This window comes from Amblyomma maculatum, chromosome 1, assembly GCF_055883805.1.
Source record: "Amblyomma maculatum isolate TAMU_Amacu chromosome 1, ASM5588380v1, whole genome shotgun sequence".
Taxonomy (NCBI): domain Eukaryota; kingdom Metazoa; phylum Arthropoda; class Arachnida; order Ixodida; family Ixodidae; genus Amblyomma; species Amblyomma maculatum.
The window spans coordinates 277,833,302-278,121,659 of record NC_139344.1 but is presented as its reverse complement, the minus strand read 5'-3'; the positions used below and the strand labels follow the sequence as shown (position 1 = coordinate 278,121,659).

The following is a 288,358-nucleotide window of genomic DNA, read 5'->3' as shown; positions in this document are numbered from 1 at the left end:
TTCGCAAGGGCAGAGGAACTAAAGACCAGATTGCCAACCTTCGCTGGATCATGGAAAAAGCAAGAGTTCCAGAAACCCATCTACTGCTTTACTGATTATGCGAAAGCGTTTGGCTGAGTAGATCACAGCAGATTGTGGCAAGCTCTCCAAGAGATGAGAGTTCCAATTCACATCATCTGTCTCCTCAGGAACCTGTATGAAGGGCAAGAGGCCACAGTTAGAACTGGGCATGGTCTTACTGATTGGTTTCCGATTGAGAAAGGAGTGAGACAAGGCTGCATACTGTCGCCCTGCCTATTTAACCTATATGCAGAGTGCATCATGAGGAAGGCCGGTATGGACGAGTCTTCAGCTGGAGTGAAGATTGCTGGAAAACGTATCAACAACTTAGATATGTGGATGATACCACTTTAATGGCAGAAAGGGAAGTGGAGCTCAAGAGACTTCTGATGCGCGTACAAGAAGAGAGTGAGAAGTTTGGGCTTAAACTGAACATTAAAAAGACAAAGATCATGGCGTCTTGCCCTATCAAGTCCTGGAGCATCAAGGGACAAGAAGTGGAAGCTGTGACAGATTTTCTCTTCTTGGGCTCCAAGATTACCCCAGAAGGAGACTGCAGCCATGAAATTAGGAGACACCTGCTTCTGGGAAAGAGAGCCATGGTTAGCCTTGACCGCCTAGTAAAGAGCAGAGGCATTACACTGCCAACCAAGATCCGTATAACTCGTGCTATGGTCTTTCCAGTTGTGATGTATGGATGCGAGAGTTGGACTGTGAAGAAGGCTGACCGCCGAAGAATTGACGCGTTTGAATTGTGGTGCTGGCGGAGACTCTTGAGAGTTCCTTGGACGGCCAGAAGATCAAATCAGTCGATATTGTCGACCATAAACCCTGACTGCTCATTGGAGGGTCAAATTCTAAAGTTGAAGCTCAGCTACTTTGGTCATCTGATGAGAAGAGAGGAGTCGCTGGAGAAAGATTTGATGTTGGTAAAGGTTGAGGGTCACCGGAGAAGGGGTAGGCAGCGAACGCGATGGTTAGATGGCATCCTCTAGGCGCTGCAGATGAAGTTATGTGATGTTAGGAAGATAGTGAGAGACCGGAAAGCGTGGCGTGACACGGTCCATACGGTCACGAAGAGTCGGACACGACTGAACGACTGAACTGAACTGATTTCTCATGCGTGCATCAGTCATTTTAATGAGCAAGATTTATTCAAGTGAAGTGGCGCTGAAGAGTTCGGTAAGCAACGGCGGAAGGACTGGCACGTGTTGTTACGTGCTTGCGCATGTAACCTGTGAAGCTAACGAAGAGTGATTGCTTGAAGGGTGGAAAACACGCTGGTGTCTTCGCAGAGCGGTACAATGGCGAGCAGTTTGTCTAGAACGGTCCGACGGTGCTCTGCTAGAGTGTCACAATAAAGAAACATGCGTAAAGAGCCGACACTCCCGTAGGGCCCTGCAGCTGAGCTACTGCCGCAAGCGACCCGAGCGGCTGGTCAGACCGCTAATTTCGTCCTCCAAGATTTTAGGTGCGAGCTTTTGCTCTGTTTCAGTTTCGGTTGCAATAGCAATTATTCCGATTCTGATTCACCTTTAGCTATTAAAATATTCAACTACATCGTCTATAGTGCTGCGAAAGGTTTGTAATACTAAGCATGCAATACATAAAGACCTAATTAAATGAGAGTCGACACCTTTTTACTGGAAATACCGCCAAGCTTCTCGCAGAACCTAAGCGCGGCTGACTTAGTTCATGCAAGTTGAGTAACGCAATTGGAGCTGTTGTTATTGTAATTGTTTGCCGTTACTGAGCTGCTTTTCTCAGTGGCAGACAATAGGAGGCAATGGTTCTTCGCAAAAAAAAAAAAAAAAAAGATGTTTATTTCTATTGTGTACATTTTGAATTGCACAGAAATAATACTAGATCACACAGTGTATAAAATGCGCCATATTACGAAGACTAACAAGAAAGAAAGAAAGAAAGAAAGAAAGAAAGAAAGAAAGAAAGAAAGAAAGAAAGAAAGAAAGAAAGAAAGAAAGAAAGAAAGAAAGAAAGAAAGAAAGAAAGAAAGAAAGAAAGAAAGAAGGAAAGAAAGGAAAGAACGGTGCACAGTGTCACAAAGAAAGAAAAAAAAATGCGCGTATCCGCATGTTTTTACTCTGAAACATCACCCGTGATGTGAGCAGCTACACACAATTAAGGAGGAAAAAATGCACATACAGCCCGCGCTCAATTTCTACAACGTACAACATCAGCCGCCGGTGTGGTACAGTGGTAAGACGCCCGACTACTGTACCGGAGTACCCAGGTTCAACCTGGGTACTCCGTGCTTTACTGTGTGCTTTACCATGTTGTGGAAAGTTCTTCTGACGCATTAAAACTGCAGCGAGACTTAAATTTTATCCAGTACTGGTGCTCAAAATGGCAAATGTCTTTGAACATTTGAAAATGCAAACTTGTCTCGTTCACTCGTAAGCGTTCGCCTCTACCGACCTGCTACTCAATAAATAATGTTCCCCTGCAAAAAGTTCCTGAATTTAAGTATCTCGGCGTATATTTCACATCTAATCTTACGTGGACGAGACAAGTTGAGCATATTACATCGAAAGCCTGCAGAATGTTTAATTTTTTAAAGCGTAATTTCAGCAAAGCGCAGTCAAATGTCAAGCAGCTCCTGTATTTCACTTACATAAGGCCAATTCTTGAATATTTACTTATCAGACATGCCCGAACGCGTCCAAAATAATGCTGCCACATTTGTGTCTAACAATTATAATTTTTCATCTAGTGTCACGTCTATTAAACATCATCTTGGTTGGGTATCTTTAGCTCACCGCAGAAAACATTTAAGACTGCAGATCATGTATCGCATTTATTTTGGAAAGCTCAGCATTGATAAAGACCGGTACCTGCTTCAACCTCACTTTTTGTCTAGACGACTTGATCATCAGTGGAAGATCCGCGAAATAAAATGCCGGACAGATGTGTATAAAACCTCGTTTTTTCCACTGACGATCAATGAGTGGAACCGACTGCCAGCTGGCATCACTGAGTGTTGCACTGAAAATTTATTTCGGGCTCTTTTATCGGATGTGTGACGTGGCGCCCAGTTCTCTTGCGTGTGTTTCCTTCATTACTTTGCTTTTGAGTGTTTTCATCACTTTGTTCGTCGCGCAGTTGCCCCCTTTAGATGGTGGTGGTAGTGGTTGATTTATTATTTTTTTTTTAATAATCAAAAAGAAGGAAAAGAGTATTGCCGGCCGCGGCAACTGCCATCTAACAAACTGAAGCACTTGAGCTGCGGCCGGCGGGAAGGAAAAGGGGATATGGAGAGGATAGCAAGGGGAAGTAGAGAGGGGAGCGATAGGAAGAAAGGACAGGGGAGCTTTTTACATTATTTACAAAGTAAAGACGGTCAACGAGTTCGCATCGCTCGCGCGCAAGTGTCCGAGCACTGTCCACAAATGCCTGCGCGCGAGCGGCCCCTGCAATTGTTTATAAAATATATACACATATATATATATGTAATATCATTGATGTATATACATAGTCGCGCGCACGTAGCGTCCTGTCGCAGACAGATCGCGCGCGCGACACAATGCACCAGCTGCCGGGGTGGGGCGCCCGGCAGCATACGTCCACGGTAGCACACACGGAGCGTTCAGGTCACGCACGCACTACCTGGCGAAGAGCAAGCGAGGCTTCAAACCCGCCCGCTCGATGAACGCACAGAGGCTCACCATTGCCCTGTCACGGGTGCGCGCACTGCCTCGCGGCCACAGGAGCGTCTCGATGCTGTCCGGGATGATTCCGAGCGCCCTATAAGCCGCGAACATCTCGCGACGTGGCTCTGCGGATGCGGTACAGCGAAGCAGCATGTGCTCCAATGCCTCCACTGCACCGCAATCACCACACACGTCGCTCGATGAAAGTCCGTGGCGCACCCGTCTTACCCCGGGCCACACGCAGCCGACGCGCACTCGGATGAGCATTGCACGCTGTAGGCGCGACAATGAGCGCGCGCCGACAGCAGGGATGCGCTCTCCTCGCGCGATGCGTGGGTCCGGGTGTTGCTGACGGAGGTGGTCATAGATTACCGCGCGCACGTCCTCCAAAGCGAGAAGTTCGTCGTTGGGAGGGAGTTGATGTGCGGCGGTGGCGAGTTCATCGGCTTGCTCGTTGCCGTGTAGGCCGCAGTGGCCGGGCACCCACTGCGCGCGAATGCTGCACTTTCGTTCTGCGAGGTGCTCGAGGCGCTCGCGTATCGCGCACAGCAGCGGTGTGCCACGGCCGGGAGTCTGCAGGCGGCTGAGGGCGGCGCGGGAGTCACACAGCAGTGCACACCTGGGAGGTGGCGGAGCCATGGTGAGCAATAGCCCCCTTTAGATGCATGTTTCTCATTCTGCATTATCACTTGTGTCGTGTTATTTTCTTCATTTTTATGTATTTTATCACTGGCGTTCCCAGCAAGATTACTTGTCATCTACCCCCCCCCCCCCCCCCCCCCCTCCTGCAATAATGCCTTCGGGCGCTGCAGGAACCTGTAATAAAAATAAATATAAAGAGGGGACGCTCCCATAGGGCCCCAGCGGCCCGCTGTGCGCACAGCGGAGTCGGCGAAGCTTGCCAGCCTCAGAGCGGGGCGCTTCAAAATACCAAATCTCGGGGGCCGGAATGTTACTTTCAGTTTAGGTTTTTCGCATGCATCTCGTAGTTTGAAACACAGAAGTAGTTACCGGCATTGTTTAAAAGAGCGGAGGCAGTACCTGAAGCAATACAGAACGATGTTGCTCGTCATCAACCCACTCTTGCGCCCCTTTTATAGGGTCCGACAGGGACGCGAAAGTGTTCGCACGGGCATATGGGGCTATAGATAAAGCAGAACCCTTTGAATCGGGAGGTTGCGGCGCATGCTACCTAGCCGTGACAATTAATACTATTTGTACTTATTCTTGCCTTACTTTTAGTAAGGAAATATTCTATATTCCGTTTCTTCGACCTCTCTACAGTCTATTTTTAATTACATACAGTACTGAAGCTAAACTTTTTTTTTTTTGTAGGTGCAACGCCGTCTGGCGGAGTCGTGGAATCTCGAGCTTAAAATCTTAAAATCACTGCCAGTCACTTTACTCGAGTTGGGCCGCAAATGGCGTCGAGTGTCCTCTCTTTATATATATGTTACTCTATGATGTAACAGCGGTCGGAAAACCAACGCATTCAGAGCGAACCAAGAGGCCGCGAAGCAAGCAAGTGCATCGCGTGATCGTGCGTTTCGAAAGCAAGTGCAAGTGATAGCGGTTGATCGCGTGATTCAAGCACGCACCGGGCTATCAGTGCGAGCTGGTCCTAGTTGGTTGTTTGGTGTTTGTTTTCGTCTTGTCCATTTAAGGTTATAGCAGTTATAACGCGTTACCACCAGGCACAATAGCCGCGTTTATATGAAAACGACGTTAGCGCATCGTACTTCCTAACGCATCTCGATAAGACGACGCGCTATCGTTTACATTGAGCGGGTCAAGTCGGTGGCGACGCTGAGCGTCGCATTTGTGAGTGAGAGCGAAAGCGATCGTACTCTTCCGGCTGCCGGTTCCCACGGCCCTCCATGCCCACATCACCTCTGCGTCACCCGCTGGAGGCGGCAAGGTGCCGTGCACATTGAGCGGGAGCTCTGACGAGCGCAGCTGGCAGCTGTCGGCGCCGCTTGCGGTTACCCAGCGCAGGCAGGGGACGTAGCACCCACGGCGCTTCTTGCAGCGCAGTTGTAGTTTGTGAACAAATAAAGGTGCAGCCGGTGCGAAAAGAAATGGGTATACTTTCAGTATTCCTCGCTCAGCTTGTATTTTATGCCGTGTGAACTAGCAGCGCACATCCAGTCATATACAAAAGCTATGTAAACAAACACGCTGGTGGCGCAGTCGTAATCAGCGGATTTCTGCGGGAGTTAAGGGCTCACGCACTAAGTACTAAATGGTGTATATTTACGTTGGAGCATTCACGAGTCACTTGCTGGACAAGTACTCGAAAAACGCAAGTTTAGGCTCGGGAGTCGGTCGCAGTCGCGCGCGCGCGGTTGGGGTGAGGCGAGACGGTGGCGGATGGGAGGCTGGGATGGGAGTGAAGCGCACTCGAGTTGCGTTGGGTTTTGCGACGACGGGACTGAAGCGACGGTGGCGGCGCATGATTTCGTAAGCTGGCCCTGGCCAGACTGAACATAGTTTTGCAAAAAATGCTTTACCAGCCGAAAATAGTATTACGTTTCACTAACACGTGCATATATAACAGCAAGTCAAGAAGTACCGTCTCGTTCAAAAGTTTTGTCTGCTCCTCTACTGTTGCAAGACATGCTCTCACGTCCACGTATGCTTGTTTAGGATTTGCTCTTAATTCTTGAACCGAAAGAGCGACGGGCAATATTGCTCAGTAGTCAGCAACACAAGCAAGCCCCTCCACCCTTTCGCCCGCACACGGCGGAAACTTTGGACAAATACCTTCTTATATGCGGGAGGTCTTGTTGCTAAACAAGTCAACTCTCATAACCTAAGAACAATATGCTTCTGATTGTATGCTTAAATAATACATCATGAGCCCAGGATTAATCCTCCTTGACAATCTCTAGACGAAGCGCAAAACAAGTCCTAGGATCACTAAGGTGGCATATTACTGTAAAGGCTTGTCAAACAAAAAATATGCGAATAAAATATTTTTGCTGAAGAAAGAAAAAAAAAAAACTCAATGACCACCGTCCATGGCGTGCATGCAATTGTGCAGCCGACACCGCGAATAACAAACGACGTGGGGATGATATCTCGTTGTGACGTCAGCGGACAATGGTTGCTATACTAAGAAGCTGCTTTCGATATTGCCGCGAACCATTCAAATGTCTCTTTGTTCTTTTTCGACAGCCGCCGGCATGTGGCCTTGTCACTCTGATTCGAACGCGCGGATCAATTTTGTACTATTTGCTTGTTCATGTTCGTTGTCGCAAGACGGGGCTTTATCATTGAATTCGTTTGAGGCGGCAGATCATTCGAGATATATCTCAAAAGATTCCAGCCACGCGAGTGTGCTTCTACAATATTCTAGAGTATGCTTGTCACCGTACGTGGTTTTATCTATATCTTTCTTCGACTTTCTTCGATCTGGAGGACCAGCCAACAGGCGACCGAACCAGCCACCGACTTCAAGGGCTCCAACTCGAACACGGTCTGCTACCAGACCCACCGGACCCCGTTCGATCCCGGAAGAAAGCCTCAGCGTTGACAATGGCCGAGTCTACAGTACCGCTTGTCTTCGTGCAGCCCCGGGAGCCCCCCAACTTCCAAGGACTGCCCTCAGAAGATGCGGAAGACTAGCTCGACCTGTTCGAACGCGTGGCAACGTTAACGCCTGAAACGACGAAGCCAAGCTAAGCCGCCAAAGACAGTGGCGGAGTTTTTCCAGGAAGCAGCAACAATTAAGAAGACTTTGGACACCAGGATGTGCCAGTACAACCGGCCACTTCACATGCTCACTGCAAGCCAAAGCGACACTGCAGCTACAAGCGCAGATAGCCTGCGGGAACTCATCCGAGATGTCTTTCGTGAAGAACTGCGCAGAATCCGACCGTCACAAACACAGCAGCAGGTTGCGTCGCTTACGGACGCCAGCCGAGAGTCCAGCAGGCACTGGGCGTTCCTCTAACAACGGCTTCGACAGCTCCGACGCAAGGACAAACAGCAATGAATTATGCTACTGCGTTACGACGACCTGCTTTCCGACAAGACGCTCCAAACCCCCCACGACACGAAGAAGCCACTCCTGAACGACGCGCCTTAGCCCCCGCCCGCCAAGCCTACGTACGACCATCAAGCACCAAGAAATGCGACGCCTGGAGGAATCGAACAACCTGATCTGTTTCCATTGTGGTGAAGCTGGCCACATCCTTCGCCACTGCCCGTACCGAAGAATCGGCCTGCAAGATTTCGCAGTCGATGCCCCACGACATCGCCCCGGTGAACGACCGCAAAAAATCGAGAACTATCAGCACAGGGAAGAGTTTAGGCCATCAAGCCATGCTCTCAGGTATCCATCGCCATACAGGGCCCTCTTTGCGTCGCCAGGCCGCAACTATGATGACAGTATGCGAAGAAGGTGCCCTAGGCCCCGTAGGGGGAACTAAAGGCAGCAAACTTTGGAGGTGAGGTTGCTCAACGGCGAAAAACCGAATATGCTTCGCTGCCGCTGACGAGTAACGATGACGCTGTTATTATGCCGACGCTCCTTAAGAAGGCGCCTAGATTCCAAGGTGACACGGCCCCTACGCACGTGGCTTTTTAAGCATAAAATCAATAATCTCATACAAACATACATCCCTACAATTACTTTAAGCGAGCGTGCTACTACCACTTGGTTAAATAATACATTAAAATGCCGCAATAACAGGAAGAAAAGGCTCTTTCGGACAGCCAGGCGAAATAACCCTAATGCATTGCGGAGTTATTATGAAGCCAAAAAACTACTTAGCGCCCATGTTTTTAAAGCTAAGCAATAATTTTTGGATACCTACGCACAAACCCTCGTCAAATCTGGAGAGGCATCAATCCTATAGCAACCGAATACCACTTTGTGATGATGACATGGCTGCAGTTGCAGAGGCATTAAACCGCACCTTCAGTTTTGTATATACTCGCAAACCAAATGGGGACCATTTCCGTCCTTTGGTTTACCTGCTATGCCTGATATCATTCGAACCCCACGATGTTGTCAAAATAATCGATTCTTGGAAACTAACCTCATCAGCAGATATTGATTACATTAACGCAAATATACTGAAAAAATACAAGACATATCACAAGTGTCCTGTTGTCTCATATCTTTCAGCAATCGCTTTCATTAGGAGTTGTACCGCACGACTGGAAAGTGGGCAAAGTTATTCCAGCCCCCCCCCCCCCCAAAAAAAAAAAGGGGGGGGGGGGGCACACATCTTCCTGTTATAATTACCATCCGATATCCATTACTATAGTGTTCCGTTTACACCAATGGAACATGTAACCTTTTCTCACATCATGAAATTTCTTGTATCTGCACATTTATTTCCCGCTAACCAACGCGGTTTTATAAAGGGCCTTTCTTAGCGACACTCAGCTCTATATATTAACGACCTAAGCTCCAACCTTGATCTCAGCATTCTAGTATACGCTCTCTTAGATTTCGAAAAGGCCTTTGAAAAAGTTCCCAGAAACCGCTTTTATTTATCTTTTTTGAACTTGCACGTCTTCATATCAATTCCTTTGTTCTCAGCTGGCTTCGAAACTTTCTAACCTGCAACACTTCGTTCTCATTAATAAATGCTCATTTTCCCGCTCCTCTGTTATATCTGGGGTACCCCAGGCTGCTCTTTCTTATTTATATAAACGACCTACCAACTGACGTATGCTCTAACACGCGCTTATTTGCTGGCGATTGTGTTGTTTACCGTCCTATAATTATTCACTGTGATTGCCAGCTTCTTCAATTTGACATAGTTAGCATATTAACTTGGTACTGTAAAGGGCTTATGTATCTTAACGTGAAAAAAAACTTCTTTACTTTCCATTCACAGGCGTACCTCTGAACCGTCTTCAAAGTACTTGCTAACTCAGAAATCACAGCTGTAACCACATATAAATACATTGGCCTTCATTTAACACATGATCTTAAGTGCAAATACCACGTAACACAAATTTCAAAAGAAGCAAATCGAGTTCTGGGGTATTTTCGGTGAACAGCCCCAACATCGTTGAACTCACTGGCCTATGTAACATTTGTACGGCCCAAACTAGAGTATGCATGCGCTATTTGGGACAACAATAAAAATAATCCTTCTAACACACTAGAAGCAATACAAAACCGCGCCTCTAGATTAACCTTCTCTGCCTTTTTTTATCATGGAAGTGTCACCAAACTAAAATGCAATGCTCATCTCTCGAATTTAGTTTACCGGCGTAGCATCGTAAGACTGTGTCTATTTCACAAATTCTATTATCTTGTTCCGCACGAGTAAGTTATCGTCCCTGCATACCGCACCTCCATCCGCACGAACCACGGAAAGACCACCCATCCTCCGCAGGCCTGTACATCTGCGCATCTGTATTCATTTTTCGTGCGCACAGCGTAAGACTGGAATGACTTGCCTGCGGACGTCGTGCTCCATACTGACCCATCAATCGAAACAATATTATGCCCTGCAGCCCACTCCCTCATGAAATAGCCCTTCGGGGGGCTTTTAAGGTTGTAATAAATAAATAAATAAATAAATAAATAAATAAATAAATAAATAAATAAATAAATAAATAAATAAATAAATAAATAAATAAATAAATAAATAAATAAATAAATAAATAAATAAATAAATAAATAAATAAAAACATCTACGGGGTGTGCGGCGCTACAGCATATACCTCCGTATTCTCGGATTAGGTGTTAACGAAAACAGGTTGGTGTGCTTAGAAATAATATATTTCGCTTTCTAATTTGTTACTTTAGCTTGAGGTTTGTAGCTGAAAGTGTAAGTAAGTGATAAATTTCGTTTTGAAATAAAAGTGATTTCCGGGGCTGACCATAGACCGGAGTCAGTGCCGCGGACACCCGCCTGAGTTTCGTTGTGGTAATCGCATTACTAACTGTAGATTGAACTTTATGAACCAAAGGTGCGGTGTTGATCTCACAGTAAAAGAAGGGGGGCGGGGCTGCGAAATTTGACCGTCAGTTGGCGTTCACTAAAACCGCACACTACGTTTGCGTGTTCGCCACTATTGCCCCCATTTAAATGTGGTCGACGTGGCTGAAAAAAAAAAAAAAAAAAAAAAGCTGCCCCATCCTGAGCCGCACGACATTTGTAACAACAGATTAGCACTGCGGGCAACTGCAGTGTTCATAAAATGCAACATCAAGGTGGGAACAATGTCTTTCTACCGCTCGACTGTCATTACCACGCTGCGATATGCGGTGTATCCGGCTTTGGCATTGAATTTACTTTCGCTTTCATCGAGAAGCGAGTCACTTGTAATCGTCAGCGGGTTCGGTGGGCGCCGCAAAATGAAAAACGAAACGCACAAGCATTTCACACCGTGCCAGAAGGCCTTTCAAAAAATGAATGCATTGGATCTGAGAGGCAGCCGCGATCATCCAGTTGTCTGCCATACTGCGCTCCTGGGAGTGAAACACGCGAATAGCGTGGCGGCGTAGATTAAGATAGTGCGATTTCTTTTTGGAAAGAATTTTAAAAGCGGATCATGCAAGAGTTAACTATCAAAGCAGCTGCACATTAGTGAAAGACAGAAAAGCAGGCTACCTTAAGCTAAAATGACAGAAATAGCTCTGTATGACTGTGGCATATGTAGATCCTAAAATGTACTTTATTCAAAGTTTTAAGAGTGACTAGTGTTGCTGTATAGTAGAGGAACACTAAGAGTGAATCCATCGCAACGCCGCTGGAGGGGTGCGGAATCGAGGCCCCCTCTGCAAAGATAAGGCGCAGAGTGCCGCCATCCGCTCAGGCTTCAGTTTCTTCACCAATTTAAGATATAAATTCTTGCATAAACCCTGATATCTGCTCTCGTTACTGCCTGCCACTAAAGTGTTAGATGTACCAGAATACGCGAATATATTTATGGTTGTCTGCGACAATAGAATGTCCCTGTAAAGCGAAAGTCCCTCCCTGCTCGAATTTCAGTCACCCCCGAAGAAGGGACCAACTAAGTCCCGAAATGTTGGGTTGAAAATAAATTATTGGTTGGTGTCAATATTGCTCAACTTTAGATTCAAGAACCTAACCAGACGGGCTTCCGCTGATGATGTTCTCGCTCGAAGCATACGGGAGGAAAGGTGCACATTGTTCGAAGCATCCAAGAGGGTAAAAAGGCTATAGGGTTTGCTCAAGCTTCTTTGTTGACACTGCTTCTCGACTGAATATGATCTACCTGGAATTTCGGACTGCGTCGAAAAGGCGCGGGGAGAGCACAAGTAGGCGAGCCTTGACCGCGAAGGTCATGGTCGAAGGTCATGAAAGTCTAAACTTTTCAACAAGGCAGACTGGAGACAAGCATCACTTCTCCATATAGCCACTTCGGATAGCTGTTTTTTAATGCGAAAGCGCCACTTCACTGAAATGAAAAACAAAACAAAAACCAGGAGGCACCTGCGAACCCTCAACCTTTGAGGATGACTCTGGAATTGGTAGTTGACAGATGACATGGCCCGGCAGTGATTGGTTGGCGGTTTCTATGATGCCACGAGACCGAACATGTCATAATCGAATTGGGTGGTACTGCCAACACTGGATTCGCCATCGAGATGAGAGGGTGAGATCGGAATCCAGCGTTCGAGGACCCTTGGTTTTAACGACTGATGACCCGTTTAGAGTAAAAAGTCGAACGGAGTGGTTCAGTTTCTAGAAGGGAACATCAGTAAAGTACGTCAGGGATTTCCATATACGTAAAAGGCTTGTACCAGACAATACCCCAGGAAAAAATCATGTCGTCTGTAAATAACCTCATTGATAAGAATGGTGCCATATCCTCTCAAAATGAGTGCGGGATGTTAACAGGAGGTTTCCTTGAATTGCTTTCTATTTATCTGGAGTCCACGTTCGCTGCATTGAATGAAGATGTATATATTCAAAGAAATGGAATCTGTATTGGCTCATGCCTAGCACCTATTCTTAGCGATGTTTCTTGGCTTCGCGCGACAGAATTTTGAAAGAACGGCTTGAACGGTCCCATGTTCCTGGCATTTTTAGGTTTGTGGATGACAACTTCGTGTTTTTAGATTGCGACAATTACGGTTTTGTGCAGCAATTCTGTCATGTCCTTTCAGTGTTTTTACAGTGTCTTAATGCAATGGTCTTAACACACGAAGTGCCAGAAAATGCCTGGACATAAACTACAACGTAAGCAGGAAACTCCTGTGGAACGTATTAAAAGAAGAAGGTAACGGTTATTAGATAACAGAGTTCCTACAGGAAATATACCGGGATAACAAAGTAGAAATTACATGGAAAGGGATAAGAAGTACGGAAGCTGTCAAGGCATGCAAAGGATTAAGACAAGGTTGTCCGCTATCACCGCTGCTGTTCATACTTTATATGATAAACCTAGAACGGAGGATACAAGAAAGTAGCCTAGGTTTTAACCTGTCATATAGATTAGGTGGAAAGGCGGTAGAGCATCGCCTCCCCGGTTTGATGTATGCAGACGATATTGTGCTGCTGGCTGAGAGTCTCGAAGAATTGCAAACTCTAGTTAAGTATTGCGGAGACGAAGGAGACGCTCTAGGCTTCAGTTTTAGCGCAGTTAAGTCGGGTCTGATGATTTTCAACGGTTCAACTGATCAGGGTCTTAAAATACTAGGCCATGAAATACCCAGAGTAGCAGAATATAAATATCTGGGGGTATGGGTAAACGAAGGATTGGCATACGTAGAAAAGCATGAACAATCAGTTAAGGCCAAAGGGTGAAGAAATGCTGGGATAATGAAGCATAGGAAATTGTGGGGATACAACAGGTATGAGGTTTTTAGGGGTATTTGGTAAGGAATTATGGTGCCCGGGCTTACTTTCGGAAATGCGGTTTTGTGCCTAAAATCAGAGGTACAGTCGACATTAGAAATAAATCAGAGAGCCGTCGGACGATTAGCACTAGGGGCCCACGGCAAAACCACAAATGAGGCAGTACAGGGAGATATGGGCTGGGCATCTTTCGAAGTACGGGAAGCTCAGAGTAAAATATATGAGGAACGCCTGAGGAAATCGGACAGTAACAGATGGGCAGCTAAAGTATTTAAATACCTATACATAAAAAGCGTTGACTCACAATGAAGGAAAAGAACTAGGAAACTAACCAGTAAGTATGCTGGCCACAAGGACGAATAAATAAATCGTTAAGCAACAGGTGAAAAACACAGAACGTAAAAATTGGATAAATTCGATAGAAAAGAAAGAGTGTGGAATTATACCGAAAGCCGAAAAGGCAGATCAGGAAGGAAGCTTTCATAACTCGAGGCAGTGCCCTACTTTTTGAAGCTAGATCAGGGTGCCTTGGAATACGCAGCTACAAAAAGAAATGTAACAATGAAGATGACGCATGTGCTGCATGTGGTAACTCCAGTGAAGCAATTGACCATATTATACTCGAATGTAATGGTATCCATCCGGAAGTCGATGCAGGCGCAGTCACTCTTCCTGAAGCTCTGGGGTTTAGAGATACCATTGGCCGGGTGAATAAACCGGTGGTGGAAGCTAGCAAAAAACGACTGGAAGATTGGTGGCTTAAAGGAAGAAAAGTGACATAATGTAAGTAATGTAGAAACAAAAATACAATAAATAGAATGATGGTATAGTTAACCAATCTAAAACAATAATTAAGATATAGGAAGAAAAATGAGCATGATAGCTACTGCTACCACCCCGTTTCAAAGGGAACGCTCCAATATTCCATCCATCCATCCATCCATCCATCCATCCATCCATCCATCCATCCATCCATCCATCCATCCATCCATCCATCCATCCATCCATCCATCCATCCATCCATCCATCCATCCATCCATCCATCCATCCATCCATCCATCCATCCATCCATCCATCCATCCATCCATCCATCCATCCATCCATCCATCCATCCGTCCGTCCGTCCGTCCGTCCGTCCGTCCGTCCGTCCGTCCGTCCGTCCGTCCGTCCGTCCGTCCGTCCGTCCGTCCGTCCGTCCGTCCATCCATCCATCCATCCATCCATCCATCCATCCATCCATCCATCCATCCATCCATCCATCCATCCATCCATCCATCCATACCATCGAGAGAACGCAATCTCGCGTAACGGCAGTGATACGTGCGGTACTTTTTTAGGTAATGGTAACGGTAACACGTTAGCTTTTTTTTTTATAGGTAACGCAAAGCGATTAATACGTTCCTTTTTTTTTTAGCGCAACGAGTAACGTGCTTAGTTATTTTTTGGCAACGCCTACAACACTATAATTATTATCCAGTGAGCGTAGGAGCAAAATGCTCTGAAAAAAAAATGCACCAGGACTAAACGGCCGCGCGTAACGAGCGCAAGGTCCGCATCTGGCCACCGGGAAGAAGACGAGAACGAATCGGTCTGTGGCCCGTTTCCCTCTCGCGCTTCAGGCGACGCGCGTGCTCTGGAACACGTTTGGCGCTAGCCTCTGAGCGAACCTATACCTTCCGTTCCAACCTCAAGGTTTGCGTCCCCACCGATAGCCGACAACGATGAACGTCATGCCCTTCTGTCCTCCGGCCTGAGGCATCACGACGACATCTCATCCTGATCCGAACTTATGCAATGCTGTGCCCTGCGGTGAAACCTACGAGCACAGTGCGCAGCCTTTCTGATTGGAGCCTGGAGGAGGAGCCGGGATCGTCTTTTTGCTACAGTATTTCTGGTCAACCGAAACCTGCTGTTTCTCTTCCTGCGGCGACGACGTTGTAACACACTACCGGAATGCAGTTTAACCATCAGTGGTCGCCCTGTAGCGCCTGGCTCCCTTCCTGCAGTGCGCCGCTACAAGCCGATAAGTGGCCATTGATGAACAACGGTGCGTGCACTATCAAATGCACCGCAGAAAGAATTTTTCTTGCAGGAGACCTGGCGACAACTCACGAAGCACCTGCAGCACCACCGGCATTGGCTGCGGAGCGGACGATGCCTGGTCATACTCAGTTCGCGCACAGTACCCATCACTGCTAGTAGCAAGCATGGTCGTCGGCATGAACACCTTTTCGGGATCGGAACCTGCGCTGCTAAAATTATTGTCCTGCTTGTGCTACTCCTACGCCACCCACACTTCCAAGACGGTGGGTGTGCTGTGATCCCAGCTACAAAGTACCCGGCCGCTTCCATCTGCGCTATCCATGCATCTTCAGGGCTTGCACCTCCTGCGTTCTTCACGGGGGAAAAAGCTCGAAACCTCGTTGTCCAGGAGCGACAATTTCCCCGGACCGCATTTGTTTTCCTCCTCTTGGCAGACCCTCCTGCGAAAGCGTCTGATAAACGGTCCGCACTTGTCCCCCTCGTAGTCCATGATGAAAAATTAGCGGACCTACTCCAAGACGTCCTCCCTGCTGCTGCTAGATATATTTTTCTCTTGCGACTGACTGCCCTGATCGTGGGTCAGAAGTGCCTGCACCAACTTGCGTACCTGGCGTCAGAGAAGAGGAGGAAATATTTGAGGGGAACACTGACGGGAATATGAACGTTTGGAGGGGCCACATCGAGGTGTCACCGGTATTCACGATGAAACTAATTTCAGCTAGTGGTATTGCTGGCCGGCACCTATAGTATAGGTCCAACGTTTTGTTTGGATATCCTGGTAGAGGAGCGGCCAGGAGTTGACATCATTCCCACGGTGTGAAACGTGATAAATAATATTTCGTTTAGTGTAATACTTTTAAGACAGACATTCGGCTCGTGTTTGCCTCCGTCGTCGTTGTTGGACGGTTTCAGGAGAGCGCTGGGAGGGACGCCCACCGAAGGGGGCTTGAAATGGCAGACGTGACTGGATTCACTGCTGGCGGTTTCGGCGTAGGCCGAGGTCGTGGAATGAAGGCGCCAGATGCACCGGTATCTACCAGGCAACCTGGTGTAGAGGCCAGCAATGGATGGATGAGTGCTGCACCCGCAGAGTCTCCTGCCTAGCCGCAGGCACAGATAGTGCGCCTACAAACTCTAGTTGGGGCACCAGAAATGGAAGTTCCAGATATTCTGGCTGGAACAACAATGGTTTGGCCGTCAACAACAAAGGGGCAAGCGCTTCCTCGGCACCAGCTGCTTCGGACGGGTGGCAGGAAAACTGGCTGGAATGAGGAAATCTCCAATTCAAGCTAAGATGGAGGTCGCTCCAGCTGTGGCGGCGGAGCCTCTAGCTATGGTGGCGGTGGTGGAGGCAGTCGTGCCTGCTTCAAGTGCAACCAGCAGGGACACATGTGGCGAATGCTTGTGCTACCAAGGTCTTTCTCGTCGACAAAATTTATGCTAATAAAACTTTAATCATCCCGTTCATTTTAATGGCAGTCAGACTTTGCCTTCTCGGTTACGCAACAGGGCTAGTACTATGGTTTGGTACGAGCCTGCAGTTCTGAGCGAGGAGAGCGTTGTCTTTTTTTTTTTTTTTTTGCACTCCCAGGGTTTCACGCGTACCTGACCCAATCCGCATAACCTCTCTTACTGAAGGGATGCCTGTATGCAGAATAGGTGTTTCAGTTAAACGTATCTGAGCCACTGATATTGCCTCGGTAAGGCTTGCTACCGCGAAACGTAGTTTCCTACGGGCAGAGTGATTGAATATCATTTATAGGGATATATAATCCTTTTTTAATCAGTGCGATTAGCGATGTTTACTCCACATGCAATAACACAAAAAGTCAATATCGCCCTCAGGGTTGATCAAGTCAAGCAGGGGCGATAACCCTCCTACGGACCTCCGTCACAACTGGGGCGCATCTTCAATGTGACAAAGCTGCTTAAAGAAGCCCAGAAATACTGCTTAAGCGGAGGGTTGTGCCTTTTGGTTGCTTAGATTGAGTTATACTGACGACATTGACGGATAAGGAAACTCGGCAAGGTGATTCACTTTCCTCTTGCGTAGCATTTCAAAGAAGCAAAAAAAAAAAATAGAACTTTTGGGTGACTGTACTAATTTAAACAACACAGCTTCCACAATATGCCAAGATTACGGTTTAAGGTGTCGTGTAAGCCTCTCGTCCAAGCACACTCCTTGGTAATATGAAGAAACTCTCCAAACACGTTAACGTTTCCGCAGCCGACACACGAGCAGTGGAATACGTACGGCCCTGACCAGCATTGACGAGGACCAGCGCGCATCCAGCTAGTCCGCAAGTCACTTCCGCCAGCGGCGCTCTGGGCTAGATGGAGCGAGCACCCAGCCCCACAAGTTTTTATTTTGGGTGAATAAAAAGCTCTCTCTCCCGAGGTGTTACTTCATAGCAGGAGAAAAAAAATGCATATTTATATATCTACAGTGCAGGCAGTAAGGAGCGTTACTTTTTTCGGTAAATTAGTAACGTACGAGTTACCATTCAGAAACGATAACCGATAACGTACTTATGTTAACATTTTTCGGTAACGTGAGGTTTCGTGTTACCAGTTACTTTTTATTTGAATTGTCTCTCACCCCCCCCCCCCCTTTTTTTTTCATAAGAAAGAAGCGCAGAGAGCCTAAGTGTTGTTGCAAATAAACAAAATATAGAGATGGTCTCGACGTCCCTTGTTGCGGCTCTCGTGCATGCCAGAAAACACCTGCTCATGACGACATGCCAAACTAAAACTAAAAAACAGAATAACCATAAAAGACTTCATAAAACACCTACACCAACACACATTCACAACCCTGCCTATTGCCTAAATTCAAAGCAAAGGGTAGTCATTAAAATGTAGTCTGTGGTTATCAACTTTTTTTTTTACAAAATAATTTTTTTTTCTATCTGCAACTGCGGCTACGTTGCTGGTTAATGAATTCCAGAAGGAGAGGGTGACCATGAACATTTTCACATAAACACTCGTATTTGTGTGGGCATTATATAGGTCTCGTAAGAAAGAAATGCTTATGAGCGCAAATATATTTTTCCGGTACGATGCCTTTAAGCATTTTTTCATTGCCCCGAATTTGAGCATCTGTTCTGTTAGTAGAACCACGCCGAGCATTTTGGAACATCACATTTTTAACTACTGTAAATGTGCTGCGAATTCAGCGATGTGTGTGTGTGTGTGTGTGTGTGTGTGTGTGTGTGTGTGTGTGTGTGTGTGTGTGTGTGTGTGTGTGTGTGTGTGTGTGTGTGTGTGTGTGTGTGTGTGTGTGTGTGTGTGTGCGTGCGCGTGCGTGCGTGCGTGCGTGCGCGCGCGCGCGCGCGCGCGCGCGCGTGTGTGTGTGTGTGTGTGTGTGTGTGTGTGTGTGTGTGTGTGTGTGTGTGTGTGTGTGTGTGTGTGTGTGTGTGTGTGTGTGTGTGTGTGTGTGTGTGTGTGTGTGTGTGTGTGTGTGTGTGTGTGTGTGTGTGTGTGTGTGTGTGTGTGTGTGTGTGTGTGTGTGTGTGTGTGTGTGTGTGTGTGTGTGTGTGTGTGTGTGTGTGTGTGTGTGTGTGTGTGTGTGTGTGTGTGTGTGTGTGTGTGTGTGTGTGTGTGTGTGTGTGTGTGTGTGTGTGTGTGTGTGTGTGTGTGTGTGTGTGTGTGTGTGTGTGTGTGTGTGTGTGTGTGTGTGTGTGTGTGTGTGTGTGTGTGTGTGTGTGTGTGTGTGTGTGTGTGTGTGTGTGTGTGTGTGTGTGTGTGTGTGTGTGTGTGTGTGTGTGTGTGTGTGTGTGTGTGTGTGTGTGTGTGTGTGTGTGTGTGTGTGTGTGTGTGTGTGTGTGTGTGTGTGTGTGTGTGTGTGTGTGTGTGTGTGTGTGTGTGTGTGTGTGTGTGTGTGTGTGTGTGTGTGTGTGTGTGTGTGTGTGTGTGTGTGTGTGTGTGTGTGTGTGTGTGTGTGTGTGTGTGTGTGTGTGTGTGTGTGTGTGTGTGTGTGTGTGTGTGTGTGTGTGTGTGTGTGTGTGTGTGTGTGTGTGTGTGTGTGTGTGTGTGTGTGTGTGTGTGTGTGTGTGTGTGTGTGTGTGTGTGTGTGTGTGTGTGTGTGTGTGTGTGTGTGTGTGTGTGTGTGTGTGTGTGTGTGTGTGTGTGTGTGTGTGTGTGTGTGTGTGTGTGTGTGTGTGTGTGTGTGTGTGTGTGTGTGTGTGTGTGTGTGTGTGTGTGTGTGTGTGTGTGTGTGTGTGTGTGTGTGTGTGTGTGTGTGTGTGTGTGTGTGTGTGTGTGTGTGTGTGTGTGTGTGTGTGTGTGTGAAATTCGAATTGGCGATGAAAAGTCATTTTATGTCTAATGTCACATTAAGAAAATGGCTTCGCCATGTGCTGCAGAGTTCGCTAAACCATCACTTGTACACCCGTGAGCAAAAGTTGTATACTATATGCGAACCGCAACGATTGCATATTTTCTGTATAAATAGATGTGCCGTACAAAATTGCTTGGACAAGATGGCAAGCAAGGCGGGTACCTTGTGCATATCCTAGGAATAACTGCTTCTCGGTAAGAAAATCTGGCGTGCAGTTTTCTCGCAGCGCGTGGAATATACCACTTTTGCTCACGACTGTTCGTGTGTGGAACTAATGACAGGAACCCTGGTCGACAATGTTTTGAGATTTTTGGCCTTTTTTATTATGTGGCCAACGCGAATGCGGACGGACATATTTCATACTTCTTATCCATGTCCTCTTGCGAAAACTGACCCGTACTTATAATAATAATAATAATATAATAATAACTTTATTTACCATCAACGTTTACATGATGGCGGGAGCCTGGAGTAAAAGCTGCCTTACGGCAGCTTGACAAGGCCTCAAACTCCCCACTTTAGCAATGGTACTACATCAGCGGTCACATCACACTTGCTAAAAACATTTAGGAAGCAATTATTCAATGTATTATAAATATTAGTGGGCACAAACGAAAAAAAAAAAAAAAAACAACAACACAACACTGCCTGCTGTATACAATGCATTGTTTTGGATTACGGAATACGGGAAATAAATACATAACACAAGCAATCCATTCACAGCAATACATAGCACAGAAATAGATAGCGGAAGCATATGAAAGAAGAGAAAACCGTTGGCAGAAATGTTCACATTTGAAAGCAATTTGTTTTTCAAACAAACAAATAAACAAAAAAAAATATCATGGGATGAGCCTGTGTTTTAAGAAAGAAAGTATGAAAGTAATCCTTGGAATGATGCCTCTGAAAGGAGAATGTTTCCTTGCGATAACTGATTAAGTAAGCGGGGCAATCTATTTTCCAATGTGTGCAGCCCGTATGTGGTCCGGTATGTGTTAAGGTTCCAGGGGACTAGATTGCGGATTGCGTATGCTTGTTCTCGTTTTTGTAGATTAGCCAGTGAGCGAAGAAAACATGTATTTTGGGAAATTTCTCTTTTGTAAGCACGACATAGCGCGTAGTCAGGTAGCTTTATTACTGGTATTATTTTGTGATTTAAGAAAAATTGACTTGTGTGATGAAACTGTGGTACACGTTCAACTATGCGTAAAAAGCTTTTTTGTAGCACATGTAGTTTTCGCAAGTTTTCCTGTGTTGTCGAGTCCCAGATTAAAATTCCATAATTTAGGCGAGAATGGAACAGGGATCGATATAATGTAATTTTCACATTGGTCGGTAACAAATGACGATTACGATAGACTATACTGATAACCTGTGATAGTTTTGTTGTAACATGATCGACGTGATCATCCCAGCTAATTTTTTTTCGCTAAAAATAACGCCTAATGTTTTGAATGATGATACGACTTCTAAAGGAACAGACCTGTAACATATGCCTCTAGTAAAATAAACTTGTTTATTCTTAGCTCTGAAAACAACAACATTCGTTTTAGTAATATTTATTTCAGGTGCATTTCGTTGTGTCCATAAGTCTAACTGAGTTAATGTGCTATTGGCTGAATCTATTAACTTGTCAACGCTACCACCGGATAGAAATATGCCTGTGTCGTCAGCGTAAATAATAAATTTTACGAATGGTGCAGTGCGGACGATGTCATTATTTTAAATATTAAAAAGAAATGGACCTAATATACTTACTTGCGGAACACCACTGGAGATGGATATAGTTTCAGAAAGAAAACCGTTTACACTAACTGCTTGTTTGCGGTCTCGCAGATATGATTTCAATAGTGATGCAGCACGCCCACGTATACCATAGCAATCAAGTTTACGGAGTAGTAAGTCATGGTTTATCATGTCAAAGGCTTTGGTGAAATCTATAAAAATACCGATAACTATCCTGCTCTGTTCTAGTTCTCTTAATACGTATTCTTTTTGTTCGAGCAGTGCAAGTTCTGTGGATAAGTGTTTTCGGAAACCAAATTGTGAAGCAGTTAGTATGCGATATTTACTTTCGAACGATATTAAACGTTTGTGAATAAATTTTTCTAGCAACTTTAAAAATATGGGCAAGACGGATATCGGCCTATAATTACCAAAATTATTCCTATCGCCTTTTTAAAAAAGCACCGACACACGTGCAACTTGCATGCGACGAGGGAACACAGCATTAGATATGCATAAGTTTATTATATGTGAAACATAGGGCCGGATTAAGTCAATGACGTAAGCAATAGGTTTCATTTTTAAAACATCGATGTCGGTTGCTGTTGTGCTATTCAGATCGTTGAAAGTCTCCATTATTTCACAGTCATCAACTGGGCTATGAAATATAGTATCGAGTGTGCAAGGAATATCGTTAAGATTATTCTGTGGGCACATATTTCTAGAGAGGTTCACAAAAAAGCTGTTGAACTCGTCGGCTAATTTTTGACCAGTTAAGGATTTCCCTGATACATTTATAGCCAAAATTTGTTCTCTTTCTTGTTTGTAGGCTAATAGGCTGTTCAAGTTCTTCCACACAATATCGGTACGACCATGTGTTGATTGAAATTTACTGGTATAGTAATCCTTTCTGGCCTTTTTAATTCTTTATCCAAACGATTTCTAAAAGATTTAAAAGCATTCAGGTCATTTGCATCTTTAGTTTTGATAAACTTATGATATAACTCATTCTTCGTGTCTATTTTGGTAACAAGTTCCTTTCTAATCCAAGGCTTTCGACAACGCCGCGTTCGTTTCAGTGTTTTTATTGGAAAGCAGGCAGTATAAATGGGTTTCAAAGTGTTCATGAAAGTCTCATATGCTTTTTCGGCATCCTTTTCCGAGAGAATAATATTCCAGTTCGCATCAGCTACGGAGTTCCGAAATGCAGATAGGTTATGCTCGGCAATTTCCTGAAAAGAAAATGTCTGAAGAAAAGCTCTAAGAACCCAGAATCCGAAGTGATAATCTCAGTGTGTCTTCCACCATACCCTTTAGTGTGCGATCTTCACCAGTAACTTTAACGTGTACCCTCCCTTTTAGTTCGAGTAACGCTTTGCTGGTATTCTAGCTTGAATGGCATTTCTGTTCTGACTTCAGAACTGTATATAATAGACGTGCAGTCGGGGCCACTCTCCTATACACGCGGCAAAACTAGTGCTTAATAATTTCTCGAGATGGCGAGCACCCACCAATGCTATGTTTTGTGCATCTAGTGTTTTTCGGAAATGTTTGATGACTCAAAGCAAGCATTAGCTTTACGAGATCAAAATGAAAAAAAAAAAAAAAAAAAGCACTGATTTTTTCTCCGGTTGGTGGGATATAATACGTACTTTTCCTAAAGCAACATACCTTGACGATGTTTCAACGGAAACCTATGGGTAAAGAGGCTGTAACCATAGCATTTCACACGTTTCGGGCGTCTGCGCACACCGCACAGGACGTTCAAGCATTCGCGTTACGCACTCGTTCGTAACCACCCTGCGAGTTTCTTGCAATTATGAGGATAAGGCTCTGTTTGCTTGGAGCCTGGGGTGAACAACATATATCTTGAGGTAGCTAGAGTTATGCCAAGCTTACAGCAGACCGCGCGCGCTAGTACTGTGTGGGAGGTGAAATCAAAACTCAGTAGAGATAGCTAGGTAATCCGGTACCATAGTTATTCCAGAGAACCATATTATATATATTATATATATATATATATATTATATTATATACCATATTATATTATATATATATAATATTATATATATATATATTATATATATATTATATATTATATTATATAATATTATTATACCATATTATATATATATATATATATATATATATATATATATATATATATATATATATATTGAAAGCTCAAGGCCTCATATTCCGCCCACGAACATTATAATGATTTCTATCGATGGTCTGTCCGTATATGCGCTGGTCGATACGGGTGCTGCAGTGTCAGTGATTCATGAGCAACTCTGCCGACGATTACGAAAAGTTACGACGTCATTTAACGGTTTGTCACTCCGCACTGCCAGTGAAGAGAGAATTGCACCTTTAGCAGCATGTATGTCGTCATTGAAGGTCTTTTGTACAGTGTCGAGTTCGTAGTTTTGTCATCTTGTTCTCACGACGTGATCCTCGGATGGGACTTCTTGTCTAAAAATAACGCCGTGATCGATTGCGCCCGAGCTCAAGTAGAATTTTCTGCACTGTGCGACGCACTGCCCGACGACAACCGTTCAGGGTGTCCTCAAAAGCTGACCATCGCTGAAGATGTCGACGTAGCACCAGAGGCTTGTGCCCTTGTGCCTCTTTCGTGTCCTGCCGTGTCAGACGTTAGTGTTTTATTTACACCGTCTGCATCCTTCATCCACCACAAGCACCTGCCGCTGCCATCTGCTGTTCTCGATGTTCACGGTGGCTTCACGAAGCTACTCATCTACAATCCGTCCCCACGCCCGATTACTCTGCTACGTGGGGAATCTCCCGTTTCCATTCAACCAGCCCACCTTCTCTCTGACCTGGATGCCTCCGAGACCTACCGCAGTAACTACATTGATGCTCTGCAGTCCGATCCGACGCCTGATTCGTTGCCAGACGACTTCTTCCAAACCGCCATCGATGACGCTCTTCCTTCCACCTACCGGACTCAGCTCGTGGCCCTTTTACAGACATTTCGCTTTGCTTTCGACGCCGCCCACACACCTCTCGGCCGCACTTCCACTGTCGCGCATTACATTCAGACCGGCTCTAACTCGCCTTTTCGACAGCGCCCCTATCGTGTGTCAGCGGCAGAGCATCGCGTAATCAATGAACAAGTTGAGGACATGCTACAACGTGGTGTAATTCGTCCATCACAAAGCCCCTGGTCTTCACCAGTGGTGCTAGTGAAAAAGAAAGATGGCTCGTTTCGCTTTTGTATTGATTACCGGCGCCTCAACAAAATTACCCACAAGGACAATTACCCCGCACCTCCACCAAGTGACACCAAGTGAAAGGGGGTTTTTACTGTGCTTTAACAGGGATAATAGCCCTGTCGAAGTTTCACGGCGAACCACACAAGAACACAGCCAGTCTCAGTCTCCACAAGCGAGCACGAGCAGCGCAGCGGAACTTCGTCGTCCTTATCCTCGTCTTCGTGATATTCTCGCCTACTTAATCCTCGTCTTCGTATATCCTCGTGTAGTTCACTACAATATATATATATATATATATATATATATATATATATATATATATATATATATATATATATATATATATATATATATATATGTATATATATATATATATATATATATATATATATATATATATATATTGTCACGCGCCTTCGTAGAACGTCGACGGAAGATGAAAAAGAGCGGTCAGGTAGATCGGTGAAGAAGAAGAAAAGAGCAAGGGCAGAGGAACGTTTGTACGCTTCGCCGCAGTCCTCTTTGTACCGATCCCTGTAAATAAACCCCCCGTGCATACAAAGCGCGTAACATCTTGGTGAGAGGTGCTTGGGTAGCGACCACGGAGCGTTTCATCTACCGAAGAAGCCGTAGACTTGCTGGCCTACCACCAATGCCATCAGACATGGCTGAAGACGGCAGTACCGAGCAGCCAGGACCATCCACGGCGAACAACTGGCCCCATTATCAGAGCCGCGTACTTTTTCCGGAAAACCTGAGGAGGACGTTGATGAGTGGCTGAAGCACTACGAAAGAGTGAGTAAATACAATCACTGGACCGCCGCTACTAAGCTGGCTAATGTGGTGTTCTTCCTTGCCGCCACTGCCTTTGACTGGTTCGATAATCACGAGGATTCATTAAGTACATGGGCTATCTTTACAAGCGAAATCAAGAAAAATTTTGGAGATGAACCTGCAAAGAAGAAGCGCGCTGAACAAACTTTGTTTCACCGGGCACAAGTACCCGGAGAAACTTGTACTGCATATATCGAAGCCATCTTAAAGCTATGCAGACTCGTCAACCCCACTATGCTTGAAGAAGACAAAGTCGGTCACCTCCTGAAAGGAATAGCGGAAGACGTTTATAATTTTCTTATTAGCAAAGAGAACCTGAGCACCACCGCTGATGTTATAAAGCATTGTAGAACATTTGAGGCTCTCAAGCTGCGACGAATTACACCTAAATTCGGAAGACTGGCCAATGTCACCTCTGTAGCCAGTGTTGAAGCCTGTCCTTCAGTTTCCATGGCTGATATGATACGAGAGATTGTTCGCGAGGAATTGTCAAGATCTAGGGACGCCATCTGTAGTGAAGAATATGTGCGGCAGAGTTGTGCACCGCAGGCAAATGTTGCCGCCCTGTCCACTCCGTGGGTTCAACCTAGCGGCGCTTCGCATATGGACGATCAGCGCAGCTGTACTCAACGTTATGACCACCAGCCGATGGAAAAGAGGCCCGCCTACTCTGAAAATGTGGTTCGTCAGCAGCGAGAGTCTCGCTACAACCAACGTCGCGACTTTGTTAGTGAGGACTCTTATGCTGATTGCTGGCGCCCTCAACCTGTGTGCTACAGGTGTGGCATTGCGGGGCATATCGCTAGATACTGCCGCCGTCGTTTTCCAACTGTCCAAGATTACCGACCCCACGCGAACATTCACGGACGGCTGCACGCCGAACAACAGCGATCCCCGACTATGCCTACTGGGGACTCACACCATTCGACATGTTTGCTGAATTCATCTCCTGCATCTGATCGTAGTGTGACGCCGCCACCCCAGCGCCCGCGCAGGTCACCTTCCCCTCGACGTCGTTTTTCCCCTCCGCCTCAGGGAAACTAGGAGGCGCGGCCGATGGAGGTGAGGCCGCCGGCGAGTCGATGACGTCCATACCTCTGCCCATGTTTATGTTAAAGAACAAATTGGAAATGTTTGTTGATCGTGTGAAAACAATGGCTCTTGTGGACACTGGTGCTACAGTATCTGTTATGAGTTTGAGTTTTAAGAACCGTTTAGGTAGAAAAGTAATGTTCAGTGGTGACCGTGCAGTGTTATTCCGTGGTGGCGGTGGTGAACCTTTAATTCCTCTTGGTGTGTGTGCTTCGGATGTTGTTATTGGCGGCCTCAAGTTTAGAGTAGAATTTGCAGTACTGCCTCGGTCTACGCATGATGTGATTCTTGGGATTGATTTTCTGCAAGAGTGTGGTGCAACTTTAGACTGTGGTACGGGAGAGATTGCTTTGAATCCTTCACTACTTTCGGTTCTTGTGGATGACTCGACACCTGAATTTGGAGCATTTGCTGTGGAAGAAGACACAATTGTGCCAGCGTTATCTGCAGCATTCGTGCGGGTTTTCTCTATTCGGAACCAGTGCGAATCTTTTGAGGCTATAGTAGAACCTACGAGATTCACCTGCTCTAAGAAGAGTATCCTTGTGCCTCGTTGCGTCATTCCCGTGACTAAAGGCCGCACTGAGCTATGGACAGTGAACAACTCCGAAGAGCCAACTGTGTTGCCTCGGGGCCTAAAACTCGCCCGTTTCGAGGAAAGCATATCCGGTTCCGTCGCGGCGTTAAACAGCTCTGTCACTGAGCAGCAGGTGCGACCAGGCCTGGAGACCTAAGTTACGGCTATGATTAGTAAGTCTCTTTCTACAACTGAGCGTCGTATTCTAGTGGAACTACTACTGAAACACGTGACAGTGTTCGACTTTGCCAAGGATGACTCAATGCCACTGCCTACCAGTCGTATTCATCACACGATCAACACAGGTTCCGCCCCTCCAATACATCAGAAGGCCTATCGAGTCTCAGCAACTGAACGTAAGGTAATAGATGAGCAAGTTCAAGACATGCTAAAGCGCGGCATTATTCGAGAGTCTTGTAGTCCTTGGGCAGCTCCAGTTATCCTTGTTAAAAAAAAAAAAAGATGGCACATGGAGGTTTTGTGTTGACTACCGCCGTTTAAATTCAGTCACGAAGAAAGATGTCTACCCGCTTCCACGTATAGATGACGCAATTGACTGTCTGCACTCAGCTTCATACTTTTCTTCTATTGACTTGAGATCCGGTTACTGGCAAATCCCCATGCACATTGCAGATAAAGAAAAAACGGCATTCGTAACACCAGACGGATTTTACGAATTTAATGTTATGCCTTTTGGATTATGTAATGCATCTGCCACATTCGAGCGATTCATGGATAAAATTCTACGTGGACTAAAGTGGCAAATTTGTTTGTTATTTGGACGACGTAGTAATTTTTGGCAAAACATTTAGTGAGCACAACAGCCGTCTGGATATCGTACTTAATTGCATGGAACGAGCTGGTCTTGTACTGAATGCAAAGAAATGTCATTTTGGCGATCGGGAAACAATTGTCCTCGGTAACTTAGTTGACGAAGAAGGTGTTCGACCAGATCCCAAGAAAATTGAAGCCGTCAAAAGTTTTACTGTGCCCAAATCAGTAAAAAAGCTGCAGAGCTTTTTGGGGCTATGCTCGTACTTTCGACGCTTTATACCAAGGTTTGCAGACATCGCTTACACACTTACGAGTCTACTGCATAAAGATACACCATTCAATTGGACCAGCGAATGTGACTCAGCTTTCCGTCATCTGAAGTTTCTTTTGACCTCGGGCCCAATCCTCCGCCACTTCTGCCCATCAGCTCCAATTGAAGTACACACTGACGCAAGTGGTATCGGTATCGGCGCTGTACTTATACAACGCCATGGACGCGATCAGCACGTGATAGCGTATGAATATTTGGCTCCAATTTCACAAACCTTCCCCGATCTCCGAGTTTTCCGAACCGAGCAACGCAAAGACAAAACATTAACTTCACTGTTTGATTCCGCCAACGATCCTATGAAGAACACATTTAGCATTCGCGAAGGAGTGCTTTACAAGAAAAATTTCGCCTCTGGGGGAGCACGTATGCTTCTTGTCGTTCCGGAAAGCCTACGTATCACAGTTCTAGAAATGACGCATGATGACGCCACGTCTGGTCACCTGGGAGTGGCCCGAACACTCCACCGCACACAGCAGCGATTTTACTGGCCGAAGATGCGTTCAACGATCAAGCGATATGTAACCAGCTGTGTGCAATGTCAGCGCTTTAAGCTGTCGACTTCAAGCCCACATGGAAAACTGCAGCCAATCACACCTCCAACAGCCCCGTTTGAGCAAGTTGGCATTGACCTTCTTGGACCTTTTCCACGGTCCTCTAAAGGAAACCGATGGATTCTTGTGTGCGTTGATTATTTAACCCGCTACTGTGAGACAGCCGCGATACCATCCGCTACTGCGTCTGAGGTATCAAATTTCTTACTTCGACTCGTCATTTTTCGGCACGGCCCTCCTGCAGTCATCATTAGTGACCGTGGACGCCAATTCACAGCGGACATTGTCGAAGAACTTCTTCGCCTCAGCGCCTGCAGTTTTCGCCACTCCACGCCAGAGTGGTCGGAAAAGACGTACTTAGAACGCATGTTTCTATGAGTACTGTTAAATCGTTCGGTGAGTCCGTTTGTCTGCGGATGATAGGCGGTAGAGGTTCGATTCGATGAATTATATGGCACTTGTTAAGTAAAGCTTTAGCAACGTCAGATAAAAAGACACGTCCTCTTTCCCCGAGTAGTTCACGAGGTGCGCCGTGGCGAAGGACGAATCTCTGCAACATGAATTAGGCTACGTCTGACGCCGTGGAAGATGGAAGGGCAGCGGTTTCTGCATATCTCGTCAGGTGGTCAACCGTGACAATAGCCCAACGGTTTCCAGCAGCAGTGCACGAGAGCAAGCCGTATAAATCAATACTGACTCGATCTCATTGGCGTGGTGGCAAGGTCGTAGTAGGCGTGGTGGGCAAGGTAACGGCTGCAGCTCGTCAGCAGAACGATGAGGAGGAGACTTGCGACGTTGACAGGCGAGGCATGAGCGAACATATTTGAAGACAAAATTGTACGTGCCCCGCCAGAGTATCGTAAGCGTAGCCGATGGTATGTCTTGAACACTCCCGCATGGCCGCATTGTGAGTCAGCGTGGAAGCAGTTGCAGACTTGCGAGCGTAGGTGGTGGGGGAACGACTAGCAATAATTTGCGGCGATAACGGAGGTTGTCGCGAATAGTTAAGAGTAATGTTTGACGGCGAAGCTAATGGGATGGAGAAGCAGCCGATGGATCGTGGAGATCAATAATTTGTGATTTAGTTGATTGTGATAAATATCGAAGTTGGGGTAGTTTTTTAAATTTGGTGTAGTTCATCATATATATATATATATATATATATATATATATATATATATATATATATATATATATATATATATATATATATATATATATATATATTTGAATTTTGGCAGATTTCAAGATAATATGGAGAAATAACGGACAAATCTAGAGCTTCAAACTTTTCAAAAAAAAAAAAGAACGAGGCCTGGATAATATATACAAGCAGTTTCAGCGGCAACACTTCATTGAATCGTGTCGGAATGTAGGTCTGGAAATTGTCAATTTTCAGGACAAGTGCTAGGTTTAATATTTACTTTTTAATTTTAAACAATATACTGCAACACTTTTTAGTTCGTGATATTTCTGACGTGCTGACGTTTCTTGAGAGGGATTTTAATAAAAATCAGAGACGATTTTTTTTTATCAAACTGGAATCAAAGTTGCCCCCCCCCCCCCTTTTTTTTTTTTTTTTTTTTGCTGTTTTCAATTTCCAGGCGACTATGATGCTTTGTGGAGAACACACCTAGCAATCGAGAGCTCCAATTTTTTTGTGAAATTAAGAACATAACCCGCATAAAAAAGAAAAAAAGTTTTAGTGCAAACAACTTAAGGCATCATGCCAGTAGGTAAGGTTGAAAATGAACATTTTTGCAGCGCGACTCTACTGAAGCAAGTTTGCGATTTTTACTAATTCAACTGCTACAACAAAGCAGGTTTCTCTAAGTGTTTATAAAAGTAAGAGATGCATAGTTTTAGTGAAAAGTGATAGATGACAAAATTTTATTGCGGAAGCAGTAGGTCTCCAAACTTGCAACTTTTTGAAATGGCAAAAAAAGGCGTTTTCCACCTCCAGTGATATACGAATTTCTTTTTTTAGAAAATTACGGCGTAAATGGCAAAACTAAGGATAATTCCTTTTTGTCGAGGCATTTGCCAAACACATATAAAAATTTAATTGAAAACAAAAATCGGGGCTTTTTATGTTGGCTGGTAATCGCGAAGGTGGAAGTGAAAACCGAGAGAAAGATGTGGCGTAGTGGAGGGCTTCGGACCACCGCGCGATAGAGGCTTTCGCCTCATCGCACTTTAATGATCAAAAGTTTCCTATGGCATAAATAAAGCTGAAACTACTATGGGCACAAGCCATGTCTTTACTTTAGAGCCGAACATAAGCGTAGCCATGCAGATAGCTATCGCGTAACTCCAGGTTTCAACACAGGCTAACCCACAGCTAATTTTATTTGATGCTAGCATGACACAGTGTACAGCAATTTTTGCATTGTCATTACGTAGCGAGATTGTAGTGGAGAGCAGGGCAGGACACAAGAAGAAACGGACAACACGAGCGCTCGTGTTGTTCGTTTCTTCTTGTTTCCTGTCCTGCTCTGCGTCACAATCTCGCTATGTTCACGCACCAACATCCCCGAAAAGCACCGCTTTTATCATTACATTTCGCCGACGTCGAACACCGCAGTTGTCTAACTCTCAAAAATCGGCAACCTTCAGGAACCGAGAAACAGAAAGTGCTGTGCGTGCGTTTCTCCAAGCTTTAATTCTTTCTATGGTTCACCTTGCATGTACACAGATATTTACACTCCGAGATGTAAATTTCAACTGTTGTGAAATTAGGGCGCGGTGCCAAGCTGAGCTCTGGCCCACCCTGTACTTTCGGTTCCGGCGTCGATTTCATTGCTCCAAATCTCTAAAGTTGATTGATTTTATATTGTAGTTCTGTTACAGTGCGTTTTAAATTAGCACAGAACAAGAAAATATCAGTCTCGTAGTCTACATGCCGTTGAATGTAGCTCTTAATATATTCAGGCCATTAGGGCGAAATTAAAAAAAAAATGTAAACTGATATGAGATCCTCTGTGACACACAATCGTCAATATGGTGTACCTAGGCTAGCGGCACGCTACATGCAGCGTTGTGCTACACGCCGGCGTACTAATAGCCATAGCTCGCCTCGGATGTGGCTAGTTTTCCGGACGAGGTGACACTAGCGACAAAGTGGCGGGGACCGCCGATTGCGAATCACGGGAGGAGGAGTCACATCCTGATCCGACGCCGGGAAACAATTCCGATGAGTGATGTGCCGAAGTTCTGTAGAAGGGGTTGCGTAGGTTTTCGTGGTGGGCGCATTCTGGTAAGCTGCATTGGTCGCGCTGCAAAGGTTGATGGCCAACTTCCAGAAGGTCGACGGCGATGGAAAAACCTTGAAATGTGTCCAGGATTTCCGCAGGGGAAACAAATCAGAGATGGCCGATCAAGGGTTTGTTCCATGGTGTAGTATTCACACCAAACGCCTCAGTATTCTCGACCGCGGAACGTTACGAGGTCGCACCGGGATCCTCGCTATTGCAAGCGGCCACCGCCTGCGTCCATGACGAGAACGTTGCCGGGACATACTGAGGCGTTTAGAGTGCAGCCAATTCTGCTGCGTCGATTGAAAAGCTCCGGCGGCCGCTGGAAGTGAGCTTGTAGTCATAATGGACTATATGGTAGCGGGACAATTCCTCTCGATCTGGTGGTATAGTGGAGACCAGATCACTTGCGGAAGCTGCGTCAATTGCAGCGACTGTTATGTATCTGTCTAACCGACCGAAGTTTGGTGTTATTCGCAGCATCTGCAAATTCTCAAATGTTCGGCAATGCCCTGCCACATAGGCGATAGTGTTTTGGCTGTCCTCGCTGATAAGAAACGTATAGATGTCTTATCCAAAGCCCTTAAGCAAGTGGCGCACATTATCCTCGTCGGGCATACGAGGCGAAGCTATTTTGCAGAGCTTGAGTATTACATCAGTGCACTGTATAGAAGTCTCGCCGGGTAGCTGAGCCCGATGGACCAGTGTCTACTCGGCCCTCTTCTTCTTCGAGGAGGAGTCGCCAAATACTTGGTACGTTTGTCCACAAAGCGTGACAAAGCGTCAAGGTATCTTCATAATTCTCAAATCCTGTTAGGGCCGCGTCCGTGAGTCCCGCCACAGTGGTGTAATGGTTAAGATGCCCGACTACTGTGCCGGAGCACCTGGGCTCGATCCCGACCGCAGGCGCCTGCGTTTCGATGGAGGCAATACGGGCATCCGTGTGCCCCAGTTGGTTGAAATTACTCCGCAGCCTTCCACTACGGCTCCTCTTTCTACTTACTCTCCCACCTTTCTCCCTTCTCTAATGGCGCAGGTCATAGTTTCTACAGAACAAGTGTGACGGATGCTGCGCATTTCCTGTGAACTAATTAGTATTATTATTATTATTGTCCGTGAGCGAGAAATGGACGGTCACCAACTGGTCGTTTGAATTTATTTATTTACAATACTTTACAGGCATCCAGGGAGGCATTGTGTAAGGGGGCTACAGAACAGATATACATACATATAACAGTGCCTAAAAAGCAGCAAACTCCGTAGCAACGAACACTGTTAAATATTAAAATATATTAAACAATCATTGCAAACATAACAACCAAGCAAAATAAAAAACGGAACATGACCAAAATAATTAAAATAAGAAAACACATAAAAAGTATCACGGCCAAAAAACACGTGCATATCTTATAGATATGGAAATAGTAACAACTAGCAAGCAAGGTGATACGACAGGGAAAAATAAAGTGAAACAAGAGTCATGACTTTCTGATACTGATGGGAGCGTCCTAAGTGCAGTTGTCGATAAAATGTTTGGCTACATGATCATGGAAAATTTCACGATTGCACTGAGAGGCGATGTGGTTTGGAAGATCATTCCACAGGCATATAACACGTACGTGGGAGGGCAGAAAAGTTAAAGGCATGAGCACTTCCATAAATGCGTGCGAAACTGAAGTTAGTGTGGGATCTAGTCGACGAATAAGAGAGTCATTGCAAGGGCGATAACGGTGAGTGAGTGGCACGGATTATTTTGTCAAATAGAGATAGAAGGACGATATCTCGACGGAAATCTTAATGGCGGGTGCGAAAGTTCCAGCTTAATTTGTGTTACGTTTGAATGATAACTATAATTTCTTGTCATGAAACGACTGGCCCTGTTTTTGATTAATTTTAGCATATCGACTAAGTATTTCTGATGGGGAGACCAAATGGAAGATGCGTATTATAATTGAGATCTAAATATTAATCCCACTTGTTATAACGGCTCACGCGTTGCTAGTGGGTGAGATACTCGCCCCCGTCCTCTGCTGCTGCGAAGGAAAGGAGTTCTCCGTAATACGACCGGGAACTGCTGGGCGTAGGCCTAAGGGTGGCATCTCCGTACAGGGGACATCTCGGGCACGTAAGGTGGTCAGCCGGCATCACAGCGATTCCGGTGAGGCTCAGGCTGACGAACGTTCGTTGTTGATTACCCAGCAAGCCTCTACCTAGTTGTTACGAGCGCCAAACCGTTACTGAAGGTCGATTCGCGGAAGACGTGCACACTCCGATACCGTTCAGCCGGTCAACTTCCTCTGTCCCCCACCCTTCTGTCCGTGTAATTGGACTAAGCCATGTACGCATATATATACCGGGTCTCCGCTAAATGTACGGAGAGCCTTAGTACAGTCAAACCAGTTAAGAGCTGTTCAGAGTTGTCTATGGTAATCGGCAGTATTTATTTCGTTCACTAATATTAATAATTAGTCTAATTAACTATTTTTTAATTATTGCCATGATAAGGCGGCATTCTCGGCTGCACACAGGCATGGCACAGGTTGAGGCAGGCCTTCTGCGAGATGTCGAATTCACGACAGTGAGCCGCGCTACTCTTTGCAAGATAAGTTACGGTAGGCTCCACATGCCTAACATGTATTACCGTTCTTGGGCTTTTATAAAAGCTGAAACATAAGACACGTAGTACATTGTTGAAATGCCTACGTAATAAACGAAGGTGGGAATGCGTGTGTTTGATGCCTGTATTGAGTAGGAATGGGGCATCATTAGAGAGTTTTAGTTTAGCGTTAGCGTAAATAGCGGTGCTAACGGAAATAACGTTAGCGTGCCGCAAACGACTCCCTGTCGGACCGAGTTTTAGTATAAAGTTTAGCAAACGCCACACAATCTATTTTGTATGGAGGTATCAACAGCTGAGGATATATTCGAAGTGCTTGCCAGCGCTACCTGGTAGCAAAATGTTGACTGAAATGAAACAAGGCGGAGCCACAGGTGTAGCCGCAGCGAGCCGAGACAAGCTCATCTTGAACTCGCGAGCAAAGCGAAACTTTTGGAAGCAGACGAACAATTGCGTGCGCTTTCTGCGCGATGTTTGTCCTGTCTGAACTGTCTACCATTCTGTCGGTGCCTTTCAACTATGCCATCAACCATCTTGAACGATTCGCGATATTTATCGATGTTGACATGGGCAGAGATTGACGAACTCCATCTAGGAGTGCGCGCTCGCGAGCTCGCTCGTGCTGACTTGTTTGAAGCGGACAATTTGGAACTCTACCTACAACGCAAAAGTGAGCCGACCATATACCGCTACCGTTCGAAGAATGGTTTATTGGATATATCTTCTGTGGACCCTGCGCTGTTTAGGTTGCAGTTCCGTTTCGAAAAAGAGGATTTTGAGCACCTTCACAACTGCCTTGCACTTTCACTAGCGCCCAAGGCGTTAAGGTCCCTGGCCGACATGCACTTTGTATTGCACTACGGCGGCTTGCGTATCCCAACCGCTGGTGCGATTTGGAACCGATCTTCGGTTTGCATTCGTCAGTGATGTCCAGCGTCACAACTCAAACTATCAGCTACATTGTTGGTCGTTTTGGACACCTTTTGAGAGATGTCAACAAGTCGCAGCGGTCTTTGATAGCACGAGCTGTGAACGCTTTCTCTGTAGCTTGTTGTACGTTGCTCGCAATTTCTGGCCATAGCGACGAGTCCCTAAATGGATTCAGGTTGCATTGTGACGTCGTCATGAGCAGTGAACCGTATACGCATATTTGCGTTGCACCGTGCTCCGACTCTGGCACTGGACATTTTGATTACGGCGCTTGTCGTCTGCTTTCGTCTGCTCTGCAGATTGATGGAGGTATGCTACAAGAATCTCGCCTGCATTCCCCCTTGAAGTGAGACTTTGAACGTAGGAAAGATGCAATGCAAACTTCACAACGAGCTCAATACTCTCGCATAAAATGTAATTATATAATAGCCAAAATTAGTAATAAAAATATAGTAACCGCTGAAACGAGACTTTAAACCAATTCGCTGCGTTCAGAGTGGATGCATCGTCGCAGGCGACCCCATTAGGCCTAGGAGCATTAGATTCCAGACCGAATCTCCACAACAAAGCTTCTTTACACCCTGTACATCATCGTCGAACCAAGATTAGTCAAATCGAATGATGACAGTACCAGTAGTTGTCCGTAAACGTGCCAACCGGAACTGCAACGACTATTTGTTCGTTTGAAGCGGACGGCTGCCCGATCCATGGACGCCGCCATGTTTTCGCGCTAAATGCGCAAAAGACGATAGCTAAATTCTCAAAACTGCGTGAACGCGCTAGCGCTATTTCTATGCTAGCGTTCAGCGCATGCGCATTTCCGTTCCGCTATTCCGCTGATCCCGCAATCACCGTAAACCCCTCTAAACTAAAACTCTCTATTTACACAGGTATGAAGTGCAAGGCTATCCTTACAGCAGTGTTGCTGAAACGTTCAATCATTCATTGTCTGCACGCCCATGAATGTCATCGTCAGCAAAACCTGGCAATGAGCTACTTCATGCGACTCTTCCATTGTGTCAGTAAGGCTGTTAAAGTTTATGAGGCTGTTGAGGTCGACAACGACGAAGAATGTGCTGAACAGCGTGCCATTTTCGGTTATGCTGGTGAGAGGGGTACCTGTTGGAGACATGGCTGCCAGTGCCATGGAATCCCGGTCCGGATTCTCCAAAACGGTTATAGAACAAGGCATACACCTCCACAAGGTTAATGGTGGATAACTGCATCGGCGTGCTGAAAAGCCGCTTCCGGTGCTTGCAAAAATACTAGACGCTCCTCTACCAATCAGAGCGTGTAGCATGTGCCGTGTTGCATAACTTCTTCGGATGTCTTCCTGCATGCAGACGAGGTGGATGCTGCTGGCTTGGACAAGAAAGGGTCACATCTGTGTACCGGGCTCTTGGAAGTGGGATCCCTATTGCCATGCATACCTCTAGGGAAAAGCCATACAGAATCATGTTGTGAGCCTGTTCCACAGAACCTGCCGCCAGAGACTGGCGCAGCTGCCCATGGTGCGGCAACAGCTGCGGCGTCAATCCTAGCACAGCAATCGGCCGTGATATACCACACGTAGCTGACCAACTCATCACAGGCAGCCAAGTGTAGCATCTTCTCGTTTCATGTCTGTGCCAGAAACCTGTTGTGATAAAGATGCATCTTCTCGAACCATGCGTTAAAACACGGCATCTGTCAAGTAAAATTTGTCTTCGTACACCCCCCTTCACTGTTGGTTGCAACCATGCATGTTGATGTTTGTGTGTTTGCATGTGTTTGAGTGCATAATTAAAGTGTTTCACGACGAGGCAGCAATTTTGATGCCTATCGGAATGGGAAAGTGTCACAGAAGTTTTTTTAGAAGCATGTGTATCCACTGTGCACCTTTATTTTCCTGCAGCATTTCACACGCTTGAATATGCAGCAGCGAAACCAACTGCCTGCAATAGCATCGGCAGTTATTTGCACGTGCTGCACAATTGTGCTACACAGAGAGGACACACAAGAATAATTTCTTAGAGCCTGTAAGCTGGCACAGTACTCATCGCAGGTCTGACACACTTCAGAAGCAAGAAATGAAAGTATTGTGCATAAAACTGCGACACAGAGGCAAGACACAAAAGAATAGTTGCTTAATGATTACAGGCTTGCATAGTAGTTGTCATAGGTTTGGCACATTTCAGAAGCAGAAAACGAAGTATGGTACTTAACAGTGCAGAAACATGACACAAGTAGTGCTATGTACAATGTTTGCATAGGGCAGTCTCCATTAGTGAGCCTTTCAGGACTACAGGCCTGCATATACTGTTAGGATGCATAGTACGCATTTGCCTAATGCTAAACAGTGTAAAGCTGACAAATTGAATGCTTAATATTGCGAGTTTTAGTGCTCACAGTGATTGTAGCATAAGTAGAAAATCCCATAGGTATACAAACTTGTGCAAAAACATCACATATGCATCAAGCAAATGGTGTGTGGGCAGAAGGTATCGCTCAAAAGCAAAGCAACCCAGTCATGGAGAACAAAGAAAAAAAATACAGAGTACACTACAATGAACGTTACATCGAAAGCCGTGTCACGGTGGCACTGCAGGGAATAAAGGCTTCGGGTTCAGTCCCGGCAAGGGTGGAAGCATTCCTATGGTCATGTTCTTTCCTAAACTATCCAGCTACATACAAACAGATGATTATGCAACAGCAGAGCTTCATTTTGGCCTACACTACATGCTTCACACTCGTCTTGTATTTCCTAAAGAAAAACAAATAGAGCCACAGAGCCTGCACGTTGCACTTTCAGCATTTTTCTCATCGATACTAGTAGGCGCCGACCGAAAACACCTCCGCAAGTTATCTTTGTCCATTTTCGTGTCAAGCGCTCCATGAAATTTTATCGCTGCCGGCCCTGAACTTCGACTGCATTCTATTAGATTTTCAGCATGCTCACGGCACCAGCACGGTACTTCGATTTCAGACGACACTAAAAAAAGCAGCACCTTCTCGGGGAATCAGCTGTTTGCTTCCAGGCCGCCATGTGCACGCCATGACACCGCCGGCGCACCCTAGCGGCAACCAAAGTTACCTAATAGCAAGTATAATTACAAAAGTAAGAACGCTTCTACCTGAGCTTAATGTTATTCAATATTAAAAATAGTATCTTGCCAAAATGAACCTTATTTCTTTATTTATTTATTGCGTATTATTTGCGTCGTGTTACAAAAAGTTGGGAGAAGGTCCCTGCTCAGTTTTGTGCCACAGTGTGGCAACAGCGTTTGCCGAGGATTCGGAACTACCGGGGCGCAGCCACGCTTAAAGTCACTGGTAATTGGACGATTTCGTACTTCGTCACGATTGACGTCTCAAGGCTGCGTCACGGCTCCGTAATTTTGACGTCACGCTAACAAACTTGTGAGCCGAGTCCGTAATTCGGCCCAAGGAGACCAAGGGGGGAATTCTGTAACGCTCTCAATACAAAACCAGTCTCAAACCGCTCAACTTGCCCTGCTCCTATTAGTCAGCGGCCATATTGAAATTTTGCGTCATCACTGATCTCAACGGTGACTGCGCTTACGTCATCAACAAGACTAAAGTGGTGACGTTGCCCATGAGCTGAATATTGACTGAAATTGTGAGCGAAACGAGGTAACCCCAAAACCAGTCAACTGAGTAGAGCGAAAATGGCGGCTGTGTTCCTTGCGTTGTTATAGCGTTGCGCTGGCTGTGTGACAGTTGTGTCGGTGCGATCCACGGCGTAGGAGGGAGGACGAAGACGCGTTTGACGTACCGGACTAGTTGTTCCGACTCTGTTCAACTCGGAAACCAGCAGAAAGTGGAGTGACTGTGCGGCGATTGCCGACGAACATCGATGAACGGGGGCTCACGCAGCTCACGGACGAGTGCGCAGCCACTGCGGCTGCATGCGCACCGCGTTTTTTTGCTATCGGGGGCTACCAGCTTGCGTCGGGAACGTAACATCGTTTGCATCGCATAGGCATCGATCAGCAGGTGCGTGCGCTGATTGTCGTCAAGGTGCCGCGGTGCGATATGGAAAGAAGTCGCTAGGCAAGGGGTTCTACGTTGTGAACATGACAGTAGTGAGTAAATGTTGGTTTTGACTGTGTGTGTTTGGCTACGACTTCGAAACGTCATTGTAAACTTGTATTGTGCCTATTTTATTACAGATCTGCGACGTGAACATACGCACTTTTGACCCTCGTTGCCCCGTGGGACCAAGGACTCCAAACAACGCGTTCGTCTAGCGGTACTCCTGCACGCCGAAAGGTGAACGAAGGCCTGCTAAACGCCTGCGACTTTTCTTGGGTAAGCTGTAAAAAACCCGCGTCGGTTATCGAACGATATTGATTATATGCATTAATATGTGCAATCGACCACTTGCTGTAAGTTGGCTTCTCTGCAAGTCTTGTTTTCTAACCAAAAGGACTCGTTCCCCCTCGCAATGTTAAAAAACGAACAGAGGAAAGATCTCTTTTCTTTCCAGCTGTTGTCTTCGAGATTACCCAGTGACACCTGACGAAAGTTCAATACCTGTATATACCTCAAAATACAGAACGAAGGGACTAGGGATTGTAGTGCCTTGCCCCCATTCGTTACGCTCCCTCCCTACGACACGTTCGCTACTCGAAAGTGTGAGTACGCTGCAAAAAGCGCCTGCTTCTTTTCATTTCAGCAAGAACTAGAAGTCTGTTGTGTGACAACGAGACCCTTTGGTTGGATTACGAGCCTTACAGAGAAGCTGACTTGTATTTCGGCGAGTGATCGATTGTCTGAATTCGCTGAAGCTGCATGCATAAGACGGACTATAGTTATGCATATGAATGCTTGTTAATGTACAAATTTAGTGTTATGGCACCAGGAACCAAATATTCAATGTTTGAAATCTCTTTACTGCCTAAGAAACCGTAGCGCTTGTGTTGTGCAGGTAATCTTAACACATTTTTGTTTATATCACTGTGAAGCTACAAGGCTATCCTTACAATGATGCTTGCTTGGACAGCCCTGTGACACGTTGCCAGCATTCCTGTGAATGTTTACCACCTCACTGCGGGCTAGTTGGTATGGATCTTTGATTGTATACTAGAACATGCAAAAGGCGGACTTAAGTGGATGTCATTGTTTGGTTATGCAGGAGACAGTGACTACCCACTGGAGTCATGGCTGCTTACACCAATGCCAAGTCATCCCAGACCCAACTTGCTGTCCCTTCTCTGCTATCACCTTGCAGCCTGGCACAGTTGGTTGTGGTCACTAGCTGTTTGGTAAACATGCTTAAACCGAAAAGCGTAGCGTTACAGCAAGGTAATAAATATCCATGACGCTTATTGGAATCAGAAAATGGCACCAAAGATTTTTTACTGCCACATATACTCAGTAGAAGCACTTATTTCTTGGCCGCTGTATTTCACTCGAGTGTTTTTATTGAGAAAGAGACATCATACATACCAGCACACTTACCTTGATGTACAATGACCATACAACATTGACATGTATATTGCAGAATAATTATCGGGCTCAAAGAAGCCGCTCCCTTTCAACATATTGAAGCTACCTATACAAATAGGTACTGTATGCATGGTGCAGTGTGCAAAACGCTTACATATCAGAGGTAAAAATGCCAGCTGGATGGTATACTACTAGAGATCTTGCTCGCAGTGCTAAATGCTGTAACAGCTGTTAGGAGAATGGTGTACAAATACTAGGCTGCAGTGCCCACAATGATTGCTGAATGATTACAAAATTCTAGTGAAAATAAAATAAGCATCACACATACATTGTTAAGGCAATGTGTGAGCAGATGTTATGTACACTAATAAAACGTGTAAAACTGCAAGGGGACTGCTGAGCAGCTTTAAGACAGTAGAGGCAGCTAAGACATGAGCGTTCAAAAATATTTTACACCATAAACATGGTAGAACGAGGGAAATAAGATGGCTACTCAATACAAAACAGCACTAAACAAGGGTTGAGGAGGAACCTTGGTTTGCTAGCCAAAATGCCTCGGCGGCAGCTTTTCGATGGAGGCGAAAAGCAAGACGCCCGTGTGCTGTGCGATGGCAGTGCACGTTAAAGAACCCCAGGTGGTCGAAATTTCCGGAGTCCTCACTACGGCGTCTCTCATAGCCTGAGTTGCTTTGGGACGTTAAACCCCACAAACCAACCAACCAACCAAAATCGAAATGTGGGCTCGGCTTTCAAACTGAGGCTCCCCTCAACCCGTGTTCAGCGCTCTTTCATACACCATAACCATGTGATAAGCACCTCTTTACTTAATTGTCACCTACTTTTGACCTTGGAATTTATTTTCCAAGTTGTTTTCACCAAATAATCAGAAAAAGCATCTTTTGTGCAAACTGGCTTTTCAATTGAAATGGTTTGTACATAATGCACACAACATGGAAAGGTAATAGAATGAGGAATGTGTGTAAAATGAACATCTTTTTGAAACACTGCACAGACTCCATGATGACACTTCAAAACTAGCACACATTCTTCGCCTTCGAGGTAATCTGCACACCTCACTGGTGGGCCCCTTGTTTATAAGACTAGGGAAATTTAGCAGATTCACCAGCTCGCCTCCGGCATCGCGCACCAAGCTTGCGTGATGTGTTTGTCTTTCCCGTCGAAAAGGGGGGGGGGGGGGGGGGGGGGATACCGTTCAACATGAACAGACACTGACAACGTTTCAACAATGTGCCACTAACAAACACAGCCTGCTGCGCGAAATACAACATACTGCACATCCCTGTCCAGACCTGGCTGAACAAGCTCGTCCTCTCCTCGGTCACTATATCAAATTTCTGAATAAAGTATTTTATTTCTCTGAACACACCAAAGGAAGCATTAACATCACAGTTTGTGTACCTTATAGAGACTAAACAATCAACATCAAAACATCAACGGAATATCGGGAACGGAGCCCGATGTGGCCGAAGTCAACTGGCTGCGAAGCACAGGAGTGACTGTCACCGTGGCTTGCATGAGGAGTCCGTGGTGGAGGGTCGTGTGTCGGATCTCGTTTCCCGCACTGCAATTGCTAACTCTTGCATAGTAGCTGCCACCTGCCTTACTGCAAGTGCAAACGTTCCTCTGTCGGCAAACACAGTAATGTAGCCTTCATGATCTTCTTGTATTTTCTTTTAAACAAACAGAACAGCAGACCACATACCTCCCACTCGTCGCTCTTGCCATCGATAGTAAACACTGTTTGACAACGCTGACACTCTTCAGTAAGCTGATGACTTAGTCGATTTTCATGCCCAACGCTTTCACCACGCTGATCACTGCAGGTTCGTAGCCTTCATTGTTTTCAATCGGATTTTTCCAGCTGCTCACGACATCCGCACAGGACCTCGATTTCAGGCGACGCACGGAAAATAGCAACTAGCCGAGGAATCAGCTGTTTTCTGGCAAGCCGCCATGTGCACTCTTTGACGCCATCAGCGTGCCCTCGCGGAGACAAAACGTTACTGAGGAGCGAATTTAATTGCAATTCCCAAAACACATCTCCTTATGCTTGATGTAGTTAATTGTAAATGCAGTTCCTCAGCAGAATAAATATTTATTAATTTTATTTACTGCGCATTAACTGCGCCGTTTCATAAAAACTTAGGAGACGGTCCCTCGTCGGCCTCGGCTAGCGTTGCGACAAATGCGTAGCAGTAGGTACGACCGCGGAAAGGGGCCCTCAGGGGCGGAGTCATGCTACGAGTCACTGGCAATTGGTCGATTCCGTAATCCGTCACGATTGACGTCTTAAGGTCACGTGAAAGTCGCGTCAATTTGACGTCACGCTCTACAACTTGAGAGCGAAATTGAGAGCGTTACAGAATTCCCCCCCAAGTCTGGCAATGGATGCCGATTTGCCGTCGCGGACTAAGCGAAAAGCTTTTTTTTTTTTTAACGCAAGCTTGTCGTAAGGCATATAGAAACTCATGTAAATTATTTTCGGTAAGGAACCGGAGCAGGCTCCCACTGTTGTAGTTGTCGGTGAGCCATTTAGAGAAGTCCTCTTCTCTTTGGTTAGTCCCACTTCGCGCCGAATCTTTGTCCTTGATGCCCTTGTCCCTGCACAAGTCCACAGCAGGTGGCGAACATCCACTTCTGCAGCTGGTGTGGAGCACTTCGGGCATGTGGTTGGTCCGATGTCTGCTTGAGATTCCCATCGGCATGTTACCGACGGGATAAGGGCCGCCCCAGCTCTTATCATTCGAAGGTAAACCTCCTCCATCTCGTTAAGTTATGAGGGAGGGGGAATGTACACGGGGGAATGAGAGCACGTGTACTTTTCCTTAAAGAGGATGCTAAGATGGGAACAGCGGAGCGGGCATCAAAAGGGAGCCTGGTGGGGGGCGCATTAGTGTTTGGAACTTCGTGTGTGAGGTGGTCAACTTTTCTCTGCTCAGCGTTCTCAGCATCGTCTTGTGTCCAATGTATCGGGATGCGTATCTTTGTTTTTTTTATTGAGTGAGTGGATTTCCGGGGGACACATAGCGTCTCTGTCACTTTCTTCAGTTGTTTTATGGCGGCTAAGGAGTCTGTATAGATGTGGGCTTCTGTTATGGAATCTATTTTATTTATGGTCTCCATAGCATCGCGGATTGCATAGAGTTCCATCACAAGCGGGTCCGGGTATTCTGAAGCATATTCTTTATGTACCTTTAGTTCACTGTGTGTTGGACTAGTAGCTGCTGTTCTACCGCCATTTTCTATAATTGATGCGTCCGTATATGCAATGCAGGTACCTGGAAGTGCATCAACCAGAGGCCGAGATGCCAGCTTTTCTTTGCGACGAAGCCGAGTGGTCTTGTTTGTCGTAATAGTCGTGAATTCCCACGGAGGGGGGTCAGCCATTGGTGGTGTTTGAACTGCCACTTTGTTGTACAAGGATGCTATGGGCATAACGTACTTTCGCTTCATATCCCTTGTTGCCTCTCGTTGTTCAATTAATTCTGTCAACATATTTATTGTGCAAACTCTTGGAGAATAGGGATAGGGATAAGTTTTGGTAAGGCCGTGATAGTGCGCATTGCGTTTCTATTTATTGTTTCCAATTTTGCCCACTGCCGCCTCGTGAGTCTTTGGAATTGGGCCTGGTATAGTATCCTTGGCTGTAACGCCGATTGTACAAGACGTCTTGCCATGTCCGCTCGAGCTCCTCCTCCCCTAGACGAAATGCGTTTTATCAAGTTTAAGGAAGTCGCAGATACTTTTTTCACCTTATGAAGCCATTGTGTTCCTTTGCCGGATTTGCGAATTTCTAGGCCAAGAAAGTTGTTACGTCGATACTCTGGGCCGTACAAAATCCTTCTCCGCATCGGACAACTGGACTATGAAGTCATTCCCGACGGTACGACAGCATCACAACGGCGACGCGCACGCCCAGAAATCGTACATATTGTACATCTGAAACCGTATTACGTGCGTTAAAGAATCCACGATGTTTAAACTTTCTAATGTTTTTGTTTACCTTTCTTTGTTTATTTTGAAACATCGAGGCGATTTTTTTTTTTTTTTTAAGGGGCGATCAAGCCGCGAACCATTCAAATGTCTATTTGTTCTTTTTCGGCAGCCGCCGGCATGTGGCCTTATCACTATGATTCGATTCTGTACTCTTTACTTGTTCGTGTTCGTTGTCGCACGACGCGGCTTTATCATTGAATTCATTTGTGGCGGCAGATAATTCGAGATGTATCTCGAAAGGTTCCAGCCACGCATGTGTGCTTCTACAGTGTTCCAGGGTATGCTAGTCCCCGTATGCGGTTTTATCTAGATCTTTCTTCGAAGCCTTTAAATTGAGCACTGACGAGTGAAACTGCATTCTCTGTTCGACGACCAGAAAGCATGTTTGTTGCTATCGCCGCCGCCGAATTGTACAGCTATTTTTCGTGCGCAAGTCAGCCCAATAAAGAGTTTCTTTAGTGCACTCCCAGACTATTCATTTGTCGTCTCCAACAGCATTGTCACCACTGCGTGACAATATTAATAATGGAAGTTCATTTCAAAACTATCTACGGCACAGAATGAGCTCGAATTTCGAGTATTTTTAATTTACCGTGTGTGGAGTGAAATGCCATGATCAGTTTATGCTCAAATGTTGGCTGCCATGACCCCTTTAAGAGATATCTTGAGTAATTTTTTCGCTAGGGGAGGGCGGGTTGCAGTTAAATAAGAGTTACTGGGCTGATTAAGGTTAATTGTGGCAAATTAGGTTTATGTTGGATTAGGGTCAATTAAGTTGAATTATGGCGGTCTACATTGGAGTAAAGGCGATTACGTTGGATTAAGATGAATTAAGTTGGATGAGAGTGGATAACGTTTATGCGTGATTATGCTGGATTGAGGTGTGTAAAGTTGGGTTAGGATAGATTACATGAAATTACAGGGATTTCTGCGGATGCGAGTGGAGTAAGTTGGATTATGGTGAGTTACGTTGGATTAAGGGTGAATTGCTTTCGCAACAATAGGAAGTAAGCGGTCTTAGGTATCCACCTTTAAATTCACAAATTAATGAATTGGTATTCAAGCAAACAATTTTCTGCCATCTAAATTTCGAAGCATCTCGTTGCTCACCTTGTAAAAGCCCGTGGCCGAGTTTGCCTTCAGTTTGTTAACCTCTGCAGTAACTGTGCAAGCTTTATCTAGGGCGAGGTTTGCTTCCTGCGGACGAAATAATATATTTTAAAATGCCCACTAGAACAATACACGCAATTGTGTGCCCTCAATCTTCAAACTTGCTCGTCACGCGTGAATGGCCGGACTGGGAATTCTTCAGTTTGGTCCTTTTATATAACGCATTCATGACTTTCCGAAACCGCAAAAGAACTGACGTTAATGACTTGCAAATTGGCCCTGTAAATACGTCATAGATATGATTTCTATGGTACTAGAGCATGTCTTTAACCTCGCTTTTTTAAATGATACCTTTCCGAAAGCCATGCAAGCTGCGAAAGTAATTGTTATATTTAAAGGTGGCGATAAGAACCTATTATCAAATTATAGGCTATGTCTTCATGCTTCCCGACTTCAGCTGACTTTTCATATCAGAAATGTAATTCCAAAATCTCAAGATTTTATGATGTCAGTATGATGCAGAAAACCTGATGCAAAAACTCATCAACAATTTATGATATCGGTATGATGCTGGAACACAAGAGATGTTGCTTTAGTGATTAATTTCCCATGAGTCGTTATGATTACATCCTGATCACGTCAGAAAGCCAATATTCATTTTTGTAAGGGAAGTTCGATTTCAGGAAAGTACAGGGCCGAATAAGCAAACAAAGAACAAGTACCAAGCAAATACGACATCGGAGCATGAAGAAACACATGCACGTGTTTCCCTTTTGCAGACTGAACGAAGCCTTATTTTGTGTTGCATATACATACATATCCGCTCTCTGAGCACTGATTTTGGCCTTCTTCCCCAACAATAGAAGTTATCAATGGGTTCACACAGTTGACAACAGCAAACACGCTGCCGTTGTTCGAGTGACTATCGTCTGCACTCATGATGTTGTCTGCTGCGGCACAGACACAGGCTGCACGCAATCGGCACTACCAACCGAGAAAGTAAAGAGTTCTGCTGCTCTGCACGATGTCTGCACTTATTTAAAATGAGTGTCAAAACGAATGGCTGAGTGCGGTAGTGCGTTAACTAGTTCTGATAGTACAGGCAAATCGAACGGACCTGTTATTGAAAGTGTCGCTATCTCCTCGAGATCGAGTCATCTGATTGGTGGAAACGCTGGAACCAGAAGTGTCAGTGACATCCAGTTCCGGTGTTTCCACCGATCAGATGACCCGAGGTTGGGGAGATAACACTTTCGATAACGCTGCAAACTAGGAAAACGGACACTGGGCTCCATGTGCCGCCAGGATACGCCACAGCACCTGTCGCTGGTCTTGCGGGTTGTATCTGGTTGCAGTTTTACACGAGGCGTGATTGTTGCTTAGTCCTAATTCTCACAGCCGGTCTCCTTTCCGTCGCGGCGGCGAGGGAAACCGCACGACGGATGGAGCGGCGTAATGTTCAAACAGAAGAGGCGCCGGCATTGTTTTGTTTGATATTTCATATCAATTGAAGGTTTTTAAGCGTTTAATTTTCTTCCGCAAGTTCCATTCACTGGCGATTAGCATAGTTTAAAACATTGTTTGGGCTTTTTGCATACTAGCTGGTAAGTATGTTTGTTGAATAATTTATTTTGCATTACTACTCAGTTTGTATTTTTTTTAATTTCGGAGTTTCTGCAGTGTAAGCGAACAGAAGAAAAGCGAATACGACAGTCACGACTCACAACGAACAACAACAACAAAAATAGCATATACATTTTAATTAAAAAAAAACTAAATGCATCTTGATGTTACCCACATTTTAGTTTTAAGTGCACTGTAATTTTCTTGGTGACAAATTATATTTCAACTGTGATATCCACTGGATTTGACATACACCTACACTACATCATTTCCTGATTACAGAAAAAGAAGTATAAATGGCACAAATAATGTTAAACTGAACAAACGCAGATATGCGCGCGCTACTTACCTTGAGTTGCTATGATCTTACGTTTTGCGAACTCAACGCCTGTTATAAGGACGCCAACAGTAAAACTGTGCTCGCGAGAGGGTCCGTTGATAAGTCACCCGAGCGGCGGCAGCGATGGCACAGAAGACACCGGCCGCTTGCCCTTGATCGGCTGGACGAAGCAGTAGTACAAAAAAAAAAATCTCTTCTTTCCGATCAGAAAAATTACAGACGGACCCGTCAGACCTCTTTATTCCCACGACAGCATATTCGCCGCATGGAAGTAGAGAACCATTTCAGCGTGGACGTACGGCGCCGTTACAAAACAAAATAACACAGCTCGCGACTGCAAGACGCAAAATTCCTTCTCTGTGTGCCACTTGTGTCTGCAGTCATCTGGAAAAAAGCGGGGGGGGGGGGGGGGGGGATATTGGAGCTAATGAAAAGGCTAGCGGCCAGTTGAAGGCTAGGCAAGCAGTTAGTTTACGTAGTTATATAGGTACCTATAGAGACTATCAAGTGTGGACTGCAAACTGACGGGTTATAGAGCGCGCTTCATATATTTACTTTTGATTTCCTTGGCATCTTACGTGCTCACACATATAGAGAACCCTGGCGGTGAGTCGTCGAGGTTACTGGGGAGAAGCGCGGTGGGCGTTGCCCATAGTTTCTGGCGCTGCCGGTCAGGCGCCGGCGGTAGCATTATAGCTCGCGCGCGTACGCGCCCTTCAGTCCGAGCGGGGAGTGGGAAGGAGTGGGAAGTGCTTCGATTCGTAGTGCTTATACAGCATTCAGTGTTTCGAGTATATACAGAAAAAAATAGATTTTCGGTGGAGGCGAGAAGCAAAGCATCCATGTGCTGTGCGACGTCCATGAACGTTAAAAAACCCCAGGGGGTCGAAATTTTCGGAGCCCTCGACTACGGCGTCTCTCATAGCCTGAATCACTTTGAGACGTTAAGCCCCATAAACCAAACCACCCAATCAAATATTAGAGGCTAATTAAGTTCCGTCGTTAAGGATATGACGCGACATTTCACACACACAGGGATGGTGTTTTACACTTTTCATTTTCGAAATTTTATTTGTTTATTTTCATTCGTTTATTCTTATATTATATTCATTTTTTACACAGGTACACCGATACTTAGCATCAACAAGCATTGACTTTTCATCCTGAGCAGTTTGACAGCGTTGAACGCATTTTTCATTTCTTAATATTTTTAGCGAATTAATTGATCAGTTACACAATTTTACATTTGCTATATATTTTTTTAATTAGCATCATGAAACATTGACATATTTGAACCCCCTTCATCCTTATTTTAATTTTTATTTCCTTAATTCATCAACTAAATTAAATACATTGATTTCGTAAACTCGTCATCGCCTGTTACAGAGCAATAATCATCAATCATTAGAAGAACAATTTACGATGATACGACTTTTTTTTGCGCAGCTCCTGATTATTTCCGACACGCGGTGCGGCCTACTGCGCTGACGGCCTTTCGACTGAACGAGCTGTAAAGCTTTTGCTTGTACAGCTTTGCGATGTTTCGAAGCGCAAATCCCCTGCAGTCGCGTACCAAGTTGTCGACCGTCTGCTTCAGACAGCACACGTTCTCATCAAACTTTTCAAAATTATTCAAGTTCGATTTACAGAAAATAAGTCAAGCAAGCAGATTTTTCTGAAGCCGCGCCTCTCACGGTACACTGGGACGCGCCGCAGGTGCAGCGCGAGAGCTCTGCACGTACCCGGAAGGGAGCGGGAATGCGGCAGTGCAAGGAGAAAGCGCGGCCCGCGTAGCCCCCATCACGGCCGGTCTCGAACGGGAGAGCGAGCGCGCGCTCTCCCTCGAGACCGGCCGTGCCCCCAGATTCTGTTTCTTTGTCAGGAGCAGCAGCGCCACCGCGCGATACGTTAGGAGCCCATTCTCTAATGGTTTTAAGCATGCTAAAGAGGTAAGTGAATAAATAAACAAGTAAATAAATTTGCTACATCTCAAGGCTTCCCATCGTCGTCTGCCTACCTTTTCTCCCTGTAACGAAGTTGCCGGCCCCTTACCCGATCAAGCCAGAAGAAAAGATGATGATCAGTCTGACGACTAACATTCTTCATTAACTTCTCCTTTTGGCGGAACTATGAAAGGCCAAGGAATAAAAAATGAAACAGAGAGGTTGGCCACCGCATCTTACTGGTGCGAGTAAGACGAATTTCAAAATTGTTTTGCATCAACGAAAACATCAAAAAACAAACTATAAGGAGCGTCTACCAAGACCAAGTGGCATCTCCGTTACGTCCGCCATTGACTTAAACAAAGGAGTTTGCGGACACAAAGAAACTATTTTACACTCGACTTGACTCGACAGCACATATGTTTGCTATCACTTATCGGCAAAGACGGAGGCCGATGGTGCGGAGACGGGAACAAGAGGGGTGTGAGGGAGAAGGACAGTGCTCTCCGCGAGATGGAGAGGATCAAGGAAAAAGCATTCCCCACTTATGTATTTGGGCTGCAGCTTGCACATTGTGAGTCGTCGGCAGTGACATCTCCCGACTATGGTCCCGACTCTCAAGCCGCGCTACGGGAGGCCACGGCAGTGCTGGGATCATTAAAGGCGCTTTCAAAGAGCGGAGCTAGCTGATATCTCAACGAAGGTGCACATGCCATACCTGGCATGACATGCGCACCGCCGTGCAGCTGAACAATTTGATGCAATCACATCGTCACAGACTCATATACGATTTTTTTTTTATCCATAGCAACACATTGGAAGGTTAAAACTTGTGATAGCTGTGAAGATCTCTGGGCAAACTGAAAATTGCAGCTGAACTTCACCTAATCTCGGTGCCTGAATTTGGCTCTTTTGAGAGAAACAAAAAAATACTTGATGTGTTCTTAGCAGGGTTTTTCTTCGCGATTTAACATTACAAACAACTCGCTTTGCGAACACTTTGGACCAGAACTGTACATGTTAATTATATACGAATTGCATATTCAACTATTCACGTTCTTTGAACATTGGCACAAAATGCTTTTTTACATTCAAATAAAGTAGGCGCAGCTTTCGTGGGTGTGATACGAACACCACGCCGTCAATCGGCCGTACTAAAATATAATTCATTATTAGTCACTAAGGGGAGCGAGATAATAAAGCGGAGGGGGTTATTTCCACCAGCGTAAGTTTGTCTTCGAGTCCCGCTCCCGGCGCACCTGATTTTCTTCCGCGAGCGGTCTGCAAATGATGCGTGCGCGCACGGTAGAACGCCCCCCCCCCCCCCCCCCCCCTCTCTTCACACCCATCCTCCTCCAACCCTCGCCAACGTTTCAATGCGCGAGGAGAGAAGAAGGATGAGGAGGGGACGTCGTTAAGCGGGGTTGTCAGAAGTGGGAGAGGGACAAAGGGATTTTGAAAGAGCGGTGACTCGAAGGCGGGTGAGGCGCCGCTTTTGCAATACCGCGTGGGAATAGCGACCTGGGTTTCAACCATTTCTTGTTTCGTGCACACACCAAAATATATAGTGAGTTTATCACAATTGTGCAGCCGCTTGCTGCTCGCACAGACTTCCTTCTTACCATCTTGGGTACAAAGCGCAGAGGGTAGTTTTCAAAAGCAGTCGACAGAGCATCGGCCTTTGTCTCCAGAAATCTCATTAGCATAACACAAGAGGAGATGGGCTTTTAGGGGAAAATTTCTTACTTCTTGTTCGATTTGCGCAACAACTTCTTGAGCTTATTGGAAATACCATTCTTACTTCTGTTAAAATATTTAATTTTTATTTCTCAAGAACATCCTTTTTTTTTTTCTTTTTTTTGCGGTATATTACTTGATTCTTGTGAAAAGCCTGCGGCGTTAGCAAAATGAAGTAGAAGGCTAGTTCGACATTCTCGAGAATTTTTACTTCCGAATTTCGCTACGCGTTTGCTGTGCATGTCTAGAGCTGCTTATACAAAAGATTTAAAATTGCCAAAAAAAAAATAAATAAAACGAAGAAAGCAGAGAATGTCTCGGCCTGCAGTATAGTTCCAAGAGTGCAACAAAGCACTCCGCGAACGCATTACAATCTTTTATTGAAGTATGTGTTTGGGAAAAAGGCGGCGGAGTACCTCGATCACTTCCAAGTGAGCACCTACCCTTGTCATATGTAGTCGGTTCGAATCCCTTTCGCAAACTAGTGACCGACTTCATTACACGATGGAGCTAAAAAGTGAGAAGCAAAATGGCATTATGGCACCACTCTCAACCAACCCGGCAGGAAGAACGGCTGCGTCGCAGTTTTGATAAGAAATCAGGTGCCGATTTCCTCCGACATCGTTTTTCTCACTGCGGTTTACTGCGGCGGCTTTTCAACAGAACGAGCTGTAATGATTCGCGCAACAGATAAGACAGTCACGAAGAAATCTGTTTCACAGTCAGGTTAACCATCTAGTCGAAAACCAAAGCGAAGAAAAACGCCGATTTTTAGCGCTCTTGAGCTACAGAGTCAATACAGATCACGGAACTTTCTTTAGAGTACCTACTTCGTGGATTACAGCAATGACACTTGTGGAAAGCTTAGAAAACGGGCATGCAAGCGACACAAATGTTTTCTATAGGTAATTGATATTTGATACCTTTGAACTGCGTGCGAAGATCAAACTTTTCCCCCGGTTGCTTAATACATATTGTTCCAGTGCTTCCAACAGAAGATCAGATCAAAATAAGTGTAGGTGCTTCTTTTGAAGTCTCAAATTGTTTTCTTAGGAGAAAGGTGCCGATATGTGAATATAAGGAAAGTAAATAAAATTGTAAGGAAGGTATACGCATAAATAAAGGAATAAAAAAAACTTGGATTTTACAAGACCTATATGGCTATGTTATGTAGTAAACTAATGCAGTGTGAATCTCGTAGGAAAAAAAAAGTTAAAAAAGTATAGGAAAAGAAGCAGACAGACGCGCTTTTTATAATTCCTGTGCCACGCAGTGCATCTTTCACCGAAATGTAAAGCAATGTAAAGCAAGCAAAGCAACATTCGGTCACTTTTTGAAGCGGAGTTTCGCAACTGGTATCATCCAAAAGCTCTGGATTTCATCCCCAGGTCATCTGCTATTCGCGGTGTCGGCTGCGCTTTTGCATGCACGCCGTGGACGATGGTCACTGAGAGCTTGTTTTGTAGCAAAAGCTGCATTGACCACGAACTTGCGATTTCGCCGTGGCGGTGCTTCGAGGAGGCACAGAATGACCTTGAGTCGTTGCCTAGCAACCGGCGTAGCTGGCGAACACCGCGCGCACAGATTTCTGTCCGCAGAACGTATCCGCAAAATCGTGTCCGCAGAAATTGTAATTGAGAAGTGGTAGAGGTTGAGGAGTGGTGTCAATCGATAGAGGGTGACGTAATGAATGTTGCGTCCGTAAAAATAATTAGGCAAATAAGTTTAGGTAATTAATAATAACTCGTTCAAGGGACGGAAACGCGCAGTATCTGTCACACTTGTTCTGTGGACACCTGAACCGCGCCATAAGGAAAGGAAGGTGGGAGTGAAAGCGGAGAGAGAGAAAGGGGTGCCGTAGTCGAGGGCGCCGGAGTAATTTCGACCGCCTGGGAATCTTTAACGTGCACTGACATCGCACAGCACACGGACGCCACTTCGCTTCGCCTCCATCGAAACGCAGCCGCCGGCGGTCGGGATCGGCGGCTGCGTTTCGATGAAGGCGAAACGAAGTGGCGTCCGGGCGCTGTGCGATGTCAGGCGAAATAGGTCTCATTAGCCAATGGCTTGGCGCCACATTTGAACGTATCAAATACAAAAATTGTTAATTAAGTCAGTCAATTAGGGTGACGTCAAGATGTATCAAATACTAAATAGTTCATTAAATAAGTCAATTAAAGTAGTGTCAAGGATGTGGCGTCACGCAACCTGAAGTCGAGCCAAAAAAGGGCATAGGAAGAGATTGGCGTGCAATTTGAAAATACCAAAGACTAAAATGGGTAAACAAGACGCGAAATAATGTGACGTCACTGATGTGACGTCACACAACCGGGAGTGGAGCCGAAATAGGGCATAGGAAAGGATTGGCGCGCACTGTCAAAGTACCAAAGACTAAAATGGGTAAACAAGAAGTGAATTAATGTGACGTTAAGGATGTGACGTCACGCAACCGGGAGTGGAGCGAAAAAGGGCATAGGAAGGGATTGGAGAGCAATGTAAAAGTACCAAAGACTACAATGAGTAAACAAGAAGTGAATTAAGCAACCAGAAGCAACCAACAGCAGCATCCGTGCTTTCGCATTACTCCAATGCAGATTCCGCAGTGCTCTTTATTTTTTTTTCTTCAGCAAAAATATTTTACTCGCATATTCTTTTTTCTTTAACAAGCCTTCACTATAATATGCGATCTTAGTGATCCTCGGGCTTGTTTTGGGCTTCGTCTAGAGATTGTCAAGGAGGCCGAAATCGATGGCCTCATGCTGTATTATTTAAGCATATCATATTTATCAGAAGCATATTATTCTTACGTTAGGAGAGTTAGCTTATTTAGCAAAAAACGCTCCCGCATATAAAAAGGCACATGTCCAACGTTGCCTTCCGCCGTGTGCGGGGCGAAATGGGGGAGGGGTTAGTGTTGTGTTGCTGATTGTTGAGCTACTCGCTCTTTCGATCCAAAACTAAGAGGAATTAATCCCAAACAAGCATACGTTGACGCGGAAGCATACCTTGCGACTTCTGAACGAAGCGGTACCCCTTGACTTGCTGTTTATGTGCGTGCTAGCCAAACTTAATTATTTTCGCCTGGTAAAGTTTTTTTTTTTTTTTTTTTTTTTTTTTTTGCAAACTATGTTCAGCCTGGCAACGGTCAGAGCACGAAAGCATGCGCCGCCGCCGCCTCTTCAGTCCCGTCATCGTAAACACAACGCGATTAGAATGCGCTTCACTGCCCGCACCGAACAAGAGCCTCCCATCTGCCGCCATCTCCGCGTCTCGCCTCCCCCGTTGCCGCGCGCGCGACTGCGACCGACTCTTGAGGCAAATGACATCTCGAGAGTGCTTCAACATAAACACAGTAAACATGCGCCATTTAGTATGTAGTGTGTGAGCCCTAAACTTTCGCAGGAATGCGCCGATTAGCGGATTACAACTGCGACCCCAGCGTGTTTGTTTACCCACAAGCGGCGCCGACAGCTGCCGGCTGCGCTCGCCAGACAGGCTGCCATCGACGCTTCCCACTCAATGTGCACGCGCTTTGTGATGTAAGCAGCCGTCGATTTGTGGTGACTACTGCTAGAACTACACTCGATGGCCACATGCAACCGCTAAAGCTTGTGAATGCGCGCTCCGTAATCGCCTAAACATCTAGACCCGAAGCCTGCGTACTCGCGCTAGCTTACTCGTCGCGGAACGGGCCCGTAGTTCGGCACCGACAAACATTTCTGGCCAAGGTCATGGCTGATGAGAAGGGGGAACATATACAGTGTAGTCGCTTGTTTTCCTCTTTTCTAACACAGGCTACAGACAAGCGCAGCCGTTCAAGCCGTTACCTCATCGGGTGTCAAGTTCTCGCTCGGCCTCCGACAGCGATCCTACCAAAGCAGATCGGGCGGCCGTCCGCTGATCAATTCCGTCGGCGTCGTGGGGCCGAAAACCCCACACTACGGTGATAGGCGACCGTTGGTCGTGCTGGCGTCGTTGCAGGTGTAAGGCGACAGATCAGTGCGTCGATCAGCCATGGAACCTAACCGTGCAGTTCACTGACTGTGACCGTGCCTTAAGCTGAAGGAAACAGGCCTTACTCTACATCGCTTTCGTGCGGTAACATATCTTCATCGAGCACATCTGTAAGAGGAACGACCACTGTGTCAATCGTCCATAGGAGAGAAACAGAGAGACGTCATTTGATATTGCAGCCTGCACTGCAGACGACGCTGCGCCGCGTATCCTCTGTGACGTCACACGAGCATTTCAAAATGGCGGTCGCTCTCGGTGGGAGGAGCTTCTTGATTCCGATTTCTATCGCATTTTTTTTTTTGTAATATGTGCCGCTCGCTAGGCACTAAAACATTGCGTGCAGAATCACAGACCTGCATATTATTCATAGAAGTACAAAACAGCAATACAGCGACCGCCCTGTCATCGCCCAATCAAGGGTGCACTGGAGATAGCGCAAAATATAATAAAATATGGCAAGCACTCCTAGAAGGAAAAAAGAACACTGTGCACTTAGAAATATTAACGACATTTTGCTAAAGTGCAGTCACGTGGGGTGCTGCAGTGAAAGTAATAGGGTTTTTCCGCAAGATAGCACCTCTGTTGTCTTTATGTGATTTTAAATGGCAAATTAAAATTGTAAAGCCTTTTTTGTTTGATGTTGTGTTCCATTCGTACTACTTGAGGTAAAATCTCATTTCTATATATCTGACATATTTTGACCAGTGTTGTATCCCATAGAGTTCCTTACACTACCTAGAGGGAAAGCTGAGGGCGCTGCACTTCAGCCACCATGGGCGCGCTAAGAATCATGGGCCGGTGTGCTACTTGTTGCGGGACAGCCGGTTTTTCTCAGGTACGTGTAGTGGCATTACTGCGATGTTTCTTTTTCGTCATCATCATCATCAGTTCCAGAAACCCATTTACTTCTGCTTTATTGATTATGCGAAAGCGTTTGACTGCGTAGATCACAGCAGATTGTGGCAAGCTCTCCAAGAGATGGGAGTTCCAATTCACCTCATCTGTCTCCTCAGGAACCTTTATGAAGGGCAAGAGGCCACAGTCAGAACTGGGCATGGTCTTACTGATTGGTTTCCGATTGAGAAAGGGGTGAGGCAAGGCTGCATACTGTCGCCCTGCCTATTTAACCTATATGCAGAGTGCATCATGAGGAAGGCCGGTCTGGACGAGTCTTCAGCTGGAGTGAAAATCGCTGGAAAACGCATCAACAACCTTAGATATGCCGATGATACCACTTTAATGGCAGAAAGTGAATTGGATCTCAAGAGACTTCTGATGCGCGTACAAGAAGAGAGTGAGAAGTTTGGGCTTAAACTGAACATTAAAAAGACGAAGATCATGGCGTCTTGCCCTATCAAGTCCTGGAGCATCAATGGACAAGAAGTGGAAGCTGTGACAGATTTTCTGTTCTTGGGCGCCAAGATTACCTCGGAAGGAGACTGCAGCCATGAAATTAGGAGACGCCTGCTTCTGGGAAAGAGAGCAATGGTTAGCCTTGACCGCCTAGTAAAGAGCAGAGACATTAGTCTGCCAACCAAGATCCGTATAACCCGTGCTATGGTCTTTCCAGTTGTGATGTATGGATGCGAGAGTTGGACTGTGAAAAAGGCTGACCGCCGAAGAATTGACGCGTTTGAATTGTGGTGCTGGCGAAGACTCTTAAGAGTTCCTTGGACTGCCAGAAGATCAAATCAGTCGATATTGTCGACCATAAACCCTGACTGCTCATTGGAGGGTCAAATTCTAAAGTTAAAGCTCAGCTACTTTGGTCATCTGATGAGAAGAGAGGAGTCGCTGGAGAAAGATTTGATGTTGGGAAAGGTTGAGGGTCGCCGGAGAAGGGGTAGGCAGCGAAGGCGATGGTTAGATGGCATTCTCGAGGCATTGCAGATGAAGCTATGTGATGTTAAGAAGATAGTGAGAGACCGGAAAGCGTGGCGTGACATGGTCCATAGGGTCACGAAGAGTCGGACACGACTGAACGCCTGAACTGAACTGAACTGACATAGACCGCGAAAGCCATAGTAGCGAAGGCGCAAAACCAGACGTCGCCAATAAATGGTTTCTGTTTCCCGAAATGCCACTAAAATCTTCCTTAAGTGATTGCACAACAATAAATATTTTCATAACATTTTTTTTTATTTCAAAGTGTGCCCATTAAGTGCGAAATATTGGTATTTGTGCTGCTCAAAACTAAGCCAATAGAAGAAAGAGCCATCGCTTATATTGGATAAATCTCACACTGGCATTCTGTTTCTCTCTCTTTTTGTAATTTATAGTCACAATATTCAATCTTAGGACATTGTTTACGGTAGAACAACGTTTATCTTTGCATTAGTTTTGGCCAAAAGTTGTAGTTCTGCACTCGGTAGCTCTCCGGCCCATGATGCTTTGAGCGCCCATGGTGGCTGAACTGGCCGTCTGAAAACTCCATGTAAACTCCCATAGACGGCAGCACAGCTTTCCCTCTAGGTAAGAGTAAGAAACTCTATGTTGTATCCCTTTAAATAGGCGGCACTCCGAAAAAAAGACCACTCGCGCACAAAGCGCATTGATCGTTGACGTTCGAGTCATTGGATCCTAGTACGTTGCATGTCTTGACTCATTGCAACAATTACAAGACACCACGAGAATCAGTCAGAAGTACGACGAGAATCCGTCAAAAGTAAACCAATAACGAACGCAAAAACACAAATTTTATTAACAAGATTTTAGAAATTTTCGCAATAACAAAATTACCCGCAGGCACTGAGGCTTTCTTTCACGACCGATTAAGATGAAGCATCAAAGCCTGCTCAGACGATGAGAACGGAACGGGACGCCGAGTTTTCGATCGTCCAGAAAAACAGAAAATGTAGCGCCAAAATGAGAATTACTTTCGCAGATTATCCAAATTAAGTGCCTCAAGTTTGGCACGAAGCCCCTGCGCTATCAAGTAGACTTGTCATCTAGCACCAGGAAGAGACTTTCCGACTGAAGCCTCGTCGCTTCCTGCGAAGTCCATCGTGGATACAGCCAGCCCGTGGTTTTCGCCAGCACGCGATCTCCCAAGAAAAGCAGAGCCGGTTGCTGGCCCACCAATTCACTGCCGCTAACCAGCACATTGTCAACAGTAGGGTGGTTCGCTCGCTTCGATGCCACAGTAGCCTCCGGTGACGAGTGCAGTCGCAGTGGCAGATACGATCAGTTACCGCTCATCAGGCTGTGTTCCAAAGCCAGCTCGAACGCTGCCGTGGCGCCGAACGCAGCCTGCGGACACGCCGCGAGAGTCTCGCCAGCCGGAACAGTCACGAGGCCTAGGGATTCTGAAAGGGTGAGAATTAAATGTAGTTGCAGCTTTTGTAGATGCACCGAAGTTCTCAAAGTTTACAGAAGGAACGCTGATCTGTAGGTTATTCCCACACACCAGAATTAATGGCGTAGTGCTTGGCCATTGGCACTGTAGCTTGGCAAAGCTGACGTCTGTAGAACTTTGCAGCGGATGCAGAGCCAGCGCTCGATAAGAATGAGTCCACCATGTTGCGTCCTCGTGATCGATGGCCAGGGTTGTCAGGCTGTCGCAGCTTGACCCTCCAAACGTTCTGCGCGTGTACCCTAAAAGTAGCCATTGGTGAACTAATAAAAATAGCCCAAAATAGTCAACCCAAAAAACTTCACACCGTTTATTTCAAACATTTATTGATATATCTGCTGTGAAGACTTGGATTTACTTCCAAATGAATGCAAACAAGATGTCCAAACATCACACAGTATTGAAACACGCAAAAAAAAATCTCTGACGACGCAGTTTTCGCAATATTTGCCATTCCTTAGCAGTGCAGATTGTACATATTCTCCAATATTTTTAAGGACATTCTGTTCCGCAGGCGGTTTCTGTAATTCACCTGATGGAAACATTCGTTCCACAGCAGCACTGGAATCTGGCAGCGTGAGCAAAAAAATCCTAGCTGCGACATCAACGGAAACCGGCCAATACACCCTTTTTAAGAGCGTTAACTCCTAATTCTCACGTTTGCCGATTTAACGTCAGTTTGTGCGCGTCTGTCACGTGACCACCAAGGGCTTGAATTTAAATTTCGCTAGGCCTGAAGCAGTGTTCACCATGGTGGGTTGCACCATGGTGGGTTGCACCCTGGCCACCCAAGATGGCGGCCATCCTAAGGCCCACCAGTGCCTCCTTTAGACAGTGTCTGCAGAGTGAGGGGTTTGCGTGGCCGCCTCACCCTCTCCCCTTTATCTTTCCCGTTATGGCTAAAGAATAGGGCATTAACGCGTGGCTCCCCTAGCGTCCACGACGTCCAAACCACTCTCTTAGACATTTGTAGAGATGTGCGCACTTCCCAAAGATGGCAGTCATTTTAACACTCATAAAATACCGTCTACGTAATTAATAATTACAAATAGGAATGCTAAAAAAAACTTATGAGGGTGGACTTTAGACCAGCGCCATCACACAGTCTCTCAGTGAAACAGATGCACAATCTAAATACCGTGAAACGGGCGCGACGCTGCTGTCAGTGTACTACAGGAGGCACTGGGCCCACTTTCAAGCGATGCCATCCAAGGTGGCGGCCACTCTAAAGCCCACTCTAGGTCACACCCGGTCTCGAGGGAGAGCGCGCGCTCTTTCTTACGGCCTTCTCAATCGCCGCGGGAACAATGGGAACGTTTCTCCATGAGTTACGTTCTTCGCCGCCGCAAGGGGCGCGACCTGCTCACTGTTCGCTCCGCGTCTGCTTCAGCAGCGGCGGGTGGCTTTTGCCTGATTTCGCGCTGTCGCTCGCGGGTTTCGTGGTGAGTGCAGCCCCGAAATGAAAGGACACAGAAGGTAGATGCTGCAGCGGCATGTCGTCATCTACTACACACGTGAACATTTACACTGTCGTTCAGCAAACGTTCTACAAGCATATGACATACATTGCGGCATGGTAGCTACTTCTGTCCATTTTAGTCCGAATTTTTCCCAAGCCTGTACAAGAATAGGAATAAAAAAAAAACTGAATGAGCAGTGATCACGTCGAAGCTTCTTCAAGGCTAACATGACAGCAACTCGTCTGCAACAGCAAAACCGTTTTTCAGCGCTAGATGTGAAACCATCCATGTAGCACCGAAGATGAAAATAATTTCATAAAAATGTAATGTAAAATGCTTGCATGATATAAAGTATTAGTATAACAGTCAAAGTAAACGTTGTAGGGTTGAGTTTTAAATATTACTCCAATTCATATATTAGCCAATGTGTTGTATTATAAACATTATTTTAATTTTGCAAATAAACGTTGTTTTACTGAAAATTTTACATGATATTAAGCTTTATGAAAACAATGGTTTGATATTCATGACACTACTTGTGCTGAAAGTGGTAAGAAGAGGCCAATAAATGATGGAGGTGATTGCAGTGACTTAGCAATGAGTTCACCTGCTATATCGAAAGTATGCAAGAAACTTCTAAAGCGTTAAAGAAGGACACTTTCACTGAAAACACATTTCATTGAGGCTCTTCGGGAAAGTAAGGCTAATGTGCGGAAGGGAAAGACATGCTAGATGCGAGGGCCGTAACAGCTGGCGGCACTTGACTACATTGGCAAGACGGACGTTTCATCTCAGAGCAAAATCAAGACACCTTGCGTCGATGCCAAAAAAAAAATCAATTCTGCTGTGCCGCAATCAGTAACCGAGGAACTGAAGGAAGTGATTGTATCTCCTGCCATCCCATTTCACACTGTCACATATTCCGGTTTAGATTACGTCAACGGATATATTGTTAAGTTAATCAACTTCGAGTGGGACGCTTGCGCTATTCTTCTTGAAACTAGCGAAAGAAGCAGCCCCATGTACTAGTGCCCACAAAATAAAGCGGAGCGCGAGTCGGGAAAAAGCGGTCTCCTTCGCCCGGGCTGCTAAGGCGAACACCAAATGTGTTAAACATTCGGGTGACCCACACGCATCCAAGCTATACACATGCGCCTCCGCTTGCAGGGCGCTCCACGAAATGAAATTTTGGTCGTATTTCTGCTCCGTTTTATTTTGGGCGCACTAGTACACTCTTCTACGAGGACAATATTCTAGTGGACTGCATTATCCGAAACCGGAGCTTCTTGCCCTATTGGACAAGCTTCTTTGATATTTGAAAATTTTCTCAGACTTCTGCTTCTGAATTAATTATACCAGGAAAGTGACAGAGAAGAACGAGAGGCCAAATCCTTATGGGCACAAGCCACGCAGGAAGATTTTGAGACTGAATTTTCTAGACGCAGGTCGCGTTTTGATGAATTGATGAATATGTAGTGCAATTTGTAATTTGGAAGGACAATTTTTTTTATTGTTTGCCTCTCTTTTCAATTCTGCTTAACTGTTTATGCCCATTTCTTTGATTAAAAGTAGTTGCGAGACTACATATACATCTTTTGTTTTTCAACATTTGTTTTGAACGAAGCTAGTATAGCCCACTCCACTAGACAAGTGAAACTCTAACTATACGAGTAAATTTTTCTTTACTCTGAATCTGAGTCGCGCAATCAATTTTCGCCGGGTACCTCTTTTGATCTAAACGAGAACGGTAGCGGTTGACAGAATCTCCACCCAACAGTTCACCACGCACTCACGTCAGGTCGCGCAACACCTGCTTACAAAATTCAAAGGCACATTGCACAGCCTGGTAAATTTATTTTTGTACAAAACTTAGAGGCAAAAAATGTTGAACTGTAGCCGAAGCTTCATTCGACCGTGCACGGCCGCACTGACGAAGCCACGCGCGCGCGTGCGCGAATTATTGACTACATTTTATTCCTCGTACACGGTAAATCTTAGACGCTGATTACGGCGTCTTTGTATAAACCATAAAGGGCGAAATGTCAGGACCTGCCGGTTGCAACTGACGCGGGCGGAGCTAAAGCGAGCGCGTTTCCCTTGCGCGTGAACGGCTGTAGCGGAGGAGCATGGATGGATGGATAGATGGAATATAGGAGCGTCTTCTTTGAAACGGGGTGGTAGCAGTAGCTATCATGCTCATTTTTCTCCCTATATCTTAATTATTGATTCGGAATGGTTAACTAAACCATCATTCTATCTATTAAATTTTTGTTCCTACATTACTAACATTATGTCACTTCTCTGCTTTTAAGCCACCAATCTTCCAGTCGTTTTTTGCTAGTTTCCACCGCCGGTTTATTCACCCGGCCACTGTTATCTCTATACCCCAGAGCTTCAGGAACAGTGATTCCGCCTGCATCAACTTCCGGACGGATACCATTACATTCGAGTATAACATGGTCAATTGTTTCACTGAAGTTTCCACATACAGCACATGCGTCATCTCCATTGTTAAATTTCTTTTTGTAGCTGCGTGTTCTAAGGCACCCTGATCTAGCTTCAAAAAGTAGGGCACTGCCTCTTGAGTTATCAAAGAAATCTTCCTTCCTGATCTGCCTTTTCCACTTTCGGTATAATTCCACACTGTTTCTTTTCCATCGAATTTATCCAATTTTTACCTTCTGTGTTTTTCACCTGTGCTTAATGCTCTTTATTTCTCCGTCCTTGTGACTAGCATACTTACTAGTTAGTTTCCTAGTTCATTTCCTCCATTGTGAGTCAACGCTTTTTAAGTACAGGTATTTAAATACTTTAGCTGCCCATCTATTACTGTCCAATTTCCTCAGGCGTTCCTCATATAATATTTTACTCTGAGCTTCCCGTACTTCGAAAGATGCCAAGCCCATATCTCCCTGTACCGCCTCATTTGTAGTTTTGCCGTGGGCACCTAGTGCTAATCGTCCAACAGATCTCTGATTTATTTCTAATGTCGACTGTACCTCTGATTCTAGGCACAAAACCGCATTTCCGAAAGTAAGTCCGGGCACCATAATTCCTTTCCAAATACCCCTCAAAACCTCATACCTATTGTATCCCCACAATGCCTTATGCTTCATTATCCCGGCATTCCTTCGCCCTTTGGCCTTAAGTGATTGCTCATGCTTTCCAATGTATGCCAATCCTTCGTTTACCCATACCCCCAGATATTTATATTCTGCTACTCTAGGTATTTCATGGCCTTGTATTTTAAGACCCTGATCAGTTGAGCCGTTGAAAATTATCAGACCCGACTTAACTGCGCTGAAACTGAAGCCTACAGCGTCCCCTTCGCCTCCGCAATACTTAACTAGAGTTTGCAATTCTTCCAGACTCTCGCTAGCAGCACAATATCGTCTGCATACATCAAACTGGGGAGGCGCTGCTCTACCACCTTTCCACCTAATCTATATGACAGGTTAAAACATAGGTTACTGTCGTGTATCCTCCGTTCTAGGTTTATCATATAAAGCATGAACAACACCGGTGATAGAGGACAGCCTTGTCTTAATCATTTGCATACTTTGACATCCTCCGTACTTCTTATTTCTTCCCACGTAATTTCTACTTTGTTATCCCGGTATATTTCCTGTAGGAACTCTATTATCTCATAACCGATACCTTCTTCTTTTAATATATGTTCAACAGGAGTTCCCTGCTTACGTTGTCGTACGCCCCGTTTATGTCCAGGAAGGCCAAATACAAAGGTCTATTTTCCACTCTAGATATTTCGATGCATTGGGTAAGCACGAACAGGCTATCATCTAAGCGCCTACCATTTCTAAAGGCGTTCTGAAGTTCTCCGAGTATCTTGTTACTTTCTACCGATGCTTGCACCTTTAATTTCACCGCCTGCATGGCTAACCTGTACATAACAGATGTTATGGTAATCGGCCTGTAGGATTTTATGTGCATCCTGTCTCCTTTCCCTTTATAAATCAAATTCATTTTACTCTGCCGCCAGCTGTCCGGAATTTGCTTATTCGTTATGACTGTTTCCAGAGCTTTTAACAACGTTTCCTTACTTTTTGGACCGAGTTCATTAATCAGCTTGATCGGAATTCCATCTATTCCTGTAGATGTGTTTTTAGGAATATTTTTTTCTGCCTTTTTCCAGTTTAGATTGGTCAGTTCTAAGCTGCTTTGTATTCTGCTACCTTGTGTTGCTTCCTGATTTGCGGAGATTATCCTATCGTCGCTCCTAAATGACTCCGCTATAACTGATGTATTGTAGTTCACTGCGTTGTCTCCCCTTAAACAATTTCCCTCGTTATCTTGAATCCGATCCTGTTCTTCCCTAGCAGCAGTGGTGCGGTGGCGACCCCACCGAGGCGCGGCGGGCGGTGGAAACAGAGTCCCCATTGGAGAGGCCGTAAGAGAAGAGAAGCGCGCTCTCCCTCGAAACCGGCTGTGTCTATATAGAGGCTAGAACACAAAATGTTCTAGCCTCTATAAACAAGCGTCATGTTTGTAAACAAACATTATGGTATCGCAGCGCTGGCAGACAAGGACAAAGGACTAGGGACACACACACAAACAAAGGTGGCGCTGCGATCGGCAGCGACATGGGGTGTAGGCAAAAACGCAGCGTGCCTACACAGCGCCAAGCGACGCTGCCTTCGAAACCAGGTCGCGCGTGCGAATATTCTGAAGCGTAAGCTTCATTTATGCGTAGAAATAATTTTGTTTATGCCTGGAGAGTAGTTCAGCACTTTATCAGCCGATTACTTCTGGAATTACCTGGCGAAAACCGCTGAATTGGCTTCCTTCTCCGTGGCCTCAGCAGCGCGCGGCTACGGTGGGCGACTGTAGTGACTGAGTTAAATGTAAACTAGAAAGCGCAATGTATATGAAAAACTAACAGCCAACATTGTTCAACTCCCGTGCCTACTGCTAGCGCATGCAAGGATGGCGACGAATGAATGACTGGAAGGGTGTTTTTCATATGACTTAACTCTTAATGGGCGTTCTGATACTCCAAGCACCCCACACTAAAAAAAACAATATATTGTCGACAACTATCGTGAACTAGAAATCATATTTCTAGCTCAGTGTACCGGCAACTTAAGTCAGAATTTCACTGAATAAGAACGCAATCTTTTAATTCTTTGTAGTATATTCGCCTATAGTGGGCGCTGCCAATATGTTTTATCCTGCTCGATAAAAAGACGTTTGACGTCTGTTTCATCGTACAGACGTAGCCAAGGTCATTCACAGGGTAATATATACATGAAGGCCCGTAGAATGTTCTAATTTTGATTTCTGTTTTTTTTTCTGTCTTTAGGAAAGGTGCACGAACGGAAATGCAACGTTCTCGACGATCGCTTGCAGCAAAATTTGCACGATCTGTTAAGCGTTTTTTTTAATATACTCTGAAACTGTTTATTCAAAAGTTCGTCATCTTATCTGCTTATTTTGCACTCCTCATAGCCGATTACACTTTGAGACATTAAATTATATGTACCATATATAGCATACTCAAATATACCTGCTTAATCACAGCTACGTTGTACGTGGATATTTAATTCGTTCGTCAAAATCTTGACGACCTTCAAAAAAAAAATGTTGAGAAATGACGCTGCGTGAATTTGCCCGGATCCTAACAATATTTACTTGCTTTCTATAGGGCCGGTAATGAAGAGTCACTCGTTGAAACTCGCGAAAGTGATATTAGAGAAAACTACTTCACAAGACCTGTTTCGGCAATGTCGCGCTGGAGTGAGCGCTCAAACTAACAGCAGTTATCTTCCCAGCAACTTTTGTGACCTTTTCTGTACGAACATATGCACGAGCACAAGTGAATGTAAGTCACAGTGCGGCTTCTTAACTTGATATAATATATACAACAAAATGTGCACGAGCTGCAGGCATTTGTTATTGCGCTATTCAAAAGCAGTCACGACAATTAAGAGTTGCAAATAAACTGATCAAATTTCAGTGCAGACGTGCAACGCACGTTAGCCACGAAGGCAATCAGTCGCCGAAAGGTCTACTTGTTTCGCTCAACGCTGCTGCCCATCGCTCTCATACTTGTCCGACCGCAAGAATCATGTGAAAACAGGTGCTATTTTCCTTTTGTGCCTCGTGGCGCAACCAACGACACCACATCATGCAGGAATATTGGGAATTATGCCCGAAATCACAGCAAGTGCCGCGCATCCAATGCAGACGACCCGAGCTTTTGCCTACACCACGAAAGTCACTGCTGTCGCCAGCGCCGCCGCATCTCCACTGACGTCACGGGCTGACGCTTGTTCGATTCCACCCAAGATGGCGGCCACCCTAAGCCCACCCTAGGCAACCTCCTTGCCCTAAGCCCATAACCACCCCTAAAAGGATGTTTATTATGGACCGTTATTATACCAATATATGTACTTAGTACTGGTTCTGCTATTCGAAACTCTAATGAATAACGTGGCAACACTGGGCAAGATGCCAAAACATGGAGGTCGGCACGTAAGTAGTCGCTTGAAAATGTATTGCTGTTCCTTGCTTGTGGCGAAATTTGTGTTTTCTGAGTAGTGGTCGCGGTTTGGACGGTTAACGCTACATTATGACATGCTCCATGTGCACCGGGGATTATCAGACCAAAGTTCTGGCGCCGGCGTCGCTGGAGATCCTGAAGAAATCGCGATGTAACTAACGAACGTGTTTGCGAAATCTACCGTAGAGAAAAGACTTGTTCCTGCGTCGCCGATGCTTCTGAGAAACGGAAACATATGTTGGCACTGAGTTTACATATATTCATGGAGGAAGGAAAGAACTTAGGAGAGGCCCTAACGTCATTTTTTGAAGCCGGCGCGGCCGCGCCGCGACCGGACGCTGCAACGTCTCTCCTCCTCCTTTACCCTCCGCATTTTCTTTCTCCGCGACGCTCACGTACCTAGGAACCTTGGCGAAACGAAGAGGCGTCCGTGTGCTGTGCGATGTCAGCGCACGTTAAAGATCGCCAGGTGGTCGAAATTACTCCGTAGCCCTCCACTACGGCCCCTCTTTCTCTCTTTCCACTTTCACTCCCATCTTTCTCCCTTCCCTTACGGCGCGGTTGCGGTGTCCACAGAAAACAAGTGAGACAGTTACCGCGCCTTTCCCTTCCTATAAATAAATCAGTTTACCTAGGAACCTTAGCAACGCTGTTGCTAGTGGCCCGAGTTTTCATAGCAACAGCGTCGCCGTTGCTAATGGCCCGACTTGGTTAACCCTAAATTTTGACGTCACTTCCGCCTCTCCTAAGTTGTTTCCTTCCTCCATGCATATATTACTACCGGTAAGAGGTAAGAGCCTCAACGACGTTGTCATTATTTCAGCGCGAAAGGAAATGGCACCGCATTCATCGTACGAGCCTTCGGTCGTCGCGCTTGTCGTAGCGTGGGTAGCGATCAGCAGGATCAGCAGTAAAACCATTTTTCCAATGTACAGTATGTCTTCGTTTTCGAGGATATGAAGCCATTTGTGTCGAGCAGGTTTTGGTTTCTTTTTGGGGTTTAACGTCCCAAGCAAATCAGGCTATGAGAGACGCCGTAGTGGAGGGCTCCGGAAATTTCGACCACCCGTGGTTCTTTAACGTGCACTGACATTGTACAGCACACGCGCGCCTTGCTTTTCGCCGTGGCGAGAAGTGGCACCACGATTATTTTAAGACAAATCTGGTTTTTGATCAGTTTTTGCCTTGTGCATGGTAGTTAAATCGTTTAAATTAATAGCGCATAGTCAGCGCAAATAAAGAGTTTATTCAGACCAACGCCAGCCTCTTCTTTTGCTGGTTTCGGCACCGTCCCCAACATGACAATATTTTCTTCCTGCAAACAAGATTTACGCGCACAAAAATTCTTAGTTAAAATCTACGATGTTGACGTGCATAATTCATAACCCAACCATCTTTACCTGAAGGGCCTTCATTCTTAATTTAGGCTTGAATTTTAGGCAAAAATCGCGTTTTGATATTTGGAACATACTGTTTTAAAAAGTGCCTCATTTAGCTTGTTTAAATTCTTAATATGAGCTACAGTAAAAGGAGAAAGCGTGAAAAAAATTGCTATGGCTGAAACATTATCAAAGTTCAATGAAAAAATTTCTAACCCCCCCCCCCCCCACCACATCTTTTACATAAAAAAAACCCCGAAAAATTCTTGCATTTTTTTCATTCATGGATGAGTCATATGAAAGGACAACGCAAATGATATATTCTAAAGCAATATTTGTGATTGCATCCTGTATCGCACTATAGACCGTTTTGTCATGGGCGCTGCCATTTTGTGTATGTGGCGCCATCTAGCGGCCGAGTTGTGAACAACCGCCATGCTGGTATGTGGGGTCCCATCCGCGGAACAGGCGACAAGTAGCGCAAATCGGCGTTTTGGAGCTTTCGCATGCAATGTTTTGCTTTCTGAAAGTACCTAGCTGAAAGAAAAGGAAATTTTCAGTAGCATGCGAAGCTATTCGGTCAGAAATGACAAAAAATTATGCTCCTGATCAGGTTGGCTGAAGGCTACAAGCCTAATTACAATTAGTGTGTACCTTTGATGTGGCACAGAGAGGCGGCGGCGCACCACTGGCCGCGAGGGAAGCTTTCGATCTACTTTTTATTCTTAAATGATTTCTATAGACGGCTTACCGTAACAATTTGAGGAAAAAAAGCAAGCGAATGTAGCCGTTTCATGTCACGTTTAGGAGCAATGCTAATCGCGCTGCATTTGTTGGGTCAGCCGATCATTCATATACTTTTTACTGCTTGAGCGGCTACTGCGGAAGTTCCCAAACCTCCACTGGGGTTCTATTAAGTATCCATTACCCATTTCGGATCCATTTAATCTACCCTGGCTACTTTTGTTGGGCGACAATCAGGCAGGGTGTTCAAGCGTCCACTACCAGGCAATCGGATTGCTTACATTGCTTACATGACTCAATGCATTGAGGCATTGCTTACATGACTCAACCACCTGTTTGCCGGTATGTGCGGGGAGTGGCGATGACTTGTCAATGGCGGGAGCTGCTATCCTGCAATTTCTCTGACTGGGCGTTAGTTGCGTTTGTCTGACGCTGCCGTCATGCTGACATTCAAATACAAGATAAAATGGACAATTGATACCTATGAAATAGTGACCTTAAATTATGTCCCATAATGACCTCATCAAAAGTTGTTTTTGTCAACAATTATATATAGTCCATTTCTCGTCTCAAGGTTTGCTTACTGCAAGCAATCGCTGCTATTCCTATGATCATATTCCCCTTTATTATCGGCAGCAATATCTTACGAGATGCGTGTTTAAAAAAAAAAAAAAGTATTGTAGCTCTGTTTCGCTAAATAAGTTGACAACCAATTTATTAGTATATCGTTGTCTTCAAGTGGGACAGGTTCTTTCATACTTGCATTAACCTCAGGTGACTGAATCGAAATAGTTCTTCTTTACCTGGCAGCATCTCGTAAATATTTGCTGCAAGGAATATCATCCGCTTGTTGCCCAAAGACTGCCGTTGTTGCACGGGTATTCAGTTTTCCCTGTCCCTACTCGACAAACACTCGGAACTCGCACGAAAGGCTGCCAAAGCTAAACATTTTCGGTTGGGGTTTGAAATTCAAAAGCTGCTCGTCTTAGCTAACCCAATTGAGTGAGTTGCAAGTGGAACAGTGTAAAGCGACACACGCGCATACCACCGCTGTTAATCTTTTATCTTCTGTTAATCATCTCCTTTTGGTTGTTTTTTTTTTTTTTTTTTTTTTGTTAATGCAAGCAACTGAGTAAAAAAAGAAGATTGTGTTAACCGTGGCAGCTCTTAGCAGCTAAACTGCGGCCGGCGGAAATGAAACGATCAGGGAAATGAAGGAAAGAAAGGGGCGAAAGAAGAAAGAACAGGGAAAGAAAGCACATCGCTAATTAATCGGCTTAGATACTTTACGGCTATTCAAGACACTCTGTGTGCAAAAGACTGCAACGTGTGCCCTTTCTCCGTAGAATGCCCTGCCGCCCCCGCTGCTATCCCCGCGTCCCCACATACCAGACAGGAGGAGCCGCGCAGCGCGTTCCGGTTTGAGGCTATTTTCCTCCTCGCCGCGAAAACGGTCTATATTTATCCACAACCAACTTTTACTTGTTCGCAGAAAATTCAGAGCGCTTACATGAGCAAAACATTTGTCTCGATTAAAATGCCTTTACGAAACACCATTTCCACTTGAAAAAAAAAAAAAAAGAAAAAAAAGCTGCCATGGCCGCTTTTTGAGTCTGGGACGTCGCGCGTGGAATGACCCCATAAACCAGGGCCCTGCCGTGGTGAAGTAGTTAGGGCGCTCGACTACTGTTCCCAAGGATGCGGGATGGAATCCAGGCTGTCCAGGCCTCGGCGGCTGTTTTCCGGTGGAGGCGAAAAGCTATGCGCCCGTGTGCTCTGCGATGTCAGTGCAGGCTAAAGAACCCCAGGTGGTCGAAATTTCCGGAGCCCTCCACTAAATCGCTTTGAGATGTTAAATCCCAAAAGCCATAAACCAGGGATTTGCACGCTATCGCTAGTAGCACGCGTGAGGCTCCGAATAGGATTTGCATCTAATTCCGTGCAGTTTAAGGGTATAATTAAAGACATCAGCAGATATTCTTTGCGCACTCATTAGCTGCCCCAAAGTGGAATTGTAATCACGTTTGACGACAAGAGCCACAACACCCATCCACTTCGCAATCCTCACTTAATTCCCAGAGCACTTACGGGTTAAAGACCCTTTCGGAGCATTTTCGAACACAACTACTGCAAAGCAAAGTCGTGAAGCGATGCCAAGCAACAGAAAAAGCTACTTGAACTGTCACTTTCTTGAGGCAAAGCTTGCATGCAATGGATGGATGGATAGAATTTAGGAGCGTCCCCTTTGAAACGGGGTGGTAGCACTTGCTATCATGCTCATTTTTCTCCCTATATCTTAATTATTATTTTAGATTGGTTAACTATTTATTGAATTTTTGTTTCTACATTACTAACATTATGTCACTTTTCTGCTTCTAAGCCACCAATCTTTATCATTTTTTGCTAGCTTCCACCGCCGGTTTATTCACCCGGCCACTGGTATTTCTAAACCCCAGAGCTAAAGCAGCTAAAGTGAGCTACCAGAGCTTCAGGAAGAGCGACTGCGCCTGCATCGACTTCTGGATGAATACAATTACATTAGAGTATAATATGGTCAGTTGTTTCACTGGAGTTACCACATACAGCACATGCATCATCTTCATTGTAAAATTTCTTTTTGTGGCTGCGTGTTCTAAGGCACCCTGATCTAGCTTCAAAAAGTAGGGCGCTGCCTCTTGAGTTATCAAAGAAAGCTTCCTTCCTGATCTGCCTTTTCCACTTTCGGTATAATTCCACACTCTGTTTCTTTTCCATCGAATTTATCCAATTTTTACCTTCTGTGTTTTTCACCTGTTGCCTAACGCTCTTTATTTCTTCGTCCTTTTGACCAGCATACTTACTGGTTAGTTTCCTAGTTCTTTTCCCCCATTGTGAGTCAACGCTTTTTAGGTATAGGTATTTAAATTCTTTAACTGCCCATCTCTTACTGTCCAATTTCCTCAGGCGTTCCTCATATAATATTTTACTCTGAGCTTCCCGTACTTCGAAAGATGCCCAGCCCATATCTCCCTGTACCGCCTCATTTGTGGTTTTGCCGTGGGCACCTAGTGCTAATCGTCCAACGGCTCTCCGATTTTATAGGCACAAAACCGCATTTCCGAAAGTAAGCCCGGGCACCATAATTCCTTTCCAAATACCTCTCAACACCTCATACCTGTTGTATCCCCACAATGCCCTATGCTTCATTATCCCGGCATTTCTTCGCCCTTTGGCCTTAAGTGATTGCTCATGCTTTTCAATGTATGCCAATCCTTCGTTTACACATACCCAGAGATATTTATATTCTGCTACTCTGGGCATTTCATGGCCTTGTATTTTAAGACCCTGATCAGTGGAGCCGTTTAAAATCATTAGACCCAACTTAACTGCGCGAAAACTGAAGCCTAGAGCATCCCCTTTGTCTCCGCAATACTTAACTAGAGTTTACAATTCTTCCAGACTCTCAGCTAGCAACACAATATCGTCTGCATACATCAGACTCCATGACATACCACGGATGCACACATTGTCTGGGATACAGGCTTTAAAAGCTTGCGACAACAAATCAAGTTTCTTAACAAGTACAAAACCTCATTATTAGATGTAGGTCTCAGTGATCACATTATAGCCAGCACTGTATCAAAAGTAAACTTTAGTTGCAGCTCGCATTTAAGTGACTAACTAAATTACTCATCACATACAAACACTAATTACAAACATGCTCATTAACATAGTTGTAAAACAGGACCACATGATCAATGTACATATAAACAACCTCTTGTTCCCAAGCCATACAAGCTTTTCTTTTGTGCTCTAGTCAGTAGTGTGTCTGGCATGCATATTAAGTGACGTTCGTTTGAATCATGCCTAACACTAGTATTTTTTTCTATTAAAATCAATTATTTAATAAAGTTACATCATTTGAGACATGTGGTGACCTTTAAGCTGCAGTAGATATTTTTTAATCCCTTTCATTTAATGTGAGCGATGTAAGGTGTTTGAAATTCCAAGGCAAGAACATATGTGTGGCTGTGAGCCTGTGCTAGCCCAACTCTGTTGGCCCACCAGGATTTTTTGCTCACTGCCAGCTATTCAGACCCTTTCCTTACGAATCCCGAACCCAATCCAGCCCTCACTTTTCGAGAAATTACTGAGTTATACCAATTCGGCCATGCAATTTATCCCAAGCCTTGTAAGGGCCTTACAAAGGTGGAGGAACGCACACTCCTCCGTCTTTACACCAAAATGCTGCTGTGCCCGGCAGTATTAAAACACTTTGATCCTGCCTGTACAGGAAAATGCCCGCACTGTGCGGAGATGTCTTCGGACATCTACATGGTGTGGGCATGTCAAACAACAACGAATCTCGCCCCCAAACCCAACCACACCCGGGAGGACTGGGAGGCAGCCCTGCTCGGCTGCTCCGACCTGGCAAGCCAGAAGGCCAGGTCCACCGAGCCCGAGCCGGCGGTCACCAATGAGCTCCTGTAATGAGGAGCACACCTAGTGATTGCGAGAGGTTGCCCCAGCCATCTCAAGCTTCTTCCCTGCAATGAAGTTTTTCAGCCAGTTAGTCAGTATGCAGATGACAGCAACACCGGCTTTTCTGTGACATGGAACCCCTATGCTATTGTGTAGAAGTTCAAAGTCAAACTTAGGTCACCTCTGAAATTTCGAGTCGCCCTCACCTCAGCAGGCGAGGGGGCGGGCAGCAGAGAAGGTAGCATATACGGCACTTGCACCCCCACTTGGCAGTGCTAAGGTCAGTGCTTAGAATATGGGTGTGTCAAAAGCATGTGCATTTTGGCACGAGATACCAAAATCTGTAGACCATAGCACTAAGGAAAATTGCATTTTCAAAGTTCTACAATGTAATACGGCTATTACTAGTATCCAGCTACAAATAATTTAAATGCTTAACTGTAATTGTTAATGAGTAAACCAGCTTGCCACTTATTTCCATTTTCTCAGGTCCACCAATTAACACTGGTACAAATGTGCCGCAGAAGCTGTCATTATATTTCAAAAAGCCCATTTCTGAAATTGGTAGATAGCTTGAAGCACTGCATATATTACAGTAGCATCAACTTAGTTGCACTATAGTAGCACTAACTAGGGAAACGGTCTGTAAACAAGCATCACCGAGCATGATACTGTGGTGGCTAATTGCCTATGCCGAAACATGGGATCCGGGTCGCGTGGGGATCCGGGAGCCACCGACCTCTCCTCAATTTTGCCTGCTCGTGTCGCCTTTTGTCTGAAAAATGGATGCGAAGAAGGGTCGCTGAACGACACGCTGAAATGCGGGGACGACGTGCTAATATGACGGCTACACGTGCGCTGTTGCGAGGATGGCGAGGGTTTTGAGAACGGGAAGAAAGGACACGAGGTGACAATGAAAGCCGAAGAAGGACGGCGGAACAGAGAGGAACAAGAGACATGCAGAGCAGGCAGACTCAGCCTCGTGTCCCAATGGACTGCCTGAAAATACGAAGACTGTTCGTTAGTCCTGCCGGCGCGTATAATGAGCTATGGTCATCATCTCCCACCTCAAGCACTCGATCACCGCAGTGGCGTCCAGACGCAGCCTGAAGACCGTCAAAAGAGCGGGGCATCCAGCTTTGATTAAATCTGTTATTGGCCCTATTTCGTGTGAGATTCCTGCTCTTCACGCCGATAAGAGCCTTTTAACCGGGACATCACAATACGCTGACGAGTGATACCAGTGCAAACATACTACATGCATTCAACGCGGGAACGACTTTCAAGAAAAAATTCGCAAATTACTTCTCAGCAACTTTCGCAAAACATCGCATATTTCGAACTGCAGATTAACCTAACGTGGGGTTTGTCAAGAGCTCCAAGAAAAGACAACCACCCAGGACAGCTCGAGAAAAATTATGAGGTGCCTTAAGGCCCTTCACCTTCACTATACTTTAAAGGTTCCTGCCACAAAGGTACTTTTACCCAAGATAACTATCCCAAACATCGTTTATCTGAAAACTCTTTGTCTCAAAAGCCTTTACCCCTACTGGGCTTTTGGTGTGATGACAAATTTAATGCAACTGCTTTAAAGCCGATGTCATCAATTGATTTCCATATCAGGGTTAATCCCACTACCTCCCCAGAGAGGTTTGCAGGCTGGCAAATACAAACCGTGACGCCATGGTTATTGGCCAGTGCTTCAAGGGCCTCCTTGAAGGACATTTATCACTTGAATCCAGTTTTATCCAAACTATATATGTGGCAGAAAATCTCAAACCATTATGTTTTGAACCCAGCTTAATGATAAGTGCAAGAAATTCAAGCCAGAGCCCCACTTCAGTGTGTTGATGACATTTTAAACTTGTACATTACTGAGTGCACTTAGTTCAACTTTCACTATCTTCCTTGAAGTTCCCATTCAATATTTATGTACAATGTATTACACATTTGTGAGAGTTTAGAGAGTTTCAATCTTTCTGATATATTTCCTTCATCTTCAACCAATGAAAACGCCAGTGAAAAAGAGACAATAAACAGAATGTAAATACGGATGATATGTGTACAACCACAAAGCATGGGCAGAGAAGACATCAATTGAGGCCAGACGAGTCTGCTCGGCTTATGGGGTAACACTATGTGCAGAGAATAAAAAAAAAAAAGCCAGATACTATAAGCACAATTGTTCGTACTACTTGTCGAGCGTGCATAGCAGTAGAGTAAACACACTTCAAGTATTACAAATTTATTGTTCTTGCAATGGCAGATGAGAATTTCATGGATTAACTGTAAACTGATCTGCACCTAAGTGCAATCACAGAAAAAAAAAAAAAAAATGGGGAGAGGGAAGTGGGAGGGAATGTGTCACAACAGAGCAAAGAATCATCAATTTCATAAAACCTTATCTTGCCTGCCTAAAAACAAACAAAATAAGAGCGGAAACTATATCACACATTTGTACCGAGCATGGAATGAACAGATGGAATGATACGGTATTGGTTATCAGTAGGTATGGCGTGTCTAAGCTTTTACAAAAAAAAAAATAAAAATATATCACATGTACACATCAAGCACTTGTGTCACAAATTACACACCATGATAGCCTGTTCACAGCAGTAACAGATGTCTGAGTAACCAGAATGAAACCCGTTGGACACCAAGCACTCAGTCCAGAACACATACAATGAATGCCACAAAGTGTTTCCTGATTTGAAGGCATTTTCTACCTACCACTGCTGCGTGAACAGGCCAGCATCAAGAAAGAAGAAAGCCTTGCATCTGCCGTGGCTGAAGGTGCCAGGTAGACAGACCTTCAGGCATTGAAAAGATGCAGGGCTTTCATAAAAGCTGGCCAGTAACAGACACTGCTATCATCAGAGGCATACTCACACAGACGCATTGGGCACACGTGACTTCAGCAAAACTCGATTGTAAAAGCATTGCAGGGTGCAATTAAAAAAATTGTATAACATAAAAACAGTTTATAAAATCAATCCACAAATAAACAAACTCTGTCTTGTGAGAAGACGCATCCAAGCAAGACCTTGTGCGTTCTCGGAGGGACACGTGCAAGTGGAAGCAAGCTCTCAGTTGGGGAACGCTTCACACCTGCCTCTCTCGGGAGGCTTTTCAGCCATGGCCATATGAGGCCCTTCTTTCTGTTTTATACATGACATAAATAACGGCCCTGAGCCCACCAGCTCTGGCCTGCAACCTTTCAGTGGGAGGCGGGTGGCAAGCGCTTGGCAACAGTAACTGTGCCTAGTCCTTGTCCAGAGTAGATGGACTGTTGCTGCTGGCCACACACAATATAGCTCTCTGCCTGTCTCTTCAAAAACAGTTAATACCATATTTACAAGACTACTCCCCAGCCCAAACAAGATATGCAACACCTAGAATGACCACGATTCGAAGACGAGTCTTTGTTTGTTAACAGTTCTATTGCCAGCCAGTTCACCTATTTTGGGGGCCTGCCTCAACATATGCAGACACACTCAGCATTCTGACTTGTCTTCTTCCACTAGGTTTTGTGTGTCTTTATCTGTGTCCACGGTGGTTGGATCAAGAGCTGTCTGCCGTAAAGGAACGTGTGGAGATGACCGATGAAGCACCATTGAAGGGTGTAGCACTGCAGATCCCACACTTGGTGGCGCCTTATTGCTGCTATCAAAGCAGTTCTTGTCATATTTCTTGTCGAAGACATCACCAGCCACTTCGTACAAGCCTCCTTTTCCTGTTTCACCAGCACCTGCCGTGCCATCGGCATTGCCTAATGCATCATACATGGGGTTGCTGAAGTCTGTAGCCTTGTTCACATCATTCAATCCAAAGTCAGCATCCAGAGACTCCTGGAGGAAAAAAAAGAAAGAAAAAAAAAAAGGAAATAAAGCGTCAAAAGAAGATGGTGGGGGCAGCCTTACAGCTTTGGACAGCAATACTTACGGCATTTGTCTCTGCCTGCCGAGTTCGCATAAAGTTTGGTGAAAACTCCACGTTGGTGCCACTTCTGAAAGATACGCTTTGTGTGCTTCCCCCAAGGCCACTTTGTTTGCTGCAACAGTGCAATGAAGAATCAGCAATTTATACTCATCTTTACAGCAGGTCAGAGAAAATCGCATGACACTGGCACTTACAAATGGCGTCGACGAACACATACAAAGAGTGTGGCAGCTACAATCATTATTATGAGGACCACAATGATTGGGACCAGCACGGCAGCAACACCTGTATCAACAAAGACAAGGTGGTATATAAGCAATGACCACAATCAGTCATAAAGGCAATACTGAGTTCTCAAGTTTTCTTTCAAGGAGACCTTACCACTTGCCCCTCCCAGAGATGATATCCGTCTACGGGCAATGAAGTTTTCACAATGCATGCCTTCAAATTCGCTTGAGCATCTGCATACTATCTGCTCATCTCGGACACTCTCACAGTGGCCGCCATTGCGGCAAGGGCACTTGTATGGTTGTGGCTTTGGTACTTCAAACCCTAACGAAGCAAGAGTTGACACAAGTAAATGTTATAATCTCCTGCTAAAAAGAAGGTAATTCTCTTTCACTGCACTCCTCTCACTGACCTGCATCACAGCTGCCAAAGTTCAGAACATGGAGAGAAGTGCCATCAGGGCAAGCACAGCGATAACCTTGAGGAACCAAAAGGCACAAATGCGAGCATCCTGATGATGGGCACCGGTTGGGAACTGAAAGTCCAAAAGCAGCAGGAAATAATTAAAGTGCTTTCCCTCATTACACACATCCCCACTTCATATTGGGACGTACCACTAAGATTATACTTGAGTGGCTGGAAAATTTTGACGCCAGTTGGGTTTTCAACATTCCTCTTGACTCTAACCTTCACACCTCGACCATGCTTGTCCTGCCTGTAAATCTCGCCAGAGTCTCTAGTCACCCAGAAGATGCTGTCTTCAAACAAGTCCATTGCAAATGGATGCATCAGATCTTGAGAGATGAAAAACAAAAAACACTCAGTTCCAGAGCAGCACAATCTTGGACTAGCTAATTACTCTGGAAAAAGATTGCACAGCATACTTACCACCACTAACAATAACTACCCTGTCGGAGCCATCCTGCTTAGCAGTTTCAATGGTGTTCAGTTTGCTGTCACACCAGTAAATTCTGTGGTCAGAAGCATAGTCTATAGTCAGGCCCGTTGGGTAGCCAATCTTGTCACCCACAATGATGCGGCGCTTTGAGCCATCCATCCATGCTGTTTCAATCTTGGGGTTGGAGCCCGAATCTGACCAAAACATCCACCTGCAAACAATCAAATGGGATGTACCAAACATTAGTAAAGCTGTTCATTTTATGCATTATCAGCATCCGCTGAAACACAAAAAATTTGTTGCTAAATAGAAAATATGGGCAGCATCCATTAACACTTCAAAAAAGTTGCCTTAAAGCCTTCTAAAAGAAAATGACCTGCACCACTACTCAGCATTCCACAAATAATACCTTGTGATGCTTTTCCCACTTAATGCTGGTTCGTAACAACAAAAGGTGAGCAATGCAAGACATGCTTACTTGCAGTAGTTGCACTTCTTACTTCATGCATGAGAAAATTAAAGTCAACGAAAAAGCTTCCCTCATGTTGTAGGGAGCTCAGGTATAAAAACGGGGCCTTCATTGTATCTTAATTAATATAATCATTATACCCAATGACTCAGCAGAACAAGATGTACCTGGATCCATTCAAAACATGCTGCCTAAGGTCAACATCAAAGCATGTAATGGTATGGGACCATTTGCAGTCTGTTGTCGATGCGACTCACATACGCCAGTACTGCATACCAACATCTGGCACTATTCAACCCCAGCAATTAGAGTAGCCAAAGCTATAGGTGTTAGTGGTGCTACTTTTGCAGCAGCAAATCCAGTAACCAGACTTCCATGTCTGTACTTTGGTGGACTCTAAAGGTCTACCCTGCCCATGTACAAGCAACCAAATGCATCTTCAGGAAGGCTGCCCATCATAAGTTGCAACAAATTCCACAACTGTTTTGGTGCACCAGACATACATTTCATCACCACTACCATGTTCAGACACTTACCCCATGTCAGGGTCAACTGCCAAAGACGTGGGCCTTTCCAAGTTGGACGATAACAGTGTTTTTCGGTATCGACCATCAATAAGGCTAACAAAAATTCTACCCTTGGGACGAGTGCTTGACAGATCCGCATCCATCCAGTAAATAGTCCTGCAAACCAGAGCACTAGCAGTCAGAATTGTGCATTACAAACTATGCTGTCACCACTGCAAAGAAACTAACCTTCCAACCCAGTCTACTGCAATAGCATTTGGCTTTGTGAGGCCCTTCAGCTCCAGATTCTGTGGGAACCCAATACCAGCACTGACATCAGTCAAGTTTGGAAGGAATGCCCTCTTGATTGTCTTTTCATACGAATCTGTCCAGTATAGCATATCTGCAAAGTAACAAATAAATTTATAAAAATTATGGCTACACAGCTTATTTTACAGAGGAATTGGAAAAAGAGGGCTCAACACATCTAAAGGCACACCAGCAACATGATGGTTTGTGGGGTTTAATATCTCAAAGCGACTCGGGCTATGAGGGATGCCATAGTGGAGAACTCCGGAAATTTTGACCACCTGGAGATCTTTAACGTGCACTGACAACGCACAGCACACGATGCCAGCAACATGATTTCTGAATTGAAGCAGCCATGAAAAGCACTGAAGTTTGTTTCACACAAAATGAAAAGGAATAAATTAGCAAAAGATTGTGAGTAATATACATTCAGTATTTGAGTACAGCTAGTATATATGTATATCTAACTGCAATACTTACAGCAAAATCATGCCACTCTGCATGCTTAGTCAAAAAACTGTGCAGTAGTTAACCTGGAATTCAATGGTGCCATATGGGATTGCTACAATGAAATACTTAATTACCTCACTGAGCTGGTCTAGAATAACGCCGCTTCTTTTATCTAGTTCAAGTTGAACTGTATCACGAGTACAACAAGTACTAAAGCTAACTTTTGTCTACCACTCTTAGCATCCCACCGAAAGTTAACTCATCTGTGACTTTGCCATAAAGTGTACCATCATCCCATGCTATGCGATGACCTCATTACTTCCCCCATGTGTGTCAGGATGCACTGACCATCGTCACAAAGGTGAAATTGAAATGTGAAGCACTATATCTACATTCCAGATCTTGCTTCATTCATCCCCCAAATGAAGCCACCTTTGCACAAAAGTTGCTGGCATCAGCAATAACAAACATTTTTGACCACCTCTAGTTAACACTGTACAATAGGGAGATAAAAAGTATTCTGTAACATTCAATAAATTTGTTCATGTATTCTGATTATTTGCAACTGCTCCCCTCTTCAGCTTTCGGCCCCGAGGATTACAAGATTAATGTAACAATGATGCCAAAATTCAGTGCTTTTCTATGCACAGGTATGCCTTCTAACTCAATTTAATTTACATGTTGCCTAATAAAAAATGGCAGATATGGTACTTTAGACTAGTAGTGATCACCACGGTGGTTCCTTGTGAACTCACAATGCACCAGAGTTCACTTATTTGTTCTGTTTACTTATGTTCACACCTGTACATGTGTACATGTGTACGCATGTGCTAACACATTTAGCTTCTTGCTCTTGCAGTGAAAGGCAGTACAGCAGACGAAGAGAATGGCACTGAATGCCCCTCAATTGCATGGTGCTTTCTTGGCTTTTGCAAACTAGTAAGCATAACATACGTTCACGAGGGTCATAATCCAGTGCCTGGACCCTGCTCTCTCCTGTGATTACTGAGCTTTGAACTTCATTCTTCATGTCAAGCATTCGGATGTCAGGTCCATTTGTGTAGAGGACAATGGGAGCAGGTCCTACAAACGAAATGCAGAAAATGAGATGTGGATAGGCTTCAGCACAATCTGTTTAGATTGAGAACACTGCCTTGAGAATGCATAAATACCTTTAGCATGGCAGTGAGACTTGAACATTTCATAGCCTTCTTTGCAGCGACAGCCATAGTCACCCATTAAGTTTTCACATATTTGTGAGCAATTGTGGCCAAAAGTTGCACACTCATTGATATCTACAACAGAAAACGAATCAAGCAATGAGGTGACAAGTAGTAGAGGTTCTCTCTTTTTCTCGTACCAAAGACAAATTTTCTCAGCAAGCAACTACACATCAACTTAAGCACTTACGTTCAAGACAATGCACAGAGCTATGGAATGAAAAATCATGTGTGCAATGTTAAGAGATAGGAAGTGTGCAGAGTGGGTCAGAGAAATAATGAACTAACTCGAGTTAATAATATTCTAATGAAAATCAAAAAGAAATGATTGTGGGGCAGGGCATGTAGTGCGAAGAGAGAATTAATCTATGGTCGAAAAGGGTAACAAACTAGATACCAATGGAAGGAAGCGTAGCAGGGGGCGGAAGGAAGTCAGGCGAGCAGATGAGATTAAGAAGTTCACAGGGGTCAAGTGGATGCAGCTAGCATACGGGTTAATTGGAGGAATATGGGAGAGGCCTTAACTGCAGTGAGTATAGTCTAGCTGATGATAATAACTTGCACATCACGTTTCACACAAGCAGCATGAGGCAGACGCAAATGGAAATTTGAAGATGGCTAATACACTTCCTTGAAGGAAGGAAGGTTTCGTTTATGAGGTTTAACATCCCAAAGTGACTCTCAAAGTATGAGACATGCCATAGTGGAGGGCTCCGGAAATTTCGACCATGTGGGTTTCCGATTGAGAAAGGAGTGAGACAAGGCTGCATACTGTCGCCCTGCCTATTTAACCTATATTCTTCAGCTGGAGTGAAGATTGCTGGAAAACGTATCAACAACCTCAGAAATGCGGACGATACCACTTTAATGGCAGAAAGTGAAGTGGAACTCAAGAGACTTCTGATTCACGTACAAGAAGAGAGTGAGAAGTTTGGGCTTAAACTGAACATTAAAAAGACAAAGATCATGGCGTCTTGCCCTATCAAGTCCTGGAGCATCAAGGGACAAGAAGTGGAAGCTGTGACAGATTTTCTCTTCTTGGGCTCCAAGATTACCCCGGAAGGAGACTACAGCCATGAAATTAGGAGACTCCTGCTTCTGGGAAAGAGAGCCATGGCTAGCCTTGACCGCCTAGTAAAAAGCAGAGACATAACACTGCCAACCAAGATCCGTATAAATCGTGCTATAGACTTTCCAGTTGTGATGTATGGATGCGAGAGTTGGACTGTGAAGAAGGCTGACCGCCGAAGAATTGACGCGTTTGAATTGTGGTGTTGGCGAGAGAGTTTCTTGGATGGCCAGAAGATCAAATTAGTCGATATTGTCGACCATAAACCCTGACTGCTCATTGGAGGGTCAAATTCTAAAGTTGAAGATCAGCTACTTTGGTCATCTGATGAGAAGAGAGGAGTCGCTGGAGAAAGATTTGATGTTGGGAAAGGTTGAGGGTCACCGGAGAAGGGGTAGGCAGCGAACGCGATGGTTAGATGGCATCCTCAAGGCGCTGCAGATGAAGCTATGTGATGTTAGGAAGATAGTGAGAGACCAGAAAGTGTGGTGTGATATGGTCCATAGGGTCATGAAGAGTCGGACACGACTGAACGACTGAACTGAACTGGGTTTCTAACACAGCTAACACAGCACATGGCAGCCTCCTAGTCAGAATAGACCATATTGGAACCAATTAACAAATTTCCAACAGGAACCATTTGATTTTCCAGTTGGAACCAATGGTGTTTTCGGACACTTAACCCATTGCAGCCAATGGGCGAGACCAATTGCACACAATGGGATCCAATTGGTCACACACATTGGCATAAAATGGGACCAGGTGGGACAAAAGGAAGACATGTGTGACTATTTGCATGTTTACTAGGCATGTAGAAACCGATAATTACATGCTTGATGGAAATCAAGTGTAAGCAAACATACATCGCACACAAGAAACAATATACTGTTGCACAGTAACATATATAAAATGAGATCATTACATACGCCCAGCAAACACACTTCTGCTCCTGCTTATATACACAACTCGCCCTACCCTCATGCTAGGGCTGTGACTCTTGCCGTTCGAGTGCAGTTATAGCATTTAATTTTGTTTGCAGTAATAATAATAATAGTGTAATAGTGCAGATGATGAATTTGGTTGAACAAGTTAAGCTGCTGATAATTGTTATGAACAGAATATATATATTGTGTCTGCTTTCTTTGTGAAATACGCGAATGTTTCCATGGGTACACTCAGTGCAGTGTGACAGACCAATTGGACTCAGTTGGTAAGACCCATTAGATGCAATGGGTTTGACGAATTGGGCTAACCCATTGGCAAACATCATCGAACTAAGTATTCATTCGGAACATGAACTGATTAATACTATATATAGTTATGTACAAATGGCACCCTATAGACTGCACAAGTAGCTGCTAGATCCAATTGGCCTATCCATTTGGAACCAATTGGAATGAAAATTCCAAATGGAACCAACTGAACTATCTATTTGGAATGTGACTTTGAAATGGTCCTTCCAATGGGTTCCAGGTGGAATGTGAATTCCAAGTGGAACCAATTGGAGAGTTCAATTGGACTGCCCATTTGGAAAGAAAATTACAACTGCAACCAACTGAGTCCAGTTGGTACCGTTGGAGATTCCAGTTGGTTCCAATGTTTTTGTTTTTTTTTTTTACTGGCGTGTGCGGGTTGCAGAGTTCCAGTGCGTCGACAGCTTTTACCAAAGGCAGGTTTGACCAGAAGCGAGGCTGAAGAACTAGCAGTAGCAACGGAACTGGTTTGGTTTGGTTGGTTTTTGGGGTTTAACGTCCCAAAGCGACTCAGGCTATAAGAGACGCCGTAGTGAAGAACTCCGGAAATTTCGACCACCTGTGGTTCTTTAACATGCACTGACATCGCACAGCTTACGGACGCTTAGCTTTTTGCCTCCATCGAAAAGCGGCCACCGAGGCAGGGATTTGATCCCGCGTCCTTGGGCACAGTAGTCGAGCGCCCTAACCACTGCGCCACCCCGGCGGGGCGCAACAGAACTGGCAGACAAGAACGAAAAAGAAATAGGCGGGGCGAAGTCAAATGAAGACCTGAATGCAGTGACAGGGAAAAGCGCACTGCGGAAGGAGCACCGAATGTCGTGCTTCAGGTGTGAAGGCCAGGGGCACCGCTCAGAGGCACCGCTCAGATGCATGCAGATTCCGCTCTGCTGTATGCCACAAGTGCCGCCAGTTAACCCATGCTTTGTGCCTCTATCGAAAAGTGGGCACCACGGCCAGGATTCGATCCCATGTCCTTGTGTTCAGCAGTCGAGCACCCTAAACAACTTAGCCACCACAGCGGGCCTTGAAAGAAGGAAGGAAGGAACAAAATTTTTAATAACAGAGATGTGAGCGCTTCCCTCATTCAAGGGCTCCGCTGGGGTGCACTTTGGAGTAAGCCCTCCTTACCAGCTCTAACTGGAGCGCAAGGTGTGAGCGAAACAGCCCATTCTCCCACTCATCGATGATTCTTTCAATCTATCAATTGATATTTAGGTTCTTTTTTCACGTTCCCATACCATATGTAATAAACTGGCACTGACTCCTCAGAACCTGCATTGTGTTTTGTATCTTTCTGGGTAGATTCCACTCAATAACAATGGGTTTAGTTAAGTATTCATTTTAAACGTCTAAGCATTATCACTTCCTCTTTATTTAATTCTACATGTGGAGGTGGCTATGTCAGTCTTTGATGCATGATTGCTTGAACTATGCAGAGAGAGAGTTTTTATTGTGCCCAGGCACCTGCTCAGTGTCTAAGCTGAAAATTGCACGAGTGGTACACAACTGTTTCCCTTCATGGACTTATGGATAGGCATCCAGATTGTTGATACCTGTTCAAGTTGTTCCTCGTGACATTTTAAGATTGAGGAGGCCATTCCATCGAACACCGCCTACAGCAAAATTCCTGCTTGCCATATGGGAGTCCATGATATTAATAGAACGTTATCTCACGAAGGGGCCAGCTAAAAAAAACTGACATAAATGTGAAAGCTCTCCAGCTCATACCAGGTCATTAAAAACAAAAATGAACAGAGTAGAATGAAGACATTTTGAGAAAAAAAAAATGCGATCAAAATTAATAAGGAATGTACATAATGGTATGGTGCGGTATGGTAACGTACGAAAGCAACCCGGGGCTGTGAGCGGTGGCACAGTGGAGGGCTCCGAAATAATCTTAACCGACATCGCAAAACACAGGAGTGCCTTTTACACTTCACCTCCATTGAAAAGAGCCCATAGCGGCTTGGTTCGTGCCCACGTCCTTTGGCTAAGTACTTCAGCACTCTAACCTCTCTGCTATCGCAGCAGACGAAACATACCTAATATAATGTCATGTAACGCAGTGGGTGACATTTGACTCTCAAGAAATGTTCTTGCGCGTTAATTTTTATTACGAAAAAAAAATTGCTGCGCTTGCAACTCATAAAATATGCAGAACAAAAATAAAAATGAACAAGGATGGGACTGTGCCTTTGAGCCATAAACTAGCAACCAGATTTGTGTTTCAAGTGCAAGTTCTTCTTGAGTTTTTTTCCTGTATGTTTTATAAGTGCTAAGATTTTCTAACAGTAATGACATCCCAACTAGCAAAAAAAAAAAAGATCTTTGTGTCAATTAAGCTTCTAAATTACAAGCTTACAGAATATTGAGAACATAAGTGCAACGTACCTTCACATCGTTTAGGATCATCATCTTTTATCTTGTAGCCACTAGCACATGTGCAAATGTAGCCATTTGAGTCACCCAAGGTAGTGCAGTTGTGCTCGCAGCCTCCTCGAGTAGCAGAGTCACATGTGCCCTCATCTGAAGAGATTGGAAAAGGAGAAGGCACAGAATAAATTACTTAGAACCTAAAGCAACTTTTTCACAAACAACAAATCACTTTATAGCTTTTTTACCCGATTTTTGTTAATGCAATCCTACAGCATTTGAATAGTTTATTCCATTTTTTCACAATACGAATATACTACCAGACAAGTTGGTTTAATACAAACTTTTTCGCCGCTTGCATGCTTAACATGGATGCTCGAGCGTGTGGTTTGGACTGATACCAACTGGTGATAGCTGGTGCATAGTTCAATTTCACTTGTATTTCACCAAACACTATCCTGCGAGGACATTTCAAAGCGTGCTCTAAGAAAATGAAGAAATTGAGAAGAATGTGAACCAACTTTATCTGGTATATTTGTTACCCAATCTTACAAAGACCCCAAACCTGCGTTTACTTTTCATAATAATTTTTAATTCTTTAAACCAGAAACTTTCAGACCAAACTGAAGGTGTGCGAGCTGTCGCATGCCATGTCAGGTTGCAGATTTATGCAAAGTTCTACATGATTTCTGGGTGCATGCAAGGCTGCCACTGCAAGCAAAATGCAACGAAATGAGACCGTCGCATACACGCATCCTCTGCATTGGTCAGGCATAGATGAAAGATAAGTGAAATCAAACTGCACACTAGCTATCTCCAGCTACCGCAAGTGTACCACGAGCACAGTCTCGGCACCTGCAGCCAATGCACCCTGGCACTGGAGTTAATCCTCACCACGTGTTCAAGCCTTCGTTTTAAAAGTGCAGGTATAGCAGTACATGTCAACTTTGCAGCTAACGTGGACATGCCAATATTCATCGTTGAACTGCTGATATCTACAATCTAGGTACGTGTCTAACCTACAATCTAGATACATGTCTAAAACAAATTAGCCTAGCAGTGCCACTTGAACTATACTTCGACCGATTGGTCTTTCTGTGTGTGCCCTTGTTAAGAGTTGCGCTGTTTATATCTATGATTTACGTTACCCCAAGAGCATGTTTCCTACATGAAACACGAAAATTCAAGCACAGTTTTACTATAACATGGCATAGATTTCAAGCACAGCTGAATCTGGATATAACAAAATCAAGAAAAGTATGCAATTTTTCGCTACATATAGGTTTTAATTACATCCAATTTTCACGTAAAACAGCCAAAGCGATAAATAAATGTAATGAAACTGCCAGCAAATGTTCACAGAAAGCCCTCGTTACTCAGAGTCCTAAACATAGAGAGGCTTTCATGATCACTACTGTGTCCGCTGCGGAGCACATGACACTGTTGCGTGCAGGCTGGAGAGAGTGAGGCAGGCGGTGGAGTTGGAAACACCCACCTCTTTTCGTGTGCTCGTCTCAAGTAAAAAAAAAAAAATCCTGGTCTCTGCCTCTTTGCCTCGCATTGCCTGCACTCTCTGCAGTCTCCACTCCTGCTGCGCATCTACTGTCAGCACCTAATTGTGCGAGCAACAGAGCAGAATTGATGGGTGCGCACTGTTCCTCTCATGTATTCTTTCCTATGTTTTTCAATGTTTTGGGAGCAGTGCCATTTGGCATGATGCTACAGAAGCGAAAGTTGCAAAAACTACTGCACTTTTTCTATAAAAGTGGTGTCGATCATGATGAAACATTCTCTGTCGTGGCTGTATTTGCTCACTGATCAGACATTCCTCATGGCGGTTTGTGTTTTATGGTTATGAAGCTTTTACATAATTTTGCAAATTTCAAATAACATGGTACTACTTACTAGACTGTCAGAGTGGCAAGTTTGTTATAGTTATATCAAAGCTGAATACTGCAGCATCTTAATTACATGGAGTTGACAAGTGCACACACCTCAATGGACGCAGCAGTGGGGAACAGAGAAACTTCATAATGACAAAGAATTCACTACACAAAAATTTTGTACATCCAAGTTTAACTATACTGTTTCTTTGCTGTTCAGCCTCAATGCAGATGCAGAACTTACGACAACCACGCTCGTCAGAGAGGTCACCACAGTCGTCCTTGCGATTGCAAACCTCAGCTCTGGGGATGCACTTCCCATTAGTGCATTTGAACTCTGTGGCAAGGCATGGAAGTGGCGTGAGCTTTCCACATAACTGATGATTGTTCTCATCACTGCCATCTCCACAGTCATCATTGCCATTGCACAGCTGCCACAGAGGAATACACTTGTTGTTCTGGCACTGGAACTTTCTTGTTACATCACACTTGTGGTCCTCTGGACAAGAAATGAACAAGTGAAAGAACATGAAGCAAAAAGTTCTCATTTGGAACAAGCACACAATAGTAACTACACCATACACCAGGATCTAGCTCTGATTTATGGGTTGCTCTTACAGCAGGCGGTTGGCGGGTCCTATTTGAAACACTTATTTCTTGGGACATTTTGTTGTTTTTTGCAAAACAAAACTCGAGAAAAATGCCCCTGCTTGCCAGGCTACAAAGAATGCAAGTCCAAGATGGAGGAAAAAAAAGAAATAATTCAAAGTCCAGTTTAAACACGCAGTAAACGTGCACTGTGAAGAAAACAATGAGAAACACGTACTGCATATTGAGTCTGACTCATCTGAGAAGTCGCCACAGTCATCATCACCATCACACATAAAATCGGGCCTGATGCACACCTGCAAAAGAACATTTGAACATTATGTATAATATTTGTATATAATTTACTGGTCTTATTTCATAAAGCATGCCCATCAACCTCTTTTCCTTTCTCTCAGCGAACCCTTGTATACATGCATGCAAAGGCACACACATGCTTGTTTATATGCAAAACTTTTTGTGCTTTGCTCATAATGTTAATAGCATGTGTGTCATTAAACCCAACCCAACTCAACGTACGCAAGCTCTTACCGTGTTGTTACACTGGAACATATTTTCCTGACAGTACAATCCACCAGGCACTCGAGTTGGACAGTTCTGCTCATCCGAAACGTCATGACAGTCTTTGTTGCCATCACAAACAAGCCTGCTCAGTATGCAGTGTCCGCTGTTGCACTTGAATTGATTTTCCTAAAAAGACACAAAGCCATTGTTAGCTATTATCAAGACAGTTCAGCCTTGATGATGCAGTTACCTTGCACTCGTAATTCAGACAGTCTTTTTCATCACTTCCATCATCACAATCATTGTCATGATCACATCTCCATCTTGATGGAATACACTTTTTGTTTGCACACTGGAATTCACTTTCTGAGCAGTCCCTGTAGAGCTCAGCTAGAAGATGAAGAAAGCAAGGTAAATGTTAGAAGAAAGTCATGTCCATCAAGCAGCAGCAACAGCTTTTTGCATCTAGCATAAGTGCATAACTTACCACACATTGTGCTGTCCTCATCCGAATTGTCTCCGCAATCATCTTCAAAGTCACACCTCCACCGCAGTGGTATGCAACGGTTGTTCCTACACTTGAAATCACCGGTTTCATGACATTTCGGACAGTAATCAGGGCTTGTCTCATCAGAATTGTCTCTGCAGTCATCTTTGCCATCGCAAAACAGCCAGGTTGGTATACATCGGTAGTTGTTCACAGATGGACATTTTTGCCAGCCTGTGGTGCAGTTGCGGTTTCCTGCAGAATGAAGCCACCTTATCAAAATACTGCCCAAAACACAGAAAAACCCAAAATAAAGTGATGCAAGCAGCTGCTTACGGCACTTGTGCGCTGGCTCATCCGAGTTATCACCACAGTCATCATCAAAGTCGCAATACCACAGTTTCGGTATGCATTTCCCATTGTTGCATTTGTACTGTGTGTCGGTGTTGCACTCTTGATGGTCTGGAAAATATATTTTAGGACACATTTGTGCACATTTCAAACAGACCATCTTCGTTTTCTCAATGCACACGCTTGAAAAAGGACAAGTTCTATTATTATGCACTAAAGCTTCTTTCCCTCTCCCTGTTCAAGCTCGTGCTTCAAACACTATCCTCCCTCCCTTCTTCAAATATCAATTTCCACAACATCATTTTCAACAACACTTACGGCAAATAGCAGGGTCTTCATCTGAGCCATCCGTGCAGTCATTGTCACCATCGCATTGCCAAGAAACAGGAACACATCGGCCAGTATTCTGGCATTTAAAGTTATGCTCACCACATGGATAACCTTGAAGGAAATAAAAGCCAAAATAAATACCACTTAGGAACCTGGGCTAAAAGAACTGATACCAAGTAAACTTTGCAGTTTTTGGAAGCAGTGAGATGTGGACTTACCACAGAACTTTTCGTCACTCTGGTCCCCACAATCGTTATGGCCATCGCAAATCTTAATCCTTGGCACACAAGTGGCATTGTTATGGCACTGGAACTGACCCTTTTTGCAGGAGAATGCGGCTGAAAATATTTACCAACAAAATTACTAAATCCCCATTGCAAACAATGAGCTCATCACACAAAAAGAAAGAACAAAATCTAAGGATATAAACAGTTGCACAACTCACGACAACCCACTTCATCCGAGCCATCCCGACAATCTTTTTCTCCATCACATTTCCAGAATACAGAGATGCAGCGGTCATCAGAGCCACCACATCGGAACTGGCCTTCAGTGCAGTTGGCAATGCATGTTTTCTCATCAGGCAGCAGCACAAAATTGTCTGGACAAGCACATCGAAAGCTGCTGGCTCCAGGAGAGATCAGGCACAGGTGCGAACAGCCACCATTGTTGGTGCCACATGGATTGGGATCTTCAGGAAAGAGAAGAATGCAATCACAACAATTATGCTATCAAAAATCCCATTATTTCTAGCACCCCACGTGAAGGCATGAATTTTTGTGCACAATTAAAGGGGTCATGACACCAATTTTGGAATATAAACTGTTTATTGCAGCTTATTCCCGATGTGCCAAGCAACTAAACCTCAAAGTTCCAGCGCCATCGGAGCTGCAGATATTTTTAAAACTAGTATTTTCATTTCTTCGTGAACAGCTTTCTGATCTCGCCAGCCGGTGATGACATAAACCGACGCCGCGTCGCCTGCTGCATGTTCTGTGCACAAGCAGCATCAACCGCGGTTACGCTATTCTAGGCACTATATATAGTTACATGAAGCCGATGTGGCGGACCAAACAGCAGTCATGTCGCTAACCATGCTTACCGCAAACTGCTTTTTGATCTCTGTAGCGCTTTTAACCTAGGCAATAACGGCGCCTGTGGGCGGGATTCAGGAGCATGTTGGTGTCCGAGTACGAAAGCCGAATATGAACTGGCCCTTTTGAACAGCGTACACACTGTGCACTGAAACACATCTTGAAAGCAACACATAAAAAGCACATGGAGTGCCGTTCAAAGGCGCTTTAGTACAATCTTCGAGTACCACCCGACAGCGCAGCAACGTAGTGTATAAGGTGCGGTGCGCTACATCGAGGCACCCAATATCCCGTCCCGTCTTAGCAGCGTCATTTATGCTGCTCACTGTCATGCCCAATTCTGGCCCCAGTCGCAAAATCAAAGTAGATGATAAGCTCATGAGGCTTGCAGCAATGGTGCCACCAGCGGGCATGGTTGACGACGGCGTTCTGGCTGTCTGCTTCTCCCTAATCGTCGCTAGGCCTACGTTGTTTAGCATCGAAGTCACAGCGGACGGCCCTTTGTAAGTGATCAGCAAGGCATTTTAGTAAAAGGGCCACTCGATTATGAAACTACGTCTTAACTTATTTTGTAGTGAAGGAAATTATTTCGGCGACGCCTTAGCAGCAGAGCTGTAGCAGCCCGTGTACAGGAACACGGGCAATCGGCGGAAGGTGCTATGCGGCTGTAAGCAAAAACTACCATCGTATGAATTAGCATTTCTCAAAAAGTACTTATTTTTTAGATTCCCTTTTCCGGGGCCTAAAATTATTATGAGAAAAAAAAAATTACTGTGCTTTTCTACACAGGTGCAAGGCATCTGCCGTATCGCTGGCGCGGATGGCTTGCGGAAGGCTCGAAGGGCACAGCCGGCATTGGTGGTGCTTACGGCAGTGGGGGTAGTGCTGCCACGGACGATGGCAGCGGTCGCACAGAAGGTGGATGTGTGGACAAGAACTAAATCTGGCGTCATTACATTCTGTGTTCTGTTTTCAGAAATATGCCGGGCACACTCATTCGGAGTCATGCAGGTCTTTGAGCAAGCACGAACACAGTAGTGTATCAGCAGCTTATTGGCGCCGGCACAGCAGCAGACGACGCGGAGACATGGCGATCGCTGTCGGTGGGAGGAGCTTCGCGGTCTCAACTTCAGTCACTTATTTAGAAATAGAGAATGAGTCTAGGGCACTCAAATTTCGGAAATAAAATAATAAGGTCCAGTATTATCGGCCAGACTACAAAACTACAATATACTGGACGACTATGGCATGACCCCTTTAAGCTTGAGGATCAGTGCTTACAATACTGACAGTTTCCATTTTAGTTGCAGCATGCTTAATATTTAATGGTTTGCACTGCAAAATCAAACTGCCTACTTACTGCGTTCCAGCCATTTAAACTTTTTCTGAAATTTATTATCTTCCATTTACAAAATTTGTTACATTATATTCATTACATTAATTATTCGTTACATTATATTATTCAGTTTACTAAAACTGCAGCTCATTATTTTTAAGCTGCTAAGGCCTGCATAAAAGTCCAGGTAGTATCATGCAATAGGCTTGTTTCAACTTATTAGTCATAAAGAAAATATTGCTGGCATTATAAAGTACACTTGCAAACATATTAAGTACACAAGCATATTTCTGAGCTGCCCACTAAACAAAAAAGCTTTGCAAGGATGCTTACAAGGCAACTGGCGCAGTGGGTGGTAAACGTGAATGTCATATGGGCGGTGCGACGTGTTACGAAGGACCTGAAGTTTCTCCCCAGTGAACTTGTGGGCTCTGTACACTCCCTTCATGTTCCAATCCGTCCAGAAAAGCCAGTCATCAAATACAGTCAGGGCAAACACATGTGGAACAGTACGCCCCTGAAGCACTGTGTGTCGGTTTTTGCCATCCAAATCTGAAAACCTGGCATTCAAAAAAAAAAACATGCATAACCTGTGAGTATGCTCAATTCTTGGATAAAGATGGCCCTCAAGGCCAGCCTTTGGAAACAGTTTCTGGGGACTTACTCTATGTAGTCCAGGTGAGCATCAGCCCAAAATAGTTTGTCACTGAAGTAGTCGATTGTAAGAGCATTTGGCCAGACAAGTTTGTTTTCGTACAGGACAATACGAGTGAAATTAGTTCCATCCAAACCAAGGCGGCCAATGAAAGCATGGTGGCCCCAGTCAGTAAAGAACAAATATCTGAAAAAGATAAGTAAGCATTGCAGTAGTTTGATTCACACATGTTTCCTACAGCCAGCACACTAAGCCAAACTGCTGCTAGCGCTTTGCACCATTACATAACTGCACCATTAGTGGTACATGAGCCCAGCTGCAAATCAAATTTTGCTTTCATGACAGCTAAAGTTAAACAGATAAACAAAGTACCAGACCTGCATTGAAAACAAATGTAACTGTGCTTCAGTATAACATAGAATATGTTGCACATAGGTTATACATACGATGAATTAAGACATTATGCTAGATGTCTATGCTGCTACATTTAGTTTTTTTTTTTCTGTAATGCTGCATTTAATATAATTTAACAAGCACTCAAAGTCTGTGCCTCAAGCATTCAGCCTTTAAGAACTTTCACTAAACTTGATATTCGCTTTCATTCTACAAAATAAGTGACCTAGACAGAGCCCCTGTGAATATAGAATGACAAGCACCCAAAGAGAGGCAATACACAAAAATTTGCCATACCCAATGCCTGGGTGCACTGCAATGGCTCGAGGGTCTGAAATGCCCTTTGGCAGCAGCGTTTTTCTGCTGGTACCATCCAACTCAGCCACATACATCTGCTTGCTCGTACGATCCAGCCAGTACAGTTTCCTAGAAAAACAGTTTGCCGCATTTAAAAAATGTATCATCAGCCTTTTGCACGAAGAAGTAACCAGCACAATGCACTTGCCTTCCAATCCAATCAACAGCAAGTCCTTCTAGACCATGAACATCATGTCGGACCAACACTTGTTCATTGGAGCCATTGGTGTATATTCTTTGGATTGTCTTGTTTCCAACATCCGCAAAATAAATTCTCCCCTCCCGATAGTCGAAGTCAATGGCCACAACATTGCGTAAATTCATTTTCACTAAGTTGTACAAGGTCCCATCAAGACTGCTGTTTCTCAGGTAGTAGCGATTACTGAAGATAAGCCAAGGGGTAATGTCTGAAATTAAAGAAAACAGAATAACAAGTTTCAGAGTGCAATCTGCTGGGCTGAATGAAACTACTCTTAATTGCACAATCTATGCAGTTGACACCTTGAGTGCACCCGGCCAGCCAGCCTGGACTGCATGACTACAGGCAAGCTACAAAAGCCTTTTTTTTAGGACACTCACTGCACATAAAAATCAATTCACAGAATTTCCAGAACAAAAAATGTATTAATGCAGTCATTAAAAGCATATCTTCTTAAATATTCTAGTAGAACTGAAAGGCAGATGAAAACCCTACCTAGTAGCGTGTTTTTTTGTTCAAGAACACGCTAAAAGCTCACCATCTTTCCTTTTGCATGTGTGGCCATCAAATTCCCGATCATAGTAGGTTTGGTTGCATTTGCAGAAGTATGAGCCAGGGCTGTTCACGCAGTACTGACTGCATACTGCAGGCTTCACTTGGCATTCGTTGATGTCAGCACAGGCCTTGCCATCTTTCAGCAATTCATAGCCTTCATTGCACTCGCAGTAGAAGCTGGTCAAAGTATTGACACACTTGTGTTCACACTGATTGAGCTCCACCTTGGCGCACTCATCTACATTGCAGTGGGCAGGTTCATCAGACCCGTCGGAGCAATCCTGCTGCTTGTTGCACACGCGCTCATATGGAATGCACTGGCCACTCTTGCACCGAAACTGGGCTCCTGAACAAGTTGTCTCCTCCTTTTTGCAGTCCTTCTCTAGCTCATCACTGCCATCGCCACAGTCGTCTTCCCCATCGCAGTGGTAGGACTTCCGTATGCACTTTGCGTTGCGGCATGTGAACTCCTCGGAAGTGCAGTTGCGGAATGCTAGAAAAAAAAAATAGCAACTGTATGTGGACTGTCTTAAACATCTACAATGAAAGAGAAAACAAGGTTACAAGTTATCGCATAACTTTTCCTGTGCTGGAATGTTTGTTCAAATAAAGTTATTCGTAGGTGCTTATTTTTCACAAGCACTTACACATCTTAGCAAAATGTGCTTCACAAAGTCACTTCCGACTATAATAAATGGAGGCCACACAAATTTAGAGAAAGTTAAAAATTCTGCCTCACTTCAAAACAAAAACGGTTAAGAGCACTCACTGCAGTTTCGTGGTTCATCAGAGCCATCCCCACAGTCATTGTCATGGTCGCACACCCAGTCTTTATTGATACACCGCTGATTCTTGCACTGATACTGCTTTTCAGGATCGCATGGTTCTGGTGCAGGGCAATTGTGCGCAGTTGTGTTCTCATCAGCACCATCCACACAGTCAGGGTCCCCATCACAAACCCAGCGCTTAGGAATGCAAGTAGCTCGTCCCCACTGCTTATTTTGGGTGCATTTGAATTCCCGTTCAGCATCACACTCACGGGTGTCTGCAAGTCACAAAATGTTGCACTGTTTGAAAAATGGTAATGGAAAAAAAAAAAAAAATCACCCTGCAACAATGGACATGACATAAAAGTTTCATGAACAAAGTGAAGTTGCAACCATAGTTATCAGCAAAGTGGCACACAATTCATATTACACTGTTCACTCTAATGCAGTTTCAAACAAAAAATATATTTGCAGCTGCTCACAGTGTATATACTGGATTAAGCGCTCTACTTGCTACCAACTAAACCACATTTGTGGTAAAAGCTTTCAATTCGAACGTCATGAGAATTTTGACCCAGAGGCTACCAGCTGTGGATACCTTGGTGAAGTGTATATTTATTTAGTAGTTACTGCATCTGTAAATGACCACAAATGGCAAACTGCTCCCTACTAATGCAGTGAAAACTCGAACTTGAAAGTAACAGCTTACCACACTGATGTCGGACATCCTCATCTGAATTGTCCAAGCAGTCATTGTCCCCATCACAAATGTAGATCCTTGGCACACAGTTTCCATTGTCACAAGTGAATAGGTCACCAAAACAGGTACGCTTTTCACTCTTGCAGTAGTCTTCAGGTTCGTCAGCACCATCACCACAATCATCATCGCCATCGCAATGCCAAGTAGCCGGAATACAACGGTGGTTGGGGCATCTGTGATTTTACAAGAAAATTGCACATATGGAAAGTAGACCTAAAATACTTTGTCCAAAGTAGCATCTTTAGAACAGTATTCCAAAGAGCAGTGCAACCTACCTTCTGTGCTGTATGTATTTATGAATTTTCAATACTATTACCCCCCTCCCCCCTACTTCCACCAAAGAAAAGAAGAAAGTATAAAATAATTCTGATTCTGCAGTTTTTAACTGCCTTTAGTTATGTTAGAAAACTATAATGTAAATCTATACCTAGATTTGCGCAAGGAATTGGCATCTTAAAGTCGTTTCAGCTATACTCGTTGCTTTCTGCGGCATGTATCCAAATAGGAAGAATAAAGAAACAATTGATTATGCTAGAAGCAACTACAAGCCACTGAATTCTAGCTATTTAAATGAGATTCCTAGGTAGCTTAAATACACCAATGCATGATAACTGAAAAAAAAAAAAATATCCACCAATTTACAGTACTGTTGAAATTTAGTCCTTCCCATAGGACACAGTAGCAATGTGCGAAGCAACAACAAAATATTTAAGGAAAGAAAAGCTTAACACAACACACGATCCTGTACAGCTCTTAAAAAGATTCAATGCTTTTCCTCTAAACAAGCAGTCAGGGACCCTGGCCTTGCAGTGAAACAGAGCAAAGTGTTCTTATACCTGAAACAGCAATACAAGATGTCAATATCTTGTATTGCTAACAAATGTTGACAGGGCATGCAACATGTCGTGATGTTTGCATGTCTGCCACGAACTTAAAGAAATTGATTGGTATAAATAAAGTAGAGGCAACACACAGTATAGAAGCCTATTTCATTCATTTTTGTTGAAATGTTTATCCTGACAATTGATGACTATTATTATTGGCTAATTTCTTTTTCCTTGGACATGGTAATGCCATGCATGCCTAAGCGTAGGTGCTTGGAGTCTGTGGTGTTGCAGCTGCACGGTAGATCACACATCTGCTTTAACAAATGCCCCCCTCTGTGGGGCTGAGTAACCCTCGAGCTGAGTCAATGTGCATACAGAATAACCGCTTGGAGACATGCTATCGGCAACAGTGGTAGCAAAATATCATTTATGATTGTGAGGCACATGTTAAATTCATAGTCATGCAAATGAGGGAGCTTAATGCTCCCTACCCTTTCTGCCACAGAGCAGTTAAATGCACAGAACATGCTCTACATTCTCATGAGCCTTATCAGCTAACTGGAAAAGGGGTGGTAAAACACAATGGCAATTCGAAACAATTGCAGAAGTGGTATGTGTGCAAAAAGCTTGCCTGAAGCTATTAGGAGGGCAGGTCCTTTGTGAGCAGAGGAGTGCCACTTCGTCAGAATTGTCACCACAGTCATTGTCGCCATCACAGAGCCAGTACGGTTCCACACAAATGTTGGTAGTTTCACATTTGAGGTGGTTGCCAGGACATGTGCGGTTGTTTGGACAGTTGGCATGACTTTCGTCCGACGTTTTGTTGTCCTTGCAGTCATTTACACCATTACAAAGCTGAGTCTTAGGAATGCAGCGGAAGTTGGCACACGTGAACTCTCCATCGGGACATGGTGGATACTCTGCAAGACGTCAGGTTTTTACAAGACTGTGGTACATGGCACCACAAACCAGTGCACCTACAGACACAAACTTACCGCAGCCTTCTTCATCTGTGCTGTCACCACAGTCATTCTCATGGTCACATTTCCAGGTCTTAAAAATGCATCGTCCATTGCCACACCTAAACTCTGTTGGTCCACATGTGTGCTGGGCTGTTTGGGAAAATGAAAGGTTATGCAAGAATTTACTGCCTCTGCATTGCATCCATGAGCTACCTGCAAACTTACCACAGAATGACTTGTCTTCATCAGTATTATCTCCACAGTCATCGTCTCCATCACAAGCCCACAGTCGGGGAATGCACTTTCCATTACCACATGCAAACTTTGTGTCATCACATGAAACATTTTCAGCTGAAATAGATATATACAAATTTTAAATCATGCAAAATGTTTTTGCAAAAATCTTTTAGCAAATACTCTTTGGAGCTGGCTTCTCTTCTTAACAGGCAGTTTCAGCTTAGTGCAATACATGATGCCCTACCATAGCCTCTTTGCAACAGGAATGCGGCATGCATGCACAGATGGTGCCTAAGGGCCAGACACAGCTAGTATGCATGTCCTCGTGCTGGCACAGTTGGCCCCCATGCAAGCAGAACACGGTAGCACATGACCAGGCTAAAATAACATAACACAGTATTATATTTTAATTAGTGGTGCGCGAGTATTCAAAATTTTGAATATGAATCAAATATGTTTGTTATACAATTCGTATTCCAAAAACTGTTATTTGGAATTTATGAACATTCCAGAATTACCGAAATAGTACACCAAAAATTTCACCAAACTGTACGCTTCACTGGAATGCCTGGTCTTAGGACTGTGCAGTGAAGCACGCTCAAAACGCGATGGGGCCATTTTGTGAAGCAGGTCTTCGTGACAGTGTGCACAAAGCAAAGCACTTGACAGATGCACAAAGCAAGAAATGCAGATGAACATCATGTTCATCAGATAAAATTACTGTGCTGCAAATGGTTTTTGACAGTTTCTTTCAGGTGCATTCGATAATTCAAAGTTTCGACTGATTCGGACATTTTTCCAGGTCCCTTGAAGGCCAAATTAAGGAGAGTTTACTGTATTCAGCAGCGATATGACAGCTTCACTTGTTTTCATGCAGGTCCTTTCTGTACAAAAAACTGGTAATCAGAATCATGTATAAAATTTATTCTGGATTTGTCAGTAGGGTACACGCTTCTGCGCAATTCTAGCTTAATTTTACTTGTAAACACTATGTGAATTCTGAAAAACGAGACAAACAATGTTTGTTATTCTTCAGCTTTTTTTTTCACTGATCAGATATTCTATTCGATATTCTAAGAAATTTTTCCCCATTCGTATTCGAAAATTTTGACATTCGCACCCCCCTAGTTTTAATTTCTAACATGCATTTAGAAGCTGAAGGCAAATACTTACGGACACACATTCTTCCTTCATTGGCAACCTTAAACGTGGAGTTGCAGAGGCATTCAATAGTGCCATTAGGGGCTTGGTGGCAAGAATGAGCACAGCCACCATTCTGCAAGCTGCATGGGTTCTTGTCACCTACAAAGCAAAAGGAAATCCCATATTCATTCTGCAGCAAGAGCAGCGCACATTTACAGCATATAGAATGACACTTACACTTCTGCCGGTCGGGAGAATAAACATGGATATCACGTGGAGATTCCTCCAGCCTTTTCACCATTTCAATCATGCCAGCACCAGTGTGTTTTTCAGCACGATAAACACCACCTATAAATTAAGAACATACCAACACTGTAGCATACATAGACTCTGTGATAACTGTGGTGCAAAGCACACTTCAATGCAGCAGAAAGGATATGACTGAGGTGCTGTGCACAAAATACGGCGACAAGCAGAATCACTGGTATCAAAATTTGGCATGTACATGTGCAAACATGGCACTCTTCTCAATTCTGTACAGTTAAGTTCGCTGCAGTTGTATTCACACCTGAAAATCCTATTTGCTTTGATTTCTTTACTGCTGTGCAGCCAACCACATTTAGTTTCAGCTTGCTGCAATACTATCATTAATAACAGCAATCACATTAATGCACATCAATACAACTCAACACCACAGAACTTACGAAGCTGCAGGTCAGTCCAGTAGATATAGTTCTCATAAACTGTGATTGCAAATGGATAAATTGTAGCAGACACAAGAGTTTCCCGGTTCTTTCCATCTAGGTCGGAACGTTCAATCTTTTCCCTGAAAATAAAATATGGTATAAGTGAGAATGCTGGCAAGACCATCAACGTATAGTATTTACATTCAAGATTACGAACCTGAAAATGACGAAAAACGGGTGGAAGTTACATAGCATCACTTGAAGAGGTTACGAAAACGCTCCCAGGCGTTTTGCTCTCTTCCAAAAATAGAAGCAAGAATAGCCCAACTTTTAAAGGGTACCCCTGAAACGCTCGCCTGGATAACTTTTCCGCTCAACAGCAAATAAACAGGGAAACAATGCCTAATCTGTACAGTTACACCCTCATGCAGCTATCGAACAAGCTCATAAAATTCCAGATACATGACACATCCTCTACACATCTTATGAACACAACTTATGATAACATGCCCTATTGAACTGTTTTTAAAAGGCTTCCAAAGCCAAAAAAGAAGTATGGTTGCAATTTTTCGTGATCTATGTTATTTTCTGTGGTATAAAGCGGAAGACGTCGGGTATAGAACACATTTGGTAATAAAGGGCAAGTAATCTTTGAATTTTAATCAAGAACCTCACTTATAAGGGACAATTTAACTTAACTTGTTGGGTTTATTTCCCACTACATAAGCGCAATGCCACTGCTAGCAATCCATGGTTGCGTTCATGCTCCAAGGAGAAGGCAAGACGTGATCTCTCATGTGATGTGGACATGACAAAAGCATGACTCTAGCTAAAATAATTAATTATAGAGACATAGCCTAGCACAGCCACTTTCATGAGCACCACTGCCCATGTGCAGATTGCCTTAACGGAGTCGCATGCATCCCGGCGATATGCACGCCTGCCGTGTTGGAACCAATCAGCGTTTGTGCACTAACGGAACCAGATTACGGTAGAGGATCATGCTATACTATACATTTCTATTATTATAGACTTACAAACGAAACGAGGGGAGCAGTGAAGTTAGCAATTTAAAGCAAATGTTTTGCAAAAAATGTTTTTTTTTTTTTTTTTAATGAAGCTTTTTGGATTGCTGAATTATTCGGACCCTTTCCCAGGTACCACCTAGTTCGAAAAATTGGCCGGTGACTGTATATGTCAGTCAGACTCCTTTTGTAGCCAACAAGCTTTTGTAACAAGGCATAGATTCCTTTTGTGAAACTCCTAGTCAATCAGTGGCAATATAAACAGTGAAAGATCAGCAACGTGGCAAAAACCCGAAATTCAGCTAATAAAAAAAATATGGACAAAAGCAGCTTTCCGGAACTTGTCTGTTATAAATAATGGGGTTCAGTTGTACTGCCTTACTAAAAATGTAAACTTTTCATCCCTTACCGTAAAGCATCAGTCCAGTAAAGCTTTTTATCATCGTAGTCTATGGCTAGGCCACTTGGCTGGGTCAGGTTTTGCTCCACAATTGCCTGCTTGTTGTTGCCAGCCATAGTTGCACGGTATATTTTACCAGTGTTTCCATACCGTCCCCAGTCAGTGTAGTACATATACCTGTTTCCATAAAGAATAAAATGTCAGTTCCGTCGAGCAGTAAGCCAGCCAGCAAGAAACCAGCCAGTGCAAACCCTAGAGTTGGCAACATACCCTTGGCAAGGGTCAAGCACAATAGCCCTTGGTCTTTCCACATGGGCAATCATGACTAACTGAGTACCATCCCTGTTCATGGCATAGATGCTGCGGTTGGCAGAGTCGGTCCAATAGATTTTCTTTGCTGTCCAATCAAACGCTATGCCCTCTGGATTGATTGTCTTATTCAGGACTACATGAATGTCCATTTTGTCAGGGTTCACCCATGAAATGCTGCCATCTGGACGAATTTCTGTGCAGGAAAAAAATGATAATGTAAAAGCGCCCCTCCAGGAAGGAGGCAGGACAACAGTAATTACTTACGAGTGAAGTACATCCTTTTATCTGCATAGTCAAAATCAAGGCCCACAACATTTGTGAGATTCCCTCGAGGCTGGAATGGCACGCTTGTCTTGTGAGGATCCATGAAAAGGCTTCGAATTTCCCTCCTCGTGGTGAAGACGAGGAACACCTTGGACACTGTAATATAAAGCAATTGGCATTGTTCACACCTGTGCCATGCAACTGGTTACAAATAAAGAAAAACTTACTATCACACTTGCGTCCGTCAGCTGCTAACTCGCCTGAGGCACACCCACATTTCCATTTTGTACCATTGTAGGACTCCGGCATGGAGAAGCAAAGCTGGTCACATGGCCGCGTTGAACAGGGTGATGAAGCTACAGAAAGCAATGAAAAGTTGAGCGATTCAATGTTGTCCTGCATAGCCTTTATAGAAGAAATTGTACAAGAAACATATTTTACCAGGCGGCTGATTAGAGCTGTCAAAGACCACAATGTCTCGTAACATATTCAGGTCAGACTTGACTGGCTCAGGTAGTGTGGTCGTGTTGGTCTGGAACTTGCTGGCCTTGTAAATGGTGCGCAAGTTCCTATCAGCCCAGTAGACATACTGGCCAGAAACAGCCACACCCATTGGGTTTGGAAGGTTCTTCCTGACATACTGCCGGTTTCCACCAGAGAATGCAACTTTCTGAAAATACAAGAATAACCCTGATCACGGTCTTTGCACCCTTGAGATAAATTTTAACACGATTTTAAAGGCCCCGTTCACCAGAAAATCCAGCGCTGGCGTTGTGATCCACAAGCATGGCACTGGCAGATGGTGGCTGGCAGCTGACACAGCCACATACTGAGTGGACATAGGAGTGCTCAACATTATGTTTGGCAGGTTTGGTTTATGGGGTTCAACATCCCAAACCGACTCAGGCTATGAGAGACATCGTAGTGGATGGAGAGCTCTGGAAATTTCGACCACCTGGAGTTCTCTAACATGCAGTGACATCGCACAGCCCATGGCTGCCTTGATTTTCGCCTCCATTGAAAAGTGGCCGCCACGGCCAGGATCTGATTTCACATCCTTGGGCACAGTAGTCAGGCACTCTAACCACTGCAAACACAGCGGCAGGGCTTACGTTTGGAAGGAGCTGCAACTCTGGTTGCACCTTACATATGGGAGGGTGATATCAGATTCAGACTGCCAGAACCTTTGCATTCAGGTGACCCTAGGCCATGCAAGCACGTTCATAAAGCTTGGTTAAAGCAGGGCTTTATATGTGGGGTGGTAGCCTATGCTTTTGCATCACACCCTTAAAGGCAGAGCTTGAGTGTCTTTTAAATCTGAATCCGGTGTATAAAACCTTCATCTGGTGTCATGCAGTTTGTACTTCCATTTCTCAAAACACCATAAATATAACTTTCTTCGCTTTGCAACACAACTAGAACCAGCTGCCTATTGCACTTGTAATCCTAGATATGACCACCAGATCATGCATTTTTTAGCTATGAGAAATTTGCGGCAGTGTATCACAGTATAGGTATAGTTCTGGGCAATCCTCACATAACATTAAAAAAAAGAAAGCATTTTTATATCAATAACTTTAAGCTCTCTTCCATTTGCTGGAGCAGAAACATGCAAACAAGAGAGAGAAAGAGCAAGGGAAAAGGGCAGGCAGTTAACCAGAACAGTCTTCCGGGAAGAGGGATGAAGCTATAGAAAAGGCAAAGAAGTAAGTGGTGAGGAGTACCCCCCTCCTCCCAAGTCACACAAGCATGATCTTCTTGGAGTGAAACAGTGCTATGTAGGGCTTATAAGCAATAAACATGCAAATAATGTGCTGCCATTATGTACTAGATTCATTTATTTAAATGACTAATCCCTATCACTTGCTCAAGCACCCAATAAATTCGGTTACACGCATTGTGAAAACACTACCAAGTAGTTACAATCAATTAAAATCTTAACTGCCAATAGTATGGCATATGCCTGCAATATACAGACCTGAAGATGGCAGAACTAGCCTCTCTAGAAAATTTTAAACGAGTGAAGTATACACACTCCAAGCTGATACAGCATCCCACGGCAATGGTACATTACACACCACTTTGCACAGTAACTAAAGCAAATGATGGTCTATACAGCCCTAGTGCCTCTAAAACAAGCTTCATTGCATATTTTTGCAACAAGAGCTTATTTCAGCAGCATCTATGGCAGCGGACGTGTTGTGCAGTATGCAAGAATTAAATAAACTGAGTCAGTCTTCAATAATTACTTCATAAAATTTTAAAATTGAATTTACACATTCCTATACAATAAAAGATTTGAATTCTGTTAATTCAAAATCCCAGATAATTCAAAGTGGCGGCCAGCACCAGTACGTTTAATTCCAAGTCCTGGAGTGCTTTGCGGGAATACCCAATCCTGATTTCACTGCGAAGTGGTGAAGTGACAACCCATCAGAGCAGCAAGGCAGCACTGCGGAGCAATGGCGATGCTTGATGCACGAAGTGCCCCAGCCTCAGTAAGTCAGCAAAAAAATCAGTTTATGGCAAGGCTTGTGAACCCCCAAAGTACACATCTGTACAGAAGGCATGCTTCACAGTAATGCAGCCATGGATACAGCTCTCTGTGCCTTCCCAAAGCACGGTTGGACTGCAGACAGTGGTCCACACATTAGTCATGGGCAGTATCTTCGATACTATGTTTCGATACATTTTATATATCGGTATTAGTTATCGCGTGCTCAAAATCAAAGTACTGGCATTTAAAATACATTTTTAGCGTATCGTGCATTTTAACGATACTCTCAAACAAAAAAAAGAAAAGGACCTCCAAATATTGAGGCCACTGTGATTCAGACTTTAGCTTGATGGCACTCACTTTGGCAGTAGCAGGGCTTAAAGTCAGGGGGTCTCGGGAGGTTCGAGACCCCCCACCAGTATTTAAGAGGGGTCTGGGACCTCACGTGTTCAAATGTATAAAGACTGCATGAATATGAAGTAGGCAACCATTTTTTTACTCTTGTCAGTTGTAGTCAGAACATTTTTTGTAGTACTATATCGTTTCGCCAATTTCACAGTGAGTCTTAGTAAGAACCAAGAATATGCTCTCTAAAGCACTACATGGGTACGCTTCACTGCAACCATGGCTTTAATCCAACGTGAAGTTCCAACAAGGCCAGCTTTCCCAGACAGCAGAGCTTCAAAAAATCCATGCTGTCTGATTTGTGCACTCCAGAAAGCACAATAAAATTACTAACTTTGCTAATCAGATTACCACCTTTGTTATTGGGATTTCAGCAATATATTGAAGTACTGACGATACAGTATTGAGTATCAGTATCGAAAATCGATTTTGATTCTGCATCTTGTATTGGTATCAGAAATATAATTTTTCAGGGTATCGAGTATCGGTATCGAAGAAACTTTTTTGAAATATCTTGCCCAGCCCTGGCGCACACTGTAATATCAGCCTGGCCACTGTACAGGCAGCGTCTAGCAGAGACCAAGGCATGAAAGTCCAAAGTTGCCATCCAAAGTTGCAGAGCTAACCTATAAGCAGAATTGACATATTTGTGGGGGACTAAGGTAGTTTCTAACAAGCAGTGGTTAGTATGCACAACACACACACAAAAAAAGTATGCAAATCAGTTTCATTAAAGAAAATTATAAATGCCCATCATTTACCCAGCTCATTTGCCATGATGGATGTTTTCTCAGATGAGCGGCAAGTAGCGGCGCAACACCAAACTTCCGATAATCTCCAGAGGATGCGTCGCGCCAGAACCCAAAACTAAAGGATCATTTGCAGTTCTGTTGTGCTAGTCGGTCTAGCCATTTGTGAGTGCATAAGGCAGGGTGCAGTGCTGTTTTTGCATTTTTTATCTGCACTGGCTTCAGACTACAGTTCTTGTGATCGCATCATTAGGTATTCATTGCTTTCAGTAGCATACACACCGCGATGCCATCCCGCAAGAAATTACAAAACGAACTGTTCCGATAAGACAAAGTGAGATAGATAGAACATGCATCAACTTGTATTAGGAGTCAACTTTATTTTATGGGCTGCAAGTAGGGGGTAGACTTTTACAAAGCAATTTAACATAACCACAAAGGTAGTCCAATAAAGGTAGCATGTTCGTGCTTACTGCCCATTTTCTTGGTGTGGTTGACTAACTTGAACACCTGATTTTACTGTACATAATTAAATTTGTGTATCTGAGCTAGTCATAAGCACCTGAAATTAGCCTAAGTGCAGCACCCCCCCATTTTGGTCACCAAAGAATAAAATATATAGTTATGAACCTATTAAAAAATATTATATTAAACCTGTGCTGCTTCCACATCATAACAAAAATAACTTCAAAGCTTAATATGTACACTCCTTTAACATAAACAAACAGTTTCTACCCTTCTCGATGTCTGAACTGAAGAACACTTGCAAAAATTGTCTTATATAAACATGATTCACAAACTAAAGCATTAAGAATATTTTTACAAGTCATGGTTTTGGCAATTTCATGTTTCTACAACAGGCTTTCTGTGCCTGTCCAACCTGCATTCATGAAGTATCACAGTAAAGGTGCATAAAAATAATCTATGCATATTGCATTCTCCAAAGTAAGGTGGACAAATGATGCACCCTGCATACTCATGGAGTCAAAAAATGTGCTTACTTGAACAGCATCCTCTCTGGAGTCAACCCAGTACACATCATGGGTAACAATGTCAATTGTGAGGTCTCTTGGGTTGCTGATTCCAGTGACTACAATAGGTACACGGTTTGTGCCATCTAGGTAGGCTTTCTCAATCTTGGGATATTGACCATAGTCAATCCAGTAAAGGAACCTCTTCACAGGATTCACAGCGATCTCTCGTGGTGAATCAGTTGTTGTTTTAAGTAGGATAACTCTGTTCGATCCATCCAACTCGCACACCTCGATGTATGTTTCATGGGGGAAGACATTGGTGAAGTAGATGCTTCCTATAAAAAGGAAAAAAATTTGTTTAACATATCTGTGGTGCATGAAATGGCACTACAGTATTCCAGTTATACAGACGAACCTCTATATAACAAAGTCTTACTTGCAGCCAAAAATTTCGCTAAATCGCAAATTTCGTTACGTCGAGGTTGATATGTTTTAGCTGCCCAAATGAAGTAAGAGGTTCGTGCAATACTGCTGGGAACTTGCAAATTATGAATTAAGGAAATAAGCAAGAAATTCTAGCAATAATAGCACTAGCAAGGGCACTGGATGTTATTTTGTATGTCAGGAGCATATAATGAGTGGTAACAAACAGGCACAAACGCATAATTTTTCTCCATGTGCACGAAGAGCAAGCGCAGTGCCTAGTACTTAAAGCCGCCGCCATGTGCCGCCGCTGGTGTCATATCATCATCATCATCATCATCATCATCCAACATTTGCTAGCGGAGACAAGTCTCTAGATCAGCTGATCTAGGGACTTCAGCAACACACTGTCATATTACAGTGGACTAGATCATCTATGTCTACATCGGCCAAGCCGGCACGGCTATCTTTTGTTCAGGCTTCATGTATGCGAACCGTATTTACTTTCATAAGAGCCCACCTCAACTTTTGCCATTGAAAACTTGAAAAAAAAAAGAAAAAAAAAAAAGGAAAAAACGCTAGTTGTCAGCGCATATCTCCGTTTCGCGCCGTCGCAGTGCAGCGTATTTCTTGGCAGTGCACCAAGGTGCTGCGCACCGAGAACATCACGGTGTGTCTCTTGGCATTAGCCTTACACTGAATTCCAATAGCAGATCGCGAGCGCTTGGTCGGATCTAAAACGGAGTGCATCGCTCCGGCGTAGATCCCTTCCTCCACATTCACTTCCACAAGAGCATTCTTCCTGGTGGACGTAAGCCAATCAGCAATCTTGGATCGAAACTAACACATGTCTTTGAAGCCGCAGAGGTGCCGTTCAAAAAAGCTGCCGACGCCGAGCGCAAAGCGACGGCATATCAAGCGAAGAGAATGAAAGTTTTTCCTACCTGCAGTAATTTACGGACTCGCTCGTTACAATACAAATAACTTAAAGAATGCTTAAAAACATTGTTCTTGCGTCTGTTGGGAAGCAGAACTATTTAGGAGATCCAAATGTGAAAAAATATGCTTGGAATGTCGACGTTGTCATGACTGGCTGCAGGGTTTCATCTTGCTGCCGCCGAAGTGTGCAGGAACAGTGTTGAGAATCATGCATACAGCTCACGTGATGTGCTTTAAAAGGTTTACATAAAAGAAAAACTTACAATTTAAGTTATTCCATCTTATGCAACGATAGGCCTGATACTGTTGCTTGCTGGTGGAGTCTGCTCTTTGCTCAATTTTGATGCGGCCTGCCACGCAAGATTTTTCACCGCGAGGATTTCACAGTGAAAGTTGACTCCTTGGAGGTCGGCAAGCAGGCGCAGCTTTCATGTCATCCACAGCTGCTTGAACCACCGTGCAGCGACGAGGAAGCGAGGATGCGCCGGTCGCGGCAGGGAGCACAGACGGAAACATGGAACACGGCATAAGCGCTTCCGGCCAAATCAACCACTTTCGGCGGAGCAGATATTGTTGCTCTACGGAGCGATCCAGGATCTATACCTGATCCCATTTTGTCATTGGAATACAACTGTCCCAAACGGAGCAGAAAAACTTGATCCGCATCTGCCATTGGAATTCAACATTAGTGCTAGGGGGAGTGAAAAAGTGTAGGGGGGGGGGGGACTTTGTAGAGTGCCAGCGGCCTTGAGAGGAGTGCTTGGGGTGGCTTGCTTGGCTCGTCCCGTTGAGCAAGCCTGGTTTTCAGTATTTCCGTTTTAGCATACAGCGATTTGGGTGGGTGCTGTCTACTACCACAAAATCATTGGAACGTGTGATAGCAGCAAGAGGCTTTGAAGCTCCTTTTGAAGCTCCTTTTGAAGCAAACGATGCTGAAAAACCGGCGTCATGATCGCGGCTGACTGCTTGCTTTCTTTGATGATTGACGGCAAGGATAGACACCTTAAAAAAAAAAAGAAAGAAAGAAAGAAAGAAAGAAAGATGCTAAACTTTTCCTACATACTGAACCCTCCAAGAAAAAAAAATAAGTGGGTTCATTACACGAGTAAATGCTGTATTTTCAGTTAGCACTTTGTCATTCCGACTGGCCAGTGACATCATGGCATGACGCATCCTAAAACATCCGCACCACAGGGTTTGTATGCACGCGATGGATGGCACGGCAGTACGCCAGTCATGATTTTGTTTCACTCGCAGATTCCAGGCTGTCGGCAAAATTGGCATGTAAAAAGGCATATTAAAATGTGGTGTGTCAGGGCTGAAGTTGTAGTTCTCATCAGATTGTCACCGTGGCTGGTGGTACATGCATGCAATGCACGTGGACTTCATTAAATCGAAAGTGCGGCATAAAATGAGTTTGTTAAATTGCAAAAAAAGTACACGGTTTTCAATGGGGCAGAGATTGGGGAATGAAAAAAAATTTGTTACATCACGAATTTTGTTACACTGAGGTTAGTTATATCGAGGTTCGACTGTGAATTAATAAAAGAGAGAGGAACAAAATATGCAACTATTATTAGTAACCACAATAAACAAGTAAACCCTTTGTTAAAAGTTTGGAGCCCAAGGAGTTTGCTCCTGAGCTACACTGTGTCGCTCGTAATGTATCCCCAGTGCTGTAAATCTCCTGAATGCAAGATCTTTCATCCTGCCCATGCCAATGGCTAGCACTTCCACGAGTACTGAAGGAGCCCCACAATATGGTTTAGAAGCAGACCTTCTGGGATCTAAACTTTTGACAAAGGGTGTACATCATTACTGAAGGGCATAGTCTTGTTTGGAGATGCCAAACACAAACATTGGCCATATCACTTTAGGCGTTGTCTTATATGCAGCTACAAAGAAGTATATGAAAGTTCTGCATCGATGCCTGAAGTGTGGTCATAATGCATTTGTCACTGTGTGATAAATGAGCAGCTGTTTGTGTATGGTTGCCAGCACAGAAGGTTTTCTTCAGACTTGTCTAAGAATTAGAATTTGTCAAAAATGGCTGCAACCCATTGTGCCCAAGGTCTGAAGCTGTGACTTAAAGGTATACTATTTCACTGATGTACATCATTTTCTAAGGCACGACAAATTTACCTACAAAGCTGGCAGTATTTTGCAAAGACCAGCTGTTTGAACTTTTGTACAACTAATCACTAAACGAACGAGCACGCACGCGCACGCGCACGCGCACGCACGCACACACACACACACACACACACACACACACACACACACACACACACACACACACACACACACACACACACACACACACACACACACACACACACACACACACACACACACACACGCACACACACACACACACACACACTATATATATATATATATCTGTAAAGAAGGCAGCCATAGGTGCACCGATTAATACTGTACAAAGAAAAGTGAAAACACAATAGCGAGATGGCAAAGTTGATGTATGTTGAAGCAACAAAGTGGAAGACTTAGGCTTTTCCTGTATTTCTTCTCTTTGCTTGCATCTATTGCACTGGTGCTTCAAGAAGTAGAACTCAATTTACATGTGCAAGTACTGAACACTTGCCTGCAACCCAGTCCACAGCTACGCCACGTATGCCATTGCTGCCAATGCCATCAGCAATTACATGCTTTAAATCCGTGCCATCAGGCTTGATTCGGTAGATTCCGTTGCGCTCTCCCTGATTGAACTCAATCCAATATATGTGATTCATTGCCACATGAACGTCCAAATGTAGAATGTTGTGTCCTGAAAAAAAAAGACATTTGTATGCACGATTACTGTGCAAGTTTACAATCTTATTGCAATTCAGAAGCCACTGCAAAACTCATGGCCACATTAGCAGGAATGTTCATCTGAATTAAGAGTGCACAATCCTATTTATACAGCACTTTCATCCATTTGTGGCATGCCGAATTAGTACAATCATCAGACACTAGTCAGGTTTTCTTTTTTTTTTTCAGTGCAACGCATGCAGTTTATAAGGTCAGCCAGCACTTTCATTTATATTTAACTTGACACTGTAAGAAGACAAGTTTTATACCATTCTTCATCGAAAAGAATCACGAGAAGTTAGACAGAAGGACAAGTTCTTAGTTCAAAACATTTGATTGCGAGCAGAGGCTCTTCACGTTAACCCTTGTTTGTTTGTTTGTTTTTTTTTATACATGTGCAGCCATCTTCATTTTGCCCTACACTACAAATACCAAGGCATGAGAAAGCTGAAATTTTGTATCATCTTTTTATGCTGACATCTTCACATTAAGGCTCCTTTATGCGAAGCCAAATTTTACTCCCATAAACAATAGCATGTCACCCCATTTTTGCCCTTTTAACCCTTTGACTATTTTTGCCGTACGGGTACTATGGCCATATTTAGTCCCACGGCGTTTTTGCTGTACGGGTACTGCGCTAAACGCATAGCATTTAAAAAATTTGACACTGGGGTGAATTTTTTGGGAATATTCAACAGTCAAAGGGTTAAAGGTGCAAAGCCAACATTAGTCTCTGCACTCCAAAAATGTACCCACCTGGACCTGCAATTGGCTGCATAGCTTCTCCATGGTCTTCAAGGCTGAAACCTCGTGCCTTGTCAAGCTCAGACACAACCAGGAATGACGAGTATGGCATGCAAGACGTGTCCCCATTGCCCTTGTATCCTGTACTGCACATGCACTGCCTCTGGTTGTTGGAGACAGGTATACACAGCTGTTCGCAACCACCATTGTTGCTTCGGCAGGGATGGCTGTCCCCTGAGAGTGCAAAAGAGAAAACGAACGTCTGCACATGTATTCAAGCTTTATGTTGCTAATGGTAATGCAATGTTTTTATGAAAAAACAGCATTGGTGCAACAGATGTCACTGTTGTGATGGGCTGTTTGTGCTGCACAGTGAGAGTGATATTTGCATACCTAGGTGACCATGTGCTTTGACGTTGCACTGCATATCGCAGATTTGCTACCCATCCACACTGTACTGTGAAGAAGGCCTGTTTACTGAAGCTCAAAAGGTATCATGTCAAGTTTGCACAAAGTAAAAAATCATTCAGCTATGACCAAACGGAGAAAGGTAAGCACTATCTAAAACAGGACAAGTGCCATGTACACCACAGACCACAGTAATACAGTAATAAAAAGTAAGTAAAAGCAGTAATTAGGCACATACTATACACTGTCCTCAGTTGCTATATCTTTTCCTTCTTTTGTGAAAGTAATTTTTTGCAGAGAGCACTTTACAATAGTGAATTATGCCTTAAGAGTGGCACTAACATCTGGCAAATCTGCCTATGCAATAGTTATATAGCTGACCAGTTCTCTAACAACTTGCAAAATGATAACATTGTTGTCTCTAGTCTTTTGCCATTTTTCCAAAGCTTAGAATTACTGCCCTATCACCATCGTCGTCACCACCATAACCATCATAATTATTATTACAATGCCCAACCTATTACTGCAAGCTTTCAAGAGAACACAGCACACAAAAACTATGTAACCAATATGGTTGCTTCATTCAATATAACAGAAAGCTTGATATGCAATGCCAAATGGTACCACACCTAAATACAGATCAACGAATCAGAGGCTCAGTCATAAATTACGAGCCAGTTTAATTACCAACAACTATAACTGAACTAGTTCATTGTCAGCAATACAAAATGGCCTCACCTGGTTTCTTGCCATAAACTTTAAGGGTGACGAGACCAGGAGTGTTATCCTCAAGAACGACTTGATTGCCTCCATCTGGTAGATCCACGCGTGCTATTTTCTCATGCACAGAGTCGAGGTAGTAAAGCTTGTTGCTGAACACTGTCAGTCCCTGAGGTTTGGCCAAACCTGCCGCACTAGAAATCAGTGTCTTACGACCATTTCCATCCAAATCGACACTTTCAATCTGAAAATACAAATGCATCGTATTAACCTCAAATAAGGCCATAAAGATTCATTCCAAACACTGAAAGCATACCTCCACATCATAGCTGCTATCCTCCTAACAAATGCAGCGTAACAGTGAAAAAGGCACATGTACTATTTAAACAACACAGCTAAAAAGTACTAGGCTACAACAGCAGAGCAACATGCTCCAGAAACACTTACAATGCCTTCGAAACTCTGACTCCAATAGACACGCTTTCCTGTCAGGTCAATGGTTAGTGCCTCAAGTCGTCGTAGATTCTCCTTGACCAGAATAATAGGGTTTTTGCCATCCATTGACACCCGAGCAAGCTTCCGTGGGACACCAATGCCACCATCGTCGAGCCAGAATAGCTTCCTAAGGGGAGGAATGGTTAGATGTAAGCCCACACACATAGCAAAAGGAATACCGCTGAGCCCCGTTATAAGAGACATGGATGTAACAGACAATCGGGTATAAGAGACACCATTCACCCAAATGGTCGGCCGCCCTATGACTCATTATTTGGACCTCTTTTTTACCAGACATTAGATGTAGAAGACAATTGGCTATAAGGACAAATTAGCCTTAAAGTTTGGTACACAGTATTGCTTGTAACAGACATTTTAACATTAGATGTGGCACCATCCATCGCCAGGTTCAGTAGCAGCTACAGTGAAAACAAAAGAAGAGACACACCTGTGCCGTCATTATTAATTATAAGTTTAGCAAACAAAGAGCAGGTCAATCAGCTATGAAATGATTAAAAGAAGCCCCTGCAATGGGAATGCAACGTAGAGAAGCTCTTCAGGCTTGCCATGAAGAGCACACGTGCAACTGCATATGTGAGCATGATGAATATAGTGAAAGTTGTCTATTATGTTGCAATTCAGTATGAGTGACAAATCATCTGGTAAATGCAAAGAAAGTGCTCAGATGGTGCCGCTGACATAGCAAGTCCATGTGCCTAGAAAGTGAGACATAGCTAAGCCAAGCCCATAACAAATGACATAAAAACAAGTGGTTCAGCTCTGGCGAAGACAAATAAACTGCTCTGTTTGCTATTCAACCAGTTTAAACTCCACACAGAAATGCCTTATTTGCTTTTCATTTATTTTTCTCCCGAGTAGCAACATTCACAGACTTGTTACTCACAGCCGCTGCATAAATGTCTGAGGGATATTTCTGCTGGTGATGTTTTATAGTTTTGGTCGCTTCTAGCACCTTGGTGGTAAGCTGGCTACTTTTACGATTTCGTGGCACTTTTTTTTACTTGAATACTTGTAGTGTAACCAGACACATAACTTAGTTGTGAACCGCTAGTTGTGGTGCCACGTCACATCGCGAATGCACTTTGCAATTGCTGCAAACATAGTTTGGCAACATGTATAGCTTTGGCACATCGGCCATGAGGCTCTTGGCCTGATTTTCAAGCTGGGAGAGGTTGTGTTGAACAGCATCAATGCAGCTATGAAGCAGACCAAGATTTACAACTATTTCAGCAGTAAATAAATGTAAGAAAGTTGCGAGGAGTGGTCAGTGTGGTGGTCCACCATGCAAATGCAATATGTTTTAATTTTAATTTTAAGTACACTGTCAGCGCAGCGCGGTGGCCGAACACTGCGAAACATGCGACCATGAAATTGATTGACTTTTACAGAACTATTATACTGGATACCGAAGCAAATCCGCGCAGGAGGCTTTTACTAGAGCCGTGGCATATTCAGCAAACATCGGGGAATGTTAATCGCTCTTTGAGCACCCTTCCCTCTTTATACATTCATGGATTGTGGCCATTGACCTGGAGGTCATCGATGCAAGGCCTTAAAAAGACAAGCTGCGCCTCGCTTGGAGTCACACCATGATGAAGGAGCAGAGTCAGCTCCAAAACGTCCTGATTTTCTGTTAAAGAACTTGGTTGGAGTCATTGACCTGTACCTTAAAATTAAAATTAAATTCTCCAACAAGAAAGACTTCTATAAAATGTTTTCTTTTGAGTCTAAATGCAATATGTAAATGAAAGCTATTAATAAAGCTTTTGCAACATAATGTACCCTTCTTTTCTTGCATATTTTAGCCATAAGATATAAGGTCTGGTTAGAAAATATACATGGTACCCTGCTTATAAGGGACCTCTCATATAAGAGGCAAAAACTGCTCCCCAGTGCATGTTCCCTATAAAGGGGTTCAACTATGTAAACATATTAGAGACAGGATATAAGACTCAGTCCCAAAGATGACACAATAAAAGGTGAACTCACCCTTGTTCAGGGTCAACTACGATTGCTTTTGGCTTTCCAATTCCCTTCTCAGATCCATCATTCGTAAGCAAGACTCGACGGTACTGTTTTACTCCATCTACCTTCACAATTTCAATGTTTGAAGACTTCCTATTTCCAATATATAGGTTCCTTCCAACCCAGTCAAATGCTATTGCATATGGTGCTCCAATAATTCCATCCATCAGGAACTTGGTAACATTTCCTCCTTTTAGGCTCACGGTGTAGATAGTGCCCTGCAAATTAAAGAAGCATTAAGTCTTTTTTAAATGGTGTGCACATCAGATATAGACATACATTCTCCTTGTCTTCATCAGCGAGCTGGATCCAATAGATGTTGCCCTCTTGTTTGTCATAGTCAAAGTCATAGCCATTTTCAATGCCAATTATAGGAACAATCTGGCCAGATGACTTGTCATCAGGTGTCAGGCTGATGTCAATCAGCTGATTGGCCTTCATGAGCATCAGGAAAGGTGTGTCGACTGTAAGGAGAACATTGCATGAACATGAGCAGAGCAGAGAGAATAACAAATTACCTCAAATGCTGCCTTATGGCAACATTACATTGCCATAAAAGCAAACCACTTACAATTATTGCCACAAAAAATTGCAGAAACCAAAGACCAAATATTTCACAAAATAACAGCCAAGCTATTCGCCGCGAGATCAACCTAGAGGTGGCGCCACTGTCACTCCGGTAGTGTGGATCGGCAGCCGGCGGCGCTCGCAGAAACGCACGCTGCGTAGGTCTGCTTCCGAGTTTACGGCGGGTTTGTTGGCGATGAAAACATGTCTTCTACAGTATTTCTGCAATATTGCAGAAAAAAATCCAAGGATTTCGCCAATGCAGCAGAAGAAGAGCGGATTTTAGGAAAACAAAGCACGCAACCACCAGTCTTCTAGATTTACTTCGCCCGTTTCTTGCGCTGTACCGCGCTCACGTGCCTAATGCTTGGGCCTGCCTAATGACAGCTTTGTTTTTCTTATCGACTTTTAAACATTTTGCGAGTGTCTCATGCAAGTGAGACCGGCGAATTTAGTGTCAAGCCTACGCAGATACAAGGTTCGTGCTCTGACCTGCAGTAATTTAGATTGAATCGAGAAAGCCTGGTTCATTATATTGTACTTGACTCGAGGGTTAAGCAGGTTAAATGTAGCGTTGGCAGCGCACTGCATGGCGAGTTGCTTTAAACTGAGTGCACATCAACTCTGGCCCAGACAACCACACGCAAGTATTCCCCAAAAATGAGATCACACCGACACTATACAGGAAACCTCGCCGCACAGGAAAGCTGACGGCTCACGTGTACAGCTGAATGGATTGAATTTGCCGAGATGCTTTTTGCGTCCACTGTCATAGAATGTGATAGTGTATTAATGCATGCGCCATTAACTGTAAATGATTTCCTGAAACCGAGAAAAGTATAAGGAATTTCTGATGTGTTAATATATAACGGTAAATTAATAGTGTAATTATTTTGCTTTGCAATGCGAATAAATTTCACCGTGCGAGAGAACTTTTACACACTTGACAGAATTTACAATGATCAGCGATTAATTTTCAGTAACGGTAAAGTGCAAGCTACGAATTACTCGCTGCGAAGACATCGTCATAAACTGCGCATGGGCACTGTCATGTTCTGGGAAGCAATTTTACAGGCAGAAAATTTCTTTATCACTAATTATTTAGCAGTGAGTAACTAAATCTTATGCGAAGTAAATTATTAGGGTTGCTTCCAAAACAGATGCCGGATATAAAACTATTCCGAAAGAAATGGAGGTCATCTTATCATGCGACTATAAAAATGTATTTATTCCCGAACCAAACACTGATATTTAAGCCCGCATGAAGCTGTTTTACTCCCCTTGTCAGAAATGACGAGTTTTGTCGGAAGACAGCACTTGGACGAAGAGGGATTATAATGATTATAATAGGCTACCAGTAAAGTACATTGATCTAGGTGTATTATGTAATATTTAGGGTAACAATTAGGTGCAGGGAATATGTTTCCCAAACATTCGAGCATTTCTCTAAAGCAAAATGTGCTCACTAAAACTTTTACGGATGCACAGAAGCCTTCAACAACAACAAAAAAAAAAGAAAAGAAAAGAAATGCATATTGGCCTGGGTTTAACGCATGAAATTTAAGTGGCATCGGCTATGACGGATGATTTCAGAGGCTGGTTTTGGTGTCGTTTTTTTTTTTTCTCATTATTAACACCACATTTACCACGTGGAATTGTTTATTGTGCAGTCAAATCCCACAGCAAGGGAACGCCTTTCGAAACGGTTGTGAAAATCCCCCGTTCTCGAAATCAGCAGTCGAGCGCCCTTACCATTGAGACACTGCGACAGAGGTTTAAAAGAAAAAAAAAAAAAAAAAAGAAAGTACTCACACAACTCTATCGTGCATACAGACGTGATAGTAGGCATAGAGTGGTCTGTTCAAACTGCATTCTGCTATATGAAGCAGTATGCGGTGGCATATATTTTAGTAGCTGCCGTATTCCAAACAGAAACAGGAATATGCAATTTCTGAGTGTTTGCATTAACTTTTATTGACGGCAACGACCTGCTTTGCTTTGACACGGCGGTAACAACAGTACCACTTCGTTTGAGACATTGCATGTCAAAGGATCTCAAGCGCCGAAGACTGCGATGGATGATGTCCTTATCCAAGCATGACATGCTCGATACGGACAAGTATATATATTTTTAATGAAGCGTGGGGTTATAGACTGTTCATATTTATTTTGCAAGCGGCATATAGGTAAGCAAAAGCTCACAGGAACCGCGAAACAAACCAAAACACTCCTGTACACGCCGCATGCGCGCGCGTAAATCACTGCGGGCTGGCACGCGACGTGAAAACGCATCCACACTGAGCAGGTTTCGCCGCTGAGCCGCAAGGTGGCGACTCTGCTCGATCTCGAGGCCAATACTGTTTCGAAGGTAACATTAGCCTCCTGCTTACCCACACTCCAGCAACTGTAAGCAATGCACTGCAGAGCATTTAGCAACCCCCCAAAAAAATGCCCTACCTGGGACACATGAGCCGCTGGCTGAAGCCCGGTCCTGTGTGTAGCCAGGCGGGCAACGGCACGAGTACTGGCTAGGCCTCGACGGTGACAGCAGGCAAAGGTGGGAACATGGCGCACTGGCACATGGGTTGCTAGCTGCAAGAATGAAATGTATGCACAAAAAAACGCCTCTGAGTTGAATTATGTTTAGACAAAGAAAGACTGCAACCAGTGAGTACAAAGCAGGCACTACGCTTGCGGAGAGCAGAAAACCTGTACGGTACTGAATAAGCATACAAATGGCATGCCCTCAATGGGCAAGTGGTATGGATCATGTAGCAAGCAGATTGCACTACATTGAAACTGGTTCATCAAAATGATGCAACAGTTGAAAAATTCTGCAATAACAAAGAATTAAAAAAATTTACTATTTCAATTCTGGGCACAACATTTTGCCCAGTATTCAAGAAACAGGTAAATTTTAACAACAAGGCACACATGTCAGTCATTAAGACCGCACCAGCTTGAACAAGAAGCAGGAGGAAGGTCTCAACTACTGAGGCTTTGCCTAGGCTCAGATGACAAAATCCTCTAGTGGAAACGCTGGTCAGTAGAAATGTGCTTTCTGCATTTCCCTCGTTCAAATTTGCACTACCAGGAATTCCCCTTTCCCTGCTCTCTACTGACAACTAACAAGTTTTCAATAAAGTGCAGGAGTGATGTAAAACAAATTTCCAGGTTTCAGTCTTCAACATGGTTCCACAGTGGTACATTGTTACTAGGTACATTATTACATTCCAGTTTGTGACATGCAAAGCAGCATGACAGGTTCACTCACATGGTGGCTGTAGCACTGGATGGTTCACATGAATGCCCAGAGGTTGGCTCACTAGGTGAGACACAACAGTTTGGTTGGTGCCTCGGAACTTCTGACAAGACAGCACCCTGTTCAGCTGACGATCTGTCCAATACAGAGTGTCTTCAAAGATGGTTAGAGAGTGTGGGTGCAGCAGGTACTGAAAAACAGAATGCATGCCCACAAATTTCAAGCAAAATTACATTCTTTCTTACCTTAGATGTGCACTAATTGCACACATTACCAATGTGCGTACTTTACACTGATATGTTTTGCATTCAGGGCAAAATATGATATGCCCGCGAATGTTTAAACAAATAAAATGTCTTTTTTCTGTCTCTCATTATTGGCATATTAACCCTTTCAGTGTCAGGTTTTCTCTGAAAGTGATGCCCCCACAAGAAGGGAGCCATTTCAGCAGCCCAAATAAAGGAAAAGCAAGAACTTATGAGCACAAGAGAAACTAGAGAGAGAATGACACAGCAAACTTCGCTTGCTGATACTAGCAGCAAGTGAGCCCGAAGAGGGGTGGCTACACGTGCTTTTCAAACCTGATGCCCTGTAGCGGATGCTGCGTGAGAATGACGAAAAAACTTCAAATTTAAAACAAATGGCAGCAGCACCCTTGTGAATGTTTGAACAAAGAATTGCGAGTACTCACACACTCTTTCCGCAAGCTAACCGTGTGGCGCTAGCACTCCCCCAAAGAGGGAAGGGCTGCCATGGTTTCTCTGTAGTCTTCAACTGACAAACCCAGCAGAGAGATGATAATATGAGCTTCTAGAAATATACTACGGATAGTGACACCACCCCAAGTGTACTAGCTTTGCATTTGGGCACACATTTTTGAATGCAGAGGGCAATATGTACAACTACAGTAATGACACTGTAAGGTTTAACAGATGTCTACCAAAGTAAAACTCAGTGCCAAAAGGCTCCAGTCGAAAATAGTTAGATAAAACATTCTGCAGACAAGAGAGCACTCACGTGGTTGTGGGCTAGCACTTGCTGACGTCCTGAGCCATCGTAATTGCAGAAGTCAATGTAGTCCAGCTTGCTATCAGCAAAATAAATGCGCTTGTTGGGCAGGTCCAGGGTCAGCCCATTGGGCCAATAGATCTTGGTGTGAACAATTGTCTTCCGCATGGTACCATCAAGGCCGACGCTCTCAACCCGTGGGTTTTCGCCCCAATCAGTCCAAAACATGAGCCGCACTCTGAAAGTTATGCCAGGAATACACCAGGATCAACATAACAAACCTTGAAGACAGGAGTAAAATGGACAGTAATAACATATGACAAAGAATTCCCGACAGATCCACACTAATAATAAGTAAAAATGTTGAAGGCTGGACTGTATTTAATAAAACCTTACTTCTGACTTCAGTTGAAACTTTTCAAACTATATTATATGCAATTAACTGTAACAAAGTTTAGTTGTTTTTCCCCCTCCTCCTGTTTACAGTTTCTCTGGTTTCTTCTTAATGCCAATTTTTCTACATACGCTTTTAAGTCCATGCAAATGAAGAATTAAAATGCAATCACCCTTCTCTAGGGTCCAAAGACAGTCCTCTTGGCTGACTGATGTTTTCCTTGAGCAACACGATGTGGTTTTTCCCATCCAGTGTGGACACTTCGATTGTTTTGAGCCGAGAATCCACCCAGTAAAGATTGCGAGCCACCCAGTCAACAGCCAAACCTTCTACTAGATCAAGGCCACTAGAGATCACCTGGAAGGAATCGTAAGGCGATGCTGGAGCACATTCTCAAAAGCACTTCAAAGACAGGCAGTTCATATATTTTTTAAACTTCAAAACCAATCGTTAAAAGCATTTGTACAACATATGCAGGCTCATGTAAGGTGCTCCATCTTACATACACACTTCGCTGAATTGAAACAACATTTAACTACAATATTAACATTATAAAGCTCTCGACACAGTACTGTTTAAATTTCCAGTCTACATCTGAACTGAAATAAGTTATTTAATGACACGATAAACTACTCAAATCATTCGACACAGCATTGCTTTAATTGCCAGTCTATTTACAGGTAAACAACACATATGCCTACTCAATTCAACAACACAGGCCAGTCAGCCTGTATGCATTCAAACAACATAGAATTGATGTATGCATATGTACTTAGTTTGCCCACCAACAGCCTATCTTCCAAATTGCCTTCCCAAACCATTTCTGATCTGCTGTTCCTACTATAAGTTAATGACAATTTCAAGATGACAAAGCATACAAATTTGTGCACAACACCAACCACTTGTGGCTCTCCGCCTTTGGTCAGCCGGAAGACTTTCTTCACGCTCATGTCTGACCAGTAAATAGTGTTTGTGGCCATATCTGAAGCAGTTGCCACAACATTCTCCACTTTGACTGGCACCCGCTCCAGGAAGCTTGTGTCCAGGTTGGCAACCAAGATGGAACGCCGATTCGAAATTACCAGGAAAGCATCAGACCTGTCTTTAGCACAGAAAGAAAAAAGCAGTACAATACACTGGTCATGCCCTAAGGTCACATTTTCAAAACAAGTACAACCCTATGCTTTCCAAAAAAGAATTGAAAGCTAAATATTAAATGCAAAGACTACACTCTCATATAAAGCTTGTAACCAACCTCACTTGCCTCTTTATAATGTCAGGAGTTTAATTGAAGTACTACTGGTTTACAGTAATGGTTTACAGTCCTTTAACATGGTTACTAATGCTACAGTTTTACCAAACAGTACCGCGAGCACCTTTTCACACAACTAGAAACAAGTATTTCAAGGTTAGCCCTATTTCTGACCCTCCTGCAAAAATATTTCCCTTGTTTTTACAATAAGGCAAATACATACCAGTGGAAGAAAAAAAAGAAGTGTTTCAAACACTTACTCGTTGCTTTGCATTTGTGTTTGAGCTCGAGGGTGTAACCTGGCTCGCATGAGCATGTGAATGATCCCTTGCTGTTTGTGCAGTGCTGACTACAGGTTCCAGCAATGAGACACTCATTGAGGTCTAAAAACAAGAGAAAAAGTAGGCTTTCACATTGCATTTGAAACTGGACTGCAAAAAGCAATTTCAAAAATCTCCACAAGTAAAGAGAGTTGACGCAGCTAAAGTATATATGAAATGCCTGCAAGAGAGCAAATCATCCCAAGAAGTTCTAAGTGCAGAACAAAATGTTGCAAATCAGGAAATTCTTATGAAATGAAAGTTCACCAAGTGTGTAAGCCCGCAGTGAAATATGTCTAGCGCATTCGCAATTAACAATGCATTGTGTCGGAGGATATTACCAAGGTTTCATGCTCAGTACAGCTTTTTACCGAACAAGAAAGCCATTCACTTCATTGATAGCTTCTACGAGACTATTTTGAAGACTACAGACACCGGTAATGTTAATTTGTCTCTGTAGCAGACATTTTATGAAAGCATTTTCTACAGCCTGTACAAGCAGCCCAATTTCAAAACTTCTTGAACAGAAGTGCTCTTTTTATATTCCTTGCATGATCGCAATAGGCAAGGACATATGTCGGCACGTGAGTTAGACAAAACACAACTGGTTACAGCAACAGCGCAAGCATACTCACCAACACAAGTCGTCGTATCATTGAGCACCTCCCCCTTCGGACAGGTACAAAGTGGGCCCAGGGGTGTGACATGACATCCATGCGTGCACCCAGCCTTATTTCCCTTGCAGGGCGTTGATGCTGCAACACACAAGCAACATTTCTTTTTTTTTTTTACCATTCTTTACATTTTCAGAGTTTACGAAGCAACTGAACTCACCACAGCCAGGGCCTTCATCGGCCCCATTGGGACAATCAGGTTTTCCATCACACACCAAGGATATGTTCACACAGCGATCAGTAACTCCAGGGCAAAGCCATTGGCCATGCTCACACTGGAACTTCGGTGCAACTGAAAAATAAGTCACATTTCGCATTTTGTGCAGAGATACCAAAGCAAAAGTAAATGCAGTAAACAAGAAAAAATTCCACGGCGCATAATTTCTGTGCAAGCAAGGTTTGCTTAAAGTATACAAACTAAGAAATGGCAGAAATGTATTTGATTATAGTTCTGATCTTAGATTCCAAGCAGATTCCAAACGTCGAATTTGTCAAAATTAGCCCTACTGTAATGGATTCTGGTACATTCCTCTAGGTCACAATACAATGGGCATTAGGAGCAAAATTGCTGAATGAAGTGGCTGCACCTTCCTAAGCTCATATGATTTCTACTCTTTCATGCATTTACAAGCAGCATTACTGCAGCCACTTTTTTTGCTAAAAAAATGAAACCAGCACAAAATTTCTATCGAAAATTATCAAGACAGGGTGGTATGTTCTTTCGTATTTATTCATGTGATGAAGTGCAAAAATATTCTTAGTAATTGGCAATGACTACATTATGTTCAAAATATTGTAGACCCCTCCTTACCACAGGCATGCCTGGCATCCTCATCAGAGTTATCTCCGCAGTCATCACTGCCATCACAAATCCAGGACTTGAAAATACACTTTGAATTGTTGCACTTGAAGTGATTTTGTGGACACTCAACTTGACCTGAAAGACAAGCCGCACTTGAAGTGATTTTGTGGACACTCAACTTGACCTGAAAAACAAGCCTGAGTGTCTAAAACAATCAAATGAAAACATTTCCCTTTTTATGCTAATGAGATTTTATTCTCATAAAAGAAAAATTTAGGGGACACTTAATTACACTGCACATTCACAATGCGAGAGGATTAAAGCCTGAAACTTGCTCTGCCTGCTTTTCCCCCTTGCTGCTTGCAGCATATGCAGACTCTGTGCAGCTGCCGATACTCCATCCCTGGAGAAACACTGCTATGATCGCCCTCCTCGCTTGCAAGGATTTCCCACTGCAACAGGCACCCGTGGCATCGATTCTGGCTCCATTCCAAACTGACATTGGGAGTTGTCGAGGCACATCTGCGCACAACCAAGCCCAGCTACCCACTGATGCAGAGCCCACTCGGTCATCACAAGGCCAGAACGCCTGCCAATGTCGTGTTGTCTTATGATATCACACACCGTTGTCGACCAATAACCAAATTTTATGCCAAACGACACGAGATGTCGGATGTAAGTTTTTTCTTCCGATGAGGCTTTCAATCCTATTGCATTAAAAAATAGAAAACGCTCACCACAAGAGGAAGGTTCATCGCTCCCATCTTCACAGTCAGCATTGCCATCACAATACCACAGCTTTGGAATGCACACCCTTGACTTTTTGCACTGGAAGGATTTCTCTAAGTCACACTGATCAGGAGCCAATGATGCTGCAAAGAAAAAAAATGACAGTGGTTTAGCCATCTAAGCATTAGGTTTACATGCAAAAGCTAGAAAAGCTTTCACATTAAACAGGCTTAGTTAGACCTATTAAAATTATCAGAATCTAATCAAGGAAAGTAATTATGGCCAATGTGTGCTCTGACAGCAGTGTACCACTGTAATGTGACCCTACAGACCTCTATACTTAACAAGGCGTATTAAGGAGACGTTTATAAGTAGGTTTGCAAGCATTTGCCACATCAGTGCAAGACAGCTGGTACAAAGGGCACACAGATAAAACAACAAAAAGGAACTCACGAATGAAAGATGCACTGCAGGTTGCTAAGTTATAGAAGCAGAATAAGTTTCATGAGCAAAATAATGATTGAACTTAAAAAATTATGGCATTAGCACATATTTAAGCACCTTAATTCATTCTCCAAAGAGAGGGGCTTAAAATTTTAAAAAGTGAACTGAAACAGAATTCATAAATTGGTATCTCAAAATAACAGCTTGAGGGGCAAGTTGGTGCTGCATAGTACCCAGAAATGTGGCGCATGCAGTAAAGTATATATAGGGCAGACTAGAAGATGTATAAATGATAGAATAAGGAAACATGAGAAGTCCATAGAAAATGGGAAGGGGTCAAATTTACCCCTGCACTGTCAGAGGTGCAAGTGTGAGCCACTGTTTAGCAGGCTTAATATCTTAGGGAAGAGTCTGGAGAAGATGGTGCGCGAAATTTTGGAGGCGTTCTGGATACAGAAGAATGAAGACATTTGTGTTAGTGAAGCCTCGCTGAGTTTACGTAGGAAAGAATTTACTTTTATTGAGGAATCTTCTTGAGTAATGAAAAGAATTGAGTTTATTATCAGCCCTAAAGCTGTTATGCTTAGACACATCTCGTGTATTGTGGCCATGTTTGTTTATTGATCCTCCTGTCCCTCAAGTACATGTACTTCTCATTCTCATGTACTTTGTTGCTTTGTAGACATTAATAACAGACATGCTGGGCAGGTTACAGTTTTTTATATAGAGACTACACAGGTGATGTGTTTTAGATGGACATATCATACTGCACATGTGTGGTGGTTGTTTGCTAGTGTGTAACTATGTGGTGGACTTTGTGACTGTCCAGTTTGGATGATGGGTGTGGTACTCTGGGACAATTGTGGTATTAGCTGCTGGGCAAAGAAGAGGTGTGTGGAGATGTACTTGAGTGTAGAATTGGTGACTGTCATGCTTGGACGATGTTTATGTTCTGCGGGGAAGAAAGTGCTACTATCTATTTGGCAAAGAAGAGGATGATGAGAAGATGTACTTGGGTGTAGAAGAGGAGGAGTGGTGAAGAGGAAGTGTGTGTTCAGATCCATATTACAGTTGGTAGTGTGCACCTGTGTTGTGTTTCTTCGCATGTGATTGTGTTTGTTGCGCCACATTTCTGGGTACCATAAATTGGTACTTTGCTTTTTCTGGAGTGAGGTTCCTGGAAGATGGAGGAAGGAAGTGTTCAATTTTGCATTAAAACCGCACATGCACTGCGTTCCATAAAGACAGTGCACAATTCCTTCCATGCTAGTGGTTTGCAAGAAAAACACAGGCTTGCCTATTTCACATTATAGTGCACAAGAATTATTGTGTATGGTAACACTCACGGCAGCCTTGTTCGTCGGAGCCATCTTGGCAGTCACTAACTCCATCACATCGATAGCTTTCATGGATGCACTGCTTTTTGTTTGCGCACTGAAACTGTGAAGAGCTGCAGACAGCAGGAGGGCAGTTGTTCTCATCAGCTTGGTCAAAGCAGTCATTGTCTCCATCACACACCCAGCTGCGTGGGATGCAGTGACCTGATCCAGGGCAAGTGAACTGGTAATAGGCACACGTCTTTTCCTCTGAAAAACAAAAGCAGTTTAGGTATTACTTAGAATTAGCTTCGATTTAATTTATATGCAGTACTTCTGCCATTCCAAGGAAAAACTAGGAGCTGTAGAGATATAGCCCTAACACCCTGCAACTTTGTGAGCCAGTTCTCGGTGGCAAGAAAAAACAGAAATGACAACCATGATTATGTCAACACCTGAGCCTTTGCATGAGGACATATGCAGGTTGGAGCAGAAAATGGCAATAACAGGTTGTTTCTATTTCCACTAGACTCAGTTTTACAAATGATACCACTTCAGCACAAGCTGATAACCACACCTTACCTCTTTCTTTACTGTGCCCATTCAGCATTGTTAGCCACCTATTGATAACTTTTCACGACGATTTCAGAGCCTAACATGTTGCTTACACGTTGTGCCATTTAGCATGTAATCATGCAACTTAAGTTTACTTTTCAATGCAGTTTTCTTTTGTCTCACGGCACCAATTTTTGAACGCGTCCTGAAGACAGTACAATTATTAGTTCACTAATAAGACTTCCACACTAATTTTGGAGCCTTCCGTGTTGGTTACGAACACACTGCACTACCTGGCATGTAATCAGACAATTCAAGTTTCATTTCGAATGTTTTCTTTCTTCCTCTCAAAGTACCATTTTTTAAACTTGTTCCAAAGGTGCAGTAACGTCTAGGCCAAAAACAAGAATGGCCAGCTTGAAAACTCAACTCTCGTCCCTTCACCTAGTCTGCGGTTGATTTTGTCAACACCTCAAACAGCAGCATGTCTGAACATGCTGCTTTTACCATCAGAATTCAGTTATGACAGCGATGATGATGGTAGCCAGGCTGAAACACCAGTGTCCACGCTCTGGATAGTTTTGCTTTTGTTGTTGACCTTGTTTTGCATGCCTAGTTATTATTTTGCACCAAGAATACTATTAAACTTGAACTTCCATTTTTTTTTTTTTTCACAGATTGTGGCCAATAAGAAGCAGCCAAGCATTTTGTATATTCCAGAAAAATTAATTTTTTTTCCTTTTCAGGTACAAGTGCATATTTACAAATTTTGCTCAGCATTTTTTCTGAAACCTTGTTTTGTCAAAAAAATTGTTGCGATGCATATTTTGCTGTTCAAACTGATATGCCTACAAAGCACGTTTATTTAGCTTCCATTTCATGTGTTACATAAAATAGTCAATTAAGTTTAAGTAGCTTTTGCACACAAAAATCAGTACCGATACCTACAAAATTTTCCCCATGGTAAGGAAAGAGTTAATATAATGCTACCACAGTGGCAGCAGTTCAAAAAACCAAAGCAATAACTCAAGCAGTGCACCATCACCTATGTGCCAGCATACTCACTGCAAAAATCTCCTTCATCAGACCCATCCCCACAGTCATTTTCCGAGTCACACTTCCAAGACTGTGGAATGCATCGTCCATTTTCACAGGAAAACTCTGAATTGTCACACTTCACATTGGCTGAAGATAAAAAGCAAGTAGAATTAGTTTCTATCTCTGTGCGAAAGAAAGAATGCAATGTCCAAAAGGCAGTGAGAGCAAAGACGTACTGCATCCAGTTTCATCTGAAAAGTCGCCGCAGTCATTGTCAGAGTCGCACTTAAATGACAGAGGTATGCATCGCCCACTGCCACACCTGAACTCTCGGGGGCTGCATGTGTTGCCTGCAGAAATAAGTGACAGTATGCAATTACGTAATGTCACATCACATGGGCACCTCAGATAATGAAGCTGTTAAAGCAAGAAAAAGGTTTGAGCTTTTATAAGTCAATAAATTCATTTTTTTAAGGTAAGGTAGTACAACTTTTATGGGTGCAAACCTTATGATACGTTTATTTACAAATATTTGCAACAAGCATTCCATTAAATTCTACAAAGATGGTTCAAGGTGCAGCCAAAAATATGAAAGCAGTTCCTTTATTAAAACAGCTCCCAAGAAAACTGAATTTCTCAAATTTTTTACACACCAAAAACAGGAGGCAGTTAAGCCAGTAGTCTTGCAATCAGCATCAAAACAAATTAGACCCTGTTAACCACTATGGTAAGCACTAGTAGCGTCAAAGCACAGCGAATAGGCTGTAGATTCAGTACACGACTTGTGGATTGGTACAGAATAATCAAAGCATACACTTTCAGTCAAAGCATTATGCACACTGACACAAGCAATATGGCCTGAAAAAGTTCACTTTTAAATGACTTACGTGTGCAGTTGTTCATCTCATCCGAGTTGTCAAGACAGTCATCATCTCCATCGCACACCCACGTCTTAGGAATGCAACGCTGGTTCTCACAAGTAAAGTCCCATGTGTTAGGACATGCCTGCACAGGTGGCTCGGCCGATGGGTCAGAAATGCACGTCCTGTTGTCCTTGGACAGCTGCTCCCCATATGGACAGCCACAGCTCACAACCAGATCGGGACCCTGGCTTCCATTTGAAGGGACAGGAAAGCACAGCTTCTGACAGCCACCATTGTTGAATTGACATGGGTGCCGACCTAAGCAGTGTAAAAGGAGACATCACTCAGTGTGCACTGAGCATGCTTACTAGCTTTGCATACACAGTCTTCATTCTCTTTCATTTAATTACAGGCAGTGTAGACACATACAGGTAGGAAAAGGATGAACCATGCTTAATCAAAGTCAAAGCTTGTGTGCTTTACATAAAACTACACACAAGAAGACTATTGTAGTAGTATTATAGAATGCAAGCCAAGTCAGAGGTACTTCTTATTCATTTGTACAAAGGAGCTGAAGAGGGCAATGAAAAACAGTACAGTTTTCCATTGTACTCTTCATTCTCTGTATACTATAGGCAGGAAAGCTTAGATTTAGACTAAAACTCAGTTTCTCGAGCCATGGCACAGCAGTAGCATTTTACTCTGTCGGTAAATGCTATAGAATAATATAAGGATAACATAGCACAAGTTCCATAGTAGATTTTCTGACTGTACAGCTGTTCTGCAATAAACATTTAAAATCACTTTCAAGGTCTATTTACTTCTACTGATAAGTACATTATAACATTCTTACACACTGAACACTTCTTTTTATGCAAGAAGTTCTATCATGTATCCAAGCTTCAGTAATGGTTAGATCTGGTGTGGTGTTTCCCCGATGTTGCATTTTGCAACATATCCACTCAAGATACATAGATGATGCCCCGGTTAGCATGAACCCCAATATTTGCAACCTCGAGCAAGTTGGGTCAGGCCTGTAATACAGAGGAGGGTGCTAAGAATCTCTGGATCTGAACATGCTACGATTGCGAACTGAACATTGCAACGTTTACTGATAGAACCTAATCTAGTGAGGCTAGTCTAGCAGTGCCATTCAAGGAACAAGCATGCATTAAATGGGATACCACAGGACCAAAGTGAGCAGGACAAAAAAGCATGCAGAATACCAAAGGGCAGGCATGCATCATACTATTATGGTTTAGTGGAGAGACTAGAACTAGGTGCTGGCAAATTTAGCATGCTCTAAAGAATGGTGGTAGCCTGAAAGCTGTCAAGAGAAAACTAGGCATAGGCCAAAATCAAATGTATGCACTAAAAGACATAGTGGGCAATGTCATTGCTAACATGGATAAGATAGTTAACGTATCCAAGGAGTTCTACACCGATCTATGTTACTAGAATGATAGAGTGGCATCAGTTCAGAACAATTGCACATCTTCTGCTGGCAACGAAGAACAAATTAAAGAAAGCCTTCAAAAAGGGAGAAATGAAAAGTGTGAAAGCAGCTGGGGAAGATCAGACAACTGCCGATCTCTTGAAGTTCATGAGGGTATAGTTGCTGGCTAGTTGGTTTAAAAGGAAGTAGCACAAATGCAGGACAAAAAGAGGAACACAGTGCCTGCTTTATTCGTTCCTTTCTTTGTCCCATGTTTGCACTGTTCCCTTTTAAGAACTCTTGAAGGATGGTAGAGAAATTATGCTAAAATAACTCTCTACCCTGTATATGCAATGCCTGATAACCTCGAAGAATACTGGAATGCTGCAAACGCTAACATTATCCATAAAAAAAGAAGACGTCAAGGACTTGAAAAATTACAGACCAATCAGCTTGCTGTCATTTACCAACAAGGTATTTACTAAGGTAATTGCCAATATAATTAGGACAACCTCAGACTTTAATCAACCAAAAAACCCGGCAGGTTTTTGCAAAAGACCTTGACAACAGATCATACAGCCACTATCATCCAGGTGATAGAGAAATGCAAAGAATACTCAACCTCTCTATATATTTGATACAGCTGAAACATCAGCAGTCACGCAGGCCTTGTGAAAGCAGGTGTAGGTGAGGCATATGTGAAAGTACTGGAAGATATCTGTAGTGGCTGCACTGCAACCAAAGTCCTCCATACACAATGTATTAAAAGTATTAAAATCCCAGTAAAAAAGGGTATTAGGCAAGGAGACACGATCTCTCCAGTGGTATTTACTGCTTCCTTTAGTCAGAGATTTGGCGACAACATTGCCTTGCTAAGTTGCTAAGTAACTCGGGGGACGAACTGCAAAGAATAATCAATGGCCTAGAAATGCAAAGTAGAATGCCCCGCCGTGGTGGTGCAGTGTTTAGGGCGCTCGACTACTGTGCCCAAGGATGCGGGGTCGAATCCCAGCTGCGGCGGCCACTTTTTGATGGAGGTGAAAAGCAAGGCACCCGTGTGCTGTAGGATGTCGGTGCACGTTAAAGAACCCCAGGTGGTCGAAATTTCCAGCGCCCTCCACTACGGCATCTCTCATAGCCCGAGTTGCTTTAGGACATTAAACCCCACAAACAACAACAACAATGCAAAGGAGAGCGGCAGGTCTAAAAAATTGATATGCAGAAAATGAAAGTAATGCTCAAAAGCCTCTGCAGGGAACAACGGTTTAATAGGTAGCAAGGTGCTGAGAGTGGTAAGAGAATAAGCTTCCTTAATTGTCAGGACCACGAGTAAAATAACTAGAAAAATAAGACTGGGGTGGAGCACATTCAGCAAGTATTTTCAGATTATGAACGCCAGCTTACCAGTATCATTTAAGAGGAATATTTAACAGTTGCATCTTCACCTAGGGAGCAGAAATGTAAAGGCCAACGAAAAATGTTCAACTTAAATTGATCGAGGACAATGCAGAGAGCTACAGAAACGAAAGTGATAGGCGCAATGTTATTAGGCAGAAAGCGTGCATAGTGGGTCAGGGAACAAATGAAAGTTAGATATTCTAGTCGATAAGGAAGAAATAGGCATGGGCAATGCATGCAACATGAAGGCAAGATAACTATGGCCTCTAATGGCGACATCCTAGATTCAAACGATAGGCAAACGTACCAGGAAGAGGCAGAAAATTAGGTGAATGAATGACATCCAGAAGTTTGAGGATATTGGGTGGGTGCACATGGCACAGGACTGGGTTAATTGCAGGCATATCTGAAAGACTTTTGCCCTGCAGTGGGTGTAATCAGGCTGCTGCTGATGGCGACTGTCGTAGAAGTGGTGATGGTGATAAGCTAATTAATGGGGGAGAAACTAACTAAACCAAAGATCATACATCAGCTGTTCTATATATATTCATATAGAAAAGAGGTAAAGAATTTGTGAATGACCTTTTTTAATGGAGCTGTGATGTATAACAGCATTCACTGCCAAAAGCCTACAGTAGTGTGATGCTTCATAATATGTATAGAACAGCCAACCTTGCCATGACGTACATTTAACTGGGAAAAAAATGTACTGTTCCCGTACGGCATAAAGCTCTTTCATCAAAATAAATTTTAACAAAACATGACTGTACTCACCAAAGCTTATACCATACTACATGTAATTTGCGTAATTTTCTACCATATCCACACAAAAAAACAATTAAACAAAATATTTCACATCAAGAACTATGGGTGTAACCATCCACAGAACAAAGCAAGCTTGTATAGAAAGTGCGAGCAGGGAAGAGAAGTGACATCTGATTACAGTGTTAGGGTTAGGCAATGATGCAAGCATGTTATATCTGTACACTACACAGCTGCACTCGCACGCAAGATCTCCCTGAAATCAAGATGGCACCACGTCACTCCATTCACTCTCGACAGTAGTGTTTGCACAATTCAAAAAGCAAAATTCAGTTTGTATTTGTTCATTGTAATGCAACAAAATCTGATTATTTTAGCAAGTTCCGAAATGTTTCATTCAAAGCTATTCAACTTACTGTCAACTTTCTGGTTGTCCCGACTGTAGACTTTAATGCCATAAAGTCTGCTACCTTCCTCTACAGTTGTGATTATCTTCTCATCAGCTCCAGTTATCTTGTGCATTTTCAAGATCGCATCTAGCCGCCAATCTGTGACAAACAATGAATCTGCAAGACGCAAGAAAAAAGTCTTTATGCATCAAACTCCACAGAGTACAGCACTATGCAGTGGAACATGGCAGACAACTTACCTCCATGAATGACTAGCGAGAAGGGATGCTTAATGCGTGGAGAGTTGATTGTTTGGACATCTGTGCCATCCAGATTGGCATGTTGGATGTGATCGAGAAGAGCGTCGCACCAGTAAAGGCGATCAGTTTGGAAGTCTATGCTAAGCCCATTGGGCCAGCCCAGAAGCACACCTCGGAAAACCATCACATTGCTTCCATCCAGGTATGCACGGCTGATATTTGCTGGCCTGTCCCATTCAGAGTAGAAGACGTACCTGAAAAACCATATAAAGAAGTGCAGTAGTGAGTGGCAGTTGTTAGCAACACACTAATCAAGTTTTACAACAACAAAATACGCCACTCGAACAAAAGCTTTTGTAAAATACCCACTGAAACTACATTGTATCTAATGCTAAGTGTGTCAGTTGAATGAGATATTTTTTTTTCAGCAAACATATTTATAATAATCTGTGTAGCTTCCAGGTCCTAATAACACTTTTCCAGGATATATTCTTTACTTTTAACAGAGAAACTTTGAACATAGCAATTACGAAACTGTGCTGCTTCTAAAATGTTGGAACGTCACAATATTACTAGCAAAATGCCGTATCCATTTTAGGGTTGTGTTGTCCTGTTTTATGGCACATAAACAACTAAGACTATCATGCACAAAACACAAGATTAAAAGTGTGTGTGTTGTATTTATGGATTGTAGTTATTCTAATCTATATTTTGTTTAGGACGCTTGATTCTTCTAAAAACCTAAAAATATAGGACATATCAAGAAAGGTATCTTCACTTAGGAGGGAGTTGGGTCATGAAAAAAGATATCATTTAGGTCACAATTTCGAAATCTTCAGGAAATATGTATTTTTGAGTGCCAATTACAAATATGCAAATAAGTTTTATGTAAAGCTATTCCTTGAATACTTCAGCCATATTTTATGTGCGCTTTTGTGAAGAGGTTTTAAGATATTTTGCAGCAGGCAATTTGCTAAAGTGAATACCATCTGTTTCTCTTGAGTTCAAGGAATTTAATAAGAGTAACACTATCATTGTGTGTATTATGGAATTGTGTTTCTGAAGCGGCAATTTCAATATCCTACAACTCAAGTTTTATGATAGGTAGGATAGGACAATTTTACCATTAATGGATTTACCATGGATTTTAAAAAGTTGCTTGCAGACATATTTCTTAAAAGCTCTTCACAAAAGCATGCATAACATATAGCTTAAGTATTCGCAGAATAGTTTTGTGTCAAATTAAATTACAAAAATTCATGCCCCCTGAAGAGTTCATAATTGTGGCTTTGCCTACAAAAAAATAATTTTCAAGACCCAACTCCTCAAAAAAGCAACGCTCGGTAAGAAGTGATGTGCTCATTATGAAACTGCAATTTTTTTTCTGTGACAAATTAAGAAAATGAAAAAATAAAAAGCAAAACGATGCCAAATGGAATGAGCATTCTTGTTTCTGATGAGGTCTAATGGACGGCACATACTATATACCTATGGCTACACAACCCCGCTGCTCATGTTTTATTTGGCACCGACAGAACGTTTGACAACAGCCAAGATTTCAGTTTCATAACAAACTTTGTAGACAGAATTCAATGTCTTTTCACAAAGCCATAACACTTACCCTTTGTTTGGGTGAACAACAATAGCACGAGGGCGCTTCAAGTTTTTCAACAGTGTTCTTCGGTACTGGAAGTTCTTGACACTGATAACATTCAATGTTCCTTTGCGGCTATCAATGTAGTATAGGTTATGAGACACCCAGTCCAAGGCAAGGCCTTCAACACCTTCATTCTGAGATGCTAAAACATTTTCCTTTCCTGTTTTAAACAGACAAAATGGACAAAATGGATGTCAATAGATGGCATTTCATCAAAGATGTCAGCAGAAAGCGAGCACACAAACACGCACGCAAAGCTTGCAGTTACTGACCAGATCCATCAATTGTGACCCTGTAGATCACATCCAAGATGACATCAGAGTAGTAGATGAACCTTTCCCGGGCATCAAAGTCCAAACCAACAAAGCGAGCGGATTTGCTCACAATTGGCACCATAGCATCTGTGAACCCATCCTGAGTGATGTTCATAAGGCTGCCACGCACAAATTTCTGCTGAGAGTACAGCAAAAATGTGGACACCCCTGGAAGAAAAAACCAAAATTAATGCACCTCTATATACCCGCTGCCATGATTAATGGCTGCCATGGCAGCAGATTATGGCACACAATTGAGGATGTAGACCAGGAGTCTCGTATTGCTATGTGGGCCGCATTGAGAAAATTTTGTCCCTCACGAGCCAGGAGCCAGAAAATAAAAATAAATATACTAAATAAACAATCATAAAACAGTTAGTAATAATGAAATTACTAAAACGCGGCCAAAAAGTCTCGTCCATAGACGACTCTCTCACATTCTTCGCGAGAAAAAAAAAGCGGTGCTTGCGCCCTCCTACCTAAACTTCGAATGGTTGCCAGTTCAGGATGGCTTGGAGAAAACTGCTGAAAGGCTATGCAGTTAAATCTCGTTGCAAGAGACACTGTTACAAGAGACACTCGGTTATAAGAGACATTTGAAAATGGTTTCGTTGGTTTTCCTATGTCTGTCATGTTAACAACATTGCATACAAGAGACATGGTTACAAGAGACACTCGGTTACTAAGTATCACTTTTTCAGGTTCGTGGAGTAAATTCTTCACTATTTAGAAGAGACACAACCCAGGTGTGCTCATGCAATGCGTCTGGAACGCATCAACTCGTAAATGATGCACTTCAGATTCCCTTAGCTAAATTCTGTTCCATATCAGTGTTCTTTTTGTTGTGTATGTCAGGAACTGAGGAGTGCTTCCCCATGATTGGAAAGCCAAACGGCATCGCATTACTGTTACCTACGAAGCAAATCAAAATGCATGAATGACATTCAGCATTTTGAACTCCTCACTGTTAAAATTTGATCACAAGATGAAAGCAAGGACTCCTGATGTCTTTCTCTTTGTGAATCATTTGAGGGTGACGAGCATGTAAGAGTAGCAATAGGAAGGCTTGCAAAGTGAAGTGCTTTACCTCCAGAATTTGGGAAGGAATACTTTCTGCACTTGCAAAAATACATACTAGTATGAATAACTTCTTTAAGCTTTCCTGAACAATTTCCTGTTAATGCGTGTGAATGTATTTATATGCTGATGTGCAGTAAACTGATCAACACAGTGCTTTTAGAATTTTTGGTTACTAGAGACATTGCTTACAAGAGACATGTTTTTCAGGTCCCTTGAGTGTCTCTTGTAACGAGGTTTTACTGCAATTGTAATACCATAGTCAATGTCTGTTTGAAGTTCACACAGGATAAGGTACCACTGCTTAACTCTTGACTCCCGCAAATAATGTGATCATGTGGGACAAGGTCTTCTAGTTAATTTTATTTGAAAAACAAGTCTCGTGGTAAAGCTCCTCATGAAACTGACATACTTTCGGAACAAAGGCTAAGGCTTGGAGCTGGCGGGCTGAATCAAACAGTATGCTGCCCACAGGCCATGTGTTTGAGACCCCTGCTGTAGACAATGTTATACCCCTATCACACGGGCACTTTTTAAGACTGGGAATTAAAGTTCTTTGCTCCAAAGATTGTTGACGAGCAGCTGCACTGCAAAGCCTCAAGACCTTTGTGAAAAAGATCCGTAGCGGGCAAAGTGGTCGTCAGCAGCCTTCAAACTGCACAAAAGAGCAGCCCAAACATGAGCGCCAGGGAGCGAGCTCACAAAACAAAAAAGCTGACTCAATATAATTTTGAATATTATATTTGTGCCTAATTAATTCTATCTAGGGGACAATTTTGCTACTATGAACTTCTGGGAGAGAAGACTTTGAATGTTTTCAGCAGCCGCATCGACATAAACATGCTTTTCTTTGCTCGTTTTGCTCCTTGTGCAGAGGTCTTTGTTTGTAGCCATTTTCCTTGAGTGCACATTTTTTGTTTGGCAGAGTTTGGTTGTTAATTTACTGCTTATTTCGTATTGCCATGCTTTAGCTGTTGTTTTGCTTTTTTTTGTTATTATTTAACATGATTTTGCTGGTTGACAGATGACGCTCCCGGAGGTTGCCTTCATCATCATCATCATCTATCTCCAATCACAAGTTTTAAGTTGCACTTGCCCTGCAGCTGCGCTATGGTGGCTAGAATAGGGAGCTGTGAAAACTGGCCATGGAAGGCTGGCCCTACAGCGTGCCAAAGTCGCATGGCGACGCTGACTGCAGAGGCGCGGTAAGGCACGCAGCCGAAGTGAGCACATCACGCTGTCTGCATTTCTACTTCAAAGGAGAAAATGAGCCCATTTCGGTTATCGTGCGTTTTCTTGCGTCAGAGAATGCATCTTTATCATAAAATAATGATTCATCAGCCCAGATTGCAATGCCTGCGAACTGTGCTTTTTTATTTCAAACGCTTCTTCTGTGTGCACGTCTCTTCAAGCAGGTGAGAATCTGAGGGACGCCATAGTGAAAAGCTTCAGAATTGTTTCCACCTCCTGTGGTTCTTTATACCACACTGACATCACACAGTACACGAAAGCCTTGCATTTTACCTCTTTCAAAACACAGCAAAGCCATGGTGGGAAGAGCAGGTTAATTCTTGGTACGTAGGACCTTGAAACTGCAGTCGCACCCCAACACATAAACCACTTTTTGACACCACTTGCAAACCTTTCGCATGCATGCCATCTTCTCATACAAGCAATCTCTACGGCTGTATACAGTAAATTAAGAAACACTTCCAATAATGCGCATGAATGCGCAGGAAGCGCGAGCAGAAATTGTGAGCAGTTTTAAGTGCGTGATATCAAAATATCACAAGAGTTTGTACCAAAATTGTGAAGCACCCATTCTTTATGCAGCATTCAGGGTTATGTCATGCCATTTCACTTCCCATTTTGCCTCCATCTGCTAGTCAAGCTGCATGGAGGCTAGTTTGCGATAGGGATTCGAACCGACAACATAATGCGTGTATACTCCAATTGTATGCCATTAATTGTAAAAGGTGTGCCTTTTTTTCCCCCTCAAAACCAACCAATTTTCATTACGGGGAATGCAAGCACACTTAGAAAAACTCTGTGCCAGTCTCTCAACACCAAACTGCCAAGCAAAACCATGCCAAACACTGCTTTAGCGTGTCTTAACCAGTTTTTTTAAGCGAAGTTATTTTTCGGACAATTTTCTACAAGTGAGAAAAGAAAAAACTTCAGCAGAGTTTTGTCAACAACATGGACAGTTTCACTGACAGTTTACAGTCTCTTCTCACTATCCTCCTTGTTGATCTTTGGCATGCCTGCATGAGTGAGTTTTGAAGGGCCTCGGCCAGCTTATGGAGTGATTCCATTGGAAATAAAACATGCTGCTTTGCAAGCTTCATAATGGGTGAAGCCGGCGAATTTTCTTTTACAGGCAGGGGCACAAAAGAAAGATACTTTTCCCTTTTTCCTACGTTCCATGCAACACCCTGTCAGTAAAAAGCACCAAAGATTCGTCTCCTTTTACTCTAGACTGTACCTCGTTCTTGCACGAGAATAACGCTATGACAGACTCCAACACGGGTGACAAAACGAACTGCATCGACTGACTACTATAATATGGGTGAGGCCGCGACACGGGCACGGCTGAGCTTACCACACTGCTAGCTTCAATGTCTCATTTCCTCTGGCGGCATCGGTGTGCAAAGAGGTCAGGCGCGGCTGAAGGAAAGTACCACAGCCTTCACACCTCCCCATTCTAGCCACTCTAGCTGCACCACTGCACCTTTTTGGCTTCGCTCTTTCAGAGTCATAAACTTCCTTTGCAGTAAAGACCTTGGAGAGGTCCCGTGCGACAGAGATATTACACACTATTTATTCATAAAACCAGACTGCCATAACAAATCTCGCATTAACACCCTAAAGAAAGAAGTAGGAACAGTATAATGGCAAACCCCATGGTCTCCGAAGTTACATTTCAGTGACACACAATGATGCGCAACAATTTGAGGCAATTAATGGGCTGCCCCTTCCTTACTTGCACAGTCCTTTCTGTTGGGCAATAGTTCAAATCCAGTGTGGCAAACACATCTGTATCCAAGCAGCCCAAAACCTCCAGACCCTCGGGTCACTATACACATATGCTGGCAGCCACCATTATTCAGACCACAGGGATTGGACACTGAAACGAAGTAGCACAAAAAAGTTAACAGAAAAACTGCACCCGAGATAGGTGCACACAAAAATGTAAATATAAATGCAGTGCTGGCATACCAACTGGCTGCCGCAAGGGGTGATAGGACTTGATGGCACCAGGTTCTTTTGAGAGCTGCCTATCTCTGTGTACTATTGTGACTGTGTCATTGTTGTTGAAAATTCTTGCTTGCAGAACCCCTTGCCGAGTGCCATCCGTCCAGTATACTTTGTCTTCAAACAGAGTGATTTTGTTGGGGGATGGGACACGAGTGCTGCCTCGAATAATGATGTTCCTAGGAAGAAAAAGAGATCCTCAGAAATCATCTCAACTGTACAAATACAGGGAAAGAACTTCAGCTTATATGCAAAGAAATTTTTCTAATTAAAGGCATATAGCAAATTCACCCAGTTTAACTGCAGAGAGTGAATGTAAAACTGGAACGTCTTCTTACAAGTGAAAAATGAAAATGGGGAAACAAAGTAATGCCAAATGTTTGCATGATCATAATTGGCAACTAAAAAATAAATATTAGGTTATTAACCATGTGTCACTACGTGGATGTTTACACAAGCTCAAAGTCTACTTAATCATATATTACCCGGTTTAGAAAGGAACTGGTGCAACTGAAGAAACTCATAAAAGATTCGAACTTTGGCAGTGGTTCTCTCTGGCTGCTGTCAAAGTGCATAAGCTTCAGAAACAAAGCGTGATAAATCTAAAAGGATATGCAGTTCTGGAGAGCACTTTTTTTACCTCGGCCTTATACCTCAAGGATTGAAAGTATATGAGCTGCCCTGCATAATTTAGCCTGCCTCTGAATACTCTTTCTACCTTTGCAGTGACTTAAGAGCAATGTAAGGACATCTTGAGTCACTCCCGTGAATAAAACAATCAATGCAGTGCTGACAGATGCTGCATACCTGTTGCTACCAGTGTAGTCAATAGCAACAATTTGGTCCAGCTGGGAGTCACACCACACAAGAAACTTGGTGACATAATCTACAGTGAGGCCAGTAGCCTTATAGATGGCTGTAACTATGGTGGTTCGGTGTGATCCATCCATATGTGCACGGTCAATGTGGTCACCATCACTGAAGAACATATACCTGCAATAAAATAAAAATTGTCTCAAGGAAAACATAATAGGGAAGGCAAGCCAATGCAATATTTTTATGCAAATGCTATCTCATCTGTCAATGCACAAGTTCTATTGGCATATATACTGAATGCTTCATCAGCACACTAAATAATATTTGCAATAAAAGCAGATTGTTTGATACAGGAAGACACTTAAGCAATTGTTCTGCGTGACAAATGCTTTGTCTGAATCATCTGAAAAGTCTAGCCCAACCAAGCAGTTTTAACTCCAGTATAATTAGAGCCTGAAGGTTACAGTTTAAACCACAGAAGAAAAAGAACCAATAAAAGTATATTGAATTCAATTTTTGAAATTTGGTTAGGCTTACACATGCGAAGAAAAAATTATCAAATTATGGAAAAACAGGAGCAGAAGGAGATAGTATGTTATGAAGAAATACTGCTAGTATACTGTGGATTTAGTATACTGTGGATTTGCACCTCTGCAGGCTGGGAAGCTCTCCAGTAGTCAGGCTGGTGGACCTTAGTCAAGAGCGTTATAAAGTTGCCTACACAGTTAGCTCAGTACTTTATTTAGCTATTTGGTGCCACGGAAGGTCATGCAGCACCACCCCTGGTCTCATTCAAATGAGCCTGTTTGAAGACAAACTCTGTAAACTGCACTAACGATGAAGACCTTATAAGGCTGCTTCCTTCCCAGAAGGCACAGCCGCCAAGCACACTCCTCACATTTGCAAATAGGTATGAAATGTGACAGCCGGCAGCACACTGTGTGACAAGGACCAGGTGTCCCAGAGCTACAGAGCAGCATGGAGCACGGATAGAGTGATGAGTGTTATTTCATCTGCATGTTAGCTCCTGTCCGGTTGCCGCCGTCTTTTTTTTTTTTGTCTTTTTTTTTTAGCATAGTTTGTGCTGTAACTGCATGCAAATGGCTATACATGGAATGCACATAGTGATCATGGGTAAACCAACTCGTGGCTACTGGCATGCTATTCATTTCTGATTACTTACTAAAATGCTACCCAGAATGCTAGTGAGCTCTTCGGCACCAAAAAAAGGTGAGACGTTGGCGGAGTGACAGAGGGAAGAATGAGCAAGGCCAAGTTTGGCAATGACATCGGTCCAAACAATGAAGAATTGCTGTGTTCTGCACTAGTTATGTCAGTCATGCTGACAGAATTTCGTGAGGAGCGAGCTCTGGCCTGACATTCCCGACTGCCCTGTATACAGTGACCGCTTTAGTCTTTTTTCAAATAAATTGTAAATAAATAAACTGTGCTCTGCATTAGTATTTGATGAAGTTGTCTTGTGCATTCTTGCAACATGCTATTGTATTATTTCCAAATAATCTAGGGAACTCCACTGAAGCATTGAGGTTAACACCATTGATCGTCATCATAATTGACTAAAATATAACCCTTTCGCAAACCACTGCCTGCTATCTAAGCTCTTAACTCCTATCACCCACTGAGTGTGGTTGCTTACTCAAGCAGGCTTCTCCACTTTACGTCAGGACACTGACACAAAATCTTGCACAAGTGTGCAAAAAAATGTCATGTTCTGGCTACCTCAACGGTTAAGCAGCAGTTCTGTCGCTGTCGTCAACATGCAACTGATTACCATTAAATTGAATTAGCAGGCTAACACAAAAGTTGGGAGAAACTTTAGGACACTTTTGACCGCACAGAAAGAGCACTATATATCGTGGAAAAAAAAAAAAGTAATTAATCTGTATAAACTAATATTCCCCCAAACCAAAAACAGCATTATTACTCTGCAATCTTTACACCGGTGCCACCTCTGTAGCCCCCATTTGTTATTGCTTGTGCCACTACTCTCCGTGGCCTTCCAACTTACTTCACACCGGCAGCGGGTTTGGCATACTGGCAGCACTTGTTCTTCGGGTTGCTGTGCACGTCTCCACAGTATTTCTGACTGTTTTGCTTGCTGTCAGCACACTAGCTAAGAATTTAATTGCTCTTGAGAGCCTCTAGCTTTTGTAGGACGTGAAAATCATCGTCCGCGATGCTGTATTGCGATGTTCTGCTCTAAAATCGAGTATCTGACAGAACTGCAGAACCAGCGACCAAGAAAATTTCTCGGCGAGTAGAAGGTGCTGAAAGGCAGCAGTACCAACGCAGCGAAAAATGTGCGATTTTGAACTAAATTTTTTAAATTCAATTTTTAGCTCAATTCAGTGGTTTTTAAAGATCCCGCAAACAAACATTATTTTCCTTTGCTTACTTCTATCAAGTTCATACTACATAAATAAAATCTCATATAATGTTCATGTTTCAAGCTGGATGCAACTAACACTAATGGCTGTATAGCTGAGAACTCAATCTCTAGGGCAAAGAATCCAGCACACTCCTTGATGCCAACAGCCGCTCAATGCCAGCACCTTATGTGCTGGAAGAAATTTCTCAAAGGTCCTTTCTGAATGGCACTTTTGGCATCCACAAAAGGCACTTCATTTGAGCCTGTACAAGAATCTTCCCGTGAAATTTTCTCTAAGCCCATTTCCAGGACAAACACGAGGGTGCTTCTCAGCTTCGCCTTAAGAGTAGATGCGATAGTGTTTTTAACAGTGCCTTTCATTTACCAATTGTTCTTTACATTTCTTTTTTAAATTTGTTATTTTTTAACCATTACAACTGTAACACTCATACACATCACAAATGCATGTTAGTAAGCCACACACACCACAAGCTCCACAGAAAAACCGCAAAACATAGAAAAAAAAAATATATATATATATATATATATATATATTACTAGTGCATTTGCACGCCTCGCTTGTACTGCTCTCAATCATGGTTTGAGGGAATGAAATCAGCTGTGGCCGTTGCTCTAAGGCCCTGTTGCAGCGGAAGCATGTAAGACATTCCGCATCAGCCCGCATCAGCCGACATGCCCGCATCAGCCAGTCGGTGCACATCACTGCGCAAGTTGCAGCGAGCGCGGCAAGCTTGCTGCAACCATCGCCAAGCACATCGACCTACCACTGCAACAGGGCCTTCAAGTCAATGCCACAGGTGATTTCATTAGCTCAAACACAGAATGAGAGCAGCACAATTGTGGTGTGTGGCTGTACCAGTCATGTAATCTTCCCGTATTTAACTGACTTTCTTTTGAGGTCGTAAAAAAAAAAAGCAGGAAGGGGGGGGCGTCCGGCTTTCCCTATCGCAATAGTGGAATTGAGGTTTCTAAAGGTGCTCTCCAACTTTGTAAATCCCATTTTTTATCTAAACTAAATATTCAGTAATAAAAAAATATTTTAATTACTATTCAACTGCAGAACAAAAACTGCCTGTGGTGTGCAAGAGGGCAGGTAGCTGTACACAATCGGTTTCCTTTGCCAACCTCAAATATTTTATCTTTTAACCTTTGGTTCAAATAAGCCGTGACACCCAGTATATACGCATAACGGCCTGTGCCACGGTTTAACCCAGCCTGCAATGCCGCCTACCAGCTCAAGCGTACACTTGGCGATGCTGAGGTGAGCGTAAGTTATGTCGCCACCAGTTGCAGTACGCTGTGCATCCTGAGGAGTCACGTGATATATCCGCAGTTGCACTGCCGTAGAAGGTGGCATTGTTGAACAGGTCGCAAAGTAATAAAGCCGGTCAAAGTTCTAATATAAACGACAAAAAAAAAAAAAAAAAAGTAACATAATTTTTTGAAAAATAGAAACCAAAAAATTAAACCCTTGTATAATGAAAGAGTATAAAAAGATACGATTTTTCCCCCGAGAACCCAGAGCCCTTACAACAAAATCTTCAGTGTATATGCAGTGCCTTTTCTCTCAAATTCTGTGACTAGAACTTGTGCAGCATGCTGCATAGATGTGCTGTTAAGTGAATGCTGATAGTATGAAAGGTGTCATTTAATTTATGCCTCTGCAGAAGACATGGGTGAATGACAACAATAATGATGACACCCAATCCATCATGGATGTCTACATAGGAGTTCAGACTAAACTCAGCACAGGTGCCAAATGCCGTTCAACCTCACACAGTTACAAAGGACAGAAAGGAAAGCTGTACAGCTTTCTCAGAAGTTAGCAGATGAAATCTTAAGAAAAATTCGAGCTCCATCTTCACGAGACTGAGCTCTCTTTCATAGCCTTGTGACTGGTAGGGTGGAAGCTCTCCCTAATATCTACTAGTCATCCTGGTAAAGGTTACCTCAATTGATGCAGTTAATGTCCCAGACTTGATTGCCAGACCAAGACAAATTTTTAAAAGGTTTAAAAAAAGCTGTACAGTTTTTTTCTTTTGTCGCTGTATGGTTGTGCTCAGGTGGACACCAAAATGTAATTACTCCCTGATCTCAAGTCCCAATATGACTGTGTATAAAGATATATCTGAGCCCCTTTTCCATACAAGATAACACTGCAAACAGAAGACAGACAACTCAGATACTACTGTCCTGCTGCCACAAAACCTTCTTTTTCCCTAGCACTGATCTTGAATGAATGACTGCTGCCTGGAGAGGAGAATTGTAGAAGAGAAACTGGCTCCTGTGATGCTTCTTGTACACATCTCATGTGTGGATGTGTGGTGGCATCTTCTACAGTGTTCTGCAACTTTATCAGAAACATTTTGAAAAATTCTCCCACTTCTACCGAAGGCTCATTTGCACTGAAACCATGCACTAAGCTTGCACGCTGTTGTCCTTTTTGTTGTGCAGCAAGTCTTACAGTGGTTCTTAACTGGTTTGGTCCCGCATGATGAGAAACCAGAACAGTCTGATGAGATTGAAAGAGCGAAAGACACAAACTCCAATTTTCCGCTGAAGGGCAGGGGTGACACCATCTAGCATCATTACAAAAAGGTGCCATGCTTGCTCAAGTGCTTTTGAACAGCGGCACTTTCCTCCAGTAACGCCAGATGGGGTCACAGCTGCCTTTTGCTGGAAACTCGGCATTGGCGTCTTTTGCTCCTCAATCTCGACAAAGATGGTTCTTCGTTTTTATCATGCGCAGCCAAACTAGGTAAGCAGCATGGTCAAACTTACCTCATAACAAAAAGGTCAGCAACGCGTAAGCTTTGTGCGCGGTTTTAGCATAAATGAGCCTCCGGTCGAGGCGGAAAAATTTCAAAATGGTTCCAATAAAGTTGCAGAACACTGTACGTATATACATGGATTGCTATACCACATACTTGTGACTAATAAACCATGCAAACAAAGCATGTATAAAAACAGAATTATAAATTTCACACACTTTTTTGAGCCAAGACTCAAATAACAATAAAAAATAAATTTTAGAATAATGCGTCTTGCCTCTCTTTACCGAAGCCTCGTAACCATGCGACAGGGAGCCAACACTTTTTTTATGCAGCCTTAGCCAGCTTACCCAACAGTTGGATCCAAGGCAATGTCCTGTGGATTAGAGAGGTTTCTGCTGAGCACAATGGCATGTCTCAGGCCATCCATTTCAAGCAAGTCAATCTTCTGTCCCAAAGAGTCACAGACATAGAGCTTGTTTCCAACCCAGTCAACAGCCATGGACACAGGATTCCATGAAAAGACCACACTGATTGGAGACCTCAGTTCCTTCTCTCCTGCAAGCCTCATTGAGTGGATCTGAAAAACAGTATCGTCATAGCAAAAGATAAGTCTTCTATAAGAGGTGAACTTACCAATTTTATTTCTTTTTAATTCAGAAAACTTTGTGTTTAGTTCAAAAGGCAGTTTCCCAATTTTCTATGCAACTGAAGAGCGCAAACAGAAGACAATCCACAGAGAAGAAGAAGAGAACACAAGGACCGCACCTGTCCTTGTGTTCTTCTTCTCTGTGGATTGTCTTCTGTTTGTGCTCTTCAGTTCCATAGAAAATCATGAACCAACTAGGCCCAACCAAAGTTTTATTGCAGTTTCCCGAGTTTTCCAAATATGTATATTTACGAAGGGGAAATTGCCAGTTATATTTATTCATACGTGTGGTACCCTTCTGGACTTGAAAGTGAAATATAAGTAGAACCTCGCTGATACATTCCTGGTTCATATGCTCAAAATCGCAGGCAGTAAAAATGTCCCTTAGAATTGCACTATTTTCCTCCCAGTTAATATGTCCTTATATAACATGATTTCCCAGAAACTACATTTAAAATTAGAGCAAAGTGTAATCATATAAACATTTAGTGACCAACTGCATGCGTGCTACCGTACGAGCAGGCTGAACCTTGCGAGCAGGCTGAACCTCGCGGCACGCAACATTAACTGAAAAGCAGCAGCGCTTACCCCCCCCCCCCCCCCCCATGGTAGCTTCTCTGCAGTGCCTAAGTGTATAGGGGCGAAGCTGTGAAAAATGCCAATGTACTGATATATAAGAGGACAGTTTCCACGGAGACACTACATGAATAGGAGAAATGCACCAGCAGCTTCACAGTGCCTAGGGGCATGGGTGCAAAGCTACTGGCCTCGTCTGGGGAACACAGCATAAAAAGCAAAAACAGAGTGACAGTCAGCCATCTCAGTGGCTTCTCCACAGTGCAGTAGTTTAGGAGAGCAAAACATCCAGAAACAAAGAGGAAGCTCTCATGGCTCGCCACTGCCAATTAACTGGAAATGCGGCAAAATCTCTTCAGCACTAAAGACAATGCAAAATGTAGACAAGTTTGCGAGCACTAAAGAAGCAGTTGTTCATACCTCGTGGCAAGTAATTCCAATCAAAACTTTCATGAAGTGAAAATGTGTCAATAGATGCCTCTTTACAGTATCTCATTCATTTCTCAAAATCAGGCAGTTTAGATCAAACGTTTTCCAGGATAATAATTTTCTGCCTGCATTTTTTTAAAATCGTAACAAGGCTATCTGAGCTTGCTTGTCAATAGTTGATGCACTAGGTCACATTTGCAGTAGTTGTTGCTATTGCAGTACAATCCCTGTATAAGAAATTCGACAAAATTAAGTTAAGTAAGCATGCTGTGAAGCAAAAACTTAAATACAAGCTTATTTCTAAAAGCTCGGGGGTGATAACAGCCAAATAAATGAAAAAAAAACAAAAAAAAACAAGACAACAGGGTAGCAATATACAAACTTGTCTCAATCATGCAAGTGAAACCAGGCCTTTCTGTTTAGTCCCCTCCATATCAGAATAGCTTTATCTAGCTGGGATAAATGTATGTGTATGATTTTTAGCTCACCGCTTCAGTCCGAGAACTAACTTTGAGAGAAGCGAATGCTTCAAAGGAACGCAGTTTCAAATTGTATATGAGAAAGAAAAAGTGACTACAGACAAAATAAAGAAGGAACCAGAGAGCCTCCGATCATGTAGTAGATGTGAAGACAACGGCACAGGAAATTCTGCTGAATGACTATGGAAGGCAGAACAAGATTTCCTTTGGAGATACTTGGGCAGGGCTTCAAGTTGATAGTGGCTTGATACTGTTAGAAATACTTTGTGTCCTCATATACTGTGCAAAAGCTACTTATAAATAACCAAGCGAAGGCTCCGAAAACATAACAACTGTGAACGGAAAGCGCTAGGCCAATACATGTTGGTCTGTGCATCAAGCATTTCAGTACAGTAGTGGAACAATCCCTTAAAAACCCAGTTTGAACTGCTTAATTAAACATCTCATTTTCTCACTGCACTTCTGGCTTCCACACTTGTTAATTCTCTTTTGTGGCTGCTTGCAACTTTACTCAATATATACATACATATGAAAGATACTGCCACTTTTTGGTAACAACCAAATATTTAAAAATGAGTTCAAAGTACCCCAATCTTTTTTTTTTTTTCTGGTAAAACCGAAACAACAAGCAAAATGTTATAACCTGCTTTGTTTCAGTGTCTGTCCAGAATAGCAGCTTCCTGTCATGGTGATAGTCCAGGCCAGTTGCTGATGATGCATTAGCCAGAATGCTCAAGTCGGCTCCATCACTGCTGACTGAGTAAATAGCATTGTGCCGTGTGAACAACAGCCGCATAGCAGAACCTGAGTGATGAAAGAGAAGCAGGGCGTTGATGTTAAAAGCCGAGGGGCATCACACCAAAAAAGAGGATCTGTTCTCTCACGACACCCAACTCACTGTTGTCGGCTTTGCAGTGACGTGGCGGATCCAGCGTGTAGCCATGAACACAGAGACACTGATAGCTTCCAGGACTGTTGGTGCACAGTTGGTCACAGTAGCCCCATTCGGAGCATTCATTCAAATCTGCAAGTGCAATTGGGGCAAAATCTATTACACAAGTTTAGTGGGGTTTATTTGAAACATAGTGCATTTTCATATTGCACTATGTGATACGTACAATGTGATATGCTAAATAGAGAGTACAAAATTATACAAGCAAAGAATTTTTAATAGCCATAATTTGTTAAAATGAAAAGCATCCTACCTGGACACCATGAATAAATTCGAAACCACTGGTTTATATATTAATTCAATAATATGACAGCGTTAAAGAACATGAGCAGCAAGTATACAGGGTTGGGGTGGTGAAAGAAAAGAGCAGAAAGCATGACTGACCACTTTTAGCAAAACGTCACTGAAGGAATTGAAGTTTATGAAGAACTAAAATATTTAGGAACAACAGCTGAAAGATAATCATGTGTATAAACTTGAATGGAGCCTGAACGCTAAACTTGCTAAACTTCACAATGTACATACCCATACAACTCCTTTTGTCTTTTGTGTTGATAGTCATCCCTGGAGGACAGAAGCAGTCGCCACCCTCCAAAGATGCACGACAGCCATGTTCACAAGACAATGTTCGACATAGGCTAGAGGCTGCAAGTACAAAGGTGACATTTGCATGAAACTCCACTCATATCTGCACTTTAGGTGTCAGACTGCCTAAGCATGGTGTAGACAACTACTTACAGCAGTTCTTTTTCTCATCGGCACCATCATCACAATCTTGCTTTCCGTCGCACAGCTTTGACTTGTCAATGCATTTCTTCTCAGATGGACAGAGAAATTTTGTGTCCAAGCATGTAACAGATGCTGAAAGTAACAACAGAAACTTGATACATACCCAGAAAGAAGTAATGGTCTAAGCAGTGCGTGGCTAAACCAGTGACGGAAGCATCAACTGCCAATTCTAGATTGCCCCAAAAGTGAGGCTTTTTCTTCAAGAGTAGCCGTGCATTATAAGAACTGCAGGTGCACCTTTAGTTAAACAAACGCAGCATTAAATGTATCGGCATAGCTGGTTTCTTAAAGAAAAAAAAGTGAGAATGCAAAACTCAGCCGGAAATGCACACATCTGATCATAAGGAGGCTAAATGCTTCCTGGATTCCTGCCAGCTTCTCAATCAAACAAGAGGCCACAAGATAATGGCAGCAAGTGCGTGTACTGTGCTTTTCTCTGGTATGTGCAGTGTATATAACTTCAGTGCTCAAGAAATTCAGTACAATACCTTTCATCTTTCTGCCCTTCCTCCCTCGTAGTAAGTAACCTGTTTCCTCGAGTGACACACTTGTGCCTACAACACAAAACCCCTTTGATCACTATTTGCACAGCTATTTGAGTGCTCAATGTGCCACCGGAGCTCCCCTGTGCTACTCCGAGCAGGAAGGCCATGAAAAGAAACCCAACGCATGGCTGCCAGTGTGCAAGTGAAGCTGCAAAGGCAAGAGGACTGGCAGGATGCATAAAGCAGTGCTCAGCCAGAAGCCCCCCCCCCCCCCCCTTTTTTTTTTTTCATAGCCAGAAGCTTTCAGCCCAAACCACAGATTACCAAGGAAAAAGTGAACACTTGATGGTGCTCCAATTATATTTGCTTGGCAACAGTCAAACTGAAGACAGCTTGCCCCTCTCATCAACCTCTCCTATGAGCGAGCTACTAGTACTTGCATGACTGTCATGTCTTCAGTTGTTTTGTTTTTCTTTTTTTGTACAGTAACTTCCATATTTGAGGACCGGAATTCCTGTGCGCAAACTATGGTCTTAGTGGAGCGTGCATATCACTCACAAGTAGAATAATACGGTCTGTTACTTCAAATGCAATTTAACATTAGCACTTGGCTGCACTGACTGGAATTGAAGAGGAACTGCTGTCAACTGCAAGTACAGTTGTCGATGACGCAAGCCAAGTAGCTGATTCGGCAGGCTGTGCTACATGCCTGATGAAGGAGCAACTGAAAGCCTCGGTGGGTGGGAAAGTTAGGTGTTTGTTTTGAACGTTACTGTTGCATTTTCGTGATGTTTTACTTTGAGGAGCAAGAGCTCTCTCTTGACTTCAATTTTATCAAGCTGGGGAACGACCTTCACGAAACCACACAACCTGCCCACCCTCAGAGCCATGCCGTCTGTCACTTCAGAATGCCATGGTTACAACCCATCGTTTTGGCTGCTCAGCCAGCCTTTCTGAATATTGAACTGGCAGGAGACACCAGTTTTTTGTCAATGACCAAAAATCCAGCAACTGTCAATGTTAAATTACTTCCCGCAGAACACAGACCGTAATGCCCTATAGTGTGAGTGAAGTTTGCTCGCGAGTAGTCCAGTAGTTTGCGCAGAGAAACTCCCCTACAGATGATTGATTCAAAGTGCTTGTTCCTTTGGTGCGCAGTCTTTTGGTCGGGCCATGAAGTGCCCGAGTGCAGACGACTGTTTGCAAGACCAGAACGTACCTTCTCTAAGAAAACTGGTTGACAGAGTGTAAACATTCTATTCTCTCTCATTTGACCACCGAAAAGGCAGGCCCCTGCCAAAATGGTCATGTTCCATGATGGAACCAGGAATAAAGGTGACTGTACAAGCAATAGGAGATCAATGTAACAATTTTGATGAACATCCTCCATGTGATAACTTTCACTTGAACACTTCTTTTAAATCCTGATCTTATGCTTGTTTAAGAAAAAAAAAAAGGACCCGCAAAATATAAATCTTTCCAGAGCTACTTACTGCAGTTTCGCTCATCAGACTGGTCTGAGCAGTCGGAGTGTCCATCACAGCGCCATCGAATAGGTATGCATATGGCATTTGTACATCGAAACTGGCCTTCATTGCAAGGTGGAAAATCTGAAGAACGAAAGGATCATGAGAAACTAAAAAATGCTAGAGAAAAAAAAAAGTCACTGGGCTATAAGACCAGCACTCACCACATCCTTCTTCGTCAGAGTTATCTCCACAGTCGTCCCAATGGTCACATTTTTTGCTCTCATCAATGCACTTGTTGCCATGCTGGCAACGGAATTCATTTAACCGGCAGGCAGTTCCATCTAAGAAACATTACTTGCATTTACTCATTTTATACACTTGCTTAGTCCTTCGATGCTAATATATGCACTGGCTATATTTGTTATTTATGTACATGCACTGTGTAAGAATTGTAAAATGGTTTAAAGTCGAGCCCACTTGTAAGAAACTCAGCAGTAGCACAGATTTCGTTTATTGTATCCGAAAATTGTAGTAAGTGAATTTGCCCTATTCCAGCCAAAAAATATGCAAAGTGCAACAAAAATGGGGTTTATTTTTGTAAAAAGTAGCTTGTGAACTCTTCAAAACAGACACTGTCAAGTTGCTTTCAAATCTCTCCAGCATGGTTATATGCTAGCTCCTGGCCAAGACAATTTTTGGGGACCACCTGCTTTAGGAACGCGATTAAAGCAATTGAGACGCTCATGGCATCAAATGGCAGGCTGCCAATCACGTCTCAATTCCCAATAGGGAAGCAGTGGCAGAGCTAGTACAGTACATTTCGGCACAGGATGCACTAAATGTCTGCGTGCTACCTCAATGCAGCAGCAGCACAGAAAACTGATATCCAACTGGGCAGGCAATGCACGCCAAGGACAGGATGGGCTATGGCAAAGCATACTTGGTTACTAGCATTCAAACCTCAAAAATGCTCAAAATGCTGCCCCTTTGTCATCCATACAATGCTTTTACTTCCACACTAGATGCTTTTTCCATCCGCACACACCGATTTACCTGGTAGCCTGTTGGGGTGCATTTGGTCACCAGTTAACTGCGGTATTGATCCTGCATTTTTTTCGCTTTTTTTTTTTCTGACGCGGAAGGGGGGGGGGGGGGAGGAATCGGGAGTCTACACTCTTTGGAGGGGGCATGGGAACCAGGAGCTGCTATTAGATCTTTGCATTGGTGGAAAATGCGAGTCAACTGCAACAGCGAGTCTGCATGTCTTCCCTTTCGCTATAACCGAGTGGTGTGACCGAGGTTGTTCATTTTATCCTAGATGTAGTGCCATAGCCCTAATAAATATATCATGATGGTAGCTGCATCTTCATTTGTAGTAAGCAAGTAACTGTCATTACTGCAGCCATAATACTGGGCTCGGCTGCAGAAGTTTAACTAGGGTACTTTTCTTTTGATTAGTTATTGTTGGAAAATGTTCTTTCTATTCTATAATGGAAGCCACAAGAATAGCACAAAAGGAGAGACTCAGTCAATCAGAGACCGGAAGGCAAATTCTAGAATGGGTTGGGCTCAAGCATGGCAGAGGGACGGAACCCAAGACCAACCTGAGCCCAAACTACAGAACCAACCTGTACATCCCACCCATGCAAATAAGCATGAACCCCATTAACAACAAAAAGAGAAGAGAAGAGAGAGCCAAAGCTATCGAAAAGGAGATGAGCGAGCTTGACCCGATCTCCGTGGCGTACACTGACGCAGGCACAGGGAAATCTGGAGCTGCACTCGCAGCAGTGATGAACGGAACCGTGGAGCCCCTCTAATCACGGCATCGATAAAAACAAGAAATGCAGTCATCGCCGAAGAGGTAGCAATTGCGCTAACCTGCGTCAGCACTAAAGCTAAAGTGATAATAAGCAACAGCAAAACAGCCATTTGGAACTTGACGAAAGAAAGAGTATAGCTGCGGCTAAGAAAATTCTCGAATCCAGGGAGATCTCACGGAGGATCACAATAAAATGGACCCCAGGTCATGAATCGGTGTCTAGAAACGAAATCGCCCACACGCTCGCTCGAGATATCTATCACCGGACGAATGTCGAGCAAGTCGGCAACCCAGAACTCGAGGAGAGGTTAAACACCTACCATGAGATCTGTGAATACTAAAAACTCAACTAAAAAGCATTCTCCACTCCACATAAACAACTAAACAACGAAGAGGTCAAAAGTCTTCGCAGACTACAGGCCGGAAATTACTTCAACCTAGTATGGCTGCACCATTTAAACATAGAGACAGACAACATGAAAACTGTAAAGACTGCGGACAGAGAGGTGCACTAGACAACATAATCCAGCAATGCCCCTTTTCGTCTTGGCCAATGGCCAACATTCAAAACACGGAAGATTGGGAGTCCTTCCTACAAAGTGAAAACCTCGGGACCCAAAAAGAAGTCATCTTCCTGGCGGCTGAGGCCGAGAAGAATCTGTATTCTTGCACGCTTCTAGTTGCAGAGTGCCAGCCCCCTATTCGGGTTTGCGTACCTGAGTGGGGGAGTAGGGGAACCTCATATATCGATGGCAATAAAGTTTTCAATCAGTCAATCAATCAATCAATCAAACTATCTAATCTGCTACAGCTTATGTATTAGAACTTGGGGCCAGTCAAGTTGCCTTTGAAATCCTTTTTCAGGTCTCCCCTCCACCATTTTGTGTAGCCATGAGTGTAGAAATAAAGCAAACCAAGATATCAATTTGCATCCAACTAGTAAAATGTAATTACTTGTTGTACATGAGGCTTCATCACTTTCATCCCTGCAGTCATAGTAGCCATCACACTTTTTGGAAGCTGGGACACACAAACCACTGCCACACTTATGATCGCTTTCTTCACACACACGATATTCTGCAAAGTAAACAAAAAAGAATGAAGTGAGTAAGTCTGACAAAACCCCAAAGAGCAGTCACAAAGCATATAAGCCCTTATTAACAAAGGACGCTAAAAATAGCCACTATACATTTCAGAATAGCTATTTACAACAACTAATGTCACATGCTGAACAGGCAAAAACAGTGCTTGTGATTACAATTTTTTTAAAACCCAAAATGACAATTTAATGCACAGTACAGCCCACTTTTAAAAGGAACAGCTTGCAATGTGGCCAAAGCGCTCTGCGAAGCTCCACCTTAAATAACCGCGAAGAGTTGGAAACACCAAGCACATGCGCATTGAGTGCGATAAGTGGAGTCAGCTTTGTGTCATCTGCTATGACACTCTCCTGGCGCTAGCCTTGTGGAGGTGGAATATCTAGAATGGGGAAAACTGAACTCAAATTATAAGCTGCATTTTACTCTTTGATATGTAAAAGATAAGTACTTTTAAAATTAATTTCTTTCATTAGAGATTCTTGATGCAATTTTTTTGTGTTACAAAGGTGATGGAAGAGGCATCTACTTCTCATCGGCTCTGACATTCTCCTGTTGCTGCAGTGGGGTGATTATATTGGCAGACTAAGCCACCCGTCAAGGTGTTCTCCCAGCTTCGTGTTTTGTTGAGTCCCAGTCACACTCAGTCACAATTTTTTTAATGCGATAGCATTTGTTGCCTCATGCTTCATATGATCACAAAGTGTGACCAGAAAATGTCCTTCATACCTGTCAACAACCCATTGACTGATAAAAATGAAATGCATCACTGGTAAGAATTATGATAAGATTTAATTAGCCATAGGTATGGTTAGTCATAGTCAGTCATAGTTATCCATTGTCACGGTCAGTCATGGTCAGTCATAATTAGTCTACGACCATAACTGACTAACAATTACTGTCCCTGCAATTATGACTAACCATTAATATGACTGATTATTTGTGACTATGATTATGACAAACTATGCCTAACCATGGCTATGACTATGACAAACTGGCTATGAATAACCATGACTGACTATGAATATTAGTATCACTGACTAACCATCAAAGTGACTACTCATGACTATGCCTATCTATGACAATGGTTATTCAGTCATGGTTAGTCATGATTATGACTAATCATATTCATAATCCTTGTAATAGTTATTCATAGTCTGTTTGTAATAGTCATGTTTAGCCATAGCCATGGTTAGTCATAGTGATGGTCATAAGCTAATTATGACTAACCATGACAATGAATAACTTAGGACTAATTAAATTTAATTATGTATCAGTGATTGATTTCATTATCGTTATCTGGGCATGATCAACAGGTATAAAGGGCGTTTTCTGGTCACAGAGAGCATGAGGCAATAAATGTTATCGTATGGAAGCAGTACAGACAGAGAGTGACCGCGAAGCAACAAAGCCGGGAGAAGACTGATGGGTTGATTGCGTAGCCTTTCCCATTATGATCATCTCACTGCAACAACAGGAGAATGTCATCTGTTTAGAGCACAAAGTTGACGAAAAGAAGATGTCTCCTCCATGCCCTCTGTAACACGGAAAAATTGCATCAGAAGAATAGGTAATGAAAGAAATATATTTTGAAAAATACTCGTCTTTTACATATCAGCAGGTGAAAAGCAGTTTATAATCTTCATTCAGCTTTCACATTCTAGATTCCATCTCCGCCCCGCAAGCACCGGGAGAGCGCCGTAGCAGACAACGCAAAGCTGACTCCAGCTTTTGTATTCACCGCACATGCGCCTATTGTTTCCAATCCTTGCCAGTTATTAAAAGGGACGCTTAGGTGAGCGCTGTGGCCATGCTATGGGATGTTCTCTTTAACAGTGTACCATACTGTATATAAACTGTGTTGATACAAACAAAATTCTCATGTTAAAATTTGCACTTTACTAATTGTTGACTAAATGAAGAAACTGTGTGCTCTCATATGTCCTCACAAACAAGAAATGACAAAACACAAGGTGGTGAAAGCAAAACAACACACCCACGCATCTACAAAATGAGCCATATGTAATGAGTTTTCCAAATATTTAGCTTCAGTTTACACAAGTGCTCCAAACACTGCCACTGCCTGTGATAACATTGGCTTTAAATAATCCTTTTCTTGAATGTATTTGCCCATTATTCTTACAAGTTAGCTGTAGTTACTCATGCACTACCACAAAAAGGTGCTATCGTGCAAACAAAATACCTATGTTAGTAATCAAGGGATATGCCAGCATATTCATACTTGTCTTGACATGAATTTTTAACCTGTCTTTACGCATATAATGTTTCCATTTTACTCGAAGATATCCACAGTATTACCTGTACTACTGCACAAAAAAAAAAAAAAAAAAAAAGAAGAGCCCAAACTGATGAGCACAACTATAGAACTAATCTCATTACCATCACTGGCAACAAGCAGCAGGCAGAGCAATCAGTGTAGCAATGCATGCTAATCTGCAGGCTATCTCAAACCAGGCGTTATCAGTAGGCGTCGCACATTCAGCCAAAAGCCGCCCATTCGAATGCTTTAGGCAGACATCCTGACGACTATACAAGGCGTCACTGTGAATCAACTACAAATTCTATTATTTGGAAGATTGTGTGTGCAGATGACTCAAATTCATGCACCTCTAGTGTTCTGCAAAGCTACGGTTATAGGACAAAGATAGTCAGAGGAAACAAAAGCACCAGCTATGGACTTTGCCTGGAAAAAAAGGCATTATTTCAAATACTAAATGTGAAACTGCTCCATACAGAATAAAGTTAGCACATAATTCTTGATTCTGGCAAGATAAGCCCATGGGTACAACTGGCCACATGCTGGAGCCTACTAAATTAGACTGGAACCTCGTTGATATGTTCCCTATTCATATGTTTTCCTGTTTCTTACCCAAAATCGCGGGCAATAAAAAATCCACCATAGTGTTTATTTTCCTCCCAGTTAATACATTCCCGAATTTTCCGGTTTCCATGTTTGAAATCTCGACGAATTGTGGTTGTATAATAAGTTTTGCGATCAATTGGGTCTGTGTTAACGTGCACTTGCGACATGGAAAACTGATCAGCGGCGCTCACCCACCACAGTTTCTTTCCTGCAGTGCCTAGGTGTAAAGGGGCGAAGCATCAAAGAAAGCCAATTAGCCAACTTACAAGGTGCCCGTTACCGCGGAAACAACTCCATAAACAGAAACGCTGTGGATTCTTTGAGCTGCCTTGGGGGCATAGGGGGTGAACCGTTTGATAACTAAAACTATGCGCTTAATATAAACGGGCCGGGTCTGGGGAATGCAGCATGAGCAAAAACGCTACGACTGTAAGCAATTGGGATGGCTTCTCCAGATATCATTGGTGCAAGGGGGGGGCGAACCATCCGGAAGCAACCATGCAAGCAAGCGATCCCGGCTCGCCATTGCCGTCTGCGAATCGTATTTGTTACTAAATTTCTTCCGCGCTGAGGAAAACGCAAATATGGACTGAATTCTGCCAGAGCCAGAAAAGCAGCTTTTCGTACTTGATGTTAGTAAATGCTAATATACAATTTTGCACAGCAAAAGTGTCAATCCTAAATGCCTTTGCACAGGTTCATCTACTTCTAGCTATAACACGGTCTTTCAAATCAACATTGCGTCCGACGCAGACGCTTAACAAAGCAAAGCGATACAAGCAGAAAGCGACTCAGAGATGGTCTTAGCATGGCCTGCCATTTTGCTTTATTGCGCCGCCGGGTTGGACGCAGTGGCGCTTTGAAATCGGCGGCTGTATTATACCTAGAAGTGGACGAGGCTGTGCCTCATTTAACAAATAAAATTTTCAAAATCAGGCAGTTTGGAGCGTACGTTTTCCTGAATAATATGTTTTCCCACATTTAAAAAAAAAAAAAAAAAAAAAAACGTATCTACGAAGTTTTACTGTATTCAAGTACACAGAAAGAGACTGTTCCACTGTTTCTTTTTCCTTTCCTTGAAGTAAATAATGATCAAAAAGATCCAAATAAACCTTGCTACAACCACCACTGTCTCAAGATTACAAAAGCCGGTTTATCATTTAAAACGCAGCTGAATGAATCCACATTTATGTAATAAGGGTTGGATGAACTACAAAGGAATTGGGCACTTACTACAGTCACCACTTTCATCCGTTCCATCCACACAGTCTACAACTTGGTCACATCTCCAGTGCTTTGGTATGCAGTAGGATTGATTAAACACATACTGCCCACAAGAAAATTGATTTGAATTACACTGTGGAGGAGCTGCAGATAAACAATGAAAACGGAAAATCCATATAGAGATAACCAAGAGCAACTGCAGAAAGTGCAGTAAAGTACAAAAAAAAAAAATAAACCCTGAAAAAATGTACTTTAAAGCTGCACAAAGCTGGTATCTTTGCCAAGCACGAGAAATACAAATTCAGCGTTCTATATTACTAACTTGTTTGACAAAAAAGCTTGGCAAAACATAATAGAATTTCTGCTGTTCATCTCAATTTATAACAAGTAAAGCATGCCAAAGGTAAGTTCATGCACTCATAAAACAGTGACTGACATCATGGAAAAAATCGCTAAAATAATTGGGCATATGCAAAGTGCTCATAACCAACTTTAAAACCCATAGCCGGCCGCCATGTTGGCGACTATGAGATCGCGGTGAATGCTGAATCCGCTAATCGCCACTTGCTCCAGCCTGCTGCACCAGAACTATGCAAGGTTCATCGCCATGATGAAATATTTTACAAATGGAAACAAACTTTAAAACTGAACTTTTATCAGCCTCTGCCCCAAAACAGCCATGGGCAGCTAAAGTGTCATAATAAACGGAGTGATCGGTGCCTTGCTTGGACTGAAGTTATTTATGCGCAAACCGTATAGAAGGGCCATCATTTTACGCATTTGCACAAAGATATGCTTACAGAAGTCTAATCACTAATATTGAGCAGCTTCCACATCGCTTCTCAATGGTGAAAGCAAGGACTGTTTCAAAATGGCGTAATAAGGATCTTTTGCAGCATGGCCAGCACGTGATATGAGGAGAAAGTTACATTTTACAGACATGAGAATCGAAGTTCCCAGGAGGAGAAAGTTTTCCACAGTGCCAGTTCTTTTGTTTAATCAGCCCACGGTCACTTAGCTTATGAACATGTAAAGTTACTGCATAAAATTAGCATCTTTATGCAGTGTGAAAAGATAAAGCAAAATTCAGTAATAGTTACCACAAGATTGATGTTCATCTTCGCCCTCTTCACAGTCCTTTTGGTAATCACAGACCCACCGTAGAGGAATACATCTGCCGTTACTGCACCTGAAGTTATCTGTTGAACATGTTGTTGTTTCTTCTGAAAAATAAAAGTGAACCACTGTCTTCACTCTAGCACTGTGCGGCACCAGCTGAAAGATCACAAAATACTAATCCAGTGGCGTGACCAAATGAAAAAGTATTTGAAGGTAATACTGACCCTCTTTACTGTACTAACAAGCACAATGAAACAGTGAAAGAAAAGAGAAGGGTGCGGGGACCTTTTTCAATTTCTTTTAGTGGTCAATATAATGACAGGACTGGTGTACACATTTAGCAAATGTATTTGATTACAAACTGCTGTATGTGAAACAGCATGCCATAGTTTCAACCTACACTTCAACACTTATTTGCATTAAATTTCTTTAGTTAGTTAATTTCACACGTATAGAAAAAGTGGCACCAAAACTATAAATATGCCAGCAACACTTATTCGAGCCCATTAGTCATTACACAGAGCATAGATCTGCAATAATGCATGTGCATTTTCTTTGAATCAGGCCTAGAAAGTTTGAAAAACCTTGCATGAATATTGCACACTGTGTACTAGATATCGTTCGCAACTTGTACCTGACCCGCATTTGCCTATAAATCAGAATAGAGAACTCCCATACTCAGATAGCGCTAGTTATTAGAGAAGTCTTTGCTGTGCTCAATCTTTATCTCAATTACAATCGGCAACCACAAAATCGTGTGTGGCCTCAGGCACTTCTCCTCTGCTACACAATTGATAGAGCAATCATGGTGGGTGGCTTCTCACTTCGAGACTATATCGAGGCTTTATTATAAATGCTAGAGGCACATACTGGCCCTGTGTTGGCTTGAATGATTAATCGAAACATATGTGGTGATCCAAGCGTCAGTAATGATCTGCACTTTTCAAGCAGAAAGGAACATAACTAGGGGTGTGTGAGTATTGAAATTTTCAAATAAGAATCAAATGCGAATACGAAAAAAAAAATGCCTTCAAATATCAAATTGAATATTGAACCATCTGATAAGTGAAAAAAAAAAAAATAATAATAATAATAAAGTTAAAAATAGCAACCACTGTTAGTCTTGTTTATTTAAAAATTCACATGATATTTGCAAATACATTAAAATAGAATTGCACAGAACTGTATACCTACTGAAAAGTTCAACATAAATATTACAAAAGATTCCATATACCAGTTTTTGCACAGGAAGCACCTGCACAAACCTAGGTGCAGCTGTCATATCGCTGCTGAATACAGTAAGCTTGTTAATTTGGCCTTCAAGGAACTAAAAAAATACGCCCGAATTAACCGAAAGCTCGAATTACCAAACAGGCCTGAAAAAGTGCCAAAAACCATCTGCAGTAATTTAATCTGATGAACACCTGTATGATAGATGTCTGCATTATGACGTGAAATCAAAGTAAGAACGACATTTTTTCCCGGTTTCTTAAAGCGCTGCACGTAGTGTCGGGAAGGTCCTCTTCACAAAGGGGAAGGCCCCTCTTCAGTCTTCACAAAACGGCCCCGTCACGTTTTTTGAGAATGCTTCACTGCACAGCCCGTGAGTTGAAGCATTGCGGCGAAGCGCGCAGTGCGGGGAGGCTGTGGTGTATTCGAAAAAATTTCGAATACGAATAGAATAACAGACACATTCTACTCGTATTCGAAATTTCCAATATTCGCGCACTCAAAAAAATATTATTGTACCACATCCCCTAGTGATGGTAACTAATTAAGGTTTGGTTTGATTTCGATGGTCTAACGTCCCAAAGCGACTCGGGCTGTAAGGGAGGATTCCGGAAATTTCGACCACCTGGAGTTCTTTAACGTACACTGACAATTAGCACAGCACACGGGCGCCTTGCTTTTCGCCTCCATCGAAAAGCGCGGCCGCGGCCGGGATTCGATCCCCTTTGGCATAGTAGTCGAGCGCGCTGCACCATCGCGGCGGGTTTAAAATAGGCCTGCTCGCAACACCGACTAATTCAGCCTCCTTGTTCCTACACACGCTGTAGTCATCAACGTGGCACGGATAGGCACAGATCCATGCACTGGTGTCACAAAATGTAGGCGATTAAGACAGATCGAGTCAACGTTCAAAGTCAGAACACTTTCTCTGACCTAACCAAATAGAATGTGGCGGGTCAGCGTCGCATGCGCAGTATGTTGTCCTACACAGCAGAGGTAAAAAAATTTGTTGTCTGTAGAACACCAGAACTGATATGAAAGCATAAAATCAGTACGTATTATCTTCGCGCTCCACGCCATCAACTGACTGACCGAAAGCGCTGGCAAACAAAAGTAAACAAGATTGCAGATGTCGAAAACAGCAGAAACGATCAAGCGGTCGACTGCTGTCTCTAGTCGTCTGTAGTCGCTTTTTAAATGGAGACTGAAGGTATCAAACTATTATCGAACCGAGCAACATGGAGAGGTTATTTGCCTGGAATACTGCAGGCGTTTTTCTTGCGTGGAAAGGTAGATGCGTTCCCAGGCGAATTGCCAAGGAATGTCCTAAAACCATGGTATATTCCAAGTGTCCGTGAAAAATAAACCATGGTGATGTACGTCATTTCATGAAGTCTTTGCCAACCAAAAAAAGGAGCCATAGTCACGCTATGCCTCACACTCCAACTGACGTGCGTGGTAGAAATAGACAAAAAAAAAAAAAAAGGGGGGGGGGGGGGGGGGGAGGAGGAGGGGGGTCACTACTGCCCTCACAATTTCATCTCGCCTACAGCCTTGAGAATGAAACTGCTTCACCGGTCTGCTGTCTCCATTTCAATGGACATTGTGTACAAAGACGACATACTTTCTTCGTAGTTTTCATATTTGCATCCCTCCAGCGATAGTGTTACGGGAACTACTTTCCCTCAATTTTCTGGGTTTATATAAAAGTTTTCACTCGACCTTTTCTTGCGGTCGCCAGGAGAAATACTTTTGACGGGAGGGATTACCGAGAAACTGTGCAGAAATTCGTTCACAATAGTGGGGTGGGTATTTCCCAAGTAAAAGTTGAGTGCAGGTCCCGTATTCCGAGTTTGCGTCGGTATCACGGTGTAAGCACCGTGGTCGGTATCGAAGTGTCGCTAGCTCACGTGACCTCGAGGCATCTGACTGGTCGAAACGCCGGAACCGGGTGTTGCCACTACGGAACCGGAAGAGGTGGCAACACGATGTTTCGGCGTTTCCACCAATCAGATGACTCGAGGTCGGGGAGATGGCGACACTTTCGATAACGCAAACTCGGAATACGGGCCCAGGACTGTCTCGCCCAGCCTGAGCAGAGACGTTATCCCTAGGTCACGCAGGAACGTTCATACGACTCGACTTTATATGTTGGCTGGTAGCTTACGCTATCGCGTCATCGCGAAGGTGGGAGTGAAAACAGAAAGAGATGCCGCAGTGGAGGGCTTCGGACCACATCGCGATAGAGGCTTTCGCCTCATTGCACTAGTGGTCAAAAGTGCCCCCTATGGCATAAATAAAGCTCAAACCCTACAGTGAACTACCATGTGCAAAAGCCACGTTTTCACTTTCAAGCCGAACCTAAGCGTAGCCATGCAGATAGCTCTCGCGTAACTCCAGGTTCAACCAAAAACTAAACAACTTTTTTTTTTTTTTTTAAAGTAGCGAAAGGTCTTGATCTAGCCGCGCCTCCCTGCGATAGGCCGGTTAGCAGCACGTGATCTCTTCGCCACCAAGCTGCGCCCAAAGGGTCCAGCAGTGTAAATGCACGACGGTCTGCGCTTGAGAGCGTTATATTGGCCGATTAGGCAAGCAAAAAGTACTTCACATGCCTCAATCGCTGCTTTAGGAATGTACAGGGGTAGTCAAAGTTCCCAGGCCGCATGTTTTGCTTCTGACCAGCATATTCTGGCACGTGAGATCTATTTAGGAGGTTAGAATGATGTTTATTCTACCCTCCACGGGTATTTTGAGATTCGGGGTCGTCGTAGCTGTCTGACTATACTGCTCAGAAACAGACCCTGTGGCCTGGGAACTTTTGACTACTCTTGTACACGCAAAGAAGTACGTGTCTGAACTCAAATTTTGCAGTGTACACGTGACATGCGACTATATCTCTCGATGCCTTATACAGCTCCCACAGCAGAAAAGCGGTCGGCATCGTAGTAGTAGTAGTTATCGGCACAGTCTCGGAAATAATTGAGGACTGCGTAACAAAAATCTTATGACAATTTGTAGGTCTGTGTGGTACGCAATGTCGAATTAAAGAAATCAGTTATTGATTAAATAAAAATAAAGGAAAAAAGGGGGTTTCAAAGGTGTCAGAACGAAATGCCATTGCTTGATGATGGTAATTGAATTTCCAGCGTTCATTTCATAAATTCATTGAAGTAATTGAAAAAAAAAATGAAAAAGTGAGCTTCAAAGGTGCCAGAATGCTCAGAATGAAAATCGAGTGCTGGCTGATGCTAATCAAGGAAATTTTGAGTGTTATTGATCAAATAAAATAATAAAATTAAAAAGGTGCCATAAAAAGTGTCAAAATCCTCAGCATGAAAAGCCAATGCTTGGTGATGCTTATTATGAAAATAAAGTGTGTGCGATTGATCAGTTAACTGATATAATTGAAAAAGGAAACATTGGCTAAAGAGTAAAAATGAGTCAAAATGCTCAGAATGGAAAGTCAACGTTTGCTTATGCTAAGTATCGATGTCTGGGAGGTAAAAAAGAATATAAACCATAAATAAATGAAGAATAAAAACGGCCCTGTGTTTAACGGAATAGTCCCCCGGCGTTGCATCGAATGCAAACAACGCGTTCCGCTGAACGCGCGCACAGGGACGCATCAAGTTTCAAGAAGCGCCATTCGAGCTTATTGGTGACATCGCCGGTAGGCTATAAGAAAACAAAATATATAAAGCAAATAAAGAATAGAAGAGTGAGGAAACACAATTCATTGACTGTTATCGCTTCATACTGGATTTTTTTTTTTTTTTTTTTGAAGGTATGCATGGGTTCGTAATGCACAGTTGCAGGGAAACCGACTTTTTCCCCGAAATAAAGCTGTGGTGGTTTGTGGGGTTTAACGTCCCAAAGCGACACAGGCTATGATAGAGGCCAAAATAAAGCTATAGGAATACTGTGTGAACGAAATAAACTCGAGCCAGGAAAGTGTAAAAGGGAGTACTGCCGAACGGTTGCAAGCGCAATGACGCCCATTGCATTATAGCTCTGTGCGCAACGACGTTCCCAAAATTTGCAGAACACTCGGGAACTACTTATTTTTTAGTTAGGAAACCAGCCCAATACGTTTACTGAAATATCGCTTCTATTTGTTTGCTATTAATTTCAGAGCACAATTAGCAATTTTCTAGCCGCTGTACTGAGGCGAATGGTTCAGAAGAATGAGCTGGCTCGTTTAACGCACCCTTTATTTCGACGTTTATGTGGCGCAGGCATGTGTAAGTCTTTTGAAATTTCCTGAGCAGCATAGGACACTAATCTGTTGAATTAACCGGTTTATGTGTGCACCGAGCGCGGCTTCATGAGTACGCGGTATGCACGAAAGAGAGCGGCGCGTCGTCTGCTACCGCTGCCCCTCCTATAGGGGCGCTCGTGTGTTTGTAGTTACCTTTAAAAAATTAGATGAGCCTTAAAAGCACCTAAAGTTACCAGAGCTCTTCAATACTACCAGTTGCAAAACTTCCCATAGGGCCCATGTATCAAAAAACGGCGGTTTTGATTGGTCAAAATTGGGTGTATACGAATAGATACGGCGCCCGCGGCCACTAAATGAAACTGCATCTAAATTGCAAACTTTCAGATTGTTGATAAATGCACAATCACCATGGAAAATAAAAGTAGTTGAAGATTTGCAGTATCGAAAATTCTTTAAGATAACAGCCATATAGTAATTAAGGTGGAAAAGAAGAGAGAAAAATGTGATTTCCAAAATTCAATGGCAGCAAAAGCAGAAAGCTTCTATTGGCCACTTCTATATGGCGCGACAATTAACTATTCACTTTTTGAAGAAAAGTTTCGCAACTGGTATGATCCAAAAGCTCTGAGAGATACTATATAGGAAATACCCTATATAGCAACTATAAGCACCCCTAATGAGCATAATAAAACTGGCTTCGCAGTTTCCTAACAGGTATTACCCAAAATTTGGCGCATTTTTAGAGCCATTTACAAGCAGCCAATGAAAGCTATCTGCAATTGTCGTCTTTCTCGTTTCAAAACCATTGTTTTACTTTACCTCTTAATTTAATTATCTATATGGCTGCTATGTCAAACTTAGTTTTGCCACTGCATCCTTTCAACTGGTTTGGTCATCAAGTGGTTATGCATTTATCAAGTAGAAGTCCTTAGCATCCCCTTATAATTTTTCTAGCACGATGAGGGGCCGAATTACGTTCCGATCACATCACAAAAAGAGTCACAAACTTGTCAATCAGTAATAGAAGAGACATCTGGGCGAGTTGGTATGGTGACATGGTAAAATTTACCAATGTCCGGTTACGAGAGCACGAGAGATCATTAGAGATTGGTAGAGGATCTAATCTGGCTGTACACTGTAAGGGATGTGACGGCTGCCATCCTTCCCTAACACAGACAGTTATTTTGGATTCCCATCCGGCACAGATTAACCGGGAAATCATTGAGGCCAGGGATATCATTCGACTGGGTGCAAAATGCGTTAGTGAACCGTCAATCGCTTTAACAGATAATGAGGTTGAGTTTCTTGAACGTGGTGTGTGTGTGTGTGTGGGGTTATCATGATTTTCTTGTTTAATGTGCGGTTTGGTGCTGCTTGGCTAGGTTATATATCTGTGTTTTTTTTTTTTTTTTCAATAAACTTCAGTTGTGAGTTCAGCGCCCGTCCTGTCTGTTCTTCACCTACGTCCACGTCTGTTGCGCTGTTTTTTTACCTTGTCAATCAGCCCCAATCATATTGGTAGACAGATCCGGCGGTCAGAATAGACCAATAGGAGCGCGGCTAGCCGATCGGTTTGTGACGCGGTTTTTGTGACGTGATTGGGGCGTGATTCGGCCCATTTCCCCGCTTACTGCAGCGTTTGCGGCAGCCATGCTGTCCCGAAGTAGCCAGCGGCCTAGTTCATTTTGATGACGCTCCAGGCATTTTTATTTTTTCTCTGGGGTAGGCCAGTCGTCTGCATACGTAGTCGCTGGCACGGCGATTGTCTTCCATAGCATGCATCCAACAGTGAACGGATTGCACGAGTGTCAGGCGGCAGATGCGGCCTTTGAAGCGATTAGATTTCTTTACTAGTGCATTTTGTTGTTGGTCGAGGAAGTTTGAGAGCGACGCCACTGCTGCCATCGCTGGCTTGTTTTTCTTCGCCATCGCTAAACACTATGAGAATTCGACATTAAAAAAACAATTCTGACAACGAAACGCCATTTCTGTGCGAAATTTGAACTATAAAGGTTTAGGTGGGAGAACAAAAAGTTTTCCTCGTTCTACAGGGCACCAATGGAGGCGAGTTCAGTTCAGTTCAGTCGTGTCCGACTCTTCGTGACCCTATAGACCATGTCACGCCACGCTTACCGGTCTCTCACTATCTTCCTAACATCACATAACTTCATCTGCAGTGCCTCGAGGATGCCATCTAACCATCGCGTTCGCTGCCTACCCCTTCTCCGGTGACCCTCAACCTTTCCCAACATCAAATCTTTCTCCAGCGACTCCTCTCTTCTCATCAGATGACCAAAGTAGCTGAGCTTTAACTTTAGAATTTGACCCTCCAATGAGCAGTCAGGGTTTATGGTCGACAATATCGACTGATTTGATCTTCTGGCAGTCCAAGGAACTCTCAAGAGTCTTCGCCAGCACCACAATTCAAACGCGTCAATTCTTCGGCGGTCAGCCTTCTTCACAGTCCAACTCTCGCATCCATACATCACAACTGGAAAGACCATAGCACGAGTTATACGGATCTTGGTTGGCAGACTAATGCCTCTGCTCTTTACTAGGCGGTCAAGGCTAGCCATGGCTCTCTTTCCCAGAAGCAGGCGTCTCCTAATTTCATGGCTGCAGTCTCCTTCCGAGGTAATCTTGGAGCCCAAGAAGGGAAAATCTGTCACAGCTTCCACTTCTTGTCCCTTGATGCTCCAGGACTTGATAGGGCAAGACGCCATGATCTTTGTCTTTTTAATGTTCAGTTTAAGCCCAAACTTCGCACTCTCTTCTTGTACGCGCATCAGAAGACTATTGAGTTCCACTTCACTTTCTGCCATTAAAATGGTATCATCCGCATATCTGGCCTTTAAAAGTTGGCCTCTGACTCGAATAGTGTATGGTATGGCGCTTAGGAGAAAATGTATTTGTAAAATGACCTGCCAAGTGCGCGTTGTGAATCCGGACATATATTTAAAAGACTCACCGTTCGCTGGGTGCTTCTCTGAGTCCCAAAGCTTTTCGTGTAGCGCGACATGTTGCCGCATGCGCCAAAATTTTCTGACTAATAATACGGTTGCTACTAATCAGGCTAGAAGCCTTACATTCAAAAAGCAGTTTTCAAACGTCATGGAATAGAAACTAAAGAGAACTACGACGCAGACTATACCATCGATGCCTCTAGCTCCGGCGTCCGCGAAAGTTTGTGTGGTCGTCTGCTACCGTGCGCAGTTCTTTGCCGTTTATTGTGCTGTCTGAAGATTGTCTTCACTGACGACATTTGTGTAGTTAGAATGGCAGCACCTCAGACTACGCGACAAGCTTGCGGGATTCAAAGGCACAGCAAGCGAGTGGAAAGCATTTTTATTCCGTTCATTATAGATTCAGTTTCGTGATATTTGCTTTTTAGAAAAGGTGCACTGTTTTTTGCACCAGCTTGAAGTTTTGATCTCTACCAATGTAAAAGTAAAAGACGTTGCAGCGCTAACATTGCGCCAAATTAAGACCAAAAGCATTCCCAATGGATATCAATGTGCAGCAGTGATTGAGATATAAAGCAAAAACCAAGATGACCAAGCTAGGTAACGCTCTCTCGGATCGAGAAAGAGCAGTCAATTTCCTCGTAGGAAAGAAAGTAGGCTGTGCATTTAAGCAGCGGCTAGAACAGTCGGGTCCCAATCAATGCACATAAAGCCTTATGGTGCCCTACACCGATTAAAGAAAGCGGCGAAGCCAACGCGCTTGGCTACTTGCAGGCCCGGCCCGCTCCACGATACGCATAACGCCAGCAAGGCAAAAGTTTCACTGCTCAGTTTTCCTTTTCTGGCTTCTTTTCTTCAAGTAGCACGTACGCTCCAGAAAAAAAAAAAAAAATGGATCAAACTGCAGGCCAAATGGGCTCGTAGTTCGACCAACTGAGTTTCCAAATGTTTCCATTAGAATTGCCGCCCCCATTAGTCTGAGTAAGCCGCCATTTGGACACAGCAGTAGCAGTAGTAGATAGATTATATTCCAAATGCGTACTCATTTAGATAAACCTTGGCCGAATGGTGAACCCCAAATTGGTCTGTCTATGTAAGTATCTGGAAAACAAAGCCAAACTAATATGGTTCCGATAATAAGAGCCATCAGCAGCTTGACCTGCTAATTTGTAATCATTATCTGGGCTACCAGTGTGGTCAAAACTAAAATAACTGCCCTGAATGGGCAATTAATCTTTTCTGATGGGTCGAATTGACACAACTTTTCGTGCGGCCTGCTTGCAAAGTGAGCCAGAAGCACAGCCAGGCAAGCCGCTGGCGTGCGCTCGTAGCGTCCCCTCCACGGCCGCAGAAAAGGCGTCCCACAACTGTTCCACAACTGGAACCAGTTGGAATGTCCAAACAGACCTTTAAAATGAAGAGGGGGATCAGCCGCTTTCGTACGCGGTGTAGCTTCACGACGCACAATGGAACCTACGAACCTACCTCTCCTCCGCGGATGCTTCAAAGAGATGTGCACAAGGATGCGGGATCGAATCCCGGCCGCGGCGGTCGCTTTTCGGTGGAAGCGAAAAGCAAGGCGACCGTAGTGCACGTTAAAAAACCCCCGGTGGTCGAAATTTCCGGAGTCCTGCACTACAGCGTCTCTCATAGCCTGAGTCGCTTTGGGAGGTTAAACCTCACGAACGAAACCAACTAAGCTTCGAAGTGGGGGATATAATATGCGATGGCAGACGAACGGCGGCGTACATGGATTAACGAAGTGTCGCTCACAAATGCGACGGTGATGGCGGCGTTGTGAAGAGAATGGCACACCTCGTGTCGGGTCACACAGAGCTCGCTCCATCATAGGTCAAAGCGGCGCCTCCCACACGACGGGAAAGCGGCGCGCACAGATAAATACGCTTAGAAGATGCGACCCATTTGCCCTGAAGCGGAAGAGTGCAAGGCGGGGTTAGTGCCGACCAGACCCACCAGTGACAAATGGTCGGTGCAGCAAGCGCGGAACTCTGCGCTCGGAGACAATGGGAAGCTCCCCCGACAGTCTATAGGAGACGGCTGTCGATCTTTCGCGCGTGACGGCTGCTGCACGCGCCCCACTCGCACGTACAGTCCACTTTAGAGCTAATCTAATCGAATTACAATGCTCAATTGCAATTCATTTTGCATGAACGCAGCAACGAATACATAAGGCTAGCAAGCTGAAGGATCGCTCTGCTGCACAGTCACAATTGTTGCCGACTACGTGACCGTCACACCAAGAGAAATGTCTTCGACCGTCGTGCCGGAACGAACCTTCAAATCGCGCTAGTCAGTACGCGACTGCTGGTCACAAGTTCCGGAGGCCGAAGGATATCCCACCGAGGCACTTTGGGTTCCTCGCCATACGATATCAAACTTGGCGCCACTGCATGGTGGGATGACGGGCCTCAACGCGCAGGAAACGAGTGAGGAACCAGTCATGTGTTTGAAAACTATACCACATCTAGCAGGTGAATGGGATAACGCGGAGAAATCTAGCAGAAACTTCCGACGCAAACTGACATCAGTACATGCATTCATCTACATTTTTTTTTTTTTTTTCCAACATCCCGCTCGACGTTGTCAGCCTCGCTGACGCCTCGGAAACGAATTGATCGCCATCGCGAAAGTTTCGAAGCGAGCAGCTGCGATCTGGATGAACTCTTCTGAGGTATGACTTATTGCAAAGCCACGTCTGGCCACCACTCGTCGCCCCGAGAAAGCAGATGAACTCCGCTTTTCACCGACGCTGACTACATCCTCCTCGCACTTCCTTTCTTTATATATTGCTTTGGTTCCTGACGCTGTGCAAAAAAAAAATGGTATCACTTCTCCGATTTTTTTTTTTAATTGATGGCGATTTTCGAGTGGCACCGTATCTCTAACATAAAAGGCAGCAAGCCGACCGAGCAGAAAACATACCAGCGTTATTAGTCCTGCGCTTCAGAAGCGCAGATTTACGAGCTACTACGCGTCAGAGACGACGCCTCACATTAGGCCGCCTTAGTTATTGCAAGCACTTAAGAACTCCCCGCGCTCCCCGGAAAGGCAGGGTCGCTACTCTAACAACAATGCGGTGAAGGGTCTCTACCCTTCAACGGACGGACCATCTGGCCTGACTACCTCCCCTCCCTTGGCACAGTTCAAAGCATCGGCTCACTCAGCTGCAGTCTTAAACCTTCGATCCGAGCTGAGAGTGAAGCACGACATCACCCAAAGGGCCCGCTGAGCGGACCTGCCGATTTTCACACATTCAGTACGCCTGCAACCTTGCAGCGTCTGGCAACGAGACGCAAATGAAGTTCGATTCCCAGTGGTGGAAATGACAACAGGGTTTTTTTTTTTTTTCTTGAAGCTGAAGAAACTGCGATTTGTACAGCAATTCGATATTTTATGGCTAACGTTACAGGTTTCGCTGCAGAAAAAAGTTGCATTCTGTGAGAAAAAAAAAAGCTCGCAGCAGGCGCACGCGCACGCACACACACACACACACACACACACACACACACACACACACACACACACACACACACACACACACACACACACACACACACACACACACACACACACACACACACACACACACACACACACACGCGCGCGCGCGCGCGCGCGCACGCACACGCGCACGCGCACGCGCACACGCGCACGCGCACGCGCACACGCGCCCACACACACGCGCACGCGCACACGCGCCCACACACCATCCACGACGTGCATGCAAGAATACAACCGGCAGGGCGAATAGCAGACGACATGGAGACGTCAGTGTTGACGTTGTGACGTCAACGGTCAATGGTTGCCAGACCAGAAAGCTCGTTCCGATATTAATAATAAAAATTAGTTTTAAAACTATCTACTGCAATGAGCTCAAATTTCGAGAATTTATAATTTAATGTGCGAGGAGTGAAATGCAATAAACAATTTATGCTCAGTTGATAGCTGTCATGACCCCTTTAACTTTGAGGGCGCGTTTGAGGTGTCCGCCAAGAATTGGCTGTTTGTGGCCACGAAATCGGCCCGGAGTGAAAGAGGACACTTGTCAAAAGATGCGCTCTTCAGCTGCAGCGCATCATGTAGGCTTCAAACAGGGTGACCAGTTTAGGTTCGCCTCTCCTCCGGTTCGGCAACGTGTTCTCGTCGGGCGCTAAAACAACTTCGCGCTTAAAACATTCGCCCCCGTTAATTCAAATCCCGACGTCCCTACCGAAAAGGACGCCGTTTATTGAAGTGAATGGCTGTGCAGCCCCTGGGATACGCGCTTAATAATCGGCGTCAGCGCCTTCATTTGTAGCTTTCCACTCTTTCTCGCAAAAGGTCCTTTTTCGGCGTGATCAGAACGCGGTATCAGTGCCATCTATTTTTTTTTTTTTTCGTAGTGTCATTTTAAAAGAGGAGTACGTACACCTCCGGAAAGGATTCTGCGTGGAAAGGCACGAGTGACGTTATTTCTGCTTCTTTCTTTTATTCTTTTCTTTACTATTAACGAGACGCGGAATTATTTATTCCGTGTACTGACTCACACACATGTTAAATTAAAGGCAGCCGCAGCGGCCGCTTTTCGATGGAAGTGCCATGCAGGTGGTCGAAATTTCTGGAGCCTTCCAGCTACGGCGTCTCTCATAGCCTGAGTCGCTTTGGGACGATAAACCCCATACACCAACCCAAACGATATGTGAAAAGAGGCTATCAACAGTCTGCGAAAAGCAAAATTATTCCTGCAAAAAAAAAAAAAAAAATCTCCCAAGTGCACCGATGGGAGAGTTCCAAGTTAGACCTGGGTGCCTGATCTCCTTCCGTTAATCGCGTTTATCGCAGCCGCTGTTAATGTGAGCGCCACACAAACATTTTAACGCTACGATAAAGCAGCCGTACTCCGTATTCAAAATTCCAAGAGCTCTGCAAAATCTGCAGTAGAGAAATTCCAAAGCCTGAGCGTTGCTGCTGCACGCGCCCCTTGTCGAACACAACCAGCGTTTCGTTGGACGTTCTATAATTGACTTACATGAAAGGAAAAGCGCAGCATCTCTCACTCGCGCAATCCCGCTACTATCATCCTCACGGTAGACAAGGAGAATTATTATTTATTTTTTTATTAGAACCTCAAGGGCCCCCAGATGGTACATTACATGAGGGGTGGGCACTTGAACGGCGGTTAATAATGGTTTTTGTGAAATGATTACAAAGATGATGAGGCTTCTTCGATGGCAGTCTTGGAATGAGCAGGGCGTGCCGCAATTGGTTAAAGCCCTGGGCTCGGGATCTGCGAGATGGAAGTCCTGTCTCCCGGTGGAGACAGGATTTTTTTTTTGATGACGTTATCGGGATGATTGACAAGTGGAATTCGGCGGCATCCAGCGCAATATCGCGACGAAGAAATGGGACACTTAACGTGGACGCACGGGACACGCTAGCGAGTCCCGAGCCATAAAAGGCGTCAGGCGCTAACATTTGGGGAAGCCGGCACCGCCGCACAACACTCCTAATCGCTACTGTCGCAGCGTGAGGGGATCGCCCTCAATATAAAACGCCTCTTCAGAGAGACCAACGTGTTGCGAGGCATACGAGTTACCGCATTTATTCATCGCTGTAGGCTTCGAAGTAACAGACTCCGCACTTCCGTCTTTCTCAATCGTTGGAGTGAAAGAGCTGCGTTTCTCGACAGCGGCCTATGCATGGCTGCCTCATTTGAGCAGCATGAAATGACGGAGTGAGAAACAACCGACTGCGCCTGATGAAAATCTACACTTATGTAAACACGCTTGACGCTCAGAATTTCGAAACCTCCTTTTGACGCCTTTTGTGGGGGTCGAGCAGCGTCGTCATTCTGAGATGTCTTCACAAGGTATATTGTTGTTTAGAGAAACCAGTGCGATGCGTGGTACAGAAAAATAAGGCAAAATGCTGTTTATCGAGAGGAACTTGCGTAAAATACAGCTTGAGAAGAGCATACAGCACAGGAGCATGGAGCAGCGCTTAGTTTTAAAACTTCTTTTGGCAGGTTCCAAACAAGCGAGAGTTTAAAGGGAAGTAAGCGCTAGAAAGGGGATGGCAATGGAGGTCGTAAAAACAAGGCAAATATATATATATGCTGGAATTACGATGTAGTAATGCGCGCTATCGACATTTTCACTCACCAGCGCATCGCCTTATCATTCATCAGTCGGCCCAGTGGTGCGCGCACCGTCGCTGTGGCATACAACCATGCTGAGTGCGAGTGCCGCGCCAGCCGCATGGGTTAGTTGTCGAGGGAAACCATTAATTACTACTATAAGCTCTAGGACAAATTCAGTTGTCAGCGCTAGCGCTCGTACAAACCGAAACAGTGTGATCACAACACGATCCTGCGACATTAAATTAGTGATTACAAAGTAAGCTAACGATTGCCGAGAAGGAAAACGTCGTCCTGAGTAAACTGGTTCAAACAAACGACCGTAGTCACGATCCCTTTTGTGTGTGTGTGTGTGTGTGTGTGTGTGTGTGTGTGTGTGTGTGTGTGTGTGTGTGTGTGTGTGTGTGTGTGTGTGTGTGTGTGTGTGTGTGTGTGTGTGTGTGTGTGTGTGTGTGTGTGTGTGTGTGTGTGTGTGTGTGTGTGTGTGTGTGTGTGTGTGTGTGTGTGTGTGTGTGTGTGTGTGTGTGTGTGTGTGTGTGTGTGTGTGTGTGTGTGTGTGTGTGTGTGTGTGTGTGTGTGTGTGTGTGTGTGTGTGTGTGTGTGTGTGTGTGTGTGTGTGTGTGTGTGTGTGTGTGTGTGTGTGTGTGTGTGTGTGTGTGTGTGTGTGTGTGTGTGTGTGTGTGTGTGTGTGTGTGTGTGTGTGTGTGTGTGTGTGTGTGTGTGTGTGTGTGTGTGTGTGTGTGTGTGTGTGTGTGTGTGTGTGTGTGTGTGTGTGTGTGTGTGTGTGTGTGTGTGTGTGTGTGTGTGTGTGTGTGTGTGTGTGTGTGTGTGTGTGTGCGCGTGCGTGCGTGCGTGCGTGCGTGCGTGCGTGCGTGTGCGTGCGTGCGTGCGTGCGATTTTTTTGTTGTCCATAACGTACTCGGGGGCCAATAGCGTGCTTACTTGTAGAAACGACGAAATACAATTTACGGGCTTTCCAGCGAGCGGGCACGCAAAATGGAGCGCAGAAAGAATCGGAATTATCTTTTATCGCTTTCTGCCACGTAGGCGTCACGACTAGTCGACAACCGAGGTGTCATTTATAGCACAAGAGTAACGGAAAAGTAAAGCATGTTACTGCGCTGTACCTCAATCGACGGTTTCTCGCGCAGGCCGTTAGGTGGAAAGCAATGACCTGGAGTCTAGAAATGCGAATAGGGTCTACTGCGCAGCCAAAGGAAGTTGCCGCCGGGTATACAGACACACGCCAATAGTCGTCCGCCGTGCATGCAGTGCAGCCGAGCTGAGTCGACGCGCTGTCCCCTTTCGAACATTCTCTGCTCCCCCGCGCACACAATCGGCGGACTAGGTGTGAAATGGCCCTCACAGAGACGTCGAAAAGTGGTCGCGAAGTATAACATCTTAAAGTCGACCGAGGCACGCGTTCAGTACCAAGTTCAACTGTCCACGTAGAGAATAAATTTGCACTCCACACAGCCCACGTGACGTGCACACCCCATACACGACGACGGCGAGGACGCCCGTGTCCTCAAGCGAGCGTATGGACTAATATCGGAGAACAGAAGCAGGCTCACGAGAGCGATGGCACGCCAGTCACCTATTTCTGCGCCTAAGGGCGTCACACGCAGCCGATATTGCCTCATTAAAAGACGTCGTTTAAGTTAATCGATGCTTGAGACGGCGGCCACTCGGCGCCACCGGCTGCTGCTGCTCCGGACCATCGCAAACAGCGACGCTGAGTCGACACGTGGCTGATGCTTCTCACGGGCGCTTAATGAAAGCGCTCAGCGGGAAACAATTCGCCCTAATTAAAGCTTGCATATGCGCAAGAGCCTTCACACTACCTTCTCGAGTTGCTTGTTCCCATTTCTCGAGAGAAAAAAAAAAAACATTTTACTCAGAAAGCGCCTACTCCATGACAGGCCTAGCCAATTCCAAAGCTACTAGATAAGACAGTGGCATCTCCAAATGTCTACAACTGACCCTGTTCAACTCTAGTGCGAAAAAGCTAGGAACTAGAGGTGGCCACTGAAGCCACCATAACACATCAGAACATGCTGTCCACCAGACGAAATTGTAAGCTCAAGAATTTTGACGACTCTGACTTGATTGCTGACGTCAAAAATCTGAATTAGCTTAAGGTCAGCGGAGTAATGGCGCAATGTCACCAAATGCCGATTTTTTTTTATTTTTCTTTTGCACCCTACCTGCTAAACGATTGGATTGAAAGCCTGTTGTTCACAGCAGTTTCCCCCTCTGCTGTTCCATTTCGTTCACGAGTTTATTGCTCAACAAAATAAGCAGTAACAGATAACAGCTTATACCATACACGCCACACCATGAAAACATAATAACTGGTTGGTTTGATTTGCGGGATTTAACGTCCCAAAGCGACTCAGGTAATGGTTGACGCCGTAGTGGAGGGTTCTGGATATTTAGGCTACCTCAGGTTCTTTAACCTGCACTGACATCGCACAGCACACGAGCGACTTGCTGTTCGCCTCCATCAAAAAGCGGCTGCCGCAGCCGGGATTCGATACCGCATCCTTGGGAAGAGTAGTCGAACGCCGTAACCACTGCACCACCACGGCGAGACAGAATAACTCCAGCCGTTTCGTTTTTACACCCTATTTCAGCGAGCTCGAGCTCAGAAATGAAGTCGATGAACAGCGCAGGATGAAGCAGAGATTGAAGCATTGTTGCTTCCATCAATGCAATCGGCGCTTCCTCTCACGACTAATTTGGCTTAGTCCACCGCCGCCAGCTGTCACTAGCCGAGGAAACGAAGAAGCGCGAATACTCGGCAAAGCGAATTGACAAAAAAAAAAAAAAAAAAAAAATATGTAGCCAAAGCAGAGTAAGCTTACCGCTATCGAACTGTCCTGCTCACCGAGTCTAGACATAACAGCCGGCGCCCGTACATGCATACGCGGATAAAGGAATGGGAGGAATGGGAACACACACACACACACACACACACACACACACACACACACACACACACACACACACACACACACACACACACACACACACACACACACACACACACACACACACACACACACACACACACACACACACACACACACACACACACACACACACACACACACACACTCTATACGCAGTGAATCGCATAGAGGTTTATTCGGTTTTATTGGAACGCCTGTAATAGGAAAACGAGCACGGTAAGCTGGGACGTCCCACGCAAATCCATCCCTGCGCAGCACAGACACGGGGAAAAAAAGCCGCTCAATAGCTATTCTGCATACAGCACATCCCGCTCCAAAGTGCTCCTTCCACTCGGAGCGCTTTTCCCCTGGGGACAAGCAAGGAGCACGATTGAGAAGCGCAATGGGGGATGGCGAAAATGAAACTGACCACAAGCCATGAAAAGCAGCATGTCAACAGGATTTTTTTTTTGTTTGTCTTCCCGAGCTTTAGCGGCAGCTGAATATCCAGTGTCTGAGTAGCCTTGATCGGAAAGCATAGCTGAGGTCTACGCTGAGAGCGTCTGCCTACTTCCAGCCCAGGCGCGCACTAGAGCAACATTATATGGCCCATAAAAACAGCAACGCTTCATATGTCCTTTCCGCAACTATTTGCAACATTACTGGTGTGCATTTCGAATACTGAGCCAAGTGCATGAAAACAAGCAAAGCGGAAAAAATGCAGACGGAATATCGCGACTGGATGAATGGAGGAGCCGAATGCATGAGTCCCTTTGGAAGCTTATGAAATATTGTTAACTGAAATTGACGACTGCAGAGAATCAATTTGTGAATTGCAGAATAAGAAAGAAAACCCGAAGATCCAGAACTTCGTGTTTATTTGGAACAAAAATCGTAGATGAGTGCAGCGAGTAGACATTCAAGCTCACTGCAGAGTATAGTAATTACAGCTATGCATATGAAATTTATTAGCTATTTATTTAACACATGCACCTTCCATTAGAACTCAAAGCTAAATTAAAACTAAGTATTGTTTGTCTTCTTAAAACGTACCGAATGTTGAGCTTTGAAATTTCGTATGACCGTAGAAACGTCTATGGCAAACAGCCGCCCCTATTTTCTTTCTTTTTGCCTTCCTCGGTGCCATAAAATTGCCACCCATGCCTTGATTTCATTTGTCAAAAAATGCAGACTCAGGGCATTGATTCTAGTCCCATTCATGTAAATTGAATTGGTTGAGATGTGTGCAACCTTTTGTTCGCTTAAGTATCGTTAAGTCCCGAGAAAAAAATATACAATCTTGCAAAGATAGCATTGGTACATAATGCCTACAAGTCACACAGGGGCTATGAGGGAAGCCGCAGTGGAGAGTCCGGCCACCCACATGTCTAACCTCCATTGAAATCGCAAAGTATGCCTTATATTTTGCCCCCTTCAAAACGGCCTCCGCGGTCGGGATGTCGAGCGCCCTAAACACTGAGCTTCGAGAAAAAATAGAGGTGAAGCCTCTAAACTGCCACCTTTTCGCTCAGAGCGACCATAAGAAAAAAACAAGCATTTTTTGAAGTCACGAATTTCCGCGCTCAATTTTCTGACTGCCGAGTGCAAAGTGAATGCAAAGTGGAGTCAAAAAATGGGAATAAAAAACTCCAATGTGAACACGACAAAGATAAAGAAAGCATTTTTATAGCCAGACATTTTGGAAAAATTCTGAAAAGTTTTTGAACGTACTTTTTCCCATAATATATAACTTCACAATAATACTCAATACATCCGCGCATCCTCCGTCGGCAAGTTTGTAGTTTTGTTGCTTTTATTTTTAAAAACGAAGCCCACTGGCTTTCTTACAGCACATTTGACTACTCGTTGCGAACGCAGGATAAAGTCGTTGGAACGTAGAGGAAATTCTTACGCCATTGCCATAACGTGTGCAAAACAGTTTTACATATTTGAACAGTCGCCTCCCAACTAAAAGGTGGCCCTAAAAACGAGACATGCTTATCGAACACTAAAGTGCAATATTCTCTGAAACATAGGTAAAAAATCGCTATATATATATATATATATATATATATATATATATATATATATATATATATATATATATATATATATATATATATATATCTGCTTCTGTGTGCGATATAGCTTATAACCGCAGTGTGCAAAGGGCCATGAACGAATTACCAACGCAAATAAGCAAATGTGAGCGCGAAAGCAAAAAAGAAACGAAGTCACACTCTCTGCGCGTGTGGCGCGCAAGCATAAAATGTCGATGGCATACGCCAGTCCGCAGAAACCGCGCTGCAAGTGACCCAAACGATGCAAGGGCGCGACACTTTAGCGCGAGCTTGCGACAAATGGGAGACGCGCGCCACGCCAATCAATCTTCCCAAAGGAAGCTTTTAGAATCTCCCAGTCAGAGGCAGACAGCCGTGCCGGCATCCACTCGACCTTTCGTTGCGGGGCACTCGGAAGCGCCGTCGAGCGCAAAGACGGCACTGTCATCCGGAACAAGAAGGAGATCGCGAAACACGAACGCAGTTCGACAAAAGAAAGCCGCCGAGTTCAGTGAGCTGTTCGGAAACGGGACCAAGAGTGCAAGAGTGCCACAACCTCAAAGTGCACGAGATCGACTGCCAGCGAGTGGAGGTGCGGAAGAACATTACGACTGGGAACGAAGCTGAAATGCACTTGAAATAATCTGTCTTATAATGATGCTGACATTGATGGGAGCATTGCTTCATGCACCGCTTCCCGGGATTGGGCTACCGCCAATCGAGACGTCGAGGCATCGTCAGCCGCATGCAGAGTACACCCAGGGTAGATGCCGCCGGGAGCCGCTTCTTCCCCCCACCCCCCTATTTTCACGCTGCATAAACAAGTCCGCAGGATAAGGAGTGCACTGAGTTGTATGCATAATAGCTGCAACAAGAATGCTCGAGAACTGGCACTCCACCGAACGCATGCAAACGTTCCAGAGATGCATTAAAAGTAATCCCACGATGAAACACTTTGATCAGCTGGCACACTACACTCATTTGGTGGCTTCTCACTGAGATGCCAAAGTGCGCAAAAGCAGAACCGCAAGCTAGCGCGCGCCATAGCGTTGCGGAAATAACCGCGCGAAACGCAGGCCAAAGCGCGTACCCCGCGTTCCTAGCTGCGCCGCATAGGAACAGCGCCTGCAGAGAAGCCGTCTCCTACTTCGGCACACTGCGAAGTTCGCAAAGGCCTGCAGTGCAATAAAAACTCCCCGAGACATCCTCCTTTTTTGCTGTTGCAGCCACCCACATTACCGTGCTCGGCCGCACCGAGGTTAAGTGGCTAAGGTACGCTGCCAGCCCCCCGAACCGCAGCTGCAGTCTGGCGGGCCATAAATACCTACTTTCAAATGACCATTTCCGATAACGAAGCGTTATTGCGCGCACTGGCCATCGAAATGTATTCCAAGAGGTAAACGCGACCAAGTCCATCCCTTGACAAGAAGCCTCGCCGGTCATCGGGCCTTGGCACGTTGCCTCAAAATGAACCTAAGAACGCGTCTCGTGCTGTCTGGGCAAGTGCAGAACGGGAAAAGATTTAAGAACCGTCTAAAGCTTTACCCAAAAATGTGCCCGAGCAGTTTAGCGCTGGCCACGCGTGATCGTCATTCCAGCTGAAACAAAGCCATTAAATTTGGCCCTTCACAACTAAAACCGTCAAGCAAAGCACACTGAGCCTTCGCACGCAATTCGTTCTTGGCAGACATCTTTCTGCAAGCCAGCGGGCACTTGGCCGAAATTACAGGGAGTGCTTGAAAGTGGTGGGGACGCCACAATCAACGCCCGCGAGTAAGCGAGCCCGCGTAGCGCCGGTACACATGCAAGAAACGGGCGGCGAGCGCGTGCTTCCTGCCTGCTCTGCTTCTGTCGAGTCGCGATAACCCGACGCGCTCTTCCAGACTTTTCTCCTGCGAGTAAACAGCGCGCCTCTCGCCCTTTCTGCGGCGGACAAAGCGGGCGACGCGGGTTTCCTTTTCTGCACTTTTGGACAGCGGCCATTCCCTATAATGCCCATACCGCACTTCCCCTTTCCATAGTTAGAACAGCCAAAAAGGGCCGGCGAAAGAAGCCTGCCGTTAACCTCTCCATTGAAATACTTGCGTCAGCCTGGAACTACGATGTTTCTCTAAAACAATTTAGACACGTTCAAAAGAGGGAAAGTTTAGTTTATGGGGTTTAACGTCCCAAATCGACTCAGGCTATGAGAGACGCCGTAGTGGAGGGCTCCAGAAATTTCGACCACCTGGGGTTATTTAACGTGCACTGAGGTCACAACACACGGATGCCTCCGCGCCTTCCACCGCCACACTGAAGCCGGTTTCTGCCAACGCCCACTCGGAGCCGAACGCAGTTAAGTTGCTTTGGTTTGGCTTACGAACAAATGACACGGTTTCCATCGCATCGGAGAGAAAGTTCCACGCGTACTTCCGAGGCTGGACTGAAGGGAAAGGCTGTTACTACCGTCTCGCACTCGAAAGAGCCAACCTATTGTGCCTAAGTCGCAACCGTCGGATTTGCTGCAAACAGTGGTGCTTCGGCGCATTTTAGCAAAGCTGACGTCGCCCACTGACGGTTGCTAACGGTACCTTCTTTTGGAGCACGAACTACGGCAGTAAAGTTGAAGTTCCATTAATTTGGCAGCACAGCCATAGATGACGGCAGACGGACTTCTGAACGACATTGAAGGCAGGTGACCACGGTATACAGACAACGCGTGCACATAAAACATGTCAAACACTCGACTCAGTCCAAAAGCTGTCCGCGACGACGGCTTTTAAAAGCCGGGACTCGTCTTAAACTTTTATAACCACGCACGAAACTTCCCGAAGCCAGGGGCAAAACTTTGAGAGGGAGCAAACCAGGATTGGGTTGATTGGTTGGTTTGCTTTGTGGGGTTTAACGTCCCAAAGCGACCCAGCTTATGAGACGTCGTAGTGCAGGGCTCCGGAAATTTAGACATTCTTTAACGTGCAATAGACCAGAATTTTTTCCAGCGACTCTGGAGTCCGCGTTAAGCCACGTCTCTCTCCACGCGTATTGCAGATTCTGCTCGAACAAGGCCGCCGGGAAAGGAGGGCCAGAACAGCGCGCTCTTTAGAGTGTGTTCCAGAAAAGTACTCTCTGGTTGACGCTCCGCAAACGCGCAGTGTTAACCAGAGCAACCTTTTGGTGACCACGAGAAGGTAAAGCTGCGGCTCCTTTCAACTGGAAAAGACAAATGTGCTGGTATCAAGTAGATTAACCCCCAACAAGAAGCTTTTCTTTTCTGACGTGCTCACGGAATGCTACCTAATAGCCGAGTACTGAAAATCAGAAGTCGACATCTCTGCCACTGATGAAGAAGGATGTATGAGATAAGACATGAACACTCAGTGACTCGGATACAACAAGAAAAAAAAAAAAAAAACAGCTTTTTTTTTTTTTTTTCTGCAGATGGAGTCGACCAATTCTCATCAGATCTAATACTAGCGGCACAACGCAGAGTGTGACATGAAATAGGGATTTGAAAATCGGTCGACGCCACTCCCTCTGCAGTTGTATATATCCGACTAGAGCAATTTTATCGCATGCTAACAGCGGGCGAAAGGTCGAGTTCCAAGCAACATTATCGAGAAAAGCATGAAAGAGCAGATTGATTTATTAGCCTCTACTTTACTTTGATATCCTTATCGACTTAGGTTCCTCTTTGCCTTTTTCTTCCTTCCCCAGCAATGAGTAGCACGTGTTACTTCCTATGTTATGACCTAGGCTTCCCAAAGGTGGCTGCTTCTTTTTGTTGTTTTTTCCAAGTGACCTGTATGAATTGCGTGCTTCAGCAATAAACCCCAGTTGCGAGTTAGCGCTTGTCTGTGTCATTCCTCCGTCATTCGTGTACTTTTTGCGCTATTTTGTCATCATGATCATCTCATGGGTCGTCGGTTCAATTGTAGGCAATGTGATGCAAAGAAAGGGCAAACATTCCAGCTATAACCGCTTTACTACGCGCAGCATCTACCGACTCGGCCGCGTTACACCGTGTGTGGATGTCTGCTGCACTCGGACAAGGGCAGTCACGTCACTCAACTGCCCTGCGCAGTGCAAGAACAACAAAAAGGAACTGGGCGCCTTACATTTATTCGTTAGTGCAGTTCCCTGAGGAGAATGCGTAAGCAGCGACTTTGCATGTTAAATTACTGCGGCTCAACGACAGAACACGGAGACAGCAGCAACGGACGCTAAAGAGCCCCGCGCTAATCGGATCGCCTGCAGAGCTGACGTCAACCATGACTCTGGAAAAGGCCCAATATACAATTTATGAAATGCAGCGATACGTTAAGACGGCACACGGCGCACTGGCCTTCTCGAAAGCTCGTTCGGCAGTAGTGGGTCAGGGACCAGGCATTTTCGGTAAGAGAAAAACGAAGAGCACCTAAAAAAGCTCCGCAACAACAAAACGTGAATAACAAGTAAGACTCAGTAAAGGGTAGCTCAAAGTGTCATATACATGCCGAATGCGAAGCAGTTAGGGCGAAAGGACAGTTCATTCAGCGCCCGCTTCTGCTCGCGATCAATACTGGGCCATCGGTATACCTTCAATGGTTGTGTGTCCACAGCAAGCGAGCAGCCAAAGCCCCTCGCGACGCCCCGTTCTGGTTTTCAGGTCACGGCACCGACCGCGGGTCTAATCTGGCAGTCTGCACACCAATGCGCTGATGACGTCCCAAAGCACCGCATTAATCAGCGGAGGCCAGAAGGCGCTCGAGCATGAATTATGGCGGCCCGCATATGCGCTGATGAACGCAACAGCGAGACAGCGCACAAAGTGCTCAAGGAAGAGCACGAGGACGGAAGGAAACGAGCACTTCCCTCCATTCGTTGCCTGCAGAACGGCAGAGCTCCGAAAAACGAACGCGCCCCTGAGTGTTTCCGCGTCGTCGCCATGGCGATGACACACCAAGAGTCGGACGAGACAGAGCGCACTCGCCGTCATTTAGCGAGCGCCCGCAAATGACAGGAGGCGTCACACGCTTGCGAAAGAACCGTCGTATCATGGGCACACGTCTCTATCCCGCGAGTGCATAATGCCGCAACAGCTGCTCACTGGCACCCATATTCATACGAGTTTTGCCGATACAGGTTCTTAACCGTGCGCACATTTTACAGCCTAAAGAATGGGGCGCACACTTTGAGCCCCGATGCTCGCAAGACGACGACTTTCGCGTCACGAGCAAATGGGCCTCCACAGTCGAGCGGAGTAAGCAAACGTGGCACTCCACCGGTGGGAAACTATATACCACCACGAGTAGTGCACGCGCGCAACGTGGAATAAAGCTTGTGCAGAAAAGCAGGGGGCCTAAGCTACGTCGGCAGTCTCCGATGGCATAACGAAAGTAAGCAAACGGTTGCGCGTCCATCCTCCGCAATGACTGCCACTGACCTAAATTGTTCCCGCGCTTTAAACGCAACTGCTCGATCAGACGAGCACAGTATGCCAGAGAAGAACAAGGGCTGTAAGGCATCCACATCACGTGACGCTATGCACGCCGCCCCCTTCCAGTCATGTTCGGGAACAAAACGCGCCCTCCTTCTCCACAGAAAAGTGACGCTTATTGAGCTACTAGCGACAAGCTTTTTCCTTACTTTACTTAATCCTTACTTTCCTGCGCAATGCCGTAGTGTAGGTAGTAATTTAAAAAGAAAAAAAAAACGATACTTGTCCTGTAGCTTTGGTGGACGGAAACGTGACGTGACGGTTGGTTGGTTTGTGGGGTTTAACGTCCCAAAGCGACTCAGGCTATGAGAGACGCCGTAGTGGAGGACTCCGGAAATTTCGACCACCTGGGGTTCTTTAACGTGCACTGACATCGCACAGTACACAGACGCCACTCCGTTTCGCCTCCATCGAAACGCAGCCGCCGAGGCCGGGATTCGATCCCGCTTCCTTGGGAACAGTAGTCGAGCGCCGTAACCACTGCGCCACCCCGGCTTTTTTTTTCTTTTCTTTATTGCCTGCCTTTGCAAGACAAAACCCCGGCGGGGCGGAAACATGACGGACAGTGGGAGTCAAAAATGTAGCCTAAATGCATTGCTGCATTAAAACTAATCAACGCAATCGTTCGGAAGATGCAGAATACATTCGGTGAGGCTCGGAGAGCAGCGAATTTCCTCGAAAACGAAAATTACGGATGGACAGCTGGCAACAGTTCTGCATGTGTCGAACGAATGGATGTCCGCTGTTCACACAAAGGTATTTGCGAAGAGTGTAGCCGGATACAGAACGAAGCGGCAAATGTCCCTCAAAGGAGTCCGCCGATGCTGACGACATCGTGGATAATCGCCCCGGATAGCTCATCGGATTAACCGCGGCATCATAAAACTCGGTCGTTGATGGCCTCCCTGCCGCCTCATTCTCGAGTTGCATGCGACTCTAGTGTAGCTGCTGTCGACTCACGAGACAAGGACGCCACCTTGGAAGCTACATACAGATTCCGCGATTTCTTCGCGTTGGTAAGTTTCGCGGGCAGTTAAAAGTTCCAACGTTCTTTTTCAACATGCTCGTCCAGAAATGGTCAGCGCCACGCAGAATTGGCCACCTAAAGTCATCGCTCTAATTTAATGATAGGTGCTGAGAGGAAAGAGCTGAAGTGCGTCAACTTTCAGCAACACTGCCGCGTTCAGATGACGCGACAGCGGCCGGCAGGACTCGAAATGATCCAAATCGTAGCGCTGTGTCTCCAGGGAGGCGAGACAACAAGCCCATCAGCGCCTTTAGCTCCGACTCGACCATCGGACGCGTTTACGCAGCGACACATTGGAGAAGGCCTCGCATGAAAAGCCCGGCATCTTTTCGCGTCCTTAACAGCGTCGAAAACTGCTTGTTGTCCGGGCATTCCGCCCCGAGGAAACACTCTCCGTGTGTGTGTAGTCCAGCGCTAAGGACGGGGATTCACCGCGCGCTTTCGCTTAATCCTCACGTCCAGACAGCAGCCCAGTTATTGTCGCCGAGATAAGCGCGTCCTCCAAAGCGCCTCGATGGCGGCAACGTGGGGCAAGCAACGAAGTTCTCGCGGGAGCTTAATCGGCGTCGCTGTGGGTAACGAATAGAAATATGGCAAACGAAACAGCCAAGACAAACACACAACGCGGGTCACTTGTATCTGGGCGCGCACCGAACGAGCGGCGTCCTGCAGCGTAGACCCCCACCTCGCTCTCCAGTCACGAAAAGGCGTTCCGCGAAACAGCGGGATCCGTCAGACGCCGAGCGGGATGGCCTCTCCACTCGCTTTTGTCTCAGCGGGGTCAGCGGCTGAATGGCGCGCACTAAAAACGGGCGCAACTCCGAAGGCGCACGCACAGCGCCGCGACCCAATTCGCGCCGAGGCGATTCCAGCAGCGGCCCTTGGCCTTCGACCGTCCTCCCACACCGCCGCTGGGCGCGAGACAATGGGCTTCCCGTGGCTCTTCCAATTAAAATCAAAATGACGGTGGTCACGACCGCCTCGAGAGATGACCGACTGCCGATAGAGAGATACGCGCAATGCGGTCATGTGCCCTTCGCTGCACACCAAGCAATAGAGGGAGAGCAGGTGTCAACCATCCAGTGGTAACACTAAACACATGCACTGAAAAGCTGCGGATTGTTCATGGCGCTTTCCTGATGTCGCCAGTCCGGCGTTTTAGGGCACCAAGTGGCGAATTCTCTTCGAAGCAGTTCAGGGGCAGCTTGAGGGGTTGACCTGACAGGAAGAAGACCCTCCGTAATTTGCCACAAGTTCGGCATCGCATTTTCGCCGTGTGCTATAGATTTGACCGTCGCCGAAGTGTCAGCGCACACGCGCTCACAACGAGGAAGAGCTCTCACTGAAAGTCTGATCAGTGCCAGGCAAGCAAAACCACAATGTCAGGCGGCGTCGCGCTGCAAGTATCGAGCAATTTTCGCCACCCGCGAATTTCGTCCGCGGACCAGGAAATGCGCCCCGAATGCCCGCCACTGCGGCCTTCGAGGTCGGCGACGCGAGTCCGGTACGCTTCGAGGGTTACAGGCGTACGTGACCGGGGAATACGCAGGGAGCCCCAACCTACATTCGGAGCGCCAACAGACGAGATATGTATGCAAACTACTCGAGCCCCATTTTCATCCTCTCGAAGAGCCACCTGCGTTTACGACGATGCGCATGACCTTCGCCCGATCGAGAATCCACGCGTCGAAAGCAAGGCGCTTCACCGAGGCCGGATAGTGCGTCGATTAGCGACTAATCTCGCGTCAGTGAACACACTGCGCGCGAAATGGCGATCTGCCTACGGAAAACAGAGTCGAATGTCGCTTTTACATGGAAACAGTCAGCCCAAAGAACGATGGCTTCTGAAACGACGGCGGGAAGTTCAATGAGTCAACAATCCCAAATGTCTTCTCCTTCAGCGATTATCTGCACGCAGCACTAGCGATTTAATACGCCTATTCTTAGCTGTTTGATTCAGGGATAATCACCGGCCTATCGCGGCTCGTATTTTCACGTGCTCTGATCAATGTCACAGCGCGATATGCAGGCACGGGTATACTTATTAGTGGAGTTTCCCTCCACGTACGGACAAACACGCACATGTGACCAAAGCCCCAATGTGGTGCTCTGGGTGTTACCGCCCCGCTGACAGGCATAAGCCTCGTTTACGTGAACCCGAAGCTAGTAAACCTATTCGAGTACACTAACGCTAGCGCGTAGAGTGGAGGTGAGCCAGATGTCGGGCTAAGTCAGCCAGACTAGCGGTATGCACGGGCTCTGGCCCCTCGGATCGAAGCCCTCGGGCTCGAGCCTGGTCCAGGCCAAAGTATTTGTCTCGGGCCGGACACCGATCCCGAGTACAAGGGCGGACCTTTTGCGAAAGCGCGAATATGTTCATGGTGCGCTAGGCGTCTCAATTGCAATGAACCGCACGAAGAGTTTTCTGGCGTCCTCCACACGCGAGAGCGTCCGAGTTCTCTCCCGACGTCGTTCCGCCACGCGCAATCGGCGTGAACGAATCTTTTTCTAAGCGTCAACGACCGAGCGGAAGGACTGCGCTCTTTCGCGTCTCCCGCTTTGGTCATACCGGCGCTTATGTTTAAGCACCTGCTTTTCATGCGTCTCTGTTGTGGACTTATCGACGTTGTACCAGTGGACACGGGGCGTAACACCCAGTCGAAGCATCCTCCAATCTCCTCGTTTCCCGGCGCAGGCAATGCAGTGGCGGCGACCTGTCGGCGCCGAGAAAAGACCCGATGCGATCTCAGGAAACACCCACGAACCGCAGACAAAACGCTCTCCAAACGCCAGGCGAAAGAATGGAGTAAACTTTAAACTCACACCTATCCAAATCGCCAATCATGCCGCCTACACGACTCTGATCACTGGGAGGCTCCAGTGCTCAGCCCCGGCCCTGGGACACAGATCAAGCTCCTCCAGCTGGCTGAAAACGCCGCCCAAGGGATATCGGCAGTCGTTTAAAAGGCATGTAAAGCTAAATTATAAAGCGCGCACCAGCAATAGGTGGCTCATCAATCCTCTCTGCAACGCAAAAAAGTTTTAAGCTAGCTCCATTATCTCCGGACGTATGGCCAATAAAAAATGATGCCCCTCCTCTCACCCCTCAACTCGTACCACGCCGGCGTGCACGCAAGGAAAATGAGCGGGCGCGCCCAACAGCGGGCTGAAACCTGGCGTAGTATTGCTATCGCAATAAAATACGCCCCCATGAATGCATTTTTATCAATACTCCGCCAGGTTTCGAGCCGTCGCGTGGTCCCGGCGGAGGCCACGCTTGACCTTAACAGCAGAGAAGGAGGAGCAGAAGAAGGAGAAGACTGGTAACTTACGCTCTTGTGTCATACTCTTTAAAGGATGAGCTTAAGTATCCCCAACAATGTAGCCCCTTACACGGATAGGGCGCGATAGGGAAATAATGCAGCAGGCAAAAGAAGCTTCCGCCGCAATTCAACTAGGGTTAACCAGAGTTAAACCACAACTAATTTTTTGTATTAATAAGCGCTCAATGCATTGGCGGTGTCAAGAGAAGGAAATCCTCCGCACAGTCAGCCAGAGAGACTTGAGATCTCATTTATCTCAAGCACGCCTTGGGTCATAGCTGCAAATGATTATGAGGGTGCAAAATAGACGCCACTTACAAGACAGGTTTATTCGCCAAAACCCACCAATTTTATTGCGAAAGCAATATACTGCTATAGGTTTCGAGCCTTCAGCGTAGCGCGGCCAGTAGCCACGTCCTACCCACGTAACGCTGTGACGTTACACCCCACGTGACACACGGGCTGGCAGGAGCTGCCAACTTGGGTCTCTCGTTTCACATGGGACGGTTGTGTCAGAATCAGCCTGCCAGGACCCTTGCATTCAAGTTACCCCTATAGGCCACTAAGGCACGTTATATGTGGGCTGAGGAAGAAGAAAAAGAGAAGAACGCTCGGTCACCCGCAGCTAATGCTTTCGCTCAATATGTGGTTCAGCAGCGTTGAACCCTTGTCATTTTTTTTTACGATACAGCTAACTTAGCCAATCCGTGACATAGATTCCGTGACATGGCTTGGTTGCATCATAAAAACGAGCGGGTTTTGGCGAATAAAGCTCTCGTGTAAGTGGCTGTTTTCATATTTTGCTTTGCCTGCCTTCGACTCTTATGCGATGGCCTTAAAATAATGTCAACCCCTTCAAATGGCCGGAGCCGCTCTACATGACACGACTAATCTATTGGCAGAAAGAGAGACGACCTGCAAACGCAAGCTTTGAAAATTACGGGACTCTCCACTCAAAAGACAACGCACAGCGTGGGGGCTCGTGAAGAAATCAATTCTGCCGCCAGACCTCTCTGGAGTTCACCGGAAGAGCAGCTTAGAACAGATACTTGCCCTTCCATCATGACACGGCTTCTTCGGAAGCTTCCCAATGAAAACACCTTGCTTCGTCAACCGCTCAGGGTCAGCCGTAAACTGTGACGGGCAACGGGCGGATGCATCGCTCACTGAGGAGGCAAGATTCAACGAAAACGGACGCTGACAACGGTGCGATTAGGGCCGCACGAAGCCCGTCCGTACGTCCATGACGGCGCGCACGGCCTCCGGGAGGGACGACGCACCTTAGATAGCGTTAAGCCCTTTGAAGAGACCTCGAAACGCGCCCTTGCAGTCGTATGCACCAACTCGAATCGGGCGTGAGCATCCTCTTTCGAAACATTTGTTCGGGCCAGTTACAAACCTCAAAGGCTAATAGTTGGCGCGAATGGAAACGAGTTTGCCATTTAAATTCCAATAAAAATTTGTCAGCCCAGAGGCAAAATAAAGCTCAGAACTTGTCTGAACTTGTGCGCCAGTCAGCATTTAGCGGCGGCCAAAGGTCATGCACTGTTTTCGCAGAACGAAACCCTGTCGCAGCGGTACACGCGGATTCCTTCGGGAAAACAAACGAAAAAAAAAATCTGGAAGCTGCGCCGTCTGCAAGTAACTGAGAAACCGCGGAGGCGCAGCGACAGCCGGGAAGGAGAAATAACATCTCCAATACAACTGAGAAAGCGGAAAGACTGACGCCAGAACAAACGCAACTGAGGGGCCTGACTACATACTAAGCCGTTGCAAAAACATCTGAGTTGCGGGTGAACAGCGCACTCAACAGTTCCGTTCGCGCGGTTTTCACAGCGAGCCTATCTCATTTGCGCAAGGCTTCTTCCCTGGAGGAAAAGCGGCAGCTTTCACTGTGGGGCATTTCTGCAGACTCATCAAGCGTCGGCGGCGCCGCCTTTTCTCCAGCACGCTCGGAGGCCAGCCTTGAGGAAGGCCGCCACACTCGATCGGCGAACAGGGCTGCTCAGCGATTCAGGACGCAAAGTCGGCGGACATGCATGCGGGGCCGATACAATCACGCCGCGCTTGTTTCGCGCGTTACAAATGGCGGCCGGAGCCTGCTCCGAAACGATGAAAGCGCGCGCGGTATGCAAACCGCGCGAACGTAGCCGGCAAAACGGCCTCGTCAAAGAGCGGAAAAGCGGTCGGGCTCACGGCGGAAGCTGGGAAACGAAAAAAAAAAAAATATGGCAGCACTTTCCCGAAATTGCGAGCTGTATGAAATTCAAGAACAATTCGGTTATGTCTGCTTACGCCATTTCTGCGAAAAAATAAAAACGGTAAAGACCAGACGGCCACCACGGTATATGGAGTGGAAGTAGCAGCTTCACGTTTATAGAAAGCTCGACAACAGCGGCGGTAGTGAGCGATAACGAACGCTGAACGCAGCTCGCAAAGCGCGCTGAAGATCGAAAATAACGAGGACAATTAGTCGAACTAAGACCCACAGACTTAAACCCCCCTTAGTTTTTCTCGAGCTGCTAGAACTTGTTCAGAAAGTTCCAACCTAAACACGCAGCGAGCAATGTTCCATACCGCGAAAAAAAAAAAAAAAAGTCGGACATACCTATTTCAGGCTTTTCTTTTTTTCCTGTAGCAGCTAGTAGCTTGAGAACTGAATTTGGGAAAAGTATAAAATTTCGGCTAAAAAAAAAAAAAAAAACTTTGAAAAGGGGAAATTCCCCGAATGGACATCGCTGCACGCAACCATAAACGGGGAGACTTTGCGCTATCCCTTAATAGCAGGTGGCTAGAAACAAAATTCAACTTTTCTGTGACACTCAGGTTCCAAAAACTTACACCGATAGTTTTCAGCAAAAATAAGGGGAGGTTTGGCCATGGCTCGCTATAAATGGTCAATGAAGGATGATGGCTTGAACAGCAGGCCAGGTGCCGATGTCGCAAGCTGGTACGCGGCTGCCACGGGCGCGATGCGTCAAGCGCCGCGCGATGCTGAGAGGAAAGAACGCGCGACCTTGGCAAGGAACGACGTGGACACCCAGCGCGGGGAAAAATGCGCGCAAACCATCGCATCGGCGCAAACCATGGCAGCGCTCGCCCACAGTGCGAGTATAAGCTGTGGGAGCGGAATACACGAATGTGAGAAACGCAGAGCATGTGAGCCACGAACCCATCGACGCTGAAAGCGCATGGCGCTGTGAAGAATTCCGAAGAAACTGAAAACGGAAAAGGTAATAGCACATGGACTCTATATACAGAGTGCCCCCCCCCCCTCCCCCCAATGTCGGTGGGTGGGGTTGGGGGGGAGGGGGGGTCTCTGAAGAACCTTTACGCGCGAAGTAAAAGGCTGACTGAAGCGAGGTCGTGCTCTGCGTACGGCGACGGCGTGCAAGCTTCTTGGCTGCTGCAAAGCTGCTTGGTTAGCGCAGGCATTCGAACATGCAAATTACAGCCCCGCCCTCCCCTTTTCTGAATACCCTACGGTAAGAGTTACGGCTCAGACAGGCCTAATATGACCCGCTTATTGCTGCCCTGCCACAAACTCAAAAAAGTACACTTCGCCGCAGACAGAGTCCATATTTCCACGATGGTTTTCCAAGCCCTATCGGCCAACAGATCGCGCACCGAGTGGCCTTGAGGCCTTCGGGTCTTTTTCCGCCCGGCAGAGCCGGGCAGGCATTCCTTTGTGCTCTGCGAACGCTATCAAAGCGCATCCTGCCGTGACTGGGAAAAAAAAATAAAAAATAATGAACTGAGGCGGGGTGGTGTCGCGCCAGCCTAAGCAATCTGAATGTGTTCACAACAGGCGCCGGCAAAGGAAGTCTACTCCACAGCCTCGACAATTGACAACAATGACTTATTCGCTCCTGTTTCCGGTTTCTAGTGCTCGCCCTGGATTAGCGCTGTTCGGTGTACAGCTAATTCGGAAGCAGATTCGATTAGCGCCCGACAACCGCTGATAGCGACTGCAAGCGCCGTAGTTGTTTTGCGGGCGATTTTCGTGCCGCGCTGTGCCAGGATGCTGCGCGAAGATGGGCGGACCTAGAAACGAGGAACAGCCGCGCTAGAAAATAAAGGGTCCGCGCAGGACAAAAAGCACAAGGCTCGACCAAGTTGGCCTCGATGCCCCTTGAAGAGAGGAAGACCGTGCGCTAGAAAACGAAATCGGACGCAAGCAAGACGAGACAAAACGCGCCAGATGAAACATAGAGCACGCCCTCTTGTTTCGCTTGGCGGCCGCTACGCCGTGCGGAAGGGGGCTCGATTAGAGAGGAACGCCTTCAGCGAAGAGAGCGAGGCAGCGGGCGAGAGAAGAGAAACAATCAAGACTCACGCTGCGTTCATTTATTTCTTTGGTTCACTCATTTTGAGAGGTTCGCTCGGAAGCGTGCCAAGATACGACTTCCGAATGTAGGTCACGCGACAAAAATCTCGGAAAACGGAAGCATGAACTCGCGCGGTTCCGCGTCGGAGAGGGAGGTGGGAGCAAGGCGGCCGATAAGCGAACGGTTTCGCCGACGGCTGCGAATCATCGCCGAGCCCCGAACGCTGCAGGGCGACTGGGAGGCGTAAATAGAAAGAGGGGGCATATAGCTGGCACAGAGCTCACCGTTTTACACTCGGCGATTACACTACGCAAACTCGCCGGCGGCGTGCAGCGTTCTAGCAACGTCTGCCACCGCGAGAAGTCGATCATGCACCGGTCCAAGAAAATGAGCTCAGGAGAAACGCGATGAACGAAAAGCGCAAGCTATCGCCTACCGCTCGGCCAGCTGTCATTCTCACGCTGCAGAAGGGTCAAGGTACAAAGGCCGCATTCCATCACCGCATGCGTCGGAACGTCAAGAGCGCCCGGGTGAATTGCTTATACAGCCACGCCCATGAGCTGACTGTAATGGTGGCAGCGTTTGCCAGTGCCGGCTCATTTTGGTGTCCAACTTAATGTCGAGAGCGCCGCAGAGTTCACTGAACTGTTGCCTCAGCTATTGTCTCGACACACAACGACGAGGCGCTCCCGTGCCGCCGCTTCGGCCTCCGAGAGGGCCGGCCACTGTTTCGGAAAGAACGGCAGATCACAAGGAGTTGCTCTAAATAACGCGCCGCTGAAACATTTCCCGATAAAGGCATGCCCGCATGGGAAGTACGTGCGAGCAGAACGAAAATGGGCAAAAAACAAAAATAAATTACGGTGGATGAGACGCAACCCGAACTAACCAAAAGAGGATGCAGATATTCAGGAGCTGCCACATCGACAAAACAAATAGTGAGCCCTACTCGAAAACAAGCTCGCGCCGGCACATTGCACGAAAAAAATTACTCCAAGTCAGGGACGTGAAATTATTCCTATGTATGCGTGTGCTGCTTGGCCAGAAAACAATGTGGGCAGGACTCAATGCCACTGCTCGAAGGCAAACAACTCAAAGGCGCCTAAGCAGCACAGCAAGGCGGCTCACGCATTGGCCTCACGATACTATCATACAAAGGAGACATTAAAATGCGGACACCAGTATGGAAGAGAGCTTGCCGGTTCCACAAATTAAAAGATGTGGAATCGTGCTCTGCAACAAACTAAACGGCGGCCACCTATGTAGACGACAAACTTTCTTCCTGGAGCTCACCACACGTGCAGATTTAACGTTACATTAAGTCGTGAGCCATGTAAGAAAATCTTGCGACGTCTTCCGCTTACACAGCGCGAACAAATTCGGGTCAGTGGCACCGATACAGTTTAAGCCTTTTATAACAAGCTACTCGTGAAGAGTTGACGACACAGTTTCGGCTATATCCACCTTATAGGCACGCACAGAGCGACTTGGCGAGCAGTCAATTCCTGCAATTGGGATTCCATGCCAATCAAATGAAAAGCAGCTCGCTGATGGATGTCGCGGGTATATTCGCATCGTCCTCGCTGTGACCGAGATCAATACCAACGTTTAAAGCGTACCAAAATTTTACGACAGCGCACAACCAGCGGCTCGAAATTTCCTTTCGTCCGAGAGCTCTCTGGGACAGCTTTGTGTGGCGCCACGGATACGCGGGCGAAGCTCCACAGTGTATGCCACATATGTGGCTTTTGCTAGGTTTCGGTTTGAATTACGTCTTGACGTTGAATTAGGTTCAACAGAAATTAGAGGTGTTCCTTTACGCTAGTGAAGGCCTATGTGAACGTAAATTGGAGACGGATAATTAGTTCCCGTGATGTACAATGTCGAAACAAGCGAAATAGCAAAAGCGTACCAAAACCGGCGGGGAGACGCGGCAGACGCAATCTGTCTACGCTATGCTAGATTGCCGACAGGCGGCGCAGCTACCAACCTGTTATACTCGTGATGTATTGGCTAGTAGCGTAGTGCAATCTTCATCTAATATTAAAGTGAATACTTCCAAAAAAGGCAATATTTCAGAGCAAGACGAAAGTTAAAGCGCCCAACAAGACGAGGGCAGTGAAGAAGACGTGAAACACACGAGCGCTAACTTGTAACCGTTGCAAGTTAGCGCTCGTGTGTCTCACGTCTTCTTCACTGCCCTCGTCTTGTTGGGCGCTTTAACTTTCGTCATGTATTACCAACACGCCCAAACAACCATTTTTTTTTTTTTTTCCATATCAAGGTATATAGTGAGCTGATCCGTTTCGGCTCTGTACCTTCGCCGCATAGCCACCGAAAGTTGTCCCCAAGTATAGTCAGCGTGCATCCATTAAGTGGAAGCTGACATTATGTGGGAGCCCATTTGGTGGTACAGAGGGGTGACGAACTTTCACAGATGAATAAGTAACAAGCTGGCGTCAGCGTTTCATTATTAGGGCAATATTACCGCGGATGTCCCTCATTGTAGAGGGACGCTGGCATTGTTGCACGTAATTACGAACGATTGGAGCGCTAGCCTGAAACCTCCTGGCCAACAAAAAAAGTTGCGCGCGAGTCAAACTGCTCCAGGTCATAGGAAAAGGACACAGCGAGGTGGCCAGGCAGGTAAGACAGCAACGTGCACCCACGGGCGGCCACCAGACAGCTTCTGGCGAGACACAGCGTAATGCACGATCCCGCAGCGTCTCATAACTCGGCGCGCTACATATTGCCTCCGTTGGGATAAGCCAGGAGCAAAAAGAACGATCCCCCGGCGACAGCCCCACTGTGGCGCAATGATGCTGCGGGCCAGAGTAAAAACGGGCGCACGGTCAGCCCCCATATGCGGAGCACGTTGTCGGATAAGGCGACCGTGGACGGCCCCTTCCAGGTCACCCCGTTTCTCAAAGAACCCGCAATAGGACCGCCTGGCTAAACAATGGAGTCGCCGAAGAAGAGACGGGAGCGCCACATAGAGAGCCACTGATAGAGCACGTAAGCAACGCCCCTGCTCGTCGAAACGAAGCCATGCGGGTGCGCCGGAATACGCGTCGTATCGCGCATACCGTCGATACTCAGTCGTTTGTGTCGTACGACGGAAAACCGCGTCGTGCGAGCAGAAACCGCAAGACACCGAAGCTTCGCATCCTGCGATGGGGGAGCAGGGCTCTGGGGCCGAATTACGCTCCAATTCCATCGCACAAGCTATCACAAACGTGTCACAAACCGATCGGCTATCCGCGCTCCTATACTGGTCGGTTCTGACCGGCGGGCCTGTCGACCATTAGGAACGGGGGCTGATTGACAAGTTTGTGACAGCTTCTGCGATGTGATTGGAGCACATTTCGGCTCCTGTTTTCCAAGTACAAACAAAGCAGGCGTTCTGATGCTCACTCAGCCAAATTCAACCGCAACTAGACGCCATTAAATCCATTTGCGACGATACACCCAACACGTGGGTTCAAGAAGCACATGGCATTTAGAACCACCAAGGCTGCGTAAACTGGACCCTTCGCGTAAAGCACGTTTAAAACAACGAGCGATAAGTCAACGAAAAAATCAAAACCAAAAAATTCCAGATATTTTCTCTAAACACATCTGTACTGCCGGATTCAACTTTTAACAACTTAGATAAGCGCGCAATAGGATTTGTACTTGCGTATCCAGACAACAAACATACTTTGGGAAACCAGAAATGACCTTGATCCGCCCATTACATAAATTGGACGCCGATTGCGTTTTGGTCGTTTCCTTTTTAACACACACTCGAAGCAAGAGACAAACGCAATATAGAAAAAACAGCAAGGCATGCCTCAGGTTTGCTACCCAACACTGGGGGAGGGCGGCAAACGGACGAAAAGACGGCGTGGAGAAAGGGAAGCACACATGAAGCGCATGCTGGACGATGCACATCATCTACAAAGGGTCCCCGACGCCTGCCAACCTGACGTGTTGCTGCGACACTCGAATGGCTTTATGGGCCATGGTGAAAGAATCCTGGCCTCCAGAGTACAAATGACTTTTTCCAACAGGGGTGCAATTGGCTCTGTATACCAACAGCGTGCTTTCTTTGTGCTCACCGCGGATTCAAAGTGCCCCTGCTTCAGCTCACTCCTCCATCCGATCAATATGTTCTCCAAGTGTCGCTACACGCGTCGATTATAAACTACTTCATGATTACATACGCTAACGAAGAACCTCATCTGTTACTTACGCGAGAGCGCCAAATGCACCGCAGTAGTAGCCGGTTTTCTTCAATTGCTTGCGAGCACAAGTACCAGTAAGCGGCGTTTTGAATTATTTCCTGCATCTGGTGCCCTGTAAACGGTCATATTAGCAGCATGCTCACGACACCACAAGTTTATATATATATATATATATATATATATATATATATATATATATATATATATATATATATATATATATATATAATAAACTTTATTAAGAGAGTTTTAAACCAGCACAACATCATAGGCCTGCCATAGCTGCTGATTTCGTGTTCGTAGCAGTGCTATCGAAAGTGCTTTAAGTGGGAGAAATAACCATGTACCCTGCATCCCGCATACGGTTTCACAGTAGAAACCTGAAATAGCCGGAACTAACAAGGAGCCTTATCAGCTACGGCAGGATAGCAAAGACCGCTAGTGGCTTTTACTACCTTGCGACGGACGGAAGACGCTACGGAGTGGATTTCTTAGCAGTAAAAGCTGGGATCACTGGTAGCTTAAGTGGAAGCTCAAAGGAAGAGTACTAGCAAATCTGCATGTCGTCTCGTAGCACCTTAAATCTTTACTCGGTACCAATTAATCCGAGTAATCTCGACAGTAAACTGAAACCTAGCCAAACAGTTCGACTTTTCAGCACGAAGAAAACGGTTTCGCTCGAAAAAGCGCTCGCAATGCAAGGATCTTGTCTCGGCATTTACGACGGAGTGGAAAGGGGATCCCGCGCGTCAGCGAAAGCACACAAGGGGAAACAGGCTCGAGGCAGCCTGGAAAGGCATGCGCAAACGACGGCGCGGGAAGCTTTGAAGTCACGACGCCAGCCGACAGATTTCAATCGGAGAATGACTCGTCATAATGGAAGCCGCGTATCGGCCTTCCCTTTCTTTGCAAGTTAGGCGGTTCCGTCAAGAGCAGACCACGCGGTACCTCCGAGTGCCGAGTCTGTCGCACTTGCCCGGCAAACAGGGTGGGGAGATATGCGAGCACACCTGCAAGAGTGACGGTAAGTAGCATGCCAGAACAAAAAGGGAGTCCTGGATAAAAGGATGTTAATACCGCGCTAATAGTCATGCACTTTTCTGGAAAGCCCATAGCGGCCACCAGTTATTAGTCACTGCACTAATGGAAACACGACCTCGCACGCTTAAGATTTCGACACTGTTATTGGTCACTGCTTTCGAAGATCCGCATACGAGTAGTACACGAGCAAACTAGCCCTCACGGCTAGCAGCCTCCTGGAGACACCAGCAGGACGGCAGAAGAGCGGACGAACCCGTTCCCCAAGCAGAGCGCGTAAGTGCCGGCAAGTCCTGGCGGCGGAAGTGTTGCGCACCTCAGAACGAGTCACATAGTACGTCTCGCGTTCGCCGCCTACAGTTAAGCAAAAAGGACAACGAGACCGCAATCGATGGCGCCGCTTCTTAAAGCGTCGTGGCGCGGCTCATTTCCGCGTCGCTCGTTTATCAAGCACCCCACGCGCGATAGACTTCGGCCGGGCAATCACGTCCGGCCCCGAGCGGAGGAGCCCCATCGACCGCGCCAGGCAGCGTCGGCCATTTGGACGGTGATGACCGGCCAGACGCCACTCGGCGCCACGCGGACTCCTGGCGACAGAGGCTGCCCAGATGAGGCACGCCGCGCAATCGACCGCCAGCACAACGCGGCCGGGGACTCGTTAGCGCCGCGCTAAGGACAGCACTTTGGAAGCCACGCTTGCTCATTGTTTCCGATTTGTTAAAGCAGTTGGGTCATGAAATCAAGTCGCGATTTCCAGAACGTAAACGGAAGGATTGACGTTGCAAGCACGGCAGAAGGTATGTTGGCAGCAGACATCGCAATGGGCTAAAGTTGGCTTCCCAACTGAAGTCATTCAGTGCATTAAGAAGCCGCGACAACGAACTGTCTCAGGCATTTGGCTGAGGAGAACACATCTTGAACGTCGTGAAAAGGCACCACGTTTCCGGTAATGTGTGTGAGAAGATGCAAGAAGTCCCCATCGACGAAACAGTGCAATGGAAAAGAGTCTAGTATATATAGGATTGATTTATTTTCCCGAAGCGACTCAGGCTATTGGGGGACGCCTCAGAGGAGGGCTTCGGAAATTTCGACCACCCGGGTTTCTGTAACGTGCAGTTGCATCGCACGGGACACGGCACCTTCCTTTTCGTCTTCATCGAAAAGAGGCCACCGCATCCAGGATTTGGTCCCGAGTCCTTGGGTTCAACTGTCTAGCGCCGTAACCACTGAGCCACCGCGGCGGAGCCGTAATGGAATTTAATGTAATGGTAGCCCACGCACAGTCTCTTTGGGGCACCAAGCTCCCGACTAAGATATAAAGTACGCAAGTGTACTCGAAAAAATGTAGCTCCTCTTTTCAACGGGTACAACGAAAGTGCAGCTTGTTCGACCTTCTCATCCTTTCTTTAACCGTGTGCCGTTGAGCTGCGCTTAAAACGCTTTCCCTGTGGCATACACTTTTTTTAATGGTATTGTTTATTGTCTCTAGGCAAAAAGGGAGTTAAACGAAAAACGAGGTTATTAATTAAATGAGAAAAGGTTATCCGACCGAATGAAGTCGAGGAGTGGGCGGTGACATTTGTTCAGTGCGAACTGCTCGGTGAAACTCGGTAGAGTTTCGGAACTGTTTCAACGACTGTTGCCAGTGCGCTAGTTTCGCAAAACGCCAGGTGTCGGCCGGAGAAAGTATATCTAAGTATGGCAAGACACGACGATGAGAGCGAGAGTGGAAGCAACCCGGATGCGGCGTCGTTCCGTCAACAGTCTCGCTTTCCGCGGCGGCGACGTTCCTCGACCGACTGCGGTCACGAGCGCGCACTCCGCGACGCCCGAGTCACGCCGGCACCGCACTTCCGTCCGTCTCGTCCTCCGTGACGTAATGCTTCCATCTTTGTGCCGCTTAATTCCTTTCTTTTTTTTTTTTTCCTTAAAGCAATACTGCACGACGTCATCAGTATGCTATGCAGCACGAGGACGTTGCGTGTTCTCAGAACCGGAAACAGTGCCAAGACAAACGCGTGGCCTCGCGTAACTACTCTCAATGGTCGCGGAAGAAAAGTAAGCCACCAATCGTGCCAGCACGGACGTGTTTAAATTCAGCGCACGGGCAAGCGTCACTGTGTGCCTCTTGTTTGGCAATGACACAGACCTAACCGTCAATGTTGGCTGACCTTATTTGGGCGCGTCAGTGACGGAATAAAACCCCATATGAAATTGGATTTGGCGGCGAAAGCCAAGTTTTGACGGCATATTGAAAATCATCAGAAAATCGTCTCAAGATCGCCGGATTACTTCACACAAGAAAACCTAAAAGAACCGCAGACATGTATTGCCAACGCAGGCTATATATGTGGCAGTAAGAGCAGACTTGCACGGCAAACAAAATCTAGGGGACGACCAGTTTCAGTAAAAGAAAAAAAAGAAAAAAAAAACCTTATTCGTTACTTCTCTACTGAAGTCAAAGGCGACACTCGGATATTATATATCCGCCAAGAAATATTCCAGATAGCAAAAAGAACTCAATGCTCAAACCTTGTTCAACGACACTTTACTACCGCACTAAGCGTATCGGTGTTCATTTCGAGTCACAATGATCAAGTGACGGAAGGCGGTGACGTTCAGGACAGAAAGCGGCAACAGTTACCTCCGTGAGTCATCAAGTTCCCTGAAAACGAGGGGAGAGCTAGGAGTGTGACGGAGACGGAAAGAAACGTTACGTGATGCCGTGCGCTGAGCTTTCCGATACGGCGGCCCACTGCTTCCGTCCAAAGGAGGCACAGACCGCCACCCGAAGCCTGAGCGTACCTCATCGACTTTGCAAAGCAGGTGCGACAGAACAAGGCGGAGATGCGAATCCGATAAGAAAAGAAGCTTTTCGTTTTATCGCGTCTTCTAGCACCCACACAGCAGCTCTGTGTGCAGTGTGATGCATGAGGACAATTCCGTGGCACAATAAATTACTCTTGGCAGCACACAGGCGTGCTTCGAGAACGATTACCCATTACATTCGTCTGAACTACGCAGTATCTGCGAAATTACTGGGATTGCAAGTAGTACGTGCACCTAGACGCTTAATTCGCGCCCGAAAAGAATGAATGAATGAATGAATGAATGAATGAATGAATGAATGAATGAATGAATGAATGTTTATTCCGCTTTTGTCGTACAAAAAGCGCGGGTGACGAAAAAAAAGCAGTTCGCAATGACCGCTCGACGGGCTTCGCCACCCGTAAAGTCGACAATGAAAAGCAGCGGCAGTTTGTGCGATATAAAATGAACAATTCACGCGTTACAAAATGAGACAGTGCTTTGATACAGAAGAAAAATTATACAATGACAAGGAAAAAGTAAAAATATGAATGGTCGACAGACGCATTTTTTATCAATACAACCTAATCAGTGAACATTTCTCGGAGGAAAGAAAAAGTCATTTTGTTCATGTTGCTATAAAGAAAAGTGTTCAAACCTATTCACAGTATATATTTCAACATAGCAAAACCATAGTTTGTTCTACACCTGGGTACCTTAAACATTTCAGGGTTTCTTGTAACATAGGGCGTGTTGTGTGGCACCAGCTGTACAATGCTTCCTGTTCTTTCTTCCTGTTCTTGTATTTTTAGTTGTGCTTAGCGCAACACCGCTTGTGGGGTAGCGAATGCCAGCGAGGCCCTCGTCGAATGAATGCGTGCCGGAGCCAAATTAGAAGCAGCTTATGTTATTTGAGATGCCATAAGAACACCCGCGCGATGCTAAAACCCCTAGTTTTAAACTACGTCAAAGTCCCTGTTCCCTAGGAAGGTCAATCATTGGGCACGAGCCAATCGAAGAGCGCGAGGGACCATAAAGACCATCTTCCAAAATTCCTGTACGCATGCCACCGGCCTTCCACAGGCAACCACGGTTTCTCAAGCTGCGGAATTCGAGAAGATGGTGCTGCCGGCCGCGCGTCCATTCGTCCTGACTAGCTAATAATGTATCATTTGCGCTTGCCGCTCCCGTATCAGCCGTTACATCCGGATTTTGATGTGCTATCAACTGACTGTGACCGACGTTCTCTCCGCGAACCAAACTAAATAGCAGCTTGAAAGAGAGTTTCGCAAATATCTTCTCGGCTCAAATTAATATACGAAATCAAATTCCGTCAATGCAAAAGAACGACGATGGTTCACACAAATAACGTTGCTTGCTTATACAGGATGAATAAAGTTTGCTACGCAATCACTCGACAGGTGCGCGAGCAAGCACCTCCGAACACGACGCCATGAATCACGGCGCGAATCATACGGGAGCCAAAAAACGCGCAGCAGCAGTGGTTAAACACATGCAGGGCAAGCTAAGCGAGATTAGGTGCGCCATGCGTGCATCGGTGTTCCGCGGTCGGCGAGATTTAACTTGTATCATTTTGGAGAAACGAAGCGACTTCATTATTCTACGCAAAGATTTCAACCGCATCGCACAAAGGCCGCTTGAAAAGGACGTCTCTACTTTTTGGAGCTACTGCCCGGGGCCTACCAGATAATACAGCGGGCGTACAAAAGACGAGCATTGAAAAGAGCACCGCCACGAGCATAGCTCAATTTGAGAGAAAGGGGGAAGGACGAATCAATAAAAGGGCCCCACGGGAGACGATTTTTATTAAGCGCTCGGCAAACAATGTCCTGTTACCGCAGTCCAGAGTATAAATAGGCGGGGGCAGCAGCGCGCGCAACGTTTCCTAAAGACAATCCCGCTTCCGACGGCCGGATCGAAGAAAAACGGGCCGTCCAAGAAGGGAGGCGAAACTGGCGCGAAAAGCCGCAGAAACTCGAGCCGCCACGCAAAGAGCGCACGTGCTCGAATCCCCGTTAGAGCCCCGCGTGGGCCCCCATTAGATTGACCGCCGAAAAAAGCCGTGGAGTTGAAAGAAAAGGCCGGGGAACCTTTCTCATTTAAATAGCCGACGAAAGGAGCGACGATAAACGAGCTTTTCGCGTCAAAAGAAAACAACGCAGCGCTGGTCTCCGCTGCGGCGGCAACTCGAAGGAATTTGCATCGGAAGTGAGCAGCCCGAAACGGCTGGCTCGCACGTTGTACGGCCCCGCGCAGAGTAATCGCCCCGGTTGGGTCTGCGACACCTGCCTTCTGTCGTTGCGCCTCCGCATTACTGGTGTTTCAAAGCTGATACAGTTTGCCGAGAATGTGTAGCACCGAGACTTAAGTAGCGAAGGATGGGCGAAATAATCTCTTTTCGCCCGCATGCTTCGCACCCGTACCTGATGTGCAAGCTCTCGCGCAGTTCAACCGGCCCAGCTATTCGCAGGTACGGGGGCTCTTCAACCGGAGGAGGCGTGACGCGCCCCATCAACTGCGACAGCGACGAAGCGTCGTCGTGCGAAAGAAGGGAGAGCGACGCAGTGACCGAGCGCTGTCACAGTACAATGAACTTTCTTCCGGGTGCTATATTGATTCGGGCCGGTGGAGCGCTTGAAGCGAGCTTCGCGCCCCTCAAAAGCCGCGACAGGTGCGCGAAGCTGCAGCCGTAGGGCGGGTTTGGAACGGTACGCGTTGAACTGGTGCAGCGGCAGGTGCAGGCACGGCCCAACCACCGCTGCCACCGTCCAACCGCGCGCTAGGAATAGTGATAAAAGCGGTGGTAATTTCTGTATGCAGCCTTCGTTGGCTTCTTTAGGCTTCCCCATCCACTCCACAGCGAACTAAAGCTAAGCATAATGAACTTACATTCAATGCTGGCTCATCCATGGGAGCACAGTAACGAACTTTATTTAATTATTGATAACAGCTGTAATGCCTCCGACGTTTGCACAGAGAGCTTACGGGTTTCTAGAAGCATAACAGTATTTAAAAGCGTAACACGCAACGAAAGGCGCCTTCTGTTCACCGATATTCTACCTAGGCGGCAAGCTAACGATATATCATCAGACTAAGTATATCGTCACATGCTCCGCAACCCAAAGCACAACACGTCTGTGGTCACTCGTTCGCATCTTGCCCTCTTGTAGTTACAGCATTTACAATGCACGGATGCTCCGTCCATGATCCCTCAATGTTGCGCACATATTTAGTCTGTATCAAGCTCGGCCGATGCAACTACTGGCGTTTCCGCCGTGCTCGTATCCACTTTTTCTTTGTAAATTTCAGCCAAATAAAACCAACTTATTTTATATATCTCTTTCAGCACTCAAATGGAGACCAGGGATGTCACGCCAGTCATGTTAGGTGTCATGCTGAAGTGCGGCTGAAGTGAAGCTCGAGATCATGTATCTTAGAAAAAGAAAACTGCGGACATCTGTGTTGTACGCGTCTACATGGCACAGTTAAGGAGACGATGGTGGTTTGAACCAACGTCGCCACAAAACAAAGAGCAGGCAAGATGTGGGGGGGCACGACTGGTCACAAGCACGTACGCAACTTTTTTTAGGGCTTCCCCGCAGTTGTCGGAACATGAATCTCACACACACACACACACACACACACACACACACACACACACACACACACACACACACACACACACACACACACACACACACACACACACACACACACACACACACACACACACACACACACACACACACACACACACACGCGCACGCACACGCACGCACACGCACGCAATAATGTTTCTCCGCACACTGCTGACTTGCGTGACCAATGTCCACCTCTGCTTGAAATGATGCGCCGCCTGCTGGAAGAACCGATAAAGTCGAATAGTTCTACAGGCGTGCGAAAGTGCGCTTGCGTTTACGTACGGTTATTTTTGATATAGCAACATACAGAAAATGCATCAAACACGCATTTGCAAAGAAGTCTGCAGCATTTTCATCAATCGAGTAGTCATTTCACCAAAATGGTCCCGAGAGTCCGTTCAATATTCTCACAATTTAGTCGATTTACGGCAATCTAGATACGTTTGCACCGATTCTGCATTCGTTCCGTGATATGGGGTTTAATGTCCCAAAGCGACTCAGGCTATGACAGACGTCGTAGTGAAGGGCTCTGAAAATTTCGGCCAACTGGGGTTCTTTAACCTGCACTGAATCCGAACAGCAAACGGGAGCCTTGTTTTTAGCCTTTATCGAAAAGCGGCCACCGCGGCCGGGATTAGATCCCGCATCCTTAGAAATTGATGGAGTCAGATCTCATCCAGGTTAGAAAGGAAGCACCGAGGGTGTAAAATTCACACGCTGAACGCATTTTAAGGTGAAGGAGCGGTCTCTTTATAGCCCCCGACTAAATTAACAGCCGTCGTGCCATTGTGCTGACTTGAAAAGAGAGTTTTCCGCAAAGAAGGGGACAGTCGGTCCCAAGACTGAGCCGAGTCTACGATACAGCGGGAAAGTCACGTGCAAATGCTATTTCAATACGTTTCTCTTTCGTCCACAGTGCGGCGTGCGCTCGAAAAGTGGGAAGTCTGGCGCGAGCGGCCCGCGAAAGCGTGTCCGAGTTTCGGACACGGCGCACGCAAACCGGATGAGACAGCGGATGCGCGCCCTATGTAGGCCGCCGCGGCAACGCGGCGTCACGGCGAGTTCTCCACGGGACGACGCGCGCGGCGGGAAAACGCGCACATCACAACAGCGCGCTTGGCGCGGGACGACCGAGGGGTCAGCCCGGCCAGAGGAGGCGAAACATGCGCGCTTTCGCCCTGCGGTGTTTGCCTTTTTTTTTTATCATTTTCTGCAACGGTCTCGGTTTATGGAGGAAGCCGTGTCCAAAAGGCGACCAAGACGCAGAGGCGGCCCGGATCAATGCGCGATGCGTTTCCGGAGCAAGGGAGAGACATCGGCGAAGCTCTCCCCACCTCGTCCCTTAGAGTGCGTATGGGAAGGTAAACCAATATTACGCATGCAACCGACAGCTTCGAGCCGAGAACGGCACCTTTCAGCGCGATTTGAATGGGGCGCGACACCGGATGCTGCGCAGGGAGGGGGAAGCGGAAGTGTGGAGAAGCGCCGTCGTGCACAGAAAAAGGGCGAGTGGCGGCGGCTCATCGATGGCTTCTCCGCTTTCGCTACCGGCGCGCATACTTTTTCCTGCACGCCCAAAAACGGCACGCGCGTCCACATACACACGAGTAACCGAGTGCTCGCTCCTTCGGCGTGCGCAGTCACAAGCTGTCGCAGTCCATTACCGCACATACACAGCCGTTAATGGAACCGAGCAGCTGTCATCGGCATGAGGAAAGCAATGAAGACGACTGGGAACACACGCGACCACAACGATGCCAGCGGAGCGACGTCGGGCCTCCGGGTCTTAACGATTGGCGAGTGTGCTATCGCTTTCCTCCCTGACCTGTCCGTCATCACTGTGGCCAAAGCGCGCAGTGCGCAGACGCCCAGAGCGTGCGGTTAACGGCCACGGGACAATGGTCGCGGGACGCCGACTCCCACCCAGCCATTCGGCGGCGCAAACAGCCTGCGGAATGAAGTTTCCGCAGGCACATTCGCCAGTCGGCTTCGAAAGCTGCACTAACCACCACTGGCTGAACCCACAACTTGATTAAATTTGTGGCGTAATGCTCTTGCCACTTGCGAGCGCCTCCTGCATTATATAGGCAATCTCCTTGCTTCATTCTAGAACCGGCGTCTCAGCATTAACTCCAGCGCATCTAGGTGAATCTACCCGACGGTTGCGCCCCGCAGCCTCAAAAGAGCGGCCCCACGGTCAGCGCACATTCGGGGGCAAACCACACGACAGAGAGCGCACAGACGGTCTTCGAGGGATTCGGTGTCGACGGACAGCGCTTATTCATGAGGCATTTCCTCGATTAATACAGTCATGCCAGCCACTTTCAAGCCGAATTCACGCGGCGGCGATGAGTTTGACCGGGCCCGCATGGCGCAATTAGACATTCAGGGGAGGACGAGTCGGCCAAGAGCGAAACGCTCCGTCTTCCTATTGGCGACACCAGGCGCCAGGACTCTCGACCTCCACACCATGCAAGCACGGCGAACGAAAAAAATATTGCACTGCGCAAAAAAAAAAAAAAAAAAAAAATGCATTCCTTTGCGCGTAAAAGAGAATCGCGGCCACAGATCTCAGATAAGCTTTCACCTACGGGAGCGTCCGCGAGAAGGCAGCCAGCTCCGAACCCGGCATAATCCTCTGAGCGCAAGTTAACAGAGACGGAGCCAGAACAGGCGAGCTGCCGGTAAGCGGCGGCCTATTGCAGTCAGCTTGCGCTCAAGAAAGCAAACAAGATTTGCGTGCATGAAAGGAAACCCTCCAGGACAGTTTCCCGCAAACTTTCCTGCAAAAGATTCACGCGGACCTTTACGACAGACGCCATCGTCAATTAGCTGGCATCCAAGCTTGGCGTCGTCTGACCACTTGCTCATACTTCTGGCCAAGGAGTGCAGAATAGCCGCTTTAATGAAGGCAAAAACGGCGCGTGATACAATTTTACAATACAGATTTCTGTTAGGAGAGAAAGAACGGCATTTAGGAGTCGTTTGCTCCTGCAGAGTGTTGGAGCGTGTTCTGACAACAAATAAGTCCATGATCGTTCAGCTGCGCCACGAGTGTCAGCTATGTCCACATGTCTTCACCCCCTACTACCAGCAAAAATATATATGTATATAAAGATTTGGTTGGATATATGCCATATGTCCCAGCTAACATGTGCCAAGGGTTAAAAGACAAAGGGTTTAAGACAAGTCAGGGAAACCAACCGAAAATAGATGCAGCAGCCTTTTTTTTTTTTTTTTTCGGAAATAATAAGGTTAATTTTTCTAATTTTCTTAATATTTACTTCAGACATTAAATGTGATTTGCAAAGTTGGAGAGTACCTTCAGAAGCCCCAATTCCATTTATTTTCGATAAAGACAGTCGTACGTGCATCATTTTTCTGAACTCCAAAGAAAGCCCGCGAAATGTGAAAGCAATCACGCGGCAAGCGCACTCGCGCGCATACGATTGTGCTGTTCGCCGTGGAATGAGTGAACCAAAATCACCTGCGGCCGTGACTCCGGTTGATAAGTTCTCAACGGCTCCAGCCATCGCCACCGATATTGGTGACGCTCCAGCCCGCTCAGCCAGCTCGGCGCGCCAACACCATCGAGATTTTGACAAGGCCAGCACAATCCAGCAACCTACGTCACGAGTGCGGAAGGGCGATAAAGTGCCAGCAAATGAAGCTGCGAGCGCTGACCCGAGTCGAGTCACGTGGTGTTCTCTCGTCACTTTACCTGCTCCCATCGCCCATACACTGTCGTGACGTTCGCGACTGGGACACTGGCCTCGTTAAATTCTCAGTGGTGACGGGCCGCGCTCGCTGAAACTTGCGCCGTCACATGCGCCGACTGGCTCGCGCGGCCGCAGAAACCACCGTAGACATATCGGCCTGCCGCTGCAAAGGAGGCCATGCAGCCACGGCCGCATCTGATTTCGTTCACTCAAGCTACGGTTGACAGCAGCGCAATCGTGGCGCGCGAAAGTTCGTCACGTGATTTTTTCTTTTAATGTGCGGAGTTTCTTCGGAGTTCGGAAAAAAATACGTGCTACTTTACCGCGAATAAATGGAATGGAGATTTCTGAAGATGCTCTCCAACATGGAGGAAGGAAAGAACTTAGGAGAGGCCCTGACGTCATTTTTTTGAAGCCGGCGCGGCCGCGCCGCGACCGGACGCTGCAACGTCTCTCCTCCTCCTTTACCCACCGCATTCTCTTTCTCCGCGACGCTCACGTACCTAGGGCCCTTAGCAACGCTGTTGCTAGTGGCCCGAGTTTTCATTGCAACAGCGTCGCCGTTGCTAATGGTCCGACTTGACTAACCCTAAATTTTGACGTCACTTCCGCCACACTTTCTCCAATGCATTGGGAATGGCAAGGGCCTCTCCTAAGTTGTTTCCTTCCTCCATGCTCTCCAACTTGTCTAAAGTCGATATGAAGTAAATTAAAAATTTACTTAACTAATTATTTCCGAAACAACTGCATGTGGTGCGCAAGACTACTTGCGGCTGCATGCAACTAGTTTATTTGGCCGATCTGAAATATTTAATTTTTTAACCCTTGGCACAAGTCAGGTGGGGCACCTGATGTAATATTTCCAGCTCCGTGCACAGTGCAAAAATTTATGAGCCAACAATCATCTCGCGAGCCCATGGCTGAGGCAGCAATATTTGACGGTTTACTAGAGAGAAACGAAAGATGGGCGACATCTCGATGACATGTAAGTGCTCACAAGAAACGGTGGCCACGCATTCTCGCACGACATCGTGTCTACTGCAAGCCAAGCACTATACCTGCGCTATTGGCTGACAAGGCAAAACAGCAGGGACTAGCGATGCGCTTGTGCGGCGTATACAAGTCTGGTGATAACAGGGAGATAGATAGCTTTAGCTGAGCGCTTTTACTACAGCGGAGCTCAGTTGGCGAGCGAGAACTCCAATGCGCATGCGCAGAGCGCCGAGGCGGGTTCGCGACAGATAGTCGGCGCCCGCGTCACAGAGGACGAAGCGCAGCCCCGCGCAAGCCCTAGAAATTACCGAGTAGTACCGACGGCACATAGATGAGCTGCTCTCTGCAGTCGGGCGGCGGACCGACGTCGTGACGCCCAATTACAGCGGCCGCCGAGAGAAGCTGAGCAGGCGGACAATCGCAAGGCGCCGAGGGAAGCACGCGACTGATGAACTGAATGCGCGTTTTGCGACACACACGAAGAGCCGCGGGGGCAGGCGTCCATACCGCACCACGTCCTTGTGCGCGCAGTGGCCGAAAGCCAGGAGGAAGACGGCCCCGTTCGAGGCCGCATTCCACGAGGCCATCTATCAGAGGCGCTGCCCTGCTCCAACCCGCGGGGACAAGAAAGTTGGTCCAAATTCACCTTGGCTGCTGCCTCCGAGAAACAAAGATGGGATCGTGGTGGGGATGAAGCGGGAGATCTTAGCCATACACAGCTGCTCAGAGTTCTATTCATGCCCTCAACGACCTGGTGGGCATATTTTGAGGGGGAGGATCAAGGAGCTTGGAAAAGTTTAAATGTTTTCCCAGTGCAAACGGCTCTGCTCTGTGCCCACTCCCGCTTACAAATTCCACTCCTTACCGCGCTCCAGGAAATTAACTTCTCAAGTTATATTACGCGAGAAAAGTGCTGCGGAGGTTGAATCGGCAGCAGCTGCGCTCCCATGTGGTATCTGTGTGCCGTGCCACCGAGTGTAGCTTCACTGCCAGCATCCATGAAGGCTGGGGAGTTGCGTCGTTCCCGCGAGAAACGGACTGTCACGTCAGCCTCATCGAGTTAAGCGTGTTTCGAAACTACCCTGTCACAATCAGAGCTTCCAACGGCACTAGCCTCGTCGGTGAATACGATTAAGCGCCTAGATCTGGAAGCCTGTACATTTCTGTTCTTGCAGTTCAGAGATGTACGGTTCCCTCCCTGTCGGTTATCCCAGAGGATCTGAACCCACAGGAGAACTGGACACGACTCCGGGCGACTACCGCGAGTAGCGACACCTGAACTTTGAATACTGGCTTGTGTAGACGTTCCTCTTAGAAACGGCAGAAAATGAATCAATAGTTTCGACAGTCACGTGTAGACAGCCTGAAACTACAAGCTACATGCGAATTCCGATAGCAGCGTGAGCCTTCTATAGGCGAGAAGCCATGCATGCGTTGAACCGAAAGCGCCGAAAACGCAGTCATAAGGGCACTTACGGCGTTCACGACTTCTCCATAAAAGGCCGCCGCTTACCCCGAAGAAAAAATAAGCATATCTCATACCAGCATTATACAATGCCAGCGTGTCAGCGATCACATTGTAGGCGTACCCAAAGAACGTGATAGAGTTGGAAAAGAAAAAGTAGGACCGGAGGAGAGGGGGGGGGGGGGGGGGGGGGGGGGTACGCTTTATCCGGACATGCGAGCGAGTTAGCTTAACGACTGCCACTGCTTCCGGTAAGGGCAACCAAGAGCCAGCGCAGCTTTGTTTTTTAGACGTTTGTTTATTTAAAGCCAAAACCGTAACTGCCGGCGGCAAAATCAGATAAGCGCCAGAAACCTCGCGTCCCCCCCACGAAAAAAAGAACAAGAACCAGTAGCACCGCGCGGCATAGGCCCGGTCACGCTCTAGCACAAATGATTGGGCCGACAGGCTGCCTAGCGAGTCGTAGAAAAAAACCCGAAGCAATTATGCAAGGGAAAAAAAAATGCAACACACATCATTAGCCCTACCGCGTCCGTCTTACCGAGCAAGTCGACTACGCCGGAAACGAAATGACTGCCACTCATTGACCGCTCCCCGCGCGGGGAATTATGAAATGGTGCGCGGGGGTTAAGCCGAAACGATGGACCAGCGACCAGATCCCGAGGCCAGCTCGATAAATTACGAGCACATCACGAAGATACAAGGGCGCTATGTGGACATCCACTGGTGTTGACGCTGTAAACGAATGCCTTCAGAGCCCGTTAACTGCGAGTCGTACGAAAAGGATCAAAATGCTTCATCCAGAGCAATGCACCGCCTAGAAGTGGCATGACAGTTATGGCTCCCTCCGAACGTAAATGCGCTGCTCGAAGAGAAGCCAAGCGGGAGACAGGAGACGCAGAAAGAAGCGCCTTCAGTGCCGCCGAGCACCGAAGCACCCGTTTACATTATTCTCGAGCTCTCAGCGCGGGAAGCAGAAAATGTGCCCACGAGTGTGCTTTTACGATTCCTAACGTTTCTTTATTTAAAACTGCTAAAAATTTTTTTTTTTTTTTCCCAGTTACTTTTTACACTATCTGCACTTCGCCGATGAAAGCCCGGCGCGGGGGTTTAACACCTCAATATTTAAACGAGACGTACGTACGTAAAAGACCGGTTCCAGAACTTTGTAACCACAAAAAGCCTGTCAAGGCCTTGGTTGGAAGGTTCGATTATATATATATAAAAAATATTACAAAGCTCGGAACGGCAAGCGTAACGCGGCAGGAAAAGGAAGCGCCGCATCGCTCTCGGATTCCATCCAGACCGGCGCATGTGCGCTGACATTTGGTGGAACCCGATTTTTCCAGCACTGCATACAGCCTGCGTCACCATTGCGTACAGCGTTCGGGGATAAATTTACGCAGCAGCTCATGTATCGATGGTACCCGCATTGTTCGCAGCTGTGCTTACAAACAGGCAAATGCGTCAATGTGCCGCTTTGTTTACAGGCAAGCGTGACTGAACTATACATGCAGGGCTCTCGTAAATGCAGCGACGCCAAAGGTCAGCACCAACAGTTCAGCCCTCGGGGACGCAGCCCTATGCAGGAGCGAAGACGCGCTTGCCACAGGTGCGGCCAGCCATTATTTATTCCCGCTTCTGCTCAGCCTCCAGGGGCGACAGTGGTTGACGCTCGCTCTGCAAACCCAATACTCCTCCCGTGTCAAGACGCGCCAAATTTCGCAGCGTCTGGGAATGCGAGGGTAGACCGAAACCCAATTCCCGGCCAACCACGCGAGATCGGCCAATTTCGCCGCCGGCTGCAAGGGGGGGAGGGGGGGGGGGGGGTAGACGGTTTCAGAAGGATGACTCGGAGACACCATTTCAGGCGCTTTCGATCGCTCAACCACTCTGGCCCCATCAGCTATGCTGTAGCGACCCCGCGTCGAAGAAACGTGACGATGGCGGCTCTGAAGAAAATGGCCGGGTAAAAAACGGCCATTGGGAAACTCGTCCACTGCTGCGGTATTTCGTCACAAACTCTGGTTTGGTTTTGGGGTTTAACGTCCCAAAGCGACTCAGGCTATGAGAGACGCCGTAGTGGAGGACTCCGGAAATTTCGACCACCTGGGGTTCTTTAACGTGCACTGACATCGCACAGCACACGGGCGCCTAGCTTTTCGCCTCCATCGAAAAGCGGCCGCCGAGGCCGAGATTCGATCCCGCGTCCTTGGGCACAGTAGTCGAGAGCCCTAACCACTGCGCCACCCCGGCGGGGTAGGCAACATGGCGTTATTTGCGCTGGCCACCGTGCGTCTTGGAATAGAACTTGAGCAAAGTAGAGTTCTGGGCTAGTTGGTAGCGCTCGTCCTGTGTGCCTCTCTTGTCCTTGTCTGTTCCGCGCTAAGCCTCCCAGTAATCATGTCTTGGAATAGACCTTTTCAAACCTCGCTCATTGATGCTGCCACGTGTAACGCGCGCGACGCGTAGCGGCAAAAGGTGGCGAAGCTGCCATGTTGGGCTATGACATCCAGATTCGGCGTTACCGCGCACCGCGTTGTGTATGCGCGTGCGACCATGCAGTAACTATTTATCTGACACGTTGCCATTTCCATGTTGTGTCCCCGCTTCAAGCCCAAGGTGTCTAGTCAATGCGGCGACATATGCCTGCTATAGAAAGTATGAACAGCGAGCCGCCAGCACCGACACCAGCTTCGACTATGCCGCATCCGACTAAGCCCAGTGTGTCCGAGAGTGAAATGTTGGTCACTGGCGTGTGCAGTGTATTTTTCACAAAGTTTCTTGCTGAGCGCGTTTATTCATGTTTTTATAAGCGTTGCAGATAGCGTGCCCGTAAGGTTATTTCATGATCGAGTACGCGCACACGCAAGCAGGCCGCTGTAGAGCAGTTGAGTGGTGTTATGTTTAGTAAAGAAAGCGGAATTAAACTGATACTGAATTTGCTTCCTTGGAAATGGAAACACCATGCATCTAGCAAAACAGCTGCGCGATTTATTTGTATTAGCCAGCATGCCACTCGAAGGCCTCGCGCATTGCGTCTGCACCTGCGGGTGATTGTAGCATTACCTGTACGGCTGTTCGCACTTCCAAGCAAGCGGAGCAGTGCCTCTTTTCAAAATTCCGACCCATTTCCTGCGACCTATACACGCAGCCTTTCTTTGTTGGCAGACACCCTGAAGTACGCTCATCACGACGGTGTTCAAGACTGGCGGGACGACATACGCGAGTAGGCTAATATTACGCAACTGAACATTCCGGAGTGCATAGTGCAAATGAAAGACTTTCGGCAAGCGTGCAGTTGCAAGGCACTGGACTGCACTCTGGGTGGATAACGTGTTAACCCCGACGATGTGATTCTTCTAACAGAGATGTGACACCGTCACAAGATGTCAGCATCAAGTCGCATCGTGTATGGGTATCGGCGAGCACAACTGCGCACGCATTCACGAGTCGTAACAAACGACGACCGCGGCTGACTTTTCCGTCATGCCAGAGATCCAGCACAGGGACTGCGTTCTGTTTCCTTACCGCCAACAAAGTGGCGCGAACACACTCGAATGGCGGAACGTCGAAGCTTTTTTTTTTTTTTTTTTTTTTTTTGCAAGTGACGGCAGCAATGCACTGAGGCGCAGTTCGGGCGATGCATGGAACCGGTGGAGCGTGAACATACCACATTGACGTGTATCTCGCGTACTCCCGTGCTGTGGACACGCCACGATGCCTGAAATACCTCTCTTGCGTTGACTGCAGCCGTGCACGTAACAATGCCGGCCAGATGATTTGGGGTGCGGTAAGACATGGCTGCGCACAGCAAACATTTCAGGCAAGTCGAGGGACGCTTCCTCTATGGCACAGCCCGGAGGGGATTGGAAACTATGACAGGATACTCTCCGCGGCAGGCGTGTCACAGCGGGCGCGCCGGATCGAGGGTCCCTCAGTGAAAAGGTCTATAGTTAGCGAAAAGCTACGGGCTCACCTGCGATATTCACCCCGGCAAACTCGATATGAATGCGGTCAGACGTATGCCTCAGTTTGCCGACGAGAACTTCGCCATGAGTCCGATGAATATACCACCACCAAAAGCAGTTTTTGGGAACTCGTTTCATCTTTACGCGCTGGGCAGCCGAAGAGGTTTTCGGGAAAGGAGCAAACTTCTCCAATCAACACTGCTGTAACTCTTCTATATGTGCTGCGTTTAAGGTCAACCCCCCCTAACAACGACGTCCTTTTCGTAACCGCAGAAAAAAACCGCAAAAGAAAGCGACTTAAACTGCCACCAACCAACTCCGGAGGTGGAGGTGGCCGCTGTCCATCTATCAAGATCCGGCGAGTACTTCGGCGAAGAAATCAGGCGAGTTATGACGAACGAGCGCGTTTCTCGTTGGATAAACTTGATCCGCCTGCTTCGTTTACTGCGCAAACAAAGGGCCTGCGCCTTTAGACGTGGCTAATGAAGCTCTTCGTTGCCCCGCCTGGAGAAGCAAGTCCGCCATGTCTAGTTAAGCTTTACAAACAGCTTACGCGGCGGATTACCGCGTTTCCTCGCCAGAACACAAGGCCATACAGCGGACGCTCCTGAATGCCGACGAATGCCGACGAGGGAGAGCTCTATTAATCAGGGGGTGACAAGCTGGCAGAGCGTGGCGACGCCACTGCAGATTAAGACGCCACCGCTGAAGACGAGCGGACACTTGGTCGGGGGACTCCGGATTAATTTCCATACTATATCGCACAATACACGGTCGCTTGAAATTTCGCGTCCATCGAAAGGCAGCCACTGCGTCCGAGTTCGAACCCGCACTTCAGGCTCAGGCCGTCGATCAATGAGCTCGGAGAGAGCTCGCAATTCCCCTTGGCCTGCCCGCCTAGTCATTCGCGCATGACGACGTGTATAGCGCGTGTTAAACCTTATCGATACAAAGAAGCGCACCTGCCTCGTTGGCACTTTTTTGTGTGTGCCGGGGTGTTCAACAGTATGAGAAGAACGGCAGTTCACGGTAGGTAGCGAGGCACTGGAAGTAGTAAAAAAAAAAAAAAAAAAAAAAAGAAAAAAAAAAACAAATTCATCTACTAAGGACCCGTGGTGACCGCACATCCGCGCCACGAAAGGGAAATAAGAAAGAATCAGAGTGGCGTGCAGCGCATTGGCATATCCTGATCCTGAATGGCCTCACGAGAAAAGTACGAACAGCTGCATCTGACCAGTGCTCACCTAAAGTTCTGAAACGTGAAGGCTAACGAAAGAGATTCAACAAAAATTGAGGACAACGCAGAGAGCTATGGAAAAGAAGATTACAAAATAGTGTAGCGTTGAGAAAGGAAGGTAGCGGAATGGACCAGGGAACAAAAAGGAGTTGCCGACATTTTAGCTGAAATCAAAAAGGGGCATATAATACGAAGGCATGATAAGGGGGGTGTATTGCGTAAAGGTCGACGAATGTACACTTTGTGTCGACACACTGAAGGATTAACTGACTGTAAGCGACAGCATGGCCATGTTTCCCTAACACCATTCAAATGTACAGAGAAGAAACCTCAAGCAAACCTCGGCGCCGCAGAATTCACCGCCTCACATCTAGCTCACTCATAGAAACACTGTCTCAAGGCTGCAGCTGAATCCGCTGTAACCCACCAGTCGCTGCCGAGGCTACTTTCAAACGACCCCACAGAGGTGCACACCCCCTTCTTCCCACAGCGTTGGCAGAAGGGTGGCGAGTTTTGGTGCCACACCCTCAATTCCTGTGTGCACGCCTTGGCTGCGTGAAAATTCCCTGCGGCTCCCCACGTCGGTTGACGTCACAAGGAAATTCCCGCCGAGTGACGTCGCGCAACGCCAGTGGCGGCCCGATCCTCGGGGGGAGCGGCCCGCACGGGCGAAGAAAGCCGTACTCACGCCAAGGGGCCTCTGCACGGGGCCTCCGCATGGCGACTCACCTGCAAAACAACAACGAGGGAACAGGGCGTTAGGGCGAAGCAAAAATCTCCGCGTATCGGCGATTGCGCAAGCGGGCAGGGTGGCGCCAAGTAGGACGTCGAGGGCCGACCTGGTTCCGCCGCGTACGAAAACTCGGGGAGGCCCGCCCGCCGAAGATGGCACAGTTCGGGCCGGCCCGCGTTGCACGCACACACAACCATTCTTTAGCGGCCGAGAGTTGACCCAGTGCGACGAAATAAGCAGTCATACAAGGGCTGGCGTCCGCGTGATAGCTCGTAAACAGCGAGCATGTGCCGTCTACACTGTCTTTCGTACCGATTATGCGAAATTATCAGTGTGGAGCCTCCAAAGCCACTCGACTTGCGGAAGCTGTCGCAGAAGGCCACGCGTCATTTGATCAGCGAAAGTCGCAGACGTGGATCGACTGCCGTCGCAGAACAATGCAACTTTCGTCGGCCTGGTCCCGTTACGAAGCCGCATGAAGGAACGAAGGTATACCGGAGCAGCCAGTTCTGCGCAGTTGCCGCCGGCCGATGAACAGGCCTGCCGGACAACTTTCGCGGGGTCAAGGGCCGCTGTTCGTTCACCCGAGTCAGGCTGGCCCCGATAGCGCTGGCTAGGCGCCGGAACTGCCTGCAGCCACGATCGAGTGAGCCCGCGGCGCTGTTAGCGTATACACCCCCGGCTGCAGCAGAAAGCGACGCTGCTCAAGAATCCCAACTTTCACGCGGTACAAATCGCGGCCAACTGCGGCCCGCACGGTGAGGTCGCGCGGAGCAGCTTCCCGAAATAGGGATCCGTTTTCCTCGTACGACGTATTGGGGGTTGCGCCGGAGCAGCGGCGAAATTGCCACTGCTGAACCTGGCCGCAGGGGAAAAGTCGGAGATTGTGCTTCCTCGAAAATTACTGCCTCGGAAAACGGCTAGCAAAGAACGTCATTTGACGTCATTTCGATAAGTGCTATTGGTAGGGCACCTTAACGATTTACTCGATTTCGGAAGCTAGAAATCCTAAACATTATATGGCTGCTTTTCGACATAACCGTGTCAGGAAGACAGGTTTTCTCCGCAGCTGCGTTCCTACACAAACGCTTTCTGATACCATGAAAAATATATGCGCACATCAAAATAACTGTTCCACGCTGGGAGTAAGACAGAAAAAGAGAGGCACGGAAGAGAAGGAAAAGGTTGCGTCGAGAAAGTTCCTGGCAGACGAAGCAGCCAACGAATTATCTTCGAAAGAAGAGCGAGATTAAAGGCGGTGCAAAATAAAATTAAATTAAGACTCTGCCTAACTAATGCAGCTGTGCGCTCCATACAGGAGAAAAATGTCACCCCAGTTTGCGAGCCTCATTCAGTCTTCCTAATAAAGCCCCGTGTGCGAACATGTCCAACGCAGAAAAATGTTCGGCGCTTTGAAACGACGCCTTCAGACCCAGTAACAACAGAAGCCGGCAGGCGCAGCAAGGGGCTTCAAACGCACTGCAGTCGGTGGGAGCGGGAACGACGCGTGACAGACACCCACAGTCGGGAGGTTTCGTGTTCGCCTTGTCCCACGACGCCAGGCAGGACACGAAGTCGCGGGAACCTCCAAGCTACCGAGGCGAACGCGCTCTCCGCATTGAGTGCAACGCGAATGCACGACGACCGGCGTGCGGTACCCGAGAACTCACTCGGGACTTGCGCGCACCAACAGCGCGGACAAACTGGTTGGCTAGAAAAACGGCAAGGAATCGTTCGCAGCACCCAATAAAGCGGCCGCCCATTACTCATAAAAGCGGCTCGGATATCGTGGAGCATTTAAAGGCTCTGTGCAGGCCCTCCGAGCTGCCAAGTCACCTGAAACTCAATACCAGCCACCATGTAACGTCGCTCCAAACACCGGCAAAAGAAACGCGAAGGCGGGGACATATAAGCTTATTTCGGACCTTGCAAGCGCATGCTTTTCTCCTGACCACTGCACTCTCAACAAACTTCGCAAGAAGCCGAAAATGTTTAACAGTAGAGCGCGGGCGAAATTTATTGCTCACGACACGCATTAGAGCATGCAGCTACCGCCCCTTTTCCATGTCAAAAAGCAGCGAATCTGGACTTGAATATGTCAGCAAATTAGTGACTGACGACGCCGAGCAAATTATGGGCTACACGATGGCTAGATTCGATAATATGCTCTATATACGGACTGTACCGCGCAACTTGAGCCAAGATTTCAAAAACGAAAGGCACTTTGGATGCGAACTGAACCGGCTGCAGTATGTTGGCAGTAGACTAAGTAGGATACAACAGAAGAAAACCGCAGTCGCTAACTATAGGCAGTGGCAAGCGGCGTATGTATTACTCCGCCAAAAAGTAAACACCAGTTTAACATTTGAATATACCAACCAAGATCGAAGAATCGAAAATATTGAGCTTTTTTTTTTTTAATATGCTAGTCTGATGGTTAGATTTTTATTTACGCCATTAAATAATAGCTACAGGCCCCAAATGTGACACTCAAAAATGGAGAGCACTCGTCACCTTGATGAAGGTTGACTTTAGCTACCATCAAAATTTAAATGACAATTGGTGTGGCGTGCCCAAACACCTATCTTCATAAGATGGGCCCGAACTACTAGAACCGTGATGTGAGAGTGCCCTCGCTACACTGATCAAAGGAGGACCTTGCAAACTGTTTTCAGACAGTTGGACAGCCGCCTTCTTTGAGAAGACTACTCTGGGCGCCGGGGCGAAACTGATAACTGGCGTGCGTGCGATAAGCGCCTTATTCGAATTTTTAGGAGAAGAAGCTGCAATTCCCACCTGTGACATTTGCGTGTGCTGTGTGCGAGGACAGGGTTTACAGTGCGTACCATATAGGTGCATACGTGTTTCTGCTGGAACATGTGAAGTCTATTTTGGTGTGGGTATTGAACATTTGCCAGAATAGAAGCTTGGACGAGTTGGTGACGGTTCACTTGCCACATATCGCTAAAAACACACGGGCACAGAGAAAACATGACGGGCGCTAACTTACAACTGAACTTTCTCTCTTCATTGGTTGCCACTAAGATCAGCTTACAAGGAAAATTATAGAGGCATTCAATATAATATTGCAAAAAGAAGATACGTGCGTCAGTGCTGCCTCGGCGTTTTTATGCGACAAAGAAATGCCATTCCTGTCTGCTAATCTGTGAATGTTGCTCGACGACAACGCTGTTTGATTGCTTGCTATATTTCAATGGTTTTATATCTCTTCTTCATTGTTAAGAAAGTGCTTATATTGCCTCGTTTCATGCAATAAAAGTTCAGCTTTAAGTTAACGCCCGTCCCGTTTGTCTAGCTGTGGTACTCACGGATTGAAATAGGACACTCGGAGCGCGTGGCCGTCGCTGCATGCAAGGCAGTGTGGTAAACAACAGGCCGGCTTATTGGCGACCGGAAGGAGCAGTTCTGCTTTTTAGATGTTCTCCCCCTCGCGCTATACCACAATGCAGCACCTTGGTTCCATGAGCATCCACGGGCGGCGCTGCATGCAGCGACGGCCACGCGCTCCGAGTGTCCTATTTCAATCCGTGAGTACTGTACGTGTCTGTTGAGCGCGATGTGACAAGTGAAGGTATTGAGTTTGTTCCTGGATGTGAAAATGCAGAGCTCCTCTCTGCAACTGTTCCGGTGTGTGTACGGACGATACGTGCTGCATGTGCGCTGAGCTTTTTCTGGCGTAGTGCGTAGTGCGTGTATTTACGCGTTCATGCCTGCAACCGAAGTCCAAAACTCTTCTCTGCAACTGATCCGGTGTTTATGCGACAACAGGTATGTAAGCAACACATTTTCAGCATGCTGAGTGCGAGAGTGTAGCCAAGTCTGTGATCACTACGACATCATCACTCTCCTTTCGCCCACTAACTCTCATTTGCTTCCTTTTTCCCCTTTCCCCAGTGTGGAGTAGCACGCCAGAGTCTGTACTGCCAGCCAACCTGTCCATCTTTCATTTCATTTACTTCCTCACCCTCTGGCGATCACCCTCAGAAGCGATTTGTTAAACTGTTCCCAATACGATATGTGTAACGTCGTCGTTGTAGTCTATCTGTGTGTGCCTGTCTGTCAGTCTATCTGTGTGTGCCTGTCTGTCAGTCTATCTGTGTGTGCCTGTCTGTCAGTCTATCTGTGTGCGCCTGTCTTTCTGTCAGTCTATCTGTGTGTGTGCGCCTGTCTGTCAGTCTATCTGTGTGTGTGTGTCTTTCTGTCAGTCTATCTGTGTGTGTGTGTCTTTCTGTCAGTCTATCTGTGTGTGTGTGTCTGTCGGTGCCTGTCAGTCTATCTGTGTGTGTGTGTCTGCCTGTCAGTCTATCTGTGTGTGTGTGTCTGTCGGTGCCTGTCAGTCTATCTGTGTGTGTGTGTCTGCCTGTCAGTCTATCTGTGTGTGTGTCTGTCAGTCTGTGTGTGTGTCTCTGTCGGTGCCTGTCAGTCTATCTGTGTGTGTGTGTCAGTATATCTGTGTGTGTGTGTGTCTGACACTGTCAGTCTATCTGTGTGTGTGTCTGTCAGTCTATCTGTGTGTGTGTCTGTCAGTCTATCTGTGTGTGTCTGTCAGTCTATCTGTGTGTGTGTGTCAGTATATCTGTGTGTGTGTGTGTCTGTCAGTGTCAGTATATCTGTGTGTGTGTGTGCGTGTGTCCATGTCTGTGTGTGTGTGTGTGTGTGTGTGTGTGTGTGTGTGTGTGTGTGTGTGTGTGTGTGTGTGTGTGTGTGTGTGTGTGTGTGTGTGTGTGTGTGTGTGTGTGTGTGTGTGTGTGTGTGTGTGTGTGTGTGTGTGTGTGTGTGTGTGTGTGTGTGTGTGTGTGTCAGTGTCTGTGTGTGTGTGTGTCTGTCTGTGTGTGTCTGTCAGTGACTCAGACAGACTCAGTGTCTGTCTGAGTCTGTCTGTCTGAGTCTGTCTGTCTGAGTCTGTCTGTCTGAGTCTGTCTGTCTGAGTCTGTCTGTCTGAGTCTGTCTGTCTGAGTCTGTCTGTCTGAGTCTGTCTGTCTGAGTCTGTCTGTCTGAGTCTGTCTGTCTGAGTCTGTCTGTCAGTTTCTGTCTGTCTTTCTGAGTCTGTGTGCGTGTGTCAGTCTGTGCGTGTGTCTGTGTGCGTGCGCGCGTTGTTTCAAAGGAAGCCACGAAATACGAAGAAAAGGCACGTGATGTGACGCTTGCGCGCTACAGTAGCGCTACTCTGAAAAAGTGCGATGGTCAAGGTCGGCGCAGTACGACATTGGCTACGGGAACGCAAAGGGACCTTGTGCCGGTTATAGATATTTGAGCCTCGGCTCGCATTAAAATGACGGTGCAAAGTCATGCTGCTGGCCGACAACTGCCGAAGTAGCCCAGACGAAAAAACACAAACCTCTTGATGGTACTTCGCAAACAAACGCTTGGCCAGGAGCATTTATTTGCGCCGTCATGCGACAAAAGCAGGGGGCCAAGGTGTGACAGCCTTTGACAAAAGTGTCTGCTTTTGAGCGGCCTACTTCCGAGCCGTGTAGTGGCGCTGATTTAGCATTAGTGGAGGTCCTTATCATTGGAGAGGGTAGGACAAAAAATCTTACCATTCAGATATTCGGAACACTGGATATGCATTACAGGCCGCGCGAAGTGGCTCAGAAGCAGACCCACTGGTCTCTACACTTTTGACAAAGGCTACCTACAGCCGACAACGCCGCGTCGTTCGACTCGTTTCCCGCGGCCACAGTCACACGGCAGCCGGCCTTGTTCATTGCACACTTGAGAGCAGCACATTAGCAACAATGACCTTGGGTCAGCAACCAATACTTAAAAAAATGAATCAATTCAACCTAATCAGACAGTTAACAAAATATGAAACAGTCTGAGTTACTTAAGGCCGGTACGGACATCTCTCGCATTGAGCTCAATTCGTGTCCAAAGTGTTTTTCATGTTTAATTTAAAATCTTACGCCCGAAAAAAAAAAAAAGAAAGAAAGAAAGTGACCCTAATTCGCACACGGAAGCGGCGCGCAGCGACGATATTTTGGCTTTTTTCAGCGTTTAAAAGCAGCACCTCTGTCATCAGAATGCCGCAGCCAATAGATACTACACCGTCGTAGACCATTTTGTCTCTTGAACTAGTTTTAGCCGTTGCGCCCCGATATCGTCAAAATTATACGAACGCTAAGCCAACGTGATCTTAGCGAAAAGCCCCAGACGCCGATTTCAGGGGCGATTTTAGAAAAAAAAAAAAAAAGTGCTTGACCTTTCAGGTCACCGCCACCTGGCGCAGACAGGAACTGTGATAGCCACACTGATGGGCACACAGTCACCCGAAAGACCAGTTTCGGAGGCTTTTTCAGCAGTAGGGAGGGTAAGGGCGACCAATCAGAATGGCGTGCACTGCATGGCTGTGTTCCTATGCCAACCAAACAACGTAGAAGGAGCACAGGCATGTGCGCGCCACCCTGGTTGGCCCAGATCGCCCTTACCTTTCGTACTGCAGGGAACAGCTTCCGAACCGGGAGCACTAGCTCTTTCTTCACCCAACGAAGTTTTCACCAGGCAGCGGTAACGTTTCCCGTCGCTACACCAACACAGAGATGAAGTTATCATGGTGGCATGGTAGCTCTTGGTTTGGTTTATGGTGTTTCATGTCCAAAAGCGACTCAGGCTATGCAAGACGACGTAGTGGAGGGCTGCGGAGAATTTCGACCATCTGAGATACATTAACGTGCGCTGACATCGCACAGCAGACCGGCGCCTAGCTTTTCGCCTCCATCAAGGCGCAGCCGGGTTCGAAGCTGGGTGTCCCAGCCCAGTAGTCGAGCGCCTTAACCACTGAGCCACCGCGAATGGGCAACTACGTACGGCACCTTTTAGTGCGGAGATGTCGCCTAAACCCCTGCCAAGCCCAATTACTTGCATTGGAGAGAGCGCAGAGCTAAAGCGAATCAACTTCACCCAGCCTCTGCACACACAGTGTTCGCCATTATCTCGAGTTGAGTTGCGAAAGCTAAGGGAAAAACAATGGACTGCAAGGCCGGATAAATTTATGAAAAGAAATCAACGGGAGCAGGCATTTAATGGAAGTAGCAGAAATGATCGCAGCGCATGCAGTCGCAAAAAGAAAGAAAGAAAAAAAGACGCGTTTTCAAAAATGTGCCCTCACACTTCACTGCGCCCCCCCCCCCCCCCTCACACACACACACAACACACACAAGGCATTGCTAGTATGAATCAGGCAACGTTCACATAGGAAATGAACGTGCTAGCATGCCAGTAAGTGCCGCGATCGACATGTGGGCGACAGACGACTGAAAGAAACCGCAGGCGGACACAGGAAACAACCAAGGGAATGACAGCAGGCGCCAAAGGTCGCGGAACGGGCTGGCGGCGAAAACAAAATGGAGCAATAAAAGACACTGCGCGGCGCGTCATAGCACAAGTGTGTTCATGTCACGAGCCCGTCAGAGTAACCTGCATCTGTCAGCCGACCACCGCCAGCGTTGCAGCGCTTCCTTTTTGGCGCCGCTTTTTGTACGCGGGGAAGGATCACAGGAGTGGACCCCGATGATCTCGGCTCTCGCCCAAAAGGAAACGCCAGAGGGGGTTCCTTCGAAGCCGAGGCGGCGTGGCCTTGCTCTCTCGGGAATGACGCCCCGTATCTTTCTTGTCGGGAGGATTAAGAACTGACAAGCCGGAGGCAGGAAGAAGCCGCTCTGTTCGACGGCGGGGAAGGGAGGCGACGCACGTTTTACAACCACGGGTTGGTGTAGAATAACGATGGACAATGGGCGAGGAAATCGCCGCGCGACACGCACAAGTGAGAAATCATGCTGGGCCTGCAAACCAAGCAGGCCACCAGGTGCGGACAAAAACCTTCCGACTTCAGTTATGTGCACTAAGTACGCCTGCAAGCTCTTTTAAGCACCGAAACTTGCGCTAGCGAGGATGCTATCCGAGAATATGCCGCCTAAATTCAAACGCGTCTCATGAACACAGCACGCGAGGTGGCTGCTGGCAGCCCAACGTAAGTATGGCCACTAGACACATCTAGTTGAACTTACGCATCAACCCTTTGTACGCGCGCTACAAATCACAATCTGCACACTGTACGGGCACGCTACGCGCACCCACTTCGCAATGTCGTCAATGCTCATGACGCCAAGTTCTCAGTTATTTCGCACACCCTCGCCTACACGGTAAGGCATACGCGACTTCTAGCCACCCCCCCCCCCCCTTTTTTTTTTTTTCATAACTTGGCGATTTTAGGCAGCGATACCCTCTCGCAGGCGTCTACGGCTGGGCAGCCGCCACCTTGAGACGCGTTCCCAAGAGATTGCTTCCCGTCTAAAAATGGTGGAGCAGCATCGTACGCGGATCTGCTCAGCGCGTCGTACGCTCTTCGCGGGCGCCGAGTAGCACCGCGGGAAAAATGCAGAGGCGCCATCCTTCTAACGTCAGTCATTCGGACTCATTCCGTTAATTCGTAAACAAATTAGCGGCTAATAAGCGGTCCTTGTGGGCGTACAATTGCCAGCAGTGCGTCCTCGTGAATCATGTAGGAGCGAACCGTGAGCTTTGCTAAAGCAACCGTGGAGGCAAAAATCGCTGCTGGTTCATCGCTGACCTCCACAGCCGACGGCAGGCAAGTGCAAAAGCACGCATCTGTTATTGCTGCAGTGGCTAGTTAGTTATATGAGGTTTTATGGCACGTAAGCAACTACTAGATGCCCACAGTTTACATAAACATTCGCTTTAAGAATCGCAAAAAAAAAAAAAAAAAAAACGTGAAAAATCTGCTGCAGCTGCCGTGCACTCTGCAAAGTCTGCATGCGTTCCTTTTTGTTATACATCAGCTTTCGAGGCCTGTGCCAGGCCCGTATTAAATGTACCGACTCATTTAGAGCACGAAACTAATAGACCCGCTTTTTCAAAGTGTAGGCAACTAGTGATGTTATTTACAGTAACGTCTGCGCATCAGTACTAAAAAATATATGTCCGAACTCGGCGCTTACAAGCGGTCGCAAGACAGGTATACGAAATACGTAACACCGTGCGGCGACTCAGATATTCGCATATCTTTTTTTTTAGCCATCAAGTAAAACATCTTCAATCACAACAGGAAAAATTTCGCTTCGACAATGTTGGCATTGTATTGCTCTGATGGCCGCTCAGGGAAAGCATTTAATTTTGGAATAATAATCCAAGAGAGCAGAAAAAAAGGGAGCTCATGATCCGCAGCTCACAATTCTGTTGACATGCAGTAACCGCGACAGTTCCGACAAGCGCAGTGCCCGAGGATTTCGGCAGACAATAGGAGAGCTGCTAAGGCTTTCACAGTAACAACTGGTACAGCGTGACTAAAACGAGACTGCTATTTAGATGACGACAAAGAAGGCGCAGTATGTGCCACCTTTCTACGCTGCTCATTTTTCAGCGCATGCCGTATTCGAGAGCCTCTAAAAGCAGCGTATTCTTCCGATGACTCGGCCGGAAACATTCTCAACCGTAGTTCAACTCATCAAGCAGCACTTAGGAATGTCACCCATGATTCGCTTCGCGAGATCCACGGCGCCTGCACAGCCCAGCGAGGCGACTGACATCGGAGCGTGACGAAATGTCCGAAAGACGGCAAGTTGCAAGCCTCCGCTGGCAACGATGCCGGATCGAACAATATCAGCGAAGAAGCGGGGCCAGCATTAACGACCCCCATTCCCTCGTGAGCGGAGAAGGTCGCGTGACCCATTAATTCGGAACATCGTCCTTTCGCCTGCTACGACAGTATAGTACGAACCGCAGGCAAGTCGGGACCGGTGCACGAATTTGCTCGCTCACGCCCCTTTGGCCAATCCCCTTTGTGCGGGGCCCTACGTGTCGCGACCCTTTCCGTGATGAGCCTGGAAAACAGCGAGGTAGGCCGATGGCGCACATATTACGAACAGCACTTTCGGTAATTCCGGCCAGCTCGAAAGGCAGCTCGCGGGATCCCGAATGGCGGACAGAGCTCGAGCCATCAAGCGGGGCCGACGCCGTTGAAGTCATCCTTAAAAGCCACTCAAGCGACCCCGGTTCAGACTTCCAGTTTCCGCACAGTCTAAAGGGCGTGAACGATACGAGTTCCTGAACGTGCCGCTATTTTATCCCCCCATCGCTTTTTGCTACATTCAGCGCTCCTTTTCACTCGCACCTCGGTATCAGTCTCCGGTTTCGTGTAGTTCGGGGTTTTTTTGTTTCCTCGCAGCTTTTCTGACGTATCCCCGCACCGCTCGATATAATGTTTCACCGTCTCCTGTCGCTCCTGCAGAATCAGTGCCGCGTGAGACTGATGTGCACTGAGGAGGAAGCGAACAGCCTCCCGTGACGGTGAGTCACGGAGTGCTCCCAGGACAGATGCAAAAGGACGAGGCCGACCGAGAGACGCTGAAGTTAAAAAGAAAAAAAAAAAAAAAAACTCACTGAAAACGCGCGCATAAGATAACGGTAGCAATAAAACTTGCGCGAGCACACTGTACTTTTTTTTTTTTTTTTAACTGACGAGGCAAGCGTGCGTCACATGCTTTTTTTCTGCACTAGAAATAGAGCCCGCATTTGTCGTTGTCTGTCTATTCTTTGTAGGCAACCGGGTAGCTGGAAGGCGACAGTTAGGAGGTAGTTAATTAGATCCCGCATTCGCCGGTGTTTGTCCTTGGCCTGTGGCAGGTGTTAGCTGGTAGGCAATAGTTGAGGCTTTTAAAATGAACCCTTTCTGGTCGCGAGTGGGGGTCAGCTTCGCATGTTCTCTTCGTCAACTTTCATCCGTGCGCAATGAATGCACAACACAGCTAATTGCATTGCCCTCTTAGGGTGCATCGCTAATCCGCCACTCATCAATTCTGCAGTTCTTTGTCCGAAGCCTGCTCGACCTTGAAAACCGAGCTCTCAATTGAACGAGAGTTTCTAGTGCACATGATATTGCATTTGCCCCAACCACGATAAATCGCTTTTTTTCTTTTTTGTTTTTTTTAACTGAACGAACTGGCATTTAAAAGCAAGGAAAGGACACCAAAGAGTCATGCATGCAGCAAAAGAGGGTGCAGAAAAACATTTTATCGGTCTGTGACGCGCTGCTTAGAAGAGAGTACCCACCGGGGACAAGTTTCCAGGATGAGTACGCTACCATTTAAGATGATATCTGTCTAGCCAGTGGGTCGAGACCACACTGGTGAAGGTGAGATGAAGTAGGCCAGACCATGCGCTATTACCGCTTTTTGTGCGTCCTGCACAGTATACGTGTCATGTCGGGTGCACCTGCACGTGTGCCCTAATAGCACCGCCCACAGATGCCCAGTGGAGTTCGAAAAGTCAGTCTCGCCGCGCACGAACGAGTCATCTTCTAGGAAGACGGTTCCGACAATCAGCTTCGCACGACCATCGTAGCTGCCTGGCGATAGAGCAATGGCGGCCTGGGCCTATTATTAATGCAATCGATTGTAGCCACGGGCAAGGAAGGTTAGCAGAAGATGCAGCAGCGCAAAAATCTGCTGCACCAACTCCCTTTTTTCTCGGGACAGCGGTCGTAACCATTACCGAGTCAACTAATCGTGACGACAGATGCTCCTCGGCGTCAGCCGAACGCTTCTCGGCGGCGTACTTTTCCTGCACGGCCGAACGAATGTATGGCGGGCATCGGGTACCATCTCGCGAGGGGGCTGAAGTGGGAGAGGGCCGCAGATCGGCAAGGAAAAACCAGAAAATGACGTCGCGGAATGGCCAGTTCTCCAAGGCCAACAGGGATTTCCCAAAGCTGCGGCACAAGAGCGGCTGAAAACCGGACCCTCGTGTATGCATGAGCAGGCCGAAGAAAGGCCGGTGCGTATCCCCCCCTCCCCCTACGATAATCGCTCAGCGGCGGCACGCTAAACAGCCGCCGCGATCGGACGGAGGTGCTTAGACACGCGCCAAAGTTGAGCTCCGCTCCTTCAAATGTGTAGGATACCGGTGCTTCGAACAAGGGTCTTTACAGAATTAATATTTCTCAGCCAGTCTAGGTCACGAAAATCGTACTACACAAACTCGTCAGACTAGGGCGCTGTATACCGAAGAACGATCTAAGCAGCGCCCGAGAGAGCGGTACAACAAGGTCGAACGGCGGCGGCCATGCTGCGTCCTCGAGGCGGCATCATCAAACCTGGCTTCGAACCCATTACGATAGGCGAAACTGCGATGCAGTGCGATATGCGCTTACGACTGTTCTGGCAGCACTCGGTGCTGCGCAGAAAGGTTGGCCCCACGCCCAGATGCGCCACAAGTTGCGTCCAGCGTGAATGCCAATGGAGCAATCTCGCCCACTGACGACACGAATGCCGCTCGGCGAATCGGAAGCCGACTCGGCTACACCGCTAGACCGTGGAAGTGAGAGACGTGCTCAAAGAAGCGTCGGTTCGCCGCGTCCCCGGTGGTTCACTTGCCCATAGCCGCCGGAGGGAAGCACTAAGCAACTGGATCGATGCCCCCTCACGTTAGCGGCACCCCCACGTACCCAGCACGGGTCACCTATCCCCGCTGAGCACTTTGCTCGGGAATCGAAGATGGCGAAACAGCGTATACACACGCACAACGCAGAGCCACCAGAACACGGGTTGCAGCCGGTGTAGTGCCTGCAAAGTCGAAGCTAATTCTCCGTGCGCAATGCAAACATTCAGCGATTCAGCTGCGCATCGATGGGAACCACTTCCGCGCCCCTGTCATCACAAGCATCATCCCAGTTTTTTCATCGGTGTAAGGAAAAAGATTAACAGGCGGTTTGGCTTGACTAATCACAGTTATAAAACGAATACATAAGCGTTATTTAGCACTCCTTTAACGAAGCATTGCTTCGTTTACCTTTGCTTTACTGCGGCCTACCACGCTTAGCCATGTACTTAACGGGTGCTATTAGTATTAGGATGAAGGAGGCCTAATAGAGGTCGTTAGTGCAACTCTGTCAGAAGCGCAGCATAAATGAACGGCAGCTTAGCACGTGAAGAAATTGGCTAGCAAGAAGGCGCAGCTTTTTTTTTTTTTTTTTTTTTGAGGAAAAAAAAATCGAGATGGCGCAGTGGTCTGACGCTGTATCTCTTTGCATTGGCCTGGGTTGGAAACCCACAGCCGGCAAATTTTATTTAGAGGTCTCCAAGGAGACTTCAGAGCCCGACCGGCGATATCCAACGTTGCGGGTATAGTAATGCTTGTGCATTAAAGAAAAAAAAAACGAATTTAGGCACGAAATCCTAAAGTCGATAGCAAGCATGTGTCAGGTAGCAACATCCCATTTGCAAATACGAGCTCCATAAAACAGCTTTCCTCACTCCCATCACGATTTCTGTTAAAACTATACAGAACGAGCCCAAAAACGGCGGGCGAGAAACCACGCCGCAGAAGCTACAAAAGCCAGCGTCCGGCCCAGTCCGCATCCTCCCCACCGGAAGGCAAACCATAGGAACCATCACAGAAAACTTTCGCCGCCACAGCGGTGAGGGGAGCCCTAATGGGGCATCCGCGAATCAATAATACGCGCCAAGCCCAGGGTGCTTCTTATCAAATCCGAGTGAGGACGCGGTCCCTGGCCAGGGCGAGAGATGCCGAAGCGAAACATGGTGGAGGATGCGCCACCCGAGGCTCCAGCTGTGACGACTATAGGAGCTGCGCCGGCGCTGCCAGGCGTGCAGTCGCTGGGTGCCATTTCCCTCAGCGCTGAAGCTCCCGGACGGTGGCTGATCCTGGAACGCGTTAGCGCCAGTACGCTGTCGTTCAACCGACGTCGAATACGCCTCAGCGTTGGTAAAGACATGCATGCAAAGCTGCATGTGTCTAACACGCGTAGCATCGTTAAAATGACGGCTGACTAAACGTGCAATGGCGATTCACGAACGTGGCCCCACAGAGGTACGAAGGAAGCCGCGCTTTTCATCAGGCAGAGGCACTGCTGCTGTCTGATGGACAAGAAGAATGTCATGAACGATTCCACAACCTGAGTGAAGCTTGCCGACCGTTACGTCCGTTTTAGACCACACTTGAGTGTGCGTGCGAGATTTACCGGTAGTGCTATGCGTGAAGTTGCCGCGTGCTCCCGTTCAATTTCATTTCCGAACCTGATGTGCACCGAAAGGCTTCCAATATGACGCCAAGAATGATTTGTTACATGGTGTCAACATGCGCTCAGAGACATGCTGCTTCAAACCAGCCTCACGTGTCTCAAACATACCAACGTTAACGTGCGATGCTGTTTTGGCAGCTGTAGTCTGTGGTAGCTGTAGTCTACAGATAAGGGTTAGACAATGTTTGAAAGAAAAGCCAACAATAACCAGTTCTCTCTAGCTGCTCGTTTCAGATGGTACTGGATGGGGGCAGGGGGAAGGGGGGCATTTTATAACTTGCTCAATATTTGGAACAACAAATTGGAACTTCGAGTGACACGTATGAATTGAGAAAGCCAGAGGGAGGAGGCGGGGCACCCACCTAATGCAATTACGTGCAGCCCGGTCACCATCCGTTTAGCTCTCTACTGGCTCGGCCTAGCGCTGATATCTCTTGGCCTGCTGAGTATATATTGTGTATTTATAGTGTGGCGTGTATGTTTATGTTGAATTTCAATAAAGAGTGATTAGGATACAACTATGTCTCCTCATGGGATTAAGTAGTCCAAAGCCATGTGTTTTCAGAAAATAAAATGCAGATAATGTTTTTTTTTTTTTTTTTTTTTTTTTTTTTTTTAATGCTTAACGTGCCAAAGCGAAGGATGACGCCGTAGTGAAGGACTCTGGAAATTTCGACCAACTTTGGGGTTCTTCAACGTGCACAGGCATCGCCAAGCACACGGGCGTCTTGATTTTCGCCTCCATCGAAAAGCGGCAGCCGCGGCCGGGATTTAATCCCACGTCCCTGGGTTAAGAAGTCGAGCGCCCTAACCACTGAGCCACCGCGGCGGGCAGATAAAGGGAACCCAAGAACTGAACATAACTGTTGTGTTTAGAACATTCAAAGTTTTCGTCAAATTTTCTTATTCATGCGATACAGAGCAGATTCTAATGACGTCGACCTGCGCTAATAAATGCAGCTCTAACAAGTAAATGTTGGACTAGCTCGACAAAGACGGTTGAGCGTCCAAAAGACAGGGCCGGTTTCGAGTGCGCGCCATATATCTTACAGCCTGCGCACGGGAGGCCATCGCTTCTAAGTTTCAAATTCAGAAAGGTTAGAAAGGTATAAATAAAAACCTTCGGGAAAGACTTCCTGTTGCGATGCGGCCAGGGCTATGAGGGCAGGGCGTTCCACGCAGTGTTACTACATTAAGCAGTTTAGGCATAGCCGGCTTCAGTTACGGTTTCAGTTCTAACTTTACGTTTAAGTAGTTTTGAGCCACCAACTAGGTAGAAATGTGTTCTTTGGCGTCACTGAGGACCTATGTGAAGATAAATTCGCGACTATAATCAGCAGTCAACACGACGTACAGCCTATCAATTCTACCACGCGAGCGTCGACTGCCCGGTGCAGCGGCGCCGAGCAGAAGCAGAGCGGAAATTGGGAGAGGGAACAAGCAAGCGTAATAAGGCTGCTTGAGCTCTGCTTGGCTGTTCTTGGCCGTCGGACGCAACCCCTTGAATAAAGTTTCATGCCCGTGTTCTGCGAGCGCTTGTTCCAACTGCTGTATGCTTGTGGCTTCGATTGGTGCTAACTTGTAACGTTCCAAATATTACTTGTCCCTCGTTCCTTCTGCGGGTACTGTCGCGAGAAGGTTTCTTTTGGAAGTAACCAAGGTGACGATATTTAATGTTCTCGACAATTATTTGGCCAAGGTAACGATTGCAAATAATTAATGGGCATGCTAGGTTTTATTGCAAATGTGTATACTTTAGTATAGTATTTTAGTATAACCTCGATGCAAAAATAATGTTGACAATTCCGTAATGGTACATTCCGAACCGGGATCGGCAAAATTTCGGGAGGCACTGAATGTTGCTGTGTAGTGAACTGACGCTTTTGTAGCTTTCGCTGCATACCAACAGAAAGTTTTCCCCAGTTATAGAGACGCGTGGGCTTTGGCAATAATGCTCCGACTAGGGCCTTGATTTCTTATAAGAGGACAAAAGAGCAAGAAATTCTCATGTCCACAGTGAGTGGCCCCCCGGGCTGCCACCCACGCACGACACTGCGAAGGAAACAAGCGGGCGGCTCGCGGAGAAACAATCTTTCGCACGCTAGAGCGCGCGGAGAGAAGGCGGAAACGCTGCCGACCTTTGGCACTGAGCGACCGGGCGAAGAAGCGGGCACACGTCCGGAAGCACCGAGACGCCGTCGCGCGAGCATTCAACTGCGCGTGCTCAAAAAGCAGGGACGACGAAAAGGAAACGCCGCTGAATGGTGGCTGCCCTCTCAATTGGCGACAACGGCTCATTGGGGCCGTCCATACACGGGGCAAGTATAGCTCGGGTTGAGGAAGACTGCGTACCGACAGGCTGGCCAGCGGGAAAGCGCGGCGCCGAGAAACCACGGCTTGCACCGCTGCAGAAAGGAAAAAAATAATAAAAAATAAACTGCCTCCGGGCAGTCGTTGTTCCGTTCAAATGACGGCTTGCAGAGAAAGGAGGAAAAGGACGAGACAAATAGTGGTCCGGAGGAAGTGCGGCATTCGAGGCCGATTAATGCAGGCCTGACCAGCACGAAACAGGTCAGCCTTCCCACGGCAGTCACGCAGCGAGACGCACTCTCCTCCACCGTCGGCCGAAAGCGCATTAGGCATGGAATGCTGGCTGCGCCACCTGAGAGGGACGTCCCTATGCTGTTTCGCCTGCCCGGTCGCCATTGCCGGTAATAAACACCTCCAAATGAACCGATGCGGAGAGCAATCATGCGAAAACACCCCAGGTGGCATGAGACGCCGTTCGGGCGCGTGGTGCGACCCCAGCTCGTCACAGCGCAGTGACGAAGAAGCCCTTCCAAAGCCCAGCACTCGAAACGGTGACTGCTCCGATCATGCTCGCCAGGCAGAATTCGACGAAAACCAATACAAAATGAATACTAACTCACGCCGCAGCCTGCGACAAACGAATCGTTTGAAAAGGCGCCCCCATTTCTCGAAACGATTTTCACGCGAGCACCGTTTTTACACACAGCTCATTGTAGGTTTCGCGTGCACAGCCCATCTGGGCAGACCTGGAAAGGAAGGCGCACGACGCGTCCCTTGGTCGACCAAGCAGGCAGCGCTCTCTTTTTCGGCACAATGGCAGACGGGAAGAGGCACGTGCCGAAACGAGCGAAAAAGCGCCAGGAACACCGGACACGGCCGATGCCCACTCCAGACGACTCAGAAAAGAACGGCTGAATCCTCGTCTAAAACCCGCGTAAAGCCGAATGTTATGGGATCCGGTGACGGCGGCAGCTTGGAAATTTTTGTTCACATAAACTTACCACGTTGCGAGGTCGCATTCTTGCCGACTTCTTCGGAGCATCCGTTAGGCCGACACCGACATAACACGGCTAGCGGACAAGGAGGATGACATGGAACGGAACTGTATAATCTGTGGTTGTTCGTAATTACTCGTAGAGAGAGACTACATGAAATCCGTCCGCCGGTACCAAACGTTGGAAAACGATCAGCAGAAGCGCCGCGCCTGCACTAGTAAAAGGGAGACGCGGCCATTGGGTACAACGACCGCTCGCGCTGAGGAGAGGAATCGGCGCAATGCCGCGACCTCCGCGACACCCGAACGCGCGCAGTCGTCGCCGGGACGCACGCAACGAGACGGCAGAGAGGGCGCCGTGGATGAACGCGCACCATGGACTGAGAACGCCGCCGCGTAGGATGTGTTACGAACAGTTTGACCAGTGAGCGGCCAGGTTGCTGCACAGAGCCAAAGTGGTACGCGAGCAACTATGCATCTTAATAACAGCACCAAGTTGGCTGGCCCCTCTTGACCCGTGTCTTTAACGGGGCCGTGACGGCTTCACTTTGCGGCTGAGACGAAAATTCATTGCCTTCACGACTTTTGGCCAAAATCGTACATAAGTGCGTATGTGTCCTACCTAGTCGCACTGCGGTGCTACCACACTAGCGCAAAAATCCTGTCCTTCTCGCTCTAGAAAGACAACATGCAATGAACCTATGCCCCTTGACTTGAAGGAACACAGAGAACGCCACGAGCGGACGCACAGAACATAATCGGCAAGACTAGGAAGGCCAGGCAGAGGACACGGTTGCAAGGTCTCCTTTACTGCGATCCAAAAGTGTTGCAGATGATTATCCCGGTGTTCTGTGCGATGCTCAGAGGCATCGTCTTCCTTCGTTCACCGAGTATTTATGCATTGCTAACGCGAGTACCCTTTCTGGTCGCGGATTGAATTACGTCATGACCAAAGAACTCGCTTAAACAGTAGGAACTTGAATTTCACACTGATGACAGGTCTCGAAACAGAGTAGAGAGCCCACAAAGGTTCACGGGGCTTTTTCGCCTACGTTCAAAGCAAGTTTCCTCGGCCTGGATGGAGCCAGCGTAAATTGACCAAGGTTCCTACTCGAAAGCAACTGCGCACCCTACGAGTCACGCGGAATTCCTTCCGGCTCATTCCGTTCGACGCAGCCGTTCAAACTTGGAGGATGTCGACCCTTTATTCGGCATCGAACAAAATCTCAGATTTCGAGATAACCGCTACGTCGAAGGTATATAATGACGAATTCAATGGTACTCGTTTTCCTTGACGGCGAGAGCTGGCGACACGACGAACGTTGCTCGTTAGTGGCGGTGACGCCCACGGTGCGCGTCGCTGCGAGCGGGAAAGGGCGGCATCGCCCACGCACTTGTCGCGGACGCCTCGCCCACGGAAAACCCGTGCGCACGCCTGCAACACCGTGCAACGAGAGGGCGCCTCGATGCCAGACCGTCCTCCTCTGGCACGACCCCACTACAGTTCACTCTAGACCTGGAAGGTCAGGTGTCTGGGCTGTGGATTTACTTTCGACCACTTGGGGTTCCACTGGCATTCTACCTAAAGGTTCCTTACGGCAAAATATTTCGTCACAGATTGGTCGGACGCGTAAACCGCTATGCATTAAAATGCGGGGGAAACGAGTGCGTATCCGCGCTAAATCCGAAATTCCATGCTCGAAAATGTGGACTTCCGTAGCGCGGTGCTGAGCAAGCGAAATTTACTGAACGTTGTGGAGAAATGCGATCGTCCATCAAAAAGCCACTTTGCATCGATGGCGGAAACAGCGCCGCTAAGGCGACAGGAAGTGAAAACATTAAGGGCCGTCTTGAAATTTCATTGGTCATCGTGACGAGATTAGCGCTTTTTCGGCAGACATACTTCCTGGCGCCCATCAAGGTCGTTCATGGAGTGTATTGGCATATACATGCATTTTTATTTTGTATACATACGTTCAGCTGTCGTTCGCGCACTGTTATATCTCAGACAGTGCCTTGTGTACTTGGTGCACGCAGTTCGTAATGAATGCACACATTCTCCCGTTCCTCGCTATAGCTTTCCTCTAACCCATAGCTGTCCTCTACCTTCCCTTTTACTTCCGCCGAATGCAGCTCGGGTGCTTAAAATACCCGAAAAAATGGGGCTGGCAACATCATTTTCCTTCTATTTCGTGTATACAACTAATGCTGCAGTAGCAGACAACTACAGGTATGCCAATATCCAAAACAGATCGCGGCAGAAAAGAACCAACCATGCTCCTGCACAGTTTCAAGATATCCAGCTCAGGAGCCTGTCTCGCGTGCCTCTCCGCCACCAACCGTGCCTGCCATACATTAGCAGCATCACATACAGCGTCACAGCAGCGCACTCAACGCGGATAGCGTCTCCGTCAAATGTGCCCCAGAGCCACACAAGTGGTCTGTCGTTCCGGAAACGCCCGAGGGCGAGAAAGAGGATGAACCGTTTGATCCAAGAACACGGCGTGTCGGACCGTTTGCCGAGAAGGCAAGCCTGGCTTGCGCAAGCCGCGAGATTAGCAAGACGAAAACAGGTGCCGGCGCAGAGGCAAGGATAAATCGACCACGCTCAGGGACGGCCTTGGGCCAGCGGGCGCAAAGTAGCAAGGAGGTCGCTGATCCTCGCTGAGGACTCCTCCACTTAATGGCGAATGAAGAAAATCCTCACCACTCTTAATAGCGACCTTGGGCGGCAAACGGGGGCTTGCCTTCCGCCGAATCGCCCCAGCGATCGATGATGCTTGCGCCGCACCGACGCATGCTAAACTCCGCATCAAAGGCAGCATCGCTTACGCGTATACTTGCGACTGTTAATGACCACATCTCTTGTGCTTGTCGCGCAATTCATGGCCTCGGACCCGACTCTCAATACAGATGACCACCCTCGGTAGAAATCCGGTGCAGTTAGTCACTGCGCGTCGCCCGGCACTGAGGAAAGAAGAATAAACGGAAGAGAGCCAACCTCCCCCGGCAGTGGTGCACTTCTCGCAGCGTAGCCAAGTACAACGCACGCTGCGTTTCCGAGCGGCGCGCGAAGCAGTGCGCAACACACAAAAGAGCCATCCGTCGAAAGCGTGCAGCGCCGGTTTAAAAGGCACTCTGACAGACAAAGCAAGACAAGAAAACAGGCACGAAAGTAGAGCAGCTAGGTCAGCGTCCGAACGAGGGCCGGCGGCGTTTTGTCAATGACCACCTCCGTCCGAGAGGCAAGCGAGCGATTCCGAACGAGCACCACTCGCGAAACAGTGGATCTTCATTCACAGCACAAAGAGCGGCCGAATCGGCGCGCGGTCCGTTTTTCTTTTCCCCCGCCCTCCGAGTCTCGCGAAGTCAGCGGCGAGGAGCCAGCTACAATTGCAGCCGTTTGGCAACCAATCGATCAAACGAAACTCGGCGCCGGCCAACAAAGAAGCAAAAGGTGAAAAAGGCAGGGTACACAGACCAACAACAACAGCACGATGACTGCGCCGTTATAGTGCGCATGCAACGGAGCCGATGACGAGAACATCGACGTCATCCTTTTGCTCTCCATTTGAGCGTCTATCCAGACCACCCTTTCCACTGCAATGCTCAGGGACATTCTTGAAACGCGAAGAGAGCGCGGAATGCAGCAGAAAACGCTCAGCAGTGCGGCTACAGTGCGCGGCAGACCAGTGAAAGGACTCGCAAATGAGGAAAGGGAAACACGTGGCAAACGAACGCGCGAACACTGTCCTGCCCTACAACTCCAAAACGGGCAGTCGGCGTCTCTACCGTTCTATACGGTATTTAGGAAGAGAAGCAATCAATTCGCCAAAACGAGATAGATCCTATAGTCAAACTGCCGATGAGTGAAAGAATGTCTCTGCTACTCCCTGAAAGCAATCCGCCGGCGCTCGCTGACTAGGATAACTATATTCTATTCGCGCTCATAATTTGGCCAAGTGCCTAGTATATCGCTTGCATCACCTTGCTGCAAATAAAACAGACTGACTATATAGATTTCCCGAGACATAAATGTGTCCCTCGTTTTCAGAAAGGTTGCAAGATCCAGACGAACACAGTTTCCACACGTCGTTTCAGAATAAAAACTGCGCCTAACGATTCTCTGGCACTATACAATAAGCAGTGTTATGGCAAGGTTCATTTACCAAAACACGTTGCTGGGATAGTATGTGAAGCATGATTTCTTAACAAGTTATTCAGCGCTACATAAATGACGCGGACAAAGGAAGAAATACCTACCGTCCTGTATCTCTGCAATACAATACCGTCCTGTTTATTTCTTCCAGAGTCCACGCCACTTATGTAGCGCTGAATAACTTGTTAAGAAATCACGGCAAGGATTTAGAAAGAAGTGAAGAAAATGTACTGAATGAAACCAATGTTCTGGGCATTAAACATGGGCCCTCGTATGACACCATCGCAGAAAGACTTCCGCCTATTGCGCCCTAAAAAAAAGACTGCCCAATGTTCCGATGTGCTTCTAGTAAAATGCAATTAGCTATACGCTTATGAAGAGAAGCAGTCAAAGCAGCTTGCATTTTTCAGGCAGTTACTAAACGAAATCAGAACACACCTTTCCAGGTATCCGTCGAATGGGGTCCAGAAATGCAAGCCATGAAACTTGACGGCACTACTATCGACCGGGCCTACGCTGTCGACGCCAAAAACGAAACCTTCCCGTACCCAACCAGCACAAGGCGTATACGTAAGAATGGAACCACCCGCAACGCCGACTCGATAGAGCGGGAGGAAGTTTTCCTCAAGAGTGCTCGTACCCAATCACACCCTAATGAGACTCGTGCAACAGTGTGGTAAAAAAGGCTCACAGGATCCAGGTCATTCCAATACAAAAAAAAAAAAAAAAAAAAAAAAACTGTTTTCCTGTTTTTCGTCCTCCTTACAAACTTGCATTCACTTTACTTTGTGGTTCCGGCGCGCAATCCCCGAAGATCGAACAGAGGGGATCAGTCAAGGATTCGTTTCACTTATTTATTTCACTGACGCTAATATTTCCAGAAAACATTCGTACAGACTGGGTTTTTATCTAAATAATGCCCAATCAGAGAAGTGAGCATTGAAATCCCCATCGAACCTATATGGCTCTGGCAGCTGTTTTAAAGGTGCTTCTAGGCCACGGAGTTCGGCTGTAAAATGTGGCGCAAGAAATGCAGAACAGAACGTTTAGATCGTTTTAAAATAAAATAAAAACACTGAGTAAGGCTTCATTTTTGGTTCCAAGTTAGATTTCACGCGTTGTACCCAGCACCGCTCAGAACGATAACAGGAACACCTCCAGAAAGCTTGCACGCCTCCTCTCGGTTGCGGCGGAAGGAGATTCGTGTGCCGCGGACCAAAATTTATGTATGCATAAAAAAACAGGGCAGGATCAATATTTATTTTTAAACATCATTACAGTTACTTAACAGTCATCTCCACCAAGAAAGCCATCTTAAACCATAGTTGAGGATTCGACGGAAACCGGTCCGGCGAGGGAAATTCAGCATAGAAAAACAGCACTCGCCGAAGTCACAGAGGAAAAGAAAAACATACAAAACAAACACATTGACATTTCGGCCCCGCTACGGGTGCCTTGTTCACAATGGGAATGAAATGAGATGAGCCCATTGCTTTAACTTCATAAGCAACGGCCCATCTCGTTTCATTTCCATTGTGAACAAGGCACCCATAGCGGTGCCGAAACGTCAATATGCTTATGTTTTGTATGTTTTTCTTTTCCTCTGTGACTTCGGCGAGTGCTGTTTTCTTCAATATACATCTTAAACCATGTACGAAAAGCGGAAAGTTGGGCAAGTTTTGCTTTACCGACCTCTGTTTTGAGGCTTCTCTCGTTTCGCCCGTTCCAATCACCCCCTCCCCCTCTCCCTCTTTCTCTCTCTAATAAGGGAGTAATATCTGATTGGCATCCACCCAAACGCAGCCATACGGCTACAAAGGAAATCTATACAGCTTTCTCAGAAACTAGTTAAAGAAAAATTCTTCCTGGTCCGGGTATCGAACCCGGCACCACCGCCTTTCCGGGGCAGTCGCTTTACCGACTGAGCTAACCAGCACGGTCAGCAGATTAGATGGTAGGGCGAGAGTGAATTGATCAATAACTCGAAGTGGGAATGGTATTGCTCAAATATTGAGGGGAAGCTTTCCTTTGTAACCGTATGGCTGCGTTTGGGTAGATGCCAATGAGTAATTACCGGAAAGCCGTTGCCTGTCCGCGGACCTCCTCATGAGCATGACTGTGGCAGATGGTAGTCGGCAGGTGATGGGCACTGATTGGTCGGAGGGTCACGTCGCGAGATGACAGGGACTGCTAATTTGAGCAGATCTCGAGATTGGAACCGAACCCATGGAACCCTTCAAATCTGGAGTCAGACACGCAACTCTTACACGCTACGCAGGCACGTTGTTCGTACAGCTTGGCTACAGCGAGGCTTTCTATGTCGCTCCGGTCAACCTGGACAGCATATGATATGTCAACCGATGTAAAAACATGTCAAGACAAATTACACGAAACCAAGGCTGAGCTTCTAGGGCACGATAATCCGCGATTAGCCCGAAACTAAACCTCACTTCATTTTTTTTCCTGCTTCTTGGCAACGCACAACTTGGAACTTTTTGACCGCTTCTTTCGACTTCCGGTAATGCAGAGGAGTTTCGGAGGAAGGGGCATATATATGTATGCATGTTATTCGGCCACGGTGCATGCCGCCCGCCCCAGCAAAGGAACGAGATAGGAACTTGATTATAGCCATAACACATTTAGCGTAACCGTGGGTATAGTAGAGTACAGATAAAAAAAAAACAGCAGTTTCCAACTATAGGCAGTGGTACGCGGCGTGTGCATCTCTCCGCTCAGAAGCCCTCTGAGAAGGTTTGACAGTTTTAAATAAAGCTCTCTCTCCGCTGAACAGTAAATAGAACCAGTTTTTCCAAACAAGCCAGAGGCATCGAAATTCTTGAGCTTTTAAATTGGTCACATGGTTATAGCTTTTGTTTAGGTACTTAGAAAGGGCCAACAGCGGACTACTTTCTGTCACGCGGGAGTTGTGTGTGGCGGTTACTACCGACGAGTTGTATCCGATATAGTAACCCACAAGATTAAATCTATCTAACCGGAGCTGTTTTGCTCTAGTTTCTCTAGTTGCCAGAACTTTGGCGGCAGCCGATGGCAGCAACATGCGTTGGGCGGCGGCTCCAAAAGAACTGCCGGGGTCGCGTGTAGCCCATTCCAGACAACGTAACGAGTGGATTCGTTTCCTGAATGCTTCAAAGCTTGCGTTTCTGGGCTCGACGGTACGGGACAGAGACGGCATGATCAACTAGTTCAGCCGAGTGGAGTTTTCGCACCGCGGCGCCACCGCCGCGCACGTCGCTCGAAGCGGCGGCGACGACCTTGATTCCAGCCTCAATGGCGCAATCCAGGTCAGGCTGCCAGGAATAGAAATTCCCGCAGGAAAGCCAGTTCGCTCCATTGCCCCGTCCACGTAGCGAGCGTCCTCTTCGCGAGCGCCACTGCGGCTAACACCGCAGAAGACGCGAGGAACGCACTCGTGATCCCGCACTACTGCTGCGGTACAACAAGCGTCAAAGCCACCTCTGGGCCGTCAAGCGAACGCCCGAGTGCTAGCCTCGACGAACTCCCGACTACATCGCGAAACTGAGCAGACGACGGTGCAGACGACGCTGCACCGGCCTGGGCGCGCGATGGACCAGCAGTATCGCGGTATCATAAGACATGGACTAAAGTCGGAAAACGACCCAGCTCCAGGTTCTCATGAGGCAGCTGTAAGAGGTTCGAACATCACATTGGAACAAAACTTTGAGGCTATAAAAATGAGATGCTCCAAGACAAGTGGGACCGCAGCCACTCAGCTCGGTAAAGCCTGCAATGGCCATAGAACGTGAAACGCGCTTAAGCATTTTAATTTTCCCAGCCGTATCCTCAGGACTCTATTGCACACTGGTACTTTTCCGAAAACAGCTGCTGCGGCACTCGTCCGTTAGCCGTCGAAGCATGCACGGCCGAGAATCCCATGGGGTTGAGCAAGACATAGTCCGGTAGCCGGCGGAGCGCGTAAACACAATGCCGTTGAAATAAACAACAGAAAAGAATCGTTACAACGGGGACTGCGCAAAACAAGGCCCGAAGACAGTTCTACCGAAGAAACAGCCAAGCAAAGCCGCTAGGTGGCCGATGTTGAGACGGCGAAAGCGATCCTAATTGGAGAGGGAAACGTTGCTTTCGAAATAACCACAGCATCCTGGCCCGCATTCGAGAAACCACTCGTTACAACGAACACTGCAACATGTCTGCTCTTAAACGGCGTGCGCTGTTAGAAATTGCCAAACGCGCTTCAACAGCTGGTGAGAGCGTAGCACCCACCCGAAATTCGACGATTTAATCGAAAATGTTTACAACCAGTACGCACGTCAGCCAGATCAGTCATCACGAGCACACAAAGGAGCCCACAAGATAATCTCCATGCCGACTAACATGCGTAGGTGCCTTGAAATGCTATCAGCACTCGCGCGCATCCGTACAACGCTGGCTGTTCCGCACAATGCTCGACCTTTGTCGGCAACTGCCGTGCAGGAGTTCACTGTCCTCGCATGCGGAATCCGCCTCATCGGCCGGGCTTCGCGAAGACGACGCAATGCCGCCCGCAGAAAGCACGTTCCGCAATCGCAGATTAAGAGGGCGCGCAGCCAGCGATCGTATCTGAGCGGGCAGCTTTTTTCAAGGTGGCCGATCGCGAGCGCTTCCAGCAAAGGCAGCAAGGGAAGGCCGCCAAACGGCACGCCGAGGCTGGCCACAGAAGAGAGCGCGCGCCGTGAGGTGAAGCGCGCCGACGGGAGCACAGTGTATTGGACGCAGCCGGATCGTAGCTGGGTGTCCTTATCGCCACCAATACGTGGTTCCCTACCTGCTCGGTTTCCAGTATTCTTAAATAACGACAAAAACAGAAATCGTAGCGCTCCATCACGAATCTCACTTCAGCGTACGTTGCGAGGTAACTCGTGCTTCAAATAGTCCCTTCAATCATCGTCCAAAAGGACCGCCTGTTTTCGCTACGGGAAGGGTTTGAGGTGACATCTCAGGCGTCTTTACCTGGTTTATCTATTTCAAATTACCGGTATTTGTGGCTGTCAGCCTTCCAAGGCAAGACATTTAAATGGCGCATCCGAATACAAGCGCCCACATCGAACCAAGCACGACAAGCATTCGCCTCATTTCACTAATCTGAACGCAAATTGTGTGTCTCACAGCACAAGCAACTTCAAACTAACTGCTTTGGAATAACAGATGAAATATACACCCCACGTCGGAACTATGGTTTATCGCCGTTGCAGTGAAACAGCAGACGCCCTGCAAAAGCAGACTCCAAGAGAAGGACATGAAACTAACAGATGATGGAATGTCGTTCATGCGGAGAACAAAGAATTCTATTGTTTGCTCCGCCCCAACCGCGTGCGGCACACGCACGTGTTAACGGCGTATAGCTAGAAAGCGAAATCCAATGCTACCTCCTTCAGCACCCAGTCTGCAAACTGGAAAATATTCCCAATTTTCGCTACGCAATTTTGAATTCCCAAACTCAGAGTACTCGGAGCCTGCATTATGAAAGGACGCGCTGCCTGTCTACTGGCGTAAAGCGCCTTAAAAAAAAAATAAAAAAAAATAAAGAGCACTGCATAATCTGCATTGCAGTAATGCGAAAGCACGGATGCTGTAGTTGCTTCTGGGCCCGTATTCAGAGTTTGCGTCGTTATCGTGAGTGTCGCTATCTCCCCGACCTCGAGTCACCTGATAGGTGGAAACGCTGGAAAATGATTTTGCCACCTCTTCCGGTTCCGCAGTGGCAACACTCAGTTCCGGCGTTTCGACCAATCAGATGACTCGAGGTCAAGTGAGATAGCGACACTTCGATAACGACGCAAACTCGGTCCCGGGTCCTGGTTGCTTCTAGTTGCTTAATTCACTTCTTGTTTACCCATTTTAGTCTGATACTTTCAAATTGCGCGCCAATCCCTTCCTATGCATTTTTGGCTTGACTTCAGGTTGCGTGACGTCACATCCTTGACGTCACCTTAATTGACTGATTTAATTAATTTGGTATTTGATACATTCCAATGTGGCAGCAAGCCATTGGCTAATGAGACCATTTTCGCCTTTACTTTTACATTTTTGCCTTTAATTAATTACCTAGTTAACTCATTGGCCTAATTATGTTTTCGGGCACAACATTACGTCATTCTCTATAGATTGACACCACTTATTAATCTCTACCACTTCTCAATTACTCAAATGCTGCGGACAAATTTTACATTTTTGCTGTAATTAATTGCCTAATTAACTTATTGGACTAATTATTTTTCGGACAAAACATTACGTCAGCCTCTATCGATTGACACCACTCATTAACCTCTACCACTTCTCAATTACAACTTCTGCGGACACGATTTTGCTGACGCGGTCTACGGACAGAAATCTGTGATCATAGCGAAGTAATGCTTCCGCATTAATAATGCCGCGGAGCTGCGGCCCTCTGCTTCTTAAGGCATTCAGCCTTTGACTCATGTAAAAGGCGGCGCGCAACAAAGTTGCGAGCGACGGTCCAGCCAACATGAGTAACGCAGGACCTGCGCTACGCGTGAGATGGAGTTTGAATTCTCGGCTGTCACATATGTCCCGTAGGCGGAGCCGGCGACGATGCCATAAAGGTCGACCAACTCAAACAATATAAACAGACGACGCCGAAGGCTTTTTTGCCACTTGTGCGTTCGCGCGGAGAGAAAGCGCCGACAGCTGCATACAGCGACATATCTCTCACACTTTCTTCAGCTAAGATGCATCCCCGGCGAGACGAGAATGAAGGAGATACTAAAAACACATTGCAGCTCTCGTCAAGGAACGAAGCATGTGCGACCAGTATAAGCCCCTGGCATTAGAAAGATGAGGTGCCACCAGAGAGACGCGTAACGAGCAGACAGAGAGAGATGACGGCCACGTTGTCGACGATCTCTAGCCAGGAAGAACCCAAGGGCGGTCACGCCTAAAGAACTGCCACTACAATGGGCCCCGGAGGATAACAAGCATCCGCGCTCTGGTCGCAGAAGAATTGAGACTAATGGGCCACCGGGCATCGCCGCCTCGATTTCTTTTCTTTGCTTTCGCCCGGTCGCCGCACGGGATGCGTGGACGACAGACACATTGGAGCGCGGATTGCGCGTCGCTCCATGAAAGCCCCGCGGCCGATCCGCGTGGGAACTGTACCAGGAAGCGCATTGCAATGGTTCGAAAACAAGCGCCGCCAAACCGGTCTTCTCATATGCGCGCCGCGGCATCGTCCTTGGATGCCGCGAGAGGCCGCTTTTGAACCGAACACGAGCAGGCACCGCCCATCGGTGGCATGAACGGGCTCACCATGTAGCGCCGAAAAGACGGCATAAGTGTATTCGCGAAGAAGAACAAAGCTACTACGAGACTCATTGCCCTGCGTTGCTCCGTTGCCGGCTCTGCAAACAACGGCACGCATAAAAGGCTAGGTGCGGAGAAAGAAAAATGAGGAATATGACAAAGTTTAATCGAGAGTACACCCGCAGCTCTTCTCGTTTTCTCGACTCGGAAAAGAAAATAGCTTCATGTGGACAAATCGTCCAAGGATTTCGCAGTAAAAGTAGGTTCAAGTTGAGCGAACAGGACCACGCAGACAAGTCACCGGCAGTTGGACTGAAAACATCTTTGTATCAAGCTATAAACCAGTTACAAACGGCATTCCTATAAGATATCGAGAAGACGCCCGCGTTGAATCAGCTTCATCCCGCTGGTCGTCTGACATCGTCTCGACGCCAAGCACGGCCACGACGTAACGACAGCAGAGTCGAAGCTCGAGTGGTACGCACCACCCTTGCTTCTGACACTGTTTATGCTGTTCAAAAAACTGGCCGAAAAATTAAGCAACGGCTTAGCTTGGCTGAACACGGATGTGCATATGCAAAAGTGTTATTTAGCGCTAGTTTACCGAAGTTTTGCTTCGTTTATCTGTGCTTTCCTGCCATGGTTAGCCAAGTGCTTAACGGGTGCTATTAGTATGGAGGAGGCCTAAGTGAGGTATATAGTGCAACTCTGTCAGAGGAGATGAAGACGTCCAAGCACAGCGTGGAAGACAGCCGTGAAGAAACCGGCTACCGAGATGGCGCAGCGATTGAAAGCAGAAGCCAGCGAAGCTGACTTCCCTGCCACGGCATGGGTTCGCGAGTCTGAACAATCACTCTTTCTATATCAGCACACAAAGTGATAGGCGTCTAGGCTCGTCTCTCGGTGCGGTGTTTAGCCTATGTAGGCCTATGCTCGCGCTGATCAGCTGCCAATATTAGACTACTACATCACAGCGCCCGTTACCATTTAAGCTGTGGCAGAAATGGGAGGACCATCAATGAGCTCTGGAAGCAGTGAGCCACACTGTAACAGGCAAACATGGAAAACCACTCCCCGCGCACACCGGCTACGAGGCTAAAGAATAAACTTTTTCTAAACACGACTAAAACCCACGCCAACTGGCCGGTCGGAGAGGGAAGGCACGCGGTAGACAGCTGAACAAGGAAAGGGACGAAGGGGGCAGTGAAGACGGCTCCTATATCAATTCGACCACCCTGGCGTCTTTACCGTGCGCACGAGCCTTTGCTGCGTTGCGGCTTCACCGAAACACATACGAATCCAAACAACCATATCTTGCTGTACAACGACTCGGCAGCATTTTGAGCCTTGCCCTGGATGTAGTGAGCCAACCACTTCTCATCTGTGAGAAGCTTGTAGATAGGAAGTAGTGCTTTTCCCAGGGCCATGCTCAGTAGCGGTGCGTGCTGGTGCAGGCTCGCCCAAGGTTCAGCACGCCGATGCTTGCACGAGGATGTTGATCCTTCTGGACAAAACTTGTGACTGCTGGCACAATCAGACGAGCTCGAGTGAAAATAAGGTACCCAAATGCCTCTATATATTCCTTGGAGATGTTGCTTGTAATGGCAACCGGTAAAACGTCTGCAGCTATATGGGATTATCGGCTCCTTTAGTTTTCCCCTTATCGTCAGGGGTTCCTCCAGTTTACGAAGGGCGGTTCCGCTTCGCTACATGACTTGTGCCTCATTTTCTATCGTTGCACCACTCACTGTAGACATCGGCCTCTACAACAACCCCCATCGCTGAGCAACTTCCTAAGGGCGTCTCACGCGACTGGCTCCTCTGGCATCCATGCCATGGGATGAACAGTCCACATTCTCTTCGAACGCCGGGCCATGAAAAGCCTGCCAGGTTTCTTCCTCCTCGCAGCCGGCACGGGGGCAAGCAGCGAAATAGTTGGAAAACTCTTCAAAATTCTAGCATAGACCGGTGGCAAGGGAAACAACAGTTGATGGCTCTTGTGCCCTCGTTTATGCCATGTGCCATCATCATACATCACGGCAATGTCGTCATCCCCGCCGGCATCAACCTTCGTAGCATCCCGCGATTTGCGCAGATTGTCGGCAACAGCACTCATCGCAGAATCGTGAACTTTGCGGCTGATTGCTGTGAACGATTTGTGATGCATCGCCTTAAGCAATCCAAGAACTGGAGAACCGACTAAGCTGCTCGTACCGAATTCTTACCGTACCGAATTAAGAATTCTTATCGAATTCTTATCCACAACAGCTTTTAAACTGATGGTAAAGCCTCCACGCGCGGCTCGCATTATCGTTGGCGTCCCAGCTCGCCGTAACTTGCCTCCACGTGTAAGCTGTGGACAGAACGCTTTGCACGCACTGCTGTTACAGTAGAGCTCCAAGAACGAGCCTCCTCGCGGCCGCTTCTCGCGCACGGAGTTGCGACCAATGATACGTTGGGCAAATCGCACCACTCACGAATATGTTCAGAGAGAAAATTTTATTTCCCGAGGAACTCACATACTGTAACGCCGCTTTAAACTACCCGGAGTAATCGGCGTCGCTGCTGCTAGGCCTAGCAGTCGCGGGTAGACTTGCCGCTGGTCGAGTCGTCGCTCTCATTTCCCGCCAACGTCCTCTACATTTGTGCACTTTCACTCTACTATGATTGCGCCTGCTTGGTCCTGCTTTATCCACTATGATGTAAAGCGCGCCGAACGATCGCACCTCGATGAAGCACGCAATTTGGCTTCACCACACACACGGAAAGCTTAGGCCGATGGCGATCCCCGATCCGTGCCACCCGATTTGAAAGCTAGTCGCACCGCTCGAAAAATGCGGTAGAGACTTCCTTTTTATTATCTCTTGCGCTGCTACAGCACTGGGAACCATGGTCGTTGGGGGAATGCTTAGACCGCGAGACGTTCAAAGATAGTTCACCTTTGGATTTCAGGCAGCCGCTTATATGCTCTTTAAATGCAATTTTTACCATTTTGGCGTACGTATGTCGCATTGATTGTATCGGCATAAAACCAGAGGGATTAAACTTGACGAAACGAGTAAAAGCGAAAATACAATTTTCGGGGGGGGGGGTCAGGCTACTAGAGACGCTATCATAATGGCTAATGGCGATTAACAAGGTGGGGAAAAAAAGGGCATACACTTGCTCGGCGTCCAGCAGTAGAGTGCAAAAGCTCTCATGCCTATTTTAACACCTGTGCTGATCTTTCGTCACTAGAACCCAAGGGAGTAGATTACACGATGATCCAGCAGTAGTCGCAAACCAGTCGAGAAACCGGCACGGCGTCCGGGTCGCGTAACGTGCCCGTGGCCTCCGAGAGAGCCGTGTGCAAACCCCTCGCAGGTGCGAGGAGGCCGAAATTAGGCCCGATAATTTGTACTCCTCCAGTAATGGCAGTGCCCCTCCGAACAGAACAGGTTCCCGACTGCCCTCTCGGCCGGTGTCTCTCCCCGACGGCGCAGAGGACTGGTGAACCAGCGACCACCGCGTATCATGCGAAAAACCTGGCACCGGGCATTACGCAACAGAGCCACTCGAGACCCCTTGGAGCACCCACACTTCCCTCAACTACGAGCGGCCAGAGCCTTCGCGCCTGCAAGCAACAAAACGTTCAAGCGAGGACAGCCCTTCCACAGCTGGGTTCAAAACGCATACCGGCCGGCAAACGTCTACCACCTCAAGTGACTCTTGCGTTCAGTACAGATCCCTTGTAGTTGCCTTGACATTGGGACTTTTTGGTAATGGCTGCCTACCATGATTACACCGCGGCCTTAATTGAATGGTTTAAAGACGCTCCGCCCACAGCACAAGGTAACTGCGTAGCTTTTTGTGGCCGTCGTCGAAAGTGACAACCTCAGAGGTGGACTTCACAAAGGAGAAATTCATACGGTTAAATTACACGACACAGAATAAGAACTTCGCAAGCAGACGCATTGACTGATTCATACAGTGCGCAGTTGTGATGAAGTTAGTGCGAATACAATAAGAGGGACAGAAGGAGAAAACGCGCTCTTAAAGCTCTGGTATCTCCCTCCTTTCGTCCCTCGCCTAGCAATTGCATTCATGACATGCCATCGTCATAACATCGTATTCATAGCATGCATCATCAACGAGCCCGGCAGCATTCTTTCCTGAACTCTAGTGTGCAGGCAGTGCCGCATGACTCGTTCGAGTGCCTCAGCAACTTGACCCTGCATCTTAAACGTGTAGAGGGCTCAAATGCAGCAAAAAACGCAGGCAAGATAAAAAAAAAAAAGAAAAATGGATTACAGTCCCAGCCATAATAATACGAAGCACGCATCGGCGGTAAAATAGTTTTTCGCGCGTAACCTAGCAAGCATCTAACTTGCGTAAGCACACGCCGAGTAACCGTCGCATCTTCTCAACGGAAGGCGTGAGAAAATTTCAAACACTAAAAGCGTGTTCCGTGTTATTATGGCCGCACCTGTACTAACAAATAAACGTCGTCACTGAAAGCCTGTTGATTGGCAAACGACGCAAATCGCTTTCGTGGCATTCAGAGATGATAGTTTCGCTTACAACTACGCTACCGACTTGGAGGACCCCATCGCAAAGGCGAATACGCATGCCCTGACAAGAAACCTGGCTTAAGGAAGGGGAAGAGCTTCTGGGGGCAAGACAGCGGCGACGAAGGATGAACAGTGAGCAAGCCCGGAGTCCGAAGACGGCAAAGGGGTAGAGGAAGCAGCGAAAGGCAAAGCGCCAAGGCCGGCACGCGAGAGGCCCCAGAGCAGCGGCAGGAGTGGAAACTGGTTCGGCGAGGGGCGGCGGACGAGGTCGTTGTTCGTGCAGCAGCGCCCTTCTCGCCTTTCGGCTGAGGATCCACCGCGCGCAACCTGTTAAGCATACCCACCTCCCGTCGCGTGTACTCGGCCAGTGCTGCGGGCAGCCACCGCTTTACCTGGCACATGAGAAATTCCGCGGCTCTGAGAGCGACCGGCCGGCGCCACGCACAACTTAAAGCAGACCGACAACCCATCTCTCTTGTTTAGCGCATGACTGAACAGGCTAAGCTTTTGCGCTCGTGTGCATTAACCATAGTCGCGGCGAATTCAGACCTGCCGCCAGTGAGCAAAGCCTAGTTCGAACAGCGTCGAATGACCATTAGCTTTCTCTGAAGACTGGTAACGTCACGCTGTAGGGCTCATCATTACGGCACACAGAGAATACAGCCCGATGGTGCTCATTTGTGAGAGCAAATAAAGGAGAAGGATTTCTCTTTCCCCTCTGCTTCTGGGGAAGGTGCACGCATCCTTCTCGCAAAACGATTCTCCTGGTCAGCACACACCAGCCAGCATGAACAAGGAAGTTGGTAACGCATACAGGTCGTCTTAATTGTAGTACTATTAAACCAGTCCCTTCATGAGACCTTCAAATACACTCCCTGGTCAGATTCCAGGTTACTTCAACCATTTGTCATATTCAAGAGTTCAGCAACGCTGCTCTGCTGAAATAAGCTGGCATCCGTGGCGGCTTTTCCGGGGCATAGGATTTCCATGAAAAAAGAGCCCCATGACAACTCTGTATCAAAAACAAAAAGTTGTGTAGTGTGTGGTTTTATGGTGCATCAGCAATGAAGGCCATCATGTGCCAAGAACATGTTTCCAAATTCTATTTTTGTTGAAATTGATAGAATGAATCTGTTAAATGCTATAATTTGTTGGAAAACTGTCCATTTAGGACACTAAAAACGCATAAGCTTATGACTGCACTTTCTCCTGAGAGTAAGCGGTTATGGAATAGAATCAAATAATTGTAAAATAGTAAAATGTTACCTTCATAGTTTCTGAAGTTTTCAGCATGTAATTTGAACGTGACTGACTGTGAGCAACTCCACACTCTTCACAGGCAGGTAGGTAACAGTTCATTAGTAAAAAGTCGTGTGTAAAGTGTGTCCAATACGAAGACTGCATATTGTCACTTCCATGAAACCGACGTGTGCTCGATTTCCTGTCTACTATAATGGGTTGTAACAAGTGAAATTTATTATTCACTTGGTTATTCCACATAAACTGCTTCAGTTTACACAGTAGTAACTTCATGCAGTCCCACAAGGTGGCATGTTTACTATCACAATTTTCTTGCTGCGAATTTGTGCAGTACACATGTCCCCTCTTTCCCCATTGTCAATGCCCACGTGGCTTGCAACTGAGCAGAATATTATGTTATGCCTTTAAGTTGTTATACTTGATATGTGTTATATTACCAAGGAACGGTGTGACTACATTACTGGTGTAGTGCTGTGAGCATGCTCAGCGAATCTGTATAATACTGTTCTCAATGCACTTGTTTATTGCTTTTTCTACCCCTACCAGGGCAGCGTAACATATGGCTCTAGGTACTGATGCACACTGAGGAGGTCTATTCTTTCCCACTTCCACTCGACTACTGCACACCCAACATAAGAAGCAGTTTTTGAGCTGTCGCATTCAGTGTGAGGTATATTCTTTCGTGGCATGTTCTTTTGGGCTTTGGGGGCAGTGGGCCAGAGCTTTGAGCAATATTAGGTAACGTGTCCACTTTAGCAAGGTCACAGCATGTCTCTTTGAACAGCACATTGGTCACGATTTATTGGTGAATACTATTTGGGAAAGTCAAATTATGACCAACAGATAGCAAGAATATTTTGTATGTGATGTTATTATAAGAGTCTATGCATATTGAGTGCTATTCTATCTTCCAATGCAGGCTCATTTGTTTCCATATAAGAGCCTGACTACAGGGAATGGCCCATATGCTTCAAAGGACAGGCACACACAGATTATGTGTGGGATCTAATTGCTTTATTTTGATCTTGCTGAACCATAGATTATGCACTTGTAATCTAAGCAGAAGCATACCAGAGAACGATAAATGTGGAAGGAGGCGTGGTCTAACAGAGCTTCAATGTTTGTGTGAAAGAGCTCGAGGAGTTATTTATGCGAGGCAAGAATTAGCGTTTTCTCGAACGTTATGGCTCAAAATTTATGTTCTTGTTTTACTAGAAGTATGGTTTCATTTTAATGAAGGTAGGGATCAATCTGCAAACCTCTCTTAACCAAAAGGGAAACACACGCTGTTTTTTTTTTTTTTTTTTTGTGCGGAAAACTCTATTCCATTTCTGTATGCCCAAACTGCTGGGTTTTCTTTGTCTTTCACATGTTGATAAGCTGAAGGATGTGCATCAAATTTCGAATTACTTTGACTATAAAATTCATTTGTACAATAACGAGTGTAGTGAACAAAATACACCCCTGAGGAACCTCTCACTCTCGAATGCCCACAACCCTGAAAGGGTTGAGCCCAGGCATACATAGGAAGAGTGATTGAGTCATCTAGGCAGTTCAGCATTCATCCACGAATGTCTAGATCTGCTAGGCCTTGGAAAAGCCCAACCCTCCTGTTGGTATCATATGCCTTCTCCATAAAAAAAAAAAGAGAGAGAGAGAGAGAGAGAGAGAGAGAGAGAGAGAGAGAGAGAGAGAGAGAGAGAGAGAGAGAGAACCATACTCTTGCCTCACCAGCAGGCTCGGAGAGATGGGCTAACATTTCATCTCTTCCTTTAGGCTCAGGCACACTTTTCCGAGCGAGAGTACTGTATGAATTTCTTGAAGCGCAATAATTTATTGCAATGCTCATTTATGCTGCAAATTTTTAAATGTCTGTTTATGACTGTGTTTATGCACTTTAGGAACAAGTCTGCAAGGAAGTAGAAACTTGAGAAATGTTCCCCTAGCATGTTTGCTTATCCAACTCTTGTTTTAGTACCAGGAGCTGCGAGAAAAATGATTGTAAAGCAGACGCTACTAATTAGTTTGCGAACCCATTCCCGCATTTTTTTTTTTTATGTGATGGAGTTGTTAGCAGACGACACATACCTCTACCACAATTATGTTTCTGCATTGTGACTGATATATTGTACTTTTGTATCTTACATTTGTACTTTTATATCATATCATATGCTATCTGTGAAAAATTCCCCCGGCTTCATTTTGTCTCCTTGTGTTCTTCTAGCATACCACACCAAGTGATTTATTGCACCACTCCTGATGACTGTGGGATAGCCAAATGTGCTGCAGCAATGCTACAGGTATTGAACATTTTGTTGGTTTTAATAATGCCAAGGTTATGTTGATATATAATATCAAAAATGGCTTCAGGTTGAAATAGTGCCCAGCCAGTAAAGTGAAGCTTCCAACGATGTAATTTCGTCAGAATGACTGATGGTGATGACGACATGCTGATAGTTAAAGCTAAGTGGTTGCTTCCATATAAACTTTGTAAAGCCTCCTATATAAAACTGAAAAATTATTGCGATCGTTTTATAATGAAGGACAGTGAATGCAATGGCTTCATATTTTGTTGCAAGATGAATTTCGCGAATTGCAAGACCAATCTGAGCAACAACAGCTGCACTTCTAGATAGCTTGTATTGACTGCTCTCCGGCACAGCAAAAAACTTTGTATGGCTTAATTTTTCCATTTTTGTGGTCCTAAGTTGGTCACTTGTAAACACAATGAAACAAAGTACTGGGGAAAATGAAATTAATATACTTGTCACAACAGCTCCTGTGTGAAATAGGAACACTTTGTTTATATACATCAGGGTTGTGTTTAAAAACTCTGGTCTCCAATATATATCACGGCTCATTATTCTGGCTTTTTTTTTTTTCTTCTCAAAAGTGTTCTGCCACCACTGCTGCAAGGGCTAAGAGAGCTGTATCCATTGCCTGCCTGGAGGACCTCCCAAAAGTGTTCTGCCACCACTGCTGCAAGGGCTAAGAGAGCTGTATCCATTGCCTGCCTGGAGGCACTGGAGGTCTGCGAAGTGACAGGCACACGTGTGTTATAGGCTTCTGCACAACTGGAAAAGCTTTACAGGCTGCTGACTGGGGGCCAGCAGGCCAATTTTCATAGCCAACATCTGGCGGGGCAAGAAAGACCCCGCATGAGTGGAGGCCAGATCCTGACAAGGTGCACCGCCCCAATGCACAGCATCAGAAAAGTCTTCTCATTGCGAACGAAAAAGTGCTTTTCGAAACTCGCTTTCGTGCTTCTTGGAAAGTTATGGCATATTTTGTTTATTTCCTTCTGTTCTTTCCAGTTTAAGCATGACCTTGATTACGCTTGCACATTTATTAAGGCGTCCTACTTCGACCGAGTTAGGGCACGTGCGGGATGCGAACGGAATTACTTCTTTATTGATCTTCTGATCTTATGTATACACATTAATTATGCTATGTTTCTTTGATCTTCAGTTAGGAATCTATCTATGGCATCTGTGAGATATTTGAAGACAATGAAGGGGAATATTATCCAGGCTGGTTTATCTGTTTTTATTATGGATCACATGGAACTCTGAAAACCTTTTTTTTTTGCTTTCTGAAAAAAAAAAAAAAAAAACAACTGGGTGGTTGCCTTTGTCCACTTTGCTTGTAATTTTTATTACACCAATCATTGTGGTGGCAAGATGAAGCCATGAAAAATATCAGATGTGTAGCCACAGTGCGAGCTGCCTACCAGGGGGATGGGACAGGAACTTGCCAGCAAGCCGCCAAGAGGGGAAAAAACAATGCAGGAAAGAGACAGGAGAGAAGTAAGTTATAAGAAAATGGGAAAGTGAAAGGTGGAGAAGATGGAAAGACGGATGGGCAAAGGCAACTGCCGATTCACCCCACCCCCCCCTTTCACGCCGTAAGGTAAGCCAGGAGGTGCTATCGACCGGAAGCGGGAACCAAGGTTGTGAGTCGGCCTCGCCAATAGGCCTTAAAGGTCCAAACGTACGGCATCGGCCCAACCACCAGGATCCACTTTTCCCCGGACACGACGATGCTATGCACGGCTAAGCGTCAGTACTCGGGGTCCATGATGTCGCTAAGTGCACACAAACATCTGACCGACCTAAACCTTTTGGCTTTAGAGATGTCGCCAGCAGGGCAAAAAGGGCTACAGAAAAGGACGCCGTGCGCTTAGATACGCGGTTAGTTTGTATGCTAACCTGCCTGCAGTGCGAAGAGGACAGAGAAACGGTCGGAGACAAAGAAACTGCACCACAAACGAGGCTGCGGAGAAAAAAAGCTGCCCCGACAAAGCACGCACGTTCGCCAAGTGCCCTCCGGGACGTCCGCAATCAGCGCGAGCGAACAAAGCACGCTTCTGGCTTAACTAGAAAATGTGGAATAAGGGTGCCATGTAATGCCCGCCATTCATCCTCCGAGGTTGAAGAGGGCGCGACAGAACACAGTATACGGTTCATTCGTGAAATCCCCCGCACCGGTTCCCTTCCACGCAATAGCAAGTAAAAGAAAAAAAAAAAGTTAAGAACGCCAGAGCAGGGTTGGAAATTCGCCGCTGCAGACACCCGCAGGACTGCCAAACAAATCCCATGGCGGCGGAGAGACTCGCGCAGAGCCGTCAACGGTGATGCTTGGACAGACAGCCCCTGCTTGGAAACTTTTCCGTTACCCTTGGGGAAGGGGACGAATCTTCCCTCGAGCAGCAGTGGCTGACGCGTCACCGCTCCCCGTTCGAGTCTTCCATCAAGACAGTTTCTCTCCGGTGCGAAAACACACACACGCAAAGATCCCCCGAGCTGCAAAGGCGACGATCGAGAAAGGCGGAAGAAAAAAAGAAAAGGATACGAAGCCACGTTCTGTCAGAATGACGCCGCCCGGCGGCCTTGGTTTATTGCTATTGGGTCACGTACGACTAACTTTTCCTCCTCCTCGGTGGCACGCGGGGTGTTCCTTCATTTGCCGTCGAAGGCATTTCCATTAAGACGAAGCGCCGAGGCGGCACCGCCGCGCAGCGTGGTAGCTAGCGCAATCGCACCCCCTGCCACAGCACGCCGCAGCAGCAAAACGAGAGGACGGGCGCAGCTCCAAGTCTCGGGCCGCGTTAGGGCGCCGCACGGAGACTGGACGTTTTGTAAGCGGAAATGGTCGCCAGACTGGTTTTCTCTTTTTAGACGTTAGGAATAGTCTTTATAGCGAAAATACTGCATACTGGAAGCCTCCACATCTGCCCTTCACCGTACAGGGGCAGGCACAGGTAGCACAGGTGCAAAAATGCGACGACGAAATCAAAGACCCAATGGGAAGGCGATCATTGTAAAACCAATACTGCTAAAGCATATCTGTTCCATCGCGTCGCATGATCCCACGTGAGTCCTTAGCTGGGTTATGTACGTTATTCGAAATCCCGCAAGCTTCTCCTTTCAATAGCTCGCGGGCCTTGCAGTGACGCGCCGCGCGCGGAGGACAGGCACAGTGTCAGTGTGCGGAGGCAACGAAAAAGCCCGCAATACAAACAAGTGAGTCTGGTCTAATGTTTTAGACAGAACGCTCATTGCAGAGTAGTTTGATAATAAGGGAGTGATTACTCATTAACACATCACCCAAGCAATGGAAACTATACAGCTTTCTCAGAAATTTGATAGCCCAAGAAAAACTCCAGCATTCTGAACGGGGACCACCGCCTGTGCGACGCTGTCGCTCTGCCAGCTCGCCTAACCAGGAAGATTAGCAGAGGGCGAGAGCAAACTGAACAGCTAGAGGTGGGAAAGAGGAAAAAGTTTAATGAAACGCAGTATTAAGCGTCGAGAAAGCCCCAGGCCAGGGTCACCAACTGCTGGTCAGAGGCTAACCACTTGGGAAAGAAGTTCGCCCACCATACAAGCTACAAATCCATCCAAGTTTGTTTTTCTTTTTTGGCTCTATCGAGAAAAGAGGAAACCGGAATTTTTATTACGAAGTCCACGGCGTTTCGTGATTGAAGCCACCCAACCACTTTCTCCCCCTGTGGTGACACTTGCGCACCTCTCGCGTAACCGAGCTGCCAGATACGACGCCGTCGAGGTCCCCTCACAACCCGATGAGATGCGTTACGACACCTGCCACACAAGTCGGCCGTGCTTCCGTCACTTGCACAAGCTGTAGGACACTCCCTTAATGTGCTACCGCAGATGGATTGTGTCCGCCGAACCACATAGATTCTTGCGACAACGAGTGTGCTTTCCACATTAATTCTGGATGAAAACGACGGGCACACACTGCATGCAGACTTATGACTCAGCGTGGACAGCATAAGGAGAAAGTGGCGTGCGCTTCGCCCTTGCAGATACCTGAAGGAAAACAGTGAAAAATACATATGCAGAACCAAAAAAAAAAAAAAAAAGCGTAGTCATGGAGCCCAACGAGCTAATAAACAATGAAAATTTCGTATGGAAATGCCACCTCGAGAAGCACAAACGCTCAATAGACACGGTCAGGTAGACAGAAAATAATCGCCCACTCGCCACTACAGCACACCTTGAGGAAAACTGGAGAAACTGCTCAGATGGAATGCGTGACAAGCGGCGCCAGCGTGCAATACGAGGGCGATTGTTCTGCAGCCTAAATTGCAATGGCTACCGTTACAACGCCGGTAGAACGTGTTAGAACTCGGCTACACTGCACGTTTCCCAAGCTAGTTGATAAGCCGCGGGAAGCTGGAGAAAAAGTCCATACTGAAAACAGTTTGTGCAGCGAGGCTACTGTTTCCTGTCACCAACGCTATATAAGTTGGTCGAATCGCGAGGGACGAATTCAGAAGTCGAATTATAAGCCTTAAATAGACGTGATTGGCTCCGAGTCTTTGTACTTCACACTGAGGGTAACACTAAGATATCAGTGTTGCTTGCGGTTTCTTTCGTTTTTGGCAATGCCAGAATTGCCGAACACCGGCGCCTTGCATTTTGTAACCGCTTAGATTCGAAATCGTGCATGCATACGGCTGCTGAGGCTTTCACCTCGTAATCAGCGGCAGGATGCCTTCGTCACCGCATCACGCTCAGCATCCAGCCCCATGCAGCCGTGCATTAAAACCACCGGCAGCGACCGGCAGTCCAAAACGGTCGAGACTCAAACGTTACTTCTCCGTGCTCTCTCCGGATGGGTTTATGTACAAACGGTATGCACAAGAAACCAGCGGCTGCTTACATTCAGAAGAAAAGAAACTCATCTGTGACACGGAACAAAAATGACGAAGACTCGCGAGACAAAGACACGCGCCAAAAATGCCTGAACACCTCTGGGATAACGCAATCACTTACAGCTAGTTCCTAGTGTCTTTAAATATCACGGGACAAAGACGCGCTCCAAAAATGCCTGGAATAACGTGATCAATTACAGCTCGTTTCTTGTTTCTTTCAATTGTCTCCACAGCGAAACAGCTACAAGTTCGGAAGCCTCTCGGCAACAACGACTGCCAGTACTTAACAATGAGCGCGCAGCTCCGTGATCAGATAACAAGAATAAAATGAGTTTGATTTCATCAGGCACACGGAAACTTTCCCACGTACATCGCCCTTTGCGCCGATTCAATGCAACAGTAACAACCATCTCGAGCGGATACAAAGAAATAACATCTTCCGCTCTTGCAAAGTCCTCCGCAGAACAGGAAGGGGCGGTGCGGCACGTTTTAGAGCGCGACTGAATACCAATGCCGCGGCACGAAAGCCGCATTTTCTGCTGCCAAAGAGGCTCCGTCGTCAAAAAGTCGGCTGAAGCCAGTCACAAAGCCGGAGGCCGTCTCAAAACACGACAGCGATTGAGACAAGAAGCCGAACAAAAGAGAACGCTCGTCTTCGCCTCGCCCCTTCGGATGTGGAGAGGTGCCGTCGAGGTCGTTTAAGATTCGCCCTGTCAATATTTGGGTCATGACGACGGTTTCCGGCGGCGAGGCTTGGGCCGTCAGCTGGCTCCTACGAAACCGAAATAAGACGGGGCCGCTCGGTCGTCTTCCAAAAACAGCGCGCAGGCGCGGCTCTCGCGGCGAAGTGCGCCAGTCGGTGAGGCACCCGCAAAATTAACGACGAAAACTTGCGGGCTGGTTGAGTTACTGTAACTCCGTATGATTAAGCAGACAGCTGAAATTAAGACAAGCAAACGCGGCGAAAAAATTGCATGCATTGTCATCCAAACGAAGGCAGTTTTCTGCGTAGCTTCGAACTCCAGGCGTAGAGTAATAAGACCACAGAAAGCACGAGTTTTCGCACGCCATGGGAGTTACCTGATCTCTGCTATGTTCAACACAAAGTGCGCCCGCGGCGACAGGCACGGACAGCGTGCATAAAGTTTCACTTCCTCTCTATAGCGCTGCAGGAAAAACAAACACCACGCAGCACCCCGAGATCCGGGCGATGCACACGCACATCTGCGCCGACACATGAGCGGCATCGATATGCGGATCGCTGCGTACGGGAACGCGTCCCCATTGCCTCAAGAGGACACCGGCGTCAGCCGTTGCACACCCGCGGACAACGAGCAGCTGGATGAAGGCTGCGAGAGGTCCAGGCTGGGCCAAAGAAGGCGAAACAGCAGGCGGCTATAGCGATTTTACAGGCGCCCGCTGCCGGGCACGCCGGAAAACTGCAGAACAGTTCCCGGAGCCTCCTTCGGTCCCGAGGTGGGCGCATCCATTAACCCGATTCCGCGATGGCAGCAAAAGCGCCCTTTATGGCACGGCTCCGCCGACGTCAGCATGCATTCCTCGGTCGTATCCTAATCGGGCGCAGCTTGTGGATGCCGTGTAATCGTGCGTACATCTTGCTCTGACTGAAAACCACTTGATAGAGCAGCGTCGAACTTTATTAATCTAGACTGTGAACCGGTAGCGCTGACACTGGATTAACCAGGTTTCAACCTGTAATCTTTTTTTTTTTTTTTTTTTTTTTTTTTTTGTAAGCATGAGCGCCCATTGTCGGTACGCCGCGGGGAAGAACACGAACACCAAAGGCGAGCCTAAAATCTAAGCGAAAGGGGGCCACCCCCTGGTGCACACATGCCGCTCTGCCCCAGGAGGAGCCCAGGTCAACAAGCGTCTTCCTTCGCCGGCTTCGTGTTGTAGAGCTGAAAAGGCGCACGACCAACATTTCTCGGTAGACACTATATACGTACACAAACGCGCCGTTGACTCGAAGGCAAACCTATAAACCATTTCTCTCTACCCGCCCATGGCAGCCGCGTTTCTATGGAGACGAAACGCTATGACGCCCGTGTGTTTTGCGATGACAGGGTACGTTAAAGATCCCCGGTGGTTGAAATTGTAGCCCTCCACTACGACGCCTCTCTTTCTTCCCCTTCCACCTTCCTTAATGTGCGGTTCAGGTGTCCACCCAGAAGTGTAGCAGATACTAGCTGCGCCGTTCCCTTCTTATACAGTACGACCGGCTTTTTATAAAGCAATTTGCAATTTAAAGCAACTATTTTTTACATCAACATGCTTCTGAAACTCATTCCTGAGCAGTGCTACGCACGCTTCATGCAGCAAGGTTTGTCTTACTAGGTCAGTAGGCAAACTATTATGTAGTTTTGTTTGATGCGCTCGAATATAAGCAAGTTGTAAGCACCTCAACCGACCACGATATCAGTTACATTTACAGACATAGGCTCCGCTCTATGAGAGCTACAAGCTTTTTCATTGTGCTCCCCAGCAAGCTGACATGCTTGATGGAGATGCGGGAGCCTTTTCTCGCCGAAAAGGCTAACTGGGTTGGAATCCGGCCGGGTCTTAATACACAGCGTCCGGTTTGGGCCCAAGCAGCGTTCTATCATGCGGGCGTCTTTACACGAATACTGGCCTGCTTCAGATTTTCCTGTGCGGGACTTCAGCTTCACTTAGGGAAATTCAAAGAACGTTAACAGCTTGTTGCAAAATTTATAAACAGGCGACAAGCTCAGAACGCATACGTACATTCTTATTACGCGAAGCTTATACAGCTCGTTCGGTCGAAAAGCTGCCAGCGTCGTAGTAGTCAGCACCAGCTGTCGGATATACTCGTGCGAAAAAATCCTGATAGGGCGACAGGGTTATGACGTGACAAATGCATGGCTATACGTGTGGGAATTTAGAACACCTCACATTCAAAATAAAGCTATGAAACATTCAATTAAATAAATTTGTTGCCATTGGGATTCGCATCCAGGTTCTCTGCATGCCAGATGAGTACTCAACGCATAGGCCACGAACGGTCGTTGGTACAAGCGTGTTAGAGGGGCGCCTAGTGAATGCGATGTGATGCGCATTACTTTCCTGTATTTTGGGTCCGTGCTGATGCCACAGTAATAATGATTTTTAATTTGAAACTGGGGTTTGGTTGGGTTGTGGGGTTTAACGTCCCAAAGCGACTCAGGCTATGAGAGACGCCGTAGCGGAGGACTCCGGAAATATCGACCACCTGGGGTTCTTTAACGTGCACTGACATCGCACAGCACACGGGCGCCTTGCTTTTCGCCTCCATCGAAAAGGGGTCGCCGAGGCTGGGATTCGATCCCGCGTCCTTGGGAACAGTAGTCGAGCGCCGTAACCACTGCGCCACCCCGGCGGGGCTTAATTAATTTGAAACTATTCAAGCACGAATTTTTTTCTTTTAGGGCGAAAGTTAAGTGTCCCCCTAATTATTCTACAGTTACATTCGGCAATCTGCTGCGAAAAACAAAGCAGACGGTACAGCGATTTTGCGAGCCCCACATCACACCAAAAGAACAGCGGGATAGTAGAAACACCGCAACGATAAACTCGGCCATAGCTTCCTTTTCCCGGAAGCCGGTTAAAACGAACGTGCGTGACTCAGCACATGGGCCATTCAGCAATTTGCCCTGAAGAAGTGCCGCCGCCGCGACGCGATGGATGGGTACGCAATCGCCAGCAAGAGACTATAGCATGACAGCTATCGAAGCAACGAAATTACAGTACGGTTTCGATATCGTAAATTAGAGACCATCATAAACTCCACAGTGAAGGGCCACATAAAAACCATTTTTGAACACTACAGCCATCTCTACCAGCGTCAAAGTACCGGCACGGAGAGCTAATTTTTATTTACCCTTTACCACGACGAAAAATCCAGTCACAAGCGCGAATTGTCCTCGCCAACCGCTGCATGCACAAGGAATACCTTGCCGCGCGCCTGTGAGCATGTCTGCGCTGCAAAGCAGCGGAGCGCGGAGCGGCAGCGCATGCGACGGGGGCGCGTGCCACTCGGCGACGGGACGATGACAAGGCCTCAGGAACACGCGGCCGCTGCCGGCGGCGGCTTCAAGGACAGTCGAGCGTACTACGCGACGAGGCAGACCGGCCTCCTGAGGGCACACCTCGGCTGCCAGACGAAATGCACCCTCCCCCCCCCCCCCCCCCCCCCTCCTTCTGAGACTGAGCGAGCCTCATAACACATCTAGCAAGTAGGAACTAATGCAAAAAGAAAAAAAGAGAGAGAGAGAACGCCGCACGTCTTTTTTGCTAAATTGGAATTCACTACTTTTGCCCTTTAGTTACGCCAGGCAGTCGAACAACCCCAAAAGCCATTGCCAAAAGAGGCACCCGCGCTCGCTTCGTCACCAGTGACCAACATGTTGCCATTAAATGGCGTTTGCGACTCGGCCTTCGATGGGGCCAGGCCAAAATCAGTTGTGCCACGCGATCGTCTTAACGTATCAATAGCTACAAAATATGCCGCCAAGGCGTAAGCGTGGTACCTCATCAGATACGCTGTCGAAGACGGATACGTCGGTAGCTACCGCTTGTCACAGGAACGTCCTAACGCTCGGCTGCGATTCTTGTCCGGGCGCAGGAAGCCGCAAACAGGCGGTGCACACAACACTAGCGCGATTAATTTCATCTTTGCACCAACAATTCAATGACGACGCGTCTAAGAAAAAGAAAAAGCGAATTTAAGTACTCGCGAGGAAGGCGCACCACGATGACTATCTCCGTTATCAAACGAATCTAGAGCAAGAGAAAACGCTTGCCAAAATCGCAGCACGACAGGAAAGGAATTTCCAATCCACCGTCCCCGCCGCAAACACCGCATTCACGGACAAATTAGCGTCGCCAAAGCGCAATCCGAAAGCCCCACCAGTCGAAAGGGATAATTACGCCTTGACTTACGCTATAGCAAAGTTCCATACCGGAGGAGCTAGCGGAAACCACGAAAAATCGATTGAAGGAGTAGAGATACACGGACGGGTCGGCGGACACCGGTCGAGCGAGATGCTACAGCGACGCTGCATTTCTTTTTTTTTTTTTTTTTTTTTTTCTCAGACGAGCAAGAACGGCTTGCATTCCGGATTGGGAACGGCCTCTGCGAGCAGCCACGGGTCGACGCGGAAACCGCCACCGCGCCTTGTTCGACAAGTGCCGAACGGCGGCGGCATTCCCCGCACGCCACGGGCCTGCCTCAGGTGGGGCCAGACAAACAGCGTCGTCGTACCCCCGCCTTTCCCCCCCTTCGCCGCCCCGTCGGGGAAGGGACGAGGGCGCCCGCACAACAGGCAAAAAGAAAAAGATGGCGGTCACTCATGCATCACAGTTCCGCCGGTTCCACTCGGTGCGGCCGAGGAAGAGCGCGGCAAGCCGAGCAAGTCCCTGCGCCAGCCTCGGCGAACATCCCGCCGTGCCGCCGCTCGCGCTGATTCAACGTCGCTAGTTACTTATTCACCCCACGCACTGGATCCCAGACCCGCCGAAGCGCGGAAGAAGCGCCAAGAAAGGCTAAGATTCCCCCCTGTGAGCGGACAGAATGCACAAGACGCGACGTGGTGACTTTCGGCAGAGACAAACGCAAGCGAGATGATTAAAACAGTCACTTAGCAAGCTCGCCGATCTAGGAAATCATAACAGCCGAAAAATGCGTGTCGCTGCACCACCGGGCAACGAGATGTGCTCGGAAGTACGGGGCGATGACACGTTGCGCACGAAGACCTCGCAGGAACGAGTTCGGCTGGATCGGCAAAAAAGAAAACGATACGACGGTGCTAACCAAATATTTTTTCTTTTTCGCAAAATGTGACGCTTAATTTCATGAAATTGTCTCGACCTCAAAAGCACAAGTCATACTTCCAATAACGCGCTTCGTGTAAGGCCGCACTCCCGCGAACTAGATCTCTGGGCTAGGACGAGTGAACGGCGACCTGTTGATTATTGCATGGCCATGCGAACCTCGCGATGGAGTACAAGCGGCGACCAGAGTTCAGAGGCACGCGATCGCGGTGAGCGAGTAAATGTATGTGATTTTCAATGGACATCAGTGTCATTCAGTTGATAATGCAATTAGTTTGCAGACACTTGCAGAAGACTAAAAAAAAAAAAACGATGCCGTAATGATTACACAAACTAGCACCTCGTTTTAACCAGATTCCTGCGGTTCGAATCAATTGCGCAAAGGTGAACGCGCGCCGCAAGTCTACAATCGCAACAGTGTGCTGACGAATGGCCATGTCGCGCCTGAACTTTCACTGTAGTTCGCAACGACCAAACGCGTCGTGATTTGTCACTTTAAGCGCCTTCTCACAAAATGCCGCATAACATTTCATCGCCCTAAGCAGATGCCTTCCAATAATGAGACGATCAGAACCCTGCCGTGTCTACTGTTTGCTGCTTAAACGTATAGTCAAAACTGAATAGTAGCGCAACGCGATAGCGAACGCTTGTTTGATTGACCGAGCTATTCGCTCCGTCAAATGAAGAAGCGCCCGCTACATGGCATACGCACTATCTCAGCATAAACGCGTCAGCATTTGTGAAAGGCACAGCGAGATCAAGCATCACACACAACAGTCTGACAAAAGCAAACATTCCGCGCGATGGTTCGCAGCACCGCCGTGTATGAACTAACCGGACCTGCCACGTTGTTACGGCGGGAGCATGTCCGAAGAGCGAGAGAGGGGCGACCCGACGTGCACTCGCACGGTATCATCAGCACGGCATCGCGAATAGGCTGTGCGGAACGCAGAGTGCAACGAGTTTTACGCATGCAGCTATCACTTCCAACGAATACATTTTTTCGGCGGAAGACGTGGGAAGCCCCACATCAAGCCACGCGTTCTTCTGACATGCCGGCAACAACGTGTCAGGGAATGGGACACGACGCGGTAAACAAAACAGTGTCAGCGAGCAACCGACCTGCACGCGATTCCATGCAGCACTCACCTACTTCCGCTGAATCAGAGGCCGACGTTACGCACAGCAGCACGCAAACAGTCCCCAAGAGTACCCGGCGGTTATCCGAAAAGCCCATCTCGGTGGCCGCGCATCAGTTCATCCTGCAGCCGATGAGCAGATTCAAGACTGAGCGGCAACTCGCCGGCGCTTCGCCAGCTTCGATGCTGCCCCCGAGGAGGCGCTGAGCCCGAGCGGCCTCGCGCATGCGCACTGACGTCGGCAGGACGCGCTCGCTCCGGCTACGTGCGCCTCGCGCCGACAGCGCCCGACCGGCCCGACGCGGCGGCGCTTGGCCGCTGCAAGACGGGGCAAGGGTTACTGACTGGAAATCCTCGCCGAGCACGCTGGGACAGCCAGCCACACCACCGGGGCTGGTCCTCTGAACCACCTTGCTGCCGTGTTTGCGGTCTTGTTTTTGCTTTCGCGCTGACCGCCGCTTGCCAGACAGGCGTGCTTTCAGCCTTCGCCGCTGGCGCCTGGCATGTTTATGCCACGTGGTCCCTTTCGTTTGTTTGCTGCTTTTACGGCAAAGAGCATGTGCAATCCTGTCTGACTACTTTCGGGCCGAGTGCATGGCGCATCAGGTCGGACATTTTGAAAACAGTTACTTTTAAATGTTTACCTAGAGTGGCGCAACTTGGGTGGAGAATGCAATTTTTGGTCCCAAGCGAGGGAATTATGCAACTAGCATACAGAGGCAAACGTCCGAAAATGAAACCAAATACGCAACGACCACAAAAGGAAAAGACTCATGCACAAAAAAACTCGGCCGCGACACCAATCTACCGGTATCATTTCCAAAGCAACGTTAAAACTAATTTCATGTCATTGATGCTAAATTATTGACGTATTACCGCTAAAAGGTATAGCGGTGAGTTTACAAACAATAAAACTTCTATAAATGTTGGGTCTGGTTGAGCAAACGTACTAAATACAGTGTCTGTGTGACGTCTTGCTCCGTTCACGGTGTATTTAGAATTGGATGGAGAGCGAGCGCTTGATGCAATTTTTCTGGTACCCACACTACTCGAATCCTCAAGCAACAATGCGACCAAAACGTATCGGTTACTTAGTTGCACTGCAGCGCATCGGTAAAACCTACACGTGCGCTGACTCACCTTCTTGTGCGATATGAAATAGGCATTTAGTAAACATATTCCCTTTTGAAAACAGCTCGAACGCTGCCGGAAAACTTGGTTGAGTTGGTTGGGCACATTGAGAGCGCACAAGGTTGAGCACAGCCACTAAGATAGATCGATAGGCATGATAACGCTGGCACGAGCCCGGTTGCAGTACCCAGGAAATGGGTTGTATTAATGACTGGTACCACATCTCGATTTTTCTTCTGTAAGGGGTCGTCCGTAGAGCGTCCCGGAATTTCCACTCCATGAGAAACTGCTCGAATGTAGACGCGCCAGAAGCCTAGCTACTGAGGAGACACTTGTACCTTATAAATGCACACTTATCTTGGACGAGTCACCACTGCACATTGGGACCACTGGTTATGCGATTCATTTCGGTCGTCAGCCTGCCAGTGGCGAGCCATCGCAGCGATTAGTACTTTATTGGCGTGTGGCAAGCAAAGTAAATCAGTTTAGTAGTTTATTCTCCACAAATTGCGCCACTTCGTGCTGCTCAATGCACGTGACCTTTGGTTCGCCATGTGCAATGAACGGGATTGGCTACGCTCTCCGCCAAATGATTTTCTAAATACTAGAGAGATATTTAGAACAGGGGGATCATTTACGCTAGGGGATATGGTAATTGCGGGGCGACAATGCGCACGAGCATAATTCTGCGATGAAAGGACGAGGGATGCGGCAATAACTCTGAGCATGCACACTCGCGCCCTGCTATTACCCTATTCCCTTAACCGATAGGGTTCTCCTATTCTAAAACTCTCTACTAATGGTTATTATGCACAATACGTCATATGCGCTGATGACGCTGGTATTAGATATGCGGTATAAAAAAATAATTGATACACGTTATGGTCCAAACTGAACCCTAGGCGAATCAATTCAAACAAAACCAGATTGGTAAAAAAAAAAATCAGTTCCATCAGTCCAGGGCTGCAGACATGTATAAAAAAAGAAGTTTTAGATCGCCTTTAATGTCTTGGGGCAGTATTTTTAGTCAATATGTCTTGGGGTATGAGCATGTGAATGACGCATTACAAAAGCTCGCTCAAATCTGGCTACGTGTCTGTGGCTATTCCTCGCGTGAAATCAGGAAAGAAGCAAGGCTGTTATCCATTACCGTTTTCATTAAAGGGCCACGAACTGAATGACTCTAATGATCTTCTCTTTTTTTTTTCTTTTTTCTTTTTTTTTTGTGAACGTAGAAGAAACTTCGTAAGATGTACTAAACTCTGGGGATATAACTATTCGTCCCGATAATATTTTATTCTCTTTACGATATGACATCAAATTATGTAACCATCTGTTTTTGTAGTGAAGGGTTCGGCTTCAACGGTCTACTGAAACGTTTTGATGTCCCTTTAATGGTTTTGCTTTGCTGCTCTTCTTATTATAACTTTGCTTGTATTATGGTCATTTATCTTTAACTCTACAAAATCGTCTGGTGTGTTCTGCCTAAAAAAATGTTGAGCGTCTATCAGCGTTCTCTTCAGGGTTACGTGTTATCGGATAATACCGGATAAACTGTGTATAATAAATGTTAATGTTTTATTTCGAATTCTAATTTTCCCCTGGCACGCAAGGCGATTTCTCCAGTAAAATATGCCTTCTCTTAGGATAACTTTCCAGTGGCTAATTTTGTGATTATTCTGCTATTCTTTTTTTCTTTTTTGTAACCGATGCAGCCGCGGTTCTGCTGCGGTCCCACCAAGCTGGCTACGGGCAGTATTTTTTTTTTCTTGCAGCTCCATGCCCACTGCAAATGTTACTGGTGCCGAAAAAAACCCTGATGCCGCTTAAGACTCCTGAAGAGGAAAACGATAGCATTAGCGTACTCAGCTGCATTTCAATTGTGCGCTTGAGTAGAGATACTGACGCGTGTCAGTCGCCGGCTGCATTTCTTTTTCCTTCTCCGTCAATGGTGGCGGCAGTGGGGTGATTATCATGTCTTCGTTCGTGGGCAAGAATGGTGATCTGAATCTGCACTTGGTCCTGCTGCCTTTGTATCAAGTGTGGGTGTGCTCGTGGCTCTGGAATTGCGGTCTCTTGATACTTTGTGCATCATCGAGATGAGATGTTCGGTCATCTTGGTTCTGTGCGGAATATGTGGCCGCCAATCTTTTTCCGATGGTCTGTCCAGCCACAGAAGTATATGGGCATGTGCACGTCCTCTGTGTTGGAACTAGGCTCTCTTCACGTACTGAGCGAATTGTGAGGGAGTCTTATGTACCCCAGATTCTGGGCAGGTGCCAACCTTGTGCAGGAAGAAAGGGGGGGGGGGGGGGGGGGGGGTTACCAATTGTTTGAGTTAAACCATCAGTGCTTGAAATAGAGCCACAAGTTTTAAGAAAGAGCCACTTCTAAATTCGTCTCGTGTCACTGGTGCTCTGTGGTTGGTCGGGCATAGACACGTGACCTCTATGGCGTCATAATTCTCTGGACCAATCTGAGAAGTAAGGGCTACTTTTGATGGTGACTTCCGTGACTGGTGCTCTGTGATCGGTCACGTAACATCAATGTCTCGACCAATGTCGTAACGCTGGGACTAAGTCGACCCGGCCTTCACTTGGTAGCGTGCAGAGACTCCGGGTTGAAGAAGGATTGAATCTTCGAAGTTGGTAAAATATATACAAGCAGGTTTAATGGCACTTTGAGAAAACTTATTTACATGAAAAAAAAGGCATATCAGCAAAACGGCAAGCGTTAAGAGTTTATAGCGAGAAGCGTCTGGATGAGCCGTTTACCCAGGGCTCAGAGCCTCATTTCGTGCTCTGCAACGTCCTTAAAACCCCCTATGCCCAGTCCCTCTCTGAAGATGCCGACCAATCAGTTCCAGGGCACACCCCTCAGATATCGGCAACCAATCGATCACATCACTGCACTGATGGTCTGATGCACTGACTGGTCCAGTATTGTTCCGTCGGGCGTGGTCACTTGTTGGCGGGTAGAGCTTGGGAACGGCGAGGAGGTAAATTTCGATTCTTCTGCAAAGATTCGCTATGTTGGTTCCGGCAAGTGGATTTCCTTCTCAGAAACCCAAGTGTACGTGCGCGCCACGAATACTGCTCCCAGCATTGTCCCTTTCCAGCAATTGCAACTCTTTCCTGCATTCCCGGGAAATCCTTTAATGGCCGTAGTCGTCATGCTCCTTTCTTCTCCTGTACGTCAGCGGACGTGTCACTCCGATCGTCTCCTTTGGACAATAGGCATTCCTCACTTGAGAATAGCGCCTCTCGACGGGAAGGGTGAACAGTTGAACAAAAGCACTTCCGGCTATTTCTCACAGGGCGACGTTTCTTTGTGTTTTTCTTGACATTCCCTTGACAGGGCCAACTTGGCAGTTGCAGGGTCACGACAAAGCAAAGCATGCTCACACAAAAAGATTCATGGAAACAGGCTCACTTAGAGCCCTTGCACCAACAGCACATATCAATACCATGCCCACTGGCGAACAATAGTGCGCGCAAGCAAAGCGCGGACCATGCACGGTCACAACACCAATCAGGCTATTTCGAATACGAGGACAGGGGGGTGGGGGAGGGGGGGGGGGTGTAACGAGAACCCTAATGCTACCACATTTAACTCATTTGAATTGATCCATTCCTCAGTGGTTCATCGAGATAGCTTCTTTTGCACCTGGAACAATCGTTTACAAAAATATGCGGTTATGGTGGCTACGCGTGCCGTTCTGCTGCGGAACGCGAAGTCATAGGTCTCATACTCGCACGTCTACGACGTCACGTTTTGAATGAGGCGCGTGAGGAAGTGATTTCCCTATATCGATATTCGTGCAAAGTTCCTTTTGACTATTATCTCGTTTATTTTAGACATTACCTCTGTAAAGCCTAGCCTAGGGACACACAATCGCATGCCGTCGTGCGCTCTCTATATCATCATGCAGTGTGGCCATCTGTATTACTCAGCTGCCATTTCGCCAGAGCGCTCACCTTGCGTACATAAGACATTGGCTGAGAGAGTTGCAAAAGGCGGTAATAAAAAGTGAAAAATAAACAGGGAAGAGTGGCTGCCTGAACAGCGAACGCCATCGCCTCCGATTCGGCGTGCGCATATTTAGTCTTTCTAGCCCTGGGTGAGCTGGCATCTTCCGGTAAGAATCAGAGGCAATTTTTCGCTGCATGGTCCGACAGTCTACTCTCGGCGCCGTGAAGCGTGTTTCGTGTGTTTTGACAGCTCCTTGAGATTACGAGGATGGGCTGTATGTCGCGCGGCGAAGGTGGTCAAGCTGTAGAAGAATACGGTTTAATGTTCGTGTTAAGTAACTTGAGCGACGGTGTGGAATGCATCTTTCGGACAAAAACTCATTCCAGTAAGCTGCAAAACAACTGTATTTTAGTTTGGAGATCGTTTTTCTAGTCAGCGAGAGAGCATTACAAAACTTCGCAAGAAGCCTGACAACGCAGAGCGATCGCGGCGAGCACGTCGTCATCTCGCGCCGACCCTTCTTCCCAGCAATGGCGACGTTCGTGTGACTTCGCAGCTATCTGACTTGGCAGGTGGAAGCGACGGATTTGTGCAAAAAAAAAAAAAAAAAATCACGTCCATTTGTCTTATTTCAGTTCGGGCAGCGATGACTGCTGCGCTCAGCCCTGACTACCGACGAGTGCCCGTCTGTAACTTTCGTTTTCTTCGCTGCCGAAGTTATTCACTGCATCAGCTGTGTCTCTTTTGGGGGTATCGAGCACGTTCAGAATGATCCCGTGCCTATACATATCAGGGTGCTGGACACAATTACCACCAGTGCGGCCCGATATCGGTACTGCACTGCGAATTAAGGCAAAGCGCTTTCGATTATTTTTGTTGCTGACCAGAAAGTTTAGTATTTTCAAACTTTGATTAGTCGTTGCATATATATAATAGTTATTGGATGTATATCTATATTTTTATTACGTCTTTTGACTGAGTATAATATTTTTGTTTGAATATTTTTCAAGTTTTATTGCGTAAGCAATACATACGCCAGGTTTCAGCCCGTCGCGTAAACCCGGCTGGTAGCCACGTTTGACCTTTAGTGCGACCGCAGATGGGGCCCCTCTTCAAACCGTTGGGTAAGCCCGGTCGGTAGCCACGTCGCGCCGCAGAAGTAGAATAAGTTACGTCGGCGTTGCTTACGCAACCTACCGGGTTTAACTAAAGCTAAACCTCCAGCTAATTTTTTCAATCAATTGTTTCTTTCCGTCATAGGCAACACAGAAACTATTTTTCCCTGAATTTCGTTGAAAAGAACACTCTATTAAATACATTATGATGTGCTACGGTAAAACAAAATTTTTAAATTTGCAGGTGAAAACAATTACCTTTTCCGCGATAAGAAAAACGTATTCTATTCTATAGTGCCTATCCCAGACCTAAAATATACATTCTATGCAGAAGTCCCTACTTACTCTTTGGTGCACTTCTGGGTTTCCTGGAGTAGTAGAGGACACCCTACAGCAAGGTATACCTCTCACAATCACTCTCACAATGGCAGGTCACCCTATCAATCGCGTATCGACCTGCTGGAGCCTTGGCCTTCACATCCATTAGTCAACTAATCAGGCTAGTGTTTCTACAACCGTTCAAGTTTGTTTACACACCTATGGTCCGTCACATTGTCAATCAGCACGCTGAGCTACGCGAGAGTCAAGTCAGGCCGCTTGTCCACGCATTAGCACTCAGCAAAATTCTCCATACAATTCCATACCTGATTCTAACCAATTACGAATGACATGAGACTGAGGTTCCACTGAATAAATTGTACAAGGCTGCCCTTGACATCCCTGTACATCCATCCACAGAACGCCTATGTTCTACAGGGCCGTTCTTGTCCCTGGAAGACCTCATACAGCAACATCGAGACCGCAGCAAATAACGCGTCTTTTTACACAAAACAAGGGCATTGGACTCTTCAGCAAGTTGCACTGGAGCCTATCGACCTCCGTTACCCTTCCTTCGCTCCCAGATAACCTCAGAGTAAGCCCCATTCAAAAAACGTTGAAATCGATATTAACCCAAGCAGACGTTGTTCCGCTAGCGTTTCCAGTCACGTTCATCCCACTTAATCGACGATATTCTACACAAATGCATCACGAACTAACGTCGGAGCAGCTGCTTACTGAATTGAGAGCGTCAGCGAGGTTGTGGCGCATACCCTCGGTCCTTACATAGATCCTCCTCCTACAGCGACTCTAGAGACCCTACCAATAGTCGCCAGTATTGAAGACCTCGCACTAGCACCCCCTGACCTTTCAGGATATACCATATACCATATATGATTCAATACAGGCTATATATGCACCATTCATACGGTTCGCGTTCCTGAAGGACTGCAGGATGATCTACAAAAAGCTCTTACCAAATTACGCTCCCACACTGTCACACTTAGGTGGATTCCCGGTCACGCGGTATCCCAGGCAATAAAGTAGTGCATCGCCTCGCCCGCGAACTTCAGCACCGGCTGCCTGGGATTCCCTGGCCTTATCCACCCACGTGGGACGATACTTTTCACTACAAAAAAAAAAAAAAAAAAAAAAGTCAATCTTCACTATAATATTAGAGAAACTATCTGTACACTTCCTCTTCCGGATAAATCCCTCACTACCACGCCAACAGGCGTTCTTTGAGGCATACACCTAAACACACTCCTTACTCCCGCCCGATAGTTTCTCGACCGTATCATTCCCTCGCACATCCGAACTGTCCTGAACCCTATGCTAACTTACAACACTCCTGCCCTGTTGCAATTCAGTCACCTTACTTTCCACACCCTTCTCCCCCGACGGAACGGTCTTGGTTAGCCTCTGACCAGCTGAAAGACCAGTTGGCCTTGGTGATCCTGGCCCAGGACTGCGTTTCTTTAAAAGATAATGAAACACTGCGTTTCATTAAAGTTGTTTCCTCCTCCTCCTCCTCCTCCTAGGAATAAAGATATATGATCAATGTGCATTTTGATTTAGACTACAGCAGCGGATGTAAGCTGCCTTCAAAACATCGTCAATGCATAAGTGTGCAGTGTACTGAAGCACGTCACCAAGATCACGGCTGTAGTCGTGGTGCACCCAAATCTAGACCTCCAGCCCATGCATCAAGCGGTTAGTGGAACTGTCGTTAAATTATTACGTTGCTTTGTTCGAGATGGTTATGGGTGTTTAGCTAAAAAAACTCTTGCGTCAACTTTAAATTAAACATCTCAGTAGCATGGAGAAGACGTGCGTGAAATAAACGAAGCTGCGTTTGCGCGAGGTTGAGACTTCCCAAGCGTAGCATCCTGTGACCGACATGCCTGTGTGACTCATGCGTATTCAAGCGGATTCGAAGTCAGGAAATTCTCGTGGGAAGCGAGTACTGAATCCCAGCTTTATCACCACAGTTATCATACCGCGTGTTTAACTGCCATCCCCCCTGCCGCGGTAGTGCAGTGGTTAGGACGTTCGACTACTGTACCCAAGGATGCGGGATGGAATCCCGGCGGCGGTAGCCACTTTGCGATGGCGGCGAAAAGCAAGGCGCCCGTGTGCTGTGCGATGTCAGTGCACGTTAAAGAACCCCAGGTGGTCGAAATTTCCGAAGTCCTTCACTACGGCGTCTCTCAGAGCCTGAGTCGCTTTGGGACGTTAAACCTCATAAAACAAAAACGAAACAAGCTGCCACCCTATCGTGCTGCGCATGCATGTCGCCATATTGAACGTCCACGCGTGCGCAATAGATATCAACACACTGCTATCGCATAGTCCTCTTAATTACGGTGCGTTAAGCAGTCCTAAAATTTTTATTGTGTGCTACCGTCACTGATTTCGCTGACCTTTGCCCGAAGCCTGACATCGAAACCTCAGCCTCGATTCGAAAGGAAATGAAATGCAACGTACTAGCGCGCATACTTCGCATTCGGCCAACCCAGCTAAATCGACTGTATTTTTATTGATGTGCAGTTCGCATATTGAGTAAAGTAGCTGAGACTGCGAGCACTTGTTTTGTACTTGGCTTGCTAAGTAACTCAGGGGATGAACTGCAAAGAATAATCGATGAGCTAGACAGGAAAAGCAGAAATATATGCCTGAAAATAAGTATGCAGAATACTATAGGTAATGTTCAACAGCCTCGGGAAGGAACAGCAGCTTACGTTAGGTAGCGAAGCACTGTAAGTAGCAGGTGAATGTCTACTTAGGCCAGGTAGTAACCGCAGATCCAGAACATGAAAGGGAAATAACAAGAAGAATAAGATTGGGATGGAGTGCATTTGGCAAGTATTCGCACATTATGACTATCAGCTTGCCGGTATCGCTCAAAAGGAAAGTATAAAACAGTTGCATCTTACCTGTACTCATCTACGGGGCTGAAACGTGGGGCTAACGAAAAGGGTTCTACTTAAGTTGAGGACAATGCATATGGCTATGGAACGAAAAATGGTAGGGGTAACGTTAAGAGGTAGGAAGCGTGCAGAGTGGGTCAGAGAAATAACTCAAGTTACTGACATTCTAGTGGAAATCAAGAAGGAGAAATGGGCATGGGCAGGACATGTAGTGCGAAGAGAGCACTTATCGCAAAGCAACTAAATCACTACTTGGAGAAAACTAGAATCATATCTCACTGTCAACATGGCTTCAGGAGTAACAGGTCTACATCTACAGCAGTAATGGCATTGTCTCAGGAGCTATGTTCATCTTTGCATAATAATGAAATGTCCATAGCCTTGTTCCTAGACGTAAAGAAAGCATTTGATACTGTTAATCATAACATTTTAATCCAGAAGCTAGAGCACTATGGTTTCAGGGATTCCACTCTTGATTTCTTTACTAGCTACCTTACCAACAGAAAACAATTTGTTCATCTAAAACACTTCAAATCATCTCGACAAGCTGTCTGTGCTGGAGTGCCCCAGGGGTCAGTTTTAGGCCCTGTGCTGTTTTCTATTTATGTCAACGACTTTCCTCTCTGTTTGCAGAATTCAAAAACGGTGATGTACGCTGATGACACTGCAATAGTTTTTACAGGCAAAACTCTAACTGAAATAGAGGCTAAGACAGGCGATTTAAGAAACATCTCTGCATGGTTTAAGGCAAATAAAATGACATTAAATGCTGTGAAAACAAAGTACATCCTGTTTAGGTCAAGGCACAAACATATCACAGATACGCGATTACATATTTACCTCGACAATGTTTTAATCGAGCAAGTTGACACCATTAAATACCTCGGCGTAACCCTAGATAAGAACCTTAATTGGCATGAACATATTGATAGCCTGTGTTCCAAGCTTGCTTCAGCTTGTTACATTCTATATAGAACACGGGGGCTGCTAGACATATCTGTGCTGAAGATAATCTATTTTTCTCTTTTTCACTGCCATTTGACGTACTGCTGCGAGTCATGGGCTAGCACATACAGATCTTACATTCATCAAGTTATCTCTTTGCAGAAAAGAGCACTAAGAATATTAACATACTCTAATAGGTATCAGTCCAGTGCTCCTTTGTTCAACAGGTTACAGGTTTTGCAGTTTCCATTGTTATATGAAATGAGAATCGCAATGTTAGTAAATAACATTATACAAAATAACTACCCGCTTTCAATTAATATTTTTGTGTTGCCTATCAGGAGCACTAGAAATGCTAGCAATATTAACTTTAATTACCCGGTAACCCGCAATGCCTATGGTCAGCGCCTAATTCAATACTGCGGGGCGAAAATATGGAATAGTGTACCACTCGAAATTAAAATGGCTAACAATTTCCTGTTTTCAGTTAAGCGCTTCTACTTCTCGATGATTGAGAATTATGTTTGTTGATCTTTTTATATCTGCTGTTGAGTGTTGCTCGTTATTACTTTGTTCACTGATCATTTATAACCGAGTCTTATGTTGGTGTCTTCTGTTGCTGTTATAACAAATGTGTACAATGGGCCTATACTAGCTTCGGCTATTGGCCCAGCAGTTTTTGCAAACGTTTTGTATATGTTATGTGAAAATAAAGAAAAGAAAAAGAAAGAAAAAGCACAACCGATGGTCGCTTATGGTAACAAACTGGACTCCAAGGGAAGGAAAGCGTAGAAGGGGGCGGCGGAAAGTTAGTGGATGTAGCTAGCACAGGAACGGGTTAATCGGAGGGTTATGAGAGAGGCATTCGACCTGCAGAGAGTATAGTCCGGCTGATGATGATGATAATGATGATGATAACGACTTTTATGATGTACTATTCTCTGATTCGGTGGCCATTGACTATCATTAGTCAGCTAATGATGGACGCAGACGCCATTTCCAACGCGTCTGCGTCATTATTGAACATGCTGGCCCATGTACCCGAGCGCCAGAAAAGTACAGCCTAATGTTCACTTTATTTTTTCTCTTGCTTAGAGGTAGTTTTCTAACCTCTTGTAGTGAAAGCAGCAGGGCAAATTGCCGCCTCCACCGCCATGCAAGCTCCCGAAAACGCGGCAAATCTCGTGATTCAGCAGCGCGCATGGTTGATTTTGTTTACGATCTCACTAGCAGCGACTCAAATGATGCTGTCTCGTCATCTAGCGTCACAGCCTATCCGAGGAACACTCAACCGCTTTGAGAAAGAGTGCTGACGCCCCCGATGTTATTTATCGGAGCACCATTTGGGCAGGAATGGATACCTGCCGAACTGCGAAAGGTTCGCCAAAACGCTGCTTGTCCTAATGTCATGCTCAACCGTAGGGCTTAAAGTGTTTTTTTGCTAACTAGAAAACCATATGAGCTAGAAATTTGATGGCTTCAGAAATATTTGCCGTTCGATATACAGACATTTTACATGCTGCAAAGTACCCTTAAATTTTATTTTGCATACAAGCGTATCTTCGCAACGTTTCCTTTCTTTTTTCTCAGTTTTGTCTAGAAATCTTGATTTCGCAAATAGCATATTAAGATACGAAACACTTTAATGAAGCTTCTGTTATTAAAACATGAGCTTAACTGACTTCGTTTCATATTTATTGAATCAAAAATAAAAAAAATAAAAAAGCAATAAAATCAGACCATTTCTCTCACGGTAGGGAAATGGAAGGACGAGGAAACAACACTTATTTAACGCATTGCATTAAGCGTTAAGAATGTCCTGGGCCAGGGTCACCAAGGCCAACTGATCTTGCAGCTGGTCAGAGGCTAACCAAGCCCGCCACGTTGGGGGAGTAGGGTGTGGAAAGTGAGGAGATTGGAGGGCGACAGGGCATGAAAAGATGCAATGCTCCAAGTTTGCATAGTGTTCTGGGCAATTTGGGCATGCAGGGGAATGTATGATTCTGTATAGAAAAGATCGGGCAAGAGTAAGCAGTGTATTTAGTTGTATGCGTCTAAGAATGCGGATTTGCGTGGTAGTGAGAGATTTATCAGGAAGAGGAAGTGTACGGAGTGTTTCTCTAATGTTGTCGTAGTGAACGTTGATTTCTTTTTTGTAGTGAAGAGTAGTGTCCCACGTTGGTGGATAAGGCCAGGGAATCCCAGGCGCCCGGTGTTGAAGTTCGCGGGCGAGGCGATGCACTACCTCATTGCCTGGGATTCCAGCGTGACCAGGAATCCACCTCAGTGTTACAGTGTGGGGACGTAGTTTGGTAAGAGCTCTGTGTAGATCATCGTGTAGTTCTTCAGGAATGCGACCCGTGTGAATGGCGCGTATAGCTTGTATTGAATCAGTGTATATGGTATATCCTGAAGGGTTAGGGGGTGCTTGTGCGAGGTCTTGAATACTGGTAACTATTGGTAGGGTCTCGAGAGTCGCTGTAGGAGGAGGATCTATGTATGGATCGAGGGTATGCGTCACTACATCGCTACAGCTCTGAATTGAGTAAGCAGCCGCTCCGACGTTAGTTCGTGATGCATCTGTGTAGATGATCGTGGAATCTGTCGGGTGAACATGGTTGGAAACGCGAGCGGAACGTCTGCCTGTGTTAGTGTCGGGTGCAACGTTTTTTGGAATGGGGATTATTCTGGGTTATCCGGGAGCGAAGAAGGAAGGGTAATTATAGGGAGGTCTATAGGTTTGAGTGCAACCTGCTGTAGTATCCAATGTCCTTGTTTGGTGCTAACTAATGCTTAGCTCAAACTTTATGAGCCGAACAAAACAGAGCAGAAGGTGAGCGCTTAACCCTTTCGTGAAGTCGATGGTACATATGTGTCTACTTAAAGGACTGTCTTCACCGCTTCACCTTCAGTGGGCACGGTGGGCCTGGCAAGAGCATGGCGTTAATCAAGCCCTTCTTTTACTTTGTACAGGTTGGTCCGTATTCTTGTTCTCTTAAAAGTGACTGCCGTTTTTTGCTTGTCCTGCCGTGCCCACTACGGTGTCTGAAGATAGTGAATGATTGTTACCATGTTCTTGAACTTCTTTTGTGTGGGGACGTTGAGCTAAATCCGGGTCCTATTTCCAACAATGAATTACTGCAAAGGGTATTAGAAGGACAAAATTCTCTGCGGGATGAGATACTTGAGCTGAAATCAAAAACGGACGGCATGATTGCGGACATTCGAGCTCAGTTCACCTGTATTGAAGACCACATTTCCGAAATTAAAGCTAAAACCTTGAAATTAGAAGATCTTGAAAATGCGCTCCGTACATACCAATCTTCTGTAGGCCATCAAGCTCGTAAGCTCACAGATTTAGAAGATAGAAGCAGGCGATGTAACCTTATCGTTTACGGCATACCCGAAGAAATAAATGAATCCGAATCTGATCTTAAGCGCAAAGTAATCACGGAAACCTTTGAAGGAAAACTTGGCGTGAAATGCGTATCAATTGGTCGCATTCACAGGCTGGGTAAGAAGGCATCAAAACGACCGGTTATAGTCTTTTTTACGGATTTCAATGAAAAAGCATCACTCTTTAAAAACTGCAGCAAACTAAAAGGGTCAGATATTTCTATCCAGAACGATTACTCACCGGCTACTTTAAAAAGACGAAAAATGCTGTGGCAGAGTACTAAAACTGAGAATTTGCAAGGCAGAAAAGTATTTCTTGTTCATGACAAATTGCACATCGACCGTGACGTGTATGACTGGGACGAGGCGAAACAAGAACGCCAGTTAATTTCTAAAGCCCCCCAAGAACCATGCACATGACGCGTCCAGGATAAGCGTGTTAGGCTCCTAAACATAAATGCCCGGAGTATTGTAAACAAGACTAGCCTACTTGAAGGAGTTCTTTTATCATACGACCCACACATCGCCGTCATTACAGAAACCTGGTTGCACAGTGCGGTCAGCAATGATGATCTAGTTCCGCCAGCATTCAAAATTTATCGCAAAGACAGACCAACTAGGGGCGGAGGTGTAGCTGTAATAACCAAATCTGATATAGAAACCGTTCTGCTTCCAGATGTTAAAGATGTTGAATGTTTATGCTTAAAAGTGAACCTATTTGGGCATGTTTTCTTATTGTATGCAGTATATAGACCACCAGAGTCGATTCCCGACCTTCTAATAAAGCTCAGAGATCATATGAGGGATTACAGTAAACACAAGATGATATTGGTTGGTGATTTCAACCTTCCGTGCATTCATTGGAACCGCTTGTTTTCCAGGCCCGACTCTGAAAATGAAGCCAGTGCTATGTTCGATATCATGTTTGAAAATAATCTCGTTCAAATTGTCAATGAGCCTACGCGTGTAGACGGTTCGTCTAGTTCTGTCCTTGATTTGGTTTTTCTTGATCGTTGTTTTGATGATTATGTTGTGTCGGTCGATTCAGGCTTATCCGATCATAAAATAGTATCTGTTTGCTTGGAATTTGTTTCCAAACGTGTAAAAAATAATCCAGTGGTTAGAACGGTGAAGGATTTTGAACGTGCCGATGATGATGCCATTTTAGATTACTTAGAATCGCAGATTACTGACTTCTCTGAAGATGATGCTGCTGTTCTTTGGAACAAATTTAAGAAGATATGCCACTTTTGCTTGAGCAATTTTGTGCCTGATAGAACAAAGAAAACAGGCAAATACACACCATGGATGAATAGACATATAATACATTTAAAACGAAAGGCCAAACGCCTACGAAAGAAAAGAACAGCATCTCGTGCTTTCAGCGAAGCTCGCGCAGCTCTGTCTGCTGCCATTGTACGTGCAAAGTCTTTTTATTTTAATACTACTCTCCCGAACTTTATTTCTGAGGATCCTCAAAGGTTCTGGAACTTTATGAAGAAAAACAAAAGGAGTGTACAACAAATATCTCATAACGGTGCAGTTTTAACTAATCCTAAGATTATTGCACAAAACTTTAACCAATACTTCCACAGTGTCTTCTCTACTTCAGCTGGACCTTCACTTTCTACTTTCCCCTCGCATTTCTTTAATGTTACCGACTTGATTTCAAACGAAGGGGTATTGAACATGCTGCTTAGACTAAAAGTTAAATCTTCTCCAGGACCTGATGGTATACCAGGCGCATTCCTTCGCCGTTTTGCTGAAACACTGTGCAAGTTTCTCGTTTTGATATTTCGAGCTTCTATTAGAACTGCATCCATACCTGAAGACTGGAAGACTGCGCGTGTGGTGCCCGTCCTGAAGAAGGGGGACCCACTTTTATTATCTAACTACCGACCCATATCTATATTATGCTCTTCTTGTAAATTCATGGAGCATATCGTAGCCGACCTCATTTCTAAATTTCTCCAAGATAATAACATTTTGTCGGAACACCAGCATGGCTTCAGGAAAGGGTTTTCTACGGTCACACAGTTAGTCACTTTATTTCACTTTCTTGCTTCCGTCGTGGATAGGACCGGCCAGGTAGACTTAATTTTTTTGGATTACAGCAAGGCGTTCGACCTAGTACCGCATAACAAACTAATAGAGAAACTTCAAATGATAGGATTGCCCGATTTCCTAGTTGCCTGGGTTTCTATGTATTTATTGCAACGCAAACAGTATGTTACAATTAACGGAGAAAGTTCTTGTGCTCTTCCGGTTACATCTGGTATCCCTCAGGGCAGTGTTCTTGGGCCGCTGCTGTTTTTGATATATTGCAATGATATTGTCAATATAGTTAATGAGCCTGTGCAGATCCGCATGTATGCTGATGACTGCATTATTTTTAATGAGATCCGGTCAGTTGACGACCAGGTAGCACTAAACATGACCCTTAACAACATATTCACATGGTGTTGTAAATGGGGAATGAAACTAAACTCGGAAAAGACGGTGTTACTACGTGTTACAAGAAAACATAATCCGTTAAAATACTCTTTTTCTTTAGATTCAGGTCTAATAGCTGAAGTTAACGAATTTAAATATCTTGGTGTGACATTAACAAGCAACTTAAACTGGAACACTCATATCTCTAACACTTGCTCGTCTGCATTTCGTAAACTTTGCTTGTTGCGCCATAAGCTAAAGGATGCCCCTCTCAAAGTTAAAAGATTAGCATACGAAACTTTTATAAGGACTAAATTAGAGTATGCCTGTATTGTATGGGACCCGTATACTGTCACCAACATAAACGCTCTAGAGCGGATCCAAAGGAAAGCCGTCCGTTTCATGTTTTCGCAGTACTGTCGAACAATCTCTGTCTCTACACTGATGCAATCGAATTCAATACCTACCCTTCAATCCCGGCGAAAATTCCTTCGACTGAAATTTTTATACTTATTGTTTAACCATAAACTTGGAATAGATTCTTCACCGTACCTGCTAGTATCGAACACCAGACAAACCCGACACTCTCACCCCCTTTCTCTTACCCCGTACTTTGCTAAGACTAGGTTATTTCAACACTCTTTCTTTCCGCAGACCATCAGTGATTGGAATAACTTGCCAGCTACCTGCCTACAGTCTCTTGACCTGATTTATGACCATGTTTAGCTTTGGTTATGCTGTGCCATTATCTTTTTCATTTACCGCTGTTTGTGCTTTGTTTTGTTCGCATCTTGGTATTATTGCTCACTCGTAATAACTTGTTTGTAATCCACTCCTGCTTGGGCCTCACGGCCTGCAGTATGTACTAAATAAATAAAATAAATAAATATCAAGCGGAAAGAAAAATAATTATTGAGTATTGGTAAACAGCACTAAAAGTTATGACGACGGAGAAACGATACAGACACTCTTGGTTGTCTTTTCCCGTCCGTGTTTTTAGCGCTGTACTTAACTTGATGCACCAACTAGCCTGCCAAAATGCCCTAACCAGTGCAGTTTCTGGGGGTAAATTATTAGGGGCCCAGCCGCTGTGGCTCAGCGATTAGGGGCGCTCGACTGCTGATCTCAAAGACGCGGTATTGAATACCGGCCGCGGCGACCGCTTTTCGATGTACGTTAAAAAAACCCAGGTGGTCGAAATTTCCGGAGCCCTCCACTACGGCGTCTCTCATAGCCCGAGTCGCTCTGGGACGTTAAAGAAACCAAATAATTAGGACAGTTCTGTGATCGATTTTTTTATGCACTAGCGGTGAGCGCTGACTTCAGGAGAGACTGGCCGCCGCCGGAACTCGGGAAAGCGGGACTCGTTTGCTGAGCTTAAAGCATAGTGCCCGCACCTGAGCGAATGATGCACTCTTTCATTTCGGGGCGCAGGCAAGAGCCGCAGCGGTGCATTCAAGCACCGCATGGTCGTTGCTTTTAAACGCCCTGCGATACAGAATCTCTATCTCTTGTGCAAAGCGCACTTGACCGTCCATGCCAACATCGCGGATCTCCCAATCACTGAAGGACACTCAGCTCGGCAACTCCAATCAGCGGATCTCTGTAGTGAAACTCCGCAGAATTAAATGCCGCGAAATAAGTCGCGGTCCCTCAGCCCTCTGCGCGTATCCTCGCATTAAAGTCGCTTGTAATGGAAAGCGGTTTGCGCGAAGAGCACAGGGTCGTCTCGTGATCTCGGGCTTTCGTCGTATGGGGACATGGAAAAGGCACGCTAACGAAACGCCAAGAGCAAAACAGAAATACTGGCGCCAGGTAAAGTCGGCCAAACACCAAGTCAAGTAGCTCGACTTGTTTTTCTCCTGCTAGCGACGGAATGGTGCGTCGGCGCCGCTGAAAGCCTGACACCTATAGGCTGTGCAGCGATGGGCGGCTGCGCACATGCGGTGCGCACCGGCGACGACGCAGTATTTTCGGTCCCGCACGTACACGCGTTGCTCGTGTCGGCGGCGTGTGCGCAGCTGAGAAAGCCCGTGTACAGGCCCCTGCGTGGTTTTGAACTGCCCCACAGCAGCATGGTATGCTCCCAATCACCGCTTGGAAAACTGCTCGCCTCCCGTGCTCGTTCTTCCTTCCCTCAGTCCTATTTGCTCAGCTGATTCCCGGGTCCTTGAAAGAGCCGCCAAGGCTGGACGGAGCAGCGGCGCTTGCATGGCGTCGTTTGTGGAGAAATTTTTATTTCCGGCAGGTACGGCGGACGGGGCGATATCCTGTAACTCATCACATCGCCGATGCGACACTGGTCATCCGAAAAGACAGGAATGCATGCTTGCCCAAAAGTGAACTAAAATGCCTGTCAATAGGGCACTTCCATATTTCATTAGTATAATTTTACCCTTCAGGCTCTAATTAAGATCGCTCGAAATAAAAAAATTAACGCACGGCTGGAGAAGGAGGAGCCTGAAAAAACTTTTATTCAGTAAACCGCAGAATATTTGGTTGTTGGTCGCCAACCTCTATCGGCGATAGGATTCCGTTTGCTGTTGCTATTCTGTGCGCCTGTTCAATCTGTTGCTGGTTTTGCGGTTAGAATAGCCACTTAAGAAGAGTAAGGGGGCCGAGGTGAGGATGGGGTCGGTGCCCCAATGTCTTCTTATGCGAAGTGGAGGACAGTGGGTCTCACAATGCATGTCGCACGTACGCCTATGGCCCATAATCAAAACAGGCAAGGCACACTCTCCAACAGTGCTCCACAATTCCCCTCATTCAGGTCGTGTGGACACTTGGCAACGTTTCTCTCCCCTGCACGAGTCCCTTGCCTGACACGGCGAGGACGTGCAATGTAACATCAGCTTCCACGGAACATTTGTTACACTCCACACTGAGCACTACGTACACCAGAGAAACACACTCAACCCCCCCCCCCCCCCCAACCCAACACGCACACAAATCCCTGAACAGAGCGGACTCCACTGGCCTGGAGCCAGCTTCACACCGCAGACTTTACCAAATCCTTACCATAAACACTTCTCCACACAATATGCTGAATGCTACCTGACACGTAGAAGACCTAGCCACACAGATATTTGTGTGCTTAGGATAATTCTCAAGAACGACAAAATCGCGTTCAGTCTTTTCCTTACTTTTATGCGTGGTTATTTGGAATCAGTGGCACCTATCGGGTATGAAATGCGAGATTGGATAATATTCGCTCCCGAATAGCATTGGAACAATACCAGTTTTTGGAGATGTAGAGGTGTGCCACATTCCTCGTGTCGATGACGTGAGTTTAACACGATACAGAGCTGGGACTTGTTCTCTCTACCATAGCGTGTGGACTGGCCGTTTTGTACAAGCGCTGCTTCTGCTGGGAGGTGGTGTGGCCGGACGACGACGCTTTATTTTTCTTTCTATCATGTTTAAAGGCCTTCAGGAGGGCTTTGGCAATTTGCAATCATAACTGACAGCCTTTAGCTTTCTGCTTCAAGTAAAAATATAAAACAAAACTACGGGGACACTTCATCTCCGCTTTAACAGTACGACGCTACAGTGGTCTGTGGTCCCCTTTAATTACACGCATGCTCATTAGCATGGAGTCGTAGGATGTCACTAAGTGAAAGACCACAGGACTCCATACAACTCTTGTCCGTAAATTTGTTTCCTTTTTAAGTGTTTAACTTCCAAAGCGACTAAACCTGTGAGAGACTCCGTAGTAGACGGCTGTGGAAATTTCAACCTGCTAGGTTCTCTCTCTCTCTGTGGTGCGTGCGTGTGTGTGTGTGTGTGTGTGTGTGTGTGTGTGTGTGTGTGTGTGTGTGTGTGTGTGTGTGTGTGTGTGTGTGTGTGTGTGTGTGTGTGTGTGTGTGTGTGTGTGTGTGTGTGTGTGTGTGTGTGTGTGTGTGTGTGTGTGTGTGTGTGTGTGTGTGTGAAAGAGAGAGAGAGACCATCTTTTACGTTTTACATGTGATACTTATGTTAACTGCTGCAGCAGCCGTTAAATAGCATCACACATCGGTAAACACAGTTGCCACAAGTGGTCGGCGCATTCTAGTGCGGTTGACTGGAGGGACGGACGTCCATCACACAGGACCAGAAGGATGCGTGGGCGAGCATGTGCTCGCCGAGAGAGGGACAAGGATGCTGCGTTTGTCGTGACGCTGGGGCTAAGTCGACCCGGCCTTCACTTGGTAGCGTGCAGAGACTCGGGGTTGAAGAAGGACTGAATCTTCGAAGTTGGTAAAATATATACAAGCAGGTTTAATGGCACTTTGAGAAAACTTATTTACAAGATTATTTACAAGAAAAAGAAGGGTACATCAGCAAAATGGCAAGCGTTAAGAGTTCATAGCGAGAAGCGACTGGATGAGCCGTTTACCCAGGGCCCAGAGCGACATTTCGTGCTCTGCAGCGTCCTTAAAACCCCCTATGTCCAGCCCCTCTCTGAAGATGCTGACCAACCAAATCCAGGGCACGCCCCTCAGGTATCGGCATCCAATCGAACACATCACTGCACTGATGGTCTGAAGCACTGACTGGTCCGGCATTCATTCGTTGGGCGTGATCACTTGTTGGCGGGAAAAGCTTGGGAACGGCGAGGAGAGGAGGTACATTTCTATTCTTCAGCAAAGAAACCACAGGCTGGTTCTGACAAGTGGTTTTACTTCTCAGAAACCCGAGTGCACGTGGCGCCGCATCCGCTCCCAGCATTGTCCGTTTTCGACAATTGCAAATCTTTCCTGCATTCCTGGGAAATCACTTAATGGCTGTATGCGTCATGCTCCTTTCTTGTCCTGCACGTCAGCGGACATGTCACTCTGTCGTCTCCTTTGGAAAGTAGGCATTCCTCACTGGACGATAGGGCTTATCGACTGGAAGGGTGAACAAAAGAAAGAAAGCACTTCCTGCATTTCCCGCAGGGGGACGTTTCTTTGTGTTTTTCCAGACGTTCTCTTGGCAGGGTCAATTTGGCATTTGCAGAGTGTCCACAAAGCAAAACAGGCTTACAAAACAGGATTCCTGGAAACAGGCTCACTTAGAGCCATTGGACCATCACCACATATTCCCAGCACTTTTCCATGCCCACAGGCGAACAATAGAGCGCGCAAATGCGGATGCTTGGTCGTAACAGCCTCCTCCCCCGCCAGAAGAGTCACGGAGGGCAGCAGTCGCCGCTGCTGCATGAAGAGACGACTTAATGGCCTGCACGTGAACGCTTGAAGCTCGCTGTTGCTTGTCGCGTTGTCTTGATTGTTGTAGGCCAAATTGCTCGAGCTGTCTGAAACTCAACCACATGTCTAAACAAGCACTCGGCTCCCGTCTGAAGAGACCAGGTTAAAAGAAAACTGCCATTGTTGTTCGAGAAAAGCCCACTCTCAAGACGTTCAGGACCCACGTATTCCTAGAAAACCAAACGTGCTGCTTTACATAGCCACACATATACAAGCGCACGAAAAAAAAAAACCTGATTATCAATTTGGATACATGGTGAGGAACATCTCGGACCGCTTAGAAAGAGCGGCTAAGCGCGTCCGCATTCCCATTTAACTTCCCCTTTTTGTATCTTATTTCAAAATTGTACTGCTGTAAAATCAAGCTCCACCTAAGAAGGCGACTGTTCTTCGATGTCGCAGTTTGCAGCCAAGCCAGGGGACAATGGTCCGTCTCTACGGTGAATTTGGCCCCTCCAAGATAGCACTGCAATTTTTGAATGGCCCATACAATGCAAGCGCATTCTTTCTCTGACGCGCAATAAGCCCTCTCTCTAGAACTCAGTTTTCTGCTCAAGTAGAGCACGGGGTGCTCATTACCGTCGTCATCTCTCTGGCAGAGAACAGCACCTAACCCTCGATCACTGGCATCACACTGGACCGTGAATTCTCGGCCATAGTCTGGAGCTCGCAATACCGGACGGCTAATCAGCACAGCCTTCAGGTTTACGAAGGAGGCTTCCTTTTGTTCGTCCCAG

General features: G+C 46.1%; 1 protein-coding gene and 1 long non-coding RNA gene across 5 annotated transcripts; one reads left to right on the top strand and one right to left on the bottom strand.

The window, feature by feature from the left end:
* The first annotated feature begins 39,391 nt into the window (after nucleotides 1-39,391).
* Nucleotides 39,392-41,887, top strand: LOC146206629 (uncharacterized). The gene is made up of 3 exons (XR_014704475.1): nucleotides 39,392-39,916; nucleotides 40,004-40,142; nucleotides 40,969-41,887. It is a non-coding gene; the product is annotated as an uncharacterized LOC146206629 (long non-coding RNA).
* Nucleotides 41,888-76,211: 34,324 nt separating this feature from the next.
* mgl (low-density lipoprotein receptor-related protein megalin) lies at nucleotides 76,212-266,324 on the bottom strand. 4 transcript variants are annotated; one of them, XM_084591384.1, is made up of 79 exons: nucleotides 266,164-266,272; nucleotides 217,294-217,334; nucleotides 159,773-159,895; nucleotides 158,682-158,816; nucleotides 154,422-154,544; nucleotides 151,867-151,986; nucleotides 151,670-151,786; nucleotides 149,641-149,763; nucleotides 149,428-149,547; nucleotides 148,849-148,974; nucleotides 148,594-148,754; nucleotides 146,168-146,397; nucleotides 140,628-140,813; nucleotides 139,785-139,999; nucleotides 139,549-139,692; nucleotides 135,447-135,656; nucleotides 135,139-135,334; nucleotides 133,518-133,771; nucleotides 133,285-133,434; nucleotides 129,298-129,591; nucleotides 128,647-128,760; nucleotides 128,438-128,557; nucleotides 126,848-127,087; nucleotides 125,066-125,200; nucleotides 124,338-124,463; nucleotides 123,687-123,818; nucleotides 123,488-123,607; nucleotides 122,793-122,915; nucleotides 122,180-122,382; nucleotides 121,453-121,637; nucleotides 120,896-121,124; nucleotides 119,891-120,068; nucleotides 119,074-119,208; nucleotides 116,329-116,513; nucleotides 116,014-116,267; nucleotides 113,956-114,130; nucleotides 113,527-113,752; nucleotides 112,393-112,614; nucleotides 111,424-111,610; nucleotides 107,485-107,788; nucleotides 103,274-103,502; nucleotides 103,060-103,188; nucleotides 102,833-102,988; nucleotides 102,527-102,761; nucleotides 102,266-102,433; nucleotides 100,850-100,971; nucleotides 100,383-100,493; nucleotides 100,176-100,304; nucleotides 98,991-99,116; nucleotides 98,799-98,915; nucleotides 98,435-98,723; nucleotides 96,926-97,149; nucleotides 96,219-96,494; nucleotides 95,433-95,942; nucleotides 94,844-95,102; nucleotides 94,636-94,764; nucleotides 93,955-94,131; nucleotides 93,624-93,850; nucleotides 91,306-91,551; nucleotides 91,079-91,198; nucleotides 90,849-90,971; nucleotides 90,516-90,641; nucleotides 90,180-90,434; nucleotides 89,943-90,082; nucleotides 89,720-89,878; nucleotides 89,409-89,487; nucleotides 88,827-89,081; nucleotides 86,718-86,852; nucleotides 81,954-82,076; nucleotides 81,736-81,864; nucleotides 80,272-80,425; nucleotides 80,053-80,199; nucleotides 79,038-79,258; nucleotides 78,764-78,943; nucleotides 78,562-78,684; nucleotides 78,303-78,473; nucleotides 78,116-78,206; nucleotides 77,925-78,033; nucleotides 76,212-77,830 (listed from the first exon to the last, which is right to left on the bottom strand). In XM_084591384.1, the coding sequence occupies exons 2-79, from the start codon at nucleotides 217,322-217,324 to the stop codon at nucleotides 77,477-77,479; spliced, it is 13,704 nt and encodes a 4,567-aa protein (XP_084447510.1). In that variant the 5' UTR covers nucleotides 217,325-217,334; nucleotides 266,164-266,272; the 3' UTR covers nucleotides 76,212-77,476. The 4 variants fall into 4 exon arrangements, with proteins under 4 accessions (XP_084447510.1, XP_084447508.1, XP_084447509.1 ...); XM_084591382.1 differs by lacking the exon at nucleotides 217,294-217,334 and having other exon boundaries at nucleotides 266,164-266,324; XM_084591383.1 differs by lacking the exon at nucleotides 217,294-217,334 and having other exon boundaries at nucleotides 90,183-90,434; nucleotides 266,164-266,324.
* Between the last annotated feature and the right edge of the window lie 22,034 nt (nucleotides 266,325-288,358).

Excerpts from the sequence above, each read along its gene's own strand:
- mgl (XM_084591382.1), bottom strand. The coding sequence starts at position 266,251 with ATGGGCTTTTCGGATAACCGCCGGGTACTCTTGGGGACTGTTTGCGTG. Across the intron at positions 129,592-133,284 it reads GGACAACCAGAAAGTTGACA|GTCGGCACCCATGTCAATTC; the intron begins GTAAGTTGAATA and ends TACACTGCTTAG. Across the intron at positions 128,558-128,646 it reads TTCAGATGAAACTGGATGCA|CCAATGTGAAGTGTGACAAT; the intron begins GTACGTCTTTGC and ends TTTTATCTTCAG.